A 288,358-nucleotide genomic window follows, 5' to 3' on the forward strand; every position below is an offset into this window, starting at 1 on the left:
CAATAGATTGAGCTAAAGATTTAAATGGTTTGTGTTTTAACCTGTCCTTTCCATATAATCGATATGAAAATATGATAATCAATATGAAAATATGACAAAAGTAAAAAGACCGACAATAAGAATAATATAAGAAAATAGTTTTAGATTAATCATAATGAAGACTATTTGTAATTGACTATATTCTTATTATTCACATTTTCTATCATTCAACACTATTACATTGTCCCTTTACATTCAAAATTTATATTTCATCATTAAAGTTATTATCATCACAACAAACTAAGGCAACTAAGAAAATTTAAAATTACAATATATAGATTAATTTGAGACATATTAGCATATTTAAAATGATTATATTAATATTAGATGAATTTACATATTATTGATAAAATTATTCATATGTTCGTTAGATTTTCTTTGGCCGCACATGACTGAAACCAACCTAGATCCATCTTAACTCTGGATCTATCAAGCACCGAGAGGGATCAAATCTCTCAAGGTGCAAACCTTTCCTCAAGTTTTGCACTTAAAAAAGAGGTTTTCACCTCAAGAGATGTGATCCCTCTCATCGCTTGATAGATCCGGAGTTAAGATGGAACTACACTGGCTTTATTTTAAAATTGAGGAAATTACAAATATTTTTGAAAGAAACTTTTCATTAAAATATTAATTCTTTACTTTTAATTACATAAATTGATATAAAACTAACTTGGATCTATCTTAATTTTAGATCTTAATTTTGTATTTACCAAGGGTAGAGGGGATCAATTCTCTTTTCACTTTAAAAAAGGTTTATATATGAAGAGATTTTATGCCTCTGACACTTGGTAAATTAGGAGCAATATTATTGAATTATTAATTATCATTATAATTATTAATTTTATATTTCACTTTACTTATTTTTATTTTTATAATTTACCCCAACTTTATTTTGCATAACATTTTTCACATTAAATTTTATTTTACAGAGTTTCCTCAAATTAGATGTTAAAAATTGATTTTCAAATAAAATAAATTGGTTATATTTTTAATATTAAAAGTTATTGTTTAATTTTCCCCATGGTGTAGATTAGTTGATGATAGAATGGGTTGTTAAGGCATTTCTTATGATGTTATTGGTTTAAACTTCGATTAGCTCAATGTGCCACGTGTGAGGCAATGTGGGTACACTTGGAGGAGATTGTGGTAGTGGATAGAATCGATCCTTAAGTACAAACATGTTATAGTTGTCTACTATCTCATATACAAAAAATTAAAATAATAATAATCATCTTATTTTTTTAATTTTATTGAATTAATTATTTATCAAAATCAGATTTTATTAAAAGCACATGATTTTATTCGAAGTAGTTTAGGTGATGGATATAAAGGAAACTAATTTTCTTGTAAGCATTTTCTAAATTGTATCTCCACTCAAACACTCTCATAAAAAAAAAAAAATAAATAAAAATAAATAAATAAATAAAATAAAAAATAATCTTGACCCTGTCAGAGTCAGTCTTTGCAGCCTTCCTCCAGTGATCAAACATGCTCTTACAAAGTGATGCTAGGGTGTCAAGGTCAAATTTTGTCATTTCAGTGAGTCTTCAAGTAAAAGTTGGTCACTGGGTATTAGGTCTAGGATTTGTTTTCACTCCTTCCAAAGTCTTCCAAGTATTGGTCCATGTTACCATTCGAATGAGTGTACCATCATTAAAAGAGTTGTCATCATTAGTTCATGTTCCAATGGGTAATTTTACACCTTGTTCATGCTTCAGTTGTACTTGGGTACGACTCATTTCCCTCTCCTAGGGTTTTGAAGGTAATTTCTCTTGGATGGTCAAATCATCAACAAAACTTGTATCTTGATGCCCATACACCTTCCCCTATCCTTAATGTACCTTCTTAAGCACTTCCCATCACCGATATCCTTCAAATTCATCATTTTCCCAAAAACCCTAGCTTCTTGCTACAATTTGACAATTTTTTAGGCTAGGCCTGTGTTTTTCCCTTTTGGACCCCTTCCCCTCACTCAATATTTGAAATTAAACTTTCCCTTCCTTCCTAACATCCCTCCCTATTTTTCAAAATCTTCTCAAGAATTTACCAGCCCCTTAACCCCTTCATTTCCCTTCATTTCTACAAATATCATGTTCCACACACGGGATAGGTTTTACTCAATGAAGTTTTTGAGAAATAGAAGATGAATTTGACAAAAGTGAGAGAGGTTTGTTTCCATAATAGGCAAATAAAGAAAAACCTCGTTCACTTTTTACACAGGTGTCATTGTTTTAGAGAAATGTCAAAAATATAGTTGCCTCAAGAGGTTTGCTGCACCTCTGGAGTGACCTTGGTAAAATCAATATTTCTACTAGCCTGGTTGGCCTAATGACTTTTAGGATGAGTCAAATGATCGCTAGACATAGATATCTTTCCACTGAGCTATCATGAGCTCAATTTGGAGTTTAGGAAGACCTACAAAAGTTGACTGCAACAACACTTTGCATTTAGGAAGCCTCATTTTGCACATTTTGACCAATCTTGGGAGATTTGACTTTTGACAAGGAAAATGAATTCTAAATAAAAAATTAAAGATGTTTCCGAAAATAAGACTCGACAATATTTCCAACGAGCTATCTTGCAGCCAATTTGGACACTGGGAAGGCCTCCAAAACTCGGTCTGAGTACGGCGCTGCGCATAGAATCAGTGGTTTTGCGCATAGAAATTTTCAACATAGCAAATCCTGGCACTGCGCTTTTGACTGGGGCACTTTTTGGAATAATGGTTTGCATTTTTCGATTCCGCATGAAAAAATAAGCAAACCCAGAAAGTTTCATCAAATTTGGAGTAGATCTTGGTCACCTAAAGGCCAAGAAACCATCAAAGAATGACCTCTCTGCTACTTTTAGGACACACAGGATGCAGTCTTGGGAGATTCTACTTTTGACAAGGCAAATGACCTCCACATTAATAAATTAAGATGTTCCAGAAACTATACAAGCATACCTTTCCAACAAGTGATCTTGGGCTCAATTTGGTTAAGGGGAAGGCTCCCAAAAAAGGCTTGGAAAAAGTGTTGCACATAGGATCAGTGGCGCTGCGCATAGGATGAATTTGCCAGTTTTGCTCAAAAATCAAAATTTCGCCTAGTTTTTTCTACCATTTGAATTTTGCTCTCATTTTGGATGAATCTATGAATTTAAATGATGCTATGGTGTGTAAATTTAATTGCAAAATGACTCTTGAGGGTAGATTCATCATTTTGAGGTGGTTTGGGGTTGAATGAATCAGTTTCCATAGTTTTAGAGGCAAGCTGTTCCACTGCCTATATTCCTTTTCTTAGTTTAGATATGGTTTAAACCACCCCTCTTCTCATGGATTTGACCCCTGATGGCTAGCATAGGTGGTTTGATGCCTATATTATGTACTTTCTTAGTCATTTGTAAAGGTTGGACTCTTGTGGATGCTTTGAGCTTCATTGTACATCACTACAACAGTTTGGCAAGGAAATAAACCAGGGTTTGCAGCTATTTTTGTGGGATTATTGTGGTAATGTGTCTTGGAATTGTTTCTCCTTTTTCATTATTTTTCTCATACGTTATATATGCCAAAATTGATATCATTCTGCTTAACTAAATGAATCAAGATAGATAGGTATAATACATTGATAACAGTGCTCTGCCTTGGGAATACATTTAGTTTTTCATGTTTTCTACTATTTGAAGAGGATTCATGACCTGTGCATGCCCTCCTCAGCCTGTCACCAGTCTTAGACCTACCATCCCACTCAATTCTAAGTGCTAAAACACCTACCTACCTCACCCCACAGAACACCCTGCAATTTTGACTTGATTTCCTGGACCCAAAGCTACCTGCTCCATTTGATCCAACGACCATCTCATCAAAATCAACCAAAAATCCTAGAGCTACTATACCTAGCCTAAAATCCATATTCATTTCAGTCATCTCAACTGAGATTGACAAGGAGAGAGCCCTCTCCCGACCTGGTAGGGCTAGCTACCAGGTTAAGCTTGGTTTATGGTTATCCTAAGATTGCTTCCCTTCATCCTAAGGTCAATCTAGGCTCTAAAATAGTGGCAACCATAATGGGGAATGTAGTTTTATGTTCCTCAATGAAATGTATCAATTTTAGACCTGATTGTTGATGGTGGACAACGATCAGACATTGGAAGGCTGAAATCATTCACCTGGAAACTCCATTGTCGAAGAATCCCAAGGTTCAATATTTTTTACGGAAACTCTACTCTTCAATAACTAGTAGCCTGAATAATTTCTTGGTAAATTCGTTGTTATCAAAATGGATTTGTTTGCTCAAAGGTATGGTCCCATGAGCAGAGATCACATTCCAAGTTTCCCAAATAAAATTCCGAAGGTAGATTTGCAAAGGAATTTGCCTATGTTTAAATATGATGATAGGAATGATGCTGCTTTACATCTGGTCAGATTTCACATACATATTTGCAAGTTGAAGGTTGATTTTTCTGAAGACTGCTTGATGAAGATATTCATGGCCACTCTGGAAGGTGAAGCCCGATCTTGGTATGAAAGTTTGCCACCTACTAGTATTTACTGTTTGAAAGGTTTTCATACCATGTTCTTTGAAAGATATAAAGAATCTTATCCATCCTTAATATTAGTTCAGAACTGTTGTAGACATGCTTATAGTTTTATTGAAAATCTTGAGAAAGTTTATGAAGATGATGACTTCATGGATGATGAGATCATGGAAGCCCTGTATGAAAATCCATTTCAGCAGCATAAAGAGAGCTTAGAGGATACTTATCAAGATGCTCAGGAAAATTTGCAGCAGGATCAAGATCTTAGTACAATGGAAAATGATGAAAGAGAAGGTCTTATTTCAGATCTGCTCATAGCAAGACAGTATGCAGGGAAATCAAGTTTCAATTTCAGATTGTGATAAAATCAGGTTGGCTATTTCAGATCTAGATTCAGATCGTGATGATGAAGAGTACCTTGTTCTGAATCCCATGAAGGAGAGCTCTGTTGTTGAGATCGTCTGGAAAGAAGAAGACAAAGTTATTGATCCAAGTGTTCTCATTTCATTAGAACAAAGTCTTCACGAGGAGGTAATCCAGTCCTTTTATGAAAAACAAGATGAGATCTTTGTTCATGTAAGTGAAAAATCTTCTTTGGATAACTCAGTGGTAAATGATAGAAGTGTTAGTTTTGAGTTTCAAGAACTATCTAAACTTTTCCCTTGTATGACTGATGAGTGCGATGACAATTTGATTGCCATGTCATATGAAGATGATCAACAATGTTTTCAAATTTTAGAATACCAGGGAATTGAGGATTGTCATTCAGGTTTTTCATGTTTTGAAATGTTATTTCAAGAAGACAATAATTGCTTGAGCAAAAGAAAACAAAAAGTATTATCTCCTCTGTCTGAAGATAAGATAGATCAACTCCTTAAAGGTCAGGTTACAGTGCAAGCTAACACAGGTTTGCAGTGTTCACATAGTCAAGAAGGTGTTAATGAAGCTTCTTCCACTTTTGAAAATGATAACAGTCTTGAAATTAGATTTATAGATCAACAAACAGTTATTGTTTTCATTCATTGAAATGATAAGGTTGTCATGTTTGATAATCCTGAAGAATGTTTTATGTTTAAGAAAGGCTTAGGCTATCAAATTGAGCCTGAGAGAGACAGTATGCCAAAATTCGAGTCAGAATTTCTCATGGTCAAGGAATTTACAGCCAACACTCAGATAGCAGAAGCTTATACTGCTCTATGCCTTCCTATCAATCAACAACCAACTGTTCTTTCAGATCAGAATGAAGGGAGTACTTGTATTTTTGTTGCTGGATCTCAAGACAAGCTAGTGCTTCAGGATTTTCAAGATCCCTTCGGCATTCTTTTGCAAGCATTAGAAAAGATGAATGTTGTCTGGTTCATTAGCATAAGCCTTGGTTTTAGTTGTTATTGTGAGTTTCCTACATGTACATCGTTCTACCTGCTCGGGGAAAGTGAGAGCAAAATTTCAATATGTAGCCATCTGCTAGATTGGTTACATTGGAAGGCCCACTTCACATGATTGTACATATTTCATCAGTAGGCAGGTGGTTGTCATCATGATTTGAAGCCCTCAAATCTCGATGGTTTGCTGCCATTAAAAAGCTTAGTACTTGTTTCAATTAAGTAATTCTTGAGTCATTTTTTTGTTTTAGTCAGTTTCAAGATAGTTTCAGAGTCAGTTTGTGTCGTCAAGTCGTCAGTTTTTAGTCATGCATTTCAGTTTGAGATTTTAACTCCATGCCCAATGGATAAGGCTACTAGGTCTACGGTGTTCTTGGCACCTCCAAGGAGCTACCATCCCCATTGGAACCAATGTTAGAGTCAGTCTTTGTAGCCTTCCTCCAGTGATCAAACATGCTCTTACAAAGTGATTTTAGGGTGTCAAGATCAAATTTTGTCATTTCAGTGAGTCTTAAAGTAAAATTTAGTCACTGGGTATTAGGTCTAGGATTTGTTTTCACTCCTTCCAAATTCTTCCAAGTATTGGTCCATGTCACCATTAGAATGAGTATATCATCATTAAAAGAGTTGTCATCATTAGTTCATGTTCCAATGGGTCATTTTACACCTTGTTCATGCTTTAGTTGTACTTGGGTAAGGCTCATTTCCCTCTCCTAGGGTTTTGAAGGTAATTTCTCTTGGATGGTCAAATCATCAACAAAAATTGTATTCTGATGCTCATACACCTTCCCCTATCCTTAATTTACCTTCTTAAGCACTTCCCATCACTGATATCCTTCAAATTCATCATTTTCCCACAAACCCTAGCTTCTTGCTACAATTTGACAATTTTCTAGGCTAGGCCTGTGTTTTTCCCTTTTGGACCCCTTCCCCTCACTCAATATTTGAAATTCCACTTTCCCTTCCTTCCTAACATCCCTCCCTATTTTCCAAAATCTTCTCAAGAATTTAGCAGCCCCTTATCCCCTTCATTTCCCTTCATTTCTACAAATCCCCTGTTCCACACATCGGGATAGGTTTTACTCAAATGATGTTTCTGAGAAATAGAAGATGAATTTGACAAAAGTGAGAGAGGTTTTTGTCCATAATAGGCCAAGGAAGAAAAACTCCTTCACTTTTTACACAGGTGTCATGGTTTTAGAGAAATTTCAAAAATACAGTTGCCTCAAGAGGGTTGTTGCACCTCTAGAGTGACCTTGGTAAAATCAAGATTTCTCCTAGCCTGGTTGGCCAAATGACTTTCTTGATGAGTCAAATGATAGCTAGACACAAATATATTTCCAATGAGCTATCATGAGCTCAATTTGGAGTTTAGGAAAACCTTCAAAGGTTGACTACAATAGCACTCTGCATTTAGGCAGCCTCATTTTGCACATTTTGACTAGTCTTGGGAGATTTGACTTTTGACAGGAAAAATGAACTCCAATTTGAAAAATGAAAGATGTTATGGAAATTAGACTCGACAATATTTTCAATGAGATATCCTAAACCCAATTTGGACACCAGGAAGGCCTCAAAAACTCGGTCTGAAAGCAGTGCCGTGCATAGAATCAGTGGCGTTGCGCATAGAAATTTTCAACACATCAAATCTTGGTGCTGCGCTTTTGGTTGGGGAACGTTTTGGAAGAATGGTTTGCATTTTTGGATTCAGCATGAAAAAATAAGGAAACCCAAAAAGTTTCATAAAATTTGGAGTAGATCTTGGTCACCTAAAGGCCAAGAAACCATCAAAAAATAACCTCTCTGCTACTTTTGGGACACACAGGAAGCAGTCTTGGGATATTCTACTTCTGAGGGGGAAAATGACCTCCAAATTAAGAAATTCAAGATTTTCTAGAAAATATACAGGAATACCTTTCCAAAATTATGAATCTACGCTCAAGAGTCATTTTGAATCTACCCCCAAAACTGGCTTGGAAAAAGCGCTACACATAGGATCAGTGGCGTTGTGCATAGGATGAATTTTCCAGTTTTGCTCAAAAATCAAAATTTCGCCTAGTTTTTCTACCATTTGAATTTTTCTCTCATTTTGGATGAATCTATGAATGTAAATGATATTATGGTGTGTAAATTTAATTTCAAAATGACTCTTGAGGGTAGATTCATCATTTTGAGGTGGTTTGGGGTTGAATGAATCAGTTTCCATAATTTTAGAGGCAAGTTGTTCCACTACCTATATTCCTGTTCTTAGTTTAGATGTGGTTGAAACCAACCTTCTTCTCATGGATTCGACCCCTGATAGCTAGCATAGGTGGTTTGATGCCTATGTTATGTACTTTCTTAGTCATTTGTAATGGTTGGACTTTTGTGGATGCTTTGAGCTTCATTGTACATCACTACAACAGTTTTGGCAAGGAAATAAACCAGGGTTTGCAATTATTTTTGTGGATTCTTATGGTAATGTGTCTTGGCATTGTTTCTCCTTTTTTCATTAGTTTTTCTCATGTGTTATATATTCCAAAATCGATTTTATTCTTCTTAACTAAATGAATCAAGATAGATAGGTAGAATACATTGATAACAGTGCTCTGCCTTGGGAATACATTTAGTTTTTGATGTTTTCAGTTGTTTGAAGAGGATTCATGACCTGTGCATGCCCTCCTCAGCCCCTCACCAGTCTTAGACCTACCATCTCACTCAATTCTAAGTGCTAAAACACCTACCTACCTCGCCCCACAGAACACCCTGCAATTCTGACTTGATTTCCGGACCCAAAGTTGCCTGCTCCATTTGATCCAGCAACCAACTCATCAAAATCAACCAAAAACCCTAGAGATACTATACCTAGCCTAAAATCCATATTCATTTCAGTCATCTCAACTGAGATTGACAAGGAGAGAGCCCTCTCCCGACCTGGTAGGGCTAGCTACCAAGTTAAGCTTGGTTTGTGGTTATCCTAAGATTGCATCCCTTCAGCCTGAGGTCAATGTAGGCTCTAACAGACCCCACCCATCAAGCAAGCCACCCAATGTCACCTTGGTGGCCTTCTCTTACTCTTTAGACTACAAGAAGGATATCCTTATCTAGGGGGGAATCCTTAAATATTGAGCTAAGCTAGGTCATTGAGTAATGAAAGGAAGTTCCTTAACAAAGACTAGTGATTTGACACTACCCACTCTCAAAGTAAAGGGTCGGGGACAAGTGTGTGAATAGTCAAACAAACCATGAATTATTAACAAATTTTGAATGATTTTAATTACAAAACTATGCTTATTCATGCAACCAAATTATACTTGAAAAATTAAAGATAAAGCTTGCTCAATTAACCATATAGCATGAGATTCTAGTGAAGCATATATACAATGGCGCAATAAAAATAGAAAATGAATCATAAATTGTCTATACAAGGAATGAGATCATTCATTCATCATATCCATGAGCATTGGAGATTGAGAGTTCGTTATCATCATCAAGAGACCATTCCACAATTAAGAGATCATACACCAACAATATTAACTATGTTTGGGACAACAAAGAGTTATGTGTTTGCGATAGATAAATAAAGGAAATATTCAAACTTGTCATTGTTACTAAGGAAAATGAAGACAACAAAGTTTAATGTGGACTACTTACACATTTTTAACATTCAAATGTCATCCATTTATCATCATGCAAATTGCATGAAGGAAATTTGGTAGTGGTACTAAGTGAACATTCTTTGATCAAAGTTCATACCCTCTCCTTAGCACTACCACTTTGCAATACGAAGAAGAAATGTGAAATATATGTGCAACCAACTAAATAAGTTGTAAAATTTGTTACAACATATATAGGTGGTCATGTCACATTGTGAAAGGAGGGGTTCGCCCACTCCCCTTTTCGATAAATTTTCAACCTTTAAATTTGATTCCATGTGAATGTGATCAAATGATATGACCCTAAAGATTCTAATAAGCTCCATAATTTTAATCATCCTTTGATCCAATAAAGAAGTGTACAAGGAAGTATAACCTTTCACCCAATATAAAACAACCTTTGAATCCCCTATGACTTGTAAGTTTATATTGTTGAAGTGACGCAATTAAAATGGCAAAGATAAACGACTAATTCATATTATTGTAGGTTTTGTTAGGTAGTCATGCTTTCTTTCCTAGATTAAATTAGTCATTTATGTTAGTCAATTTTAGTAGTATTACTTGTTAGCTAGTCGTATATTTTAACTAGTGACTAAAATAGCTATTTATGTTAGTCGTTTTTAGTTGGATCTCTTAATATTGCTAATTTTTGGTATTATTTCACTTGGAAAAGTTGTGGTGACTAACTTTTTTAGTCACATAGTCACTAATTTCACCATTTTCTACTAGTGACAGCTCCTTCATCCTACTCCACCTAAGCAACCTCAGATTCCTGCTCAACCAAATCTGAACCTGAACAATAAACATGCACAATAGGTCTATAGTGGACGGACATCCTACCCTACCTATGTTGAGGAAATTCAAGAAATTAGCCTCAGGTCTGGAAGAGTGCTTCCTGATAACCAACCTCCATCTCCACTTGAGGATATTGTAGAGGAAAATGAAGAGAGTGTTCCTAAAGCCAATCAGCCTCATTTTCCTGAAATATTGATCCATTCTAGTTAGCACACCCTAGAAGATATTGAACTTCTAGGAGAATTGAAAAACTTGTGTGTTAAAATCCCATTCCTCCAAGCCATCAAGGATTTCCACATCTACAACAATCTAATCAAAGAGAAATGCTTCAAACATCCTAGGAGTAGAAAGAAAGACAACCCTACCATTAATTTCATTAGATAGTTGTCTGACTTAATGCTTGGGAGAGTGATTTTTCCAAAGTATCTAGACCCTAGAAGTCGTGTGGCAGATGTGTACATTGATGGTATCATTTTCCCCCACACCTTGATTGATCTTGGGATTACCATCAATATGATGACTAAGGAGACCATGCTCAAGTTGAATCTCCAAGGATCATTGAGGAAGACCATAACAATATTGCAACTTGCAGACAAATCCATAGTAGCTCCTGAGGGAGTTGTTAAGGATGTGATGATCTCTATTGATTCCTGGGAGTACCCTGTTGACTTCTTAGTTCTCCAACCCAAGACCAAATTCAATGGTTATCGTCTCATCCTTGGAAGACCATGGCTAGCCACTGTTCATGCTTATCGTCTCATCCCTGGAAGACCATGGCTAACTACTGTTCATGATTACATAAGTTGCACGGCCGGAAACATGACCATTAAGAATGGGAATTTTTCCAAACAGTTGGTCTTTTACCCTCCTACTCAACCATCCATAGAGCATGACTTACTCTTATGGTTGGAAGAGGAGGAGGAAGATGAAGTATACCATACCACATCCTACCCAATCTATACCCTAGATACTATTATAGGAGGGGGGAAGCCTGATGAAGGTGACCTAATTATCAAATCCTCCAGAACCAGCCCCCAACACCATACCTCTTGATGAGTTGGTGAAGAAATATGAAGATAACCCTTGGAATAATTTGTGCCTAGTTGATTCAAGTCCTTCTCATATCAACATGGTAGAATTTGCTCTATCTAAAACATTGAAAATCGACCCCTCTCTCATCCCATCAAGAAGAGAAGTTGTGAAAAATTTTTAGAGAGCACTTGGATTATTTTGCCTATAGGTATAAGGAAATGAAAGGAGTGCACCCTTCGGTGCATACTCACCACATCTACATCAAGGAAAGCTACAAACCATTATGCCGACCTCAAAGGAGAATGAACCCAAACCTCAAAGACATAGTCAAAGAGGAATTGCAGAAGTTGTTGGATGCAGGGTTCATTTACCCCATCTCAGATAGTGAGTGGGTGTCTCCTCTAGTTCTGGTCCCAAAGATGAATGGAAAATGGAGGATCTGTGTGGATTACAAAGAGTTAAACAAAGCCACTCAAAAATGCCATTTCCCTCTCCCTTTCTTTGATCATGTCTTGGATGGTCTTGCAAGGAAGAAGTTATTTTGTTTACTAGATGGATTTAGTGGTTACAATCAGATCCAGATCTGCCCAGAGGACCAAGATAAAGCCACATTCACTTTTCCTTGAGGTACCTTTGCATATAGGGTCCTTCCTTTTCGATTATGTAATTCCCTTGCCATTTTTCAAAGGGAAGTTCTCAGCATCTTTGTGGGGCTAGTCCATGAATATGTAGAAATCTATATGGATGAGTTCACTCCCTATGGGTGTGACTTCCTGGAGGCTCTCTCTAACCTGGGGAAAGTAATAAATAAGTGTATTCAAATGAACCTATCCCTTACTCCTGAGAAGTGTGAGTTCTTGATGAATGCAGGGAATGTTCTAGGTCACTCAATATCCGAGGAAGGACTACAAGTGGGCCCAAATAAAATTGATATCATAAAAATGGTCCCTACTCCTCAAAAGAAAATGGATGTCAGGAGTTTCTTGGGCTTAGCTAGATACTATATGAGATTTATCAAAGACTTCATAAAAGTAGCCTCACCATTGTTTAGACTGTTGGCCAAGGAATCTGAATTTTGCTGGTCAAAAAGTTTTCAAGAGGCCATAGAAATCTTGAAGGACAAGTTGACTACTACACCCATACTCAGATGATCTAGGTGGATATTGGTGGCCACCCACCAATTCCACTTGGACCATAACCATTACTTCTTTCAGTTTTTCATTTTCCTTAATTGTAGCACAGTTTACTATTTTTAGCACTTTTTTTGGGTCCTAAACTTCCGGAGCTGCTTTGAGGCCCTAAACGATGTTTTTTTGGAAATATGCCTCTAGTGATTTTTAATCTAAAATCATCTTTTCCATCGTAGTCCTCGGAGAGATCTTTCCAACGGGTTATCATGGGCATCAAATGGAGATAATATGACCGATTCACGACCCTGAGAAGTTGGTTGTCCAACTCACCCCAACGGGGACCATAAACTCTTGGTGTTACGTCTCCTCAGGTTATGTTTTGGTTGTTTAGGGTTTGCTCTTATTGTTTAATAATAAAAATGCCCTTGAGCCTCATTGTAAGGTAGTTCAACGGCATGTAGCTACCACATCTCTTCTCAAAGATAAGCTACCATCGCCTGAGCTAGTTTATTTCCATTTCTGTTTGTAATCATATTTCAATATTCTCCATTAATGAAAGGAAGTATTATTTCTATTGTATCTCTGTATTTGTGTTTGTTTCTATAATTTCTTGTGTTCCTATTTAATTCCAGATCAGTGGTATCAGAGCGGTCTTCTCTTTCTCTATTTTTCCTTGCATGTCCCCAACGAGGTCAGGATATAAGGATTTATGGCTTAAACTGGTTGAACCTTTGCAAGACCAGCCTCACAAATCTTGACTGCCTCCCATGGCGGATGAAAAGAAATATGAGGGGGTAGGAGATCCTATCAAAATCTTGCTCCAATAGGCCCTTGAGCAACAAAGGAACACGATGATGGACAACTTTGCCCAGATCGTTCAGTAGCTACCCAGGAGTGACACATCTACTTCCAGCGGCTACTCTAGAAGCGCCACACCCTTTAAGGTACAAGTTAACTTTTACATTCCCATATATGAGGGTCAGATATATGCAGGCACTATAGATAAATGGTTAAATCTACTAGAAGGGTATTTTTATGTTCATGATTTTTCCGCCCGGGAAAATATTACTTTTGCTCTTCTCAAAGCCGCCCCCCACGTCAAGGACTAGTGGGAAACTTATTGCGAGCAGAAGGATGAAAGTACGACCTCACTACTTTTAGCCGCACCCACTTGAAATTCATTTGGGGCTGCCATCAAGGAGCAGTACTACCCTAGCGGAGGCTATGAGTATCAATACATAAAGTCGACCACGCTGCAGCAGGGAAGGGACCAAGACATTCCAGAGTTTACTAATATTTTTCATACCTTTCATGCAAATTGGGTATGAAGTATTTGGAGTCGCATTTGGTACTCAAATACCATAGCTGCCTGCACAGATACATCCAGGACAAAATAGAATTCCTGAACATCTCCTCGCTCGGCATGGCATACTAATATGCCATCAGGATCGAGCAAAAGTTTAAACAGAATAAACGAGACTTTCGATCTATGAATCTAAAGTAGGGGAAAGGTGCCTCAAAACCGCAGAAAAAAAGACAAAGCCAAGGCAGGGTGGCCCAGGACAACCTACCAAAGCCGCAAGAAAAGAACAACGCTGTGAAGCCAAAAAAGGACACGGGAAAGTGGTGTGAGTTTCATAAGAGATCCACACACAACACAAGTGAGTGTTGAGCCAATCAGTCACTAGTGGCCAAGCTAAAGGCTTCAGAATCTGATGCATATTCTGACTCTGATTCAAAACCCAACAAGGGGAAGACAAATGGAATCAGATTATCGATGCAAAGCCCAACACCACCATTTCCACCACAAAGATCCAGAAGGAGGAACCCGAAGATCCAGAGGATGAGGAGTGCCTCTTCCACTCCCAGATGTGGGTAAAGGGCTCCCCGCTACAGTTCATTGTCAACAGCAGGAGCCAAAAGAACCTCATTTTGGCAGAGGTCGTGAAGCGGCTGGGCTTACCGACCACAGCACATCCACAACCGTACACCATCGGGTGGCTTCACCAAGGACGGGATCTTCACGTGAGCCAATAGTTTTTCCTTCCATACAACTTCAAGCCCCTCACGGATGAGGTATTGTGACATTGCTCCCCTTGATGTTTGTGATGTATTATTAGGTCAACCATACTTGTGGAAGCGACATGTTGTGTATGAATCAAGGCCTCATGTTGTTATTATTACTTTTGGAAATAATTTTTACAGGATACTGGAGGTAGCATCGCCTACCCCCATCTCTTTGGTTACTACAAAACAATGTAGTAAGTTCATTTCCAAAATAGGGAAATCTTTTTTCCTGATGAGACGCCCTTAAGGAAGGAAGAAGATGGTGGCCACAACCTCTAGACAGGGCCCCTTCGCATGACAAATACAGATGGAAAAGGTCATGGAGGAGTATGAGGGCATCTTTCACCTCCCCCATAGGGGTTCCTCTGCACTGTCAAGTCAAGCACTCCATCGACCTGACCCCAGGTGCGTCGCTGGCCAATGGACCAATCTATTGGTGCTCTGTTCTGGAGAATGATGAAATCAAGAGGCAGATTCAGGAGTTGCTGCAGAATGGTCACATCTGACCAATTTCATCACCCTGTGGGAGCCCGATTGTGTTGGTACAAAAGAAGGATGGGACTTGGAGACTCTGTATTGACTATCGGGCACTTAACAAGATCATTGTCTGAAGTAGGTACTCGATCCCACGGATTGATGACCTTCTGGATGAACTGAAGGGGGAAAAATATTTTAGCAAGATCGATTTAAAATCAAGATATCACCAAATACTAATCGAACCCTCCGATGTGTGGAAGACTACCTTCAAAGCCAAGGATAGCCTTTTCGAATGGTTGGTTCTGCCTTTCGGGTTGACCAATGCTCTTGCAACTTGCATGAGGTTGATGGATGACATCTTGCAGCCATTCACCAACTCATTTGTAGTGGTATCCTTGGATGACATCCTAATCTTCAGCTATAGTTGGGAAGAGCACCTCCACCACATCTGACAGGTTCTTCAAACACTACGGCAACACAAGTTACGTGCCAATTTGGAGAAATGCACTTTTTGCATGACCCGGGTTCAGTATCTAGGATACATTATTGATGAAAAGGGGGTGCATGTGGATCCATCCAAGATCCAAGTCATTCGTGATTGGCCATCTCCAACCAATCTAACAGAGCTCCGTAGCTTTCTGGGTCTCGCCAACTTCTGCCACAGGTTTGTGTTGGGATTTTCTCATATCACTTGGCCCCTGAGTCAAGTCACCAAGGTAGGAGTGAAAGAAAAATTATTTTGGTCTGAACCTCAACAGAAGGCATTCACAGATTTGAAACATTGCCTCTGCTCGGCAACAGTGCTCGCATTACCAGACTTGTAACAACCATTTGAGATCGAGATAGATGCCTATGACTATGCTATTGGGGAAGTCCTTACTCAACATGGGCATCCAGTGGCATATCACAGTGAGACACTTTTAGACACAGTCCAAAAGTATCCCACTTATGAAAAAGAGATGTATTCCATTGTGCAGGCCTACCGACAATGGAAGCATTACATTTTGGGGAAGGAAATGGTCATCCACACAGACCACCAGCCCCTACAGTTCACATAGACCCAAGGAAAGTTGTAGAATGATCACCATCAGAAGTGGTCAACATACCTGCAATAGTTCCATTTGAATATCAAGTATGAGAAGGAAACAACCAATAATGTTGCAGATTGCCTCAGTCAACCACCGATCATGGCGTTAACCATCGTGCTCAACTCTTATGGGCACGAGACTTCTGGTTGGCCACTTCTCTACGAAAGAGGCCCAGAATTTGGCCACACATACTAGACACTCTTGGAGGGTTAGCATGTTCTAGATTTTCACCTCCAGGATGCCCTGTTATGCCACCTGGGTCACTTTTGTGTTCCTTCAAGTGAGCGTGCCAAGATGATTTGGGAAGCACACTATAGTCGGGCTGCTGGGCATTTCGAGGTCAAGAAAATGGTGGCAATACTGTAGAAGTATTTCTACTCACCGAATCTTTGACAGGATGTCGAGAAGTGCATCAGATCCTGCATTGCCTGTGCCATTGCCAAACCGACCATCAAGAAGCAAGGCCTACATACCCCACTTCCTACCCCTAGTCAACCTTGGGAATCCATCTCCATGGATTACATGTCGAGCCTTCCTTCTACTAAGCATGGAAACTACTATGTTTTTGTGGCTGTTGACAGGTTATCAAAGATGGCAATTATGGCAACCTGCAAGAAGAATATCACAGCAGAAGCCACTACTAAACTCTTCTTTGAATGAGTGTGGGTATACTTTGGGATCCCATAATCTATCATTTTAGATTGGGACAGCAGGTTCCTATGTACATTTTAGTCCAATCTCTGGTTGATGCTGGACACCAAACTCACTAAGTCCACATCCTTCCATCCCTAAACTGATGGCCAGACAGAGGTTGTCAACATGATGATCGTACATATTCTACACATGTACAACTCAAAACATCCACGCACATGGAATGAGAGCCTCCCCTATGTTCAACACAGCTATAACCAGGCTCTCCACAGATCGACTAACCACAACCCTTTCAACTGAGCTTGGAATTCCAGCCACTATGTCCCATTGATGTGGCCATGCCATTTGCAACTACTTAGGCAGATTCGGCTCATGTCCAGTCCGAAATAGATAAGGCAAAAACCTTCATTGAGCACATCCAACATATCTGCCAGTAGGTCCATGACATTCTGGAGAAATCAAATGCCAAGTACAAGCAATGACATGATCAACATTGGGTGCCACACAAGTTTCAAGTGGGCAACAAAGTCTGGTTGCATTTGCAAAAGGAACGCCTTACCGAAGCCTATTGGAAATTAAGACCACTCTAATATGGTCCTTACACCATTGCCAAGGCTTTGGGGGACAATGCATTTGAGCTCAGAATTCCCTCATTCCTTGGCGTACACTCAGTGTTCAATGTGGATCGCCTTTGGCCATACTTTCCACCATTACTAGACACATTTGACATTGTAGAACAACTCACACCAACAGAGTTAAATCCATATTGCATGGAACAAGCTGCAACTGATCAGATCATGGACACTTAGGTCAAGCACACTCACCAGCAGGAGATCCAACTGCATCGAGTTGTCAAAGCAGGCCAACTCCTTCATCAGGGCAAGTGGCTCACCAGGGACCAAATTCAACAGAAGTTTCCTCATCTCATGGAGGAACTCAATGCAATGAGGACCATTGCTTCCTAAGGGGAGTGGAATGATCCAAGTGGATATTGGTGGCCACCCACCAATTCCACTTGGATGCCAACCATTACTTCTTTCAGTTTTTCAGTTTCCTTAATTGTAGCACAGTTTACTATTTTTAGCAGTATTTTCGGATCATAAACTTTCGGAGCCGTTTTGAGGCCCTAAACGACATTTTTTTGGAAATCTACCGCCAATTTTTTTTTGTAAAAACTCATCTTTTCTGTCAAATTCCTTGTAGAGATATTTCTAACGGGTTATCATGCACGTCAAACAGAGATAATATGACCAAGTCATGACCCCAGGAAGTTGGTTGTCCAACTCAGCCCAACAGGGCCCACAAACTCTTGGTGTTACATCTCCTCTGGTTAGGGTTTTGGTGATTTAGGGTTTGCTATTATTGTTAAATAATAAAAGTGCCCTTGAGCCTCATTGTAATGCAGTTTAGAGGCATGTAGCCACCACATCTCTTCTCAGAGATAAGCTACCATCGGCTAAGCTAGTTTATTTCCATTTCTGTTTGTAAGCATATTTCAATATTCTCCATTAATGAAATGAGGTATGATTTCTACTGTATCTCTATATTTGTGTTTATTTCTATACTTTCTTGCATTCCTGTTTAAATCCGGATCATCATGGGCCCAAATTGGGCTCTTCCTTTCCACATCCATGCTGATGCATCTGAAAAAGCTATAGGAGAAAGTCTAGGCTAGATAGATGACAAGTTGCCTTATGCCATTTACTTCATTAGTAAAAATTTGTCCAAAGCTGAATTAAAATACCTTGTGACTAAAAAGGAATTCCTAGCTATTGTCCACTCCCTTAACAAATTCAGACACTACATTAGAGGTTATCAAATTCTTTTGCATACTAACCACGTTGCTATCAAATACTTAATGGACAAACTTGATGTGAATGCTATAATTATTAGATTTTTTCTTTTATTCCAACAATTTGATTTAACTATCATTGATAAGATAGGTAGAGAAAATGTGGTTGTAATTTTTTTTGTCTAGACTTGCTTTGCCTATAGGTGAGGAAGGAATGGTTGATGATTAGATGCCAGATGAGCATTTATTTTCTATTTCAGTTCTCTCCCCATGGTTGGTGACATAGCCAACTACCTAGTTGTTGCACAATTCCCTTCGAATATGTCATCTAAGGACAAGATCAGAATTGTAAGGAAGAGCGCCCCATTCCCTTAGATTGGGGAAAATATCTTTAAGTTAGGCCTAGACAAAATTTTAAGGAGATGTGTTAGGGAGGAGGAATTCTTTGACATCCTTCTAGCCTGTCATGATGGGCCTTGTGGAGGTCACTTTGCAGCCAATAGGATAGCTTTCAAGGTACTACAAGATGGTCACTACTGGCCCACTCTCCATTGAGATGCAAGAACATACACTAGTTGATGTGATCAATGCCAGAGAATGGGGAAACCTACTCCCACGGATGAAATGAACTTGCAACCTTAGGTGGATCTAGAGCCATTTGAAAAGTGGGTCATGGATTTCATTGGGCCCATTGATCCACTATTAGGGAAGAAAAGGTACACAATTGTATGCACTGATTATTTGAAAAAGTGGGATGAGACCAAGGTTGTCAAGGTGAAAACAAAGGAGAAAGTGGTTGGGTTCTTAAGGGAGAATGTATTTTACAAGTTTGGGTACTTGTTGGGCATGGGATCCCCTGTAGTAGGTTTTGGGGCTCAAAGCCCAAGTTTTGGTCAATTGTGGTGTAGAACTCTGTGAAGTACGGGCACGGAGCGCGAATTGTATAATCAAGTCATCGGGTTGTCCAACCTAAGAATTGTAATTTAATGTAAATATGTGTTGGCCTACCCATGGTCCATGGACCATGGGATTGTATAATTAGAGCAAGGCTCTAAGTGTAGAGTGAAGCTTATCTTAGTAGAGGAAAAAGGATATGCAAAGGCATGGTTAGAGCATAGAGAGGAATCTAAAGTGTATTGGGTCATAGTAGTAGGAAGAGGCTTTGTAGCTAAGTGCGCATAGGCCTAGTAGAGTCCACAACTAAGTGCGTGGACCCCTGCAGCTGAGTGCGCAGGGCGAAGTTGGGTCTGTACTTGGGATTGGAAGTTAATAAAGAGAAGTTTACTCTGTGCATCTGTTCCTGAATCTGTATTTTGATGTTATGCATTACTTTTCCTTTATTTATTTATTGTGCGCACTTGATGAATACTTGTATGAATGCTTATATGTGAATTCAATATAAGTAATCAACTAATGGAGACTAATTAAGGAAGACTTGGGTAAATAACACGGGTCGCGCTGCAACTAGAACTGCACGAAGACAATATCATAGGGCACAGGGTATCTGCAGGTGCACGTAGCGCAGAAGTGCGAAGGTTGGACCGCGTATCAATCACCTCATATTAGACATCCCAGGGTGTAGAAACCTGGTTCTAGCACCCTCCCATACTACTTCGGGTGAGACCTCAGTCCACGCTTTGCGAACTGTTGCTGAAAGGGCGAGTAGTACCAGGATTTGCTTGGCTAAATCACCTCCGAACTTGGGTTAGGCCCCACTAAGCCAACAAATGGTTCCATTGCTGGGACCGGGATCTACATAAGGGATGTCTGATGTCATGCCACTGGAACCAAACAAAGAAGGAAATTGAAGAGTGGTTGGACAAGAAGATTTATGAGTTCGTGACATAAGAAAATACAACTCTGTAAGTATCTGAGAAAAAGTGGTTGGAGTGCTACGTGTATATGGAAATCCATGAGATTTTCTTTGCATCCTTTACTTTTGACCTGTATGAGTGGATCGCGAAGTTAGCCGATAGCTAGGGAAGGTGTAGGCTCGACAAACTGATAGTGTGGACTTCGGAATTTGTGCGCATAGTAGAAGCATCAGAAGATAAGATCACCCGGGCTGTGGCCCATTGGATTGACTGGATAATAAGGGGATTTATCACTGAGTTTGTGATAGATACGACCGTGAGCTACAAAGAAGAAGAATGATGCTTTCTTAAAGGATTGCGAGGTAAGTATATTAAGCCTTTGAATACTTGGATTAAGATGCTATTGTGTCAAAAAAGGGTCATGCGAATACATTAATGTTTGGGACTATGCGGAGCAGAAAGATATACAAAAGCAGTGAAAAATTAGAAAACAGTCCCATAATTTCACCCTTGCGAGAGAGTGACGAAGAGCTCGCGAAGGTCTCTCCGAGAAGCATGGTCAGTTTGATAGGGAAGCACATTCCGCAGTTACCACTTCCACCCACAACGCCACCCAATTCACCTCCCTCACCTCCATCTCCACCCACTCCACCTCCACCACCTCCACAGTTCAATATGGCAAGCGTGATCAAACTACCGGTATTTAGAGGGGTAGGGAATGAAGATTCGGACCAATTCTAGTTCATGGTAAGAGTAGTATGGGAAGCACAAGGTGTCACGGATGACAATACTAAGAAGGCTACATTGGTGAGCGCGCTGCAGGATCATGCATTAACATGGTATATCAAGCATTCTAACGACCACCCAAACACAGGGATAGCAGAGATCCAAAATGCGCTAAACAAGGAATTTAGCATACCAAAGTCAAAAACACAATCAATCATTGGGTTTAAAGAGATCGCGATGCTGCCGGGTGAGATTCCCTGGGATCTGTGTCAATGACTGAAGAGTACGATCCGTGAAGCCAATATGACGTTGACGAATGGACAACATCACGCATGGTTTGTAGCATCTCTGGCACCACACTTGAGGATGGCGATGTCACAACATAAACTTTCCACCCAGGCCGAAGCATTGGAAATGGCAATGAGGTTACATGAGACCCCGATACAAGACCCTAGGTTGGGAGCCCAAAAAATCCACACGCAACTATAGGATCTATGTTTGGAAATGCAAAGTGTGAAGCAGGATAGGTCACCATGGCTAGAGGCACGTGAGGAAGTGGTGCATAAAATGCAAAGGCAGGGCCATGACAAGGATCACTGTTCAGTGTTCACGAACTACTTGGCAGGAGGAGGGCCAATGTCATTGAGACCTGAGGCACGGGCAGGGGCAAGTGCGACACCTTCTTTATGGTGTGTGATCTGTCAAATAGGAGGGAAACACACAACAGACAATTTTCATTTGTTGCATAAGTATACATAGACACCCCAGCAATTGTTTTGTAATTTCTGCAGGTCGGTAGGCCATGATGAGCACACTTGCTGTAGTTACGAGCTAATGATGGATCAGACCCTAGCTTATAAGATGCAGACCGAAACATGAGCTCTTGAACCAGATGCGGGGATGGTGCGCACTGGATTTCACGGGCGAGGTCGAGGACGAGGTGGAATGGGACCAGGAAGGGGCCACAGACAGTTAATTTGTTACAATTGCAGAGGACCAGGGTACCATGCCCATGATTGTACCAACCTGATGAGGATATCCTGTTTGTATTGTCCTCAGTTTGATTATGAAAATATAGACTGTCCTACGTTGATCACAAAGATGCACAAAAAGGGGGTATTCCAACCTCCCACAACTCAGGACATACAAATGATGAGGTTTGAGTCACACGAAGAGAACCCAAATGTAAACATGATGCTCAGAAGTGGTGCGGCCACGGGAGAACAGACGGGGAAGCAGCTAGAGGAAAGTACATGGGTTCGCAGGGCTCCTGTAAAGGAACCCGAGTTTGAATTAGAACGCGCAAAGGAGACATTCATGGAAGCTAAGAAGAGCTTCGTAGAGGCCTCCACTTCAAGTAGTAAGTATCAACTAGAGCCAGGAATGGATCCTTAAATGCTCACTACCTTTCTGGAGACATGCATGAAACTGCTGCGTGATAACAAGGTGGTTAAAGGGCTACAAGAATTGATCACTAGGTGCGCGGGGGCAAGACAAATGCGCATAGTCAGGAAACTGGGAAAACATGCATTGCGCATTGGAAGGGAAATGAGGTTGACTGCGCAGATTGGTGAGTATGAAATGGATCAGGTAATCCTAGATCTGTGTTCAGAAGAAAATGTATTACCAAAGAAAACATGGGAACACATGGGCAAGCCCACGCTATAATGGTCCCCTATTCAATTATGAATGGTGAACCAACAAAAGATTTTGCCCATGGGAAGGTTACAAGAGATAAAAGTTGATATTAAAGGCGCAAGCGCGTAGGCGGATTTTGAAGTAATAGAAATTGTCGATGAAAGAAATCCCTATCCCGTGTTGTTAGGAATAGACTGGGCCACCGATATGAATGGAGTCATCTACCAAAAGAAGCGCAAAATGATCTTCGAGAAAAATTCACTATGTGTAGTATTCGCACTGGACCCAGCCGAAGGAGCGCACTACACTGAACCAGTGTATGAAGATGAAAGCGACGATGATCTTAATTGTATTTACAAGATAACTGTGCGAGACCAGGATTGGGTGAATCCGACTACAGATGGGAGAATCTATTGGGAGCTTGAAAGCTCTGGCACTTCGGATTCAGATGAAGAAGTAGAGCGCTGGAAAAATCAGTTGCACGAAGTGACAATGCTGAATTGCAACATGATGGTTAGATCACTGCGCTGCATGACAACCGAGGCAAGAGAGCTGCTGACATATGATGGATTGACAACGGTGGATGAATTCCTGAGAAAATTTGAAAGCGCAGTACCGGAATAGCAGCGGTTCGATGCGTTGAAGTGGGCACTACATGCAACACCCGCACAATGGTGGGGTACACATTAAAGAAACTTTGAGGACTGGCACGGATGTAGAAGGATGATGCGCCTATGGTTTGGAAGCCTCCAGCTTCGAACGAGAGTCGGGCAGCAAGGACAGAGCAATGTGCGTGCCCACTTGTGTCAGTGGGTACAGACGTGTGTTGTGCAACCCACTCAAGCACACTCCAAAGTAAGGATCCAAAATCGAAATAGGACGCAGCCGCAGGATAGGCGACGCACACCACAAACGTTCCACATGGAAGCATTCAATAAGGTATGCAGAGTCCTGAACAGGGTTCACTTGGCAAAACAAACGGATTGGGACCTATGTGTGCTAGCAATTTGATGGGCCTATAGGTCCATGTGTAAAAATTTGAGCATGGAGACGACTCCGAAGTTAAGGAGTAGGGTCGAGACCATAGTTTTTTGAGGAAAGGAATCCTCAAACAATAACTCCCACAGTTGGGATAGTATGCGAGGACCAGGACAAAGGAATTATGCGGCTCCGTGAGGGAAAACATATGCAGATCTAGGAATCCATTCGACAAGGGAACCTTAAGCTTTGTGAACTCGAAGAGGATCAGGTACGACTAAGGAAGAAAAGCATGTTAATGGATGTGGAGATCAAAAGACTAGAACGTGAAATCGTGCAAGAATGTCTCGTCATTAAACTAAGAATGACCAGACAAGATAGGGACATTCATACTACTGCATTACAATATTGTCGCCAAGAATTTGGGACCTTGCTACCATGGCTGCAACCCCACCTTACCAAAAAAAGTAACTAGGGGAGCACACCACATAAGGAGGAACATGTGGTTATGATTGTCGCAAGGGTAATTGAGGAGTGCCCATGGACTAGGCTAGAAGGTGAATTACAGTCTCGCACATGTGGTGCGGCCACCTGACTAGCCGTCGGAAGCACAGTCTCAGTGCTCCAAGCAGTTGAAAGAGAGCATGGGACTATAAAAGAGTCTGTGTGGGCGCTAGGTGATAAGGAGGTTGCGAGCAGGATTAGTATGTCATAGGGGTCATGCCCGTGACACAATATCTAATTTAAGACAAAGAGGAGCAAGTGGCGGGCAATTAAGACACGAAGTCAGAACTAGATTTGGGACGATCTGCAGCCAAGAATGCATTAATGACTCAGAAATGGGGGGAACGGTCAAATTCAAATTTGAAAGACACTATAAAACTACCAAGGCTGGCCATGAGACAACACTTGTTTTTTTTAGAATTGAGTGGTTACAGAGAACCCATAGTGTTGAATGCGAAGCAGTGTTTGAGCCCCCAAAGTCACGAACAACTACAGAAAGCTCGAACGAGACAACAATTACCAGGAGAGGCATGGGTTTTGTCGACAATACTATGGAGGAAGCTGTGCAGAGCCCTACATTGCAGGTGGGGGATGCACTGGAAATTCCAAAATCACCCCGGACATCAAGGCCCAAGACAAATCCACAGGCAGTGGGACTAGTCCGCATGTCCCCGCAGAATCCGTGGTTTGGTAATCTTTCTATGGAGGACAAGGGCAAGATTGTTAACCTTGAGGCAAATGATGAGGAGGAGGACCTCGAGGCTTCCGTAGAAGAGATAGGGGTGGATGAAGGAATGGAAGAAGACATCCAGCCAGTGCGCGCTGTAGCAAAACTACCTAAGTATTTCCCTCTACGTAAAGGGAAAGCAAAAGTACCCAAGGATTTGGATGCCTTTAAGCACACACTCGAAACCTCGCTCTTCCTAGATGGAATTTTGATTGAAGGCTCGGTCCTGGGCCACGTGCCCACGATGAAATTTGAAGATTTGGACCTCATGGACGGTAAAAAGTTCCCACATTTACTGACTGAGAACCTCATGACACAAAGCAAGGAGGGGTCCGTTACAATGCTAGAACCGCAGAAATGGTTGCACAGTGTGGATAAGGTTAGGCTACTCCACCTACTATGGATTCCACATTTTCACCACGCACTGATTACTATCTTTGTCGTTAGGCAGTTGCTTTGCCTGGTACACGATGGGTACCTGTGGTTGGAGGAGCCCATTCCCATCACGGCGAAGCTTATTCACAACATTTCTCAGCTCCCTGTAAAGGAAGCGACCCCATGGAAATAGCTGGCAAAAGCAGAGATTTGGCGCTTGCAGAGGCTATGAAGAAGAAATACAAGTTGGAAAAGAAGAAGAGAGGCTACGTAATTAGTATCATTCCAGACAAAGGGGTGCGCATAGCAACCTAGATGCTTGCCGTGAAGGTGATGAGAAAATTCTGTGGCAATGAGGTACCAGTGATGGTCATCGTGCTAGCCGAACAATGCATGGAGGGGGTCCAATTCAATTGGGCTACCTTCCTCTGTGAAGAATTCCTCACCAACAACAAGGAATTCTATGAGTAGGGCAAGACCTTCCACTATGCGTGGTTTCTCTTTTCCATCGTAATGTTGTCAGGGGAACTGCCCGAGGACAGTTAGTTCCCTCCTCTTAAACAGGACTTGCTAGAGGCGAAAAAATACACATCGCATTGGTCAACGAAGGATGCCATGGGGATCCGTGAGACCAAGATCTTATGGGTACTCATGGAGGCGAGTGTCTAGATGTGGATCAACAAGAGGCTGCGCCTATCCCCCATAGTGTACAACAGTCCGCAGAGCTTTCCAGACTTCAAGGTGGATATGCACAACGTGTATATTGAGGCACGTAAGGATCTGACGCAAAACTGGACCAAACTGCCGTTCGTTGCGATTGATGATGCCATCTTTGTTGTGCTCAACTCACGGCCACCTGAGTGGCACGGCTCGGATCTGGCGGCGTGCGATAAGACAACAGTACAAAAACAGAATGATGCCACCAAGCTACTGGCTCAACAAAAGTGTAACGAGTAGTTGGCTTAGGAGGTAATGGATTTCTGTGAGTTATCAAAGGTTGCTATAGAGCAGACCAAGGGCGCTGAACAAGTAGCAACAACACAAGCAATAGGGCACACCATGACATGGGAAGAAGGAGGCCTAGACTTGACCAAGGGACAGGGAATAGAGGACACAGTGGAATGCACAGATCCAAGCACAACATCTGCACAACTGAAATGGCCACGTGGTATGGAACGAGCAGGCCCACAGAAGAAGACCAAGGCTTCAAAAATGGACAATGAACCTATTACACTGACAAAGGGTGACCTCTACGAAATTGGCGACATGGTTCGCGAGGTCACTAGGGAAGTGCTTGAGGAAGCAATGATGGAGAATCAGAATGTGTTGGGGGCCCCCAGGGAATAGCTCCAGGAACTTCAGGTGCGCCCCCCACAGGAGGGAATGGTAGCTACCTAAGGTGCCACAAGTACATCGGCAATGGAGTAGTTTTTGTGGGACAAAATGGCTAACATCGTCGTGCTGCAAGAAGGAGAATTGACAATGGACAGCACGAAGGATAGAGCTGCACTAGATCAGATCAGGGGACTTGGCCTAAGCTTGGTTTCCCTTCTGCGGGATATATTATACCAGCTACAAGACGGAGCAAGAGAAGTACTCCACACTAGGGAGGGATGCGCAGTACAAATGCTCAGTGAACAACGAATCAACATTGAGCAGCTTAGTCTACAATGTGATGAATCACTAGCATAGAATCAACAGCTAGAGAAGATAATAGAGGAAGCATGTCACCGCGCTCCAGAGTTAGAAATTGCGACTGACCTACTAGTGGGAGTGCGAATTCACAGATTAGCTAGTGGATTCCGCAAGGCAAAGGAGGAAGCAACGAGGATACATTTGGACCTCAACCTTTAGATTGTTGAATTGTGATTAAAGGTGGTGGGCTCCAGTATTGCAGCAATAATGCTGCAACTCCTAGGGCTCCCTTATTTACTTTTATCAACCCGGTAGTTCATAACAAAATTGGAAGCGACGGTGCTATATGCACAAGTACTAGCTCTTGCCGCATTTGTCACTTGATCAGCTTGCACAAGTCCACTGGGAGCTTAAGCCAACTTATATGAGCTCTTAGAAGAAGGTTTTAAATATGATAGATGAAATCTAACTCAAAGGAGGCTAATCTACTTGCAAATAGAAGCGGAAAGCTGAAAGGAAATGCAAACCCTAGCAAACCCTAGTTTTACCGACTAACCCTACTGGTGCAAGTAAAAGGATGAAAGCTACAGAAATGGATGCCATTTACTTCTAGAAAGGTAAATGCATGTGACTAAGCTACTTCTGAAGAGAAATATGAAGAAAACATCTTTTTTCATTTTTGAGTAATTTCGTAGAGTTATTATGCATGTGCTTTGACTATTTTTTTTTCTGTGTAGAGGTCGATTGGAAAAAGGAAATGATTGCAGGAGGTTGGGAAGGTGAGAAGAGGGCCTAAGGGGTCCATAGCACCCTTCCAGAGAGTTTCACAGTGATCGGATCTCAAGAAACCTCTTTCATGAGCTTCTAGAGGAAGTCTGCAGGGGCTCTACAAGATGTACTATAGCTTCTACAGGATGTTCCGAAAGGGAATTTTGAAGGGATTATGGTGGAAAAAAGGTGAAGAAGTGGGTATGGAGGTGAGACAAGGGTGTGAGGAGGTCCAGGACATGGTGAATGAGGATGAGGAGTGGTTAATGCGATCAGATTTGGTTCAAGGATGGAGGGAGCAAGGTTGCACAAAGATATGGGAATTAGGTCAAATTGGAAAACGGGTGGCAAATGAAAGGGAGGAATCTGAGTTAGAGGATGGAGCAGGTGGGATTGATGGAGTAAGGGAAGATAGATAGGTATCACAGGTGTTCTGCACATTATTTTCCAAAACTAATCAACAAATACTAAGAAAACCAAAGATCTAGCTATTTTGACCTAATTTGACCTAGAAACCATAAGCATGATGAACATAAGTTTATTGACAGAAAATCATGTAAAAAAAATATGGAAACCAATGAAGAATGGATCTAAGCATGTAATCACAACTGGTACTAACTTTTGCAACTAAGAATCTAACACTAGAAATTGCATGAAGAAGTAAGAACAGTGTTTTTATGGCAGCAAGGGCACCTTGGTCTCAGCTCATGGTCCCAAGGAGGGAGAGGTGATATCAAGGGTTTCTTGATGGTCTTTTTTGAAGATATTTTCCTTTACCAAACTGTCAAATCAACCTGAAGCATGAAAATCTATTTTAATCATCAAAAACACAAAGTAAGATCTTAACCTAAATAACAGAATTTATTCCAAGAATGCAGCAAAGACACAGAAAAGTACACAAAGGAGGTACCGGGCACTTGGGTTGGGCCCAACCCCAAGAGCTACAACCTCCTAAGAGAGATTAGAGCTGGTGAAAAGCTGGATTCATCTTTATTGAGCAAGAAATAATAGTTACATCCCAAAAATTATCTACAAGAAAAATCTTGAAAATGTGCTGAAATGCAGAGCTAACCTACTAACTAAAATCTAACTAACATCTGACTAACTCCTCCTAAAATTTAACTGCAAACTGGCTAACTGAGTTGAGGCCCTAGGCCTTCTTATTTATACAAATTGAGGACCCCAACAGCCCTCCTAAACTTTAGGAACTCGACTGCCAAAACTTGCAGTTAACAACAACTTTACTAGCCCTTGCTCGGTTGCCCTTGTGCTAATCTATGTGGTGGCCCTTGAACTTCGAGCTGGTGGTGGAGAATTTGAGGTAAGAGCTCATAAATGAAGGGGACACCTTCCTACAAATCCTGTCCATGAATTTGGCTACCAAGTGCTCATTAAAACCTTTGATTTTGTCTCAAAATTGACTAAAATTCTGCATAAAGCACACATTAGACTTGTTGGCATAATGACTAACCCAATTCACTCTATTAGCATAAATATAATAAAAGAATGCAATAAAATAATGATAATGGTGGATTAAGTTGAATTACGAGGCTGAATGAGCCCATATAATTACCCATTTCTGGGGCTCATCATCACCCCCCTACTGAAAGTGTTACTCATCCTCTGAGCAACTAATCTATCTCTTTATCCTTGATTACCTTGGTTGCATCCTTATCATCCCAAGCTTCTGATGTGGTCTACTCATATGGGCCATAAAATCCTACCTTTTTGTCCATGTCTTTCCACTGTTCCTCCTAGTCTGCTTGTTTGAATTCTTGTGCTTTTCCTGTTCTGTCTCTTCATCCTTTTCCTCTTCTATTTTAGTTTCTTGCTTTTCCTTTTCTTGTCTTGCTGACTCATTAGTTGCTTCATCTTCTCCCCCTTTCTGCTCTTCTTCCTCACTGTCAGAAGGACTGATATCATAGGTGAGGGATTTTATGTCACTTTCTGTTGTCACGTCCCCGATGACTTCCCAACTAGGGAGTGTGAATGTATGGAGGGCTTCTTGGTATTTAAGATACAATGCATAGGATCGAGCTGGTTGTCTTCATTGCAGGGCTTCTATTGCCTAGCTGGCTATGCAGGCCATTTGGGCTTCTCTCTCCTGCAACTGTTGTTTCAGCATCAATATTTCAGCTACTACCTGAGACTCCCTCTCTTGATGTTGCTTTATCCTCATTTCAACATCAGGCTATGTATATTCCCTTGGTTGTTGTTCCTTTACTATTTCCTAACCTGCGAGGGAACCTTCCTGTAGTTGCTGCTCTTCAGAAATCTATGTTATGTCTGCCCTTTTGAGTTTCCTGTAGAGAATTCTCATCTTCCTGTAGAACTGTCTTTGATTCCATCATCTTAATTCTCTCTTTCTAGTAAAGGTTTTTGGCTTCCTCGTTCATAGGTGTTGGTTATCTTTGAAGGAGACTCCTCCTTTTGTTTAGCTGTGGTGTCCTCAATGATAATTGGCTCCTTTGACTATGGCCAGGGTCTGCCCACTTTGATCATATGCTCCTCCTTGATTTAAAGTACATGGAGGTTTGCCTCTTTCACTTCCCTTTTTGTTTTGGAGGTGTGCTTAAGGCAGCAAGTGTAGTTGTTGCCTCCCTGGCCAATATCTTAGGTGATTTCTCCTCTCGCTGTTCTATTTCCATGCTTCCTGTAGAAATCCATGTGTCAACTATTTCTATCTATTTTGTTGGATGCGTCTTTTCCTTTTATTTCTGTGTGTCTGCTTTGGCTATGACATCCTTCAGGTGGACTTTTTTAGCCCTCTCTACCCAGAATTCGGCTATCCATTTATGAAAGGAAGAATTGTGTTTCTACAGACAGAGTACAAAGCTCAATTTCTCTTCTCAGCACACATACATACATGCAAGTTCAAAATTTTCCATACACAGGTTGGCCCCCACAGTTGCATATCTTCTCTACAGGAGAATTTTAAAGACAAGAAAAGCGGAGGAGAATGTTGATGCAAACACAACTGAGAAACTCAGTGCAACACACAGGAAAACGTTTTATTTCCAATTCACAAGCATATTTTTCACTGATTTTCCAATCTCATGCCATGTTCAATTCACCACTTTGCACAAACAAATCATGCACAAAGAAGCTTCCCCAATCCTACCTCGTTTTGAGCTTAAAGTTCGCTGAAAATCCCAGGGTTTCTTTCTTCACGGCTGTTTTCTGCATTTCCTGTAGAAGGCTCTCATTTCCTGTAGAATGAAACTACGCTTCCTGCAGAGCCTGATAAGCGGGAGATTTAAAACAAAATGGAAAAAATCTCGAAAATTCAGGTAGGAATCTTGTAGAGGACCACTGGTTAGCTGATCTGGAAGTGGTGGACACGTGCTTCAGTTGTGAATGTCGTGAAGGTGCAGTGAACAAAGAGTGGTGAGAGTTTCAGCCGAGCATCGTTTAACTGCAGCGTGATTCGTGTGAGAAGATGAGGTGGCCGGATGTGCATTGGCCCCATGCAGACTGCAGTGCTGTTATGAACTATATGTTCTCTTCTTGTTAATCACTTGTCATCAGTTGCACTGGAGTTCAAACAGCCAACACTACCTGTTTTTTTAAATTTCCCGTGAGTTGACTATACACGTATGCTGCATGATTTCTGGCTGAGCGCTAGAGAACTGGACAAGGCACTGTCTGAACTGGATGAGGGTGGCTAGTTAGCTAGCCACCAATATTGTTTAATCCCAACCATCTCATTGTTCACGCAGTTCTTAAATTACATTCATGCAACAGAGGAATGGGTTTAGTCATGTACTTGGAAGTCGAATGTCGAAATCCTTTTTGCTGCTGCATGCTCATATTCTGTGGATGCATGCTGGTTTATTTGTTGATACATGGCTTATTTCCTGGTGCATGTATCCTCTGGCTGGACCTACACTGTAGGATCCTGCTTCAACGTTCACATTTGCACCCTCATGTTGTTGACGCTGAATTTTTACATGATAGCAACTTGTTTTCTCCTGCTCCCAAACGATAGATCAGATTGACCTGAAACTTTTCGATCATGCTTATATCATTGTTATGCACCTCCCATAGCAAAATTGTGGTCAATGGATGCACGAATATCGAGAAAAACTGAAAATGGTTGAAGATTACAGGGGTTAATTTCTCGGAAACAGGGCATTGGAATCGGCTGAAACTACTTGGGTAGGTTACTATTACCTATATGCATCTCCCCATGAAATAGGTTCTGAAATGGATGCATGGATATGGAGAAAATGCAAAAATGGCTAAAGGTGATGGAGACTAATTTCTTGGAAACCATGCACTGGAATTGGCTGAAATTGCTAGGGCATGTTGCCATCATCCTTATACAACTACCCGTAAAACGGTTTTGTAAATGGATGCATGGTTTTCACGTGAGGGAAAAAACAAATTTCTGTTGTATGTATTTTTGCTTCAAAGCATTCTGCAGTTTTTGCATAGTGAGAAAAAATGAGCTTGGGCTATAATACAGACTTGGAATTGATGGGAGAAAGGTTTGAAGATTGTAGGATGAATTATGAATCCTTTATGAAGCTTCCATGTTCGCCAAATTTCTTTTTAAAATCCATTTTTAGCTTTCTGTAATTTCTACAGGAACTTCCTGTAGAACACCCAGTTTTTAGGAAAGAAGCACAATGAGATGGAAAAAATAATGGAGAAGGGTGAGGGATGGAAACATGGATGTTTGCAGGCCTCATGGACATATTCCCAGCCTTCCGGTCCTCTTCGGAGATCAATTTTGGCTTGTTTGTAGGCTTCCTGTAGAAGACACAGAACTTCCTGTAGAAGACATAGAACTTCCTGTAGAAGGCACAAAACTTCCTCTGTCTTTGTTTTGAGCGATCCTCCTAACCTGCAATGTCCTTGCTGCAACCTGCAATTATTCAATGGAAATTAGGTTTATTTTTCTTTTTCTTTTTCTCTTTTTTTGAAAACAACTAGGGCACCTCATGGAGATTTTCACCCTAACCTGCCCTGGGCACCTCCAAGGGAGGTTTTCACCCAGGGATCTTATTCTTTTTTTCTTTTCTCTTCCTTCCAACCCATTGACCACCTCATGGAGGTTTTCAATCAATGAGCCAATCTAAGGCACCTCCGAGGAGGTTTTCACCTTGGATTTTTATTTTCCTCTTATTTTCATTTTTTCTTTTTTCCTACCCTACCCTACTTGAAAAACAAAATCATTTTCAAGTATAAGAATACTTCCAATGGAGCCATGTGCACATCAAGATTAGAGACAAAATGATGTGGAGGCTTGAAATGCATGCTTTGACAGGTATCCGGATTTCAGAGACCAAATGATTTGACTTTGAAGGGATCAAACATAGCTAAGGAAGAGAGTACTGCTGCAACTTAGTGACCATCTGGAACCATATCTCAATATAGCTCTGATATCATTGGTCCTTTTGCTGATCTAGATTATTCTCCATATCTTCTTCTATCATGACCTTCACATATTCCTCTTTTTTCTGAGTTTTCTCTTGAATACATGGAAGATTTGATGGTAACCATGAGGAAGCTCTCTCGATCTCTGATTCTATTGTCTTCTCTTTATAAAGTGCAGCCCATGGTCCTTTGATCTTCTCTTTTGCATCTTCTTCTGCTGGATGAGGTCCTTCAATGATATCAATATAATCTCTATTTTGCAATACTCTTCCTAAGCTATGGTGAATATCTTTGAGCCCAAGAGGAGTTGTTTGGACAAGTTGTGGCTCAGCATTGTAATTGGGTTGAGATATTCTAATGTGCGGGTTTGGAAATGATGGTACGGGTAGTTGAGTGCAGGTGTATATTTGAGATGGATGTGGATGGGGTTGTGGTTGGGCAGGTATTTGGGGTTGCCTTGGTGGAGCATGAGGTGATGGTTGTGATTGAGCAGGTGGTGGAGGAAAAGGAGCGGGAGGAGTGTTGTACTGGGGCCTCCACCCCTAATGAGATGCATTCCACTGAGGCTGTGGCTGGGCGTAAGGGTGAAATGGATGAGCACCTGGTTGAGCATAATATGGAGATGTGAAGGACAAAGGAGGAGGTGTGGATCAAGAAGGATGAGTAGGGGAACCCCAAGAAGGCATGGAAGTGGCTTGATAGGGGTTGTAATAGGTCTGGGATGTCCCTTGCATTCCCTGCTGGTAAGGTATGGGTCCATTCGGCCTACTTTGTTTCATATGATAGAGTGATTCAATGACTCCTTTGGCCCTTTGATATGCAGCTTTAAGTCCAGGCAAAGAAGGGCACTGATTCGTAGGATGGTCTTCTTCACAAGCAAAACACACTTCTATGGAGCATAATGGACATTCGTCCCTAGGGTGCTTTCTAGTGCACCTGGGACAAAAGATGGCCAAAGCCCTCTCAGCTTCCTCTTGCTTCCTTTGGATCCACAAGGTATCTAGTTGCATGGCAAGAAACTGCCTCACCTCGCTCTTGAAATCTTCCATTTGATTTGCAAATTCGCTTTTGGATAAGGTACTGCTCCCAACATTTCTGTTTGTAGCCATTTGCTCCAGGGGAATGTTTTCTTCTTCTTCTCCCCTAGAGGTTCTTCAAATATGTCTTGTTGTCCACCTAGGGGTTCTTCTTAATCACAACCATCGAAGAAGAGAGAAGGTTGGCTGTGTGAAGCAGTGGGGGTGTTGTGCAAATATTTTTCTGACTTATCTCTACTCCTACAAGGCATGAAATTAAATCTTTTTCGTTGTTTTTGTTTTGTTTTGTTTGTTTTTTTGTTTTTTTTTTTTTTTTGTTTTTTTTTTTTTGTTTTGTTTTTTTTTTTTTTTTTTTTTTTTTTTTTTTTTTTTTTTTTTTTTTTTTGTTTTTTTGTTTTTTTGTTTTTTTTTTTGTTTTTTTGTTCTTTTTTTGCTTTTTTGTTTTTGTTTTTGTTTTTTTTTTTTTTTGCTTGTACCTGAAAAAACTAAAATATATTGAACTGCAACTAAATATTTTGCTGAAGTGAAAATGCGGAATTGAAATGAAAGCAGGAAAGGACTAATCTATTTTACTGAAATGAAATTGCAGGAATGAAATGCTAGGCTACGCTTGCAGAATTGAAATTGCAGAATTGAAATGCTAATCTATGCTTGCAGAAATGAAATTGCGAAATTGAAATGCTAACCTATGAAAGAAGGAAATGTCTAATCTACTTTTGCAAAAATGAAATTACAAAATGGAAATGAAACAATCTACTCTATTCTTGTTGAAATAAACTACTTAGCAGAAGGTTGTAGTAGAAAATAGAAGAAAAGCAGCAATCACCAATCCTCTGACGCTTCCCCGGCAACGGCGCCAAAAATATGGTGGGCTCCAGTATTGTAGCAATAATGTTGCAACTCCTAGGGCGCCCATATTTACTTTTATCAACCCGGTAGTTCGTAACAAACTTGGAAGCGACGGTGCTATATGCACAAGTACTAGCTCTTGCCGCGACTGTCACTTTATCAGCTGGCACAAGTTTACTAGGAGCTTAAGCCAACTTCTATGAGCTCTTAGAAGAAGGTTTTAAATATGATGGACAAAAGCTAACTCAAAGGAGGCTAATCTACTTGCAAAAAGAAGCAGAAAGCTGAAAGGCAATGCAAACCCTAGCAAACCCTAGTTCTATCGACTAACCCTACTGGTGCAAGTAAAAGGATGAAAGCTATAGAAATGGATGCCATTGGCTTCTAGAAAGGTAAAATGCATGTGACTAAGCTACTTCTGAAGAGAAATATGAAGAAAACATATTTTCTCATTTTTGAGTAATTTCGCAGAGTTATTATGCATGTTCTTTGACTATTTTTTCTGTGCAGAGGTTGATTAGCGAAAGGAAATGCTTGAAGGAGGTTGGGAAGGCGAGAAGAGGGCCTAAGGGGTCCCTAGCACCCTTTCAGAGAGTTTCACAGTGATTGGATCTCAAGAAACTGCTTTCATGAGCTTCTACAGGAAGTCTGCAGGGGTTCATCAGGATGTATTGTAGCTTCTACATGATGTTTCTACAGGATGTTCCGAAAGGGAATTTTGAAGGGCTGATGGTGGAAAAAGGATGAAGGTTTGGGTATGTAGGTGAGATAAGGGTGTGAGGAGGTCTAGGACTTGGTGAATGAGGATGAGGAGTGGTTAAGGCGATCGGATTTGGTTCAAGGATGGAGGGAGCAAGGTTGCACAAAGATATGGGAATTAGGTCAAATTGGAAAAGGGGTAGCAAATGAAAGAGAGGAATATGAGTTAGAGGATGGAGCAGGTTGGATTGATGGAGTAAGGGTAGATAGAGAGGTATCACAAGTGTTTTGCATGTTATTTTCCAAAACTAATCAACAAAGACTAAGAAAACCAAAGATCTAGCTATTTTGACCTAGAAACCATAAGCATGATGAACAAAAGTTTATTGACAGAAAATCATGTAAAAAAACTATGGAAACCAAGCAAGAATGGATCTAAGCATGTAATCACAACTGGTACTAACTTTTGCAACTAAGAATCTAACACTAGAAATTGCATGAAGAAGCAAGAACAATGTTTTTATGGCAGTAAGGGCACCTTGGTCTCAGCTCATGGTCCCAAGGAGGGAGAGGTGAGATCAAGGGTTTCTTGATGGCCTTTTCTAAAGATCTTTTCCTTTACCAAACTATCAAATCAACCTAAAGCATGAAAATCTATTTTATTCATCAAAAACTCAAAGTAGGATCTTAACCTAAATAACAAAATTTATTCCAAGAATGCAGCAAAGACACAGAAAAATACATAAAGGAGGTACTGGGCACTTGAGTTGGGCCCAACCCCAAGAGCTACAGCCTCCTAAGAGAGATTAGAGCTAGTGCAAAGCTGGATTCATCTTTATTGAGCAAGAAATAATAGTTACATCCCAAAAACTGTCTACAAGAAAAAGCTTGAAAATGTGCTGAAATGCAGAGCTAACCTACTGACTAAAATCTAACTAACATCTCACTAACTCCCCCTAAAATCGAACTACAAAATGACTAACTAATCCGAGGCCCTAGGCCTTCTTATTTATACAAATTGAGGACCCCAACAACCCTCCTAAACTTTAGGAAATCGGCTGCCAAAACTTGCAGTTACAAGCAACTTTACTAGCCCTTGCTTGGCTTCCCTTGTGATAATCGATGTGGTGGCCCTTGAACTTCGAGCTGGTGGTGGAGAATTCGAGGTAAGAGCTCATAAATGAAGGGGACACCTTCCTACAAATCCTCTCCACGAATTTGGCTGCCAAGTGCTCATTTAAGCCTTTGATTTTGTCTCAAAATTGACTAAAAATCTACATAAAGAACACATTAGACTTGTTGGCATAATGACTAACCCAATTCACTCTATTAGCATAAATATAATAAAAAACATGCAATAAACTAATGATAATGGTGGGTTAAGTCGAATTACGAGGCTGAATGAGCCCATATAATTACCCATTTCTAGGGCTCATCAAAAGGCGCAGTCATCCACACCCCCAGAAGTTAGGGAACAACGCACTGACACTATCCAAAAAGGTTTGGAGGAAATAGGACAAGCAGTACAAACCTGTATGGGTATGTTGGAAGAATCCTTCATAGTCCTCACTTCCTTATAGGAGGACCCCACCATATAGCGCCTAGAAACAGAGGCGTGGGAGCTTCAATCACAGTATGACAGTGTGCACAGAATGGCGCAGACAGTTGTCCTGACCCAGCAGTTGGCGAAGCTACAACAGGCGAAGGTGTTGAAGGAATAGGTGGATGTCGCGTGATAGGAAGAGGCAACACTTAAAGCACGCATCCAGCGTTGGATTGATGAGGCCTTCCGCATCACTACCGAGATCGAAGGAGAGCTCGCACAAATGAAGGTGACACATGCTTTAAGACAAGGATTTGCCTCTGACAGTGAGCATTCGGCAGAAAGAGTAGCGCAGATACAACAGATTGTAGAATAGTGCACTGTGGACCTTCACACAGCACAGGCACAATTGGAGGGGCTCCATGCCAAAATCGCCGCACCATCAGAGTGAATCGAGACGAGTTACGATGATTGTGTTGGGGGCATGTTGGGCATGGGATCCCCCGCAGCAAGTTTTGGGTCTCAAAGCCCAAGTTTTGGTCAACTGTGGTGTAGAACTCCGTGAAGTATAGGCGTGGAGCGTGAATTGTATAATTGATTCATAGGTTTGTCTGCCCTATGAATTGTAATTTAATGTAAAGATGTGTCGACCTACCCATGGTCCGCAGACCATGGGATTATATAAATAGAGCAAGGCTCTAAGTGTAGAGTGAAGCTTAGCCTAGTAGAAGAAAGAGGAGATGCAAAGGTATGGTTAGAGCATAGAGAGGAATCTGAAGTGTACTGGGTCGTAGTAGTAGGAAGAGGCTCTGTAGGTGAGTGTGCAGAGGCCTAGTAGAGTCTGCATCTGAGTGCACGGACCCCTGCAGCTGAGTGCGTAGGGCAGAGTTGGGTCTGTACTTGGAATTGGAAGTTAATAAAGAGAATTTAACTCTGTGCATCTATTCCTGAATCTGTATTTTGATGTTATGCATTACTTTTCCTCTATTTATTTATTGTGCACACTTGATGAATACTCATATGAATGCTTATATGTGAATTCAATTTTAGTAATTAGCTAACAGAGACTAATTAAGGAAGACTTGGGTAAATAACATGGGTCACGCTATAGCTAGAACTACATGAATACAATATCATAGGGCGTAGGGTATCCACAAGTGCACATAGCGCAATAAGTGTGAAGGTTGGACCACGTATTAATCACCTCATATCAGACATCCCCAGGGTGCGGAAACTTCATTTTAGCACCCTCCCATACTACTTTGGGTGAGACCTCAATCTGCGCTCCACAGACTGTTGCTGAAAGGGCCAGTAGTACTAGGATTTGCTCGACTAAATCACCTCTGAACCTGAGTCAGGCCCCACTAAGCCAACAATACCCTAGTGAACTAGTCACTGATTAGGGAGCTCAATTCACATCACATATGATCCATAATTTTTTGAGGCAACATAAGATAAAACACAGGAAGTCAACTGCCTATCATCCTCAGGACAATGGACAAGTAGAGGTCACTAATAGAGCAATCGAAGGCATCCTCACCAAGGTTGTGAGCAACAACAGAAAATATTGGGTTGATATACTAGTGAAGGCCACTTGGGCCTATAATACATCCTAGAAGACAACCACTAGCTTCACCTCTTATGACTTGGTGTATGGAAAGAAGGCTCTGCTCTCGATTGAGTTTGAGTACAACACCTTGAGAATGTAAGCACAGTTGGATTTGGATGTTATAAAGGCACATCAAGAAAGGCTTCTTCCACTCAATGGTTTGGATGAATTCAGGATGCAGGCCCTCCTACAAACTAAAGTTATTCAAGTATAAAGGAAGGTTTGACATGACAAGAACATCAAGGACAAGGTTTTTGGGGGTTGGGCTCTGCTATATGACTCCAAATTCAAGGACTTCAAAGGAAAATTGATGACCTGGTGGCTGGGCCCATATCTGATAAAGAATTGCCATGACAATGGGGTTTTTCAAATTAAGACCATTAATGAGGAAGGTATTCCCTTGCTTGTCAATGGATATATATTGAAATCCTATAAAATACCTCTATCCATGGAAGAGTTCATCAGTACCATTAGTAAGGAGGTAAATGTGATTGGAAGTGTCTTAGCTTCCAAGTCACACCATTCTTAATGAATTTTTTTATTTTAGTGAAAAAAGAAGAGAAAAAATAATAAGGGGCTATATGAAAACCTCTATGAGGCATCTGAGGCCCACTCTTGGGTTGAAAACCTGCTTGAGGCAGCCCAGGAGTGAAAAGAGAAAAATAAAAAGATGCCTAGGTGAAAACATCCTTTGAGGTGCCTAGGGAAGGTAGGTAGGCTCAAAACCTCATCTGGGACAACCTGCGTGTTTTTCAACAAACAAAAAAAGGCAAAAAGAGAATAAAAAAAACCCAAAAATGCCATGGCAGGGACCTCAAACCTACCCACTAATAAATTATGTGATCTTGCAGGTTTTTGAAGGCAATAAGAGACTCAAAGCCATAGGGATAGCATGCCAATAATCATCTCATTTTTTCCTTCATCCACTTCATCTCATTCATGCTACCATGTCCCCACCACTCATCTCCATTTTCAACGATCACAAATCATTTTTTGGGGCTTTTTCTGGCTTGCTATATGATGTCGTGTAGCTATTATAGGAAGATCCTGTAGCACTACAAGATGTCCTAAAATGCTACAAGAAACAGGTCCCAATAGGAAAATCACTATGTAGTCCTATTCTAGGTTGAGTTGGGACCCTACACCTCATCATACCTCACCCATCATAAATGTTCCAATCCATCATATCCATACCTAGCTATGTGTCATTCAAAAGCACATGAAAATGAAAAAATAGAAAAGAGGCCTAGAGGACATGTCCTCCCTTGCCTCATCTATTCACCACTCCATCTGAAACTTCACCATCATTCTCTAACCCCAACACCACTAACCAACCTCTCTCTAAGAAAAAAACACTGAAAACAAGAAGAAAATGATAGTTACAAGATTTATTGTAGTAGCTACATGATCTCATGTAACAACCTGTGTCATCGCTGCACCTAGCCTGTGCTTGCATTCTCCTTCACCACTAGAGAAGAGGGGAGCATCAACATCTCTGAAGACCTTATTTCTCCTGGCCAGAGCTCCATAATAGCAGTAGGAGCAAGGATGTACCAAGCACTTGCACACGTGGAACAATAGGAAGAGAGCTACATAAGCAGAAGGAAATGAATAGGCATGAAAAAAATGAACATTTACCTAAGCAACAACACAGCAGGCCAATCCTCTAGCGTGCATCGATCAACAAAGGTAGGAATAGGTATGGAAACTCATCCAACTCTTCCCCAAGTATGATATGATGAAAATGTATAAATGTTTAGAAAGGTTCTCTTTTATAATCTGGAGGTCACTAGTTAACTTAGCCACCCTTAGGTCATGATCAAAATGTGAACTCCCAGTCAGCATGCCACGTGGGAGTGTCAAATAAATGGGCATTAGTAAAAGGTATTCGATTCAGTTATGTGAGATTGGGTGATGATTATGAGGGGAAAGTACATGATCGCCAGCAGTGGGCCAACAGTTCCAATGAGGAAATCTCGTACCACTACCAGCCAACAAAACGCTCCAATCCTCGACCATAAATAGCATAAAATTCCAAACTTTCATGCACTTGTTGCTCCTTTCAAAATCAGAGAGATCGGGACCAGCTAGGAATCCATTGGAGAGTCAAACCTTTTTTGGCCACCCTACAGGAAACAGAGCTACATGAAGCTACAGGAAACTCAAAAAGCTACAGGAAGCACTAGAATTCCACAAGAATTCTGCAAGGGGGTGCCTAGGGTCAATTTGGTCAGCAATTCTCATAATCCAAAGCATCAGAGTGAAAAATAAGTGGCCCATATCTCCTATGTTCATGATTTGATAACTAAAAAGAAAAAACTCTACAGTCTTTTAGTAATTACAATGGGTTGGAGAATTAGATACAATTTTGGGAAATTTAAGGGAATTGTGTGGATATAGAAAAGAGTATACATTGCAGTCATACCAAAAACATTTTAAGCTCTCAACCACCCTAGAACTCATACTGAAGATAGCCTACAAAACCTCCTGCATTTAGCTATAAACATAGAAGAGAAATGGGAGGGGCATTGAATAGAAGAGAACCCATCCCCCCGTGGTAGATATATTTAGGAGGCATCACTAGTTGGGCCTCTTTGAGTTGCTCACGGGGTATGATGATGATATATCCCATGATTTTTCCATGGCACTCAACCCTCAAGCAAGAAAAAGTGTTAGCACTATGGTGAGAGGGTTGTCCATTACAATCAACCCTGAGGTGATAAGCAGAATAACCACACTTCCTCAAGGGGTTCAATGAAGGAGGGAGGAAAAGGCTATCAGCACCTTTGTTAAGAAAAACTTCTTCCTAAATGATGAAGAGTTAGTTGAAGAAAAAAATAGTGTCAAGAGGGAGAGCCTTCCCTATCCTTAGGACGAGGTGAGCTAACACATCCTCATATACATTTCATGTGAAGGGAGGCTCAGTGTAGTCTATGGCTACCAATTTAGACTACTCCATGAGTTGAGGTTTGGAGATGATTTACCCATAAACCAAAGGCTCAGTGTGCCTTATTTGATTTTGTAGTCAATTATAGGCATGAGTGAAAAGGTGCAAGAATGGAAACACCAGCAATTAGCACATCATGGACTCATTAAGAGGTTTTCCTTGAAATCCAAGCCCTTGAATGTGGTGGAACCCCAACCTATAGTGATGAAGAAGAAGCAGAAGAAGAAGAGGAGGCAGAAACAGACAAAACAAAGAAAGAAGAAGAAGAATAAGAAAAAGAAGAAGAAGAAGAAGAAAAAGAAGAAGAGAAAGAAGAAGAGGAGGAGTAGAAGGTAGAGACTAGCCTTGAGAAACATACTAAAGAAGGGGAGAGATCTACAAGATTGTATCCTGAGCCCACTGAAAAGGAGGCAGTTTTTGCTTTGGCTTCCTTGAGCACACCCATCAAGTCTAAGAGGAAAAGACAAAGGCAGACTCCCCTCTATTTTAAAATAAGAAGAAGCACCAGGATCAAGCAAGGGAAGCCACAAACAGCTAGTAGAATTCCCATCCTAATTGAAGAGTCACCAAACAAGAAGGAAGAGCTAGGTTCCTTTGGAATGAAGAGTGAGGAAGGAACATCACAACAAGCAACCCCAAAGGCTACCATCACCTATATTTGGAAGCCTGTCACTAGGTCAGCATCCACAAACAAAACCAAGGCACCTGTGACCCTCTTACAGAAAGGAAAATATTTGCTACAGGATCCTTGGACAATGATGGAGGAAACACTATCAGTGCTACAGGAAGGAAATTAGGGGCAAAGAGAAGGCAAGGAAGAAACACCATAGGTGCAGGAGGGGGCGACTTCTCCAAAAGCATATGAGGGAGATTTTCTAGAGTTGCAGTAGCCTAGCCCATAGCCAAATTTGAGTTCTTACTACAAGTTCAATGAGGGAGGTAGAGTAATACCACAAAAATTTGCAATCCCTCTCTTCTTTTAGCTTGAAAAAGAAAAGGGCAAGAACACATCATTGGATGAAATTGCCAAGTCAAAGAAAGTAGAATATGTGGGTCGTATGGAATTAGATATGGGAAGGGAGTTGAGTGAGTTGAGAGATAGATAACACATCATGAGATCTCAATTACATGCAAAAACCACATGGATGAGGAGGCAAATGCAGGAAAAAGAGAGCCAATTGGCCACCAAGGCAAGCCTCTCCACGAAGGCACTTCAGTGCAGGATGCCATCCAAATCATATTCACTATACCTCAAGGATCACTGGCTGTAATTTCAAATAAGAAATTAGCACAATAGTGGACCATGCCCTTGCAAGACTATAGACAATAATGTGACAAGAGCACCCAAGAAGACGAGGCAAAAATATCAGAATTTTACCTAGACAATTTTCCTTGACATATTTGAATGTGTGGGACCCCAATGCAAAGTTGGGGAACTTACAGTTGATGTCCCTTACATCATGGATGGGTCATGAGAAGGCCATGGCTGAGGAATTAAAGATAATAGTATAAAAAGAGGAAAGAGAGCCCCTCTACATCACAACAGAAAAAATAAATTCCATGGATGATATTAGTAACCACAACATCATTTCCAATGATGCCTAACTTGCACCAAGATACCTAGCTACACAAGAACATGCCATCTCCCATTTTTAGAACACTTTAACATTGTTGGGGAGTGAAATACGGCAAGCATGCCAGAGGAGATGGAGCGACTTGCCAGACTATCTAAGGATCAGAGAGTACCAAATCCCTGAGAGGTTGATAAATGCATTTGAAAGGACCCCCCTATATAAATCAGTGGGAAGAGATAGAGAAAAATTTAGGATTATATCCTCAAGAGGAAACTCCATTAACAGAGGCCTAGGATGTCAAAGAGGCCATAAGAGCTATGAAAGGTATGGATATATATTAAGTTTCTCAGAGGATGAGAAGCATTTTCACTAGGGGCGTGATGATGAGGCTCATCAATAGGTAACTATATGGGTCACAATGCCACTCTCCAACTTATTAAAATTGACTTTTCTCACAGTTATTTACATATTTTGTTGTATTTTTCTTAGTGAGAAGGGTGAAGCTGAGTTACTATATCATGTGGCCTAATATGTATTAAATGCTAGAATTGGAGCAGTTTTGGGTTGACTTAAGTGTAGGAACTCGAAGTGGGAAAGCAAGAGAGATTTTAGTAGATTGGTTTCCCTCCTTAACTCCTCAAATCATTCGAAGATTCCACCACCATATATCATCATCTCGAAGTTACTAGCAACGAAGTAAGTTGATTCCATTAACAACGAAGCCAGTGACAGTTAAGAAAGAGTCATTCTTGATTAGGGAGACAAGCCTACCTATTTTCTAAGGAGTTGTTGGGAGCTCCAGATTTTTATAAATAAGAGAGCCAAGGGACTCATTAGGATTCAATTTGTTTTTTGTAGCCAAGAGGCCATTTTGAGCTAAAACATTGTGATTGTGATTGTTATGTTATATTTGACATTTTTATGATAATGAGAAATTATACCTTGATCTAGCACTGAGTTAATTCATAGGGTTGAAGATCTTGGGTTAGGGCCTAACCCTAGCAACATAAGTTCCTCATTTTGTATTTGTATTCTTAGATTAAAATGATAGTTAGCTGCTAAAGTTTATTTATTTTTTGTATAGCTTAACAATTCTTTGAATTATTTCTTAACCTAGTTTCCATTAGTTTGAAGAGGTAGATTAGTGGTGCAGTAGTGAAGGAAAATACTTCAAAAAATCTTGTGACAGTGGCCTCTATCTCATCTCCCTCATGGGATCATGATTAGATGGCCCCACTCTCACAACCCCAAAAACAGAGTTTGTCTTTTGGTCATTGCATAGCTTAGGGTTTATTCTTAGCTAGATTATTATTTATGATTTCTGGGAAGCACTTTTAGTTGTTATCTTATTTCCTTAATATTGTTGTAGCTTAAAAGGAATTCCATTTCATAGATCTAGTCCTTAACAATAGATAGATCAGCTTTCTTAAATTCAATTCATCTTTTCCATGTTGACATGTAGTGATGCATAAATGAAAAGAAAAATAGGTTTGGTTATAGGGATTGTTGATATGCAGGGAGGAACACATCCAACCAGCTTCACCTAAGTCCTCTCCACCTTCTGCCAAGGCATACCAGCCCATAGTGCAAACCTCTGTTTTGTAGCCATCGTGAGAAAGACACCTTAGGAAAATCCAACCTCCTTGTAGTGTTGGGATAAGTCCTGGGTAATGTGCACCTTCCCTACACCTTATATGACCATCATATATCTCTTCATCACCCCATATCACTTTTCTTTCCCCCCTAATCCCTTCAGCTAACTTCCTGTAGCAAACCAGGACATCCTATAGCAAATCAAGACATCCTGTAGCAATTTCGTGTAGCAGCTACATGATCTCCTGTAGCAGCCTGTTTGACCATGTTTTGACCAAAGATGGTAGTATAAGAGAAGGTTAGGCCCTCATCTTGGATTCCATGCCCATCAATGCCACTTATACCAACCTTCCCATTCCTTCTCCCTCTGCAAGACCAAACAAAATAACATAGCATTTATATTTCTGAATTTAGCAATTAAAATATTATTTTTCTACAAATGTAAACTGAGATATTTAGTGCATGGATGTATGAGTCCTAGAATGATAGAACAACTTTCTATTTCAAACGGTCATAATAGCAGGAGTTTAAATTGCAAGGTGAGAATATCTATTTTCTGCAAGTAATTTATGTTATTTCCTAGTTAGATGATTTAATATGGAATTTCATAGCATTTACCATTCAGTAACTTTCATTTCCTAAATAGGAACGCATTTACTTCCCTACATTAGAACTAGCTTTACATTTACTGTCAGTAGTGAGACTCCTTCTAATCAATAGAATACCGGTATGGAACCCTAGTGGTCTAGCACCCCAGTTGAGAAGTGACATGAGTAGAATGTTGCATCTGTTGTGTATATAGCACTGTCACCTCCAAGTTTGTATGAAACCCAGGGTTGATAAAGTAAAGTTGGTAGCCCTAGGATTTGAAGCATCATTTCTCGAATACTGAGGCTCATCAAGTTTGTCATGTCATTTCCTACGATGTTGCTACATTAATGTATTTTGTTGAACAACATCCCTTATGATTTCATTAAGTTCATTCACCTGTAAGATATGATGTTGTTGTGCTTCCGAGAGATCCAATCCCAATTGTACAACAGTTCTAAAATTTTTGATCTGGAATTCAATTGGCAACAAGACCTTCTTCCCATACACCAACTCATAATATGTATGACCCGTGCTATTCCTCTAGGTAGTTCCATAAGCCCATGTTGGATTGATGGGCCCTAACCCAAGTTCTGCATTTAGTCAGCCAAGAAAATCCCTACACTACTGGCCCTTTTGAAAGCAATCAGTGGATCGCGGACTGAAGTCTCACCCGAAGCAGTATGGGGGGGATGCAAGAACCAAGTTTCCACACCCTAAGATGGTTATGATGTCATTTTTATACATTAACCCTACCTTCACGCATATTGATAAGCCTTTATGGCTTATCAATGTACTTTTCTATTAGTATTCAGAACCTCCGCGGAGGTATGCAATCGTCCTTCACGTAACTCTAACAAGCAATCTCAGCACTTACACACCTTTGTAATTACTTTTTTGTATAGTTCTCTGAATTATCTTAAGTGTTCACCAATTCTATCATACAATTTATATTATCTTTGCGTAAACATATATCTCTACTTGTGTTCATATAACAAAGGAAAACATATATATTTGCGCAACAATGTAGCAATAAAACATAAACCCAATGCTTAACATAACATAATTGCATGCAATTGACATAAGTAAAATACATAGAAATTTCATAATACTCTTCTTTCTTGATGATCCAGATGTTCAATACAGACTCTGACTACGCTACGCATAGAGCTGTAGGGGTTCATGCACTTAGTTGTAGACTTCTACCCTAGGCCTTTGTGCACTCAGCTGCAGAGCCTTCTTCCTACATTAAGACTCTCTCTGTTAGCCCCTTTACAGACTCATCGATGACTCAACTTAACTGAACTTACCTAAAATTACTTAGACTCCTCTTAAGACCTCCTTTTTATACAATCCCATGGTCCGTGGACCAAGGGCAGATCTCATCAAGTCGACACAACCTATCTAGACTAAGCCTAGAAACCATTTTTTATTTTTGATGTCTTCGCACTCCGTGACCACAAAATGTGGAGACTTTAGATTTCTTTATACAAAATTCGGGCCTTCTACCCCAAAAATTGGGCTTTTAATCCCAAAAATTGACCTCAGGGGACCCATTCCCAACAGGCCCCCAACACAAACATGGTGACTTGCCCTCGAGTCACTCACCTAGCGTGAAGATCATGTCATGAAGACCTCCCAGCTCTACTTGGACTACGATAACTTTGGCAGCACACTATGTTGCCCCTTGCGTCATCTTCTCAACCAATTGCTCCGCCGTTGGCCCTGTACTATCTGACTGTATCTTTTGCTGGGTCACCTGCATATTAGCCAGCTTTCCTTCAATGGTGGCAGTGATCGCATAAGCTTCATCAAGCCAAGGCCTTATTCTGGCCTTGAGGATGCTCTCTTTGTGCTGCGTTGCATTCACCTGCTCCTTTAGTACCTTTTCCTCCTCCAGTTTGGCTAGCCTCTGCGTAAGGGTGACGATGGGCGTCATCGCTTTGACTTCATCATATTCCTATTACAGCTCCTGGGCCTATGTTTCCAACCTTTGCAAGGTGGGATCTTCCTACAAATTGGTAACCACTTTGAGTGCCTAATCGAAGAGTGTGGTACACTCCTTTATGACGTTGTTTATTGCTACCAAAACATCCTTCACAACTATCTCGCACTGCTCTCTAACTTCTGGTGAAGTTGAAGGTTGGGCCTTCAACTTCAGTTCTGCAATCTTGAGGTTCAGGTCAAACTGAACCTTTTCCAACTCTGTTCTGGCATCATGAACTTCAACACCAAGCTTCAGAATCTGCACATCTACGGGCTGATCATCTGGAATGGCTTGTTTTGGGATAGACCTGCATGCCTCAGCCACCACCTTGGTTGTTCACTCATTTTTGTCTATGAAAACTTTGACGAGGTTGAAAGAAGAATCTCTTTGTACTGTCATCTAAGTTTTGTTGACTTTCTGCTCACTGAATACCTGTAACGCACGTTGTTTGCGGGCCCGAAATTTGACAAGCATGCCAACCTACAAATTGTGAAGCGCCTTATGGGGAAGTGCGGCCAAATTTAGCTCAATTCCTTTGAGGGTGCTAACAGTGGGTCTGTCAGCTTCAGTCTCTATAGTTAGCACTCCCTCTAGTAGCAGTATTACCTGAGGATCCAGGGTGTGCACCATCCCTGCTACTTCCAATGTGCCAGGCGCCAAACTATTTGACTCTGCGCTGCTTCATCCCACGCTGGTCTAGACCTACGACTCTTGGATCTGCAGATGATGCAGACCCATCTAAATGGCCTCCAAGACCTGCTTCTATTGTTGCTCGAATTGTTGTAATAGTTCCACAGTGGTATCTATGACTGTATCACCGATACCATTTAAATCACCTTTTGTTAAGGTGATTGGATCGAGAGAAGTCTTGATGGCCTTAGAATTCTTTTGCGGCCCTACCTTCTGTGGATTTCTGTTGCTCTTAATGTGGAATGGAGTGGTCTCCAGGTCTGCTCCTCCCTGGTCCAACTGTTGTTCCTCCTCCTTTGTCTCCGGAGAAGGCGACTTTTAACTCTGGTCAGAGCCATGCTCCTCTTCTTCCACCTGTACTCTTGTCTTCTTCACGGTGGCACACTCTGCCTTAGCCTTGTCCTCAACCTCCTTTTTTATTTTTGCAAACAATTACTCCATCTTCAGCTTGGCCTCGTCCTTTTTCCTCTACATTGCAATCTTGTTAGACCCAGCAGTCAAGTCCCAGGCAGTGTTTCAATTTGTTGGACAATGGTTGAGGACCACTGTAATTGTGTCATATATATCCAAGTATGGTAGGTCATGCCATTTCTTCTTAGGGTCCTTGCATGCACATATCAAGACCTGATGGAAGTCGTCAATGAATTCCACATACTCCTGCAGCTTCTCATACACATTTGTCGATAGCTGCGGTTTGTGGTTGATGGCCATATGGATCCTCATCTCCATCAAGATCCAAAATACCTTGTTGTCCTTGACCCTTTGAGGGTCCCTAGTAGCCCAAAGCGAAGCAAACTTCAGTGCCTCTGGTAGGTTTGGCGCAATTGGAAGAAACTGGCTATCCTCTAGTAACTCCTATGCGACCAACACTATGGACAGCAGCAGCTAAGCATAGTGGAATGTTTTCCTATGATCCTGCACCTCTCTGTAGTTGGCAAGGAACTCCCTGCAGAGGTAGCGTGCCCAGTTAAACTGTACACCCTTTGTGCACTGGGCTGCTAAGGTTTCTACTAGCATCAACACTTCATCTGCGCAGCACTTTCACATAATATTTCTTGCCAAGATCTGTGTTTCGAATTTGACCATGGCGTTAGCTATACTTGTGATGGCATAGACGCACGGCTTCTTAGTGTGTTACAAATTTTTCCTTCATTGCTTCAGTGAGTTTGCGCTTGCCTGGCTTTCCACCAAACACCATGGCCAGATTTTCTCCTGAGTACGGTAGTCGAGTGATCCTATGGATCAGCATGTTAGTGATGGGTATCGACTCTTCTAGCCATAGACACCCATCGTCCACCGGGCACAGTAGCTACTTGATCATGACCATATTTATGGGTGTGCAATTATAATGCGGTACCCACATCATCTTTAATAAACCCACCTTATCCACCCCTTTTATCCACTTCCTTGGCTCCAGCGTGGTCACACTAGAGTCTTTGTGGAAGATGCGATGCATGAGTTGATCTGTCGCTAATTGGGGAAAGTGTTCTATATCAACCAAATCCCAGTCCTCCAATTTTGAGAGGGGGATGCGCCCCAAGTGCAGTCCTTCAAAGACAATTTGGTCTGGTGCAGTGTGACCTTACTTTCATCAATATCCTTTGAAACCTTTTGCTTGCCTCTGCGTAGAGGAATGTACTTAGGAAGTTTATAAATGGGGCCAGACCGCTCCACATCAATTTCCTCCACCCCCTCCATATTAATATCATCCGCGCCCACATGGAGTCATTCAACCTCGGCTTCAGGCTCTAGGTCAATCACCTTACCCTTTTCCTATGCAGTGGGCTTGCCTGTCTGTGGGTGCTTTCTGGGTGATGTGTGCTTTGGCTGTTGCGCTTTCTTCTTATCCTTGTTTGATTTTGGACCCTCCTAGGTCGGCGTAGGCCTCAACCTATGTGTCCTGGGGGATTTATCAACTTTTGCCAATACTTCTACACTTCCAACCTCTGGGGCAGCGCCCTCAGCTGTCATTACGACCTTCAGCGCAGTTCCTTCAGCTGCCATTTCTTCTCCTGCATTCAGGGTTTCTATGGGCACCGACATTTATGTTAGATAGCAACACCTATGTCTCTGTTGGCAACTTCTCAAAGACTGAATTCGCTATCAGGGCTTCAAAGAGCTCAGGGTTCATACGCACCTAAGAGCCAAATACCTTAATTCTGAAAATTCCAAGTGTTTTTCGTTGGGTAGCTATTCAGTCAATTTAGTGTCCTAAATTGCTACATAAATTATCAATCTGGGTATCGTAAACTGATGAAGTTTAGTGCACTATATGTGCTAGATGACCCTTTCTTACCTCACTATTTTTGAGTTTATGTTTGTTTTGGGGTTTTGTTCTTTTGATTCCTAATGTTCTGCAATGTAATCAAAATCTTAATCTACTGCTGCTAAGAACCTAGAGAAATGAAATAAAATTTACAAGTGCTTTTAGGCCAATTTTGGAAGTAAAGTTTTTTAAACAAGAAAGTGAAAAAAACAGAGCTTCTCTTCTTTCTTTTATAATTATTTCCAAAACATGAACTGAAAGGACTTTAAAACTACTTTCTACTTAATTACAAAACTACAGTTTTAAATGAGAAAATAAAATGGCAGCTATCTATGATAAATCAAAAATGGAATACTGGAAATAAGATTACTTCTATTGTTGAATATATTTGCAGAATTGGAGCTTAATAAACAATTGAAGATGGAATTGCAGCTAAACTAAGTGAAGAACTAAAAATGAAATTGCAATTATTCTATTATGAAAGCAAGGCTAAATGAAGTATTGTTGTCACTCTGCTACATAACTTAGGGAGAACTACCTCCTTATGATAGCAATCTTGAGAGATTTCATTCTTCACCATTCTAAGAAGAGTGAACATGAAAATGCAAAGAAAGTCTCACTCATAAATAAAACATTTCACCACTTAGTTTTAGGATTAACCTTGAACTGAAAGGGTTCTTGGAAATATCCATTTATATCATGAGTTACTAAACTCATAAGAAAAATGAAATTGAACTACTTAACTCAAAAACTAATGAACAACAATTGTAATGAAAGACTCATTCATAAATACAACATTTCAATATTTAGTTTGAGGATAAACCATCAACAAAATGCTTTTGGAAACATTCATTTATATCATGAGTGACTACACTAATAAGAAAAAGGCATTGAACAACTTAATTTAAAATCTAGAAACTAAGGAATAGCAGATGAAATAAATCGAATTATGCTACTAACATCAATTTCAAAACTACAGTTAAGAGACTAGAAAAAAATGAAAACTTAAAGGACTATTCTATGCTAGAATGCAACTACTCTGAGTTAGTGAAAACAAATGACACAAGCTGCAATATACACAGTGTTAGAAAATGATTATGAATATGATGAAAAACACAGTAAATGTACAATTAAACTAAGAAAGACCAACATAAATAAAATATACAGAAATATAATGTACCCTTGACCACTCAGGGGCCCTCTAAAAGGCCTCGGATTATCAACACGGAATCAACACTTCACACGCTTCAGGTATCCATTCAAAACAGAGCTTTTATATTAAAACAGAGCACTGAGTTTCTGTTGATGCCTCGAAAATCGCTGCAACAACATAGGGGAAACCACCCGGTCCGGACCTTAGTACAACTCTTTTTCCGTTTGGAATAGTGGCTCCAACTGGGGATAATGGGACCAGTTTCCCAAAAATAGATAAAATGGGATGGATGAGCGACTTATAGATTATGCTAGTGATAAGCAAACAACTAAAACTATCGGCAGGAATATAATAACTATAATCTACCCCGGGGTTTTATCGATCTCTAAAGTGTAGCGTTTGATGATCTGAGCTTTTAGACAGGCATATAGATGACTCTGTCTCTAAACATAGATATTAAATTATTCAAGATTGTTGTGCATAAATAGTTACACAAAGCGATAACAGCGAAATTACTACACTTTATCATTTATATCATTGTTACATGCATGATTAAAGGAAAAGGCAAATCGAAAAACATCCAATAGTGGACTGAGATAGAGATTTGCTATTACAGCGCATACATGTATTCAACAATAGAAAGAATATATGACATAACAATTCATAAAAAGGAATGACTTCAGACGTAGATAAAAGTACCATATGAGCTGCGGGGCATTCCCAAATATCAATCACTATTAGCAGTTCTTCCTCCAACACAGAAATCGTCCTCAACAAAGGCAATAGTGCACAATTGCATTAAAAAATTTGATGTCAAATTCAGAACAACTGGTCCAATTTCATAAAAGAATAGCGACTGAAGCACAATAGTGCAAACTTCAGCCTATTAAGTCTATTACAAAATTTTACGACCCTTTCCAAAACAATGAAAGGGTCTATAAATACTAATCTAATTTAAATATCTACTAAACAGAAATCCTACTAAGCTGGTATCAATAACTCTTGATCCTGTTTTGGTTGGCGATCTGGCAAGCGGGAGGGTGACTCATTAAGTCGACTGCTTTCCTTTGAATCTGAGCTGATTTATTGCAAGCATTGGCTCAACTTCCGGAGGTTTGTTGAGGCACGAACTGAGCTGTGCAGCATAGGTGGCATCTTGGATATCGGGAATTATACACCCGATTGCGTCTGTAAGGCACTTTAGGGCAGACCTCTGTGTATGTGGCTTGATTAAAAAGAGCCAATATGCATATGAGGATAAGCTTTTAACTCCAGCGATTAATCTTCCTTTTTCCTCTAATTCAGGGTAGCATGTTTGCTCTAATGTATTTGTAGTTGTCATCTTTCTCGGTGTACATTGAGAAATCATATTGGCCAGGTAAAGAGTGTTATTGACTAGATCCACTAGATTGCTGGCGGTTGATTTACATCTTGAAGCCACCCTTTCTGCTTTCATCACTTGAGTGTGCCATTCTGTGAAAAGTATATCTTTATGTGTTTCCATGATCCTGGGCAAATTTGTTGCTTTTCCCAAATCAGTATCTTGCCAATCAAGATATGCAGTAATGGCCTCGTCCGCTTGATCTAGTTCAGTCCTGGCCTTTTCTACCTGCTGATTTATTGCTGTAGTTAGCTCACATAGGGGCTCAGCTTGAGAGATCTGTTGACATAAGAGTCTGACCTGAGATATCAACGCATTGTTTATCAATAATGCCTCTGATTTAAACTCTTTTACCTGCGATGCGCCCTTCATCTTTTCCAGCTGTGATGACATTTGAGCAATTTGCTCATCTTTGGTTTTTATCATTTGCTCATTCGCCGCTCTCAAATTTTCCAACGCTTCCGACAATTCTTTTTGTTTCTGGATCGCACCCTGATCGATCCTTTGCCTTTCCGCTTGCAATTGCTGAGTCAACTGATTGTTCTCTTGCTGTTGCGCCAGCAACTGTTCTTCTGCTTGTGCCGCCCTTTGCTTTGTCTCAACCAATTCTGCCTGTAACGCAAAGATTTCTTGGTCCTTATTCTTCAATAGAAGGCTCACCTCTGATGCTTTGTCAATTGTTGCCGCCGAATAAGCGCCCGCATACTGTGATAGCTTTGTTAAGTCATCGGAGGGATCCAATTCCTCCTTCCATACTACATTACCCGTGACCGTTTGTTCGGGGAAGATAGAAGGTTGATCAATCCTTCGTCTCTTCCTTGATCGCTTTACAACTGCCCTGTGTCTTGGGCTGTAGAAAACATCCAATGGCGGAATATCTTCTATATGTAGAATAATCTGGTCAGAGGGGTCTTTTGGAATAACTTCAACTTCCTTGGAACTTGGTGGGCCGCTGGTTCCACTTAGAACCTGAGGGGAGGTAACATCCTGTGTATCATTTGTCTTAGAAGTGTCCCCATCTTTTGAACATTCCAATCCACTGATGATGGAATGAAATTGCTGCCATTCTTGAAATAATTTGGGGTCTATGGTAGTGTCTACATTGACATCGGTGGTTTGCTTCTGCTGCTCTTTCTCCTGCTCTTTTCTCTGCTGTTCTTCTTGTTCTCTTTTCTGTTGTTCCTCTTGTTCCCTTTTCTGCCTATCTGCCAGTTCTTTTTTCTGTTTCTCTTCTTGTTCTCTCTTCTGCTTTTCCTCTAGTTCTTTCTTTAGCCTCTCCGCCTGTTCTTTTCTCTGTCTTTCTGCCTGTTGCTTCTTCTGCCTCTCCTCCTGTTCCTTGAACTGTTCCTGAACAGGTCCGCTTGATGATGTCGCTGGGGTTGTTGCCAATAAATCCAGAGGCAGAGTTTGCAACCTCTGTTCTCTAAGTTTATTCCCTCATCATTATATCGCATCCTAGCGAGTTCTTTAGCATGACCTATTGATTCGGAGGCAACGAACAGGTCATCGAACATATCTGCCTGATGCTCAAACCTTGTTAATTTGGCCTGTTCTAATGCAGTGTAAGCAGTCTTTTTTGGGTCGTATGGTCTGTTTGGGATCATGGCCAGAGTTAAAGACTGAAGCTTCGTGGCTTCCTTTTCTACATGTTTAAGATCATGCAGAGTATAAACACCACATCTGAAGGGAAAAGATGGCCATCCCTTCTTCTTTTCTCTTTTGAGAGTCTGTGTAGTACTCTCAGCCATGATTTGATATGCAATTTCCCTTGCTAGCAGCTTATCTGGAACATATAGAGGAAGCACATGTGGGTCGGCTTCACTGCCGAAAACTCTGATATAGGTGAAATTTTCTTCTCCAAACCAACTTGCTACTGCTGGTAAATCAAAGGAAGCTTGATAGGAAATTTTTGAAATGGGTTTATCAAAAATGGAATAGTAAATGGGCACCATAAAACCATTACAGATTTGATACAGGTGGTGTTTATAAGAAGACTTCCACAATTTTTGATGATATATATGAATGGGTGAAGGGTCCTGTGCAGTCCACCTCCAACCGAGAACAGGAAATTCGGAATTGAAACAAAGAGTGTCTAAGATATATGCACTATAGTAGAACGGGAGCATTTTCCTTTCTGAAACAACAGTCTGAGATCTAAAATCACGAACAGCTACTGCTAATTTATCCGAAAGAATAGTAGCCCAATCCATAATCCAACTGTTTACTGCTGCCTCCATTAAAGGAACCATTTCAATGGTAAAATTGGCAGAATCATGCAATCCCCACTGCCTACACATCATAATTCCCGCATAACAATAAGAAGAAGCCAAAGAATCGACCGAGTACTTACCGGAGGATTCGTGCTTGTGCTTGTTGGGATTTTGCCTCCAATCCTTGATAGGTTCAGATTCGATCTCATTCTCGCTTGCAAACTTCTCCAGGAAGGTCTTGTTATATATTTTCTCTGGCTCGGGCAAATGATACATTTTCCTTAGGTCATCTGGCTTGAATGATCCGAAAATCCTCCCATCTCTGGTATTAAAAGTTCTGTCCAAGATGGGGATTTCTTCAATCACCCATCGCACAACGTCTGTATAGGGAAGAATCTGTTCTCTGGCCGCTATCCTGTGAAGGAAAGAGTCGGCCAAATCTTTGAGAGTTGCATCAGACTTCTTGAGTAAGTCCACACTAGCTTCTGTCACTATCTTTTCTGGTTGCTCAGCTTCAATTAAGTTATAAGTGCCTTGCCAAGTAACTCTGGTGAGCCCCGTGCATGTAGTATCGGATATTAGGCCCTTCTTCTTGTTTGCGGCCGCTTGTCCTGCAATTGGTGTTGCGGAAGCACTTGCAGTCTTCTTGGACTTCTTTCCCATCTTCTCAGGCCTAGCTTCTATGAATGAATTCTGCACAAAGAGGCAATTGGGCGTAATACACAGAGATAGCGATGAAAAACTCTTAAGTGATACAACACATATGAATAGATGCGTAACTGAAGGATTTAGCTTTAAAAATGGGCGCGGATACAATCCGTAAAAAGATTTTAGGACATGATCTTATTAATTAGCCGTTTTCAATCTGTCATTCCTTAAATGCCCATTATATCGTTATTTGGGTGAATGATTCACTCAAGCATGAAATGGACGTTTTGGCGGTTGAGGATAGATGAAGGATTGCGTGAGCGATCAAGCTTTTATTACAAATGAATTGTGCCATCCCATCACTTAACGGCTCTTCGTTGAAAACCGCGCTTTATCGGATCGCAATCGGGGGTATGATTAGTGCACTTTAATGGTGTGTATTGGATATCACCGATAGCCGAATGCGATATCGCATCGGCGAAAAGCTTTGAGCGCAATAAGACTTGGGTGAGATTGTCGCCGATACCCGATTCCCGATTGCGCATCGCATCGGGACAAGTCTTTGGGAACATCACAACTGTTGTAGCGTGTCGCCGATCGCCGAATTCGCCGAATGCGTATCGCGTCGGGACTATTGGCATGGGGCATTATAACATGTACATGGAATATCACCGATCGTCGAATGCGCCGAATGCGCATCGGCGGAAAGCTTTGGGGTGCTTAATTATAATTCATGTGTCATTGCGATATGCAATCTTGCGATCGCCTTATCGCAATGACAAATCATTACATGATTTCTTTTTAAGGGTTTGTCCAAAAAGTTTTATAAAGTGCATTTATTCATTTATTGGACTTTTTTGGATTATAATAGCATTGATACCAAATTAAATTCTAAAGGGACCCATTTCATACGTTAATATTTATAAGTAAAGATGATATGAAATGGGGGGTTGTTGTAGAGCACAACAGTTTCTCACACTACAAAGTGGAAATATACACTATTACATAAGCAAAAAATTGAACTTCTTTTGCGTTCTAAACACTGGTATTTATAGGAAAAATATACAACTGTTTGAAGAGAGAATTCATCTACAACAAAACACGTAGATTTCGATTGCCTTGAAACATAAATCTTCTAATAGTGGTTGTTGGATTTTGTTTATGCAGGTGGCAGATGAGGTCCTTGGCTTCAGGAGACTGCCTCGTATCCAACGTTGATAATCGTGCAAAAATAGAGTTCTACTAGCCATAGGTTTCTTCCGTTGACTTCCCTTTGGCGGGGGTCCTTCTCATCGTTCTTGGCCAAATGGATAGGATACCATCCATGTTCTAAAGTTTTCCAAGGTGCCCATGTGGTCCATTTCCTCTCTTGACACTTGTAACCTAAAAAATCGTGGAGATGGCTACGAAACAGCCAGTTAGCTGTGGAATGTGGCTATGTTCCATAGCTGAAAAACAAAAAACTATTCAAATAAAAAACATAACAATATAACTTGTAAATCACTGAAATATACTCCTTGAGGCAATGTGTAATGGCTTATGATGATTAAGGATACATTTTTCATGGAAAAACAAAGGAAGAAGGTTGAGAAAGTTGTCTAAGAAAGAGGCAATTTTGGAACTCAACATACCCCCACTGCGAGACTATTGCATGTCCCCATGCAATCAAAATTGTAAACACCCTCCTTCTACTACATCTGCTCTGAGACTTAAGCCAAAACATCCAACCTTTTCTTGCTTCTCTTTGCTAAAACTGCCATCCTAGGCTTCCTCATGAGGAATCTATATTTGAGGTTAATGAGAGCCTCGTTTAGCTTCCTATTTTTCCTCTTTAATTTTCTATCCTTCTTATGCCAAAAACCAAAATGAAGCATGGTGTTATCATGAATGATCTTATTCAGCTTGTTTTGTTCTTTTAAAGCTTCATTTTCCTTCTGAATATGCCTATTTAGGAACTCTAGCTCTTAAATTTCCTGCTTAAGTGAGCTAGTCAAAGCCTCTTGTGATGTAGCTCGTTGCTTAGGGTTGGATGAAGTCCCTTGATCTACTGATGTATTCTTTTGCTCCAGTGACTCAATATAATCATAAATCTACTGTTGGATTTGGTCAATCCCAGGAGAGACTCTCTTTTGGTTGCTTTCAAAGTCTTGTTGAGGAGAGTGCTATGGGATTTGCTCAAATGAGATGTTATCTTGGGACTGAGTTGGAGTTTCTTCTCCCAAGTCTATGAACTAAGCCTGTTAGAGCCTAGATTAACCTCGGGATGAAGGAAGGAAATCTTAGGATAACCACAAACCAAGCTTAACCTGGTAGCTAACCCTACCAGGTTGGGAGAGGGCTCTCTCCTTGTGAATCTCAGTCAATATGACTGGATCGGATATGGATTTTAGGCTAGGTATAGTAGCTATAGGGTTTTTATTGATTTTTTTGGGTTTTTTGCTGGATCAAATGGAGCTAGGCAGTTTTCGATCCGGGAAATTAAGTCAGGATGCAGGGTTTTCTATGGGGCGAGACAGGTAGGTGCTTTGGCACTTGAAATTGAGTGAGATGATAGGTCTAAGACTGTGAGGAGTTGACGAGGGCATGCAGAGATCATGTATCATTCTCAAACAATAGAAAGCATATAAAATTGATCGGCTTCCCAAGGCAGAGCACTGTAAATAAGGAATTCTACCTATCTATCTTGATTTCATTTAGCTAGAAGCAATGAATTAGATTGTGGCATACATAAAACATGTGAAAAATTGATAACAGAAAAAGAAACTATGCAAAAACACCATACCACAAGTATCCCATAAAAATAGCTGCAAATACTAGTTTATTTCCTTGCCAATCTGCTAATAAAAGTGTACAATGTAGCTCAGAGCATCCAAGAGAGTCCAACCTTCGCTAATGACAGAAAAAATACTTAATATAGACATCAAACCACCTATGCTAGCCATTAGGGATCGAAACCAATAGAAAAGGAGCTGTTACAACCATTTCCAAACAGGGACCAAGAATATAGGCAATGGAACAACTTGCCTTTATAAGCATGGAAACTGATTCATTGACCCCAAAACCACCTCAAACTGATGAATCTACCCTCTAAGATCATTTCAATATTACATTTACATGACAAGTCATTAATTACAATCATAAAATCATCCATGAAGAGAGACAAAGTCAACTTGCAGTGAAAGTAGGCGAAAATTTGATTTTTTGGAAAACTGGTCAAAAGCGCAACGCCATTAGCCAAAAGCGCAGTGCCACTTTCCACCAACTTTTGGAGGCCTTCCTCTTAGCTTAATTTAGCCCAAGATAGCTCATTGGAAAGTTCTTCCAGTCTAGTTTCTGTAACATCTTTAATTTTTTCATTTGGAGGTCATTTGCCCCCTCAAAACTTGAATCTTTGAAGGCTACTTCTGTGTATCCAAAAAGAGGCAGAGAGGTCATTTTTTGGTATTTTTTGTGCCTTTTGGTGACCTAGTTTTGCTCCAAAACTTCTTAAATTTTCTGGGATGAATTCTCTCATCATGCTGAATCTAAATATATAAAAATCTTCCTCCAACAAGTTCTCTAGGGAAAAGTGCAGCGTCGGTGGCATTGCACTTCTAGGCCAGTTTTCTGTTTTGAAAATTGCAAAAATTGGAAAATGCAAAAAATCATCAAAACTTGCCAAATTTTGGCATGGGACACCACCATCAACTACTTTGATGGGCCAATGAGGCTTCAGCTAATATCTTCAACTTATCTTGCTCCTTTTTTCTCTTTAAAGCCTTTCTCAACCTACCTTTGAGTTTCCTAATCCTTATGTTACAGATTTTGTTGTGGATCAAGTAATGGTAGGCCATGTGGCGAAGCATCTTCTTATCCCTGTTAGCCTTCTCAATCAGCCCTTCAAGGTGTATGTTGACCCTCTCAAGCCAAGTTTCCCTATCATTCTCAATCTCTTGCTCAATTGAAGTCAACTTGACATCAGCCTCCTTGGCCTTTTGCCTGTTTTCTTTGATCATTTTCAGCTCCATGAAGATTTGCTTGTCACTCAATTGTTTGTTTTCCTGCTCTAAATATCTAGTAATGAATTTAGCTCTCTCTAAGTTATCTGCCAAGGATTGTATTTCAGCTTATTGTTCCCTTATGAGAATGTCTTTGACAGTATTCGAAGCCTGAGCTTCCAAGTCAATAATGTCAACTCCATGATGAGTAAAGTGTTGTTGTGCTTCCTCATGCTCAACAAGATTGAAATTTCTTTCTTGCTCATCACTAAGATCCTTTTCGTGAACCTTTTCCTTGCCCTTTCTTTTTCCCTTGCTTTGTTGCTCAACCTGTACCTGCTTTTCTGAAGAAGAAGGCAGAGCCCCTTCCACACCTTGTGGAGATAGCATTTTCCTGTGGCAAGATGACGAAGGCAAGACCTCTTCCACACCTTGTGGAGATAATACTTGCTTAGCAGCTGCAAAAGGTTTCCTAACACCCGTCTTATATGTCACAAACACTGGAACTCCAACAGTTTCAGTCTCTTTGACTTTTTCATGGCTTGAAGGTCCACCTTCTTCATGATGTACTGATGAAAATATTTGTGGGCTTTTGAACATCTCATGAGAAATGGAATTCTCCCATGGCATGTTAAGGAGGCTCAGGTGGTGAATAACAATGGTTTTGATCAAAGAGTAATGGCAAATTCTATTCAATTGTTGGGGGTGTGGCTTCCTCTGTACAATATGTGTCGTCTTCTCAATGTTTCTAAGCATGAAGTAAGGGAGATTCATCATCTTTACTCTAGTGAAATGCATGAGAAGTCTAATGTGGTAGGCATACAATTGGGAGAACCTACCTTCACAAGTGAAGTACTTGATAATGATTTTCATTAATGGGGCATACCTGTCTTCCAAAAACATGGAGGGGAATACTCTCTTCATTTTGTCTTTGTATCTAGGCTTGATGTAAGGCTCATATTACTCCTCATCAATATCCTGACCTTTGTACCAATTTTCACCCAAATCTGGAATTCCTGTAGCCTCTGAGACGACAACCACTGATATGGTGAAGGTTATTCCAGCAAGGGTTACTTCATTACTATGCAAATGAGTCACAAATAGCCTAGCGAACTTATGATGAAATCTGACTCTTTCTATCATTTCACAAAAATCAAAGCATGTCTGGTGTTTAAAGCAAGAAATAGCAAGTGGAAAAGCTAGTAACTCCCTCAAACTAGTAGGCTCTTCTCTGGTAATTCTTCCTCTTTTATGAGGCTTCCTCTACTGCTTATGTCTCTCCATGGAACTATCACTGAGTGTCTCTTCCTCATAGTCATATTCACTATCTCTTTCCATTGTTTTTTTGTGACTGTGAAGACTTATGGTTTTATATGGACAATCATGGGATAGGGTGAAGGAATTAAATGAACATAGTGAATATGAAGGAATATGTGAGAGTATAATGTGTGAACAGGTTTTTAGGGATGAGTAGGGTTTTAGGGAGAGAGGGTATGGTTTGTAGGATTGATGGAGAGTGTAAATAGGGATTTAGGGAAAATGTATGAGGGGAATGGGTTTAGGAAATATGGTATGTAGGAATGGGGTTTAGTGAATAATTGAAAGTAGATAGGGTATATAAACACTAATGATATGAGGAAAACTAGGGTTTCACCGTAGAAGCTAGGGTTTTAGATTTAAGTATGTGAAACACCAATCTTGGCAAAACAAAACCCTAAAACATAAGATAGGAGTAATGTACTTACTTTTTAGAGAGAGAAAATGAAAGTTTTAAGGTGGATTGACTGTTTGGGAACGATCTGGGCTTGGCTGGGCAAAAACATAGTGCCTCACACAGGTGCATAGCGCCACTTTGAAAGTGTAGCACCTGTGTAAAATTACACAGGGAAATGCTGCCAGGTGCATATCGCCAACTCAAAAACGCAGCACCCTCCTCAAAAGCGCAACACCACTCAGATTTTTCCAAAAACGTAGCAATTGACTTGTATTTGCCTAATAACGCTTGAAATCAATCCTTGGCTCTCCTTTTGGCACTTTGAACTTCAACACTAGCATAATGAAATGATAAATAGAAGGATGGCTTTATATAGCTTTCACTTTTTGATTTTTGTTGGAGAAACCCACTTTTGTAATCTCTATCTGCTTTTTCCAATACTCTGTTTGTTTATGCTTGGTTTCTTTTCTTTGATAGGTGGACTAATGCTCAAATTCTTTTGACTTTTTGCAGTGGCAGTACTTTGGCAACGTCACCAGATGTCCAAGAGCAGCATGGAAGCATTATTACATATGAGAACAATAAAATTACATGAAATCAAAAGTAAAATACAAATGCTCTAATTTCACCTCAAAACTAGTTTTGAGGTGAGAACTTCATTAAGCTTACAAATGAACAAATTATGAATTTCCAATCATTATTGACCTCCTCATGTCTTTGCTAGCCATTATTAGCAATAATAACTGAATTTTGACCATGGTGAAAATCCTAAGACCTAATGAGACTAAGACCCTATGTAATTGATGAAATGAACTGAAAATGAGCATGAATCATAACTGAAAGGTATGAAAGGAGGTCAACAAGTACATATTATGAGGGAAAAACTAAAATAAACCCTACAATCAGTAGATCCATGACCTAATGGAATGCAACCAAGTACATATCACGAGGGAAAAACTGAAATAAACCCTACCATCAATAGATCCATGACCTAATGGAATGCAACCTCATCAGAATGGGACTCCTAATATGAAATGCAAAAGAGTAAATTTTGATCACTGATGGCAGTGTGAAAACACTAACACTAACATTGGCACCAATGGGGATGGTAGCTCCTTGGAGGTTCCAAGAACCATAGATATCTGGGAACATGTAGACTAGTGCCTCATCCATTGGGTAATAAGGTCAAGACACTTCAAAGACTAAAACTAACTCAAGACTCAAATTGTGATTCGAAACTGAATTAAACACGCCAACTGACAAAAATCACTCAAATTTATAGCCTTCACCTCGGGCCCCAAGCTGAAATGACTACGTACCTTTGAAATGTTGCAATGAAAATGAAAATGGTATATACAATGATCACATCATGATTTCATAAATCACCTTAGAAGAAGTAGCGCATCAAGAGCCTACCATTGACTGGCCCTCCTGAACATTCTTGTCCATCCATTTCCTTTAACATGAATGCATTTTGTCCTCTGTATGCAACAATATTATAGGGTCCTTTCCATAAGTTTTCAAAATTACCATGCTTGCCCTTATCTTCATTCCTAGCATCCCACCGCAACACTACATCTTCAAGCTGGAATTTTTCTACTTTTATTTTCCGGTCATAGATCTTTTTTATTTTTTCCTCCAATCTGAAGGTGTTTTGGAAAACTTCCTCCCTTGTTTGCTGTAAATGGATCATCTGATTTATTATTCTCTGAAAATCATCTTCCTCACTGCCAGCCTCCTGTAAAAGTTTGACAACTAGAACCGCAAGAGATGTTGGAAAAACTGTGTCAATTCCATAAACTAATTCAAATGGAGACATACCTACGGACTTCTTCTGGCTTACTCTGTCAGCCCACGAGGCATTAACTAACTTTCTGTTCCAACCTTTCTTATTTTTTTCTAGCATCTTCTTGATGATATTCACCAATGACTTATTGGATGATTCAGCCAGACCATTTCCCTGTGGGTAATATGCTGTAGAATGACCCAAAGTAATCTTATACTTGCTGCAAAAATCGATCATCTTCTTTGATTTGAATGCGGCTACATTATCTGTGATGATTTTACTAGGACAACCGAAATGAGATAAAATATTTGATTCCAAGAATTGAATGATTACCGTATATGTGGCTTGTCTGGTTGGAATTGCTTCAACACACTTGGTAAAATAGTCGGTTGCTATTAGGATCCATTTGTCCTATGCTGACAATGTTGGATGGATTTGCCCAATAAAATCAAGCCCTCACTACTGAAATGGTGCATTGACTTCAACCGGTTTCAGAGGAAGAGGCAACAATTTTCTTTTACCTTGAAACACCTGATATTCATGGTAGCTCTTGACGGTTTTGTACACATCTGAAAATAAGGTTGGCCAGTAATATCCTGCTCTCAATATTTTGTTTATTGTTGTCTTCCAGAATAAGTAACCACCACAATCACCCTTGTGAAAGACACTCATCACCTGCTGGGCTTCATCTTCAATTAAACAATTCAGCAAAACCCCTCCTAGATCCTTCCAATAAAGGGAATTATTCAAGATGCGGAATTTGGAAGCTTTAAGTTTGAGAGATCTACCTTTGTTCTTTGTCATCCCCAGAGGTGGTGAGAGGTGCTGAAGAACATACACTCTATCTGAATACCATGGTGACTGAAGGATCATTTCAGACACTTGAATCAGGGAGATTTCTTCTTCATCTTCTAACATGGCTGGGATAAGATTTATATCGAAAGCATGAAAATTTGATTCAGCCATTAACCTTTCCAGGCCTTGTCCTTTGATCAGCTTTGCAGGCTTCATATCCATATCATATTTTAACATTGCTACAATCCATTTTCCCCACCTTCCTTCTGGATCGGTTTATATCAGCACATCCTTAACCGCTGCGTTAGGAACGTATGCTATGATGTGTGAGTGCAGAATATATACTCTAAAGTCCTTCAAAGATTTGACAAGAGCAAGAGCCTATTTTTCAATTATGTTGTACCACAAGGCAGCATCTCTAATGGTCCTGCTCAAAAATGCAATGGGCTTGTCCATTTGATCTATCTTTTACATTAAAACTACTACCATGGTATGCTCAGATGCAAATGAGAATAAAATAAAATCTTGTGTATAATCGGGACTAATCAAAAACGGGGTTATAGATAAAGCATACTTTACCAGATTAAAGGACTTCATTGCATACTCCATCCATTTTACCACGCTATCCTTCTTTAACATATTAATAATTTCTCTCAAATACTCAGCTAGATTATGTACAAATCTACGCAATAAAATCATCTTACCATTAAAAGCTTGTATCTCTTTTTTGTTCCTAGGAAAATCTATCTACTAAATTTATTCTACCCTTGAAGGATGAATGCGAATTCCTTCCTTTGAGATAATATGACCAAGCAACTTCCCTTCATCCATGGCAAAGAGAATTTTCTTTGGATTGAGTGATATCCCAAATTTCCTACATCGCTGAAACACAATCCTTAAATGGTGAAGATGATCATCATCTGAACCTGAAAACACTGTCAAATCATCCAAATATACAACTATAAATACATCCTTTTCATTGGAAAAAGCGATGTCCATTGCACGCTGAAATGTGGCTCCAACATTTTTCAAACCAAATGGCATTTTAGCATAATGAAAAGTTCCCCAAGGGGTGGTAAATGCAGTCTTATCTCGGTCATCTTCATGCACTAGAATTTGATTATACCTTGAATATCCATCGAGTAGTGACATGCGTGATGCTCCAACCACTCTCTGGAGGATATGATCCATCTTCAGCAGCAGGTAATTGTCCTTCAATGATACTTTATTTAGATTCCGGAAATCGATACACAATCTAATTTCCCCTGTCTTCTTTCTTACTGGAACAAGATTCAAAATCCAATCAGAAAATCTGATTGGGACAATTATACCAGCCTTGTATAATCTGTTCACCTCTTTTTCAATGGAAGGCAGCAACTTGGGATTGATTCTTCTCAGCTTCTGTTTGAACGGCTTCTGATTTGGCTTGATGGGAATAGTGTGCTGAATTATGTCTTTGTCGTACACCTTTAGATTTGAATAATCCCAAGCAAACACATCAGAAAATTCAGATAACAATCTAACATATTTAGACTTTACCTCGGGAGACAATGTTTTGGACAATTTCACAAACTTGGGCTTATTTGTTATTCCAATATTAACATCCTCAACACCTTTGTCTGTAGTCACCAAGCTTGGCTTTCTAGCGACATCATCTTGATCGAAAAGTTCTTCTGGAGGTATGAGACCTTTAGGAATAATATTATCTTTCAGCTGCAATATTTCCATTTGATTCACCCCAATTTCTGGTTCATTGGTATCATAGTCAACATCTATGGAAGCATCCTTGTAGTTTCCTTCATTTTTCAAAAAGGTATTGATCTCCTTATCATCCCAAAACACTTGCCAATACCTTAAATTGTCCGGAACAGCAGGGCGGTGTTTGACATGGATCTCAAAATTGTTATTGGAATTCATCAGAATCTTCAAATTACTTGCAGTCGTGGAAAGTGAATTTGCAATAACATTTTGAGGACGAGGTACAGCTGTCAAAGTATATTCTGGAAACATACGTAATATATCTAAAACTGCATTTTGATAGGCTCTCATCTGTTGAGATTTTCTGTTTGAGTCAAATAGGCAAAAATCTCTGAAGGATGACAACAATAGGGATTTAGTTCCTAGATTAGCTCCAGGTTGTTGGGAGGGAGTTAATGCCTCCTATATTTGATGTGAGGGAGTTATGAGGCTGTTAGATTGTCTATGCTATATAACAGGCAATCATTCGGATGATTTGCCAAGAGAGAGTGTGAGGATTTCATGATGTAATCTCCTAATTTGATTAATAAACTCCTGATGCCTATGTTTGGTGGACGTAGCCCAGATTGGTTGGGTGAACCACGTTAATTCTTGTGTTTATGTGCTTGATAAATTGCTGTGTGTATTTATGTTTGTGTTTAATGAATCCTCTCTTGTACAGTTAGATGTAGATAGAAGATTGAAACAGGATGATGTATCTGATTTCTAGCATATTCAGTTTGATAGCATTTCTAATGATAGTCATAACGACCATAGTTCAGATTCTAGTCATGAACAGGTTTCAGAATCAGATTATGAACAGGGTTCAGATGGAGGACATGAACAGGTCTCAGATGGCGATCATGAAGAAATTCCTACAGTTGATAGACAACCAGTTGTGGAAGCACCAGAAACTTTCTTAAGGAGATCTACAAGGATCAAACGTCGTCCGAGAAGGTATGATGATTCAGTTGCTTTGATCGCTAATGATGATGAACCTTTATGTTATCAGGAAGCTGTAGAAGGTTCAAATAGTGACAAATGGAAAGCAGCCATGAAGGAAGAAATGATGGCCTTAGGTAAGAATGGCACGTGGGATCTGGTTGAACTTCCCAAAGGCAGGAAAACTGTGGGATGCAAGTGGGTGTTCAAGCTGAAACGGGGTGTGAATGATACGGAAGACAGGTAAAAAGCTCGGCTGGTTGCAAAAGGGTTTTCTCAGAAAGCTGGCATAGACTTTCATGAGATATTTTCACCAGTGGTTAAAATTGTTTCAATTAGAATTGTGTTAGCATTAGTGGCTTTGTTTGATTTGGAGTTGCAGCAGTTAGATGTTAAGACTGCATTTCTACATGGTGATTTAGATGAGGAAATATATATGGAACAACTGGAAGGGTTTGTTCAGCATCGCAATGCGAAATTTGTCTGCAGGCTCAAGAAGTCATTATATGGCCTGAAGCAGTGGCCTCGGCAGTGGTATAAGAAGTTTGATTCTTTCATGTTGAGTCAGAAATATGTAAGAAGTGAATATGATCATTGTGTTTATTTTAAGCAGTTAAATAATGGCATGTTCATTATCTTAGTGTTGTATGTTGATGATATGCTTTTAGCAAGCAAAAGCATTGAAGAAATCAACAGGTTGAAGACTCAGATGGCAAGGAAGTTTGATATGAAAGATCTAGGAGCGGCAAGACAAATTTTGGGCATGGAGATTTTCAGAGACAGGGGCAATGGTAAGCTGTGGCTATCACAACAGAAGTATGTTGAGAAAATACTTTTGAGGTTTGGTATGAACAATGTGAAGCCTGTGTCGATCCCTTTAGCTTCCCATTTTAAGCTTTCTTCGAGTTTATGTCCTAATACAGATGAAGAAAAGGATTATATGTCTCGAATTCCTTATGCCAATGTAGTAGGATGTTTGATGTATGCGATGGTGTGTACGCGACCAGATATTTCTCATGCAGTTGGGGTTGTCAGCAGGTACATGGCAAATCCGGGTAAAGAACACTGGTCAGCAGTGAAATGGGTGCTTCGGTACTTGAGAGGCACAAGTAGTTATTGTATTTCTTACAATAAGAGTAGTGAATATGTTTGCGGATATGTTGATTCCAATTTTGCAGGTGACTTGGATAAGAGAAGATCAACTTCAGGGTACGTCTTTACTCTTGCAGGTGGAGCTATCAGCTGGATGTCAAAGCTACAAAACATTGTTGCTTTGTCCACTACTGAAGCAGAATACATTGGTGCTTCTCATGCTTGCAAAGAGGCAGTTTGGTTGAAAGGTTTGCTTGGTGAGTTTTGTAGGTTACAGGACAACATCAGGTTACTTTGTGACAGTCAAAGTGCAATACATTTGGCTAAGAATCCGGCCTATCATAGTAAGTCAAAGCATATTCCAATCAAATATCATTTTGTAAGACAGGTTATCACTGAAAGGGGAGTTTCAAGGATAATTTTAGGGGCGAATGTTCGCCCTTTGGTGAAATTAAGGGGTTTTAAATTTTTAGTGGGTGAATATTTTGTATCATAGTACATTTTTACAAATCACCTCAAATAGCCCACCTTATTTTAAGGGAGAGGGTGAAAAAAGTAAATTTAGCCCTTGAAATTAGGACTTACAACCTTCCATTCGCCCATTTTCAAGAATAGGTTTTATTTAAGTGAATCCATTCGCCCATTTTCAAGAATAGGTTTTATTTAAGTGAATCCTATGGGCCAAATACCATATTTATAAAAGAGGTATGGTAAATTAATAAAAATATAAATAAATGAGAGGTATGGTAAATAAATAAAACATTTTTTATATTTACTCCATAAGTCACCTTATATACATGTAAGGGTGTAAACAAATAAAAATATAAGTAAAGTGGAGGTATGTTAAATAAATAAAACGTCTTTTTATACTTACTCAAAAGGTATGGTAAATAAATAAAAATATAAATAAACTAGACGTATCGTAAATAAATAAAACCTCTTTTTATATTTATTCCATAACCCTCGTTCTATTTATGAAGGCTCAAGAAAGAGGTTTTATTTAAGTGAATCCTATGGGCCAAATACCATATTTGTAAAAGAGGTATGGTAAATTAATAAAAATATAAATAAACGAGAGGTATGGTAAACAAATAAAATAATTTTTTATATTTACTCCATAAGTCACCTTATATTTACGAACACTCAAAAAATGGGTTATATTTAGGTGAAACCTATGGCAAAAATACTATGGGACAAATACCATGGACTAGATTGTTCTTAATACCATGCAAAAAACCATTATTGACCCTAATATTAGAATTAATAAAAATAAAAATGGCACATGGTATTGACCCATGGTATTCACCAAAATGGCACATGGTATTGACCCATGGTATTCACCTGGAATGTAGCCTATTTAAATGGGGGAATTAAACCAGCATGTAGCCTACGCTAGGATTCACTAGGACTTTACAAAGTTTTATTATTTAGTGAAAGACTCGCCAAGATCTTACAAGATTTTATAATTGAGTAAAATATTCGCCATGCCTGGTGAGAGATTCGCCAAAAAATTATATATACATATTATATTATTGATAAAATCGCCTTCCATTTTTCCTATATACCATGGAGATTCGCCCATTTATTATATTTATAAATTTAGGGGAGGTTCTTAAAATTTTCCCTAGAGTTTCTCTTGAAAAGGTGCATACAAAGGAGAACTGTGCAGACATGTTCACGAAACCAGTTTTGTTGGAGAAGCTACGCTGGTGTTTGGCTTCTCTTGGCTTGCAGAAAAGATAAAATAATAATAACAGGGCATCAGGCGAATTGTTGTCAAGGTGGAGATTGTTGAGATTTTTTGTTTGAGTCAAATAGGCAAAAATCTCTGAAGGATGACAACAATAGGGATTTAGTTCCTAGATTAGCTCCAGGTTGTTGGGAGGGAGTTAATGCCTCCTATATTTGATGTGAGGGAGTTATGAGGCTGTTAGATTGTCTATGCTATATAACAGGCAATCATTCGGATGATTTGCCAAGAGAGAGTGTGAGGATTTCATGCTGTAATCTCCTAATTTGATTAATAAACTCCTGATGCCTATGTTTGGTGGACGTAGCCCAGATTGGTTGGGTGAACCACATTAATTCTTGTGTTTATGTGCTTGATAAATTGCTGTGTGTATTTATGTTTGCTGTGCACCTGATCCAACATCATCCGTGGGTCTTTAGCTTGATATTCTCCCTTGACTTGCTTGATTATCAGCTCTGAACCTCCATAGACTGATATCCTTTTTGCATTCAGCTTTTTCAGAATTTTCAAACCTGCACAATGCTTCATATTCAGCTTCATTGTTAGAACAGTCAAAGTCCAATTTATATGAACATATTATAACATTACTAGGGACTTTATTTGCCTAGAAAGCGAGGCTGTGAATCCAAATCCATATGTCGGCACCATCCTTACCCACGGCTCCATCAAAATCCATGCTCCATAGGCCTGCTTATTCTTCTAAATGCTCAAATTTTGTTTCATTCTCTTTATTACTTTGACTGATCTTTTCATTTTTCTGCTATTCACTGTCTTTTTGCTGCTGTCAATATGTAGACTACTCAGAAGTACTTGCAATTTTATGTCTTTCTTGATCAAGGGCTGCTTTAAAATTTTCTGAAATCTCTGCAACATCTTCTACTTCAACTAACTCACTATCAACATCATTCAAACCACTATCTGAATATAGTACAAATGACTCTAAATTTGTATGTACATCATTAATTGGATGATTAAGTGGTTTCTCCTTGCTTGTAATCATGTATTTCATTTTCTTCTCCCTGTATAGTTTTCTCAATTGGCCAAACACGGGAATGGTAGCATAGGAGAAATCTAGTTGTAAAGTCCCTTTAAGCTTTGCACCCCACGATCTAGACAAAAGCATACCAAACCGTGGTGAAATATCCATGACAACCACATCCATCAGAACATTCTTGGTCGGGATTTGGTCTAAAGATACCACCAAGTCTTTGATAAGACCAGACAACGAACCCTACCGGAATCAAAAGAATACAGGGCATGATATTTTTGAGTAATGTCAAGGCCCAATTTCTCCATAATGGATTTTGGCATCAGATTATGGGAAGCTCCGGAATCAAACATGGCATTGTGGAGGACATACTCGTGTAGTCTAAGGCTTATATAGAATGGAGGAACTTCACTATCCTCAAACTGGCCTTTGAAGGTAGGGCCAAAAATGAGCTCAAGGTGATCATCTTCTACATTGACCATATCAGATAAAGGATCTATGTGCAAAATTTTTTACACCTGGTGTTTATAGCTGCTATTCGTAATCAATTCAGTCAAAGGAATTGAAACTTTTAATTTACCAATCTCATTTTCTAAACTAAAAGTTGTAACTTTATCTACCTCTTTGACTAGAAGGTCCTTCTTTTTGAATTTTTCTTTTGCTGCACTTTGCTGATTATTCCTCTCATTTCCAATGCTATTTGCAGATGGTCCTTTGCTGGAAGTCAAATCAGCAAGCTCTTTCCCTTTCTTCTGAATGTTTGAAGAGTCATTTTTGGGTTGCACTTCCTTTATCTTTTGAACTGGACTGGTTGGTACATCTCTGCTTCTCAATGAATATTGTTTCTACTATGCTGTCAGTGCATTCATATATCCTCGCTAATAATCATCCAACTCATCCTCCAAAGTTGCCTCATTTGCTAGTATCTAGTCTTCATCCCTTTGGGCATCTAGGACCTCCGAATATTCTTCATCTTCCATGAGAAAGATGGGAAAACCATGAGAAGTAAAGAAATGATTTGCTTCTACCACCGGATCAACATCATCTTCATCCTCTATTCCATGCACATAGTTTTGCTACAAAGGAGTTCTGACTTGTTGCTATTGTGACGATTGATCTTGTGCCTTTTGCTCCCTTTGTTTAATCCTGAATTGGGGTTGTTGTTGTCCTTTGAAGTTTGGATTTCTAATTGTGGTTTTAGGCTTGTCTGCAACTGTCAACCGGTCAAACATTTTCTCAATTTTCCGAAGAATATTATCTACCTTAACATCTGAGGAAGATGCTTCTTCCTTTATAGTCACCTTCTTTTCAGTTTTCATCCTTGCTCTTTTGGCCAGCAGATTTTCCTCTACACTCACAACGTTCTTCTGCATATCCTCAAGTGTAGTAGGATCTCTTTCTCGCAACCAATATTCCATACCAGCATCGAAACCATCTGGGAATTTGATCAATGCTAACCCCATCGGTGGTTTAATGTAAGCCGAAATAGAATTATAAACTGCATTGAACCTTACACAGTAATCTTGCACACTTTCACCCACATTCCTTTTGATATTTTCATACTCAGATAGAATTTGAAGTGTGTTTTTCTTTACCTCCCACCGGTCCAAGAATTGTCTATGCAGAACCAGTAAAGTATTGATAGATGCCGTTGGTAATGCTCTGAACCACTTTCGAACCTTGCCTCCAAAACTCTGTACAAATAATCTCATGGACACATTTTCTGCATCTACCTCCTAAAGGTCAATGAAGTCATTGATCCTATCAACATGTTGTTGCACTGTAATACTTTGAGTGGCATCAAAAAGAGGTATCTTACTTTGGTAATTAGTAGGCATATCATCCAGGCTCTGAGGTAGAATGAGAGGTGCATATCTGGCAACCATGACTTGAGGCGGATTGGAAACTAATGTTGGAAAAACAGGGGGGTTTATGACAACAAGGGCAGTTGATGCAACAGAGGTAATGGGTGTTTGAGGGGTAGTGATAGGTTGATGAGGGAGTGAAGGTATGAATGGAGATGAGGGATGATTTTCATAAATATGGGTAAATGATGATGAGGCAAAATATGTTGAGGTTGAGTCAAAGAGTTCAGGGAGACTATCAGTGGTTAGGGATGACTAAGGTGAATTCCAAAGGTTTTGGTTACTTAACAATTCGGCTCGTTGGATTTCAAGTTCTCTGGTGAATTCCGGATCTGGGGAGAGGGAATTCAGTTGGCTAGATGCCAAATTTTTCACTCTTTAATCTGGTCAGGGGATGAGCAGGATTGTACTACGAAGTCACGCTGCTTTGAGATTTATCAGACCTCTGTGTAAAAATAGAAAATCCCTGGAGTTTGCGAATCAGAGTTTGAACTTCAGGGGGTTCAATGGTAGATTGGTCTGAAATATTAGGGTGTGTAGCAGCGGTTAATACTCGAGCGACTTCTGACTCTGGATTTAAACGTACTGGGGAAGTCGGGGGAATTGATGAGGGCGATTTACTCTCAGAATGGTATTTAGATTTTGATTTAGGTGCCATTCATAGTTCGGGCCCTCCTTCTAGCGCCAAATATGTTGAAGCCCCGAAAATCGGGTCGACAACAAGGGGGATACCCACCCAGTCCGGACCTTGGTTGGCAGCTCCTTATCCGTTTGGTATAGCGGGTCCGACTGGGGATAATGGGACCAGTTTCCCAATCTAAGGGTGTGTGTGTGTAGAGTTGGATAATTCTGATCTAAGAGTACTTAAAGCTAATTTAATTCAGACTTTTAAACTAACTCTATGCTATTGTAATCTAATGAGAAACAACACATCTAATCTACGCTAACCCGGGGTGTGTTTCTTCTATTATGCGATCTAAAGAGATTTCGAACAATAACTGGTAATAAAGATCATTCAGCTATCATAAGAATAGAAATCAATTAAGATAAACCACTTTGCATAAAAAGTTAAGCAAAACAGTTGTGAACAGCATATCGCATAATAAGTTATTCATATATCAAACAAAAATAAATGACTCCACCGTACAAAAGTGCCAAATGGTAACTCACACATTCATGCAGTAACATATAAACAACTAAAAACTGTATATCACTTTAAGAATATAAACAGAAACGGTCAAGAGATAAAAGTACCATTTATGACTGGTTCCATTCATAAGCTTCAAGCAACAATGATTTATCTCTCCTTGCTCTAACATCTACTAAGAGTACAGAAGTGCAACATCAGTAGCAGATATCAAATGCAAACATTAATAAACCTTGATCCATCCATTCATCAAAACCCCCTCCGAGGGTGCAAAAGTGCATGTTCTGAGGACAAGTTTTTTGAAAAATTTCTAGACCCTTCTCCTAATGCCTGAGAAGGGTTTAAATACTGCTAACTAATTAACTTAATTACATAAATTTAGGATACGGTTTTAAATGACCACCCTTCTGCTAAATCAAAACTATTTCTAAAAATTGAATCTAATTCCTAACCATTTCTGTATTTGCTCCTTAGTGCTGCAAGCATGCAACATTCGCCTGGGAAGAGTCGGCTGGTCGCCTTCTGCTTTCGTTTGAGCTATGAAAATAGAAATAACAAGCGCTAGCACCACTTTCTGGTAATATAGAAGATATTTTCGAGAATCTTCCTCTGGCTGGGTGTATTCACTGCGTGTATACTTGGTAATAACCCAAATTTCTCTCAAACTGATTCTGCTTTTGCTATTTCGGTTTCCGGCCTTGCGAATGACTGAACAAGTTAGGGACTTTGCTCTCTGAACAATTTTCTGCATCGAAAACTGCCTCCGTTCTTTGTTCCGAGCTTTTCTGGTGCGTTTTCCTTCTTTTTGCTTTACCGAGCATAAGCTTCAGGATCTTTTGTAAACATGCTGCTTTTGTGCGCCTTTGACTCTGTGTTTTAGATAGCCTATTGACATCAGCATCTGTGGAGTGATACTCTGGAATCTGTGGTCCTGTTGCATGCGGCATCCTTTTGTGAAGGCATCTCTTCTCTGTTCTCCGAGCATTGACGCTTTCCCCTTTTCTTTAGATTTTTCCTGCACATTGCTTTATGTTATTTCCTGTCTTACAGTTTACGCAAAGGAAAAGAGTAATGATAATAAAGATTGACATGAAAGCTTTAAGCTCTTATGAATGCATAATCATGACACCCATAACGAACTGACTCTTCGAAAAACACAAAATTGTCCTTTTTGTATACTTTGGCGTACAATAATTAATTTCTTTTAAGGCGCGCCCAATTTTGGTCTACGGACAGCTTTCCTTGAATACTGCGCCAAGGAAATTTTGCGATGGGTGATTTCTGTGACTCGCATCGCAGCATCGCGGATCGCGTCGTCAAGATGTGTCATCGCAGAAATTCATGATCGCAAATCGCATTCATCGCAGATCGCAGCATCGCAGATCGCACTTAGTCATTCAATCATTGTGTGTTGCTTGCGCGATGTTGCGATATGCGATGTCGCATATCGGCCGTCGGAGATTCCTTAAGTTTTTTCATTTAAGAGCGCTTCATAATGTATGCGATGCGATGAATTTTGCGTCGCTTCTTCGCAGCTTATTATGCTCATAGGAAAACGTTTCATTCTCTTCTCACGATGCGATACAGTTTTAGGGAGTTAAATACAAAAATTTTCATAAAATGTTTTTTGGATTTTTATTAAGGGTCCCCCTTTGCTTGGTGTTATTGCTAATACCAAACAAAGAGGGGGGTTGTTGGTGGCCACAACAATGGCGATTCACTGGGAAGAACCAGTTATCTCTGCTTTTCTATTGAATTTTAACTTCCAAAGCAGAAAAATTTTCATAAGTCTAAATTTTGTTATGGACAGATAGAGTACATTATGCCTTATCCTATCAATGATATTTTGTTTCAACCTTTTTCTATTCCAATTGTTTGATTCCTCAGGCTTTGTCCTTGCATTTACATCAGCCATTACTTGGTCTTTTAAAGATAAAATAAGGTCTTCTCTGTGTGTTGGCTTTTAAAATATGCTCATTTGTCGTAGGTAGAGCCTCTGCTGCCAGCAGGCGTCCATAGCCTCGACTGGGTTACCTGTTACCCAGCAATGATCCTTTTTTCTGCTTAAGGCTATTTACAACTTTTCAGAGAAAAACCCATTTTGACACTTTTTCCTTTTTTATTCTCTAAAGAACAATGTCTTGGTTTGGTGGCCAAATTATGACACAGTCATTCACTTGATTTACACTTTTGCTAAACAAGCTGGCTCGTGATGAGACCCCTTGTCTTTTGATTGCAACAATCTTGAGTCGTTGCCCTGTTTTGGTGGACAGTATTGTCAAAGTCAGCAAGTTATAATATTTGTGATCATGATAAGCCGACTCGTGATGAGACCTCTTATCCTTTGAGATATAGTGTTTTCTCGGATTGTTCCTCTGAATGCTGCGATTTCCTTTAGCAGGGAGGAAGTCATTGTTTTTCCTTAAGAAAGCTCTGGACGACAATAATAGAGTTTGAAAACAACAGTTTTACAGAGAATATTTATTTTATTATTGATACCTTCATTGTGCTGATATAAAACAATTTTTTGCCAAAGGTTGCTTTCATCAAATTTTTGAAGTTGAAACTAGTATAATATCTAGGCTAAAGTTAACTCTATCTGTCAATAATAAAGATCAGATTTTTCGAAAAAATTTACTATTTGTACAAGCAAAAAAAATCAAAATCTGATAGAGAATTGGTGTCTTTTTTTTTTTTTTTTCGTGAACCCCTGTAGTAACCATCTACAACTGGTTTTATTTATAAGAAAGAAAAAAGAAAAAACTAAAACTATCCTACAAAATAGAAGAATAATCTTCTATGGAAAATATATTTTAAGGATCTGTCCATTAACAAGCAAAGAATCCCTTCTACCTGCTAAATCCTGCAACACAAACGTTGATGGGGCTATGACTTCTACAATCTGAAAAGGACCAAGCCACATCTTCTGAAATTTTGTATGTTTTCCCTTTTCTTCGTGAGCCTTATCCCATTTCAAAACTAAATCTCCCATCTGAAAGTTTTTTCTCGTCATTATGCTCGAGTCAAAAGAGGATTTTATTAGCGCTTGGTGATGAGCATGGGTTTTCTTAGCTTGTTCTCGTCGTTCTTCTAATTTAATTATTTCCATTTGTCTTAATTGTAAGGAGGAAGTAGATACTTCATCGATGTATTGTACTAAAGACAAAGAGGGGATGACTAAGTGAGTTGGAAGAACCACTTCTTTCCCATAAACTAAATTAAAGGGAGAAGTGTCGATTGAAGCTTTCTTCGTTATTCTATCTGCCCATAAAGAATTTACCAAAGCTTTGTGCCAATTCTTTTGGTTCTGGTCAACTGTTCTTTTAATAATCCTGATTAGGTTTTTATTTGTTGACTCAACCAATCCATTACCTTGCGGATAGTAGTTGGCCGAATATTTCAGTTTGAACCCTCTTTTAAGTGCAAACTCAGTCATTGCATTCCCAGAAAATAATGAGGCATTATCAAACATTAAAGCCATTGGCAATCCAAACCTAGTGATTATAAATTGATCTATGAATTCAATGATGTTTTCAGAATTAGCTGTCTTGAGAGGAACTGCTTCTACCCATTTTAGTAAAATAATCTGTTGCCGTGAGGATGTATCTATGTTGCTTAGAAGAGTGAGGAACGATCTCACCTATTATGTCCAAGCCCCACTAACTGAATGATTGCTCGATGTTTACCGGCTGTAGTGGCATGGACGATTTCTTTTGTTTCCCTGCAGTAGTTTGGCAGACTTGGAATTTCCTCACGTAACTGTGTGAGTCTTTGAATAGCGTGGGCCAATAATATCCTGCACATAATATTTTATGTGCAGTAGCATCTCCAGCATAGTGTCCGCCTGCTGGTCCATCGTGGAGTTCCTGCAAAACCTTTTCGGCTTCAGTTTTCTCAAGACACCTAAGAAGCACAGAATCGTAATTCCTTTTAAACATAACATCATTTATGAGCTGATATTGTTTAGCTTTCAATCTTAGAGCTCTTTTCTTGGTGTGATCCAGGTGTGATGGAGCATACCCATTCTTAAGATAATAAATGGTGTCAGCATATAATGATTCTGCATCGTTTAGGCTTACCTCATACTTTTGTACCTCTTCAGATGAATTCTCAGGAATTTGCGATGCTCCAGCCAACATTTTGTAGAAGCCTTGACCTCTTACAATGCTTGCTGGTTTGATCTCAAGGTCGTATTCTTGTAAAGCGGTGATCCAATTTGCTCTTTTTTCACCCACATCCTTCTGTATTAGAAGATTTCTTACCGCTGGAAACGGTACTATGACCTTAGTATGGGCTTTAAGTAAGAAAGGTCTGAAATATTTGATCGCTTTGAAAACAACATATGCATGTTTCTCCACGTCTGAATAGTTGAGTTCAACACCTTGTAAATTCGAGATAAAAAATGCGATTGGAGCTTCCGCTTTCTCTTGATTTGCTTGAGTTAGAATCGCGGCGTATGATTTCTCTGAGGCAAATGTGTATAAGATAAAAGATTCTGAAAAATTCGGGGTTGCTAAAGATGGAGCGTTAATGATAGCTTGTTTGATCAGGTTGAATGCTTCATGCTCATCTTGACCCCATTTAAAATTTGAATTCTTTTTAATCATGGTTTGCAAAGGAGAAACAATTTGTGAAAAATCTGGGACAAATCTCTTCATAAAATTGATTTGACCAAGGAAAGATTGCATGGCTTTTTTGTTATGAGGTAGGGATATTTCAGAAATTTCTTTGATTCTGTCAGGCTCAATGTGAATACCAGATTTTGACACTATGAATCCTAGAAGTTTTCCTTCACTTAATGCGAAAAAAGATTTTTTTGGGTTAAGTGAAATCCCATACCTTAAACATCGTTGAAAGATTTGTTTCAAGTCTTTGAGATGGTCGCTTCGCTTCTTGGAGTACACTGTTATATCATCCAAATAAATTACTACAGATTTATTGACTAAACCCTTGAATGCGATGTCCATGGCTCTCTGAAATGTAGCGCCAGCATTGATCAAACCAAATGGAATCTTCCGATATGCGTATGTGCCCCATCTAGTTCGGAATGTGGTTTTTAACTGATCATCGGGATGTACCAGCACTTGATTGTATCCTGAAAATCCATCCAAAAAAGACATTAGTTCTGAGCCTGCTACTGCCTGTAATATCTGCTCCATAGGTGGGAGGGGAAAATTGTCTTTTTGACAGGCTTTGTTGAGATTCTGAAAATCGATGCAGATTCTAATATCTCTGTTTTTCTTTCTAACGGGTACCATATTGGAGACCCATTTGGAATGTCTGACGGGGAAAATTATTCTGGCCTTTAATAACTTATTTAGCTCAGTTTTTATCTGATTTTCTAAATTGGGGTGGATTTTTTTGAGTTTCTGTTGGACAGGTTTTTCATTGTCAATCATAGGGATAGTATGTTGAATGATAGAAGTCTCGTATGTCTTCAGCTCATCGTAATTCTAGGAAAAAACATTTTTGTATTGTCTCAAAAGACGAATATACGCTAGTTTTTCTTCAGGGGCTAGGTCGTGGCCTAGATTAACGTTTTGTGGTTTATCATCGGTTCCTAGGTTTACTAATTCGTAGTTCAGAGTTGAACTGTAGAGCTTAGAATTGGTAGACCTTTTAAACTGACTTTTCAAATCGTATAAGTCTTCTAACTTAACCACCGATTTAGGTATAGCATTATCAGTGCTATCTTATTGTATTTGTCAATCGTGATGGTCTTCGTCAATTATTTGATTGGAGTAGGATCCTTCAGAAGTGAGGAAATTTACAATATCAGGATCGTCATTGAATACTCTTCAATTTGTAATGTTGTCAGGGATGGACGGTCTAAAGATTAATTCTATTGAGAATCTATTTGGACTAAAATCTTCGGAGGGAATAAGTCTACAGGCTACGTTAGCTAAAAGGTCTGCGCTCGCGTTTTGGAGTCTTGGGATTGACGAAATATTGAATGCTATGAAATACTCAGTAAGATCTTGTACTAAAGATTGATAGTGTTTCAAATGACCTGATAGGCAATGTATGGTGTTACGTACCTGTTTGACGACAATCTCAGAGTCTCCGAAGACTTGAAGGTACTTGACGTTCAACCCGATTGCTTTGTATAGGCCTTGCACCAAGGCCTCATATTCCGTTGTATTATTTGTGCAATCGAATTCAAGTTTGCACGTAAGCATGGTCTTATTTCCTTCTGGACTAATCAGAATGCATCCTGCTCCTGCTCCTTCGTTAGATTTAGAGCCATCAAAATATAATTTCCAAAACAAAGATGTATTTACAGGTTTATCTAAAAAATTAACACACTTTGAATTATCAGTTTGGGAAAAAATTTCGACTTGGGACAAAACTGAATTTTCTAAGTAAGGTGATGTATGAGCATTGAAATTGCCGAGGAAAGAATCTACCGAGTAATTGCCTATGATACTGCTGTTGTATGCTATTGCTTCATTTTCTCCCTCCAATTCCGTTACTATGTACTTCTGGTGTAACTCTCGTTCAACCTTTATTTGATTCGGTTTACCATTGTAGGGCAACCACATGTGCGACCAGTCGGTTGAGAAGTATCCATGGAGTTTTTCAGACCAATCCCTGCTAAGAATCAAGCCATAGAATTCTGGGATATCATCTACTAGAATGTCAATAACCTAACATACCTTCGGGTTAGACGACAATCTTATGGTCACTTGATTAAGTTCACCAATCACTTCGACTTGAGATCGATCAAGCTGAACTATGCACACTGCGGATTTTTGTGGTTGAACATTCAACTTGGCACATATTGATCTGGGTAAAATATTCGTTGAAGCACCAGAATCTACCAAACAATTGTGCACATTTTTATTGAAAATTTCATAAGTGAGAAGAAAAGGGGGAGTGTGAGACCTTGATCTTCCTCCAATCAAGGCGATGTCATTTGGATCAATCTTATTGATCGTGTTGGTTGGAGGTCTTCCCATGTTGTGGGAAGCTACAGCTGTAGGCAAAGATGTAGTAGGCACGGCATGTAATTCTTTCATCATTATCTTCTGTTGATGTTTCAATTTGCTCAATTCATAAAGAGTGATATTAGCCCTAGTCTTTTTCATGTCATCAATAATATTGTATTCCATTTCATCCGACACTATTAGTGTTCTTGATGGAGGTGTTTGATCTGATTGGACTGGGCTAGATTGAGTCGCTTTAGCGGTCGTTTTCTTTGTTGCGACTTTATCTTTTGCTGCAGGGCTTGCGCCCTTCTGCTTAGGGGTAGTTTGGGGAGGATCAAGTTGATTTTTGCTTCGTGTGCTAACCGGAAATGCTTCTTGATCTTCTTCTTGTGGGAGGATGAAATCCCACATTCCTTGTAGTTCCACAACTTCTTCGTCATCGGTCTGCCCTTCAGTGGTACTCTCTTCTTCTTCCTCTTCTTCGGATTCGACATTTGAGATAGCGTTGGGTGGTTTCACATCCATTGAAGGGCCTCTTTTAAAAGCTCTGTAGGGCTTTTTTGAAGAAGTTTTTGCCACTTGTTTTTTTATGTCAATCATCTCATTGGACATGGTCTTTAATACTTTTTGCAATCCTTCTAAATCGAAAGGATCTTTCGTTTGTTTCTTCTTGGAATCTTCCTTGAAGGTGACTTTTTTAGATTTGCATTCCTCTATCACAGATCTCTTTTCCAGGGCTACTACGCGTTTCTCTATGGCTAGCGCTTCTTGTCAGGTTTTCAACTAAGGTTGTTTTATTTGCCCTATCCATGAATATTGCTAAGTTTGATGGTAAGGCCGTAATATACCATTCACATCGTACTTCTTCGCTGGGTTGGGAAGCAGTGGGAATTTTGTTGAGGATTTTATTGAACCGTAAATTGAAATCTTTGATGGGTTCTCTAGCCTCGGCTTTAAGATTGGATAGGTCATTGATTAACGTTGTCGTTGATCTGTCATCACCAAACTTGGTAAGGAATTGACTTTGAAAAATGTCCCAACTTGTGATAGACCCGAAGCATAATGAAAAGTACCATGACCCGGCTGTTCCTTGCATTGTATAGGGAAAAATCTGGACAACAGCATCCTCGTTGGTAACTCCGTTGAGATTGACAGAAAGCATGAAATTATTAATGTGCTCTTCAGCTAGCATGCCTGCTTCTGGATTGAATTTGGGTAGCCATTTCTCAGGATGGGCCGGTATTTGGCTCAGGGGTGGAGGCATTAAAACTGCCCTAGGATTGTTCCATGGAGACTGGGCCATCGTTGAGCTGCTAGTAAATGAAAGTGCAGAGGATGATCCCTGAGGCTGGGAAGATGAAGATATTATGATCTTAGACGATTGAAGAAGAGGGTTGTGGAAGATGGATGAGTGGTTTGGAATGAAGATGTGGGTGGCTGACTTCGCGGTGAGGGAGTTGAAATGGACGATGTAGATGAAAGAGTCTCACTGTCAGACTCTGGTGGTGTTTTCCTTGCTCTTTTCCTGGTGGGGAGAGGGAATTCAGTTGGCTGGATGCCAAAATTTTCACTCTTTAATCTGGTCAGGGGATGAGCAGGATTGTACTGCGAAGTCACGCTGCTTTGAGATTTATCAGACCTCTGTGTAAAAATAGAAAATCCCTGGAGTTTGCGAATCAGAGTTTGAACTTCAGGGGGTTCAATGGTAGATTGGTCTGAAATATTAGGGTGTGTAGCAGCGGTTAATACTCGAGCGACTTCTGACTCTGGATTTAAACGTACTGGGGAAGTCGGGGGAGTTGATGAGGGCGATTTACTCTCAGAATGGTATTTAGATTTTGATTTAGGTGCCATTCATAGTTCGGGCCCTCCTTCTAGCGCCAAATATGTTGAAGCCCCGAAAATCGGGTCGACAACAAGGGGGATACCCACCCGGTCCGGACCTTGGTTGGCAGCTCCTTATCCGTTTGGTATAGCGGGTCCGACTGGGGATAATGGGACCAGTTTCCCAATCTAAGGGTGTGTGTGTGTGTAGAGTTGGATAATGCTGATCTAAGAGTACTTAAAGCTAATTTAATTCAGACTTTTAAACTAACTCTATGCTATTGTAATCTAATGAGAAACAACACATCTAATCTACGCTAACCCGGGGTGTGTTTCTTCTATTATGCGATCTAAAGAGATTTCGAACAATAACTGGTAATAAAGATCATTCAGCTATCATAAGAATAGAAATCAATTAAGATAAACCACTTTGCATAAAAAGTTAAGCAAAACAGTTGTGAACAACATATCGCATAATAAGTTATTCATATATCAAACACAAATAAATGACTCCACCGTACAAAAGTGCCAAATGGTAACTCACACATTCATGCAGTAACATATAAACAACTAAAAAATGTATATCACTTTAAGAATATAAACAGAAACGGTCAAGAGATAAAAGTACCATTTATGACTGGTTCCACTCATAAGCTTCAAGCAACAATGATTTATCTCTCCTTGCTCTAACATCTACTAAGAGTACAGAAGTGCAACATCAATAGCAGATATCAAATGCAAACATTAATAAACCTTGATCCATCCATTCATCAAAACCCCCTCCGAGGGTGCAAAAGTGCATGTTCTGAGGACAAGTTTTTTGACAAATTTCTGGACCCTTCTCCTAATGCCTGAGAAGGGTTTAAATACTGCTAACTAATGAACTTAATTACATAAATTTAGGATACAGTTTTAAGTGACCGCCCTTCTGCTAAAGCAAAACTATTTCTAAAAATTGAATCTAATTCCTAACCATTTCTGTATTTGCTCCTTAGTGCTGCAAGCATGCAACATTCGCCTGGGAAGAGTCGGCTGGTCGCCTTCTGCTTTCGTTTGGGCTATGAAAATAGAAATAACAAGCGTTGGCACCACTTCCTGGTAAACTAGAAGATATTTTCGAGAATCTTCCTCTGGCTGGGTGTATTCACTGCGTGTATACTTGGTAATAACCCAAATTTCTCTCAAACTGATTCTGCTTTTGCTATTTCGGTTTCCGGCCTTGCGAATGACTGAACAAGTTAGGGACTTTGCTCTCTGAACAATTTTCTGCATCGAAAACTGCCTCCGTTCTTTGTTCCGGGCTTTTCTGGTGCGTTTTCCTTCTTTTTTCTTTACCGGGCATAAGCTTCAGGATCTTTTGTAAACATGCTGCTTTTGTGCGCCTTTGACTCTGAGTTTTGGATGGCCTATTGACATCAGCATCTGTTGAGTGATACTCTGGAATCTGTGGTCCTGTTGCATGCGGCATCCGTTTGTGAAGGCATCTCTTCTCTGTTCTCTGAGCATTGACGCTTTCCCCTTTTCCTTAGATGTTTCCTGCACATTGCTTTATGTTATTTCCTGTCTTACAGTTTACGCAAAGGAAAAGAGTAATGATAATAAAGATTGACATGAAAGCTTTAAGCTCTTATGAATGCATAATCATGACACCCATAACGAACTGACTCTTCGAAAAACACAAAACTGTCCTTCTTGAATACTTTGGCGTACAATCATTAATTTCTTTTAAGGCGCGCGCCCAATTTTGGTCTACGGACAGCTTTCCTTGAATACTGCGCCGAGGAAATTTTGCGATGGGTGATTTCTGCGACTCGCATCGCAGCATCGCGGATCGCGTCGTCAAGATGTGTCATCGCAGAAATTCATGATCGCATTTATCGCAGATCGCAGATCGCGCTTAGTCATTCAATCATTGTGTGTTGCTTACGCGATGTTGCGATATGCGACGTCGCATATCGGCCGTCAGAGATTCCTTAAGTTTTTTCATTTAAGAGCGCTTCATAATGTATGCGATGCGATGAATTTCGCGTCGCTTCTTCGCAGCTTATTATGCTCATAGGAAAACGCTTCATTCTCTTCTCGCGATGCGATACAGTTTTAGGGAGTTAAATACACAAATTTTCATAAAATGTTTTTTGGATTTTTTTAAGGGTCCCCCTTTGCTTGGTGTTATTGCTAATACCAAACAAAGAGGGGGGTTGTTGGTGGCCACAACAGGATCTAAACAGAGAGAGACCAAAATGCATGTCAAAAGGGAGATCTTCAAGGAACAGCCACTCAACGGGGCATGAATGAGATCTAAGAGAAGGTCTAGGACTTGGTGAACTTTATTGTCTGAGTATATGCGGAATGAGATTAGGATTTTCAAATACAGGAGGATGATCAGGATCAGGATTAGACATGGTATATCTTCTTGAAGCCAGTGTGTTCAAAGTTCTCAAAATTTTTATATTGCTTTACAACTTTCCACTTTTCAGCCTAATGAATTCTAAACTTATCATCCAAAAGTTCAGAACTTCTTAGTAGTACTCGGGTATAATGATATTTTCTTCCCCAGTATGGTCGCCACTATGTTAGAGCCTAGATTGACCTCAGGTTGAAGGAAGGAAATCCTAGGATAACCACAAACCAAGCTTAACCTGGTAGCTAGCCCTACCAAGTCAGGAGAGGGCACTCTCCTTGGGAATCTTAGTCAAGATGACTGGATCAAATATGGATTTTAGGCTAGGTATAGTAGCTCTAGGGTTTTTGATTGATTTTTTGGGATTTTTGCTGAATCAAATGGAGCCAAGTAGTTTTGGGTCGGGGAAATTAAGTCAGGCTGCAGGGTGTTCTATGGGGCAAGGTAGGTAGGTGCTTTGGCACTTGAAATTGAGTGAGATGATAGGTCTAAGACTGGTGAGGAGCTAAGGAGGACATGCAAAGATCATGTATCCTTCTCAAATAGTAGAAAACATAGAAAACTGAATGGCTTCCCAAGGCAGAGCACTGTAAATAATGAATTCTACCTATCTATCTTGATTTCATTCAGCTAGAAGCAATGAATTAGATTGTGGCATACATAAAACATGTGAAAAAATGATAACATAAGAAAAAACTATGCAAAAACACCATACCACAAGTATCCCATAAAAATAGTTGCAAATCCTGGTTTATTTCCTTGCCAAACTACTAATAAAGGTGTACAACGTAGCTCAAAGCATCCAAGAGAGTCCAACCTTTGTTAATGATAGAAAAAATACATAATATAGACATCAAACCACGTATTCTAGCTAGCATGGGTCGAAACCAAGAGAAAAGTAGTTGTTACAACCATTTCCAAACAGGGACCAGGAATATAGGCAGTGGAACAACTTGCCTCTATAAGCATGGAAACTGATTCATTGACCCCAAAACCACCTCAAACTGATGAATCTACCCTCTAAGATAATTTAACTATTAAATTTACATGCAAAGTCATTAATTACAATCATAAAATCATCCATGAAGAGAGAGAAAGTCAACTTGCAGTGAAAGTAGGTGAAAAAATGATTTTCTCGCAAACTGGTCAAAAGCGCAGCGCCACTTTCCACCCACTTCTGAAAGCCTTTCCCTTAGCCAGAATTAGCCCAAGATGGCTCATTAGAAATATCTTCTAGTATAGTTCTTGCAAAAACTTGAATTTTTTCATTTGGAGGTCATTTTCCCCCTCAAAACTTGAACCTTCGAAGGCTACTTTTGTGTGTCCAAAAAGAGGCAGAGAGGTCATTTTTTGGTAGTTTTTGGGTCTTTTGGTGACCTAGTTTTGCTCCGAAACTTTTGAAATTTTTTGGGATGAATACTCTCATCATGCTGAATCCAAATATATATACGTTTCCTCCAACAAGTGCTCCAGGGAAAATCGTAGTGCCGGTGGTGTTGCGCTTCTAGGCCAGTTTTCTATTTTGAAAATTGCAAAATTTTGAAAATGAAAAAATTCATCAAAACTTGCCAATTTCGGCATGGGACACCACCATCATCTGCTTTCATGGACCAGTGAGGCTTCAGCTAATATATTCAACTTATCTTGCTCCTTTTCTCTCTTTAAATCCTTCCTCAACCTAGCTTTAAGTTTCCTGATCCTTATGTTACAAATTTTGTTGCGGATCTAGTAATGGTAGGCCATGTGGTGAAGCATCTTCTTATCCATGTTGGCCTTCTCAATCAGCCCTCCAAGGTGTATTTTGACCCTCTAAATCTAAGTTTCCCTATCATTCTCAATCTCTTGCTCAATTGAAGTAACCTTGACATGAGCTTCCTTGGCCTTTCGCCTATTTTCTTTGATCATTTGCAGCTCCATGAGGATTTGCTTGTCACTCAATTGTTTGTTTTCCTGCTCTAAATATCTGATAATGAACTTAGCTCTCTCTAAGTTATTTGCCAAGGATTGTATTTCAGCTTCTTGTTCTTTTATGATAATGTCTTTGACAGTCTTCGGATCTTGAGCTTCCAAGTCAATAATGTCAACTCCATGATGAGTAAAGTGTTGTTGTGTCTCCTCATGCTCAACAATATTGAAATCTCTTTCATACACATCACTAAGATCCTTTTCTTGCACCTTTTCCTTGCCCTTGCTTTTTCCCTTGCTTTGTTGCTCAACCTGTACCTGTTTTGCTGAAGAAGAAGGCAAAGCCCCTTCCACACCTTGTGGAGATAGCATTTGCCTGTGGCCTGATGACGAAAGCAAGAACCCTTCCACACCTTGTGGAGATAATACTTGCCTAGCAACTATAGAAAGTTTCCTAGCACCGCTCTTATATGTCACAAACACTGGCACTCCAATAGTTTCAGTCTCTTTGAATTTTTCATGGCTTGAAGATCCACCTTCTTCATAATGTACTGATGAAAAGATTTTTGGGCCTTAGAACATCTCATGAGAAATGAAAGTCTCCCATGGCATGTTAAGGAGGCTCAGGTGGTGAAGAACAATGATTTTGATCAAAGAGTAATGGTAAATTCTATTCAAATGCTAGGGGTATGGCTTCCTCTGTACAATGTGTGCCATCTTCTCAATTTTTCTAAAGATGAAGTAAGGGAGACTCATCATCTTTACTCTAGTGAAATGCATGAGAAGTCTAATGTGGTAGGCATAAAACCGGGAGAACCTATCTTCATAAGTGAAGTACTTGATAATGATTTTCATTAATGGGGCATACCTGTCTTCCAAAAAATTGAATGGGAATACTCTCTTCATTTTGTCTTTGTATCTAGGCTTGATGTAAGGCTCATAGTACTCCTCATCAATATCCTGAAATTTGTACCAATTTTCACCCACATCTGGAATTCTTATAGCCTCTAAGATGACAGCTGGCGATATGGTGAAGGTTATTTCGACAAGGGTTACTTCATTACTATGCAAATGAGTCACAAATAGCCTAGCCAACTCATGATGAAATCTGACTCTTTCTATCATTTCACAAAAATCAAAGCATGTCTGGTGTTTAAAGCGAGAAATGGCAAGTGGACAAGCTAGTAACTCCCTCAAACTAGTAGGCTCTTCTCTGATAATTCTTCCTCCTTTATGAGGCTTCCTTTGTTGCTTATGTCTCTCCATGGAACTATCACTAAGTGTCTCTTCCTCATAGTCATATTCACTGTCTCTTTCCATTGTTTTTCTGTGACTGTGAACACTTATGGTTTTATATGGACAATGATGGGATAGGGTGAAGGAATGAAATGAAGGGAGTGAAGATGAAGGAATATGTGAGAGTATGATGTGTGAACAGGTTTTTAGGGATGAATAGGGTTTTAGGGAGAGTGTGTAGGGTTTGTAGGATTGATGGAAAGTGTGAATAGGGATTTACAGAAAATGTATGAGGGGAATGGGTTTAGGAAATATGGTATGTAGGAATGGGGTTTAGTCAATAATGGCAAGTAGATAGGGTATATAAACACTAGTGATATGAGGTAAACTAGGGTTTCACCCTATAAGCTAGGGTTTCACCCTAGAAGCTAGGGTTTCACCCTAGAATCTAGGGTTTCACCCTAGAAGCTAGGGTTTCACCCTAGAATCTAGGGTTTCACCCTAGAAGCTAGGGTTTTAGATTTAAGTATGTGAAACACCAATCTTGGCAAAACAAAACCCTAAAACATAAGATAGGAGTAATGTACTTATTTGTTAGAGAGAGAAATTGAAAGTTTTGAGGTGGATTGACAGTTTGGGAATGATCTGAGCTTGGCCAGGAAAAAACGCAGCGCCTCACATAGGTGTGCAATACCACTTTGAAAGTGCAGTGCTTGTGTAAAATTACACAGGGAAATGCTGCCAGGTGTGCAACGCCAACTCAAAAATGCAGCGCCCTCCTCAAAAGCGCAACGCCACTCAGATTTTTCCAAAAACGTAAAAATTGACTTGTATTTTCCCATTAACGCTTGAAATTGATCCTTGGCTCTCCTTTTGGCACTTTGAACTTCAACACTAGCATGATGAAATGATAAATAGAAGGATGGATTTATATAGCTTTCACTTTTTTATTTTTGTTGGTTAAACCCACTTTTATAATGTTTATCTACTTTTTCCAATACCCTGTTTTTTGATGCTTGGTTTCTTTGCTTTGATAGGTGGACTGATGCTCAATTTCTTTTGACTTTTTGCAGTGGTAGTACTTTGGCAACATCACTAGATGTCCAGGAGAAACATGGAACAATTATTACATATGAGAACAATAAAATTACATGAAATTAGAAATAAAATACAAATGCTCTGTTTTCACCTCAAAACTAGTTTTGAGGTTGGAACTTCATTAAGGTTACAAATGAACAAATTATGATTTTCCGATCATTATTGACCTCATCATGTCTTTTCTGGCCATTATTAGCAATAATCACTGAATTTTTACCATGGTGGAAATCCTAATACCTAATGGGACTGAAACCCTATGTAATTAATGAAATGAACTGAAAATGAGCATGAATCATGAATGAAAGGTATGAAAGGAGGTCAGCGAGTACATATCATGAGGGAAAAACTGAAATAAACCCTACCATCAGTAGATCCATGACCTAATGGAATGCAACCTCATCAGAATGGGACTCCTAATATGAAATGCAAAAGAGTGAATTTTGATCATTGATGCCAGTGTGAAAACACTGACACTGACAGAGCCTTCGTTGATTTTTCTTTCTTCATTCTGCCCTTAAGTCTTGAACTTCTCCTCAAACTTTTTGAGCCTATGGTTTCTTCCTCTATAATCTGTCTTCTTTTCCCCTTCTCCTTCTCTTTCTTGGACTATTCCTTGATGTTGACTAATTTCTCAGAAAGTAATTTCTCATCCTCTAATGAAGGTTCAGGTGTGGAGATTGATGGTTCCATTTTCAGGGAAATTCATCAACAATCTTATGTGATATACATACATGGAACCAAATCTGCCCTTGCATGTGATAAATTTTTTCAAAATCAATAGCATGCTACTCCATTTACCCTTTAGTGCAGAGATGGGAATTCCTCTCTTAAAAATTGAAGTGTCCATACTGGGTTTTGGAGAATGACTTTCCAAGTTTCATCATTCAATTCTTTATTCTTGAACCACCTCTCTCCAACTTTTGGTAGCTCAGTTGCTACTACAATGAAAGACTTGGTCACTGTAAAATTTGTGTCACCAATATCCACATCCATCCCATCAAATGATCAAGCAAATGACCTGGTGATTTCTTTATGATGTCCATCGAATTTTTCAATGAAGCTCAGCCAACCAGCTTTCTTCAACATCCCTTTCAACTGAGGATATCCTTCCATATATTTCACTCCTATAGGTTTTGTTCTTACAATGGGACCCATCACTCTTGTTCTCTGCTTTTCTTCAAATTTCCTTCATTGTCTACGTGTGGAAGACTGTGTATACGACAATGGTATATGGAAGCAAAGACAATTATAGATACAAGGATGAAATAATAGAGTATGTGGAAGGAAAACAATAGATGTAGGGATGAAACATATAGGGTATATGAAACAGGGAAATTGTATGTGGGAAATAGTGCAAATTGTATGTGGAAAATAGTGCAGAAACTATATGGAATGGAGTGGTTGCACATGTACATTGTGTGGAAAATAGAGTTCTGCTATACACAGAGAGAGAATCGAAAACAAAACGAATGATAGTGTGCTTACTCTATCCGAGTTCTTGTATACATAAGAAGGTTGTGGAAGTAAAATCGAGGAACTCAGTGTAATAAAGGAACAATAGGGTTGTGAAGAGCCACATCCAACTGGGTTAAGTCATGTAATTAGCCATTAAATAGGTGTAATGGATAAGTAGAGTGAAGTACGAGTTAAAATCATAGATCAAATCATGAGACCATTAGGCATTAAAGTCGGAAGGCATGGTGGAATAATCATGGCAATCAAATCGCATGATGACAAGTCAAGGAGTAGTGTGATTATACAAATTATACAACTTATGTTTTATATGGCTCTTTCAAATAGGTTTTTATTCTCACCACTAGAACCATACCTTTCCACTTGCTAACCTTTTGTTGTTTGCTTTTTCAGGTGCTTAGATGTTGATGTGTCTTCAAAAGTTGTTTTCTCCTCCTCCAATACTTGCATATGAAATTTATTATGAACTGACCTTTTTATTTTTTTGAGCTAATGATCAAACTGTTACTACAGAGTCATATTGGTTGTAAAATAGGATTAGTTGTGGAACTAAAACAGCTGCAAAACATAAGAAAAACTGCAGAATGTAAAACAGAGAATAAAATGTGACTTTATGAATGTATGAAATGGAGATGAATGTGTGGATGAAAATATGACATAATGAAAATGAGAAATGGATATGGAAGAAATGCTGAAGAAGAAAATTTATTGGTGGAATGTGGTGGGGGAGTGGAGTGAATTTTGTAGAAATGAAACAGAATGAAAATGAAGTAAAACAATGAATTTTTAGAATGCACAATGAGTCACCATTTTTTGGAAAATATACGGTGTCAGAATCTTCTGATTTTCACCCTGTATTTTCTGTATAATCATGCCAATCAATGATTGGTTTTCAACCTTATACAATTATTTATTTATTTATTTATTTTTTATTTTTTTATCCAATGATGAAAAGAACAAAGACTAAGTTGGTGGAGAATAAGGATTCTTCTTCATCACCAACTTCATTTCAGAATTATTTTGAAAGATCTTGATGAACTCCTCCTTTGAGATTGGCTTTTGATAAATTTTCAACCTATGACCATTCACAAGGAGAGGATTTTGATGCTCATCTATTGTTCTGATTCTTACTGCTCCATTACTGAAAACTTTTTCAATCTTATGTGGCCCAAGCCAATGAGTTTGAAACTTTCCTTGAAAATCCTTAAACTTTGAATCAAATAACAGTGCCCAATATCCCTCTTGAAACCTTTTGTCCTTGATGTACTTGTCATGCCACTTAGCCCTTTGTCGCTAAACTAGACTAGTCCTTTGAACAACTTCTTGTCTGATTTCATCGAGTTCATTTAACTGCTCCAGTCTATGCTTTTGAGCTTCTGATAAATCCATCCCCAACTTGACCGCCATCTTGAAAGTTTTAACTTGGAACTCTATGGGGAACAGGACTTGCTTTCCATAAACAAGTTCATAAGGTGTATGTCCTGTTGTGTTCCTCCATGTAGTTCTATAGGCCCACGATGCTTCAGGAAGCCTATCTGCCAAATACTTTTATGTAGATGCACAGTCTTGGTGAGGATTCCTTCAATCACTTTATTTGTAGACTCCACTTGATCATTTGCTTGTGGATGATAGGGATTGTATTTCCTATGCTTGAACTTGTACTCTTCCATAAGCCTCTCCATCATTTTGGATGTGAATTGAGTTCCCTGATCTGTCACAATTTCTCTTGGAACACCAAAGAAAGTAAAAATATCCTCAAAAAGAAAACTAACTATAGATTTTTCGTTAGCAAAAAGTAATGATTTGGCTTCTACCCATTTGGTGACATAATCAGTGCATACCAATATATACTTTTTCTACTTGGATGGAGGATTAATAGGTCTAATAAAGTCTAAAGCCTATTTTTCAAAGGGTTCGATAAGTACCTGAAGTTGTAATGGAATTTCATTTGAGGGGGCAATTTTCCCTAAACTTTGGCAACTATCACACCTTCTAACATATTCTTTAGCATCTCTGAAGATGGATGGCCAATAATATCCTAAAGAAATGATTTTATAGGTTGTCCTCTTGTTAGCAAAGTGTCCACCACATAGTTCATCATGACATGCTTTGAGAATATCAGGCATTTTATCTTCCCTGACACACCTTCTGATCATAAGATCTGGCCCTATTTTATAAAATTCGTTAGTGATCCATGAATATCTTGCACTATTTTGAATAATCTTTCTTTTCTCTCTAGGAAATAAATGTGAAGGTAACTTCCCTATAACCAAGTAGTTAGCAACATCTGCAAACCAAGGAATTTGAGTAGCTACTGCAAATAGATATTCATCATGAAAATTATCCTCAACCGAAGAGTCTTTTTTGATATTCTGAATCCTAGACAAGAAATCAACAACTGTGTTTTGTTTTCCAAGTCTGTCTAGCATAGTAATGTTGAATTATTGCAAAAGTAAAAGCCATCTTGTAACTCTGCCATTAGTAATAGGTTTATCCATCAAATATCTAATTGCAGAGTGATCTATATGAACAAAAGTTTCATAGCCTGTTATATAGTGTCTAAACTTGTTAATTGCATGAACAACAACTAAGAACTCTTTTTCAATCACAATATAATTCAAATCAGTGGGAGTCAAATTTTTACTTGTGTAGTAAATGGCATAAGGAATCAAATATTTTTGTCCCAATACAGCCCCTAGAGCTATATCTGAAGCATCTATAGAAATATGGAAATGAAGTTTCCAATTTTGTCCTCTTAGGGTAGGTGCTTCAGATATTTTTTCTTTCAAGGTTTCAGATGCTAGTTGGCAATCAGGATTCCACTTGAATTCACAATCTTTTGTAATAAATTTGAAGAGTGGAGATGCCACTTTGGTAAAGTTTTCTATAAACCTTCTATAATATCCTGTAAATCCTAGAAAACTTCTAACATATTTTTGGCAATTTGGAATTGGCAACTTAGAGATGACTTCAACTTTTGATTTGTCTACTTTAATCCCATCTCCTAAAATGTGATGTCCTATAACAATACCTTCTATAAACATCATAAATAATTTTTCATGGCTTAGTGAAAGGTTTGTTTCTTTACATCTTTTAAGGACTTTTTCCAAATTTTCCAAGGCTTCTTCAAATGTGTTACCATATACTGTAAAATCATCCATATATACCTCTACACAATCATGTATTAGATCAGAAAAAATTCCTAGTACTTCTCTCTGGAATGTTGTTGGTGCATTACATAACCCAAAAGGAAGCACTCAGTAGGCAAAAGTTCCCCATGTACAAGTAAATGTGGTTTTATCCTGATCTTCAGGTGCTACCTGAATTTTATTATAACCACTAAAACCATCCAAAAATGAGAAATACTTTTGACCTGCTAATGTATCTAAGACCTGATCTATAAAGGGCAAAGGAAAGTGATCTTTCAAGGTTGCTTTATTCAATTCTCTGTAATCAATGCACACCCTCCATTTACCATTCTTTTTAGGCACAATGACCAAAGGAGAAACCCATTGGCTATCTGAGATTGGGTAAATGAAGTTTAAATTGAGTAGTTTTTGGAGTTCTTCTTTCACAATCTCCCTAAGATTTGGATTCATTCTTCTTTGAGGTTGTCTGATTGGTCTATTGTTTTCCTCAATATAGATATGATGGATACAAGTCTTAGGATCAATACCTTTCATATCAGTATACTCCCATGCAAATGCAACAGAATGTTTTTGTAATATCTTGGTTAGCTCTTCTTGTTGTAGTTTCTCCAAGTTTTTGTTTATGTTCAATGTTCTACCTGGAAAAATTTCAATTGTAGAGCTACCAAACTCTTCCATAGAATAGAGAGACATCTACCTAGATGACAAGTATTCAACATTAGATTTTTCCTGGAATTGTGCATGATCATATTCTGAAGATGTTTCAAAATTTTCCAATGTGTTCAAAATTTGACTATCTTCACTAATTTCTGATATAGTAAAGACAGGCTGAATAACATCTTCATCATCGATCCACTCCTTGTCATCTATTTCTGTGATTGCTTTTGTTGGAGGATACAAAGTAAATTTCTTTGTTGAATTACCATCAAAAATGCACATGTCACCATATCTACAACTAATAAAAGCATCAGTTGTGGCCAGCTAAGGTCTTCCTAAGATAACTGGGTGTCCTCCTAAATTATTCTTGGGAGTTAAAATCATGAAATCAACAGGATATTCTCAAGAATCTAAGGAGACTGAAATGTCTTCTAGCACACCATCCGGTTTGGTTACTAATCTATCTGCAAGTTGCAGTAAGGTAGGTGTGTAAAGAAGGTTAGGAAGTTTAAGCTGCTCCATATTCTGTCTACTATTGTCTTAGCTAGAATAGGAATTTCTCTAATGGCTTGTAATAAAGGAATATTGATACAAACATTCTTCAATTCATCTAGGAATTCATAATTGGGCAACAAAATTTGTTTTTTACTCCTCTATCAATTTGTAATCTCTCAGGAAAAGGAGGTGTAGAAGTAGATGCTGGTTGCTCAATTATAGGAGTTGTGTTTATTGACTCTTTTTGTTTTCCTTTTTCACTAGTTTGGTTTTGGAGGGATGTTCCCTCAAAAACTTTATTGACTTTCAGAGAATCCTCTTCAGAAGCATCTTGTTCTTGAATATATATAGAAGGGCTTTCCTTTTCTAATATCTTACCAGCTCTAAGTTGAACATTATTAAGATCTAGAGGAGCAATCATATAAGTAGGAAATGGTTGTCCTTCTACCATATAAGCATTCTGAGGGTTTTTATTATTGGGGTTTGGCAATGGTTGGGCTGGTAGTTGATTTGGTTTTTGTTGAAACGGAAGTAAGAGTTGAGGATTTTGACTTTGTTGTGGAGGCTGTTGTGGAAATGGAAATGTGAGGTGAGGGCTTTGATTTGGAAGTTGTGGTTGTTGATTTTGCTGCTGATTTTGTGGGGGAGGATAGCTCTGATAAGATAGAGGATATTGATAATATTGAGCAAATCTCCCATAAGGATTTTGTACCCCTTGTGCCCATGGTTGAGATTGATATTGATTTTGAGGTTGAGGCCAAGGTTGCTGCCAAGAATTCTAGTTTGGTGGGGGCTGAAAATACATTGGATTGTTAAATCCTTGACTTTGTTGCCCCTGCCAAGGTCTTCTTGCAACAAAATAAAGAAGTTATATAGAATTTGGGACTGTTTCTTCTTGAAAGACAACCTTAAGACCCGAGATTGAAGGACAACCCTTGGTCTCATGACTTTCTGAACAAATCATACAAGTTTCAACAATTTTTGCATCTAAAGGACATTCCCTTAGAGCATGTTTCTTTCTGCATTTTGGACAAAATATGGCTAACGCATTAGCCTCTGTTTTCTGCTTGTTTTGGATTTTGAGTGTGTCTAGCTCTTCACTAAGGCTCCCTAAAATGTCAGTTTTAAGCTCATCAAGCATATTGCCAATTTCTGCCCTACTTATAGATCTGGTTGCAGATTTGTTTGCTCTAACAAGAGAAGGATCTCTTGGTCCTTTTCCAATTTTATATTTCCCTCTAGAGAGATGAACACATAGTTATGTTATGTCACTCAATGGAAGTTGAGAGATGTCTCCCTTTCCCATCATGTTAAGGATATTTATCCATTCATCTCTAATGGCCTTTAACAAAATAGCTTTCAAATTTTCTTCATCTAAATTGTTCATTTTTTCTCTTTTCAAATTGTAGTTGAATCTCTCAAGCAAATCCTCTAAGTTTTCATCTTCCTTTTGCATAATTTTGAATACCTCATCCTTATGATTAGTAGGCACACAATAATCCAAATATCTATCTAAAAATGCTTGTTTCATGTCATTCCAAGTTCTAATGGATTGAGTGACTAGCCCCATAAACCATTTCAAAGCAGCCCCTTTCAGTGTTGAAGGGAACAATTTGAGTTTTTGAGAGTCTTCTAGATAGTCATAGGTTCTGCACAAGACTTCAAACTCAAACAAAAAAGTTTCAGGGTCCTCACTTCTCAACCCATAAAATTTTGGGAGGACAGATGGTGAGATGTTTTTCATTGTGGCATGTGTTTCCTCATCTACTATAGGGAATCCAAATGAGTTATCTATTTCCCTATTTCCTCTTCCTCCTCCATTATTTCCTCTACCTCCTCCATTGTTTCTTCTACCTCTTCCTTTACCCCCTCCTCCAAACAGTGAGAATTCTCCATTTTGTTCTTCTTCTACCATTATAGTTTCTTCAGATTCCTTTGGTTCTTCTATTAATGGATTATGGGAGAGAGATTCTATTTCTTTCTCTTCACTAGGTATTCCTACTTTCTCTACTACAATAGGCTCCCCTATAGAAGTGAAAAAGGTCTTCTCTCCTAGGTATGTTTTAGTAGATAAAGTGGGAGAATCTTCTAACTTAGTTGCTGCCCCTTGAATTCCAGGAATTCTAAGGCTGGGAGTATGAGTCTAGGATGGAGGTGTATCTTTCCTAACTCTTGGTGGAGTTGTGAAAATCGAACTTCTGCCTCTAGCTATAAATCTACCCCTAGAATCTCTTTCTCTATGCATGTCATTGTTTTGTTTTGCTGTTTTTGATTTTCTTTTTTATGAATGTAATAGATAAGGCTACCTAGTTACACTTCCCTAGAAATGGCGCCAAAATGTTTGGTCAATTTAGTGTCCTAAATTGCTACATAAATTATCAATTCGGGTATCATAAACTGATGAAGTGTAGTGCACTATATGTGCTAGATGACCCTTTCTTACCTGACTATTTTTTAGTTTATTTTTGTTTTGGGGTTTTGTTCTTTTGATTCTTAATGTTCTGCAATGTAATAAAAATCTTAATCTACTACTGCTAAGAACCTAGAGAAATGAAATGAAATTTAAAAGTGCTTTTAGGCCAATTTTGGAAGTAAAGTTTTTTAAACAAGAAAGTGAAAAAAACAGAGATTCTCTTCTTTCTTTTATAATTATTTGCAAAACATGAACTGAAAGGACTTTAAAACTACTATCTACTTAATTACAAAACTACAGTTTTAAATGAGAAAATAAAATGGCAGCTATCTATGATAAATAAAAAATGGAATACTGCAAATAAGATTACTTCTACTGTCGAATCTATTTGCAGAATTAGAGCTTAATAAACAACTGAAGATGGAACTGCAGCTAAACTAAGTGAAGAACTAAAAATGAAATTGCAATTATTCTATTATGAAAGCAAGGCTAAATGAAGTATTGTTGTCACTCTGCTACATAACTTATGGAGAAATACTTCCTTATGATAGCAATCTTGAGATATTTAATTCTTCATCATTCTAAGAAGAGTGAACATGAAAATGAAAAGAAAGTCTCGCCCATAAATAAAACATTTCACCACTTAGTTTTAGGATTAACCTTCAACTGAAAGGGTTCTTGGAAATATCCATTTATATCATGAGTTACTAAACTGATAAGAAAATGACATTGAACTACTTAACTCAAAAACTAATGAACAACAATTGTAATGAAAGACTCATTCATAAATACAACATTTCACCATTTAGTTTGAGGATTAACCATCAATGAAAGGCTTTTGGAAACATTCATTTATATCATGAGTGACTACACTAATAAGAAAAAGGCATTGAACAACTTAATTTAAAATCTAGAAACTAAGGAACAACAGATGAAATAAATCGAATTATGCTACTGACATCAATTTCAAAACTACAGTTAAGAGACTAGAAAGCAATGAAAACTTAAAGGACTATTCTACACTAGAATGCAACTACTCTGAGTTAGTGAAAACAAATGACACAAGCTGCAATATACACAGTGTTAGAAAATGATTATGAACATGATGAAAAACACAGTAAATGTACAATTAAACTAAGAAAGACAAACAAAAATAAAATGTACAAAAATACAATGTACCCTTGACCACGCAGGGGCCCTCTGCAAGGTCTTGGATTATCAACACGGAATCAACACTTCACACGCTTCAGGTATCCAATGAAAATAGAGTTGTTATATTAAAACAGAGGACTAAGTTTCTCACACTACAAAGTGGAAATATGCACTATTACATAAGCAAAAACTTGAACTTCTACTGCGTTCTAAATGCTGGTATTTATAGGAAAAATATACAATTGTTTGAAGAGAGAAGTCATCTACAACAAAACATGTAGACAAGTAACGTATCTGGAATTCTTGTCTTCGATTGCCTTGAAACACAAATCTTCTAATAATGGTCGTTGGATTCTATTTATGTAGGTTTCGGATAAGGTCCTTGGCTTCAGGAGACTACCTCGGATCCAACAGTGAGAATCGTGCAAAAATAGAGTTCTACTAGCCATAGGTTTCTTCTGTTGACTTCCCTTTAACCGGGGTCATTCTCATCAATCTTGGCCAAATGGATAGGATACCATCCATGTTCTGACGTTTTCCAAGGTACCCATGTGGTTTGTTTCCTCTCTTGACACCTGTAACCTCCAAAAGCGTGGAGATGGCTGCAGAACAGTCGATTAGTTTTGGAATGTGGCTGCGTTCTGTAGTTGAAAAACAAAAACCTATTCAAATAAAAAAAATAACAATATAACTTATAAATCTCTTAAATATACTCCTTGAGGCAATGTGTAATGGCTTATGATGATTAAGGATGCATTTTTGATGGAAAAACAAAGGAAGAAGGATGAGAAAGTTGCTTAAGAAAGAGGCAGTTTTGGAACTCAACAGCAACCATCTGTACTTTATAGGATTTTTCGAATTTAAATCCAATCGTTCCCCCCATAAATCCTTCATAAATGTTGGACTGGCGGCAGATTTTCATAGTTCTTGTCCTTAAATTCTGACTTAAATGTTGCCCTCCCACTCCATTTGGTCGTTTTCTGACTATCAAGTCATGAACACTAACCATAACGGTCACTTTCCGGCTGCCCTGCGCAGTCCCTTCTTGGGTAGTGCATCTCCCTCCGTGTGTCTGCTGACACTGTGACATTTCTTTATTCCACATGGTTCCCCAATCGTGCAACTCCCCAACCCGGGAAATGTACTTTACAGTCCCGCGCCTCCTTTCAACTACCTAGAGCGCTAAGACTATTCCATCATGTAGTCATCTAGCTGGATCATCGGTGTATGGCTTCAATCGGCTACCATTCACTTGTCCTTGGAATGATTCTCCATTCAATTTGACCAGTTGAACTACTCCATCATTGGTAATCTCCTTGATTACATAGGGCCCCAACCAATGCGTCCTAAATTTCCCTGGAAATCTATCAAACTTGCTGTCATATAACAAAAACAGGTCATTTACCTTGAAGGTGCGCAGTTTGATGTGATGATCGTGCCATGCCTTTTTGTTCTCCTTTTGGACCTGTTGATGAAATCCAGCTAGAAATCTATCTTCTTCAAGCTTTGTTAGTTGTGCGAGGCTTTCCTCCAGGGCTCCACAATCCACCATTCCTGTGAATTCCACTATTCGCAGACTAGGTACAATGTGCTTCACGGCATCACAGCTTCCACGCCATAAACCATTCTGAATGGTGTTTTTCCAATCAACTTCTTGCAAGTCGTTCTATAAGCCCATAGCACCGCGGGTACGCGCACATCCTAGACATTTCTTTGAGCATTGAAAAAATTTGTGAGCACACTCTCCAATATTTTATTAAACGCTTCCATCATCCCATTAGCCTGTGGATGATAGGGTGTGCTCTTCTAATGGTACACCTGAAACTTCTTCGTCATCGCGTTGATCGTCTCATTGAGGAAGTGGGTACCGCGATCACTCATTAGAATTTTTGGACAACAAAACCTTGTCAGTACGTACTCAAGGATAAATTTTGCAGTTGTCATGCTCATATAGTCTCTCACAGGTTGTGCCTCTGCCCATCTGGTTAAATATTCATTCGCGGTGATGATGTACCATGCACCTGTCTTCTCTCCTGGCAGCTAAATTGGCCCTACAAAGTCAATCACCCACTTTTTGAAGGGATATAGTGAAACCTGCGGATTTAGCGGTAGCTCATCCTTGCACGAGGGCCTGCCCATCCTTTGGCATGCATTGTATGCCCTACAATATGCTTTTGAATCCTTATGCAAGGTTGGCCACCATAACCCTATGCGTAGAATTTTCTGCACTGTTGCTTTCCCTATGTAATGACCTACGCGGCTCTGTCATGAGCCTCAGTAAGGATGTTGTTTCATTTAAACTATGGCACATAATGGCACAATATTTCATTGGACCCCATTTTGTACAAGTGCCCTGCAATGATAGAAAAGTCTATCATGCGCACCACTAGTTCCTTCTTTTGTTGGCTTGTATATCCTTCTGGAGTCATGCCTATCATTAGGAAATGTATAATATCTTCAAAGTGATTGTCTACGATGCATACTACAAAGAGTTTCAGATCAAGTAGCTCTGCCTCCAAATTAGTAGGTTCCTCTCCCATTTCGATGTGCAACAGATGATCCGGTCTAGCATTCAAATGTCCTAGTTTCACAATAACTTCAAAATCATACTCCTGGAACAACAAAAGCCACCTACATATCTTTCTCCCCAACACAGGTTCGTTGACCAGGTATTTCAATGTGAAATGGTTCATATACATCTTAAAGTGTCTATCCAACAAATAGTGCTTGAACTTCTAGAGTGTGTACACCATAGCTAAGTCTTCACGCTTTGTTGTTGAATAATTTTTCTCCACTTTGGACAGTGTCCTACTTGCAAACACTATAAGATGATCCATGCCCCCTTCACCGACATGTGTCAGTACTATTCCCAACGCAATACATGACGTGTCCACATGCACATGAAATTCCTTCCTCCAATCCAGGAAGACTAGGATCAGCGTGGTGACCATCTTCTCCTTTAACACATCCAATTTCTTCTCATATTCTTCATTCCAACATAACGTAACATCCTTTTTTAACAATTTTTCCATAGGTGCAGTAATCTGGGCATGGCTCTTAATGAATTTCCTATAGTATCTCGTATGCCCTAGTGTTGCACGTAGCTATTTCACACTCCTTGGCAACTCCAAGTTGATTATGACCGCGATCTTAGCTACGTCTACCACCAAGCCTTGTCTGCATACCACATGGCCCAGCAAGATCCCAAAAGGGATGCAAACAAACATTTCTTTAGATTGAGTGTGATCTGGTATCTCCGACATGCATCTAGCATAAAGCGCAGACTTTCCACATGGCGCTTCACCAGTCCAAACACTTTCCAATCATCGAAGTATACTTCCATAAATTTATAAATAAAATCCTTGAACGTTGTGATGACTACGCTCGAAAATATCGTCGATGCATTCTTCATACCAAAGGGAATCACTATATACTTGAAGCATTCCCATTCAGTCATGAAGGTTGTCTTACTTCTATCCTCTCGCGCGATCTTGATTTGATGGTACCCAGAGAACACATCAGTGAATGAATACGCTTCTTGGCCGCCAACATTATCCAAGACCTCATCGATGAGCGGGGTTGGGAAGGGATCATGCACACAGGCATCGTTCAACTTCCTAAGGTCTATGCATATCCTTATTTCTTCCCTCTGCTTCTTTTCTTGAACCACTATTGGGTTTACTCAATCATATTCATCCATCGGTTCAATAATACATGTCGCGAGCATCTTATCTAACTTAACGCGGACCCTTTCCTTATGCTTTGGGTTGAGGCAGTATGGCCTTTTTTTCATTGGTTTCGTGTCCGGCTTTAGGGTGATCTTCATGACACCCAGGTCTCCTATTATCCATTTCAAATCAGAAAAATTTGTGGGGAATAAGTCTCAATATTCGTGGAGTAGTTTGGTGACCTTATCTACTATTGCATCATCCCAATAGTCCCCAATCTTTGCAAACTTTAGTTCTATCTCCGTCATAATAGTAGGAGTTTAACTCGTGCTATTATGACGAGTCCCCTGGGGTCAATTTTCGGTCGCATGTTTCCCAGCTACCTGGCATATACCACACCATAGCGCAAGCCCTATACTTGGCCCTGTTGCAGCCTCCGGCCTTAGAGGCATTGGTCCCCCTACTACAACATAGTTTGCAAAGACTAGACAATGATCCTTGTCATACCCCTGACCTTTTCATTTCAGGCACCAAACTTCTTTGCATGCCTCTGTTCGAGTTGTTCTATCTTTCTTCAGACTTTGCATTTTGAGGCAAAGGTTCTACAAATGCGCGTGAATCTATTGAACCCCTAGATTAGCATCCTACATTGGTGTCTAATGCAGTCTCGTCGTGATTTCCAGAGCTTCTTCCTGGGTCCCAATCTTCTATTATGATAACACAACCCTTAGGCAGGGCAGGAGTGAGGCCACAAACCATTCATGGTGCTGCCCATCAGTAAGTTTCATGTTAGCTTCACGGATCGTACACTTCAATCTTTGATCCAAATCCCAAGATGTTTCACCAGGCTTCATCATGATCTCCTTGAATCCCACAATGGATTATGCTTGAGACTTAGGTCTACTAAATTCCCTATTCAGCGTTGTCTGGATATCTGCTAATGCGGACGTCGGGTTATCAGTACTGTACTTAATTTACCACATTAGTGCGTGGTCCCGCAAAGAACTAACCAACATTTCTTTCTTCATTTTTTCTTCTGTGATACCCTGAGCTTCCCATATAGCCTTTGCAATGAACCAAAACTGGTCTACATCTTCATTTCCTACACCCTTAAATACAGGTAGCTTTACAGAGTTCACCATGTTAAACAGTGGTGGAGGTGGCGACGGTGTGGGTGATGGGGTAAGTGGTGGAGGTGGCGACGATGTGGGTGATGGGGTAAGTGGTGGAGGTGGCGACGGTGTGGGTGATGGGGTAAGTGGTGGAGGTGAGGATGGAGACGGTGTGGATGGATGGGATGAGGATGGTGGCAGTGTAGGTATTCGCGGGAACCCTTGTCTTATCAATTGAATAGCACTCAGTGGAGAAGACTGTGCTGCTCCTTCGTCGTCACTCAAAGGAGGCTCAATCAGCAGGCTATACTCAGGACCTTTTCTTCCTCCGTCCCTGAAATACCTTCCACTTCGCATAGCTCCAAACATCAAGGTAACTGCATGACCCGCTTTTCACACAAGAGCATCTTAATCCAAGTATTTAATGATTTCAAATACTTACCTCACAGCCCCTTGAAGAAGCAGCGCTCTTCTTCATTGTAGCTGACCAAAGTATCAACCACAAACTCTGTCACAAACCCTCCTATGATACGGTCAAGCCAATGATTGACAGTGCACATGATCTTATCTTTAGAGCCTTCAAATTTCCTTACTAACTTCGGGGTCCAGACAATTGGACCGTCAAGCCTCCACCTTCCTTGGTCATCTGCCAACTTCACGATCCACTCGTATAATTCAACTAGGAAAGGACAAAAGAAGATTTTGTGAATTTTTGTGTACATATATCTTTCCAACCATTGTTCCTTTGTGAATCCCAGATTCATTTTCTCTTCTGTTGTGAATTCATGGATCTTTCTATCCAACCATTCTTTAATCTCCTTCTTAGTTGGATTCCAATGATGCGACATCACACATCTCGTTAAGCAGATGTCGGTCCCAGCAACGGAACCATTTGTTGGCTTGATGGGCCTTGACCCAGGTTTAGTGTTTAGTTAGCCAAGCAAATCCCTACAGTACTGGCCCTCTCGGCATCAATCCGCGGAGCGTGTACTGAAGTCTCACCCGAAGCAGTATGGGGGGATGCAGGAACCAAGTTTCCACACCCTGAGATGGTTGTGATGTCGGTTTTATACCTTAACCCTACCTTCGCACGGATCGATAAGCCTTTAGGGCTTATCAATGTACTTCTCTATTAGTTTTCAGAACCTCCACGAAGGTATGCAATCGTCCTTCGTGTAACTCTAACAAGCAATCTTGGCACTTACGTGCCTTTGTAATTACTTTGTTGTATAGTTCTCCAAATTATCTTAAGTGTTCGCCAAATCTATCATGAAATTTAGATTATCTTTTTGTAAACATATATCTCTATTTGCGTTAACAAAGGAAAACATATAGATTCACTCATCAATTTAGCAATAAAACATAAACCCAATGCTTAATATAGCATAATCACATGCAATTGACAGAAGTTAAATACATAGCAATTTCAAAATACTCTTCTTTATTGATGATTTAGATTTTCAGTATAGACTCTAACTACCTTTCACACTGTTGAAGCCCCAAAAATCGGGTCTACAACAAGGTGGATACCCACCCGGTCCGGACCTTGGTTAGCAGCTCCTTTTTTCTTTGGTATAGTGGGTCCGACTGGGGATATGGGACCAGTTTCCCAATTCATGTGTGTGTGTGTTGAGAATTGATATTTCCTTCCTAATAACTTCTAAGTAAAATGATTTTATTCTAAATCTAATTTAACAACATGCAATTGTATTCTAATGAATAGAAATATCTAATTCTAAAGCTAACCCAGGATTTAATCTTTCAATTATGCGATCTAAAATAATTTCTAATGGCAATTGGTAATAAAGATCATTCAATTGCTATAAGAAAAGAATCAATAAAGATGAATTATTTTGTATAAAAATTTAGACGAAACAATTGTGAAAAACATATTGCATAATAAGTTACTCATATATTAAGCATAAATAAATGGCTATCACCGTACAGAAGTGCCAAATCATAACTCAAGCATTCAAGCATTCATACATGAATAACTGAACATGAATATCACCTTAACACATAAGAAGAAATTGTTAAGAGATAAAAGTACCATTTATAACGAGTTCTACTCATGAGCTCCAGCAATAATGATTTATCTTTTTCTTAATTCAACATCTACTAAGACTACAAAATTGCAATTTCAGTAGCAGATATCAAACACAGATGTCAATAAATCTTGTTCCATTCATTCATCAAAACCTCCTCGAAGGGTGCAGAAGTGCATGTTCTGAGGACAAGTTTTTGATAAATTTTAGGACCCTTCTCTAAATGCATGAGAAGGGTTTAAACACTATTAGCTAAATCTAAAATTATTTTATTACAAAAATATAGGAGGCGGTTTAAATGACCGTCCTCATTTCAGGAAAAAATAAAGCAAAACTAAAACTAAAACTGAATCTAAAAATAAAACTGGCAATTAGCTATCTATGTATATGATCTTTGTAGTAGCAAGCATCCAGCATCGGCTTGAGGAGAGTTGGCTGGCCGACCTCCGACTTTAGCCGTCTTGCGAAAATAGAATTGGCAATTGTTGGCGCCGTCTTCTCGGCAAAGTTAGTGAGACACTTAAGAGTCATGCACTGACTATGTGGTTTAACCAAGTACTGCCAGTAAGAATCCCAGTTTAAATTGGTTAACCTTTTGATGGACTCTACTCTTTCTTGAGCCTTTTGTCTCCAACCTATTTGTATATGTTGAGCATTTGGTAGAAATTTACATATCACTTGAAGATATCTCTGATAAATACCACTGGTTTTTAGAGCTTGGGTTTTGCCTTTCGCCTTTAGTACTTTTTTCCTACAATTTTCTGGGCTTACAGGTGACTAAGTGATTAGAGGCTTTCCTTTTCAAGAGGTTTTTCCTGGTGATGCGCAACTAGGTGCTAATTGCGCATCGGAAACTGCCTCCATTTCTTGATCCGGGCTTCCTTGGTGCTATTTTTCACCTCTTGCACGCTTTTTGTTAGAGGATGTAAACCTTAAATTTTGTGGAAAGAATGATTCCATGAGTTCTTAGCTTCTAAGTCTTTAAACTATCGGTCTGTTATCTCAACACTATCCAGTAGCCATTTGACCATGTCCGTGTATGGAAGAATCTTGGGCCTCTCCACTATCCGATGCAAGAACGAGCATGCTAGTTTTGTAATTGATGCCTCAGACGACCCGCGTGAGTCTGCAGTAGTTGTAACCTCCATGACTTTGGGATTTTCTTCCTCGAGTAGACTGTGCATGCCTTCCCAAGTAGTAATGTCGGCATCTCTGTTACAGGTGGTGTCTGTGTATAAGGGTGTCATTTCTTTGTCTTCAGAACTCGGAGCCTTTCCTTTCTTTCCCATAATATTCTGAACACTACTATGTATACCTCTCTGCTTTTCGCACCTACAATTTGCAAATGAGGAAAGAGTAATGATAAGGAAAAGGTAATGAGAAAGCTTAAAATGTCGAAATCATATAAAATATATCACCTTATGTGAAATGGCTCTTCGTTCAGATCAAAACCATATTTCATTAATGATTGCCAACTAACTCATTAAATTAACATTAATGCGCATAATTGGGCATCGGTTTATGGAAAATATTTTTCGAACGAAGAGCCCTGCAGATCTGCGATAAGGCAATTTTGTGATTTGCTTCACAATATCGCAGATCGCAATATCGCTGATCCATTATGTGTGGAAATCATCCATTTGTGCGAAATGTGATTTGCGAGACGTGCCTTCACATATCAGTGATTTGAGGTATTTCACTTTAAGTGATACTTGAAACATGCGATGCGATGAGTGTCTTCACCGCGTGATTTCGCATCATGATTTCGCAATCTTAGGATTTTTTTTGTAGGAAAGCATCTATTACCTTTTTTGCGATGTGACGCTTTTTATTAAGGGAAGGTTTTTGTTCAAACTTATCATAAAACTTAAGTCCTTTTAGTTTTTTCGGGTATTCTCCTAAGTTTATGATAGTAAGATTTATTAAAAAAGGGAATACAAGTCCTAATTTATTTTTTTTAATTTTATGGATAAGGGTCCCCACTTATTTAGTATTAGTGAGAAAACTAAATAAGAAGGGGGGTTGTTTCTGGCCACAATACACACACAGCTGCAGGGTTTTGTGCACTCAGCTGCGAACTTCTACCTGAGGCCTCTACGCACTCAGTTGAAGAGCCTTCTTCCTACACTAAGACTCTCGCTCTTAGCCCTTTTACAGACTCATTAATGACTCAACTTAACTGAACTTACCTAAACTTACTTAGACTCCTCTTAAGACCTCATTTTTATACAATCCCATGGTCCATGGGCCAAGGGTGGATCTCATCAATCCGACGCAACCTATATAGACTAAAGGCATAAACCCTTTTTGAATTTTAATATCTTCGCGCTCCGCGACCACAAAATGCGGAGACTTTACATTTTTTTATACAAAATTCGGGCCTTTTGCCCCAAAACTTGGGTTTTTAACCCCAAAATTGACCCTAGGGAACCCATTCCCAACAGCCCATAAGGCTTTAGGTAATCTATTAGTGCAATCTTTCTTATGAAGATTCATTGTTTTTGTAAGAATGGACTCGATCACCTTATTAGTAGATTTTACCTGGCCATTTTCCTGTGGGTGGTATGGTGTTGATTTCCTGTGCCAAAGTTTATATTGATCCATAATACCTTTCACCATATTAGAAACAAATTGAGGCCGATTATCAGTAACAATTTCTCTAGGAACACTGAATCTAGTAAAAATTTCACTAAATAAAAATTCAACAACAACATATTCAGTGGCAAAAGAAACAGCTCAACTTCTGCCCATTTTGTTACAAAATCTGTGCAAACCAAGATATGTCTTTTGTTTAAGGATGTTGAAGCTATAGGCCTTATAAAATAAATAGCCCATTTTTCAAAGGGTTCAATCATAACTTGAGGACACAAAGTCATTTCTTTGGCTTGACCAGGTTGGCCCATTCGCTGACAACTATCACAATGCTTGACATACCGTCTTGCATCCTTGAACAAGGAAGGCCAAAAGTAGCCTGTGTGGAGAATTTTATATGTTCTTATTCTATCAGCAAAATTCCCCCCACAAGGTTCATCATGGGAAAATTTCAAAATATCAAACACTTCTTCCTCTCTCACGCATCTACGAATAATGATGTAAGGTCTAGTGTAAAAGAGGTCTCCCTGAATCCAGGAATATGAGGCACTTTTCTTAATAACGTTCCACCTCTCTTGAGTGGATAGGTGAGGTGGAATTTTTCCTATAACTAAATAATTAGCTATATCAGCCAACCAAGGAGATTTTGCTAACACAACAAAAATATGCTCGTCAGGAAAAGAATCATCTACATGAATTATTTCACGAAGATTATTCAATCTAGAAAATAATTAGCTACGACATTTGATTTTCTTCGATAATGGTAACATTAAATTCCTACAACAAAAGTAACCACCTAAGAACTCTACCACTAGTCAACGGTTATTCATTAAGTATTTTATGGCAGAATAGTTTGTATGTATAAGTATTTCATAACATGTAATGTAGTGTCCAAATTTATTAATAGCAAATATCACAGCTAAGAAATCTTTCTTAGTTAATGTATAATTCAATTCGACAGGTGACAAGTTTTTACTAATAAAGTAGATAGTGTAGGATTGTTGATTTTCTTCTTGTCCTGAGGCTGTGCCAATAGCAGTATCTGAGGCATATGAGGAAATATGAAATGGGAGAGACCAATTAGGTCCCCTCAAGACTGGTGCCTATACTATTTTTTCCTTCAGCTCCTCAAAAGCTTGTTGGCAGGCTTTAGTCCAAGAGAAATCACTATCCTTAGCTAAGAGTCGAAAAAGAGGGGTAGCTATCCTAGAAAATTTTCAATGAATCTCTAGTAATAGCCCGCATGTCCAAGGAATCCTCTCACTTCCCTTTGTGTTTTGGGTGCAGGAAGACGTAAAATAAATTCTATTTTGGATGGGTCTACCTAATACCTTTTCTAGAGATAAGATGACCAAGAACCACCCCCTCTTTTCACATCAGTCTGCATTTCTTATCACTTAAAAAGAGGCAAGCTTCTTGGCAACGAAAAAACACTTTTTCTAAATTTTTGAGGGCATCTTAGAAAGAATCACCAAATACTAAGAAATCATCCATGCAAACCTCTACACACTTAAGGTCAACAAAAATGGCCAACACTGCCCTTTGAAATGTAGCTGGAATATTAAAAAGTCCATAAGGAAGCACTCGATAAGCGAATGTTCCCCATGTACAAGTAAAAGTGGTTTTGTCCTGATCCTCGAGTGTGATTTGTATTTGGTTATAATTTCTAAATCCATCTTAAAATGAAAAGTACTTTTTACCGGCAAGGGTATCAAGCACATGATCAATAAAGGGAAGGGGAAAATAGTCATTGAGAGTGGTTTTGTTTAGTTCTCTATAGTCAATGAAAATACGTCATCTCCCATATTTCTTCAGGACTATCACCAGCGGGGAGACCCACTGACTATCAGATATAGGATTGATAAAACCGGCATCTTAGTTTTTTTGTAATTCTTCCTTAGCAATGTCTCTTAGTGCAGGATTCATGTTCCTTTGGGGTTGTCGAACGGGTCGGGATCCCTCCTGAATATAAATGTTATGAGTGCAAGTTTTGGGAGGTATGCCTTTCATGTCATCATAACTCCATGCAAAGGAACCAAGATGGTCTCATAACAAGCTCACAAGCTACTCTTATTGGGATCGGTCCAAGTATGAACTAATATATAAACATTTTCCTGGACTATTCTAAAAAAGAGTGGTCTCATACTTGATAATGCTAGTAGATGCAGCTAAAATATATAGTGGAAAGGGTTAGGAATCATAGTTTTCTTGAAAAATCGAGCTAAAAATATGAGAAAGTGAGTAAAAATTTGGCATAGTGTGAAATTTGTTCAAGAAATCTCAAATCTGACCCTCCGCAATTGACTCGATATATTGATGGATCAAAGAATCAGATTGAGTCTCCTCATCACTACTATCATAGTATAGCCATAATGTATCTCAAAGTTGCTTAATGGATCTAGCAGGTGGGTAAAAGGTAACCTTTTTCCTAGCATCCCCATGAGAAATATACATATAAACATACCAACATCCTATATAGGCATCTGTTGTGACAAGCTATGATCATCCCAAAATCAAGGGATTTCCTCCAATAGGATTTTTTGGCTGAAGCACAATAAAATTTGTGAGGTATTCTCAAGAATCAATTGAAACAACCAAATCATCTAATACAACATCCATCTTGATTTTAGATTGATGAGCAAGTTCAAGCACAGTAGGGGTTAGGAGGAATGTGGTCCAACTGAAGTTGTTCCATGGTTTGCTTAGTCATAACATTGATAGTTTCTCCTAAATCTATTAGCACATTAGAGACAAGGACATCACCTATCTAGATAGAAACAATTGGGTTTCTAGGGTCAGTGTATTTTTCCCTTTGATCACTTCCTATCATTAACTCGGCTACTCTTCCAACAAACTAGATAGTATGAGGCTCTACTCTTTTACTCCATGTTTTCTAAGACAGAGATCCTTAATGGTTTTAGCACAGATGGGGATCTCTTTAATGGCATGAAGAAAAGGGACCTTTATACAAATATTCCTAAGTTCGGAAACCAGGTTAGACTCAGGAGTGGGGTCATCTTTCTCAATAACCAACCTCTCTAGAAAGGGAGGTTGGTTTGAAGAAGATGATAAGAGCTTTGAATGTGTGGGAATGGGTCGAATGGTGACATATCCTTTTAAATGATTTGGAGCTTCTTCCTCACTTTTCTCCTTGATGATCACCATGGGTTGTTTTTTATTTTTATTTTCTAAACTTACTACCCTTCATGATCTCATTTGAAGGTCATTAATCCCAACTGGCATAGTTTGATAAACAGGGAAAGGAAGCAGTCTGATAGAATGGAACATTTACATCACTTTATCATTTGGGTTTGGTACCTATTGTGAAGGAAGTTGAGGTGGTCAAAAGGGTGGTGGAAATGGCAATGATGGCATCGCCTGAGTTTGTTGAGGCAAGGCTGGTGGAATTATAGTGGGATATGACTGTGTTGGTGCAGAATAGGGATAATGATAATGTGGTGATCCTCTCCATCCTTGTTTCCAAGGTGGAGGTGATTGTCCATACTAAAATTGATGCCCATGCTACCAAGGTTTGAGACTAATTTAGATTTTGATAGGAATATGGTGGTGCGTTATAACCAGAAAAATATGGAGTATGTTTAGGAGTCATACCTGTACCTACCTGAGGCCATGGTTTTCGTGCTCCCATAGCATGCAATGGCTCAAGTTCCTGATGCTCTCCTTTGAATGTTGCTTTCAATCCCGATATAGAAGGCCATTTCTCGGTAGGATGTTTTCCTGTACATATCACACATTCATTAGCACTCTTAACATCTGCAGGACATTCATGTAAAAGATGACTTTTCTACATTTAAGACAATAAATGGACAATGTTTCTTGCTCTTCTACTAATTTTTGCTAAAATTTTACAAAATCTATTTGTTTGCTAATAGTATTATTGTTGTCTTGAGGGGGATTAGACCTGGGTTTTGAGTTAGCTACGCTAACCAACAAAACCCTTTTATCACCGGCCCTTTCGGTAATAATATGCTCGCACATACCACAGTCTCACCTGAGGCTTGGAGGATGTTGGAACTAGGTTTCCGCATCCAGAAGGATTATGGAGTGTGGCTCTTGGCTTAGTCTGACTCACCAACAAATCTATTACTACACTACATGATCTTACTTAATATTATACAAAATCTAATATATTCATACAAAAAGACTACTTGCAGATCTAAAACTCTATCTATTGTGCATAAATCAATGGACCTTAATTCTAATTGAATGTAACAACATTCATATATTACTTCTAGTCTTATGTTTTTCTGTGCAGCACAAAAGTAAACAGTAATTTCATAAAGAAAAGTAAAAAATGTAAGTACACAGATATGCCTTCACGCACACTTACCAAGGTCTCCACGCACACAGGTGCAGGAGCCTTCCCCTTTGCTCTAACACAGAAATATATGACAATTACAGACTCAAAACATCAAAACATATCCATCATTCATTCAATTAATGACCTTTCACTTACTAAGACAACCCTTTATATATCTTTTTCTCTTACACTAACATGGTCCGCAATGTAGGTTTTAACCCCGTACAAAAATTACCGGCATACGATTCTAGAACACAGAAAATAAACAATGCGAGAGCATAACACATAAAACACATATACACAGAGATTTTCCCCTGGATTCCAAAGCCGGGACTACCAGCTTGATTTTTCATTATGTTCCTTTCAATATTTACAATACATATTTATACATGCCAAAGTATCCAATACCATGGACTGAAAACCATCGCGTCCAAAACCATGTGTGAAAATCATGCACCAAAACATAGGTAGGTCTGCCTAACCTAATATAGGGTCCAAAAAGAAAAATTTTAGAGGGCGCTGCCCCGGACCCCATAGAGGGGTGTTACCTACTGTTATAGACATTTTTGTGCCTTACAGCATTGAGCATGAAATGTCCATAATCTAAGGGATCCAAAGTCCCTAAACATGTTGTTCCTACCCCTAGAGGAAAAAGGCTAACAAACCACAGCAATTCACAGAAGTTCTCCACCTGAAACTGCTCAAAAACAAGTCAATTCAGGATCATTTCAGTGGCTACACTAGCTGTTTGCGCTGAATGTCAAAGCCAACACTGGCTACCTGCGTTGAATGTCAACTGGAACAAAGGCTACCTGTGCTGAACGAGAATGGACAAGTGGCAGGCTCATTTCTCAAGGTGTCAAAACCTAGGAAGCTTCCAAAATGACACTTGCCTCAGGGAATTCGACTGGTGATGAGTAAGAGGTTCCAAATCTCCAAGTGGAAGCAAGAACCTCCAAGTGGACTCAAAAACTGACAGAGGGAGAGGACACTAGTCAGATCTCAAGCTGACTCATCCTCTCTCCAAACATCTATATATGGATCTCTCCTCCATGAGATCTAGAGGCTGGAATTTTGTTATTGCAAAGAATTTCTGTTGGTTTGAGACTGGAATCATTGGGTGCTTAATGCTTTGAAGGGGCTGAAGATAGGAATTCCATTTGCTGGGAAGGAGATGCTGGATTGGAGCCCTCTGGGTTGTATCTCTTCCTGAACCTTGTTATTCATCAATAAAGCTATCTTGGTTTCTCCTATATGCTGATGTATTTTGATGTATCAATGTATTAGTGTATTTGGTTTATTTCTAATCCTAAACTAGTTATGAATGTGAACATTTGTCTTTGTGTAGTGTTCTTCTCTTGTCTCAAGTAGCTGTTCTCTTGTCGCAAGTAGCTGTTCTCTTGTGATCTTGCAGGAAGTTGTAGTTGGAGAAGCAAGAAGGCAAGTAGCTGTGAACACCCAAAGAGAAGGGAGATTGGATCGAGGGACAAACGGAAGACACCGGTAAGTCTATTGATCTCTCTTCTTTCACATTTCATAAAGGAAGAAACTAGAATAGCTGTACTCGTTTGTTGCTAAGGCACTGTCACACCTTAGGTGGATAGGATCGTCCTGCATAGGCATTTTTCCCCACAACAAATTGGCGACTCCGCTGGGGACATTTGTTTAGTCATTTTATTTGTGTTTCTATCATTGTTTCTTTCATAGACTTGACAGCAACAATCGAACTGCATCTTTCCCGGATGCAACGTAGAAAGTTGCTGCTTTGATCCAATTGCTGGACTTGTCTATGATCTGAACAATGGATTCACAAATGATTTGATGATCCTTGTGATAGATCTTAGTACCCCTTCAAAGCATCCCTTTGATTACACCTTGCTTGTTGCTTTTATTTGGCCTAAAACAGTTGATTGAGTAGCAATCTGTGACCGAGAACCTGAGGGAAACGAGAGTTTCTCCTTCAGCGCAGACCCAGTGAAGGGATTCTGCATTTCAACGCAGGTCCCGTGAAGGATACCTGCGCTGAATGTCAAAACCCCTGTGTTGAACCTGCGCTGAACCAGTTTGCTCTTGTGCAGCTGGGGTTCTCTGCTCTGTTTTGCCTTGTTTTGATCTCTGATTTTTGCAGCCTGTAACCAGCATAGGTACCAGTCTAATAACCCCTTTTCTCTGCTTACATTCCGCCTCCTTTTGTACAAAAAGACTGTGAGTGTTTTTATGTGTTTGTGGCATCATTTACAGTTTTCCTTTGCATGAGTGAAATAGTCATCCTGTAGCCTTTGATTCAGATCTGATTGTGATCTTAGAAGAGAGTTCATTGGCTGTTTGCAGATTGATTATACATTTACTTTTGCTTATTGGTTTGAATTTGTCTCTTTTAAGTGTCGAAACAAGTCTTTATTTCGAAAATCGTTAAGTGTTGTAATCTCTTCTATCTTCTCTGATTTCGAAAAAGTGAACTTGTTTGTATTGATCATTTAAAAGCAAAATCAAAGTTGTACAAAAAGCTTTCTTTGTAGGCATCAATACTAAGAAAGCGGAAAACAAACACCTGCATTGTGCATTTTGCATTTGATAGTTTGCATGTTGGATTTAGGAAAAGTGCATTAGAGTGTGCTGATTGCTCTTTGAGAAAAGATGGTGTCTTTCTTTTCCCTTAGTAGCTATGATTTTCAAAGTTGAAAAGATATAAAGCTTGCTTATCATCTTTAGACTGCATTTAGGACTTTGTATCATACATCTCGTGGTGAACCTTGAAAGGCAAACTTTAAAAAGATCAACCTAAAATAAATTGAATGAACTTAACAATGCTTTGTAACATAACGCACAACATAGAGGTCTAGGCTAGAGACGTGTTCCGGCGTCGTTAAGCCTGGTGGCTGTCGATCTCGTGGATGGTGGGTGATTCCTCCTGAGGAACGATAGCGCCAGTACGGATTGTGCTCCCACGTACCGTCGCGTATATATTGGGAGACCCCTATAGGCATAAAACCTTTATCCTTAGGAAGCCGTGTCGGTCGCCCTACTGATCGCAATGCACTGAACACAGCATTCAGGAAGATCGACCGCCCGTACCCTAAAAAGTATTCTGCGGTTTTGCGAAAAGTTTGGCACACCCTCTGCCTAGAACTCCAGAGCAGTTCCTTTTGGCCTTTTTCAGACTCTATAACGGAAAAAGTCCATCCGAGCATTTGTCACTTCGGGCTCGTTAAAACATCGAAGGAGACTAGAGTCATCTTTAGCTTTTTCTCGACTCTTTAAAACTGAAAAAGCAAGTTGTGTCTAAGCGTCGTTAAAAAATTTATTTTAAACGGAACAATCACCCTTTAATTCCTGCGTTGATCTTTAGGTTGAAAAAATGGAGCACACCAACCAAGGAATTCCCCTTGGTGGAAATCCTAGTCCCTTCTCCTCTTGGGGAGATGTTGGTGCGCCCCACATGGCCACATTGTCGCTTCCAGGACTGACAATTGGCCTGCCAGTCTGGCTCTTTTCAACCAATGTCGTTCAGAGCACCACCATTCCTGAACAGTCGAGTCAACAGTTAGACCAGACCAGAGTTGCCCACCAGCCTTCTACTTCATCTTCCTCTCCTCCTTCCTCTTCGCTTGACTGAACTGGTAAAGCCAAAAACCAAGTTCCTAAGGAGAAGAAAGAAAAGTAGAAGAAGGAGGCAAAAGCGACTGGGGGCAAACGAGTGTCGTCTGACAAAAATCCACACACAGCACTGACCAGGCCTAAATCGCCATGCGTCATATGCAAGGGAGACCACTTCCATAGAGATTGTCCCTGTATCCCTCGAATACTAAGGGACTGGTCTCCCCGTTTGCACAATTCGGTAGCATCAACCTCTGATAGCCATGTTGACTGCTCACTGTCGACTAGTGAAAGTGAAGTCCCAGGACAGAGAGGGAACACTAGATTTCCATGTAAACTGTGTGAAGGCGATCACGCCATCCACCGTTGTCCCTTCTTAGACGAGGCTAAAAGAGTTCTGGAAGATCGCCCGATTTTACGAGTGCAACTTCCTCCTGGATATCAAAAACTCCTGCCAAGTCCTTCACTAGTTGATAACCCGGCTGACCCACCTAGGTGGTCAGCCAAAGCACCTATCATTGAAGATGAACCGTCTAGATCCATGCCTGACGAAAGTCAAAAGGTTGATACGGCAGTTGACCTGGTTTTGCCTTCAGAGGCTCTATCTTCGAATGATACCATCACAGAGGAGAATAAAGATGACACCGTCCAAATTCTCTTCATCAACACTGACTCTGATGAACAAGGGGGCAATGCCCCCATTCCTTTATCGCAGGAAGGAAGTTCGTCGACCGTTTATTCGGTCCCACCACCAAGCAACCTGGTTGTGTCCTTTGATTGGAACCAACTAGGCAGACCCCGGTTGCCAGCAAGCATACCATTCAGAATTATCGTTCAAATATACAAAATGGTAATGGTTGGCACTATCATTGATGAGGGGGCATCTGTGAGTATCCTTTCCTCTATTGCTTGGAAAGCGCTTGGTTCGCCAGCGCTTTTGCCTGAAATGAGAAGTCTATCAGGCTTTGATAAAGGAACCAGTCGACCTTTAGGGATCCTCCCCAATGTGCCCATAACATTGAAAGGGAAGACCGTTCAAATGAATGTGATGGTCGTTCAAGGACCCTTGGATTATAACCTACTCCTTGGATGAGACTATATATATTGCATGGGAGCTATAGTCTCCTCACTCTTTAGAGTAATGTGTTTTCCGCATGAAGGAAGAGTGGTCAAGCTCGTGGACCAACTTTCATTTCCCGGATCACGCATCGCAAATAGTCATGTACCATCCCTAAATAGTCTATTCATGCAAGAAGTGTCTCAACCCACGGTCCATCCTCCTGATGAGCACGAGTAATCCGGGAGGATATGACTGGAACCCAGGGGGCATGCGTCCTGGTCTGCTTCGGCAGGGAAACTTTGGGTATAGAGTAGGTTTCCGCGGGAGAATATGACTAGTCTGTACCCCGTCCGTAAAGGAAGAGGGGTTATTCTAGAATAAGATTCTTTTGTCAAAGTTATGTAAGTTGACAAGAATTGTCACTCACCTTTGTCTATTTTGGTAGACATTGCTGAAGAAGTGTTTTGTTTGAAAGATAAACGAGACAATCTTTGGGTAACCTGAAAGAGGTGAAGTCTCTCTCTTTAAAACAATTGTTTTGAAGGAAGAGAAGTAGAGGTAACCTTGAAATCGTACTTTATACCTGGGGGCATGCAAACCTTTTGGAGTGCAAGCAAAGAACGGTTATTTATCTATTTTTTGGGTTAGCAGTTTCCTAACTTGCATAAAGAAAGGATGCGGAGCAAAGCTTATTAAGATGAAGCTCCATAAAAAATAGAATCTTGATGAGACACTCTTATCATATGACTAGGTAATCGAGCAGTTTTAGCACAAAGTTCATGCTCGTTAAAAAATAAACGCAAGATCCGAGCAGTTTTAATGCGGACTTCATGCTCGTTAAAAAATAAACATAAGCAATGAGCAAGTGTTTCCACCAGCGTTTAAGCTCATTTTAAAATAAAAAATGAACCTACCCAGTAAATAACCACTGTGAATGTAATATTATCAGCCATTAAAGCCTTGGTCGTGTTTGCACCGTCACCTCCACTTTTCATTTGGCTGATCGTTCACCTCCATATGATTGTTTACCCATTTTGAGGAACAGCTGCGAAGAGTGATTTCACCTAGCCATCCTTGTGACACTGCCGTGATTGGAAAATTCCAACCTGTACCTGGAATCAGCTGCTAACCCTGTTTATCACTCGTTCCTCAAAAGACGAATCTTCTTTAAGCTCTTTTCAATTGACTCATAAAATATGAAAAGATTGCCGAGTTTTGGCCTTCCAGCTCGTTAAAGAGACCGGAAGAGCTATCCCTCCTCTAGATTTTAATCTTTTTGGACCTGAGGGATTATTGCACAAAAAGATCGAGCGCTTGTTTTGTTCGGCTCGTTAAAACTATCGAAAACTCATCCCTTCTGTATTGTTTTATACTTTTTCGGACTTAAGGGATTAGATGACGAAAAAGGACTTTTGGAGTTAACTTTATGTACCTTTTCAGACTCTCTAAAAATGAAAAGGACCGAGTTATCCTTGTCGTTAGACTCGTTAAAATCATTAAATAGCGACAAACTTGTCTTTAGATGAGAACGAGTTTCACTATCGCTAGGCTCGTTAAAACATAGCGATGGGCTTGCCCGAAGGGCAGGTTATAGAACAAGCATATGTTATCCTCCTCAAGCTTGACAAAAATAAAGAGGTACTGGTCAGCAATGACTGGGGAAAAATTGGGAGAAACTAAAGAAAACTTTGATGGTAGCAAGTCGCTCTTGAACATGACACTTTTCCTCCGTACCACAATCAGGTTGGGTTGTTTCATTCACCGGTCACATCCATGGTCTCGTCATACCATCCATATTTGGGGTAATGCTACCAATCCATCGTATCAGTGTCGCCGTATGTTCAAGTGAAGTCGTTCAGAAAAAGTCAACCATGTCCCATCCACTGCCATACATTATCCTTCATCCTTTCATGACCGCCACCCTGAATCATATGTCACAGATCATTTTCACCTCCATTAAAATCATTAGCTCCATTCCGTGTCACTGATGTGGGATTCATCAAGGCCCTCCTTTGATGGATCGCTTCTTGTCGACATCAGCTCATTATCCAAGAAGTTGATCTAGGAACAACCCCTTCAGTACTTTGAAGCTTGCATGCCACAATGGCAAGTTTCTCACTTCCGGCGACAGGTATACATCAATGACCTTCGACCGAAAGATTTTGCGTGGTGTTCGACGCCAAGTCCTTTATTCACACCACGTGAATTGTACTGCAGTACCTTGAGGGTCATTATCATTATCGGTGATTCCTCTCGCGCTTGTTAACGGTTTACATCATTGACCGGTAATCAAGCAATGTCTTTCCATGTTCGACTTCAGAACATTTCTCACATGGATCGACTTGTACTTAGAGTGAAGATCGAACGAGTTTGAAGACCCCGATCTAGTTTCATCCATCCGGGCTGCGATATATATTCAGGAAAGATAAAGACATTGACATGTACATCATTGCAGCAGATAATCATCCTACTCAAATGATGATAATTTCATCAAAATTATCAGTCTACCACCAGACGATTGTTTGTTCTATGTACAGAAAAATGAATTTATAAAGCTGAGCATGGGAATTCCCACCTCAGCTAGATCATGAAAGCAGTATGAAAAATAATGTATTGTATTGTATCTTATTACAGGTCTCCTCCCAGCATTGGATGAACTTCGGATCCCCCTGATAAAGCATTTCGCCCGATAAACAGCCTCATACTTTAGGGGGCAACTGTTATAGACATTTTTGTGCCTTACAGCATTGAGCATGAAATGTCCATAATCTAAGGGATCCAAAGTCCCTAAACATGTTGTTCCTACCCCTAGAGGAACAAGGCTAACAAACCACAGCAATTCACAGAAGTTCTCCACCTGAAACTGCTCAAAAACAAGTCAATTCAGGATCATTTCAGTGGCTACACTAGTTGTTTGCGCTGAATGTCAAAGCCAACACTGGCTACCTGTGTTGAATGTCAACTGGAACAAAGGCTACCTGCGCTGAACGAGAATGGACAAGTGGCAGGCTCATTTCTCAAGGTGTCAAAACCTAGGAAGCTTCCAAAATGACACTTGCCTCAGGGAATTCGACTGGTGATGAGTAAGAGGTTCCAAATCTCCAAGGGAAGCAAGAACCTCCAAGTGGACTCAAGAACTAACAGAGGGAGAGGACACTAGTCAGATCTCAAGCTGACTCATCCTCTCTCCAAACATCTATATATGGATATCTCCTCCATGAGATCTAGCGGCTGGAATTTTGTTATTGCAAAGAATTGCTGTTGGTTTGAGACTGGAATCATTGGGTGCTTAATGCTTTGAAGGGGCTGAAGATAGGAATTCCATTTGCTGGGAAGGAGATGCTGGATTGGAGCCCTCTGGGTTGTATCTCTTCCTGAACCTTGTTATTCATCAATAAAGCTATCTTGGTTTCTCCTATATGCTGATGTATTTTGATGTATCAATGTATTAGTGTATTTGGTTTATTTCTAATCCTAAAATAGTTATGAATGTGAACATCTGTCTTTGTGTAGTGTTCTTCTCTTGTCTCAAGTAGTTGTTCTCTTGTCGCAAGTAGTTGTTCTCTTGTGATCTTGCAGGAAGTTGTAGTTGGAGAAGCAAGAAGGCAAGTAGCTGTGAACACCCAAAGAGAAGGGAGATTGGATCAAGGGACAAACGGAAGACACCGGTAAGTCTATTGATCTCTCTTCTTTCACATTTCATAAAGGAAGAAACTAGAATAGCTATACTCGTTTGTTGCTAAGGCACTGTCACACCTTAGGTGGATAGGATCATCCTGCATAGGCATTTTTCCCCACAACACCTACACCCCTGAAACCCCCTATGATCCCACCCCCTCACGGCTACGCAATTGGCGCAACGAAGGGGGGGCTCTTCCCCCCCGCTAACCCCTCGGTTAACTACGTGGGCTAGTCATGGAAAGAATATAACACAACCCAACATTCTCCCACTTATTGTTTTCTTTCCACAGGGGGTCACAAGAGAGCTTAGTCATTTATCCAGCCCTGCAACACCCATTGTTTCTCTACACCAAGAGAACTTCTCAGAGCTCACAAATTTTGTCAATGCATCTACAGTATTCTTCAAAGTCTCCACCTTTACCAACAACACCTTTTTGTCTTCTATCATATCCCTCACAAAGTGATACTGAACATCAATGTGCTTTTTCTTTGAATGATATGCAGGGTTCTTTGCCAAGAAAATTGCACTTTGGCTATCACAATCTATCCTTATAGCTCCCTGTACTAACCCCATACTTGAACACAATCTCTGCAACCAAACTACTTCCTTGCTTGCATGAGTAGCTGCCATGTATTCTACCTCTGTAGTTGATAGTGCCACTACAGATTGTTTCTTACTCATCCAACTGACTGCACCTCCAAATAGGTTAAACACATACCCACTTGTAGATCTTCTCTGATCCATATCTCTAGTCCAGTCTACATCAACAAAGCCACAAATATCCAACACTTTGTCCAATCCTAGTCTTCCTTGGTAGCACAAACCATAATCACTAGTGCCACACAAATACCTGAAAATCGCTTCACTATTGTCCAGTGCTCCTTCCCCAGTTTTGACATAAACTTGCTCAATACTCCCACTACATGTGCAATTTCTGGTTTAGTATAGACCATTGCATACATCAGACTACCAACTACACTTGCATATGGAACACGAGACATGTCCTCTTCCTCTTCTTGTGTCTTGGGACACTATTCAGCAAATAACTTCACACTTACAGGAATAGGAACCTTCACCGGTTTACTATCCTGCATATTAAACCTCTGTAGTATTGTTTTGACATAATTCCTCTGGTTTAACCAAAGTGTCCTCTTTGCCCGATCTCTTTTAATTTCCATGCCCAAAATATAGTTTGCAGCACCAAGATATTTCATGTTGAATTTGGAGGACAATTGGGTCTTCAGATCCTAGATAATTTCTTTGTCATTTCCAACCAGCAACATATCATCCACATACAAGACTATAATTAATTTAAAATGCACATAGTGATCTTCTTTGCTTTTGGTGAAGCCAAGTCCCCATATAAATGTATCAAATTTCTGATACCACATCCTTGGTGACTGTTTTAACCCATACAGAGACTTCTTTAACTTGCATACCCGTTATTTCTTACCCTTCACTGCAAAGCCTTTATGTTGCTTCATGTAGATCTCCTCTTCCAGATCCCTATGAAAAAATGTTGTCTCCACATCCATCTATTCTACCTCAAAATCAAAAGCAGCAGCAAGAGACAAAAGTAATCTAATAGAAGCTACCTTGGCAACAGGAGAAAAAATATCACCAAAATCAATTCCTGGCACTTGGGAATAACCTTTTGCTACCAATCAAGCTTTGTATTTCTCCACCTTTCCTTCTGCATTTGTAGTCTTCTTTAACACCCATTTGCTGCCAATGGGTTTCCTTCCAACCGACAACTCCACCAGATCCCAAGCCTCATTTTTGTGCAAAGATGCCATTTCATCAACCATGGCCTCTTTCCAGAGTTTTCCATCCCCTGAATCTACTGCTTCTTTAACAGTTCTGGGATCATCATCAGTAATAGATAAAGAAAAATTTGAATAGAAAGAAGATGGACTATACCTTTCTGGTTGCCTTCTTTCTCGAATCGATCTTCTCACACCCGGAGCTTGTGGCTCTTCATCTTTTGATTCCTCCTTTACTATAGAGTTTGATTCTTCCTCCTTTAGCTCAAACTCTATCTTCTCCGGTTCCTTTGGTTGGACTTCATGTTTAATAACATCTTTCACCTCTCTGAACCCCACATATTGGCTATACACAACCTTCCTTGTTACTGGGTTCCAAAGCTTATAACCCTTTAAACCATCCTTATACCCAATAAAGATGCAATTTTTAGATTTACTATCCAACTTGGTTCGTTTCTCAATTGGAACATGTACATATGCATCACATCCAAATACCCTTAGATGTGAAAGAGAGGGTTTCTTACCAGTCCATACCTCTTGTGGAGTCTTATCCTCCAATGCTAATGAAGGTGATCTATTGACCAGGTATGTTGTCTTCACTACCTCTACCCAGAATTCCTGTCCTAACCCGACGAGCATGATTCTTGCCCTTTCCATCAAAATCTTGTTCATTCTTTCTGCAACTCCATTTTTCTAAGGTGTATATGGACTAGTCTTATATGGTGCTATACCACACTTCTTACAAAATTCTTCAAATTCCTTATTGCAAAACTCTCCACCGTTATCTGTCCTTGTCACCTTTATCTTCTTCTCTCTCTAGTATTCCACTAGAGCCTTAAATTCTTTAAACCTGTCAAAGACTTCAGATTTCTTCTTAAGGAAATATATCCATGTATTCTTTGAGAAGTCATCTATAAATGATACATAGTACACAGAATTACCCAGTGATGGAACCTTCATAGGTCCAAACACATCATTGTTCACAAGCTCTAATATCTGTTTCGCCCTCTTACCACCAGAGGGGGAACTCACCCAATTCTGCTTCCCATATACACAATTTTCACAGAAATCAAAATCTAGAGAGCTATTACTCATACCTTCTACCATACATTTACCATGAAGTATTAGAAGTCCCTTCTCTCCAATATGTCCAAGCCTTTGATGCCACAACATGGTCTTCTCTCTAGAGACCACTAGATTTTTTGCTCCACTTTCAGGAACCACAGAACAATTGCACCCATCAACAACAGTGCTACCTTGCAACTTGTACAGAGTTCCAATCCAAATTACCCGCATCAATACCAGTGCCCCATGAACCATCTTGCAGGTATCCTTCTCGAAAACTGTTTTTACACCTGCATCATCCAGCTTGCTTACAGAAATTATATTTCTGGCCAATGTATGAATATGTATAACACCTGGAAGTGTTCTAACCCTTCCACCTTGCAACTTCAACTTTACTTTTCTGCGACCAACGATTCTAGCCTTCCTATCATCCCCTAAGAAGACATCACCACCATTGTATTTCTCATACTCGCAGAACCACTCTCTATGGGGAGTGAAGTGAAAGGATGCACCTGAGTCAATCAACCATGCTTCATGATCTACATGTGTACTTGAAGAAGCCAAGAACACATTCCCACCTTCATCTGAGGTGGTTTTTGTTTCTGCAAAAGGAGCATCATCAGATCCCTTTCCTTCATTAGGAGCTTTAGATTTATAGTCCCTTTTGTAGTGCCCTTTCTTTCCACATTTCCAGCACACCACCTTTACAGGTTTTCTTGGAGATTTAGATCTCCATCTAGATTTAGATCTCCCACTCGATGACTTATTTTTTTTTCTGTTCTGGGACCGTCCTCGTACAGACAAGGCATCACCATTCTAGATCTCCATATTTTTCCATCTCATCTCCTCTGTCATCAAGGATGAAACTATTTCATCAAACTGCAAGATAGTTGTATTGCTACCTATTGCAATAACCAGAGTATCACACGAATCTGGTTGAGAACACAACAAACTAATGCACTTATTGTGATCTAAAATTTTAATATCAACAAATGATAACTGACTTATCACAGTATTAAATGCATTAAGATGCTCTGTCACCGAATCTCCATCTTTCATCCTCAGGTTATACAGCTTTTTCCGTAGGAACATTTTATTCACCAGAGACTTAGATTGGTACAAAGTCCCTAACTTGTCCCACAAAACCTTCGCCGTAGCTTCCCCTGATACATTCAGCAATACTGAATCTGAGACAAAATCATATTATGCTCTTTACCTTCCGATCCAACTTCTTCCATTTTTCATTGGACACTCCCGTTGGTTTAGTACCTGAATCTACCGTGATCCACTGATCTTTATCCACCAATAGATCCTCCATCTTGAGTTTCCACAAACCAAAACTTTGACCATTAAATTTCTCAATCTCTATCTTTCCACTGCTCGCCATCTTCTTTCACCACCAGAATCGATCTCATAGATCTCCCACTAAACAGGGTCTACCACAAGCCCGAGCGAAACTCCTCAGCAACAAAGGTGTCCCCTTGAAGCCAAAACAACTCTGATACAAAATGTAGGTTTTAACCCCATACAAAAATTACCTACATACAATTCTAGAACACAGAAAATCAACAATGTGAGAGCATAACACATAAAACACATATACATAGAGATTTTCCCCTGGATCCCAAAATCGGGACTACCAGCTTGATTTTTCATTATGTTCCTTTCAATGTTTACAATACATATTTATACATGCCGAATCATCCAATACCATGGACAAAAAACCATTGTGTCCAAAATCATGGACCAAAAACCACCACGTCCAAAACCATGTGCGATAATCATGCACAAAACCAAAGGTAGGTCTACCCAACCTAATATAGGGTCCAGAAAGAAAAATTTTCCGACACGCTGCCCCGTACCCCATAGAAGGGGGTTACTTGCACCCCTCAAACCCCTTGTGACCCCTCCCCCCTCTCTAACCCCCTGGTTAATTATGTGGGCTAGTCGTGGAAAGAATATAACACAACCCAACATGAAAACCATGGGCAGAACTCAAAACATACAATTTGATCCCATCCTTTTACCAAATAAGGGGATTTTACTTGCCCTAAAGCCCTTATGACTCCTAAAACACTGCACGAAGCACACTTCTCTTCTCAAAATGTCGTCTCTTTACAAAACTTTGACTTAGTGGGACCCTAACCAACAAGCCCGCAACTCAAAGATGTGACTTGTCCTGAGTCACTTAGTTGCTATGTCCTGAATCTTTGCTTTGAGACCACTATATGCATCCTTCAAAGGTTGAAGTGTCTCTGCACACTGTGTGTCATCCTGTCATACTTCGCCAGACTGATGGTTCTTTGTGTCTGCCATATGATCTTCAGCTTGTTTTCCACTGTCTGTGAGAGTTGAATGGCTTCATCATCCCATGGCTTCATCCGCATTGAAATTATTTGCTCCTTTCACCACAGCCCATCGATCTATCCCTGCAAAAACTTTCCCTCCTAAAGATAGGAAAACCATTGTGCAGGTGCTAGGGTTTATGTCGTCACTTTGATTTCATCAAATTTTTGTTTCTCTAACACATAAAGATATGACAATTACGAACTCAAAACATCAAAACACATCCATCATTCATTCTATTAACGACATTTCACTTACTAAGACAATCCTTTATATATATTTTTCTCTTACAATACCATGTTCCACAAACCATAGGTAGAGCTCAAAACATACAATTTGATCCCATCCTTTTACCAAATAAGGGGCTTTGACCCGCCCTAAAGACCTTATTACTCATAAAACACTGTACGAAGCACTCTCTACTCCTCAATATGTGGTCTCTTTACAAAACTTTGACAAAAATTTGACCTAGGGGGACCCTACCCAACAGCCCCCCAACAAAATGATGTGACTCGTCCTGAGTCGCTCAGCTGGTATGTCCTGAATCTTTGCTTTGAGACCATTGTATTCATTGGGCCCCCTAGGTCAAATTTTTGTCAAAGTTTTGAAAGAACCCACATTTTGAGGAGCGAAGCACTCTTCGTGTAGTGTTTTAGGAGTCATAGGGACTTTAGGGTGGGTTAAAGCCCCTTATTTTGTAAAAGGATGGGATCAATTTGTGTGTATTGAGACCCACCCATTGTTTACGAACCATGGTATTCTAAGAGAAAAAGGTATATAAAGGGTTGTCTTAGTAAGTCAAAGGCAATGAAATTAATGATGAATATGTTTTGATGTTTTGAGTCTGTAATTGTCATATCTTTCTTTGTTAGATTGAAGGGGAAGGGTCTTACAGCTATGTGTGTGGAGACCTTAGTAAGTTTGTAGCTATGTGTGTAGGGTAAGAAGGATTGTAATTGTGAAGATCTGAAGATAATAAAGGAGATTTTGAAGGCAGGTATGTGTACTTACATTTTGTACTTTAATTTATGCAATTATTGTTTACAGTTGTGTTGCGCAGTGAAAGATAAGATCAAAAATAATATTATGAATGTTGTTACACTTAATTACTGTTAAGGTCCACTAATTTATGCATAGTAGATAGAGTTTTAGATCTGTGAAGTAGTCTTTTTGTATGAATAATCAGATTCAGTATAATCGCATAATGCAATACTAGATCTATAGGTCAGTCAGACTAAGTCAAGAGCCACACTCCATAATCCTTCTAGATTTCGAAACCTAATTCCAACATTCCCCAATATTTCCTCAGGTGAGACTGTGGTCTGCGTAAGTAGATCATTGCTGAAAGAGCCAGTGATAAAGGGTTTTGTTGGTTAGCGCAGCTAACTCTGAACCTGGGTCTCAGCCCCCTCAAACCAAGAAATGCTTTCGCTGCATGGACCAGGATCTATCTGAAGGATATCTAATGTGGCATCCAACCAGAAAAGAGATTCAAGATTGGGTCGATCTGAAGATGCGTGAATTTGCAACACAAGAGAATAGAAATTCGCGTCTGTCAACAAAAAGGTGGTTGCAGAAGTATATCTTTATAGAACAGCACGAGATATTTTTCACATATTTTTCTAATGAGTTGCACGAATGGCTTTCAAAACTAGCTAAAAGTAAGGCATGTTGGAAGCATGACAAGCCTACTGCATGGACCCCATAGCTGATTAAGCGACTAAAGGAGACTGAAAATAAGATCACAAGATTTGTTGATTATTGGATCAATAGTGTAATCGAAGGCTTTATTATTGAATTCGAGGTTGACACATCGATATCCTACAATGAAGCTAAGCACCAGTTTTTCTTAACTTGTGACCCTAACAAATCTTTCAGAATAACTCAGAAAAACATTTATCTGAAAAGGAAAGAATAGTGTGATACTTTCAGGAAGGAAATGAAATACTAAAACTGGAAATAGAAGTCAACCCAAACACACGAGAAATCCTCAAATCTTAGATCACGCATAAAACATTCACAAGGGTGTCACCAAACTAGCAAGCTTAGGCATGTAAAATAAACCACTATGTTCACACCGGCATAACTAGATCTAAACACACTATGAAATATGGGGAGAACGAGTTGGGTTGGTTGGGCCCTAGCTAACCTGCTCGTTTCACTCTACGATAATTTTGAAATCAAATGCACGAAGGAAACATTATAGGTAATGACAAGAACTGCAATATTAAATTGGCATCAGCTCCTTCTTTTATTCAAAGTATTATGCAAATATACATCGTAAAACCATGGATCCAACCCAGAGAGATAGGGTGATACAAGATTACAAAATATTACAACAACAATGTATCAAAATTTATTTATAGTGTTATACTCCTATACCAATAGGTGTCATATTTCATGATTGACTTAATGAGCTCTGTAATATGTTCATCCCTTTCCTTATTGCAAAGGTTTTCCATATTATCAAAAAATAAAAATCAAAATCAAAAAATGTAAAGAGGGTATGCCCTATAAGAAAAATCAAAGGGTAAAAAAATAATAAAATGGTCAAAAAAGTGAAAGAAATGAACCCCAAACAAAAATAGACCAGGAAAGTGTGCAAGTCCAAAATGCCACTACTTTTTATTTTCTGTAATAAGCATTGTGTGCAGCTTGTTAATTTATGCCACAATTGATGAATGGCCAAATAGCTTAATATTGGCTAGTTCATATTTGAATTTCATGTTTTAGAGATAGAGAATAAAATCTGACCAAACTATTTAATCTTGGCAGATAAGTAGATAGGTAGAGTAAATAAAAAGGAGCTCAACAGTCAAATCTGAGCCCTTGGATGTAATAAGTGCAGACTTAGGTAGGCTTACCATGAAAAGAAAAGGAAAGTTGATAAGGGTTTGCCAGTCTAAGTGCACCCAAATGAAGAAGAAAAAATGATAGGCCAAAGTAGGTAGGGTAGGTAGATGGTGTTGCAAAATGATACTTGTGATAGATTATGTCTCTAAATGTGTTAATATTTATCTCTATCGCAAGTGCCAGGCGGACATGATACTTGATGCAGCTCAAGCGAGGCAAGGTTACATAACTAACTCCCCTTCTTACTTTTCCCTAATCATTCACTAATTTCCCCTAAGTATTAAGGTCTGTGAAAAGACTTAGTGCTTAATATCACTCATAAAACCACTCCTTCCATTTCATAAAGTTTGCCTAAGTAAAAACCCTATTTTACTTAGGAAGATGCACCACCTCACATAAAACCCCATTCCCACTTCAAAACCTAAGTTTAAATTGTAAATTTAACTTGGCGCTTATTATCATTTCATAATTCATATTAATTTTTAAACATTTATTATTAAATCCCATATAAATGTTAAACCCTTCCTGTAATATATAAATATATTAAAAACCCGAGATATTATATATATCCCACCCTAGTTGATTATGACCATAGCATCGTTTTAACATGGAATTAATAAGTTTATTTGAAACTTATTAAGAACCTTTCACCGCCGCGAAAACGAGGTTAATTAACCATTTGGGTTAATTAATAACTACCCCCGACCCAATCAAAATAACCCTGAAACGATTAAATCATTGATAAATACGCTGGGCCCGCAACAGTTAAACCCCTGCCATGTCCTCTGCCCGTCTGCCATCTGATCTCCGCCTTCACATCCAACGGTGGAAAAAGATATCGTGACCCCCCTTACCTCCACCTGTTAACTCGCGATCGCCGGCGGTTTTCCACCCGTACCAAAAGCCACGCATTGCCCATTCAGCATGCTCACTCGCCCTCCGTCCAAGACCACTCAGCCCCAAAAGCGGTGTGATCAAACCACTTACCACCTTCTGCTAACGTCATCCGCCTTTCGCTGACATCATCCGCCCTCCACTGATGTCATCTGTCCTCCGCTAACATCATCCGACCTTCTGCGGATGTCATCTACCCTCCGCTGACGTCATCCGCCCACTAAAATCCAAAAAAATCCCGCCAAACCTTCATTTTGTAGAGTTGAGGCTTCTGTGATCCATAACAAGTTTATGATAGATTTTTCGGTGAAAATCACATGAGAAACCATTTTTCGACGCGTTTCGAACCAACCAGTGTGGTTCATCGTCAGGACAAGTTGAAAAACAGATCCAGCTTAGCCTGTTTAAATAGCTAGAGCAGAGACACCAACGGTTACCTGGGCAAAAAGTTGACTTAAGGAGCAAGGTCAAATTTAGTTATATTAGGTAAAAAATAAATAAATATATAAATGAAAAAATAAAAATAAATTATAAATGGTATCATTAGTTAGGTAAAACTAAAGGGAAGTAGTTACGTAACGGAACTTCTCTTATAATATATAAATATGTAAACAAATTAATGGGTTAATTAGTTAGAATTAATAAATAAATAAATTAGAATAATAGAATAAATAAATTAAATAATCAAATAAATAAATAAAAAGAGGAAATAAGGATTAGAAAATAAAATAAAATAATTATAGGTAGTTAGAGGTATTAAAAAACTAAAAGGAAAGTGGTTATATAACGGATAAATAAATAAATTAAATTAAAATTAATTAATAAAATAAAATAAAATAAAAATGTAAGAATAATTAAAAATTGATATTATTAGTTAAAAATATTAAAAGTAATAACGGACCTTTCCTTATATAAATGGGTTATTAAGATGAAAGAATGTTGGAAATAATAAATAAATAAAAATAATATAAATGGGTTATTAAGATGAAAGAATGTTGGAAATAATAAATAAATAAAAATAATAACAATAATAATAATAGAATTAATATTTTTAACTAATAATATCAATTTTTAATTATTCTTACATTTTTATTTTATTTTATTTTATTAATTAATTTTAATTTTATTTATTTATTTATCCATTATATAACCACTTTCCTTTTAGTTTTTTAATACCTCTAACTAACTATAATTATTTTATTTTATTTTCTAATCCTTATTTCCTCTTTTTATTTATTTATTTGATTATTTAATTTATTTATTCTATTATTCTAATTTATTTATTTATTAATTCTAACTAAATAACCCATTAATTTGTTTACATATTTATATATTATAAGAGAAGTTCCGTTACGTAACTACTTCCCTTTAGTTTTACCTAACTAATGATACCATTTATAATTTATTTTTATTTTTTCATTTATATATTTATATATTTATTTATTTTTTACCTAATATAACTAAATTTGACCTTGCTCCTTAAGTCAACTTTTTGCCCAGGTAACCGTTGGTGTCTCTGCTCTAGCTATTTAAACAGGCTAAGCTGGATCTGTTTTTCAACTTGTCCTGACGATGAACCACACTGGTTGGTTCGAAACACGTCGACAAATGGTTTCTCATGTGATTTTCGCCGAAAAATCTATCATAAACCTTCATTTTTTCAAATAAACGATAAAAAATCCATTTTCGCTGTAAAGTTCTCCGCCCTGTGTTCTCCTGCAAGCAATGTCCTGTTCAGTTACAAACCGGCACCCAACCCGCAAAACTACAACATGAGCTCTGAAGCCGGCCATTCGACCCGCATTTGTACGGTTTTCTTCTTTTACGCAGGGGTCAAAACAAGTCGAAGAGTATCAGAGCAGTTAAAGAGTATCCATAAGAATAGGGCAACCAACATAGAGTTACCGAAGAAGACAACTGCCAACCGAATTATAGGGCCTGCCTCTAGCACATTCAACAAAAACAGGACTAGCACAACATCAGTTTATCTTTTCCCTATTTTCAAGGCTAGTTGTTTCTATTTACTTGTGAAACTATTTTTAGTCATCCTAGATATTATCTCACTCTGTTATGAGATATTTGTTGTATAATTTTCTGAATAAATACCCCCTCAATTGGAGTATTGTGGGGGTGGATTCCTAGACTTTGCTGTAATATTTAATTTTTGGAATAAAGAGCTGTTGGAATCAACTGTTTCATGGCTTATTGGATGAAGAATTGAAGCAGAGGACTTGTCACAGACTTCTTGAATCAACCACCGGATCAATAAGTCCTCTGTATCTTGTGTCTTAAAGTTTTCTTGTTTATTATATCATTTGTGTTTCACAATCTGAATGATAAAGAAAAGATTTAATTTCAGAATTTGCTTGATTGCAATTTGTTTTCAAGTCATTATTTCTCTCTGTGTTTTCTTCAGAATTAGGATAAACAGTGAAATCTTAATTGCTCCTGTTTACTAATTCTTTCATGTTGATTATTTGCTAAAGAATACTTAACAACTCCTTATCAGTAATCATCCAATTTCCCTCTTTAATTGCCCTTCACCCCATTTGAGCCCATTCCATTTGTTTCAAGTCTTTTATTTGTTCCATGTTTGACTACCTTTCTCTGTGAAGCCATCCTCTATTAAGAAACCCAATCCAGAAAGCCATCTTCTTTGACTCCATTAGCCCAATGGACTGAACTACTCTGTCTTACCTCTCTGCTCTATTGAATCTCACCACCCAAACTCAAACAAAACTCCTAAACTTCATAAATAGCCTAATACCCTTAAAGACAAAGCTAAATCATAAAGAGAGAGCCTTCTCTGGATACAGATGGGCTAGATTCTGTATCTAAAAGATTGGTCTTTGGTTACCTCGGCCTCCTTTCCCTTTCTTACAACTTTTGTAAAAACCTAAGTGATAACATATAGTATCACTAACTAAACCTATCCTAGAATCCCTATTTTATCCATAGAAACTCAACTCTCAGTCGTAATGGAAACCTTAACAGGAAAACGTGTTTGAACAGTGACGACCTCCATCTTTAGCCCATCCATAATGCTCCAAGCATATCTTTATCCCATTGATAACGCTCCAAGCATGATGCAGAAAATGGAACAAACCCTTGGCGAGAGGTGCGCGTCATTCCTTAACAAATGTAGCATTTTTGGAGTCAATCGGAAATGAATGGGATGACTATCCACCTGGTACAAGAATGACGAATGGTACAAGAACTGCGGATCCTGCACCAACCAAACTACGATTTTGATTAATGGCATTTACTCACCACGCCTTAAGTAAATATGAATAGATAAGTTACAAAGGAATCTAAGCCTATTCAACCTTTTTAATGAAAAATAAGCCCCTATGATCCATATCCAATAAAATCACAAAAAGATACCAAGAACCATGTGTAAAGGTTTTAATTTAATTGTGAAACATAGGTTTGGGTAGCATAGTTAGGACAAATATGGGGTTAAAAAGGGACAATTGTGACCACCTACAATGAGTGTATTGCATTAGCAAGAATAATGAAAATTGAAATAAATAATATACATCAATGTAAATTGAATATCATTGTAGCATAGCAATAAGTGACTTGTAAATTTTGCACATGGTTTCAAAACCAAGTTGTTGAAAACAATGATAATAATGGGGGAGGGGGGGGGGAATCAGTATTAAGGCCAATTTTAAACTTTTTATGCCAATTTTCTTTTCTTATTCAAACTTGGCAACCATCCATATAATTAGTAGAAACACATTATATGGTAGCAATATGGAATCAACATACAAGCATACACACCATGAGCATCATACACATGAGACACAAGGTTTTACGTGGAAACCCTTTCGAGGAAAATCCACTAAAGTTCATTGCTTTTATTGATGTAAATAAGATAACATACTCTATTACATCAATCTAGTTTGTGAGCACCCACACACAGGAAGCACTGACTCCCTTTGATTGTTTGCTAGCACCCACTAGCAGGAAGCACCAACTCCCTCTTTTTGTAGACACCAATCCATCTTACCAAAAGCACCAACTTCACCGATTTTTTGCAAGCACGGACTTGTAGCTCCTTGGATTTATGTAACCACCAACTTGCAGGAGGTACCAACGTCTCGCAAGCCTTCTCAAGTACCCACTAGAGATGGAAGCACCAACTTCCTGTATTTAGGCTCCAAACCACACTCAAATAGGAACTCAATGTTCTTTGTATTTGGTAGCCACTCTGCCTAATCTCAACTCTATTCTCGGCTCACTCTACTCACCCTGCAGCATCACACTGATCTGATAAAAAAAAACACTCATCACAATCCATGCAGCTCTGTTCTTTTCTCTTCATCAGAAATCACTTATCTCTTGGCCTTTTTCTCTCCACATCACACACATAACTCTTGACATTATTTCACTGCACAGGCACCTTTGTCATTTCTCATACAACACAAGCACCTTTGGCCTTACTCACAGCAGCACAAAAAACTTCGGCCTTACTCATAGTGCAGGAACCTTTGGCCTTTCTCACAGTGCATAGGAAACTTTAGCCTTACGCAAATCTCACAAGAAACTTCCACCTTACACACAGCGCACAGGAAACTTTCACCTTTACTCACAGCGCACAGGAAACTTTCAACTTACACACAATGTATAGGAAAATTCGGCCTTACTCACAACATCGCAACTTCCATCAGGGTCTCTTACCTCTACATAGGCACTCTCAACCTTTCTCTACAGAACAGGCTCACTTAGCCTCACACATCAACGCGCTCACATAGAGATTTTACACTTAGCTCTCTAGCAACAATGTTGCTTCCCCCACATTTCTCATTTGAGCTTCTAGATTTTTTCCTCTTTGTGCCCCCCACGCCCTTGGATCGATGCTACCACACTATCCTACATTCATACTGCATGATTGTACCTCGCCATGGCCCTTCCATTCTACTATTGTGTTTGACTTTGTCTCTCCCATTTCATTAACTGTGAGAATGGGAAACTGACTATTTCTCCATACTTAGAATGAATTCTCAGTCCACCTGCACACTCCAACCAGGCACAATCCTCTCTCTGAACAACACTCCTATCATCGTGGATCTCCATGCTTATTCATGGTTTTGCATGGTTTGGTTGTACTTCTACATGGCTTCTCTATGGACCATTGTCCTTATTACCTTGTCTCAAAGTTTTCTGCTGATCCATCTGACTCCATGAACTAACTTCATCGATTTGCAATTATTCTATGGAACTCGACCCATTCATCCACTTAACTCACTAAGGCATGCATCAGAGCATAGGAATAGATTATCTCACCTTAAGTTAGACCCAACACTCTTTCCCAAATTTCGTGGTCCTTGCCACCTTAACCTAGTGATCTTTGATAGTTTCCATTAATCCTAAGACCAACTCCTCTGCTCCTGCATTCAACTTCCCAGTTTTTGACCCATATGCTCTTTAAATTATCAGAGAAATTCCATATCGCAATCTTCACAGTGGTGCAGTATTATAATCTGTCAATTTCCAACCTCTGATATGTCAAGATCCTTCCACTTAGCCCTTCCCACATTTCTCATCATAGTATTGAGGGTCGTGACCTGTCGCTTAACCTTGAGGTGCTAAAGCATTTTTTATCTTGCTGGGGATTATTTTTCCTTTGTGAAGTGCTTAACACCCTTGGTTCTTTAAGTTCTTCTTGACTACGCACTAGAAAAATATCAGAGCCCCTCTCATTGGAGGTTTCAAATCGGGGATTTAACTTTGGAGTTGCGATATTCCCACTTCTGATATAGCCCATAGCTCTCGATGCTTGGCCCCAGCTCTGCGCCTTTGGTTCTTTAAGATCTTATGAACCTATGCCAGCCCATATCGGAAGCCTTCTATATCGAAGGTGTTCAATGCTTGATCTGTTATAGAGTTTTGACATCTTTAATCCTTTGATCATCGACTTTTGATATGAGATCATCACTTCCACATGGAAACTCCTTAGAGGTGACATGTGTCACCCGGTTATGGCCCATTACACCACCCAATATGGTTGAATATTCCTTCCATGTGTCATGTCGTACTACCACGTCATTCTGATGCCAACTACCACTATACCTTATCAGAGCCAATCAGATGCTACCATGTGTCCTTATCGTAGCCAACCAGGCACTGCCATGTGTCCTTATCGAATCCAATCACATGCAGCCATGTGTCCTACTAGAGGAGAGAGAAAAGGGTTCTACCACCTTTGTTTTTGCAATTAAATCCTTTTTTAATCCTTTATCGACATTCTTGGCTTCACCCATATTGCAACTTTTAAAAGGTTCTCATGTTCAGAAGTTCTGCTTCTCTGATCATTGATATGTCGATATGCTAGTCCGCCAATCTCCAATATGTCGATTTTCAGGACTATCGATATTCCAATGTGCTGGTATTCCAAAACTCTGATATGTGATCATAGATATGGCTGATGCTTTGAGGTTCTGATCTTCGATATGTTGGATCGCGGATCTCTAATATGTCGATATTCCTTCTTGCCTATGGCTTCAAATCCCTGAACTTTAGCAGGTCATAACATTTGAACCAGGAATCCATTTCTAGACTTCCACATATCGTTGAAATATATTCCAAAGCAATTTCCAATGGAGATCATTTGATGTAGGATTTGAGCCCATCTTCTACCTCTAATGTGGCTCCAAACTCTCTGCCACTCTTCTGGTCCTTGACTCTCTGGACAACTGAAATCACAACCACCATGGTGGTCCTTTGCATGAAGCCTGCAACTATCATGGACTTCCATCTGGTCCACCACTATAATCATCATTTTATGGCTTCTCCAATAAGCTTGCTACTATGATGATTTTCTACATGAAACCTGTAGCTACCATGAGATTCCTCTTAAGCCATCACAACCAACATCTACTGCAACAAGCATCCAAGATAGTCTCGTTGACATCAATGCCAACACTCCTGCCAACAGTTAGGCAATTCCAATTTCCCAACACATCTCCCCATCATGACTATCGTCATCAATGCCAACACACTTTCAGATGCCTTCACTAGGCCACTGGTGTTGGGATGGGGTCCCCTGAGTCAGTTTTGGGGCAAAAGCCCAAATTTTGATCTAAAGTTGATAAAAATATGTAAAGTCTCTGCAAATTGTGGATGCAAAGCACATAGTTAGTTAGAAGTCAAAAATGGTTTTTACCCTCGTTTATGTAAAGTTGAGTTGGTTCTTGAGATCTACCCATGGTCTGTGGACCATGGGATTGTATAAATAGGTGTGCCTTAGAGAGTCTAAGGCATATCTATGTCTTTTTCTATATGTACGTTGGAAGGAGTCTAGAGAGTTAGCACAGGGAAGTAAGTAGTAGAGGGGGAAAGGCTTTGTAGCTGAGTGTGCAGAGGCCTAGAGTATTGTCTTTGGCTGAGTGCGTGGACCCCTATAGCTGAGTGTGTAGGGAAGTGTTGAGTTTATAAACTTATACTGAAAATCAATAAAGAAGGTTGTTGCAGAAATTCCTGTGTTTTAACTCTGTACTTTTGTTATTTATGATTGCAATATATGCTGGAATGAATAATCTCTTTATGAAATAATGATGTATTGATGTGCGAATTTACTGGATCTGTCTTATTAACTGAATGCAATTTACGTGAAGATCATAAAACTTTCTGTTAGGTTTATTGAACACTTGGGTAGATCTGAGTACAAACTGATCTAAGAGTAATCTAAGGTGTGCGTAAGTAGCTAATTCGTCTATCCAAGGTCTGCAAAAGCCAAGCGTAGACCTTCGCGAAGGTCTAAAGGTCATTTGAAGGGAATTACAGTACCAAGCCCTAAGGGCTTATAGATCTGCACAGAGGAAAATCTAGGGCATAAAAAGACATCACACTAATCTCTGGATCTGGAAACTTGGTTCCAGCATCCCCCCTTACTACTTCGAGTTAGACTTCATTCCGTGCACCGCGGATTGATGTTGAAAGGGCCAGTAGTGTAAGGTTTTTTTGGCACAATTAAATCTAAACCTGGGTCAGGACCCAATAAGCCAACAAATGGTTTCGTTGTTGGGATTGGGATCTGCATAAAGACATGTGTGATGATGCATCACTGGAATCTGACCAAAAAGGAAATTGAGAAGTGGTTGGATAGGAAGATCCATGAATTCGCAGTGCAGGAGAATAGAATTTTGTGCTTGAAAAAAGAGCAGTGGTTGGACAGCTATTTGTACATAGAAATACAAAAAAAAATCTTATGCACCTTGCCAATCAAACTATTTGAGTGGATCGCTAAGTTGGCAAATGGCCAAGGAAGATGGAAACTTGACGGTCCAATACTGTGGACTCCGGAGCTAGTGCGGAAGTTGGAAGTTTCTGAAGATAAGATCGTGCGTGATGTGGATCATTAGCTTGATCGAGTCATAGGAGGATTTGTAACTAAATTCGTAGTTGATACCTCAGTAAGTTACAGTGAAGCAGAGTGACGCTTCTTTAAAGGACCGTGAGTTAAGTATTTGAGATCTTTGAATACCTAGATTAAAATGCTCTTGTGTGAAAAACAGGTTATGTCATTGCCTTGATGTTTGGATCAACGTGAAGTGGATGAAGCTTTAGAAATCAAGGAAAAGCAGGTCCTGAATATAGCCCGTCAATTGGACTTCTTTCAAGTGACGACAAAGGAGTGGTACTGGCCTCACCATGGAGCATTGTCCAATTGATAAGGTAGGGTTTTCCAAGGATACATCATCCATCCACACCACCTCCACCTTCACCTCCACAACATACACCCTCGCTCACACCACCACCGCTATTCAACATGTTGAATACAATGAAGTTGCCAGTTTTCAAGGGCCTAGGAAGTGAGGATGTAGATCAGTTTTGGTTTTTTGCAAAGGTTGTGTGGGTAGTGCCACAAATTATGGATGATAATATAAAGAAGGCATAGTTGGTTAACACTCTGCAGGATCATGTGCTGACATGGTGCATTAAGTACTGCACCAATAATCCATTGGCGTCATTAGCAGACACGCAGGCTACTTTGTACAAAGAATTTTGTAAGCCTAAGTCTGACTCGCAATCAGTAATTAGATTTAAGGAAATCACGATGAGGGTCATGAAATGCCTTGGGAGTTAGATCAAATATTAAAGTGCGTGATCCTTGAAGCTAATATGCATCTCACAAATAATCAGCACCGTGAGTGGTTTCGAGCCTCACTCTTGCCCCACCTAAGAATCGCTTTACCGCAGCAAAAGATAGGAACTCAGGAAGAAGCTTTGGAAATTGCAATTATATTACATGAAACGCCTTTTTAGGACGTGTCTTTGGGAGTCCAAAAAACTCACTCACTGTTGCAGAACCTCTCCTTGGAATTGTAGAGTTTAAAGAAAAAAAAGGAGGCTAGGTCGGAGGTGTGCGAAGAAGTGTGGTGCCTCAAGTGTAAGAGCCAAGGGCATGACAAAGATCACAGCCCTATCTTCACGAATTATATCACGGGGGGGGGCAATGCCCCTGAGGTAGGAAGCTATAGTAGGACCAAGCATGGGGCCCGCACTGTGGTGCGCTATTTTTCAGGTGGCTGGAAAACATGTAACATATAATTGTCATTTGCTGCAAAATTTTGTACAGACACCACAACAATTGTTCTATGATTTCTGCAAATCGGTGGGCCACAATGAGTGCCACTACCTTAGCTATGAATTGATGATGGAAATGATGCCTACGTATCAAATACAAGTAGAAACTCAGCCTTTGGATCAGGGTATTGGAGGAGCGAGTGGAGGATATCAGGGGGGCGGACAAGGCTAAGGAGGATGAGGACATGGTAGAGGTTGTGGACAGGTCATTTTCTATAATTGTGGAACACCAGGGCACTACACATGGGAGTTATGAGTCAAACACACCCGTCATGTCAATACTACACACAGTTTGACCACACAATAGAATAATGCCCTATGTTGATAGCCAATATGCAAGAGAAGAAGACGCAGCCTCAGCAGCCTACCCAGAACTTGCAGAAGATGAGGGATGAGCCCCACAAGGAAGATCCAAATGTCAATATCATGCTGAGAAGAGAAATAACAACTGGTGATGATAAAGGAAAACAACCTGAGGAAAGTGGGTGGGTCTGCAAGGCCCCAAAAAAGGAAGTTGGTTTCGATATAAAACAAGCGAAGGAGACATTTATGGAGGCAAAGAAAATATTTGTTGAAGCACCCACCTCAGTTAGTCAAGAAAAGCTACCAAAAACCAATGCGGCCACAGAGATTGATCCCTCTGTACTCACCACGTTCTTAGAAACCTGTATGAAATTGTTGCCCGATAGCAAGGCTGTGAAAGGGCTACAAGAGTTGACAAATAAGTGTGCTTGTAAGGAAAATGATCCTGAGGGACACCACGTAGTTAGAAATATTGGCAAACATAAGATAAGAATAGGGCGTGAGATGAGGCTCACTGCGCAAATAGGAGACTATGAGATGGACCAAGTTATTTTAGATCTAGGATCTAATGTGAACGTTTTTCCTAAATAGTCATGAGAGAATGGGGAGACCTATGATGAAGTCGTCCCCGATTCAGTTGAGGATCATGAAACAACAGAAGATTATCCCTATGGGATGTCGGCATGGAGTTACCATAGATATAGAAGGTGCGAGCATGTTGGTTGATTTTGAAGTGATAGAAATTGTTGATGACAACAATCCATACCCCGCGCTCCTTGGAATTGATTGGGCTATTGATATGAATGGAGTAGTCAATTTGAAGAAGCAAAAAATGCCGTTTGAAAGGAAATCACTCCGCTTTGTAGTACCATTAGACCCTACAGAAGGACCCCACTATACTGAACTGGTCTGCGACTATGAGGACAATGATGACAATTTGGATCAAATCTATAAAATTACAGCGCGAGCCCAAGACTAGATTAATCCAACAGCTGATGGATAGATTACATGGGACTGTAAAAGCTCCTATACCTCAGACTCAGATGAATAATTGGAGCATTGGCATAATAGGTTTCATGAAGTATCTACATTGCATTGCAACATGATGACTAAATCATTGCGGTGTGTGTCATCGAAGGTAAGAAATTTACCTTATTATGATTATTTAACTGATGTAGATAATTTTTTGGATGCCTTTGAAAGAGAAGTACCTGAGGATCATCGCTTTCAAGTACTGGATTTGATGTTGTGCACTACACCCGCACAGTGTTGGGGTATGCACAAAGACAGTTTTGATGAATGGTGCGATTATAAGAGAATGATGAGGTTGTGATTTGGTCATCCAAAAGTTCGGCTCACTGATAAATATGATGGAAGGAATGATATGCGCAATCATTTAGAAAAATGGACTAAATTTTACGGAACGGAGCCACAGCTAGAGTGGGTGCATTTATTCTATCACAATCAGGATATAATCCCTATGAATTGGTACCTAGAAACAGAGCTCTGCCATGGCACCGCGAAGTGGGATATATTAAGGGAAGGATTCTTAATGACCTTCAGTTTTGAATATGGGTTTGAAAGCATTGATGAAGCTCTGCAGGAGGTTAAGGCAGTGATCTTCAGAATACCACATGACCCTTTGGAGCTGGTTCAACCAGACTGGAGCACCTAGCTATGCCATGCGCTGGAATGATATAATGTGACTACTGAGGGGGAGGATGAAGATCCAAGGAATATTAATATCCCAAAGTTAGAAGGCCACCATGAGGTAGAAGGTCCACAGATAGGGAACTAGGACATCACCGCGCCATTAAAGACTAGGGAAGTGAACATTGGTACTGAAGCAGAGCAAAAATTTGTGAAGATCAGGGATTACTAGGATGATTCCACAACAGATAAAGTTGTTGAGTTGCTAAGTGAATATCAAGATTTGTTTCCTACAAAATTTTCGGACTTGAAAGGAATCATAGGTGACTTGGGTGTGATGAAGATTACCTTGAAGCCAGATGGGGTCCCATATAATGCCAATTGTCCAACAATATCCCCCTTTGGCATTGATGGAAACACTCCATCCTTCTCTTCATGTGATGGCCAAACCTCATGCTGCTTCCACACATATCATTGCATGAGACACCAATGTCTTGATTTCTTCTACACAGTCCATCACAACTTCTCCACAACTTCTCTCCCCCTTTGACACCAATGGAAAGGGGCTACAATCTACCTTTCTCTCCCCTGCAATCACTTGGCTATGAAGACGAGAGTCCAACTGTTGAGATGTGCATTCTTCCTCGCGAACATCTCTTCCAAGACTGTCACTATCGATGCTCCATAAACTGGGCATATGCGATATTCTCCCCTAAATATATACAACCTATAATTTGAATGCCTCCAATTTTGGACACCTTATGGATTTTGGCTTAGCACTTTCTCCACTAGTGCATATTTTTTTATCAAAAATATTGATACCCATTAAACTGCTCATGGTATTGTTGCTGATGCAAATACCAATTAGTGATGATGCATTTCAGCTCACACTTCTTCGCTACTTTTGCTTCTTCTGAGACTGTGCTCACATTATTTGAGAATCTCCACTTCTCCCCTTGAGATCATACTCATATAATAGGGAGTGCTTCACAGTTATTACCAATTGCACCAAAATAAATGATACAAATGGAAAAATGTACCAAACAAACTCTAATATTTATTTTCTCAAAAAGAAATGTCCATTTCCACACAAGGTTACTCAACATGAGCCCAACACAACGAATTGACATAATGATACCAATTGATGGTTAAGGGACATGAAAAATATTACACCAATTGTGTTTCATAAACACAAGAGTGTTATGCATAATCAAACTCACAACTTAAATGAAATAAGGGTATTTCACCAAAGATGCAAACCTTTCATTTGCTCAGAAATCTTCTTTTCTGAGGCTTCAAATTTTTGCTTGCTATTGCTTATCAAAGTAGCTCCCCTTGATCCAATGTTATTTTATCTCCTACAAATTATTTCTTGCCTTTGCATGGGGACTGATCATGTGGACCAAAGTTGACTATGATATTTAGGTCATTCCACACTTCCATTACAGCCCATCTTCTTCCCACAACATAATATATTGTTGTGTACTTTTCATGTTGGTTGCACTCCTCCTTTTCAATGCTGATACATTCAAAATAAACCATTTTATTCTTGTAATCATAAGAAAAACATCACCATACCTTCACAATCAGATGCACCTTTCTATTTATTATTTTTGACTTCCTACATCTGACTTATTCAACCTCCCTTGAGGCTATTCTTTTCCTTCATTGAAGAGAAACAAAGGATTTACTCCCTTTGATTATATCATCCTCCTTCTTCCAAACCTTCAATGGTTGGATCTTGGTAGAAGAATTTCTATTGAGATTCTTTTATGCCCATGTTTGGGCTTCTTCTTGGCTGCTCATGGATAGAGGAAACTTTTCGTTCAACTCCTCTTTATTAACCCAAATCCTCTTTATGCCATTTCACCTTACAGTTGGGTCTGCTACAAGAGTAGGAGGATCATTCTTCTTATTTCTTCCTCCTCTTTTCATCTTGCTCTTTTGAAACAGAGCATTGAAGACAATTATGTATTTCTCAACTCCATTCTTTCTCCTTGTCTTCAAATCCCAAGCCATTGCATTCACATGCATATGCTGTGAAGAATTCCATTTCTTCTCCTATCCTTTTTGTGCATTCTTGGGTTGCTTCTTGTTATGTGGGATTTTGCATTTACGAATAAATACAATTTCCCTAGGTGGGTAGCGACACCTAGAACAACAGATTTAAAGTGCTTAACCTTTTTCTATAGAAGATAAATAAGACAAGGGACCTACTTGTTATCTTTTGCTTTCCCTTTGTCTCCTTTGAATGGCTCTCGTCGCTCCTTCTCAAACTTAATCCGCTCGACAAGCACCTACAATCATAAAAAAAGGACAAAAACCAATCAAAGCAAGAGATCTATCTACTATAAGCAAATGGAATCGAAATCATTTACACATATAATCATCATACATAAAGACAAGAATATGGGAAAAGGTGTAAACAACTTTATTAAGTAGAAGGAAGAATTACAACCATGAAGTCTGATCCATTGTCACTCTTCTAGCCTGGGTTCCAACCAACATCACATCAAAAGCACAACACTCCAGCAGCATAACAATAATTACTTACAATCTCAATCCTCACACCAACAGTATCTCATTATAAATTCTCAAAGTCCAGTCGTTGATCACTTAGATGAGTGCTCAAGTTTTAGGAAAATGGAGGAGGTTTGGTCATAAATGAGGGTATTGAATGGCCTTCCAAACTTAGAGTTAGTTTCCATGGAGGAAGGAATGAGAGGATAGGAGGTTACTTAACTCATTCCCTATCCAATTTTGAGCTCATAGGAGATGATAAGTGTGGGAATATTCTAGATGGCTCCAGAAGATAAGAATATTCCCATAACCCTATGATGATTTCACTCAATCTCACCCAACGCAGGTCAAAGTGGGCCTAAGTGCTCTAGAAATCACCCTAACATGGGCCTACCTGCACTGAAGCACACATACCCCTGACTAAGGCTACACTGGTCCCTAGGAGGCATTTTTGGAGGGCTTTAGGCCAAGAAACTCTTAGGGAAGGAGGCATTCAAAGTGATGACTTGTCTAGGTCATGTAGCAACTGAATCAGGGTTTAGTGAGCCCTAAAAGTAATGATCTGAATGATGGGAGTGATGTGCCCAAATAGATTTGTAATAGTTTCCCCCTCAAGCATGAAGTCAAAATAATAATGTCGAGTGATATTGTTATGCTCTTAACCTGCAAAATGATACCCAATACAGAATATGCGAAGAAAAGATACCCAGAACACAGAATAGCAATGATCTTATTATTCAGAGAGTAATGTTCATTGGCTTCTTCGAGGGGGCAACCTCCAATAGAGCAGAGCTTGATTACAAAATAAGACACGATACTCCTCGCAGGGAGTCTCTATCCTTTATATATGACTCATACATGCAATACCACGGGCCAATACCGTGGGTTTTATTAATACCATCTATCTAACACTACGGCCCATTTGCAACTAACTGTGGTCCCGTCATTAATTGCGGTTTAACCACTTACAAATATTAATATGGGCTTTATTGACTCTTGACTATGACGTGATCCCATGACATAAATAAGGGGGTTAGGGTGGGACCCTAACATGCCCTCCCCCTTAAGACTAGCCTTGTCCTCAAGGCTGAAGCTGCAGAAACTGCTGAAGAATAGTGGTCGGTTCCCAAGTTGCATCTTCCGGAGAGGTGTCTTTCCATTTGACGAGGACTTCCTTAATCATGCGGTCACGCAGGTGTTTGTCTCTTGTGTCTAGAACCTGTTCGGGTTGAAGCTAGATTGACCCTTCTTCGTCCAATTCAGGTAGACTGGTTTGAACTCGGAAATTGTTCCCGATCACTTTCTTGAGGCACGATACATGGAAAACTGGATGGATTTTTGCAGTAGGTGGCAAAGCCAACTTGTAAGCCACTTCTCCAATGCGTTGAAGTACTTGGTATGGTCCGTAGAATTTTGGAGATAGCTTCTGACAACCCTTGTCTTTGAGTGATGTTTGCTTATATGGTTGCAACCTCAAAAAGACCTGATACCCTTCTTGAAATTGGCGCTATGAGCGATGCTGGTCTACCTGTTGCTTCATGCGGTTCTGAGCTTGATGAAGATTCTCTCTAAGATGGGCGAGCATGGTTGTGCGGTGTTGTAGGAGTTGATCCACTACTTGTACTTTGGAGCACCCCTTGAGATAAGAGGTAGGGGAAGGCGGAAGTTGACCATATACTGCTTCATAGGGAGTCATTTTGGTGGTGGCATGATAGTTGGTGTTATACCACCATTCAGCCAAAGGTAACCACTGTACCGAAAGGTGTTGCTTTTCTGAAGTGAAACACCTAAGGTAGGTTTCTAGACATTTGTTGACGGCTTCAGTTTGACCATCCATTTGCGGATGATAGGAAGTACTGAGTTTTAGTTGAGTGCCTTGTATCCTGAAGAGTTCCTGCCAAAAATTACTGGTGAAGATCGGGTCGCGATCGGACACAATAGAAGTGGGCATGCCATGCAATTTGAAAATCTGATCCATGAAATATTGAGCGACCAAAGTTGGTGTAAATGGGTGGGGTAGGGCGTAGAAATGAGCATACTTCGACAGTCGGTCCACAACCACCATGATGACTGACTTGTTCCCAGACTTTGGAAGACCTGTAATGAAATCCATAGAAACTTCCGTCCAAATTGATGTCGGAATGGGCAATGGTTGTAATGTCACTGGAGTGTTGACGGTTTCCCCTTTGTGGCGTTGACAGACATCGCATTCTGCTACAAAAGTAAGGATGTCCTTTTTCATGCCTATCCAAAAAAATGATCTTCTGGTGCGAGCATACGTCTTCTGAAAGCCCGAATGTCCTGCAATGGGCGATGAGTGAAATTCTGCCAAAATGCGACCTTTGAGGGTGGATGTTGGGGATATTACAACTCTGTCCTTGTAGCGAAGAATATCATCCTGCCACAAGTAGCCCTTGGTGGAATTTGAATCTACCTGTAATTGAGAAATGAGTTGGGATAGCCCGGGGTGTGAAAACCATTCCTTGCGAGCTTCTTCAATCCATTCTGGAATGGGGAGGGAAGTTGCTAGCAGAGTACTTTCTTCCTCAAATTGGTGAGATAATGCATCTGCTACACTATTGTCTTTGCCTTTCTTGTAAATGATCTCATAATCATATCCCAGCATCTTGGCGAGCCATTTATTTTGTTGTGGGGAGGATAGGCGTTGCTCCAAAAAATATTTAATAATGTGATGATCTGTGCGGATTTGGAAACGTCGCCCCAATAAGTAAGGTCGCCAGGTCTCGACTATATGTAAGATGGCCATCATTTCTTTTTCGTAGGTAGATTGGCCCAGATTCCTCCCACTTAGTTGTTGGCTTGTGAAGGCCAAAGGTCGCCCTTCCTGCATTAAGACCGCCCCAATACCGGTCCCCGAAGCATCACATTCAATGACAATGGATTTGGTGAAGTCAGGTAGTGCTAAGACTAGAGTGGAACACATGGCATTTTTGAGAGCGGTAAATGCCTGTTGTGCTTCCTCATTCCAGAAGAAGGAATTTTTCTTTAGAAGTTGAGTGAGGGGCTTCGCTATGCGGCCATAGTTGTGGACAAATTTATGATAATAACCTGTGAGACCCAAAAATCCTCTCAAGCTCTTCAAGGTCTTAGGTTGAGGCCATTCTTGCATTGCCTGGATCTTTTTGGGGTCCACCTTGACACCTTCACGGTCCACAATGTGGCCCAAATACTCAACTTCTTCCATGCCAAATGAACACTTGGACATCTTGACAAATAATTTATGCTTGCGGAGCAGGTGTAAAAGTAGATCTACATGCTGAAGATGTGCAGCCCAAGTGCCACTATAGATGAGGATGTCATCGAAGAAGACAAGGACAAATTTCCTAAGATATGGTTTGAGAATGTGATTCATAAGACTCTAAAAAGTAGAGGGGACATTACAAAGACAAAATGGCATGACCAGGAACTCATAATGGCCTTCATGAGTTCGGAAAGCAGTCTTGGGAATGTCGACTTCCTTCATGCGAATTTGGTGGTAGCCTGAGCGAAGATCCAGGTTAGTGAAGAATTGAGCCCCATTGAGTTCGTCCAACAAATCGTCAACCACCGGAATGGGAAATTTATCTTTGACTGTCAACTTATTGAGGGCCCTAAAGTCGGGACACATCCGCCACTCCCCATCTTTCTTGAGCACCATGACCACTGGGGATGAATAAGGACTAATGCTGGGACAAATGACACCTACTTCCAAAAGTTCCTTGATGATTTTTTCTATTTCATTCTTTTGGGTGAACGGATATATGTATGGCCACACATTTGGGGCTTGGGCCCTTGGAACCAAGGTGATGCTATGATCATGTTCCCCTTGCGAGGGTGGAAGCTCATGAGGCTTGTCAAAGACCGGCAGATGGTTATTTAAAATCTGTTGCATCTCAGGATGAATTGGCAGAGACTTGGTTTCGACAACCTGGATGGCATTAAATTGAGCTACCACTCCATGATTGCCCTTTTTTAACAACTTTTCCATCTGATGCGAGCTGATGATAGAGGGGGCTCCCACCTGGAGTCCACGGAGGGTATGTGTGTAGTTGTTCTGCTTAAAACTCATATATAACTCTGAAAATTCATTTTGATTGGCCCAAGAGTGCGGAGCCATTCAGCGTCGAGGACAATGTCGCAACCCCCCATGTGTATGGCAAACATGTGGGTTTTCAATTGATAATCCCCCATTTGAAGTTTGATATTTTCACAGCGGCCTTCACATTTCATTGTGCCCCCATCCGCAATTTGGACTTGGAAGTTAGAAACTGCTCGTACAAAACAATGCACTACTTCTGCGATTTTTTGATGGATGAAATTATGGGTACTTCCACTATCAATCAAGACTACTACTGGGCAATGTTTAAGAAAACCCCTGATTTTGAGAGTTTGAGGGGAAGAAATCCCTGCCAACGCATGCAGCGAAATAACTGGTTCGTCAGAGACATTCTCCTTTGGGTTGTCTTCTTCTAGCGCCTCATGTTCCTCAAGTGGTGGATCTTCCTCTGTTGAGCTGTAGCTAGTGGCATCTATTTGAAAAAATTTGGGCTCCTTGAATTTATGACCTGGGGAGTATTTTTCATCACAGTAGTAACATAGTCCTTGCTTCCTTCTTTCGACCATTTCCGTAGGTGACACCTTTTGGACCTTAAGTGTTTGAGTCGTGTTGTGAGCTGTGGGGGACAACCTTTAGCGGGGAAATTTGGGCGACTGTATTGGGCTGCTAATGCACGTTCCACGTTACGGGCTACCTTGCAAGTCTCTGTCCAAGTGGGAGGGTGGTGCAGTAAGACTTGAGCTTTGATGGCTTCTTTAAGACCACTGATAAAACATTCCGTGTAGGACACATTTGAGAGACCCCAAGTGCGGAAGGCTAAGGCTTCAAAAGCTGTAATATATTCATCCATTGTACCTGTCTGTCGGAGCTTAGTAAGACAACCCAAAAAAGAGTCCTCCTGTTCAAAGTGGTCTCGAAGAGCTTTGGTAAATTGGGTCCAAGTCTTAAAAGGTCCATTGCAACGTTGATGCCATTCCCACCATTGCCACCGTTCATTGTCCAAGTACATGCTCCCCAACATAAGCTTAGTCGCATCATCTAAGATATCATTCAATTTGAAATACTGCTCCATTTGTGCTATCCATGCGGATGGGTGAGAACCGTCAAATTTATGCATATCCAACTTGGGAGGTCGCTGACTGGGTGGTGGGTGGGTGTGCCAGACATGAGGAGAGTGGCTAGACTCACCCTCATTATATTCATTGTCATTATACTCCTCCTCATGGGTTGCTCCTTGCCCTTCGGGATTAATTGTTGGACCTGGAGACTTAGTCCGGTAAGCTGCTTATTGATGGATTGGACGGTTTCTTCAAGTTTGTCCATTCTTTCATTGGCCATTGCTTGAGCTCTAGTTTCTACCATACACCAACCTAGTGAAAAATTGGGACCGCCTAAAAATTTTCACTAATAATTGAATGGTACCACCGTGCTCAGCTCGTCATCCTGATTCTGATGGGCTAGATCACCAATAAGCGCCCTGGAAGATCTCAGACTCCTTTCTTTTTTTTTTTGAAAACTCCTAACGGAGTTTTACTCCTTCCTGATCAATACTGCAGTCGCCAAATCCTCAAAATGTCAATGCAGCCACAAGTCCTGCGAAAATTATACCTCGGTATAGGAACCCTTCACAACAATTCTGATCTAGTGGATCTGAGAGATCTGAATGGCGGATCGGATAGCTCTGGGCGGCGGAACAGACTGCTGCTGCGGATCGGCTGGCTCTAATATATCTAAATGACTAATCTGCGAACTCGAGACTGCGGGACTGATGTCGGCTGCTGCTGCACCCCGTTGCACCAGCGGATCTGGAATAAATGATCCGCGATCCCCCAATAGAAAAGGGAAATATTGTCTTGAGGAGTGTCAGGTGCTACAGATCGCAATATACATAAGGGTCTGGCAGTAGTACTCGGCCCAATGTTTCAGGGCTCTAACTAAGGAGGATCGACCATACCCTAATCCGTACGACCCGATTACCATATCGTACGGGCGAGTAATCTCTCCGAGTGCTGGGAGCCTAGGGGCTTCCGATATACACAGAGGGTACGTGGAAGACAGTCCGTACGCGGTTCTGTCTAATGCGCTACTACTCGAAGGGGTACCCACAGGGGTTACAAGGGAGTCCAACAGACGTGACCACCTCTTGTATTTCTAGCGTGCATGCCTCCCCAAATCCGCAAGTTTATGCGCTCAACGACAGATCTCGTGGTTTAAAGACGCCGGAACACGTCTCTAGCCAAAAAAAAAAAAAATGCTAAGAATTGGAGATCCCACCGGCCCTGGAAAGTGCTCTGATACCACTTGTTATGCTCTTAACCTGCAAAATGATACCCAATACAGAATATGCAAAGAAAAGATACCCAGAACACAGAATAGCAATGATCTTATTATTCAGAGAGTAATGTTCACTGGCCTCTTTGAGGGGGCAACCTCCAATAGAGCAGAGCTCGATTACAAAATAAGACACGATACTCCTCGCAGGGAGTCTCTATCCTTTATATATGACTCATACATGCAATACCACGGGCCAATACCGTGGGTTTTATTAATACCATCTATCTAATACTACGGCCCATTTGCAACTAACTGTGGTCCCGTCATTAATTGTGGGTTAACCACTTACAAATATTAATATGGGCTTTATTGACTCTTGACTATGACGTGATCCCATGACATAAATAAGGGGGTTAGGGTGGGACCCTAACAGATATGCTTTATGAAATGATGAGGAGGTTCTAAAGTGGATGGTTACTTGCATCGATTACAATACATAATTCATGATATTTTGATTTGTTCTCATGAATCGCTAAGGGAAGGCATACCCATGCTCAGCATATAAACGTTCATTACAAGTACATAGATAGTCGTCTATAGATATAGAGCCATGATCGAATGACCATCAATGTAAAGCCTATTGAACTTTGGCAACAAGAATATTCCAATTTAATTTGTCCTTGAATTAAATTGTGAATTAAAATTGAATTTAGTCTTAACAGCTACTTGGAAATAATTAATTAAGTTATGTTGACTTAATTAGTTGTAAAAATTCAAGTTAGAAGTCTTTTTGAAGTCATGCAAGAGTTATCCCTTAAATTAAGGAGATAAGATTGAGTTATATTTGAGTTGTAATTAGTTAACTCAGTTTACTGAGTTAAGTCCAGTTGAATTAGTTCCAAACTGTTTGAGGAAATAATAGAGAGTTAACAGTTAGTTGATGCATGCATGCACTCAACTATTATACTCCAGTTAAATGAAGATTCCCTCATCAAAAACTCATGCATGCCTATTTTGAGAAATACCAAGTTGAGATTAAAGACAAGGACAGTGTACTATCAGTTGCATGTGTTTTCTTATAAAGAAAACTCATGCATGTAGAAGGCATTATTCCTTGAGGATTGCACAGTTCTGACAATGTGTCAGAGCAATGCTCGACTTGGTTGAAGGAGAATCATCCCAGAGGAACAACACAAGGAAATAGGAGCTTGGAGGGTAGAGGAGAAGGCTTGAGAGAAGCCAAGATTTCCTGTGAGCATCTATGAGGATTGTACTGAGAGCTGGCTAGCTGTGAGAGCTAAGGCTTTGTATAATCTCTATGTATTTCCACCTTGTATGATAATACAGATAGTGGGGTTTTTAGCTGAGGCTTTCCCCAAAGTATTTTCATGTGTATTGTGTGATTGATTCTTCTTCTTCTGGTTATATTGGTCAACTCAATCTTTAAGCTTACGCAATTTGATAGTAGAAGTAGGTTATAGTGTTCTGCTTTGATTTATATTGCATTATCGGGTTAACCTACATAGCATATTTTCTACATGGTATCAGAGTTGGATTTGTAGAGAATCTGAGATATTTCTACATGGTACCAGAGCCAGGTTTATAGAGAATTAGAGAATTTCTACATGGTATCGGAGCCAAGTTTATCAAAGCTGTGAACAGTATACTGAGAAGAGAATTCGATGTTTGAAGTCGGGGTTGCAGTTGAAAATCAAATTCTTATCATACTTCAAGGTTGGCCAATGGCGTTCTATGGCTTGAGACTCGAGTATGCCTTGGAAGGTAGCTCAAATTACATAGCATGGAAAGATAGAATGGAGGTTGTATTAAAAGACAATGGCTTGAAGGATTTCATTGATCAAGAAATCCCAAAGCCAGCTTCAACTAATGCACAAGAGTTGGCTGAGTGGAAGAAGTGTGTGGCGAAGGCAAGACTGATCATCCTTGAGGGAGTTCGAGACCATATTGTCTCGAGTCTCCATGGGAAGGATGCTCCATTTTCAATGTGGAAGACATTGAAGGACCTCTACCATAACAGTAGTGACTATAGGAAATTGACGCTGAAGGATAAGCTTCAAAGAATCAATATGGAGAAGGGCGATACTATTTCCACATATTTGAACAAGCTCACCACCTGCAGAGATGAGCTTAGCAGTGTGGGAATAACCACTGCCAATGATGATATGGTGAGCCTCGCTCTCCTTGGCCTTCCAAAGAGTTGGAATAGCTACCAGGACTCTATGAATGGAAGGGAGAAACTGTCAGATTGGGAATGAATGTGGTCAGATCTGATGTAGGAGGAGATCAAGAGGATCACACGAGATGGTTCTTCATTCAAGGATGATGATGAAGAAAATTTGGCCTTAGAAAGTAAGGCAATGAAAGGGAAGGGGAAGGTGTCCCATTCCAAATCAAATTCTTCTAATGGAGGGAAAAAGGGTGAAAAGCCTAAAGTGAGATGCTTTAATTGTCACGAGATGGGACATTATGTGAATATTGCCCATAGAAGAAGTCCAAGAAGGGATCCTCAAAAGGATCAAAAGGTGGGGAATTAGCCTCTCAGTTTGAAATGGACATTACCCTCATTGCATCCATGGTGTCATCGATGATGGGTTGTGTTTGGTATCTTGATAGTGGAGCCTCATTCCACATGACCGGTGATAAAAGTTTATTCATTGCCTTGGATGAGAAAGACCTCAAGATGCACATAGAGATGAGTGACAACAGAGGAGCATGGAGCTCCTATCACCTTGACAGATGTGAAATATGTGCTTGGACTAAAGAAGAACTTGGTATCAGTCGCGATGTTGGAGGACAAAGGCTACGATGTTGTCTTCAGTGAAGGAAAGGCGTTCCTAAGACACATAGCCACGGATCATACCAAGAGGATAGGGATTCGGGTGAAGAATTTTTATAAACTAGAAGTAGATGATTGTGCAGCATTGAGTACAAAAGCATAATTGGTGCAAATCCAAGACATTGGCGAGTTGTGGCATAGGAGGTTGGGCCATTTGCATCATGGGGCTTTGAAGATAATTCAGCAGATATCTATAAGACTTCCCAAAGGTAAACTTGAGAAAGTTGACACATGCAAAGGTTGTACCTTGGGAAAGTACACCAAGTCTTCCTTTCATGATCGAGACAGTTAAGCAAAGGCTATCTTATAGCGAGTTCATACTGATGTGTGTGGACCATTCTCGACGGGATCCACAACAAAGCAAAGGTATTATTTGATTTTCATTGATGATTATTCTCGTAAATATTGGATTTATTTCATGCAGAAGAAGGACCAAACCTTTTCAAAGTTTTGTGAGTTCAAAGCTTTGGTTGAGAAAGAGTCGGGGAAGAAGATCAAGGCCTTGAGAAGCGACAATGGTGGAGAATATGTCTCTCAAGAGTTTAAGGACTTTTGTGCAACAGAAGGAATTAAACGGGAGTTGACGACACCTCATAACCCACAGCATAATGGGTTGGCCGAGAGGAAGAACAGAACTATTGTAGGGGAAGCACAGTCAATGTTGCATGACCAAGGCCTACCACTTCACTTGTGGGCTAAGGCATGCAACACAACAGTCTATTTGCAGAATAGAAGCCCGCATCGCATACTTGGGATGAAGACACTAGAGGAAGATTTCTCTAGTAAGAGACCAAATATGGGTCACTTAAGGATCTTTGGCTCATCGGTGTATTTCCATGTGACAAAGGATGCACGGAAGAAGCTTGAGCCGACACCAGAGTTGGGGATACTTGTGGGGTACACTGATACACCTCACAACTATCAAGTGTACTTTCTTACCAGTCAGAGGACAGTGGTTTGCAAAGATCTCAAGTTTGATTAGCAAAAAGCCATGCGATTTTCCCTTGAGAGGGAGCTCCAACTACAGGCTGTGGAGGAACTGTTGGTTCTTAAGGAGGAGAAGCCTCAGACTGATGCGGAGCAGCCGCATGCAGAGGTTCAAGGAGTGGAGGCACCCACTCAAGCAGAGTCTTTCAGAGATGGACGAAAGCACATAAGAGAAGCTAATAGATTGTTGGAGGATGCGAGAGAGAATGTGGGAGCACCATTTTCTCAGCGTAGATAAAGGAGGTCACCTGAGAGGTACACTAGATACATGGCCCTTGCTGGGGAATGCGTTGAGGACAAGCCATCTTCCCTTGAGGAAGTAGTGCAGCAGCCTATTTGGGTTGATGCTATGGTGGAGGAGTATGACTCCATAGTTCGTAACAGTGTTTGGGAGATGGTTCCAAGATTGGAGAACAAGTCAATTGTGAGTTCCCATTGGCTTTACAATGTAAAGCAAGTTGTTGATGATGGGAGGATCATGTTGCTATAGTATATTTCGACAGAGGAGCAAGATGTTGGCATTTTGACAAAGGAATTGTCAAAGTGTAAATTTGAATTCCATAGAGACAGGATCGGGGTGGCAGATAATCCCTTTCTTATTGAGAGGGAGTGTTGAAATGTGGCAACAAGAATATTCCAATTTAATTTGTCCTTGAATTAAATTGTGAATTAAAATTGAATTTAGTATTAACAGTTACTTGGAAATAATTAATTAAGCTATTTTGACTTAATTAGTGGGAGAAATTCAAGTTAAAAGTCTTTCTGAAGTCATGCAAGATTTATCCGTTAAATTAAGGATATAAGCCTTAAATTAAGGAGATAATATTGAGTTATATTTAAGTTTTAATTAGTTAACACGGTTTACTGAGTAAAGTCTAGTTAAATTAGTTCCAAACTGTTTGAGGAACTAATAGAGAATTAAGAATCAGTTGATGCATGCATGCACTCAACTAGTGTACTCCAGTTAACTGAAGATTCCCTCATTAGAAACTCATGCCTGTCTATTCTAAGAAAGTCCCAATTGAGATTAAAGACAAGGACAATGTACTATCAATTGCCTGTGTTTTCTTATAAAGAAAACTCATGCATGCATAAGGCATTATTCCTTGAGTATTGCCTAGTTCTGACGGTGTGTGAGAGCAGTGTTCCACTTGGTTGAAGGAGAATCATCCCAGAGGAACAGTGCAAGGAAATAGGAGCTTGGAGGGTAGAGGAGAAGGCTTGAGAGAAGCCAGGATTTCCTGTGAGCATCTGTGAGGATTGTACTGAGAGCTGACTAGCTGTGAAAGCTAAAGCTTTGTATAATATCTATGTATTTCCACCTTGTATGATAATACAGATAGTGGGTTTTTTAGTTGAAGATTTCCCCAAAGTATTTTCATGTATATTGTGCGGTTGATTCTTCTTCTTCTAGTTATATTTTCAGCTCTATCTTTAAGCTTCCACAAATTGATAGTAGAAGTAGGTTATAGTATTCTTTTTTGATTTATATTGCATTATCGGTATCAGAGCTGGATTTGTAGAGAATTTGAGATATTTCTACAAAGCCATTGTACATAGTATTTGGTACTTTCCTAAAATCGTAGCTCGAATGGATGAAACTAGATCGGGGTCTTCTATCTCATTCAATCGTTTGCTCAAGTACGAGCCTAACCATGTGGATATGTGATCTGAAGTCGAACATCGGAAGACACCATCTAATTACCTACCAATGATGTAAGTTGTTAACAGGCACGAGAGAAATCACCGACAATGATAATGATCCTCAAGGTACTACAGTACATTATGCATGGTGTGAATGGATGTTTTGATGTCAAAAACCATACAAAGTCTTTCGATCAAAGGCCAATGATGTCAACCTATCGTTAGAAGCAAGAAACTTTCCATTGATGTATGCAAGCCTTAAGGTATTGAAAGGGTGTTTCTAAGTCAACTTCTTGGATAATGTGTTGATTTCGACAAGAAGTGACTCGTCGCAGGAGGGCCTTGATGTATCCCACATCAACAACACAACATGAGTGTAATGATTTTTTGAGACGTAATGTAATTGACGACACAAGGTTTAGGAATGGCGGTCATGAAAATGAAGGTTTATGAGTATTGCAAAAGATGAATTTTAACTGAGGGACTTCTCTTGAACATGTCAGCGACACTGAATGAATTGGCAGCATTGACCCAAAACAAAGTAATGGATGGTATGATAACCATCAAGCAGATAACCCAACCCAAGTAGTCACATAAATAAAGTGAAAGTGTCATGTTCAAGAGCGACCTGCTACCATAAAGTGGTTTACCCCTTTTCCCATTTTCCCCAATCATTGCTGACCACTACCTCTTTATTTTTTATCAAGCTTGAGGAGGATAACATATGCTTGTTGTATAATTCCACCCTTCAGGTGAAACCATTGATATGTGATGTTTTAGCGAGTCTAGCGAAGGTGAAACTCGGTCTTGTCATGATGGACAAGTTTGTTGCTATTTGATGTTTTAATGAGTTTAACGACAATGATAACTTGGTCATTTTCATGTTTAAAGAGTTTGGAAACAGACAAAAATAAAACTCCACAAGTTATTTTTCGTAGATTTGTCTCTCAAGTCTGAAAAAGTGTAAAATAATATGAGAGAGAACCTATTGACCATGTTCGATCAATGTATTCCTTTTTCATAAGTAATCTATCTTATTTTGGAAAAGGGTTAAACTTATATTGAGTACATTTCATTTCAATCCGTTAACGTGCTGAAAAGGACAAGCGCTCAACAATCTTTTCATATTTCAAGAGTCTGAAAAGAGCTTAAAGAGGACTCCACTTTGAGGAACGAGTGGTGTCTAGGATAGCAACTGGTTCCAGTGATGTTGGAATTTCTCAAAACATGTTGATTTGTGTGAAGAGGTTGCCTAATAAGACCACTCTTTGCAATTGTTCCTCAAAAAAGGGCAAAATGATCAAGTGAAAGTGTATGATCGGCCAAGGAGATAGTGATGATGGAAGAAGAAAAACCAAGGCTCATCTGATGGAAGAGGCTGATAGAATGGCAATCACGAGGGTTAAAATGGAGATGGGTTCATTTTTACACAAGCTTGAACCATGGGAAACTATGCTTGGATTCAGTTTCATGTTTACACAAGCTTGAAATGAAAAACTATGCTTGGATTCAATTTCATTTTTACACAAACTTGAAACAAAAAGCTATGCTTGAGATTCGTTTACATGCCCCTAGCATGATGACTTGATTCTAGGTGCATGCCCCCAAGCTTCATTGCATTCACCTAAGTAGACTACTCATGGTTATCAGGTGGATGGAATGAAGGTTCATTTACGAGATCAAGTGAAAGACTCAGCTGGGATTTTACGAGATCTAATCAAAGACTCGAATTGGAACTTTGCTCTAGGGGACCTTGTTTCATTTTTTAATGAGCTAAACACAAGACAAGGAACAATTCTCTGGGACATGTTTCTTTTTTTTTAATGAGGTTGACACAGTAAAAGAACTATCCTCATATTCCTTGTTTCATTTTTAATGAGCTTGACACAAGACAAGGAACTATGCTCATATACCTTGTTTCATTTTTTAACGAGCTTGACACAAGACAAGGAACTCTGTTCATACGCTTTGTTTCATTTTTTAACAAGGTTGACATAAGACTAGGAACTATCCTCGTATTCATTTGTTTCATTTTTTAACAAGCTTGACACAAGACAAGGAACTATCCTCATATTTCTGATCACGATCCACTGGGACAAAAGGACCATTTAGGGAAGATGGTTTACTGGAAGCCATATTTGGACCGGGAAATAAAAGTTTGTCAACAGTGACAATTCTGCCTTCATGTGGGAAACACATCACTCAAAATAATGTTGAAACGATAGCTCCGATTTCATAAAAATAGTTGTGCCAAGAAGTATATTGTAAGGGCCTATGACTACCATCACATTGAGATAAACAATTTTTCCTCCCAAAGTAATAGGCAACTAAGGAAGGATCCCTAATGGTTGACTAGTTCCTCTGTTAAAAGCCAATAGATTTTGGGTAATAGGCACAAGTGGCGAAAAATTGAGTGCTTGCCAAGTAGTATAGGAAAGGATACTCACAAATGCACCTTCATCTACAATAGTGCCAGGTACAATCATATTACAAACCTGTACTATGATCTGGAAAGGCACATAAGAAGGTATACGACATCCGGCCAGTCGATTCCAGTCAAAGGAAGTGACCAAACTAATTGGAGGGGGTGCCATAAAAATGGGAGAATTAACCCCTTGAGTTACGAGAACGGGAGGATTTTTGTCCTGTCTTGATAGAACAGGAGGGTTGCCTCCAAGCTCAATGGAATCTGAAGAAACAAAAATAACCTGAGTGGTATCATACTCACTCTCTATGGGAAAGGTACGATTAACTTAAGGTGAAATCGGGTCCACTGTTTCCTCGACCTATGATTCGGTAGGTATAGACTCATGGGATTCATATTCAGAGAGAGTGAATTTGACTAACGGTTGATTTTGGTCAGTCACTTCATCAACTAGTGAAGGATTAAGGGAGAGTCTCCTGTAACCAGATGGAAGTCGTTGTGGAGAATCAGGACGGTTATCCAACACTTTTTTGGCTTCATCCAGATAGGGACAAAGGTGAATGGGGTGATTCCCTTCACATAACCTACAGAGAAACTTAACTTTACCCTTCTTTCCATAACTTTACTACCACTAGTTTATGGTGTGTCACGAGCATGATCTCCAGAAGTTGATGACACAGGATGATGTGAACGAGAAGACCAATCTTCTAAGATCTAAGGAATACCAGGACAAATTCGAAGAAGATGGTCTCCCGTACAAAGTTTGCATGGATATCGAACTTTGTGAGGCTTATCAGAGGGTTTCTCATTATAATTTACATTCGAAGCAATGGTTGATTGGTTGACCCCCTACTGAATTTGCTTCTTCTTCCCTTTCTTCTTCTTCTTAGCCACCTTGTTACTAGTGTTAATACTTTCACCAGGTGAAGAGGAAGAAGGAGAGGAAGAAACAACCGACGAAGAAGGCAAAGGGTCCACATTAGGATCAACTAGAGGTTGATTTTATCCAGTTGTAGCAATATTTGGTTGTAGATCCAAGGAGGTCGAGAACAACCATACTAGAAAGCCAATGGTAAGTACCAAAAGGGACAATGTAACCATATAAGGAGCACCAATATTTTCGAAAGGAGGAAAAGGACTAAGATTCCCTTCAAAAGGAATTCCTTGATCGGTGGACTCTAGAGTTGTTGCCATATGTTTCAACCTAAGATCAACTAAGGAGTGATGTGGAGGATGTTATCCGTGGTCAATTAATTTTATTTTGTTAAAAATAACATAACAAAACAAAAGAGGGATAATCTAGGCAAAAGGATTACCAAGTGATTGTGAACTGCAATATACTGCCTCAGTAAATAAAATACTTAAAATACATGCAGGAAATCTCCCTCAATGTTGTGTTCAGTGTATCACGGTGTACAGACTGGTTGATCCAGGTGGCTCCAGAGACACACACGGGACAAAGAGGGCTTATGGAAGCTCAAATTTCAAACTGATCAGAATTCTTTTGAACTAGGACTAGAGTGTAGATCTTTTCGTCCTGAGCGCAAAGGTGTGAACAAATCATCAATCCGAGCTCATATGAGGGAGAACAAGCCAGTCAAAGTTTTGGTCAAAGTTGGACTGTGGGCTAGGTTTAAGTGTCCTACAATTTGACTGACCCCAGGGCATGAAACCTAGCTCCCAAAAGCAGGCGAGTTTTTTAGATCGTTAAATTGCCCAATATCTCTTATTTTTGAAAGATTTGGAAATGATTATTGTTATTTAAAAAAATCATAAAAATATAAAAAAATAGGGGTGGCGGGCCACCACCCCCGCCACCCACTGGATTGTTCATATAAAACAAAATTATATTTAAATTTGGGTCGACAGGCCATGACCCCCACCGACCCTCCAACCAACACCATACAATATTAAATGATAATGTATGGGGGTGGGTGAGCCACCTCCAGTGGACTCGGCCCACACCCCAACCACCTTGTTATTAAAATATGTCATGAATTAATGTGAGGCTCACGGGGATCGAACACGCCCAACCCACATGGACCGGCCTCCATCGAGGGGCCACATATACCAACCCACACTCCAAACAAACCTCCAATCAACAGTTCCAAAGTTAATACGCTATGCAACCACCGCGCCAAAAATATTTATATGCTCGCCTGATTCGAGAGGGTCAGGATTTGATCCCCTGACCTCTCTCCAACCAAAAACTAAACCTACCACTACACCAACCAACCCACATGGTAAACTCCGCCCGAAATTAAACTCATTTGTCAGTGCACCCAGTAGCATGGAGGAGCCAAGAGCGTGCATGGAAACCGAGACACATAATTTTTTAATTAATTTATTGCAGGTGGAACCATAATCCTAGAGAAAAGGCAGGCGGAACCATGATTGGGCGAAATTCTCAGGAGGGTGAAATTTTTAAAGTGTCCAAATTGGATAAACTTTATGTCAATCTTACACATCTCAGTGACACGAACCTGATAACACAATTAATTTCCTAATCTGAGCATCAAATCTTCATATTACCCAGAGGAGGGAATCTAAAAAATTCCTTAAGCCCCAGATTTTCACTTTCTCAGAATTCAAAAATTTGATAGTCGATTTTGCACTATTTGACGCCATAAATTTGATGGTGCATTCAAATTTTCCATTTGATCATTTCATTTTATGGCCAATTTTCAAAGTGGAGTTCAGGTGTCAGCATTCAATGTGCAAGCAGTTATTTTCATGAGATCTGATGCTGTGAGATTGATGGTATGGCTAGCTTTAGCAGTTTGACATCCTCTTCTTCAGATGGCCCCAGGATGTGAGGTATATGCAGTGTGTTCATGTACTTATTTTTTCTATGCATTGTGTTGCACAGATCCCTATTTGATGTTTAATGTGGGATCTTGTTTCTTACATGTCTCATGATTCCTGCTTGATGTGATTCAGAATCATTTGTGGGATGTACTTGTTGTCATGATTCATCATGTCTTGTTTGAGATCCCTTTGTCGTTATGTTGATGGGATACTCATGTGTCACCATGTATTATTGCATTGAGATCCCTTTTATGCCATGTTGGTGAGATGTTCATTATCATCATGCATGAGTTTGTGTCATACTAATAGGATTCCTTTCGACTGAGAGTTCCTGTAGTGGAACATCTCTTGGAGCCACTCTTGCATGAGGGAATTTTCCTTGTATGACAGTGATGTCACCTCTTATGTACATCATCATTATTGACAACACTTAATGCAGTGGCCTACACCATCTTGACACCAAGGCCCAAAGACGTAGTCCCTCCTGGACGAACTCCATTATCAATGTCTTGTTACTTTATGTTGCTTATGATTGTCATGTTCCTTCTTCTTTACAACATGCATTTATGTTCCTTTACGCTATTTTAAATGCAATTCTAACAACATCCCAAAAGTAAAAGATCTTGGTTAAATCCAGGAGTTGAGTCAACTCAGATCAGTGATTGACTCGATTACCTAAGGATGGATAGAAACCTAGTATTTTCCTCCCATATATACTCGAAAATATGTGGAGGCCCAATCTGTATTAGCATTGTCTAATGTGAAACCGCATAGTGAGAGCATTCCTTTATACTTTACGTAGTGTAACACCACCCTATATACTCGAAAGTACGTGGACAAGCTATGATATACTCACGTATGTGGAATGAGGTTACACACTCGGAATGTATCGCAGACAAGTTAGCGACATCTGCTATGTTTTACGACGCTGGAACACATCTCTAGCCTAGAACCTCTAAATGTTTTGCGTTAGGTGACAATGCTCCATTAGGTTAATTGATGTTAATTTTAAATTGATCTTGATTAATAAATTTCCTTTCAAGGTTCACCACGTGATGTATTTGAAGTTCCTATAATGCAACTAATATGATAAGCATTCTTTTCATTCAATTTTAACAATGAAAACCTTAGCTAGTAGGGATAGAGCAATCATATTCCTTTAATCAAAGAACAAAGAACACATCTAATGCAATTTCCCTAAACTATTCCTATGAGCACACACAAACTCTTTCATGCATGATGTAAGTTTTTCTTTTCAATTCCCTTAATGTTGAGATGAACAAAAGGAAACTAATGCATATACAATCAATCAATCTTTTTGCAAGAACAAAGACTTTATGGCAGTTCCTTTTCAAAATAAATGAAGACTTTCATGACACTTTCTTTTCAGCAAAGATTAATCGATTATAAACTAACTTTAACAATGAATTAATAGTGATAAATAAATCATTTAAGAAACACTTAACAATCAAGGCCAAAGTAGGGCTAGCAAAGGAAACACAAATTGATTTCAAAGACACAAGCATCATTGATCTTTCATAAAGTAGCAACATAAGGAAATTTGGGAAAAATCAAGTCAAAGGTTACATTTTTTACCTAAGGAGAATCAGCATAGCCTTGAATGGGAGACAGTGCACTTCAGAGCACTTTCCTCGAGGCAAGGGTGCTCTGTAATGCTCTATCTCTTGACCAAACCTACGTTGGTGAAAGGGAGGCCATCCTAGGGGCTTTCAAGCACAATTTTTACCAAAAAGCTCTTCAAAAACGTTGAAAAAAGATCAATGGAAGAAAGTAAAGTCTACTAGGGTGTACTAAGATGAAGGTAAACTACTCAGAATGATGATCGTTCCCTAGTGAAGTCACCAATTTGTTATGTGGAATTTTGCATTGTTACACAGTAATTTGTCACTGTCTCCCTGTCAATCACCCTACTGTGTCAGGAATTCACAATAATCAAGTTCATGCCTTCTGAACTGGCCAAAAACCCACTTTCCTAAAGTTTTCCTCATCAGCGCGTCTGTTTCTAAAATACCCGCGATGATTGGCGCTTCATAACAGACCGCGTGCGCTGCCAGCGCAGAAGCACACGACTTCTCCGCGCTGATCGAATTTCATGACCAGCGCAGCCTCTGTTTGTATTGACCCGCGCTGACATGGCCCTTTCCATTATGTCTTTGCGACGTCAGCGCGTCAGCCCAGTTATGCACCCGCGCTGATCCAGTTTGGGCGAATTTGTTCCAACAGCCAGCCTTCCAGATAACTCCAGACTTGGTTGTTGGCCTTGTGAGTATCGACTCCCTTCTATGGCATGTCTGTTTGACCCTTTGCAACTATTTCCCTTGAAGATAAGCTCATCCTTCCACCATTCAAGGAGACTCCTTCTCCTATATAAACCTCTACCATTGCCATGAGCAGCTAGTTTGGAATAGCTTGGATTGTGTGGAGCTTATAGTGCTCAGATTGCTACTACTATAGGTAGTTGGTGTGATAAGTGTGGAAGTGCTTGATAGCTTAGGGAAGGTTGTTTTGTGTTGCTTGTGTGAGAGAGAGAGTTTCTTGTCTTGGGAGAATCATTTCCAAAGGTGAATGCTTAAGAGACTTGCTGACTGGCCCTTCCTGAGAAGGATATCGACGTCAGAACATTTGGTTGTACTCTTCTCTGATTTTGATTAATAATAGATGACTACTATTATTGTTCCATTCTCATTTGTCTCTGTAATGGTTAAATGTGAATTACATCCTTTCTGACTGATGTATGGTTGCTTTTATTAGATTTCACGCTTGTGTTTGTCTTCTCTTCGTGTGTGCAGGTATCTATTCGCGGAGATCGCGGAGGATCGTGACCAGCCAGAGCGAAGGAGCGAAGGTGGCATCTCTTCATCAAACAACAGCGCTGGAATCCAAGTAGGTGCTCTTTGCCTACCTTTTAATTGCAATTAGGAACTTGCATAGTAGCATTGACTGATTGTTGCTAGACCCACTCTGGGCTAGTAGGGATCGCCTCTATCCGTAGAGGGGATTTGCCTCTCCAACAATTTGGCGACTCCACTGGGGAGTTCAGCCTTTTGTCTCTTGTGTCCATTTTTGTGTTTGAATTTGATTATTCTCTCTTTTCGAGTTTGGGGATTAGTTCTCTGTTTTTAGACTTCCTGGGTCAATCTGGGAGGTGTATGAATTGTTTAAAGAGTTCTGGCCTTGGTTTGGGAGTTCTTGGCTTGTTTTTGCCTCTTTTTTAACCTCAGCGCGGTTTATATCAAAACAGTTGCGCTGACAGCGCTTAGCTGTTTCTTTAAACCTGTTGTCATCGCGCTTGTACTTAAAACAGTCGCGACGGTTCTGAAATCGAACCAGCGCGCTTAGTCTATGTCCTTCCGCGCTGACAGCGCCAAGTTGCTACGCGTGACCTAGTTTCAGCGCACAGTTGCTGAACGCTACCCGCGCTGATCCTGTAAAATTGAAATTGTCTCAATTTTACCTCCTGAACCTGTTGGTTTGGCTATCTCTAGCTCTTTCTACTTGGTTTGTGACTTGATATTCATTGTTTGGACTGTTGCACACTTGCTTGCAAAGCCTTGTCGAACGAATCTCATTTTTGCGCCCCGTGACCTAGTGCCATCATCCAGTTTTCACTGGACCAACTTTGTTTTGTTCGCAAAAGTTCGTTGCTGCTTGCCTTTGCTACTGCATAAACCTTCCTTTTCACTTTCTTTGTTTGGTTGTTTAGGTGATTGTCCTCGAACCAGTCCTTCGGTTGTTTCGGCTACTCTTCGCCACCCAGACATAGATTACAATTGCTTGGGTTCAACCAGCTCTTTTCACGCTTGTTGTGTGTTCCATTGAGTGATTTTTGTTTTCTTTACTCGGTGTTGCTGTCTCTCAAAATTCATTGTAAGTGCATTGTGCCATTGAAAAGGAAATCGAACTAATATCTTTCGCATTCAATAGTTAATCAAAGGAAAGAGCATTTTGTTGATTTGCGTTCTCAAAAGAAAAGTCTCATTTCTTTGTCATTAGCTGCATTAGATTGTTTGATTGATTGGGTTCGTTTTGTTTGATTGGAGACTCTTAACCTTCTCATAGTTAGAATTCATCGAACGAAATTATGTTCTTTGGCATATAGCTTGCATCTAGGTAATTGTGAGAGATCACACGATAGGGCCTGAAATCGAAACTTAAATTCAAGATCAACCATAAAATGAACTGAATTAACCTAAAAACGCATTGGGACTAAACGCAAACATCTAGAGGTCTAGGTTAGAGACGTGTTCCGGCGTCTTTAAACATAGTCACTATTGTTTCACATTACGGTCGGGTGATTCCTCCTTCTGTGACTCGATAGTGGTCTAACACGGACTGTGCTCCCACGTATCGTCGTGTATATAGAGAGACCCCACTAGGCTTTTATCCTTGATCCATAGGAAGCCGAGTCTGCCGCCTTGTGAGCCGTAACGCACCGAACACAGCATTCGGGAAGATTGACTGCAGTATGGAAAGTCCTTGGCTCTCTTACGATTGCTAAGGTGTGTAAGCAGTTTTACGGATCGCTTGGTAAACCCTTTACCTAGAGTCTCCAGAGCAGTCACTTTTGATCCTTTTCGGACTCCCTAAAAGAAAAGGTGCCTGTGAGCGTCTTGTCACTTCGTGCTCATTAAACATTCGAAGGAGACTGGAGTCATCTTTTCGTCCTTTTCTCGACTCTTGAAACATGAAAAGGTCAAGTTTGGTTCCTGTGTCTTAAAAATTTATTCGGCCACGATAACATTACCTGGTTAGATCTTGTGTGCGTTAGATTGAGTAGGTTTCTTTTCGTTTGCAATGGCAACTTTTCTGGGGTTCACCAACCCAAGTTCCCCTCCTGACGGGAATCCTGGTCATTTCCCTCCTCTCGAGAATGTTGGTGCTCCTTATATGGCAATGTTATCCCTTCCGGGGTTAACTGTTGGGTTGCCTGTTTGGTTGTTTTCAACCTCTTTGGTCCCTGTCGTGTCGGCTGTTAGTCCATCAGTCCCTCCACCTGAACAACATCATGTTGATCCTAGGGTGGATCTCTCCCCTTCGACGCCTACTTCTACGTCTTCCTCTTGTACTTCGCCTGGTGAAACTCTCAATGTAAGTAACCGGGTGGCTAAGAAGAAGAAGAGGAAGACCAAGAAGAAGAAGTCCCCTAAGGGGGAGCCTACACGCGCCGTCCCCTCCTCAAATCCAGCTACCCCCTCCACTACATCTGAGATAGGGCCACCTCCTGCTCCTCCGCGGAAGGTTAAGTTTCCTTGCCGATTATGCAAGGAAGACCATCTGCTTCGTGATTGTCCTGGCATTCCCAGGGTATTAGAAGTCTGGTCTCACGATCCGGCCCGCCCTTCATCGTCGCTAACGATCATGGCGATGCTACCTCATCAGTTGGGAATGGCAAGGAGAAAGGGAAGCTTCGAATCCCCTGTAAACTTTGTGAAGGCAATCATCCCCTTCACCTTTGTCCACTAATGGATGAAGCCTCTGTTGTCTTGGAAAGTTTTACGGCTCCTTCAAACCAATTTCCCGCTGGTTATCAGTGTCTTTCTACAGCTGTAGATCGCGCCCCTGTTGACAAAGAGATTGCTTCAGATTCCTCTCTTGTCCAGGCCCCTCTTCCCGAACCTGGCTGTCCCCAGCCTGTTCCAGACCCGCCGTTGGTCGGAAAGGGTGTTGATTCGAGTTCACCTCCTCTCAAGCACTCTGTTTCGGAAGAGCAAAATTCTCATGTTCTTCTCGTCTCGTCAAATTCTCCGGAGCCTGATAATGGTGTTCCCACCCCAACCTCTCCAGAGGATTCAGAGTCGGTTCTTCCCGAGCGGGGGGGCAACCATATGGTTCCCCCACCAAGTAGTTCGGTCATTTCCTTTGATTGGAGTCGTTTGACTGCCCCTCCCCTTCCATCCCATGTGCCTTTCTGGGTCACCGCCTATGCGTGCAATAAGGCGCTGCCTGGCACTGTGTTAGATGAGGGAGCATCGGTTAGTCTCATGCCCGTTACTACTTGGCGAGCTTTGGGTTCCCCATCACTTGTACCTATCGCACCGCATCTCACCGCGTTTGACGGAGGGACAAGTCAGCCATTAGGGATCCTTCCAAAGTTTCCTATTACTTTGGGGGGCAAGACTGTCTATATAGACGTCTCAGTTACCCAAGGTTCTTTAGACTTCAGTCTTCTCCTTGGTCGCGACTATGTGTATGCCATGGGAGCCCTTGTTTCTTCACTTTTCCGTGTGGTTTGCTTTCCACACGATGGAAGAATCGTGACGTTCGATCAATTATCGTTCGTTCGTCCACAAGCCCCTCCGGCGCACTCGTCCTTCCCTCCTGGCTTTCATCCACAAGTTGCATCTGCCTCACCGCAAATCAACTACGTGGCCACCTACCCCGTGCCCGTACCCAGTGATGACACCATCGTGCATAGTGTCCTGGGGGCATTAGGTCCTGATTTCCAAGATGTCTTGGAGACCTCCACTTCCCGTTCATTATGATGAAGTCTGATTGGAGCACAGTTCCTTGTCTTGTGTCAAGCTCGCTAAAAAATGAAACAAGGCGTTCCGAGGATAGTTCTTTTACCTGTGTCAACCTCGTTAAAACAATGAAACATGAGCTCGTGCAATTCGAGCGCAATAACCATTTTGTCAACCTTCAACCCATTTTCAATGGCTTGAAGCTTGGGGGGCATGTACCTCGAATTGAGACACGATGCTGGGGGCATGCCCGTCTCTTTTCCCATCAAGCATAGTTTGCATGTATATACGTGCCTTTAAGCTTGCATCAAAATAAAATCCATTTTCGAAGCATAGTTTGCGTACGTGATTATCATGTGTGTTTTCAAGCTTTCATAAAAATAAAATATATGCGTGTGTGTAGATACATTCCATCATGGGTCGTTTGTTATGCCGTAGATACATCAGATCACATGTGTGTCGAACAGTCGCATAGCATATAAAACACATCATCACATGAAGAAAAAGATCCATCTAGGAATAGGCATATGCATAAATATTTTTCCAAGCATAGTTTGCATGCGCGTCGTGTGTGCTTTTAAGCTTGCATTTAAAAAATTAAAATACATGGGTCATGTGTTATGCGATTCATACATAAGATTACGTTTGTACTGAACATTTGCATAACATAAACAAAACATCATCACATGAAACAAGATCCATCCAAAAATCGGTATGTATATATATATATATATATATATATCGTGTGGCGCACTAAGGCGCTCAAAAATAAGTGTATATGTCAAAAATGGAATCACTGTCCTCAATACATCCGAGACATATGTCTCTCAAAACATCAGTGGAAGTAAACCTAGGCGACTACTGTGCTGGGTTATGCTCTCTGTAGCATACAGCTGCTCGTGCCACCCGCCTCAAAAGGCGGTGCATCCTGGGTGCCACCCCCACTGTGTGGATCTGATGCTCTATAGGGACCTCCTCGACCCCCTGGTAATCTGGCACTCCCTCCAGCAAACCCTCGAGGTTGCGAGCTACAGTCTCCGACGTATCAACTCCTGGAGGAACTAGGGCCAGGGCTCCAGCTCCTTGCCCCTCTCTCCGTGCCGTTGGGGCTAGGCCAATGGGTCTCACGGGTCCCACATCTGCACACAGTGACATTTATTAAGACATGTACATGAAAAATCAAAAACATCAAAAATATTGAAAAGAGATCAAGTGTCATACCTCCGTCGTCCCAATGCTCTCCTGCAGGCAGTGGCATGTCAGGATCGTTGTGGAAGTCCATGCCAGCATATGGCCAGTCCTCCACAATGACAACCTAGCGGTCCAGCCACTCTCTGAAATACACTCCCCAAGATACTGGGTGGCCTCCACCTCCACGTGGCATGACACGGGCCCATCGGCTGGCCCTCGTCTCCCGGGGACCTCTAGGTGGATCCACAGCCATCGTCTGTAGCTGTAGAGCTGGCACCCGCTCCAGCATGAGCGGAAGAAGAAGCGACCCATACGCAAACTGCTTCGTCTCTCCGTGACGGTAGTTGTTTAGTTGCCTCTTCATGCTGTTAGTCACAGCTGTCGCCCAGTTGAAAATGGTGGGCTGTAGGCACTCCAAAGCTAGCAGTAGTTGGTTCTTTGAGGCCTCATGATTGGCCAAAGAACCCGCTGCTCGTGTCACTAGGAAGAGTATAGTGCGAAGAGGCATGTCTCGCACTGTCGGGATACCAACCTTCCCGCTCCGTGTTTTCGCGGCTCCTGGGCATACTCGAGCCATCAGCTGGTCCAGTGTCTCACCGCTGGGTCGCTGCCCTTCCAGGATGGGCATTTGACCCCGGCGTGACAATCCAGTCAAAAAGTAAATGTCCGTGGAGTCAAACTCGATATCCTCGCCACGGATTCTGAATTTCCCATCTACGGGGTTCCAAGCTCTGATTAGGAACTCCAGTAAGTCAGGTTGCGCCCTCAGGCGCGGAGTCAGGAAGAATTTCAGGAAACCGCATGCCCGCATTGCATTTCGGCATTCGGGAAGTGCATAAGCCGCTATATCCTCGTCATCATGGGATCTCTCTTGCCACACAAAAGACATTTTGCCCTGCAAGACCATGAAAAAACATTAGAGTGCTAATTGTGGAAGTTTGAACGTTCATTTTATTAAAAATCAAATTTTTCCGCGCCAGCGCGACTGTTTTTAAAACAGTCGCGCTGAAAATGGCGCCCCTTTGTTTTTTCCTTGGGTCAGCGCGGAAGCACACGTGTTTTCCGCGCTGACCCAAGAGGTGGTACGTGTAAAGATAAGTCGATCAGCGCGGTCCCGCGCGGGAAATCCGCGCTGACCGAGAGCGCACCAACGCTCAAAGAATTTGCCCAAATGGCCACATTCCACCATGGAATTGCTTAAAAAAATGCTCAAAATGAAACGCAGGGAGAGGAGAACCTACCTGGAAGAAGCTACCGGATGAATGGTGTCCGCACGGGCTGGAAATCGCTCCGTCAACTTTGCAGCTCCTCAACGTTCTTCACAATCCAAAATGGTAACAATGGTAAAAATGACTTTTACCCCCCTATTTATGGTAAAAAATTCATGATTTGCTATAATTTCTTATCAATGTGGGTTTTGGTCGTATTTTTACCATGGATTTGGCTCTAATGTCGCTTAATTATGCCTTTATGCATGTTTTACTATGTTTTTATGCATATCGAACGGATTTATGCGGGTGGTGTTCTTGTGCAGGTTCAGGTAACCGGCGTGGTCGTAAGCAGTCTTTCGTATACTTGGTCCCAAAAAATGTCGTCTTTGAGCTCTTTTCCGACATAAATCGAGAAAAGATTGCCGAGCTTCCTTTCGGCTCGTTAAAGGGAATGAGAGGCGGTCGTTTTAAGCTCTTTTTCCGACCGTGTAACTTAAAAAGATTGTCGGGTGTTTGTCGTTTCGCACTCGTTATTGGCTCTAAAACGACGTGTTTCCGACCGCTTTTTTACTTTTTCGGGTCGAAGGCACTATTTACGAAAAGTACTCCTCGATCGTAATGGTCGGGCGGTTCTTTCGAGCATTGTTTTATACTTTTTCGGGCTCGAGAGACACAACTTTACGAAAAAGGACCCCCCTGGAGTTTCCTTTTCCGCTGTCTTTTCAGACTCTCTAAACAAGAAAAGGCGCCGAGTTTTTCCTTTGTCAGGCTCGTTAAACACTTGATGACATCGGGCATCGTCGAAATGACACTCTTCAAGCATATGCTATCCCCGTCAAGCTTGTCATCCAAAAATAACCGGGGTACCTGCCAGAAATGGTGGGGAAAATGGAACTGAAATTGTCGTGTCGGCAGTATGTCGCTCTTGAACATGGCACTGGTCTGCATTCGTGTCGGGTGGGAATTTCTCATTTTGTTTCACAACTGACCTCCGTGGGTACGGGTTATCCTATTTGACCTCTCATTTGCTCATTGTCGTCGTCATCATACCCTCTGCTCATTTGATGTCAAATACTGCCAAATCCACTGTCGTGCCGCCGATATGTTCAAGAGAAGTTGACCTCTGCAATAATACAACCTCATCTGCTATCTCACACAAATCATTTTACCTCTGTCTCGTGTCGATGATGTGGGAAACATTATGGCCCACCTTCGATCAAGGTCACTTCCTGTCGACTTCAGCTCATTATCCAGGAAGGTGACTTAGAGACTCCCTTCAGGTGCCTTAGAGCCTGCATGCCTCAATGGCAGGTTCTTCGTGTTCGACGCGAGGTTTTCATCATTGGCCTCCGATCGAATGATTCTGCGGGTGTTCGACACCAGCTCATTGATTCACACGCTGCAGATTGTGCCTATAGTACCTTGAGGACCATTGTCATTATTGGTGGTACCTCTCGCGTCTGTTAACAGTTCTCATCATTGACTGGTAATCAGACGATGTCCATGCATGTTCGACTTCAGCTCATGTATTCACATGCTTGGACTTGTACTTTGTTCGGGTCGGGACGGAGCGCAAGACCCTGGATCTCTGTCTGTTATGGTCCAGGTTGCGATTTTGTGGATGATCATTACATGACTCATTGATGGATGGCTGCGCCCATACCTGAGTCTTCATGGATGGCTGCGACCATACCTTATCATTATTCTGGTCTCTTTAGCTGGGTGGCTGTGTCCATTCCACATACCTTTTCGCACGTCTTTCGAATGGATGCGCCCATGCCTAGACTGCATGTACTTGATTATCAGAGATATTCGGTCCTTCCTGGTGGTGTTCCAGTTCGGCGAGTTTTGTAAAGCATTTCACCCCTCCCACTCTCTCGGTCTTCATGCTTTAGGGGGCATCTGTTACACAGTAATTTGTCACTGTCTCCCTGTCAGTCACCCTACTGTGTCAGGAATTCACAATAATCAAGTTCATGCCTTCTGAACTGGCCAAAAACCCACTTTCCTAAAGTTTTCCTCATCAGCGCGTCTGTTTCTAAAATACCCGCGATGACTGGCGCTTCATAACAGACCGCGTGCGCTGCCAGCGCGGAAGCACACGACTTCTCCGCGCTGATCGAATTTCATGACCAGCGCAGCCTCTGTTTGTATTGACCCGCGCTGTCGTGGCCCTTTCCATTATGTCTTTGCGACGTCAGCGCGTCAGCCCAGTTATGCACCCGCGCTGATCCAGTTTGGGCGAATTTGTTCCAACAGCCAGCCTTCCAGATAACTCCAGACTTGGTTGTTGGCCTTGTGAGTATCGACTCCCTTCTATGGCATGTCTGTTCGACCCTTTGCAACTACTTCCCTTGAAGATAAGCTCATCCTTCCACCATTCAAGGAGACTCCTTCTCCTATATAAACCTCTACCATTGCCATGAGCAGCTAGTTTGGAATAGCTTGGATTGTGTGGAGCTTATAGTGCTCAGATTGCTGCTACTATAGGTAGTTGGTGTGATAAGTGTGGAAGTGCTTGATAGCTTAGGGAAGGTTGTTTTGTTTTGCTTGTGTGAGAGAGAGAGTTTCTTGTCTTGGGAGAATCATTTCCAAAGGTGAATGCTTAAGAGACTTGCTGACTGGCCCTTCCTGAGAAGGATATCGACGTCAGAACATTTGGTTGTACTCTTCTCTGATTTTGAATAATAATAGATGATTACTATTATTGTTCCATTCTCATTTGTCTCTGTAATGGTTAAATGTGAATTACATCCTTTCTGACTGATGTATGGTTGCTTTTATTAGATTTCATGCTTGTGTTTGTCTTCTCTTTGTGTGTGCAGGTATCTATTCGCGGAGATCGCGGAGGATCGTGACCAGCCAGAGCGAAGGAGCGAAGGTGGCATCTCTTCATCAAACAACAGCGCTGGAATCCAAGTAGGTGCTCTTTGCCTACCTTTTAATTGCAATTAGGAACTTGCATAGTAGCATTGACTGATTGTTGCTAGACCCACTCTGGGCTAGTAGGGATCGCCTCTATCCGTAGAGGGGATTTTCCTCTCCAACATGCATCTACGGATAAATACAATTTCACTAGGTGGGTAGCTACACATAGAACAATAGATTTAAAGCACTTGAACTTTTTCTATATAAGATACATGGGACAAGGGACCTACTTCTTATCTTTCACTTTCCCTTTCTCTCCTTTGAATGGCTCTCGTCGCTCCTTCTCGAACTTAATCCACTCGAGAAGTACCTGCAATCATAAACAAAGGAAAAAAAACCAATCAAAACAAGAGATCTATCTACTATAAGCAAATGGAATCGAAAGAATTTATACATATAATCATCAAACATAAATACAAGAATATGGGTAAAGGTGCAAACAGCTTTATTAAGCAGAAGGAAGAATTACAACCATGAATTCTGATCCATTGTCACTCTTCCAGCCTGGGTTCCAACCAACATCACATCAAAACTTCAAAAGCACAACACTCCGGCAGCATAACAATACTTACTTACAACCTCGATCCTCACACCAATAGTATCTCCTTACAAATTCTCAAAGTCCAGCCCTTGATCACTTAGATAAGTGCTCAATTTATAGGAAATTGGAGGAGGTTTGGTCATAAATGAGGGTATTGAATGGCCTTCCAAACTTAGAGTTAGTTTCCATGGAGGAAGGGATGACAGGGTAGGAGGTTACTTAACTCATTCCCTATCCAATTTCAAGCTCATAGGAGATGATATGTGTGGGAATCTTCTAGATGGCTCCAGAAGATAAGAATATTCCCAGAACCCTATGATGATTTCGCTCAATATCGCCCAGCACATGTCAATGTGGGCCTAAGTGCTCTAGAAATCACCCTGACATTGGCCTACCTGCACTGAAGTGCACTTACCCCTGACCAAGGCTGCGCTGGTCCCTCAAGGAGGCATTTCTGGAGGGCTTCATGCCAAGAAACTCTCAGGGAAGGAGGCATTCAAGGTGATGACTTGTCTAGGGCATGTAGCAACTGAATTAGGGTTTTATGAGCCCTAAAAGTAATGATCTGAATGATGGGAGTGATGTGCCCAAATAGATTTGTAACACTTCTACCCAACACATCTTGTTTCATTTCATGCCATCTACAATTTATGGCTATATGTCAAAAATTATTGCAAGAAAAACAATACCCATAAAAATTCTTTTGTTGACAAAGTTTACCTTTTCTTTGAAGGCTTTGTCATTGAGAAGGAAGGTTCCTCTATGGACTCTTCATGTGCCTTCCATGATAGCTTTCATTTCTATCATGCACTCTTTCTTGCAACTGCCTAGTCCTCTTTTGTTGCAGTATCGGCTATTGCTTCTTAGCCTTTTGTTTCTTCCTTTCCTTGATGAGTGGGGATCTTTGCTTAACATGAATATCATCCAAGGCCTTTGTGCTCCCCTCAAGCTTTTGATATTGAGACAAATATATTTTTTACTTTTCTAAGTCATGTCTCAATGAGACTACCTCATTTTGTAGTCTCTCACAGTAAGCTTCCTTCTCACCAACTTATTGGTTAACATTGTAGTTAGTCCACTAGCCTCTTCTTGTTGATCATTTAGTTGAACCATTGTTTTGCTCAAATTCTCATTCTCAAGCTCATAGATTTTCAATTGCTCCTCTCGCTTGAGATTTTCCTCTAATAGGTCCTTGATATATTTTACATCCAAGATCAAACTATTTCCAAAAAATATACTTTCATCTAGATCATTTTCTTCACTACCAGAGGTGCTAGTCGATTTAACACAGAGATCTAAATCCATCTCTGTGTCCATGGAGTCTTCCACAGGTCCAAGGGTTATCCTTTCATCATCACTACCTGGGGTATTCTCATTTACTCCTATGGATGAGCAGACCAGGAATCTCTCTTCTTCTTCAGAGGATACCTTATTCTCTATTGCTATTAAAATGGGTCTATCTTCATTAAAACTACTAAATGCATGGCTCTCTCTAACTTCAAGTGATTCACATGAACATCTAGATAATGAATGACATCTTTCTTTACATGTATCATAAAGAAATAGCATACCTTATGAGCAGCAACATCTTCCTTATGATACTTCATCATCAACAAGAGTGCGATGAGCAGCAACTTCTTCATGTTCAGGTTCATTGCTAGAGAAGCAAGGCTTCTCATCCTCTTCTTAGGCCACATGGCTATCTCCACCATACAAACATTGCAGTCTATCCAACACTTCCTTTGCTGACTACAATGCCTCACTTTATCAGCCTCCAGCTTAGATAGCCCCTTCATGATAATATTATGGGATTCTTCATTCAACTCACTCATTTCTCCAATCAATACAGAGCGCCACATATCAACATCCAAGTCTATTAAATAGGAAACCATTCTAACCTCCCAGACTTCATAGTTTGGTCCATTTAAAATTGGAACTCCTTCTGCTATTAGCCAAGTTGGATTAGCCATTGTTTCCCTTTGATCTACCTTCTAGCAATTAAGCTATTCCTGAATGAACATGGCTCTAATACCAATTGTTGGAAACAATGATAATACTAAGAGGGGGGTCAATCAGTATTATGGATAGTTTTAAAATTCTCATGCCAATTTTATTTTATTATTCAAACTTGGAAACCATCCATATAATCAGAAACAACACATAATATGGTAGAAATATGAAATCAACATACAAGCATACACACCATGAGCATCATACACATGATACACAAGGTTTTACGTGGAAACCCTTTTGGGAAAAAACCACCAAGTCTTGTTATTGTTATTGAATGAAATAATAGCTCCTACTCTATTACATCAATTTATTTTGTGAGCACCCACTCATAGAATGCACCGACTCCCTTTAATTGTTTTCTAGCACCCACTAGTAGGAAGCACCAACTCCCTCTTTTTTTAGACACATGTCCAGCTTACTAGAAGCACCATGTGAAGTACCAACTTCACAGATGTGTTGCAAGAACTGACTTGCAGCTCCTTGGATTTATGAAAGCACCAACCTACAGGAGGCACCAACCCCCGAGCCTTCTCAAGTAGCCACTAGAGATGGAAGAACCAACTTCTTGTATGTAGGCTCCAACCTACACTCAAATAGGAGCTCAATGTTCTCTATATTTGGCAGCCACTCTGCCTGATCTCAGCTTTGTTCTCTACTCACTCTACTCACCTTACAGTAGCACACTGATCTACTCAACAGAAGACACTCATCACAGTCCATGCAATTCTATTCTCTTCTCTTCATCAACAGTCACTCATCTCTCGACCTTTTGCTCTCCACAACACACGCACAACTCTCAACCTTCTTTCATTGCACAAGCACCTTTGACCTTTCTCATACAGCACAGGCACCTTCGGCCTTACTCACAGCAACACAGATAACTTCGGCATTACTCATAACATAGGCACCTTTGGCCTTTCTCACAATGCACAAGAAAATTTAGCCTTACACACCGCTCACAGGAAACTTCCGCCTTACACACAGTGCATAGGAAACTTCCACCTTTACTCACAGCACACAGAAAACTTTCACCTTACACACAGTGCACATCAAACTTCAACCTTACATAGCAGTACAACTTCTCTCGGGGTCTCTTACCTCTTCATAGGCACTCTCGGGTAGAACAGGCTCACTTAGCCTCACATAGCAGTGCACTCACACAAAGATTTTCCACTTAGCTCTCTAGCAACAATGTTGCTTCCCCCACATTGCTCATCTGAGCTTCTGGGTTTTATTCCACTACTACCTCCCCCGATTGAGGTTTCCACATTGTCCTTCATTCACACTACTTGTGTACCTTGGCATGGCCCTTCCATTCTTCTATTGCTTCTGACTTTTTCTCTCACACTGCATTAACCTTGAGAATGAGCACCTAACTTTTTCTCCATACTGAGACGGAATTCTCAGTCCACCTGCACACTCCAACTAGGCACATTCCTGTTTGTGAACAACACTCTTGTCATTGTGGTTCTCCATGCTTATTCATGGTTTCGCATGGTTTGGATGTACCTCAGCATGGGTTCTTTGCGGAACATTGTCCTTGTTGCCTTGTCTCAAAGTTTTCTGCTGATTTATCTAACTCCATGAACCAACTCCATCGATCTACAATTGTTCTATGGCAATCGACCCATTCATCCACTTAACTCACTAAGACATGCATTAGAGCATAGGAATATCTTGTCTCACCTAAAGGAAGACCCAACACTCTTTCCCGAAGATTGTGGTCCTTGCCACCTTATCCTAACAATCTTTGATAGTCGCCATTAATCCTGCGATGAACTCCTCTGCTCCTGCATTCAACTTCGCAGCTGTCGACCCATATGCTCTTTAAAGCCCTGTACTTCCTTATCAGAGTGATTCCATATCGCAATATTCAAAGTGGTGCATTATTCTAATACTCTGATTGTTGACTTCCGATATGATGATCTCCTTCTGCTTCGTCGTTCTCATATTTCTCATCATAGTGCCGAGGGCCATGACTTACCAATTAGCCTTGAGGTGCTAGAGCATTTTTATCCTGTCGAGGGCTATTTTTCCTTTGTTAAGTGCTTAACGCTTTTGGTTCTTTAAGTTCTTCTTCACCATGTGCTGCCAAATATCAGATCCCCTCTCATCAAAAGTTTCGAATCGAGGATTTAACTTTAGAGTTGTGATATTTCCACTTCAGATATAGCCCATAGCTATTAGTGCTCAGCCCCAGCTCCATGCATTGGGTTCTTTGAGCTCTAATGACCATGTGCCAGCCCATATCAGAAGCCCTCTATATCAGAGCTTTTCAACTCTTGATATGTTATACAGTTCCAACATCTTTAATCCTCTGATCGCCAACTTCCAAAATGACATCATCACTGCCACGTGGAAACTCCTTAGAGGTGACACATGTCACCCGGTTATGGCCCATTAGACCACCCAATATGGTTGAATATACTTGCCACGTGTCCTTATGTATTACCATGTCATGCTGACATCAACTGCCACTATACCTTATCAGAGCTAATTAGATGTTGCAATGTGTCCTTATCGGAGCCAACCAGACGCTGCCATGTGTCCTTATAGGAGTCAATCACATGCAGCCATGTGTCCTGCTAGAGGAGAGAGAAAAGGGCTCGTCCACCTTTAGTTTTGTGATGAAATCCTTCTTTAATCCTTTATCAGTATTGTCAATGGCTTTTAATGCTATCGATGCTTCACCCATATCGCAACTTTTAAAAGGTTCTCATGTTCAGAAGTTGTGATTCTCCGATCATTGATATGCTAATGTCATGGTCCACTGATCTCCGATATGTCGATATACTATACCATCGATATTCCAATGCGCTGGTATGCCTGACCTCTAATATGCGAGCACCGATATGGCTGACGCTTTGAGGTTTTGATCTTCGATATGTTGGATCACCGATCTTCGATATGCCAATATTCCTTCCTGCCTAAGGCTTCAAATCCCTGAACTTCAGCAGACCATAACTTTTGAACCAGGAATCCATTTTTGGACTTCCGCATATCATCAAAAATATCTTCCAGAGAACTTTCCAATGGAAAGGGTTAGATGTAGGCTTTGAGTTCATATTATATTTATAATATGGCTCCAAACTCTTTGCCACTATTCTTCTCCTTGACTCTCCAGACAGCTGAAATCACACCCACTATGGTGTCCCTTTGCATGAAGCTTGCAACTATCATGGACTTCCATATGGTCCATCATTGTAATCATCATTTTATCGATTCTCCAATAAGATTTCTACTGTGATGATTTTCTATATGAAGTCTGCAGCTATCATGAGATTCCTCCTGGGCCATCACTGCCAACATTTGCTACACCAAACATCCATGTTAGTCTAGTTGACATCAATGCTAACACTCCTACCAATAGTTAGGAAATGCCAAATACCCAACACATATCCGTAGCATGACTGTTGTCATCAATGCCAACACACTTGAAGATGCCTTCACTAGGCCACTGGCCATCCAAACAATGCCAATTGTCCAATGCAAGTCTCATGCCTTGTTGCAACAAGTCTTCTGCTAGTGTAGTCCCATACTTTGTTTCCTACATGTTTTAAACCCCATTATAAATCATAAATTTAATATAAAGTTTTTTTGTTCTACTAATTATAAACTCAAAGAAGTATAACAACATAGATACTTACAAATTACACAAGTATTTTTTTATATGCCAACATATACTCACAACCGTTATTTAACCTAATGTCAAGCAATTCTTGTTATGTCTCTTCTTTGTATGTTAGCACCTATTTGAAGACGTTCAAGGATGGTTGTTGTAAAACAACTTAAAATATACAAAAATGAAACCTTGAGTTGTTATAAGTAAACATTAACAATTACTCACAAACTTTGAAATCAACCCTTTTCTTCCTTGTCATCCTATTTTGTGTGTTGAATGAGTTACTTTTTGTTTTCTTTTCTACAAGAAAATACTTGAAAAATAATATTTAATGCTAAATTATTATTTTGTATGTACAAATTAAATCATGATTACATACATTTGAAGCGTGTTGTTGATGATATGGCTTCTTCTATGATGCAATTATATCAATTTCTTTGACCATCTCCTTATACCCTTTTTTGGACATTCCTACTGGCATGTTTCGCATATAAGCATGTTGATCATTTGGGATTTTCATAATCTTCTTGAAAAAAATGATATGATATTTTTATAATGATATATGAAAGCTAAATATAACAAAATCAATATTAATAAATGAATAGTTTGTAGTAATATATACATATAATTCTAAAAAAACATTTTATATAATTAGGAATATTACCTTTTGAATAATCTTTTTTTTTTGTTGTATGTTTTTTCTATTGCACGTCTAACATGTCTCATTGACCATTGCTTTGGAAATGCTTCCTATAGTTTAGATATAATTTGGCTTTTAGAATCATTGGATTGATTTTTTAATTGTAAGTGGAAAGTACATTTCTACATTTGTTCCACTAGATCTTTCATAGTTCTGTAAAATTTATTCCCCCTTTCATTAACTTCTAGCACCATTCCAGTTGAGCTAAGGACCAATTCATCGTCATTTACATGTTCTATAATTTTTCTTTTCTTAGAACAACATTGATCGTTTCCTTTGTTGTTTTTCCCTGTAGAACATTAAACATATATGAATTAATAGATTGTTTGAAACATGTTATATAATATTCTTTAAGTATATTATTAATGAAAAAAAAAGCCTCATATTGAATAGTATTTTTTCGTTCACCTTATTCATCATTCTGCAATTTTTCTATCAGGATTTTAAACTCTTCTGCACTTACATTAGGAATAATCTCATCACCCTTGTTCATTTGTGGCTCTGCATGACACAAACCAACCAATACATATTAGTTAAATTTACATATAGTTCAAACATATTAATTTTTTAAAGAATTTACAAAGAACTTGCCTTCTCTATTTTTTTATGTGTTATCATTGTGTCGATCAGTATTTTGGTTACTTGAAACCTTCTTAGGCATATTTTATCAATATGAAACTTGTACCATTCAATATAGAAGTCATTAAATAAATTTTACAAATAAATCAAATAATTTTCAGCCAAAAAAAGCTCTACTAACCAGTGCGTTTATGTACATCAACGCATTGGTGTGTTTATAACATTAAATGCACTGGGCATTTAATTTTTCAGCACCATCATGGAAAAATAAATTTTCAAAATAATTTTAAATTATGACAGTGCGCTTGGTAGGGATAAATTCACTGCAATGATTTAACGGTATTATTTGGAAGAGGCAGGTTGGTGCATTATATTACACAGGGAGTAACGATGAACAAATTGGACATAATTGAAAGTATTATAATATATTGGTGCTTTTTTTTACACATGGAACACCAGTGTTTTATATTACATATGGCACACCATGGAACATATAGTCATTTTTTTTAAATGGAGAGAGCCAACAAAGTTTGGATTTGATTCAATAAGTGATTCCCCTACTTTACATGTCAAACACTCTATATATAGTAAGTACATAACCCCATTAAATATAAAATGCCTAAATTGAAAAACTCCAATTGTGAAGTGATAGAGGAAGTTAAACCCTAAGGTGAAATTTTGTAGAAAGAAGCAAGGGTTTAAGGTAAGTATTGAATTTTTTTCTAAATTTTAATTAAATTTAAATAGGAACAAAGATCATAAAAAAAAAATACTATTAAAATATATAGTAAATTTTTTATTATACAAGGTTTTTATTTTCTTTTTTTGAATTATGAATAAATCTAACAAAAATTGTAAAATATTTTAACAGTAAAATTCAAGATTTTTGCTATCCAGGATTTTGAGTGAATCATCATACCTTTCAACTTCTAATCTTTCGGCGAATCCAAAACATTTTGTTGCTCCACGATGCTCTCAGTATATCTCTCTTGCAAATGATCTCTCTTTCAATTAAACCCTAACAAAAATTGTAAATTTTTTTATTAGTAAAATAAATAATAAATTTAAAAATTTTACTATGCAAGTTTTGAGTGAATCACCATATATTTCAGCTTCTGATCTTCTAAATAGTTTTGTTGCACCAAAGAATTCTTTTGTTGCAGAGTGCTCCTAGTATGTCTCTCTTGCAAACCACTCCCTTAAAATTTTGGGTAAAATAATGAAATGGTGAATAAATTTTTACTATTTAAAAGACTTTATGAAATTAGATTTCCAAAAATGAATTGCTACTCATTTTTGAATTTAGAAAAAAAAACACTTTTTTTTTTTCAATTTCTCCACACTTCAGGATATTTGATAGTCAAGTGCACTAGTGCATTTATAAAATAAGAGCACCAACATTGTGAGGGCGCCAAATTTTTCAATGCACCGACATGATACTTTTTTTTTGAAATCCCAAAACGGTGCAATTAATTTTTTTAACGCAATGGTGTGATTTCTATTTAAAAGCATTGGTGCTCTAATTGTTATTATAGCACTGGGTTGGTTAATTTCATTTTTATTTTTTAAATCCGGAAATAGGTGTCTAGCATTGTTGTTTTTTTTAAATGCATCGTTTTTGTAGAAGAGCACCAATATGATAACATTTTTTTTTCGGAATGCTAGAAACTAGTGCAAATATTATTTGAACTCCTTAGTGTTGTTATTTTTTTAAACACATTGGTGCACTTTGTTCTGATAAGTGCACCATTTAGGTTTAAAAGTTACATGAAATTTTAATTTCACATAAAATGGCATAGTAATCTCAAATTATCCTTTAGGATGCATCCACATGAGTTATAGAAGTTCATAGTATACTTTTTCTGCTTAAAGTCACTTATTCTTGAAAAAAGGTTTCAAAACTATATTGAAATTCAGATTGTGGTTATATAGTTCTCGAGATTAATTTTAGATATGCGCAGAAAATTTTATTTCTAGATTTTCTCAAATGCAAGGACAAAATATTAATAATATCAAATAGCCAATTCTTCGAATTCTAGCTCGTTCCATATTGCTGATCAAAGTCCTTCACGCAATTCTCCCTTTCCATCTCCAATAAGTTCAAATTTTATTTATATTTTGATCATCTAATTGATTTTATTTTTTTTAATCTATGCCAATTTGAATAAAATATATCCAAATTTACAGGATTGTGATTCAAAATCGAGTTCAGATACAAAAAATATTCCTCCATTTCAAAAACGTTGGAAGCTTTTATCAGGAGCAACATATCGCAAGAAATTGGTAGATGAAAATGAACAGCCTCTTCACCCTTCCAATGGGAACATGGTATCTTCTAGCCGCAATCATGAATCAAAGATGGTAATAATTGTTTGGTATAATGTAATTTCAACAAACGAATTTCATTAACATGCTTACTAATATCATTGATATTGTACTAATGACGTTCAATATTTTTTGAAATTTTGGTTTTAGTGATAATGAGCAACCCACCTACCATCTTCCGATGCACCCCACTAAAATTTCAACTTGAGAGAAGGTTGCATTAAGAGTAAGACTTAAAGAGGAAGCATACAAAGAATGGATGAATCAACCACCTACTCAATTCCCACTATGTCTAGATTCACCAATTAGGAATGACTACAACAATAGTAGTTCTTCATCACAAGTTTGAAATGGAGGCAATCAAATAGAGGTTGTTATGGATGATTAATTTTGGGATACGACTTCCATGGAGGCAATGTTGTTAGATGCATTCTAGAATGATGAGCTAGGGGATGAAACTCATATCACTGATACCTTATTCGAAACCCTCAAATCTACTTCCACCACCCCTCTCTTTGAACTTAGCAACAAGTCAAAGTCTATTCAGCTAGGGACAACCATGTTGTTTTACAATGTGAAAGAAAAGTTTTGAATGTCGAATGCATGTTCCTTGGCAATATTGTGGTAACTGACCTACATGATTGATCAAGTTCCTTATATTTTATCACAAAATCAAAATTAAAAATGGTTGATTTTATGAATGTTAAATATTGACATTGTGCAATGATATTCCCACCAACTATGGATATTCAAAGTTAAGGTTCTTCCGAGTGATAATGTCTTACTGGGTAGTTGTGAAGAGGTAAAGCAGTTGTTGAAAATGTTTGTTGTTGAGTACATTTCATATCATGCATGTATCAATGATTGAATTATGAATAGAGGAGAATATGAAAACAAAGTGGTATGTCTTAAATGTCGGCATGACAGGTACCATAATTAAAGAAAAAAAAGAGGGTAAATCACATGGTCCTTTTCATAAGATATTGAGGCACATGCCTATAATCCCAAGGATTTAATGACCCTTTTGTTGCAAAGAATTAGCTATGTTGCAAGGATGGCATGCCTCAAATAGAAGTGAGTAAAGAGCTATGTGAATCCCATAAGATCCAATAGCCATGAAGCATATAGAGGATACATGGCCTGAAAAATTCAAGGATGAAGTACGAAGTCTATGAATCAGCATAGCCATGGATGGTGTAAACCCATATTCCCTCCAAAACACCAATTATTATGTTTAGCCTATAGTAGTGATCAATAACAATATTGCCCCATGGTTGTCTGTGAAGAATGAAAATATTATGTTGGTTATCATGGTCCATGGTAGAGGATAAGTGAAGAATATGGAAATACTACATACAACCATTGGTAGATGATTTGAAGGAATTATGGAAATGGATACATGTGTATGATGTATCAAGATGCATTGCAATAGAGAGGATTTTTACGTTGTATGGCATATGTGCTTACACCAAACATGATTGTCCAGGCTTAGGAGTTTTCTCTAGTAAATTACAATTTTATTGATTTGCTTAATAGAAATATTGTTTCGCATATTAACATAATTCGCTACAATTGTTCATAGGTTCATGGTCACTAACATGTCGACATGTATACAATAATTTCACAGGTCTTGTAACAAAAGGGTATCATGGATGTAAATGTTGTGGACCTTCTCTAAAGGCTAGTTGGTCTGACAACCTTAAAAAGCTAATGTATGACTGCTCTAGGGTATTCCTCCTAGAAGAAAACCCTTATAGAAGAGCATCATCCACTTTAAATGGTAAACCGGCGAGAACCCAAAGGCCTGCAATAATGACACCATTTGAATGCCTTAGAACATATGAGAGAGAGAAGGAGAAGGAGTTTGAAGAAATGTCTGATTCAAATGGGGAGCCTATGTTTTATGATCTAGAATTATTGGACACCTATGTTGAGAAATTTCCCATTGGGATGAAAAGGAAAATTTTCTTTTATGAGCTCCCATATTGGGAGCATCTTAATATTGCCCACTTAATAGATCTCATGCATATGTATAAAAATGTGTCATCATCTTCATGGAGGCACATTTCATCAAACAAAAGTGACACATTGGTTGTTAGGAGAGATCTTATTTCTTCAAAAACTAAAAAGAAAGATTGGCCAAGACAAAAAACTAGAGGATAGGTTGGTCCCTCTTGGTCTTTCAAAGAAGGTGGTGTCCTATGGATTTTAAAGAAAGATGATCTTTCTTTGGCAAAGGAAGTTATAATGAGTGTGAGGGTGCCTTGTTTATATGGATCTTCACTAAAACATTGCTTCACTATGGAAGACTGTTTGTCAGGGTTGAAATTGCATGATCATTTGAACCTTCTAAGAGTATGTATGTGAAAAACATGATTTTTTTATTTATTTTTTATTTTTATGTAATGGGATATATTATAATTAATTTTTGTATAATTGTTATAGCTCCAAATCTCAATCTTATGGTTTGTGATGCTGCACTCATGGCCTAGGGCAACCCCTCCTTCCAGACCTGGTCCAAAAATTTAAAAAACAGTGTTTTATCCCTTATACGCGACATTTCCCTGAGTTAAATGTGTGTATACAGAGGTAGGTGTATACCCAAACCGCATATATGTATTAAAACACTTAAAAAAATATAAAACTCCTTAATTTCGGCTGGAGATCGCGGGTTTTACTTGCTGATCACCTGTTAGTTCCCATGGCCCAGTTGTTCCCAACCAACTCCCAACTAAAAAACTATTTTGGGAGAAGTATAAAAAGGCTTCAATGGGAAGGCCTAAAGGAGAAGAGAAGAGAGAGAAAGGTTATTATGCTGAGATTTCCCTTACCAGGTCTGAAGATCCTTATGCCTCCTGCACTACCCCCATTTTTACAGGAAACCCTTGTTTCCTTGTGTGTTGATGTCCATCCATTACTTGTGATATCATGGAGTAAGTCATGGAAGGAGTTTGTTAAAGGCTTGAGACTGGACGAATCTGGAGGAAGGCTTTGCTTGGAGCCTGCGAAAGGACGACTTAGGTGAAATTATTCTTTTCTATACTTTATTTGTCTATAATAAAAGAAACACATGTCTTTGTTCCTGATATAAATCTTCTTCATGTTTATGATATTCATGTTAGAATTCATATGTGAATGGTTGTTTAAATTTCATAACTAACTACCTTTCTTTATGATATGAAGATGGTTTCTTTATAATATTTAGTCCATATACTGTTGTACTCTCTTGAATTGGTTGTTTTGTAGGTCAAAGGAGCAAAAGGAACTCCAAGAATTGTTTGGACCCTAAAAGGACCTTCTCAAACATAGGACCTCAGGTACGCCCCTTATCATAGAATTTGCTTATATTAGCTTAATGGCTATGTGGAATGTGTGTTTCTCTGTATAGACAACTTTCAGTCTGCTAGGGTTTCAACCCAAAAGCCTAGGGGAACATTTCCCTTAACAGAATTGGCGACTCCACTGGGGACAACACTGTTGTTGTTCCTAGTTTGGGTGTTTTCAAGCCAATTAGGGCTCAGCTACTTGTTTGATTGCTGTTGTTGTGTAGTCTATTCTTGAATTGAAAGTTTTGTCAGTTTTTCAGACTGTTTTTTATTTTTCTTGAAATCTTTTATATACGCTGTTTTTATTGCTTACAGAGGCGTATATACGCATGTTTCCTTAAGTTAACCCACGTATACATAGGTTTCCTTAGGCACAGTCGCATATACACGCAATCTATACATCAGTACAGTCGCGTATATCTTGCAATTTTCAAGATTTTTTAAATATTTTTGTCTCTGAAGGTCTGTCTGCTGGTTTGATTCAGTCTTAAACATTCACTTTCTAGCGTTAGTTGTTAGTTTTACAGGAAGCATCTGATTCCAAATTCTCTCTGATTGTAAGAAGTGTTGGTCTTGTTTTTGTTTTTGCAAGCGTCATTGTTTTGCGCTTAAACACACAAGATTTCTTGTTGGGAATCTTGGTTGCTCTGAGCCATCAGGGCAGGAAGATTGATCTCAATCTTTGTGTTAAATCTTGTTTTTGGTGACTTTTTGTTTGCTTGACAAAACCACTTTTTGTGACCATCCACTTTTTTGTTTCATGAAAGTTGTTGATTGACACTTTCTTGAAAATTGTCTTTTTGATCTTTTGGTTTTTGTTGCCAAAGCTTTCCTTGCTGCTTTTGATTGTTAAGAGCATCTTTAAACACATTTCTTTTTGTTGAGTTTTCATCCATTGTTTGTTGTCAACTTGCAAAAGTGTTTGTTGCCTATTCTTCAATCACAAAGTTTCATCTTGTTGAGAGCATTTTTGAAAATACATTTTTTTTTTTGCTTTTGAAGAAAACTTTTTGAAAAACTTGGTTTTGCTTTCTTGAACTTTGTTTTGACTTGGTTTCCTTTTAGTGAATGAAAGTGAATTTTTGTTTGTCTTGAAACTTGCTTTTAGTGTTTAGACGAAATGAATGGTAGCATCTCATATTCCATCTAAACATTTTAAGTGGCAAAGTAAAAATTGATAAGCAAGCAGCTTTCATTTCTTGATTTAAGAGTAGTTTTGAGTCTTGCATCAACATGTACTTGTTGCATTAGGATAGATTTGCCCATGTTTTTAGGCATCCATAGCTTTGTTAAATTTTATGAGTGTGAAGCGTGAATTAAAGAAAAGAAAAGAAAATTTGTTGTTTTCCTTGAATTTCCTCTGAACCCTGTAGAAATTTCTTTTCATTTGCATGTAGTTTGGTTTTTATTAATTTCTTTTGCGTCAAAACACCACTAGTTTCACTTCAGCTTATCCCGTGACTTAAAGAACAACCTATTTTAAAATCAAGCGCTAATTAAAATTCACAAAACTTTTTATTATCAAGTTAGATACACCAACAAGTTTTAGGATTTTAGGGCCTTAGATTAGGTGAGTGGAGCGATAACTCTCCAAGGCCATTTAAACTGTCAAACATAGGAGTCTGAATAGTGAGTGAAAATCCAATAGCGTTAGGAAGACCAGGAAAGCTCCGGATCTAGGAGTTAAGCATGAGGGTCTGTGAAGACAGGGAAGAGAGATACCCCCTCTCCTACTTTTCCAAACTTACCTCACAACTGTTCTGCCTGGCTTCTGCAACGAGTTGGTATCCATAGTTGATACTCCTAGGGATCTACACAGGTGGCTGCAGAGGGGAATCCCGTGGCACCTGAGGTTGACGTTGCATCACTCTCAACGGTACTACTAGAGGGCACCCTTGCGAAGCTTGCGGGCTTGCACCGGCGCAGGCTGTTGTTAGGAGGTCAGCGTAACTTCCTCTGTTACCTTCGCTGATAGGACTGGGCCGTCATTATCCTAGACTATCTTCGAAAGGCCCCTGAATTCACTTTCTTGTATTTTGGTGTCCGGTCCTAATCACCCGGAGCGGAAATACTTGGAAGTTGTTTGACTGGCTGATATCTTTAGGGACTTTATAGTGTGTGCTCTATGCTCTTAGTTGGCCTAGCTTTCAATTTTTTGAGTCTTTAGTTAGATCTTAACAAAAAATTCAAAGTGGCTGACCGATCACCTAGACGGTATCGAAGACTTCGTGGTCTTTCACCACCAAGTTTAGAGCCTTCTCCTAGAAGGCGCAGAGGTAATACTGCTAGTGGATTTCGTTCCACGGTAGTTGACGCATTGGGGATTAATCCTCCTCTCGGGGGCATTAGTGTTCAAGTAAGGTCTGGCACTTCCGCAGAACAAGAAAGGAACACTCCAGTTCTTTCTCGAGTTCTCTTTCAAACAGAGAATAACATAGAGATAGAAGAACTCTCAGAGTCGTTAGCGGCTCTGAATTCTCCCCTACCATCTAGCCATCGAGAAGTGTTACAATACGTTGGGACTCCGATGCATAGACCGCCAAGTCCAGGTCACATTACGCACTTACCATCGATGACCACTACTGGAAGCATGGCTTCTACTACAAGTGCTACAACTATGCAGACTCCAACATCGGTACAAGGGGGAGGAACGATTTCCATCTCCTCTGCTTCTTTGTTTGGGTCTTTTGCTAGAACATCTTTAGTTGGGTCTACCTCCATTCCTTCCACAAATGGAAATTCCCAAACCAATGCTTTTAGTTCTGGGTTCTTCCTGTTTGGCACCCATTCACAGGGTATTCCGTCAGTTCCGTTTAGTGCCGCCACATCCATGATGGGTGGATCAGCTTCATTCCAGGGTTTTCCTTTCAGAAGTGGTCATATACCACATCCCAACCTGATAGTAGGATCTATGCCTTTTTCTTCTATAGGACAAAGCAGCAATCCTTTCCAAGATTGGACTAACCCTGTGGTTAGTGGCATGGGAACTGGGAATCCATTTTTCGGCCAACAAGGGAATAGGTCGTACTCCACAGTTAGTTCGTTTCAAATTATTCCTCCCTTAGCTTTGGCTTGGAATCTGTATCAAGGGTTATCAACTCCTTATAATCCTTTAGGAGGAAGCTTTGCTGGTTATGGAGGCTTTACGGCCGGAGTTGGTCAAACTCCGATTTTTGTTGGATCACAAGGCTTGCCTTTTGGTTCAGCCCGTTCTACTGGTTACTTCAGGTAGCCTCGTTCCTTCCAAAATCCAAGCCAATCTTTCTAGAACTTTGGGAGCTCCGCCCAGTCTGGGTGGAATCCCCAAGGTCTTCCTAGGCTTCCGTTTCTGGCAACTTTGGACTTGCCAGATCTCACTAAGTTAACAAACGATCCAATCAAATACAATCCGGCCTAGCCTCCGGTCCCAACCAAACTCCCTTCGGACATTCCAAAATTCGAAGGGAAGAGCGGTGAAGACCCAGGCGACCATGTAACCACATTCCATTTGTGGTGCTCATCGAACTCCCTTGTTGATGACTCGATTAGGTTGAGACTTTTTCAATGCACCTTGACTGGTAATGCGGCCAAATGGTATATGGAGTTGCCAGGGGGTAGCTTTACATCTTTCGCTGACTTAGCTAATATTTTCTTAAATCATTTCCAGTTGCCTGTCCGTTATGATGCCGGAACTGAACTTTTGGCCACCTTTCGTCAGGATAAGGAAACTCACATTTCTGACCATATTCAAGAATGGAGACAAAGAAAGAGGCTCATTAAAGCCGAAATCCCTCCGTAGTACCATCTCGAATGGTTTTTGAAATCTTTACAACCTGAGATCTCTAAGGATGTCTCCATGTCTGAAGTCTATTTTGAGGAGCAAGCCATTTTTAGGGCCCAACAATTAGAATTGATCTACTCTCAGTCTAGGATCCTACAAAAATACTTGCCAGATGCTCCTGGATCTAAGGTTGATATAGCCAAGTCGAAGCCAGGTCCCCATGCAGATCGTATCGTTGGATCGGTAGACACTAATGCGGTGAACTTGTTGAGTCAATTGCAGCAGTTGTCTTTGCAAACTGCTCCTAACAACCAAGTCACATTGTCTAACCCTCTGACTTCCCAAACCTCTTCAATTAATGTCGTCCAATCTGATAACCCTAAAGGAAATCAAAATTCCAATGGGAAAAAGAAAGGACGAGGTAAGAAATAAAACTAGGATGGGAAGGCTAATGCAAATAAATCTGGCAATAATGCTGGTGGTGGTAGAAATGAGTCTAGAAAGAAATTCAAGTTTCCATGCAAGTTGTACGGTGGAGACCATTTAACTCATCTCTGCCCCAAGATTGAAGATGCTCAGTGCTTGTTAGGATAGCAAGGGACTTCTAGTTCTCAGGCTGTGTTAACCAACCCTTTTCCCCAAGGGCAGCAACTTCTTGCTGGTGTGAGTTCAAACCCTGGAACCTCCGCAGGGGGCAACCAGGAAGGGGAAAAATCATCAAATTTTTTCATGATGGGTTCTAACGTCCATGTGGCTACCCGGTCACGTGATTACGGTGAAGCCGAAACTTCCAAGGACAAGACTGCTCCCGGAAATACCAACCTTCAAATCGAGCGACCCCCTGTCGAGACTATACCACGGATACAGAAAGGTTCCGCTAAACGCGCGACTATTAATCCTAATGCTAGGGCTGCCCAGAGCTACTCCATTGTTGAGGATCTGGCTCAAAGTCCAAGCACTATGTCCGCTTTAGAGGTTCTCCAGTCGTGTTCGGCTCAATGAAGTGCTTTACTTTCCGCGAATCCAACTAACTCTTTAGTGCTCACTTTTGACATGTTAAATGTCAAAAAGCGACTCCCTCATCATATGGCTTTCCAAATAAAGTCTACATACCGGAAAATTAACATTTTTCTCACCGTTATTGATGAAGGAGCTTCCACGTGTGTCATGTCTATGTCATGCTGGAAGGCTATTGGATCGCCTTCAGCTGTTCCGTCACCTACCGTCCTGACTGCGTTTGATGGCCATTCCCATAAGCCGCATGGGATTATCCCGGCCTTTCCTATATGTGTTGGGGGGAAGGTCGTCAATATTTAAGTAGAAGTCATAGATGCTAACCTAGACTACAATCTCCTCTTAGGAAGGAACTGGGTATAGGAAATGGACGTCGTTGTTTCGACTCTGTTTCGTGTCATTTTCTTTCCTCATGAGGGGAAAATCGTTAAGGTTGATCAATTGGATTATTGTCCAGTTGATCCTCAAGCAATCTCTGACTCTACTGTTCCTTTAGTGGATAACCCTCGTCCGCCTACTAAGAATCTAGGAGTTGGGATGTATTCCTCATTAATGGGTACCTTTGATCTTCCCTCTCCTATTGCTAGGATCAATGTCGTTTCATCCTCTAAGGAGTCTCCTCGAGAAGAGTTCTTCCAAACTCATTATTTTTGAGACCCTTGGACCTTGCCTTCACCTACAACCACATTGGCTGAAGGAAAAGTAAATGGAATGGCATCCCCTATGTCTGCAGCTGAGCTTAGATATTAGGCTATCGTTAACTCTGCAGGCGACCACTCTACTCCTTTTTCCAAAGAGGAGTTAGATGGTGATGTGGCCCGGCGTGGAGCCTTGATTCTACCTCTGCCCTGGACTACTTAGAAACGGTTTTACCGTCTGAAGAAGAAATCCTCGAAGTAATGATGGGTGTAGATCGACCTTGGGAAGACTTACACCATCGTTCATATTTTCTTCCTCCTTTAAAGGAAGTAGAATCTAGGTTCTCTGAGCTCTTTACTAGTGATGTTTGTACGGTATCAAATCCTTTGGCTCTAGCACACTTTTGTGTCGAAGGTAATTTGTCAGTGATTTCAAAAACGATACCTATAAACATCTCTAGGGACCCTTACGTGATCGAGAATCTCTTCATCGGAATCGAATGTTCCCCTGAAGAAATTCAAATTTACACTGACCTTTTCAAGGAATTTTGAGATGTATTTGCTTGGTCTTATGAAGAAATGCCTAGCATTGACCCATCTATAGTTCAACATGAGATCAAGACGTATGAAAACGCCAAACCAGTCCGTCAAAGCCTTCGGCTGGTTAATCCTAGGAAAGCAGCAGCTATCAAAGCTGAAGTCACGAAGCTGCTAAAGGTAGGTTTTATATACCCTGATCCTCTTACTGATTGGGTTTCTAATCCAATCCTTGTGGATAAAAAGCAAGGGATAATCTGAGTATGCATCGATTTTAGGGAGCTAAACAAGGCTTGTCCGAAAGATAATTACCCCATGCCATTCATTGATCAGATTATCGACAAGTGTGCAGGTAATGAGATTTTTTCCTTCATGGATGGTTTTTCCGGTTATAATAAAATTTCTATCCGTCCTGAAGATCAACATAAGACAACATTTATATGTCCCTGGGGTACCTTTGCATATAGAAAGATGCCTTTTGGTCTAAAAAATGTTGGAACCACTTTTCAGCGGGCCATGTCATATGCTTTCCACGACATCAAACATATCATCAAAGCATACTTGGACGATCTCGCTGCTCGTTCTCGAAAGAGAATTGATCACCCTAGTCATCTTCGAATGGTTTTTGAGCGATGTCATTTTTATAAAATCCGGTTGAATCCCAACAAGTGCGTTTTCGCGGTTACGTCCAATCGGTTATTAGGGTTCATTGTGTCAAATGAAGGGATTAGGGTTGATCCCTTCAAGGTTGAGGCAATAGTTCAGTTGCCTCCCCCGTCCTCAATTCGACAACTTCAAAGTCTTTAAGGGAAGGCTAATCTCTTAAGATAGTTTATAGCGAACTATGACGAGATCACTAAAGGGTTCATGTGTTTGCTACAGAAATGAGTTCCATTTGTGTGGGACGACTTTGCGCAGCGGTCGTTCGATGCTTTGAAAAGGCATTAGTCTCTACCCCGCTTTTGAGTCCACCAGATTATGGTAGGGACTTCCTTTTATATCTCGCTGTAGTAGAATCAACCATTGGTATGGTTCTCGTTCAGGAGGATGATGCTCTCACCGAGCATGTGATTTATTATTTGAGCTGAGGCTTGATAGGTCCTGAACTTCGCTACTCTCCGGTTGAGAAATTGGCCTTGACAGCTGTCCATGCTGTCCAACGGCTCCGTCATTATATCTTGCTACTCAAAACTTTTGTCTTAGCGGTGGTCAATCCATTTCAATTTGTCCTTAGTAGGCGAGTGATTGGGGGCAAATATAATCGATGGATAGTCATTTTGCAAGAATTTGATCTCGAGTTCTTGTCTGCCAAGTCTAAGAAATCCATGGTTTTTGCTAAGCTAATTTCTGAGCTGCCTTGTGGAGAGCATACTGTTTATGAGGAAAGTTTTCCTGACGAACATTTATTCCTCATCTCTTCACTCGACCCTTGCTATGGAGATATCATTTTCTATCTCCAGACTTCGAAGTTTCCCTCTACTTTCTCCAAGGATGAACATCGAAAATTACGTCACCTGGCTAAAAATTATGTTATCATTGGTGACACATTATACCGTCGAGGGGTTGATTCAATCCTTTGGCGTTGTTTAACCTTAGAGGAAGCAGAGTCAGTGCTAAATGACTGCCACAATGGAGCTTGTGGTGGTCATCTATCAAGGCTTGCTACAGCCCAGCGCATCTTGCGTGCCGGCTATTTTTGGCCTTCACTCTTTAAAGACTGTGTTGAAGCGGTCAAATGCTATCACCCCTGTCAAATTTATACTCAGAAGATGCGTGCACATCCAGCTCCTCTTTTTCCCGTTGTCACCATCGATCCCTTTACTAAGTGGGGTATTGATTTTACAACTTGTATTCCACCTTCAGCGGCGAATCACAGATACATTATCGTGGCTGTAGACTACTTTATGAAGTGGGCCGAGGCCATGCCCACTTATAAAAACGATAGTGACACGGCAACATTGTTCCTTTTTAATCAGATTACCTCAAGATTCGGTATCCCGAGAGAGATTATCACTGATCATGGCAGTCATTTCCAGAATCAATTGATGTATGAATTAGCTCTCAATTAGGTTTCCGGAAAGAGAATTCGTCTCCTTATTATCCTCAGGCCAATGGACAGGTCGAGGTAGTTAACAAAACTCTTAAGACGATCCTGCAATGGACAATCGACAAAAATCGGTCCAACTGGCACGTTATGTTGTATCCGGCTCTTTGGGCATACCAAACCTCCGTAAAGATTGCTACTGGTTTTACACCTTTTCAGTTGGTTTATGGGATGGAATCTATCTTTCCGGTTGAATGTGAAATTATGTCTCTTAAGTTAGCTGTCGAGCTCCTTCCAGAGACTTCGAGTCTCGAAGAGCACCTCCTTCACTTGGAACATCTCGATGAGCAGCGTCAAGATGCCGCCACGATGAATGAGGCTCATAAGAAAATGGTTAAAACGCAGTATGATAAAGTTGTCCGTCCTCGAGTTTTTTCTGAAGGTGACCTTGTCTTGGTCTATGACCAAGATAAGGACACCTTGGGGGCAGGCAAGTTTAAGCCTATGTGGTATGGTCCTTTCATTATTAAACGATTTTTAGAAAAATGGTCGTATGAGTTAATCGATTTTGAGGGAAACAAGCTGGCGGAGCCCCGAAACGGGCTCTACCTAAAGAAGTACTTTGCTTAAGTAGGAGTTAGGCAATGGCTTCTTTGTACATTGTGTATATTTGTATATATATCATCGAGAGTTTTTGATATCAACACTTTTTCTTCTGCTATGGCAGGTGTTGATGGATGACTTGGTCTATTTTGGGTTCGCCGATGGTGCTAGTCGGCACACTCGGAATCTCGCTTCCGTAGCTTGGGTACTCTACTATTCAACTGGTCAATTGATGGTATCAAGGGGCGTATGCATTAGTCCCGCTTCAAACAACATGGCTGAGTATACTGCCGTCATTAATTTACTATCCGAGGCAATTTCTTATGGAATTGACTCGTTGGTAGTTTATCTTGATTCAAAATTGATAGTGTCACAGTTAAATAACATTTATCGGGTAAGGGATCCATGTTTATATCGCCAGTATTTAAGGGTGAGGTTGTTGCAAAGATCATTTACTTATATTAATTATTTTCACATTCCAAGATCTCATAATTGGTTAGCAGATTCTATCGCTAATCAAGCATTAGACTGGCACATCAATCATTCATCACAATAAAATCAAGCATCAAAAATTCGAACTGTATATATATATATATATATATATATATATCATAAAACATCTCGATTGTATATATGTTTGCCCAAAAAATATACAAAATTGGGACTCAAATGCCCATAATCATGTCTGGTATATCTAATGCCCCGGCTCAAGATGAGCGGCTAAGTAGGGAACTATCGCATTGGCCACACGCCGAAAAGTGCAAACCCAGTCACGTGACATGCCAACCACATGACGCTGCATATCCTTAGGAAGGTCCTCTATGGCAACCATCGGTACTCGATGACTCAATCTTGCCAAGTGTCGCTGAATGTTATGTAGAAGTCATTCTGTATCAACAGCCGCCTCTTCGGCTCCTCGGCCATGCCATCCATGCCGCGAGAACACATCTAGTCGTACCGGCCCAATATATGGAACATGATCATCATATTAGTCATTTGAATCCCATCAAAAATATTTTTCAAAATTCACTATTATATTTGAAAAATCCAAAAAAAATCAAAAAATAAAAAAATACTTACCAATGTCGCCCCATGCTGCGGTCAGTGGTAGTGCTAGATCGAGATCTCCTCGGAAATCCAACCCAGCATAGGGGTAGTCATCTATGGCGATGATCTGCTGATCCCACCAGGTAAAGAAGTCATCGTCAAATGCAGTCCCTGGGATGTCCCCACCCCCTAGACATTTCATTAGATCGGCCCACTGACCCATGCATGGATCTCGTGGGGTGCTGATGGAAACTGCTACCTTAGGGCGGAGTGTTGGGACCCTCTCAAAAAATAAAGAACACAGAATAGTCCCATATCCAAAGTTTTTGGTCTGTCCCCTCTTGATAGAAGTGAGCAGCTCTTCATGTTAGCCAGAAGAGGAGTACACCAGTCAAATACAGTGGTGAGACAATCAACTACCATGCTCATGGTTAGTCGTGAGGCCTGGTGCAGAGAAGCTGATCTGTTCACTCGAGCTATGGTGAACAAGATTATCCTCAGTGATAAACTCACCACATGTGTGATGGAAATCTGACTCCCAACCTTCTTGGGATGTCTCGGGCAATATATCTGTACGTAGTCCTCGATCGAGAGACTGCTCCGTGTCCTGCCCCGGGAATGTACTACCTCTCCCCTTCGGGAAAGGCCAGTGATGAAATAGATATCTTCCACTTCTATCCTGAGTGGCATCTGGTCAATCATAAAGGCATCCTCCTCGATATTCCAGTAATCAATGAGCATCTCAAGCAGACGTGTGTTTGCTTTCATATTCGGCAGTTTGAAGAATTTAAGCAAACCACATCCATGTAGGGCATCCAAAGCATCAGGATCATTCATGACTTCATCATCCACTGCGGCATGCTCTCTTTCTCGCCAGCTGACCGGCATCCTAAAGAAAAAATGATTTTCAACAGTTAGTTTTTTGTTTAAAAATGTTCACGGCGTATACGCGGGTCCCTGTGCATACAGTCACGTATAGGGCCCGTGTGTACGCGGGTTTCATATTACCAACCCGCGTATAAGCCGTGGTGAAATTTTTGGCAAAAAATTCAACAGTAAAACATTAATTAAAAATTCTAAAACTAGTCACAATCAATTGCAAGACAAGTATAAGAGTTACCTAGAGGTTTTTGAAGAATCTGAATGGTTAAATTTGGTGTATGGGAAGTTTTCTCCTTTTGCTCCAATTCTTTGCTCTCAAACTCAAATGGTGAAAATGGTGAGTCCAAAAGCTCTTTTATAGGTTTTGAAAATGAAATTTTTTTTCAAGATTTTATTTTTTTTGGCCTCATGTGACTTTTAACTTGGGAGCTTGGAATGTCGAGAATGGTTTGATTTTCAGGACATTTTGGACGTTTTTTCGACAGTTTCAAGAGGTTCCATGACTGTTGACCTATCATGGCAAGTATAGTTTTTTCACTGGGTTAGGGACACCATTTTTCTGTTGCATTATGCATACTAGCCTCCATTTGTCAATACATCTGCCATAAGGTCGACCCCATTGTGTTATGGTTCGCAAGCCATTTTCACTCGCCGATTCTTTAAATCATGACATGATGGTAGAGCCATCCTTTACATGGGCATCTTAGTTAGCACCTCACTGACATTTGTTGCCCATGCTGCTCCGATTTGAGTAGGCTTGAGAGTCCTCTGTAGTCCCGCCATGACTTATGCGTTGAAGACTCATTCCTCTTTGCTTCTTCGCTTCGTTCTGGCCTTATACCCTAGAGGCTCCTTTGTGTTGAGTTGTACTACTGCATTGCATGTTGACTACTTGCACCTTTTGGCCTAGAGCCAGCTTCACTTGGACTTGTGTTTAAGCCAACTTTTGACCATGATGACTGCAAAATCAACCTTGCATACCTTTGACTTCTGCAGCTTGACACACCTTGACCCGTGGAAGGAACGCACCTTTGAGTGTCACTAACTAGTTTTCACCTCCCTGCATTGAGCATAGGAACGTTCCAATCCCAGGAACTAGATCATCTGTTTCACCAACACTCGTTCTTTCCACTGTACTATAGCATTCTTTTATTCTTTTTCCAGCTTAAAGAAAAAGACAAAAAGAATTATATATTCCAAAAAGAGCGGGAACAGGACAATATTTCCATTTATTGTTGGCAACTAGAGTCATTCGTGTCACCCTTGAACAAAGCACTCAAAGTAAAGTCTCCTTCGTTTGGGCGGGATTTAGTTTGACTTAGGTACGCCTTAACCTTGTTATTGAATCAGTTCTCCCCCGATTGGTTATCTCTTCCAATCATATGGAGGATTCGTTCGTGCCTCCTGCATGACGAACTTATACAGAGTCATCATATGCTGCCACATAGTCACATTGAGTCGTGCTTTTGTTCAATGGAAGTTAGCCTGAGTCGGCCTCTCTGCGGTGTCTCTTGACTCATTTTTTAGTTGGCCATCCTTGGTTGTCAGTGTCATGTCTATCATCACATCAGTTATATTGGTCCTTTACTTGTGCCGGTTTGAGAAGGTCCCCATTGATTTCTTGTTGGCGGGTCTTTTCCTTATCAACGACGACATCTTTCTCTGAGGACAGGCCTAGAGCTACACCCTGGCCCTATTTTCATTATTGATAGGTCACCTTGTGCTCAGCATCGATCAGTATCATGGGTCTTTGACTGAGTGGTTTCCCTTGTGTTTGACATCAGCTTACATTATCACACATTGGGATTCATGCAGTACCTTGGTTTCCATTTGACCCTATTGGTGGATACCTCGCCTCTGTTTCAGCTTCCATTATTGGTTGGTTCAGAGGGTTTCTATCGTGCACTAGCCACATCTTTTGTACACCTGAAACATACTTCGGTTGGGTTACTACATCTCTTTCGTCTGATTCCTTCCACATTATTGGCCTACGGGTTACACTCGCGTTGGATTGATGAAGGATGCCTTAATGCCTTCCTTCTTGCGGATATTTCCCTATCGACTTCGACTCATTGCTCTGGGGCAAAGATCTAGAGTCCATTTGGCAGTACCTTGGGGTTTGCACTCATTAGTGGTAGATCTTTCGCTATCGACAGTGGGAAACCATCATTGTCTCCTGATCGATAGATTCTTATAGGTGTTCGACTCCAGCTCATCTATTCACACTTGTGGGATTGTACTGGGTACCTTGACGCTCATTATCATTATCCGTGAGTAGTCTCGCGTTTGTTAACAGTATACATCAATGATCGGTAATCAAACGATTTCTCACATGGTCGACTTCAGATCATTTATTCCCATGGTGTAGAAATGTACCACGGAGGTCGGTGAAGACCTCAGGTTGTATCAGCGTTTATTGGTTCACTTGACAGTTGCTCCTGTTGCTGCTAGTTGATACCATTCTACCTTATATGTTGCAGTCAGTCATGGCGACATTCTATATGCTGGCACCTGAGTTTGCAGTGTAGTACCATCCTATTCCATCATGTTCAGTTGGTACCTTTTGGGATCAGTCTTTGATATCAGTGATCCGTTGCATCTTTCAGCATCATTGACAGTCTTATATGTGATATTCAGATATGTACTTGTTCGATCATGATCAGATGATCCATTATGTATTTTCCAGTCATTTATACTTGTATACTTAGTGGATCCGCTTGTACTTGATATGCGGACATGCTTCACTTTTTCTAAGCACGGGTATGCCCACCTCAGATAGTGTTTCTTTCTGATCTCCTTTTGCGGCTTGGCAGGCTGAACTCTGGTGAAGTCCTTCTCTGTTTTTGACAGATTTCCTTTCCATGTACTTGCTTAATACATTTCGGCCATCATGTACCCCTTCTAACCTTATATATTAGGGTGCATATGTTATAGCTCCAAATCTCACTCTTATGGTTTATGATGCTGCACTCATGGCCTAGGGCAACCCCTCCTTCGAAACCTGGTCCAAAAATTTTAAAAACAGTGTTTTATCCTTATATGCGACATTGCCCTGAGCTAAATGCATGTATACACTAGTAGGTGTATACCCAACCCGCGTATATGTATTAAAACACTTAAAAAAATATAAAACTCCTTAATTTCAGGCGGAGATCGCGGGTTTTACCTGTTGATCACCTGTTAGTGCCCGTGGCCCAACTGTTCCCAACCAACTCCCAACTAAAAAACTACTTTGGGAGAAGTATAAAAAGGCTTCAATGGGAAGGCCTAAAGGAGGAGAGAAGAGAGAGAAAGGTTATTATGCTGAGATTTCCCTGACCAGGTCTGAAGATCCTTATGCCTCCTGCACTACCCCCATTTTTACAAGAAACCCTTGTTTCCTTGTGTGTTGATGTCCATCCATTACTTGTGATATCATGGAGTAAGTCATGGAAGGATTTTGTTAAAGGCTTGAGACTGGACGAATCCGGAGGAAGGCTTTGCTTGGAGCCTGCGAAAGGATGACTCAGGTGAAATTATTCCTTTCTATACTTTATTTGTCTATAATAAAAGAAACACATGTCTTTGTTCCTGATATGAATCTTCTTCATGTTTATGATATTCATGTTAGAATTCATATGTGAATGGTTGTTTAAATTTCATAACTAACTACCTTTCTTTATGATATGAAGATGGTTTCTTTATAATGCTTAGTCCATATACTGTTGTACTCTCTTGAATTGGTTGTTTTGCAGGTCAAAGGAGCAAAAGGAACTCCAAGAAGGGTTTGGACCCTAAAAGGACCTTCTCAAACGTAGGACCTTAGGTACGCCCCTTATCATAGAATTTGCTTATATTAGCATAATGGCTGTGTGGAATGTGTATTTCTCTATATAGACAACTTTCAATCTGCTAGAGTTTCAACCCAAAAACCCTAGGGGAACATTTCCCTTAACAATAATGTACTATTTATTGTGCAGTGTCATTATTCTCTGCTCGTGTGTGGGTGTATGAACCATGACTTCCCCCAAGACCTATGACATTCCATATCTAAATTATCTACATTTGTATGTTGGGTCACATTAAAGGAGATTCATATGGCTAGCATTCCATGGTAGTGTCAAGGGATAGTTGAGATTGTTGGTATGTTTAAGAAGGAACGGTCAATGAGTTTCATGGACTTGTAGGTTCATCTTCTAATTCACCTATTAGATGATGTTTAGTTAGTTGGGGTCGTATCTTGTCATTGGATATTCTTCTTAGAGAGGTACATGAAGAAATTGAAAGGTTTTATTCAACAAAGGGAAAAACCCGAGGGGTCTATGGCAGAGGGGTCATTAGGGGAATTTTGAGGTCTAAAATGGGCCTCCTAAGGAAATTATAAAATAATAGTGTAAATAATCAAATAAGATTAGATTACATCATCAAATTTTAGAGGGAAAAAAAGAAAAACTATTTTTTCAACTCATATTTTCAACTTATTTCCCTATGGGTTTACTCAAATTTCAAGTGGAAACAATCATGGGATGCATAATTTGATTCCTCGTCTAAGGATTACTCATGTTGCATGTTTTTGATGGACCCTACTACACAAAAAATGAGAAATACATGAAAAATGTGATTGCAATCACGTTTTTTCATGTATTTCTCATTTTTCGTATAATAGGTTCCATAGAAAGTATGCAACATGGCCACTCCTTGGATGATGAATTAAATTTTTCATCCAACGTGTACTCCCATTTGAAATTTGAGTAAAACCTCAGGGAGATGAGTTGACAATATGAGTTGAAAAAGTAGTTTTATTATTTTATTATTTTTTAATATTTTTACATTTTTACTCCAAAAATGGTGAATCATCCCTCATGGTTGAGATCATCATCTTGAATCTTATGGGTTCTTATAAAGTTTATTTTGGTTGTACATTTTTCTTAGGAGGCCCATTTTATACCTCAAAATTCCCCAAATTGATATATAGTATGAGTCTTTCTATTATGCCATTGGGTACATCAAGCAGATCGACAACACACCATGTGTGGCAATTTGGGACAACGAAAGGGATGATGAAAAAAGAGAAGGGGAGCTTCTTGAAATGAATAGAAAGAGGCGCATGATAAAGAGTAAGTGGAGGATTTTCATTTTTCAAATTACTACACAGTAACTATTCACACTGAACTTCATATTAATGCATATTTTGATCTCATACACACACACATATGTGGGTGTGTGTGTGTGTTGGTTTGATTTCATCAATGAATTCAGAATTTGAAAACATCAACAAATTCATTCTTTACAATATGGAAGTGACACAATCATGGGTCGCATTATGTGAATAAAAGAGGAGGAAATAGGATAGTGACAGGAAATCATTCAAACGGTTGAATTGTAGAAGTGTTATTTATCCTCATCATTTAAAAGAAGATATGCTAAGGACATGCCCTAATAGTGGGGTTGTTGATCAACTCAGAGAGAAATACGGTGCATCTGGTCATTACCTGCATGCTGAAGAGGATACGCTAAACATGGGGATTCAGTGCAGCTACTCAAGAATTATATTATCTTTCTGTACAATTTTAACTTCATATTGAACCTTTTAATTGTAACTTCTATATATATTTTATATTTTTAATAATGTTCGGGTTATTAGACACATGACACTGTGATTTTTTCACTTTTTTATAGGTTCATTTGTTCCCATATATGTAGGCATATGGACATCACTTTCGCATGGAGGATGTCGATGATGGATGCATGACGCAAGAATATGGAGTGGAAGTTGAGTTCGAACAATCTAGTCATGCTAACCACCGCGATCAAAATCTAATGCAGGGGACATTATGCTACGTTGGAAAGATATAAGAGACATTCAAGTGGCCTTCTCTTTGCTCCAATGTTTTATTTTTAGGTGCAAGTGATGGGACACCTTTGATCAGAATAACGTAAAGGAAGATCGTGATAGTGGGTTGATATCTATCAACTCTAGAAAGATGTGGCATGAATCTATGGAGCCTTATGTTTTCCCAAAACTCTACAACCAAGTGTTTTTTTACCCATATGTGTTGGATAGGGTTGGTGGTTCATATTAAGACACAACCTTAGATCAAAACATATTTTTGAGAACAACAATGTTATCATGACAAGCGAGGAAGATAATTAGGGTGATGACAATGGAGAGTGATATGTACTTGTGTTATTTCATCATTCATACTATTGTTATATGTTTTTGTTTTCATTATTTCGCTAATTATATTGTTTTTTTATTCGTCTTGTTGGCATTTTATAATATAATTGGTAAGATTCACAAACCTTTTTACACGTTCAAACCATATTGTATGTGTCCACCATTTTCTCCTGCCCCTGCCACTACTCCCTGTGTTGACGTCTCTGCTACATGATTGACATATAAAATACATCAGCCTCATACATAAAATACATTTTTTTTATTAAATGAAAAATGTGTTTATTAATATGGAAACATAATTTTCAATTAAAAAAAAAGGATCGGTGTGCCCAAAACACAGTGATTCAGTAGATCGAGTGCACCATAAAACACAACCGCACCCAAATCGATGCACAAATAACTATGATGCACTTGTGTTGGTTCACAAATTTAAATTTTCATAGTGGTGCATCACACTTATGCATCGATGCACATGTATAGCATTTTAGCACCGGTAAGGAATGTTCACGTTATCAAATGCACCAAGCTATAATTATATGTTTAAATATTATTTTTGTGGTGTGCTTGATAAATATGATCGTACCAGTGTGAGAGGAAAATATTAAGCGCACTGCGTCTGTGATGGTGATTAAGAGACACTTGTTTGATTTTCAAATAGACTTGGTGATGCATTTTTGTTTCCTATTTAGATTATGTGAAATAAATATTTATTTTTTATGTATTTATAACTAAATTATTTAAAGTAGACATGTCTTTATCATTGTGAACATGATGTAATATTAGCTAGGAGAAATGTGAAAAACATGAATTTTAGTGACTATTTCATGATAAGTATGTGGAAAAAATAATATTTTTTAAGTTTTTCATTAAGAAATAATCAAATATATTATTTGTCAAAGGTTTAAATATAATATATTATCATTTTTGTATTATTTAACTCATGTTTATTATTAAAAAGAGTTAAATTTAAACAGTACAATAGGAAATAAAATATCAAAACAACATCAAAATGCTATATATTTATTACTAGAAAAAAATTCACTTGCCTCTTTAAGGGAGAACTTCCAATAGAGCAAATCTCCAACTACAAGTAACTTCACATGAACTCTTATGTTACATTTCTTTATCCTCCTTTTTAGAGAGAGAAATTTAAATTTAAATTGGTAAGATTTGTTATATATATTAAATTTAAATTGCTTGAAAATATCATAAATTTAGCAATAAATTAAATTTTATAAAAATAGAATTTTTTAGGTTATCTTAAATCTAAATTAATTGCGCTGAGAGACGCTCTACAACTCAGTGTGGGAGAGATGTTGTCACGTAATGTTACATTTAAAAATAGTTAATGTCGGCCATAATTATAATACTTCAATTTACACCTTAATCTTATATAACTTTATATATCCTCGATGGGGGTGCATTTAAGGAGGGGTAGGAAGCCAGAGCACATGATTGAAATGAGCACATAGTTATTGGGTGATCGGGTGGCACATCACGATGATAAAGCTAACATCATCACCTGTTTTGTGGTGGTATACGCGTTCCCTCCCTATAGTATTCATGCTCAATCACAGTGGCTATCGTCTTGCGGATTTAAAGAGGGGCAAGTGGGTGGTAGCGAAGTATCATTAGATAGTCCCTTATTTGGTAGTTTCCGGAAGTCAATTTTTCTCATGGTGGTAGCTAAGAATGGGGAGCACATGTTTGGAATGTTAAATGAGGACTTCAATATGTGTGCCCACGTGCCCACCTGTCTCTCCTATGTGATTTCATCTGCAAACTCAGGTTTTCGTCTATGTTGCTTGTCAACAAGGAATTGTCTTTATAAAGGTGGGGGCCTTGCTATAGAATGGTGGTTATTTTGTTTCATGTTCGTCAACGCAAACTATCTGCTCCTTGTACCTGATTCCAGTCTTTGACCATTGCTTATGGGCGAACCAGTGGCAGGTCTGTTAATTAATTTCTATCAAACCTCATTACCTTTCTCGGTTTATGTTGTTCATGGTCCATTTTGGTTTGGGTCTGGAACGGGGAAAATTTGTGGTAAGTTCCCATGTTCTTCATCTTGTTTGTTCACAATATAGTGACCATTCCTTCTTTTGAAATTGTCGTTGTATTGTTGTATGCTTCCTCTCAATTACCTGATTCAATCAGTATTTCGTTTAGTTGTCTCATCCTCATTTGTGGTGTATGGTACCTAGGAACATTTTCAATATGGTTTTAACCTTTTTTTAGAAATAGAAGGGATTAGGTTTGTTGGCAATGTCTCATGGTTTTGTGTTTGGTATGAAAATGGTAATATACTTTTGTTTGACTAGAGGTGGGTGGACCTGGGGTGTGTGTGCTTAGTGGTCCTTGTGGTCCTTGACGACGTCCTTACATGGTCCTTTCCCTATTTCTATGACACGACCTACACCTTATACATGTTCTAGTCCCCATACTGTTGTTATCTGGTTTGGGAGGATTCTATGCTCTCGGGGTTCTACCTGACTATGCAAGTTATCTTTTGTCCACCCTGACCCACTCTAACTTGGGAAGCTAATCTAATGGCTCCTCAATGTCATCTTCCTAGTCATTGGGGAGGTACGATAGATGCTTCTTATTCACATTGTCGTCATCTATTCAATTGGCATTCAGTGGCTTAACATTTTGAAATGTTCCTCTAGAAATAAGGAATGAGATCCTCCAATTGGAAGCCAAATAATTCAGTGACCGAGCATACTTTTTAGATTCTGAAATTATTGGTTCCACCATTAGATGGATTCCTGATATGATAAAATTCCATAAAAGGAGACTCTACTTCCTTCATAAAGTGATATTGCACAGGAAATTGGAGACCTTGCTTCACATGGTTATTCGTGACAAACAAGTGGACCATTATTTGTTATTTGCAGGGAAAGAGGAGATTAAAAGAATTCTCCAAGATATAAGGCACAATTTGGATGACTTAGATGCCAGAATGACTCAGGTGGAACGTTCAGTGTTGTTTGATTCTGATTTTGGCTTCGTCTCATAGCCACACACTCCAATTGTTGTTAATTCACCAAGAAAATACATGCCTCCAGGAAACTCTAATGTTATCTCTCCAGTTATTTTCTTAGAATAGTAGCTTCAGTACTGGTTTTTGGTTTAGTTTTGGTCCATGCCTACCATGAAATCTTCATGTATATATGGTGCTTGTGACTATATGTGTTTATGCTTTTCTTTCTCTTTTTTTGTCAAGCCTGGTATATCCATTTCTTCAAGATTTTGAAGGGTTATGTAGTGAGCATGGTGTTAAGTCCGTTTAGCTCTCTTTTTCGGCTCAAAGTTGATCATTAGGAACAAGTTATGGAAGGTATATTATTGTTTCAGTTCCCATGTAGTCTTTTAGGACATGCTTGTTATCAATGTAAAACCAGTCCTTTTATAATATAAATATATTCACCTAGCTTACAAAAACAAAAATTATAACTTTATATAGAGATTAAAAAAAAAAACTTTTATTATGAGGAAGAAATGTAATTAGTAAAAAAATATAATTTACGTTTTACTACAAGGAAGAAATGAAATTTTTTCACATGCCAAGAATTAGTATTATTGATATTACATTATGTGTAATTCATTCTATGTTGCATTTACATGTGATATTTAAAATAAAAATATATTTATAACAAAAAATATTTTAGTGACAACCATAAGTAAAATATTTCAATGACCATATTAAATAACATAATTTTATAGATACTTTATATAGAGAAAAGTGAAGTAATTTAAATTGATTTTTTTCTTATATTTTCACTTTAGTGAGAAAGATTGAGAGACTTATTCCATTAATAGTTTCTTTTTAATTCAATGTATGAGGGATATTGTAAATTTTTCAATGTTTAATATGGATCTGATATGTAATATTTTAGAAAATATTAATAATAAAAATAATTAAATGTATACATACAGGAAAAAATTATGAGGGGTCGTATTTTAACATTTTATTGTGGAGAACATGAATTAAAAGAATTGGCTAGCGGTGCATTTTAGAAGATTCCCCGAGGTGTTTTTATAATTTTACCGCATCGAAACATCGTTGGAAAATAGCACCACATTTTTTTAAAATTTAAAACTATAGCGGTGCTCCTTAGTGGTATCCACTGATACATTTTACTATATGAAGGACATTGGTTCTATCGACTATTCAAGCACCGGTGCATTGTGTTATGTAGTGCACTGTATTTTTTTATTTTATAAAAATAAGTGTTCCATGATGCATCATGTTATATGTCGTGCTGGCGCTTGTATGGATAGTAAAGCATCAGTGCATTTGTAGATTTTAGATGCACCGTCCAAGAAACATCAGTGAAAACATCCACCCACCCATCTTCACTAATGACCTCTGCTACAAACATATTTTTTGGCTATTTTTATAAGGTCCTCCACAAAAACCTCCACTAGAAGGTCTTTTCCTTGTAGTGTTTACTTCATATTTAGGAGCTCAATACCTTTCCCTCTTGACCTACTAGGTAGATTTACTAGCATTCTTCATTTAGTCCCCATCCTTTCCAACTAATAAGAAACATAATAGAAAGGAGACATAACCAAATGTACAAGAACCTATTAAATTATATAATACCCCCTATAGCTTTCATGAGTTATCAGGGTGATCATACCTCCCATAGTTATAGGGCAATCATAAATTTATAGCTCCTAGGTTGGCCAGTTAATAAGAAACATAATTGTAGATGAAGATAATGGATTCCCTTAGAAGTTTGGATTCCAAATCCAAATGAAGACACATGGACAACATTTTGGCAATAACTCAAAGCCTGATACATTTTAGTCTCTAGCCTACTTGAAAAACTTTTTTGGGAGTACAACACTACTACTTTCTTCTCGCTCAAGGAATCCTATGGATTAGAAGTGAGCTTCTAAAATTTTCCGAAAGAACCTATATGGAAAGTTATCTAAAAACTACATTTATGGCTAAAAGTTCCATTCTTCCTCTAGTTCGTAACTCAAGGAAAATCTCTAACATGGGACAATATCCAAAAGTGAAACTATGCAGGCCCCTCTAGTTGTTATTTATGTAGACAAGAAGTTGAGGACTTTGAGCACTTATTTATTCATTTCCAGTTTCCTAACTACATTTAGATGGCACTTGAAAACTGCATGCACCACATGAATATGATTTCAAACAATGTCCCCCTCATGACTGAGCTTTAGAGATCTAAACTATTTCAAAATCCCATACTCAATGACATTTGGATTTTTTTACTTGGCTTCCTCTTATTAGCAACCTAAAAAGAGTGTACTAAACACATCTTCTACAATTTTTCCTTGTTTCTTAAAGCTCTTTGGTCCCTCATTAAAATCAATGTCAAGAAAGTTATTACACCCTAAGCTTAGACCTCGCTATTGGATTACTCACAAACAGTAAGTTGTCATCCTTCTAGACTAGAACCCCCACCCCAAACCACCTCCCTCCCTCCCCTACACCCCTTTCGGTTGGAGCCATCCCTAGTCCCACCTCATGGCACCCTCCCCTTTTGATTTCATAAATTTGAACTTCAATGGAGCATCCAAAGGAAATCTATGCCTTTTTCTCTATGTTGTAGTTTTCAATTATTATCATCGCTCTATCCTTTTCATCTTCTCTAGATCCTTGACGCACACTAACAATAATGATGCAGAATTAAAATCCCTAGAAGAAGGCATGTGAGTGTCTCACTCCCTAGGGTTCTTTAAGATAATAATAGAAGTTGACTCTCAGATGATTTTTAGCATGATATCTAAGATCCATAATGGTACCTACCTAAGCAAAGTTCTAACAATTTCATTTCACCAACTCCCTGGACAAGTTTTTTGGTCTCCTACCCCTCATATAAGTCATCATTCCCTCACATGTCCATCAAATAGGAAATAGGATTTCCAACCTTTTGGCTAATGAAGGTTTCAAATCCCAAGCCATGTAAATATCTTCATGCTTAAGTTCACTCCCTAACTCACCTTTGAAGCAAATTTGTCTAGGACAAATGCAAAAGGATTCTCATTACCCAAGTGGGTGACTTGTGTTGGATACATGAGTGTAGGTGTTGCTCATTGGGGCTTCACTGGGGCGGAAATACCATACCACGTGCGTTCATATTGGGGGACATATATTGAGGAAAAAATGACATAATATATTGAGCATACAATAGGGAGTAAAGGGTTTTTATATGTTGTGTATGAAAAATGGAGCTCAAAATTAATGAAAAATATAAAGCGGTATAAAAAATGTTAATGAAAAAATGGATACCTACAATATTTAGTGAAAGTAGAGGTTTTGTAAATCGGGAAGGTGTATTGGGTTCGTATTGTAGGGTGTTAAATAAAGTGATTTTAGAGGTATTTTCCAATATGTAGTCAAACTAAGGGTATTGTTTACTATGCCACGAACTCACGTATTATGCCAGAGGTTCATTAAGTGAATCCCCCATGGTGTTGTTGTTGTCCCACCAATTAATGTAGAGGGTGAACATGACAACACCTCCCCCTTCAATGGAAATAATGCACATCCCATAAACCTCAAATAGCATTCCTCTTAACTTGGTTCACATGACAAAGTTCTAGCCCATTTGGTGTCATTTGGTGCTTTAACTATCTTGATGCACTTTGGGATTTGTGTGCTTTAATTCTACTTACCCTCAATTATTGGTTGCCACACTTGTGTATGATTTCATGAAGTATATTAACCATTCTGCAGGTTTTAACTCTGTACAGAAATTACCTGCATATGAATTCTAAAACAAAAAAATAAACAATGTGAGAGAATAACACATAAAACACATATACACAGAGATTTTCCCCATGGATCCCAAAACCGGGACTACCAGCTTGATTTTTCATTATTTTCCTTTCAAAGTTACAATACATATTTATACATGCCGAAGCATCCAATACCATGGACCGAAAACCATCGCATCCAAAACCATGGACCGAAAAACATGTGTGAAAATCATGCACAAAACCATAGGTTGGTCCACCCAACCTAACATAGGGTCCAAAACAAAAATTTTCCGGGCGCTGCCCCGGACCCCATAAAGTGGGGTTACGAGTACCACTCAAACCCCCTATGACCCCCCGCCCCCCTTGGCTACACAATCAACACAACAAAGGGGAGGCTCCGCCCCCCCCTAACCTCCCAGTTAACTACATGGGCTAGTTGTGGAAAGAATATAACACAACCCAACATTCTCCCACTTGTTGTTTTCTTTCCACAGGGGGCCACAAGAGAGCTTCGTCTTTTTCCAACCCTAAAATGCCCATTGTCTCTCTACACCAAGAGAACTTCTCAGAGCTCACAGATTTTGTCAATGCATCTGTAGTATTCTTCAAAGTCTCCACCTTTACCAACAACACCTTTTTGTCTTCTATCATATCCATCACAAAGTGATATTGAACATCAATGTGCTTTGTCTTTGAATGATATACAGGGTTCTTTGCCAAGAAAATTGCACTTTATCTATCACAGTATATCCTTATAGCTTCCTGTACTAACTCCATACTTGAACACAATCTTTGCAACCAAACTGCTTCCTTGCTTGCATGAGTGGCTACCATGTATTCTGCCTCTGTAATTGATAGTGCCACTACAGATTGTTTCTTACTCATCCAACTGACTGCACCTCCAAATAGGTTAAACACATAACCACTTGTAGATCTTCTCTGATCCAGATATCCAGCCCAGTCTGCATCAACAAAGCCACAAATATCTAACACTCTGTCGAATCCTAGTCTTTCTTGGTAGCACAAACCATAATCACTAGTGCCACGCAAATACCAGAAAACCCGCTTCACTGCTGTCCAATGCTCCTTCCCTGGTTTTGACATAAACCTGCTCAATACTCCCACTGCATGTGCAATGTCTGGTCTAGTAGAGACCATTGCATGCATCATGCTACTGTCTGCACTTGCATATGGAACACGGGACATGTCCTCTTCCTCTTCTTGTGTCTTGGGACATTATTCAGCAGATAACCTCACACCTACATGAATAGGAACCTTCACCGATTTACTATCTTGCATATTAAACCTCTGCAATATTGTCTTGACATACTTCCTCTGGTTTAACCAGAGCTTCCTCTTTGTCCGATCTCTTTTAATTTCCATAACCAAAAAATAGTTTGTAGCACCAAGATCTTTCATGTCGAATTTGGAGAAAAAACAGGTCTTCAAATCTTGGATAATTTCTTTGTCATTTCCAACCAACAATATATCATCCACATACAAGACCAGATAAATAACACGGTCACCAATTAATTTAAAATACACATAGTGATCTGCTTTGCTTCTAGTGAAGCCAGGTACCCGTATAAATGTATCAAATTTTTGATACCACATCCTTGGTGACCGTTTTAACACATACAGAGACTTCTTTAACTTACATACCAGTTCTTTCTTACCCTTCACTGCAAAGCCTTTAGGTTGCTTCATGTAGATTTCCTCTTCGAGATCCCCGTGAAGAAATGTTGTCTTCACATCCATTTGTTCTACCTCAAAATCAAAAGTAGCAGCAACAGATAAAAGTAATCTAATAGAAGTTACCCTGGCAACGGGAAAAAAAATATCACCAAAATCAATTCCCAGCACCTGGGAATAACCTTTTGCTACCAACCGAGCTTTGTATTTCTCCACCTTTCCTTCTGCATTTGTCTTCTTCTTGAACACCCATTTGCTGCCAATGGGTTTCCTTCCAACTGGCAACTCCACCAAATCCCAAGCCTCATTTTTGTGCAAAGATGTCATTTCATCAACCATGGCCTCTTTCTAGAGTTTTCCATCCTCTGAATTCACTGCTTCCTTCACAGTTCTGGGATCATCATTGGTAACAGACAAAGCAAAATTTGAACAGAAAGCAGATGGACCTTTCAGGCTTCCTTCTTTCTTGAACTGATCTTCTCACAGCCATAGTTTGTGTCTCTTCATCTTCTAATTCCTCCTTTGCTGTAGAGTCTGATTCTTCCTCCTTTAGCTCAAACTCTGTCTTCTCAGGTTCCTTTGGTTCGAATTCATGTTTAATAACATCTTTAACCTCTCTGAATAGCACCTCTCAGTTGTACACAACCTTCCTTGTTACTGGGTTCCAAAGCTTATAACCCTTTAAACCATCCTTATACCCAATAAAGATGCACTTTTCAGATTTACTATCCAACTTGGTTCATTTCTCCTTTGGAACATGTACATATGCATCACATCCAGATACCCTCAGATGTGAAAGAGAGGGTTTCTTACCAGTCCATACCTCTTGTGGAGTCTTATCCTCCAACACTGATGAAGGTGACATGTTGACCAGGTAACATGCAGTATCCACTGCCTCTGCCCAGAATTTCTATCCTAACCCAACACCACTGAGCATGCTTCTTGCCCTTTCCATCAACGTCTTGTTCATTCTTTCTGCAACTCCATTTTGCTGAGGTGTATATGGAGTAGTGTTCTGTCGTGCTATACCACTCTTCTTACAAAATTCTTCAAATTCCTTATTGCAAAACTCTCCACCGTTATCTGTCCTCAGCACCTTTATCTTCTTCTCTGCCTGATTTTCCATGAGAGCCTTAAATTCTTTAAACCTGTCAAAGACTTCAGATTTCTTTTTAAGGAAATATATCCATGTATTTCTTGAGAAGTCATCTATAAATGATACATAGTACACAGACTTATCCAGTGACGGAACCTTCACAGGCCCAAACACATCACTGTGCACAAGCTCTAATATATGTTTCACCCTCTTACCACCAGAGGGGAAACTCACCCAATTCTGCTTCCCATATACACAATTTTCATAGAAATCAAAATCCAGCGAGCTATTACTCATACCTTCTACCATACCTTTACCATGAAGTATTCGAAGGCCCTTCTCTCCAATATGTCCAAGCCTTTGATGCCACAACATGGTCTTCTCTCCAGAGACCACTAGATTTTCTGCTCCACTTTCAGGAACCATAGAACTATTGCACCCATCAATAACAGTGCTACCCTACAGCTTGTACAGAGTTCCAATCCGAACTCCCCGCATCAATACCAGTGCTCCTCGAACCATTTTGCAAGTATCCTTCTCGAACACTATTTTTACACCTACATCATCCAACTTGCTTACAAAAATTAGACTTTTGGCCAATGCAAGAATATGCAAAACACCTGGAAGTGTTCTAACTCTTCCACCTTGCAACTTCAACTTTATTTTTCTGCGACCAACGATTCTAGCCTTCCTATCATCCCCTAAGAAGACATCACCACCATCATATTTCTCATACTCGCAGAACCACTCTCTATGGGGAGTGAAGTGAAAGGATGCACTTGAGTCAATCAACCATGCCTCATGATCTACATGTGTACTTGAAGAAGCCATGTACACATCCTCATCTTCATCTAAGGTAGTTTTCACCTCTGCAGAAGGAGCATCATCAGATCCCTTTCCTTTACCAGGAGCTTTAGATTTGCAGTCCCTTTTGTAGTGCCCTTCCTTTCCACATTTCTAGCACACCACCTTTACAGGTTTTCCTGGAGACTTAGATCTCCCTCTAGATTTAGATCTCCCACTCGATGACTTATTTTTGTTTATGTTCTGGGACCATCCTCGTACAGACAAGGCATCACCATTCTGGCTCTCCATATTTTTCCGTCTCATCTCCTCCGTCAGCAAGGCTAAGACTATTTCATCAAACTGCAAGGCAGTTGCATTGCTACCTTTTGCAATAACCAGACTATCCCACGAATCTGGTAGAGAAAACAACAAACTGATGCACTTATCTTCATCTGAAATTTTAATATCAACAAATGCTAACTAACTTACCACGGTATTAAATGCATTCAGATGCTTTGTCACTGAGTCTCCATCTTTCATCCTCAGGTTATACAGCTTTTTCCGCAGGAACAGTTTATTCACCAGAGACTTAGGTTGGTACAAAGTCCCTAACTTTTCCCACAAAGCCTACGCTGTAGCTTCCCCTGATACACTCAACAATACTGAATCCGAGACACACAATCGTATTGTTCTCTTTGCCTTCTGATCCAACTTCTTCCATTCTTCATCGGGCACTCCCGTTGGTTTATTACCTAGATCTATCGCGATCCACTTATCTTTATCCACCAACAGATCCTCCATCTTAAGTTTCCACAACTCAAAACTCTGACCATTAAATTTCTCAATCTCTATCTTTCCACTGCTCGCCATCTTCTTTCACCACTAAAATCGATCTCGCAAATCTCCCACTGAACAGGGTATACCACAGGCCCGAGTGAAACCCCTTAGCAACAAAGGCATCCCCTTGAAGCCAAAACTGCTCTGATACCAAATGTAGGTTTTAACCCTTTACAGAAACTACCTGCATACGAATTCTAAAACACAGAAAATAAACAATGCGACAAAATAACACATAAAACAAATATACGCATAGATTTTCCCCTGGATCCCAAAACCAAGACTACCAGCTTGATTTTTCATTATTTTCCTTTCAATGTTACAATACATATTTATACATGCCAAAGCATCCAATGCCATGGACCGAAAACCATCGTGTCCAAAACCATGGACCGAAAATCATTGCGTCCAAAAACATGTGCTAAAATCATGCACAAAACCATAGGTTGGTCCGCCCAACCTAACATAGGGTCCAAAACCAGAATTTTCCAGGGCGCTGCCCCGGACCCCATAAAGTGGGGTTACGGGTACCACTCAAACCCCTTGTGATCCCCCCCCCCCCAACTACATAATCAGCGCAACAAAGGGGGGGCTCGACCCCCCCTCTAACCCCCCGGTTAACTACGTGGGCTAGTCGTGGAAAGAATATAACACAACCCAACACATTCATGGAGGTAGAGTGCTCTCATAACAATTAGAGCTACCACCCACACATGAGTTACATTGATTTTCATTGTCATGCAAAATCATTTCATCATTCATGATTAATCATGGTACAATTATGTATGGATTTTTTTATCTAGTTGCAAGTATTTCTATGGTTGGAGTTTTCTTTATTTGTTGATTTTTGTTTAGCTCTAACTCCTCCCTCATCCCTCTCAATGAAGAATTTGAACTCCTGGGTTGTTTCCTCTTTTCATTGCTAGCTCCTTCCAAGTTTTCGAGCTATTTGTCTCATCTAGCTCTCGGTTCCTTCTGTTCCTCCTCCAAGTCCTGTCACGACCCTTGTATTTTGTTCTTGGATTTCGTGGCTTCCCTAGTGTTTTCTCTTTTTCTTACCCTTCCTTACCTCACCCCTTTAATCTTATTTCTCCCTCCATGCCCCCTTCTTTCATGCCTTTATGGGTTTCATGCTTCGCCCCCATGCCTTGAATTTTCCTTATTGCAGACATTCAGAGTGCCCGTTGGCATGCTAGAGTGATGTGTGGCATGGGATGATATTGAAATTTGGGTGGCTTCCGATCCCAACAGAGAGAAAAGAGCTATTCTTCTCGCTTTTGTGCCCATACTCCACCACACATTCATGAAGCAATCACTCAAGCAAAGTAAGAAATTCTAGATGAGCATTAGAGCTTGATAAATTCTAAGGTAGTAGCTGAGGTGGTTGTTTGGGTCCAGACATTGGGCACTCTTGAGGTTTCTTTAACCATTACATGCACATTATTGACCTCTATTAGCATTTAAAAATACTGTTGGGAGGGGTATTGATTGACAAGAATGAGGATCGAGCATTGCACATGCTTTCCATGGATTGCAGACTAAGAAAAATTGAAGCTCACCTTGCCCTACCTTCTACTGTAGGTTGCTCTCCAAAAGGTAACAAGGACCCTATCCTTGTTGAAGCCTCTAAATTTGGCAAGTGCTAAATGGTCTCGTGGTTAGTTGGTTTTTCATTTCTTAGTCTTACATCCTCTAGTTTTTTTTGGCTAAGAGTGGCCTTGGAGGCCAAGTCTTTGATATTGTTTTTCTTTTGTTTTGGTTTAAGATTAGCAATTTTTTTGTATCATTATCATGAAAACTAAAATTATGTGCGTGGTTTGGTTCCCTAGTGACAGGCTTGCACAAAATCCTATGGTTTTGATGTAAAATTATGTTTACAGTAATGCAAATTCAACTTTACAAAAAAAAAATGTAAAGGAGATGTGCAATTCATTCCCTACTCAACATGGAGTTGACATGTAATATATTAAAAACCAATGTAAATATATCATAACTTCTAACTTATCATGAACTAAGAGAGATCAAAATTAAAAAAATACGCCTGTAATTATTTGATCCTTCTTGAGTCATTGTAAATCCAATATTAGACTATATTTACACAATAAATTGAAAAAAAAAGAAAACTAAAAAACTTAAATATTGAAAAGAAATCTTTTAATGATAATCACATCAGAGTCGATGTGTTTTGATCCTTTTATTTCACCAACCTGGCATAACCTTGCCACTCTTCACCATTTTGCCAAAAGAAGACCAACTATGTCCTTATCCTTTTATTTTACAAACATGTTGATGAACATTATGATAACCTTGCCACTAGGTATGTGAAGTGCAAGTGGCCACACACTAAGCATACTAACTAGGTATGTGAAGTGTAGCGCTTCCGTGATATTATAGGGAGCCCCACCATGCAACTCTATGGACTTTATGTATTTGAATCTTTGTCTCTATATTAATATGGCCAAGCACAATATCGAATCTTAAAAGGCATGGAATAATGGAAAGAATATGGAAGTCGGTAAAATTTGATTTTCCTAATGGAATTATGTGGATGGAATTTTGTATATTAAATAAATAAATTTTATAATTAAGTTATAATAAAGATTCAATGTGAAATTAAAATTTGTGATATTATGTGGATGGAATTTTATATATTAAATAAATAAATTTTATAATTAAGTTATAATATATATAATAAAAACCGGAAAGAAAATAGGTTTACAGCTGTTCCACAGTGGAACTGACACGAAATTTAAACCCCGTCATTTTCGCGATGTGTATTTAAGAAGAGGATATATAATGATTAAATATATAAGCGGCGGCAAATGAGGCAGTGCGTTCACCTTAATAATTCCCGCCGCCGTACGCAAAACGGCACGCCCCGCTCACGCGGACGGGCGGTGGCTTACTCGCCGGCAACTTCCACCTCACGCGGACGGGCGGTGGCTTACTCGCCGGCAACTTCCACCGCGGTGGTTGACGGTCAAAAACGGTGTGCCACGTGTAAGTCAATATTCTCCGATTGAAAAGTGAATCCCATATCTGTGAGTGGGCGGGCGGCTGGCTGATGGCGACGTGCCGACAGTGTCGGCGCAGTCCAAGACGGCGTCACCTGTCACGTCACTCTCTAGAATTAAGTGGAATTACCTGCGTTTCACGTAGGTGACGTAGTGGGTAGCAAACACGATGATGGCTGACAGGAGTAAGTGGACACGCGGCATAATGACACTGGATAAGTGGGGCCGACGGCCGCCGTTTAATGCTGCCCCCTGGGTAGGGCCAACAGCCACTCTTTTTCACACCAGCTGTCGGATGTATTCATGCAATTTGCAAATGTTTACCATTTCACCCGCGGTCAATGAGTGTTATTCATTTTTTTTTACTGCTCTCCGGTGAATGGTCAATTTGATATGTCGGCATTCTTACGGGTACCTACCGTGAAATACGAAAATTTACGGTGGGAGCCGTCTCAGGTTGGCCGCAGCACCAGTGCGACCGTCCCCAGCACCAGTGCGACCGTCCCCTCAATCATCACGTTGACGCCATTTTTATTTAATTTATTTAATTGAAAGTCTCTCCGATGGACAATCTGTCATGATTTTGACCAAATTTAGAAGAAATGATTGGAAATCAGGTTTCAATGGCCTAGCTTTAAATTTTTGGGTGTTTTAAGGGTTTTTGATGGTGCTGAATTATTTCCACCATAAAAATGATTCAATTTTCACACTCTCACAAATCAAATTTCTTGAAAAATAAATCAAATGATGTAACCTGTTTAAACAACATTTTTAAAGGCGTAGTCTAACTTATAGATGACTTTTTTCACTACATTTTTTCTGGTTAATTTTAACCATATAAGACGAAATGACATTTTTCACTACATCTTTTCTGGTTAATTTTAACCAAAATCCCGCAAAAAGTTTTAAGCACTTCAGTTTAGTTGTTTAATCTATAGAATTTGATTGTCCTAGGGTTTATTTCAAGGTACTTAATCTATTTATGCATTCAAAAATGCATTTTAAACAATAAAAACTCACAAATTTTTCTTGAAATGGTTTTGCCAGATTGAGAGTAAAAAATATTTCGTGTATAAGTTAGACTATGCTTTTTTTAATTGTTTTTGTGGTACTTCAATTAATAAGTTCATATTATTATGTTTATGCATAGAGATTTCACAATATAATTTAACTATCAGTGATTATTAAGTGAATGATAGATCTTTAAACTCCATAAAATATTCTAGATTATTTTTAATAATATACACAAATCAAAAGTTGAGCTTTATCTACAAAGTACTTATATTCTTTTAATTACATTTATTAATTAAAAAAAGGTAATATGGACAAGTGTCGTATGAAATGAGTTATAGTTTTTTTGGGCACGTGGTATTCTTAAGCCATGGTATTGGCCCAAAATGTTGTAAGAAAGACTTTTTATAAATTAGAAATCTCATGATAAAGTGAAATTAAATCTTTATGATTAATAATATTGATATCTACTTTTTAAAAATGTATATGTGTTCAACATATTTATTCTTTATGATATTTTTTTAGCAACGTGAGATATATGATGAAGTGTTTTGATATTTATTATGTATTGATGTCTATTATAAAGTTATGTGAGTAAGATCTATATTAATTTTCTAAGGTAACTCCTAAGACTTATAATAATAATTTGAATGGAAACACAACCCAATTGTCAATCCTCTAATATAATTTTAACATAAATAAATAACTAAATAATTGTTTAATCTTGTGAATAGATAATATAAGAATAATTTTATTAAAAAGTATAGTTTTATTAAATTAATAATCATTTTAATTTAATATTTTATTTAATTATATTTAAATATTAATATTTTATTTAATTATATTTAAATATTTATTAATTTAATATTTTATTTAATACTAAATATAATTAGCTTATAAAAAATATAAATTAATTAAATATTTTAATTTGAGTTTTTAGGTTTCAAAATGAATCAATATGTTTTTTGAGTTAAGACTTCTATGATCCTTAATAATTTTAACATCATTTTTTGGAAAAAATCACTTAAGAGAAATTCTCATCAGGGTTTTCAAACCAGCTAGTGTGGTTCATTTTCACGACAAGATGAGGAATTAGATCCAGACATTGTAATAAATAGATGTAGAGAGTTGCTAACTAGCCATGAGGAACCAGATCAGACATTGTAATAAATAGATGTAGAGAGTGCATAGTAATAAATAGATGTAGAAAACTGCTAACTAGCCATTAGCGAGTAACAACTAGTTTGACTAAGGGTGGAAATTGGTAAAGGTTTTGACCAAAAAAGGCAAGGGTTTTGACGAGAAAAGAGTAAGGGAATCTAATTAAATAATTTATTTATTTTTTGATATAAAAAAATTATAAAAAACCAAAAGTTATAATATTTTGATTTAATAAAATGATTATTTTTTATTAAAATTTTTTATCTCTTATATTCCTATTAATGAATATAATATTCTAAAAATATTAATATTAAAAGTTTTTTAATATTTTAATATAATATCCTAAACAATATTATTATTTAAGTATTAGGGTTTAAGGCTAGGGGCCAATGGGATGGGTGACTTCCTGGAAGTCCTGGTTACTGGGTGCAAGCCTGCAAGTGATGATTGTTGCTATGTGATTCATTTCACTAGTTTCAATCCCATTTCTTCACCTTTGTGAGCATCGCGCTATGCAATGAGTGCTAAGTGAACTATTCAAAAATCACGAGAAACTAGTTAGTTACGACTACCTCTCATGGAAATGGCCATACCTGAATGACTTACTTAACGCAGTTGAATCCCAAAATGATATCTAAAATATTATTATTACTTTTTAATATTATTTATAATTTTATAGTATTAATAATATAGCCGTTTCTTAGTCAAATATGGTGGTGTCTCGCTCTTGGATGATCTGCTCTCTCTATTTATATTGCTGCCATGTTCTGGTTCTTCAACTTGTCCTGACGATCTGCTCTCTCTATTTATAATGCTGCCATGTTCTGGTTCTTCAACTTGTCCTGACGATGAACCACACTTGTTGGTTCGAACCAGTAGACAAATGAATTATGATGTGATTTTTGCCAAAAACTCTTCTTAATACTGATATAGATCACAGAAGCCTCAATTCAACAATTATTAATATTTGTTAATCCTCCTATTATTTATTTTATGACCCTTTAAAATTAAATTTATATTAGTCAATATTAGGTATATGAATAAGATTAAATCTTTAATATTAATATTTTTAGAATATTATATTCATTGATAGGATTATAAGCGATAAAAAAAAGTTTTAATAAAAATTAATCATCTTATTAAATCAAAATATCATAACTTCTTGTTTTTTATAATATTTTTTATCAAAATAAAAAAAAAAAAAAAAAAAAATTATTTAATTAGATTCTCTTATTTTTTTTTGGGTCAAAACCCTTGCTTTTTTTTGTCAAAACTTTTACCAATTTCTGTTCTTAGTCAAATTAGTTGTTACTGGCCCCTAGTTAGGGGCTCTCTACATCTATTTATTAAAATCCCTGGATCTGGTTCCTCATCAGATGAACCACACTGGCTGATTTGAAATGCATCGACCAAAATTTTTCCTTTATATAATTATGATTTTTCAAAAAAATATTATTAAAATCAATATATTGTCTATTATAAAAATAAATTATATGAAAATTTAAAAAAGATTTTATATTAATGAAATGAGAGTAAACAAAAAAAATAGTAATTAGGAATTTGTTTTTAAATTACTCAATTTAATAAAAAAATATAAAATTTCATTTTTATTTTTCCGTCCTTTCTAATGTGAATACTTCACTGTAAAAATTAGAAGTTTCTTAAACTTATATACAACTTGCTTCCAAAATAATTAAGCAACCAGTGTACTTTAATTTACTAAAATTCCCTGTGTAAGATTATATTTATATTGTATTATTTAAACCTCCAAAAATTATAAGTGGTACACAGTTTCGATATTATTTTATTTAATATATTATTTAAAAATGCAATTGTTATAAATATATTTAAAAGAGAGTTTGTCCTTTTTTTCATGTAGTATTGTGGAATTGAAACAATTGGTTGCTCTTAGTACCTGAAGTTCCAATTCTCATGCATCCCCACTATATTCTGTTTATGTATATATACTTTCTCTTTTTATATATATATATATATATCTTTTCCTCTATAAAATAAATTTTATTTAATACATCTTAAACCAGTGGTGTATGGTAGCCTTTAACAAATTTGAATATAAAAAAATTAATTATTTTACACGTATTACTTTATTTCATGTATAGCATGTATTTTGTTCGTTAAATATGGTTAATAATATTATGTATAAAATTGTTTGTATTAATTATAATTTTTTATTATTATATATTAAAATAGATTATTTTATGTAATATTTGATAATTATAGATTATTTATTTCGAAATTTTAAAATTTTAATTTAATTATCAAAATTATTAAGTGGATAATAGAGATTTAATTTTTATGGAATATTGTAGAATATTTTTGGTAATATTCAAAAATCAAAGATTGAGATTTATCACTAATGTATTTATGTGTTTTTTTTAATTAAAAAAATGTCATATGGAATAAGTTGTTTTTAGATAGGTTGCATTCATAAGTCATGGTATTGGTCCATGATATTGTAACCAAGCATATGTCATGAAAAAATGGGGGAATCTTGTTACTTGTTTTTTTAAAATGTATGTATGTTTAACTTATATATTAATTCATTTTATAATAATAATAATAATATAGTTAATTTTTATTATTTTTTAAATTTTGGCAGCAAGAGATGTATCATGAAGTGTTTTGATGCTTATCATGGATTGGTGGTGTTTACAAGTCATTTAACTTATATGGTTGTGCTAGTTATATAACATTTTGCTATAATATCAAAACACAATGCTTAAATATATTTTGATTTGGAAAAAAAAACACTTTTTGACATGTCTAGTTTGGAATAAGGCTTCTAGTTTTAATTTAATTAATTAAAAAGAATATTATATAAATATGAGTTGTGATTTTTAAGCATGTTGTATAATAACTCATAGTATTAGTTCATGATATTGTAACAAAATCTATTTATAAGTTAAGAATCTTTATATTAAAATAAAATTGAATTTTTATAGTTAAAAATCTTATGATGTAGTTTTTATATTCATGACATAGAATATATTAAAAAATAAATATTTTAATATTTATCAATATTTATTAACTATTTAATTAATAATTATATAAATTTATAATTTTTATAAATTAAATTTTATACACCTTTTTTCAGAGAGAAATCTTCATATGGCCGAAGCCTACAGATATTTTTTACAATCAATATGGCCGAAGCCAGCAGAATATGGCCGAAGCCAGCGGAATACGGCATAGCCGTTACAAATCGCCAAACAAGGAACCGCCGCAGGACTCGAACACGACTGGGGTGCGAAAGCCAACCACCCCAGCCGTCATATCATGCACGTCATGTGCAAATTTTATACACCCTTATACATCAAACATAACAAAATTAATAAAACAATGATTTAACTCAAATGGTATAGTACAAGTCATTTTTAAAACTGATGGAAAATTGAGTAAATAATCTCAATGTTTGTTGGAGTAAAAACGAACGTAACTCTAACTCTAATGTTTTAAAGCAATCTTAAAGTGTTTTTGAAATGGGTGGATGTAAATTTATTGGTAAATAAATTTTTTAAAATATATTATTATAAAATAAAAAATTGAGATTAAATAATTATGTCGATAGGTATTTTATTGTGAATTTGTTTATAGTAGAATTTTGTTTTTCTTTTTTGTTTTTCATTGTTGGGGTGAATAAATAATTGTCATCTATAAAAGGTGGTTTTGAGCAATAGCTCTTAGCCTAGCATCGATACATGCGTGAGACCATTGCAAGTTTGAACATGTTTTTGTCCTTGCTACCCTCCACGCTTGAGGTTGAATGCTACTGCCTTGATACCCAAATAATATCTTTACAAATATTCAATGCGATGTCACGACAAAGACATAAGAGGTGGTTTGTTTATTCATTCGTTGTGGTAGTGAGTTCAACCATGTTTTTGGCAACATTGCGAGAGGTAGACCAGGGAAAGGTGATAGTGGGTGTTTTGGGAAATGAAGGGGTTGAAGGTGAGTTGGGCGGTGATGGCGAAGGGTGTTGATAGGTGGTCATCACTAATGTTAACCCAAGCAGCACCAGGAGATTCCTTACTTTGGTTGACCAATATGACATGGAAAATAATTGATTCTTGCATCCATCCCACTCTAGATTGATTCCTCTCGTCGAGATGTTTTCGATGATACGTGGCACACCACGTAGTTCTTCATGGGTTGATAGATATTCACGTTTGAAGTTGGCGACCCCAATTTCTAGGCTAAAACCCCAAGGGGTGATGACATGGCACATTTCCATTGGTTGTTGGTTATTAATCATGTTTCATGGAGAAATCATTTTTAGGAAGGGAATCACAAGTACTTTGCACTCATAAGAAGCATTCTTCATATCCTAAAGACAAAATCCATTCAAAAAAGCTAGCGACCTTCTTGATTAAGAGTTAAGGCAATCATTTGATATTATTTTTAAATAAGAGTCCTCTTCAAATGTTGTGAAGCCCCTTTTCTTGTGAAAGTACTCCAACGATCATCTATTAGAAGCCCTCTTAGGTCTATAAAAAGAGGTTTATACCTCTCCTCTTAAGCATGCACTTCTCATGATACATCTTCAGTAAACGGCTCTAAAATTTTCAACCCTAGAAGGAGATAACGCAAACATTGGTTGAGGGTTAAGGTTTGGTCATTTTTATTTGGTTTTGGTGGTTTGTTGGGATGTTTGTTTGCAGGTTCAAGTGGCCCTCTCATCTGATGCATATTTTCTCCTTTGCGACCTAAAGCAATCAATGAATGTAAATAGAAGCTCCAAAAATTCAAATAAGACATACAGTACCAATGAAAGAAGGTTTATTTCTTGTGATATTAAGGTAATTGAACTTGAGTAGAGAAACCCAGTCTAAAACTAAGGTTCGAATATGTTAGCAATATCTCTATTTCAGGTCTACAGAAAGGATCCAAGTTGGAAGAAATGAAAGAATTTAATTTAGTTAAGAATTTGGTAATATGACATATGTCTCACTTTTGAGAAAGGTCTGAGATTTAGCTTTTTCATGAGCTATCCTTGTGCATTGGATCAAATCCTTCTCTTGAAGCTCTATATAGCCCTAAGCTCTCTTAATCTCTGCAAATTAGAGCAATAAGGTCCTTGGATCTCTTCTTATTAAAATTGGCAACTAGGGCCAAACTTCATGTGGGTCATCTCATTCATGGCTGATAATATTTTTATTAGATTCCTCCCATTGAGAGGTGTAGGATTGATCTAAATATCATCCGATTCCGATAATTATTTATGGAGATATGAATTTATTTTAATTATGGAATTATTATCAAGCCGACCTAGAACTCATGTAGGCTCAGAAGCCCAACAGTCACATCTATTCAAACATCAACAGTTGTGTATAAATACATGAGGACTTTTCCTCATTTGCACTCACTCATCTCATCACATCTCTCTCTCTCCCTGCGCAGAAAAGAGGCTCTTCTATACTGCGCATAAAAGAGGCTCTCTCTCACACATGTGGAAGGAAGTTGCTGAACCTGAAGCTGCAACTGTAGATCCAAAGTTTGACCAGCATTGACCATTAGATCTCCTCTTCTGAACTGCGTTGTAGATCCATCTAGACCTTCTCTGAAGGCCGCATTTTTTGGTGGTGGAATCAAGCCGATCCGACTGTCGGTTTGCGAGATATCAACTGCCCTAGTTTTGATGATGAAGTCACTAATGCTGATGAAGCTGATCTAGGGTTTGCTACTGCTGATATAAATCAGATTTATTGTACTATTTCTCTCTGCTGAATTATTGAAGATAAAAGAAGATTTGATCAAAGGGTTTCCCCACACATTGTGGGGTTTGTCCCTGGGTAGCTGCCACATCTTGTGTCTCTTGTCTTGGCTTGTTTTCTGTTGATTGTTTAATGTTATATCTGCACTTTACTTATGCACATGTGATTGCTAATCTATGAATAATAATAAGAAAGAAAAGTAAATTTCTCTAAGCATAGAACATACCATAACATAACATGGTATCAGAGCTGAGGTGAAGACAAAGCTTGAGCAAGAGCAAGAGTAATCACCGAAGAGAAGATTGGCAAGGATATCCTAAAAGAATTATGGGGTCCTCATCACTCTTTCCTGCTAAGGACAAGCTTCGGAGAAAATTGACTATCACGGATGGAAGTTGTCTATCGATATAACCCTAGAAGATCAAGGAGTGTTGGACCATGTGAGGGGCAATATTGTTGAGCCTCCATCAAATGCATCAGTTGCTACTAGGAACAAATGGAAAACTAGAGAAGTTAAAGAAAAGAAGATCATTCGGGACTCTATTGACAAATGCTTGTGGCCTACATCTCCAACCTGAACACCTCCAAGGAAATCTACGATAGACTGCGGAGTTTATTTAAATTTAATGATGAAAATCAAGTTTTGTTTCTTAGAAATAAGCTGAAGGAAATTAAGATAAGAGTATGCAAGCATACTTCCTAAGAATCATTGAGATTAGGAACAATCTCCTATCTATTGGGGAGACTATTACTAATAGGGAAATGGCACTCACGACTCTTGGAGGATTACCATCCGAATGGTACGTGTTCAAGGAATGATCTCCTATCTATTGGGGAGACTATTAATGATAGGGAAATGGTACTCACGACTCTTGGAGGATTACCATCTGAAAGGTACGTGTTCAAGACTACTCTTCTGAACAATAATGTAATTCCTGGTTTCAAGGAATTAATGGCTCATCCAAGAAGAAACAAGGGTAGAAGAGAAAGAAATGCCCATGCCTAAAGGTCCTCCTGCTACCTTTTCTTCTCATGCTAAGAAAATAAACACTTCCGAGACTAAATCAAAAAGAAAGGTTGGACCTAAGGGTGGAAGAAAAGGATGATGTTACATTTGTGATAAAGCAGATCACTATGCAAGGAGTGCCCTGATAGAAAGGACTCACACCGGGATGATGATCAAGATCCCTCTCATGACTATCAAAGGAATGACAAATCTAATAGTAGAGGTAAAAGGAGTGTTGGAAGTCAAGGAGGAGGAAAATCATTCAACAAGGCTAGAAATTCCAGGTATGAATCTAACATTGTTGAAAATAAGCAAGATGAATATTATCTAACAGCTACTCTATCTACCTCTGCTCCTTCAGACTCAATGAGAATTTGGCTCATTGATAGTGGTGCCTCAAGGCACTTCACTGGTTACAAAGAAGTTCTCCATAACCTGATAGAGAAATAAACTAACCTGGAAATTGTCCTTGGAGATAATGTGAAATATCATGTGAAAGGTGTTGGCAATGTCTCTCTTAAATTGAATCAAGGTAATACGATCCACTTACAGGATGTATTATATGTACCTAACCTCAAGAAGAACCTGGTATCCATTTCACAATGGAAGATAAAGGCTACAAGGTGGCTTTCATCAATGGTAAGGTACATGCATGGAAAAATAATATTAAAGATGCCTTCACTCTTGGGTTTCGAGTTGATTCATTATATCAGGTCAAAGGAAGTCCGCTAGGTGTCATGTCCTGTGACACATCTCAAGCCTTGATTGAGAATCAAACCTAAAAGAAGATCAATATCATAAGGATCGATAATGGAACTAAATATGAATCTAATGAATTTCATGACTTTTGTAAAGAAAGCTGGCATTGAGATGGAGACTACTACACCATATACTCCTGAACAGAATGGTGTAGCGAAAAGGAAGAACTGTACAATTGTGGAAGCTATCTGTGCCATGCTCCATGATCAAATACTTCCAGAGTTTCTATGGGCCGAAGCTGCAAACTTCACTGTATATGTACAAAATTGATGCCCTCATCAAGCATTGGGTTCCAAGACTCCTGAAGAAATGTTCACCGTGAGGAGCCCTTTAGAAGCTGACACCAGGGAACCGAAAGAAAAAGAGTATGACGAGATATTTGCACCTGTTGCCAGAAATACCACCATCCGCTCGATCATAGCCCTTGCGGCTTCACAAGAATGGAAACTACATCAGATGGATGTTAAGACCGTGTTCTTGCATGGTTAGATCAAAGAAGAGGTCTACGTGGAGAAACCCGAAGGATTTGAGATTTACGATGGAAAATCTCATGTATGCAGGTTGAAGAAGGCTCTCTATGGGCTGAAGCAAGCACCCCGCGCATGGTATGAGAGGATTGATAGCTACTTGATGAAGCTGGGATTCACTAGGAGTGAAGCTGATCCTAACCTTTACTTTAAGGTTGAAGATGAAAAACCTCTCATACTGGTCTTGTATGTGGATGACCTCTTTCTAACAAGTGTAGACCCTCTCATTCACAAATGTAAGAGGGAGTTGGCTTCTGAATTTGAAATGAAGGACCTACGACCGATGCACTATTTCCTAGGACTTGAAGTGTGGCAGAAGCCAAGGGAAATTTTCCTATATCAAGGAAAATATGTGGTGAAGATATTGGGAAGATTCGATATGGTGGACTGCAAGCCTGTGACTACCCCAATGGAGCTTGACTTCAAGAAGTTAAGCAGTAGTGCTGCTGGACCTATTTTACGAAATGCCACCGAGTATCAGCAACTCGTCGGAGCATTAATGTTCTTAGTGAACTCCTGTCCAGATATATGCTTCGCAATCAACATGTTAAATCAACATATGGTTGAACCTCACCACATACATTGGATTGGTGCCAAGAATCTGTTGAGATATCTTCGTGGCACAATTACTTATGGGTTAAGATACACTGCTGGAGATGTGAGACTACTTGAATACACTGATGTTGATTGGGCAGGAAATGTGGAGGACCGTAAGAGCACTTCCGGGTGTTGTTTCTCCTTGGGATCTACTTTGATATCCTGGATGAGAAGGAAGTAGAATTCGGTGGCTTTGAGCACCGCCAAAGCAGAGTATATTGTTGCTAGCATGGCATCCTATGAGGCAGTCTGGTTGCGAAAGCTCTTTAGTGAGCTGTTTGGATTTACATTGGATACCACTGTGATCCTATGTGACAACTAGAGTGTGATTCGTTTGTCAGAGAATCCCATATTTCATGATCGCTCCAAGCATATCGATGTCAGGTACCACTATATTCGAGATATGGTGCAGCGGGGAGCTATCAGGCTCCAACATATTGGTACAGATGACTAGGTCATCGACATTCTGACAAAGCCCCTAGGGAAAGTAAAATTCCTGACTTTCCTAGAACAACTTGGTGTTGTTCAAAGACCCTCCGATGAGGGTCCTATATGATGCATTAAGCTCTGGGATCCCGTTGGGGTGGGAGGTACTTCTTGGAGCGACATATGACCACAGGGTGATTCACTATCCCTTGGTGGTGTACATGTACACCCCATGGTGACTATGTAGTAGGATGATTGGTTCTCCTGTGAGGTTTGGATGATGTGTTCTCCATGATGACTATGTAGCAGGATGATTGGTTCTCCTATGAGGTCTAGATGATGTTTTCTCCATGACGACTATGTAGCAGGATGATTGGTTCTTCTGTGAGGTCTGGATGATGTGTTCTCCATGACGATTATGTAGCAGGACGATTAGTTCTCCTATGAGGCATGGATGATGTGTTCTCCATGGCGATTGTGTAGCAAGATGATTAGTTCTCCTGTGAGGACAGGATTGATTAAGTTCTCCTGTCAAGGCATCCTACCCATGCAGTTAGGGACTCATGGGAAGTACCTCTCATCTGATCAATGAGCAGGGAAATGAAGTTAGGGACCATAGTAGTACTGATGGATGCATCATTGTATCTACCGTACTCCCTATGCTAGGATGACCTTCATTGATATGGGATCAATGATACTGGTCTGGGACCAGTGGTAGGAGTTGTACCCACAATGACGCTGACTTCAAGTTGGTTGAGACTGGTCTGGGACTAGTAGTACACTCTCTGAGACTGCGATACTGGTCTGGGACCAATGGTAGGAGTGGTACCTACTATGACGCTGAATTCAGGTCGGTTGAGACTGGTCTAGGACCAGTGGTATGCACTCTGAGACTGACTTTGAGCCAGTAGAGGATGATACTAGTCTGGGACCAGTGGTAGGAGTTGTACTCACTATGACATTGACTTCGGGTTGGTTGAGACTGGTCTGGGACCAATGGTACATACTCTAAGACTGACTTTGAGTCAATATGATACATCCTCGATCATTTCTTCTTCTTCATAATTCAGACAAAAGTAGAGCAGAACAGAACAAAGCAGAGTAGAGAAGAACATAGTAGAGTAGTACAAATTAGTACAGGGCAGAACAAGACAAAGCAAAACAGGCAGAATAGAGTAGAGCAAGGCAAGGGTCAGGCTGTACAGGGTAGTGCATTTGATGGATGAATAGTAGCGACCGACAGACAGATTGTAGATGAAGTTCTCCCTAGTTGAGAGGGAATGTTAAAATTGGCAACTAGGGCCAAACTTCATGTGGGTCATCTCATTCATGGCTGATAATATTTTTATTAGATTCTTCTCATCGAGAGGTGTAAGATTGATCTAAAGATCATCCGATCCCGATAAGTATTTATGGAGATATGAATTTATTTTGATTATGGAATTATTATCAAGCCAACCTACAACTCATGTAGGCTCAGAAGCCCAACAGTTGCATCTATTCAAAACATCAACAGTTGTGTATAAATACAGGAGGACTTTTCCTCATTTGCACTCACTCATCTCATCACATCTATCTCTCTCCTGCGCAGAAAAGAGGCTCTTCTCTACTGCGCAGAAAAGAGACTCTCTCTCACGCATGTGGAAGGAAGCTGCTGAACCTGAAGCTGCAACTACAGATACAAATTTTGACTAGTGTTGACCATCAGATCTCCTCCTCTAAACTGCGCTATAGGTCCATCTGGACCTCCTCTAAAAGCCGCATTTTTTGGTGGTGGAATCAAGCCGATTCGATGGTCGATTTGCGAGATATTGACTGCCCTGGTTTTGATGATGAAGTCGTTAATGCTGATGATGTTGATCTAGAGTTTGCTATTGTTGATATAAATCAGATTTATTGTACTATTTCTCTTTGTTGAATTATTAAAGATAAAAGAAGATTTGATCAAAGGGTTTCCCCACACATTGTGGGGTTTGTCCCTGTCTAGCCGCCACATCTTGTGTCTCTTGTCTTGGCTTGTTTTCTATTGATCGTTTAATGTTCTATCTGCACTTTACTTATGCACATGTGATTGCTAATCTATGAATAATAATAAGAAAGAAAATCAAATTTCTCTAAGAATAGAACATACCATAACATAACACTTGCACAACAAGTACACCCTCATATCAAGACCTAGATGGATCATCTATCACTATGGAACATCTGAAGATATTGCAAGGTATACAAATCCACTTTAAAGACTGGGTTTACGTGTTGTTTATATATACAATCACATAAATAGGTATATTTGAAGCTGGCCTCTATTTCATGCTTTGGAAGATTAGAAGCATCTCAAACTCAGAACCTGTTGACATAAGGACAAAGCCATAATCTTTGTTCAATTCATATACAATAAGTATAGATTTGGGATTCAAGCTCTCACATGCAGTAAACTTGATCTAATTCCAATTAGAAAGAATACTCCACATAAGTGTAACAACCTCGGGTTAAAAGTTCATGTAATAAAGTTAATACAGGAAAAATAAGACCAAGGTCATGGGACACTTATTCCAAGTTGAATGTTGGGGAAAACATCCTAGTGGGCATCACTTGTTATTTCTAATGGCTAAGGAAATTGGAAAAGGCATTGAAAAAGGCTTTGGAGAGGCAAAGTGGCAATTATTGACATTTATTTATGAAAATAAAGAAAAATAGGAGAAAAGGGAGATGAAGGGTCACAGGTTTGCATGAGGAGGAAATTGAAGGAAAATAGAAGAAAAATGAAGAAATTAGATGCATCAATAATAAAAATGCTTAAGAGGATCAGTTTGGGGCCTTTTGTCAGTTTGGCTTTGGAGTTAGTTAGAGAGAGGAGAAGAGCACGAGGAGGAGAAAGCAAGCAAGAAAGTAAAGGAAGACAAAGGAAAGAGAGGACAAATAAATGACAAATGAGGAAAGAAAATGATAAGCAAGGAAGTATTGAATCAAGCAGCTTTAGTAGGAGGAATTGCAGGGAATATGTTGCATGTGTGATTTCCTAGATGAAGTGTGAATGCATGGTGCATGCATTTGTGTATTTGGTTCATTTGTTGTCATTGGCATGGGTTTTCTTGGTTGACAATGGTTTCAACCTTTTCTTGCCAATTCCTGAATAGCCATGGTGTGATGGGATTCATTCTTGGTTGAGATTTGGATTGCTGAAAGGTTTTGGATCCAGGTGAGGTGGTCTCATGAAAATCCTAAGGGTTGGGGATGGAGATGGTTTTCTCTAGGGATCCCTCAACAGATGGGTGGAGACATGAAAAATCCTCAAGGGATGGTGAAGGAATTATGAGGCATCTAAACTTGGTCTGGTTTTGTGATCTCAGGACTGGTTTAGGTGAGATCACGGTAGCATGAGGGTGAAGGTGGTTTAACCTCTAGATTCCCTTGCTTGTTTATGTCTTGTTTTATCCCATGATATCCCACATTCATGCTTGGAATATGGCATAGGGTTGATTGACCAAAATAAATATTTGGTTAAGCCCAATCTATGGCCGGGTGGTATGTGGAAGTCCTTGACTTGGTTGGATTTGCATCATTTAATGAGAGATATTTCTCTATGGAAATCTATGAAGCATTTGTATTGGTTAATATGATGATTTTATGGTTGTTATGTCATGGTTACTATGATGATTATTTTTTGGTTATGAGCATGGATCTGTTATATACTCTAGCTATGTCTTGTTCATGGATTGATATATATTTGGTTGGTTGATGAATGCATGAGTTAAGAAAATGTTGTTGTAGCTATTAAGAGAGGGAATTAGACCCTCTTAGTGAATCTTAGATAAGTTTTATACCCCTATTTTCAGATATGCATTCGTGACATGTATATTTCATGTACACTATATGTTCGATGAAATGACTGTCATGGTTAGGCCTAGTTAGACCAAGTTCTTGAATAAGTTGTTGTATGAATGACTTTGTCTTTATTTTATATATCATTCTAGAAAGTATCATTAAGTTCTGGGTAGTGGTTGGGATTTAAGTCCTAAAAAGGTGGCATTGATTTTGGGGTTGCATACTCAGGACTGGCAATTCTAGGTTGCATTCACTACCTTCCAAGATTATGCATGTGATTGGAGGCCTATCATTGCATGGAGGCTTTGTCATGCATGCAAATGGGGGACAAGATATCTAAAAATGAAAGTTAGCTCAGGGTTTGGGCACCTGGAGTGGTTATTTATCTCCTGGGGGTCCTGTAGCTCCTGAGGGAGGTCTCTAAAGTTTTAGTTTGTCCACTCCACTTCCTTAATGAAATTAGAAGGTAGGGTCATGTCATAGTAGCTCTCAACTCATGTTTATCCTAGCAAGCCAATTATTGTGGGTAAATGTGATAGGGGCGGTTACAATAATGATTTGTTGACCCATCAATAATACACTTGACAAGCATAGCAGAAAAATTATGAAGCATTGATTTTAAGGGCTTTGACATCCACTTACAATGAGTTCATCCAAAATCAAATCTTTAGTTGCATATTTCCTAGAAGCAGTTATATGTTACATCATAATAGATCAGTGACGACAGAGCATCTCTGTCATCAAGGACAGAGTATTGTTTTCACATTCAAGGCATAATAACATTACTACAAGTAGTGAAGCAGTCAGGGAAGTGCACGAAAGTGCAGTTTCATCATCTACAACAATAGTAAGGCACTCATGATCTCATCTTAAATTCAAAGACATTTATCTTTATATATATCTATACATATACATATATATATATATATATATATATATATATATATATATATATATATATATATATATATATATATATATATATATATATATATTCAAAGTGTTATAAAACTGTGTAAAGATATTATCGTACAGGGAGTGTGGAAGTCATTTGGTCTTAGGGTTTGTTGCGACAAGGGTTTTAGGTCTTAGGGTTTGAGTCAGCCAAAGAAAATTCATTGTATTTAATTATAAGTGGATCATTGTCCCTAATATGAGAGTTTATAATTTTTGGGAGAACCTGTTGATAAAAATACTATTGCATGAAAGGTCCTAAGATCTCTTCCAACAAGATTTAATCCTAAAATTTATGTCTTAGAAGATAGATCTGACTTAAACAACCTTAGCATGGATGAAATACATGGGATTCTTACGACTTATGAAATGAGGATTGAAGAGGAAGATGGTCCATATAAATGAGGAAAAACATTCACAACATCTAAGAAGACCAGAAAAGGAAAAAATGAATTAATTTCAAGCTCCAGTTGCTACGAAGAAGAAGAAGAATGCTCATATGAAGAAATAACTAACTTTGCGAGAAAGCTAAAAACTGAAACAAGTAAGTTCGAAGATAAAATTCCATTTATGTGTTTCAATCGTGGTGATATTGGTCACTTTGCAAATGAATGTCCTCATAAAGGAAAGAAGGTTAAAAGAAGATTCAACGAGAAAGGTAAGAACAAAATATTTTTCTCTAAAGAAGACAACTCCTCATCTAAAGAAGGAAGTGACAGTGATGAAGAAATTAACACAGGAAGAGTGTCATTCATAGCTAAGGAAAATAGGAAATAAGCCCTTGAAGAAGAAGAAGAAGGTGAAGAAGATATGTAGAAATTCCTTGTAGATTCAAACTACATATTGTAATATGCTAAAACAATTGACTTGAATCTACTCTACTCATCAGCGGAAACAATAAACGATCAATGAAATCACGAAGCATAAAAGAGAAATAATTCAATCACACATAACAAAATAAGTTTCTAGGGAAAGCCACAACTAAAAACCCTTTCTATCTGTATATTGCATTAATAAAAAATATGAGAATATTACAATGTTTTGCTCAAGCTCGAGCAACATCTACACTATCTCTATCTATCTTACTACTTCCAAGACAAGCTCAAGAAAATACTTAGCCAATTTTGCTTCCTGCTAAGCTCTTATTTCCTTGCGTAGTTTCCTTGGGAATTAGCCCATATTTAATTCGAAATTTCCACAATTATGAATTGCGGAATCCTCATAGGACTTCCTTTGATTGCATGTACCACCTGTACAATTCAGATGATTATACAATTGATAGTACATTGTCCCTGAACTCCAATATCTACTAGGTATTTCTCTGATATGACATAAATTATGAGTGAATCTTTAGTTTACTAGTTGAGCACTATAGGTTACACCGCACTACTGGACCTCCCACTAATTCCTCCATTAGTTGGAACTAGTTTAATTGACTTTAACTCAGTTAGATTGGATTAAATAATTGCAACTCAAAATAAATTCAACCAGGAATCCTATAAAGTAGGAGACACTCTACATGACTCAAGTTAGACCCTCAACTCGAATTAACTGAGCCAACTAAGTCAAATTAACTTAGTTAACTATTACAAGTTTTCATGAGATGTGGAATTACAATTTAATTCAAATACAAATTAAATTAGGATTTTCTTTCTTGATGTTATTTTTGACATTTCTTATTTCTATGTTCAACACTCTCTCTCAACAAGAAAGGAATTCAACTCTATCTTGATTCAGAACCTTTGGAATTTTCTACATACAACTATTGTCATTGTTGTTGTTGCTATTGTAACATCTGCAACCAAAAAGCATCCAAAAAAAATAAAATGAATCAACTTTGTCTGCAATTATCCACTGAGAAAATTGTTCTGCTACTAACTTTGCTACTGAGCCTCCCACTCTGCTGTCAAATATGCTCTCCACTCCTCAATATCTGACTAACACTGATCCTCTTTATATTAAATACTATGGGCCCCCGTAGCAAGGTAATTATCCATGAGACAAAAAACACCTCAATGGATCCTGCACAATTTATGAAACTCTTGGACTAAGGTTTCATATATGCCCACCTCACACGTGGAGGAATGGTTACATGTGCTCCTTCTTCCCACTTGGGCTCGAAATCCCCCCCTACTGGTGATCTCTACTTGAGTGGATGTCTCCACTCGGTCTCCTCTTTTCTTCTCAAATTATGGATGCTCCGCAACTTATTGAGGTTGCTTCTGAGGTTGCATGTTGAGAGGTAATTCATGCTCTCTCTCAACCACCAAGTCTCTAACATTTTCCTTGCTCCTCAAGGCTTTGCATGCATACGGTTTCTTAACTCGCACACCGATATTTTTCACCTGTCTCATGGTGATGTGTCTAAGGAAAACCTTTCCTTTTCTAAAAATCACATTGTAGCCATGGTCTTCCAATACTGCGATGGAAACAAGATTCTTCTTTAGTCCTGGAACATACATCACATATATGATTTTGAGAGGGGAGCCAAACTCCCTCTAAAAATTAACATTATCAATGTCGATCACATTATACCTCCCATCATCTCCAAAATCTATGTTTTTCTTGAGGTCATTCTCCTCCAAGTCACTGAAGAGATCTCTATTCCCTGTCATATGGAACGAGGCACTTTTGGCGAGATACCACATGCTTCCCATTACAATGCTTTCCATTCATGTAATGAGAGTGTAATCAAGTTTGAATTGTGAAGCTAGAGCTTCACCTGCTGATGCTACTGCAGGCTCCTTCTTTCTTGATTTCTTTTGTGGGAATTTCGTGGCATAGTGCCCGAACTCGTGATAGTGAAAACACTTGATGTTCGACAAGTCCTTCTTCTTGCTACCCTCCTCACCCTGGGAATTATTTCCCATGGAATTATTTTATTTGTTGACTAATGCAAAATCATTTTCCACTTCTTTGGATGAGGTCCCATCTCTGGTGTTCTATTGAATCTCTTCTTGCACAAAGTCAGACCACAACTGCTCCCACTCTAGTAGCTTCTCCCTCCCATTGATTGAGTCCTGGTAGCTGTGCTAGCTCTTGGGAAGGCCTAGAAGTGCTAGGCTCACCATATCATCTTCAACAACTGTAACACCAACACTTCCAAGATCATCCTAACATTGGGTGAGCTTGGTCAAGTACTTCGGTATAGTGTGCCCTTTTCCATCTTGATCTTTCTGAGCTTGTCCTTCAATGTCAGCTTCTTATGGCCACTATTGTTTTGCAACAGGTTTGTCAAGGCCTTCCACATTGAAAATATAGTCTCCTTACCATGGAGGTTTGAGACAATATATTCTCGAACTCCTTATAGGACAATCCTTCTCACCTTTTCCACACACTTCTCCACTTTGCTAGATCCCGAGGATCAACTGGCTTAGGAATATCTTTGTCCATGAATTCCTTAAGCCTGTTGCCTTCCAACACTACCTCCATCATGTCCTTCCAAGCAATATAGTTTGAACTACCCTCAAGGGAATATTCGAGTCTCAATCCATAGAACGACATCCTGTTGCCTCTGAAATATGATACTGCAAATTTGATTTCTCCTACAAAAGACAACTCGTATTCTCCTCTTCTATAGTGATTTCAACTTCGATGCCATGTAGAAATTCCTTGTAGATTCAAACTACAGATTTTAATATGCTAAAACAATTGACTTGAATCTACTCTACTCATCAATGGAAACAATAAACGATCAATGAAATCACGAAGCATAAAAGAGAAAGAATTCAATCACACATAACACAATAATTTTATGGGGAAAACGACAACTAAAAATCCCTGCTATATGTATATTTCATTAATAAGAAAATACGAAAATATTACAATGCCTTTGTTAACCCCGAGCAACCTTTGCGCTATATCTATCTATCTCACCGCTTCCCAAACAATCTCAAGCCAATACTTATCCAATTTTGTTGCCTGCCAAGCCTATTTCCTTGCATAGTTTCCTTGGGAATTCGTTCATATTTAATTGGGAAATTCCACAATTATGAATTTTGCAATCCTCATAGGCCTTCCTCAGATTGCATGCACCACATGTACAATTCAGATGATTATACAACTGATAGTACACTGTACCTAAACTCCAATCTCAACTAGGTCTTTCTCTTATCTGATATGCATGAGTTAACTATGAGTGAATATTTAGTTTATTAGTTGATCAATGTAGGTTACACCTCACTATGGGACCTCCCACTAATTCCTCCATCAATTGGAACTAATTTAAATGACTTTAATTCAATTGGACTGAATTAGATAATTACAACTCAAAATAAACTCAACCAAGGCTCCTATAAAGTAGGAGAAACTCTACATGACTCAAGTTAGACACTAAACTCAAATTAACTGGGCCAACTAAGTCAAATTAACTTAGTTAACTATTACAAGTTTTCATGAGATGTGGAATTACAATGCAATTCCTAGTTTAATTCAAGGACAAATTAAATTAGGATTTTCATTTGTGATGCTGTTTTTAACATTTCTTGCTGCTATTTTCAACAATATAGGTTGAAGGAAATTTAATTGCAAAATGAGATGATTAGAATCATAAAGGAACTCAAGGCTAGAAAGGGAAATGTCAAAAATGTTGAAGATGAATTGAAGATAGCAAAAGATCCTGCGAAGAGTTTGTATGAGAAGAATGAGGAATCAAAGGAAGTCATTATCAATCTTAAGGTGCAATTGGATGAGGCCATAAAAATTGAAGATTCTCTTAGAAAGGAACTTAAGGAAACCAATAAGGCAAGAGAAGAATTAGAAGCAATGATAGTTTTGTCATGGCGGAAAAAGTCGTTTGTGCGGACACAACTGACCTCCCTAGGAGTCTAAACTCTCTAGCGACAAACAAGACAAAATGGAGCGATCTTTCTCTAAATACACCTTTTAAAACATGAAAACTACAAGTGTTTAGGCTTACCTTATTCCAAAACGCTGTTGTTGTAGTCCATCCTTGCCGATCCGGATGAGCTCCTCCTTCACATCAATTCCTGCAACCACAAACAATCAAACAATTACCAAGCACTTGCATCTCATATAATAAAACATATATTCAACATGCAGACCAAGGAACACATGAAATAACTCATTAACACAAGCTATTGAGAAAAATGAACCAGTTTGTATTAATAACGAAACAAAGAAACTCTTACAACCTGGCCTTGGTGTTGTGCAAGTTCCTCCCAGGGTCCATCAAGGGTTTTCCTCTACTTTGACAAAGCTCACCCACTTCCAAGTAGAATCAAGCAAAGACAATCTCTCCTCACAAGGTTCTAAATGGGAGTCCTAATTCCTGCAGCATTTACCCAAAGAAAATGTATAGCTTCAACCTCTCCTCCTTCTGGCCCAATGCCTTTATTTATAGTGCTGTAAAAAGGTTATTCAGGTCCACCATCAATGGGATAATCCCCCTCTTTGGGTGGGATAGCTCCCTTATTGATGGGATAAGTTCCTCCTTAATAGGGATACATGAACCAACTGGAGGCGCATCCATTTCATCAAACCGACCTCTAGAAAGTTCTAGAAGTAACCACAAGTAACTTTTTTAAGATGAAACTTGCACATTTTGCCTTTTACAGAAGGACGCACCTGTCCCTTAACATACAGAGCGTCCAAGGACGCAGCTTTTGTGACTATTGTGAGCGTCCCCGCAGGTAAGGCTAGAGAGAACCTGCGACCCCAGAGATAAACACATTTTTTACAAGACTTTCTCTCTTCTTTGAGTTTGAGATGGATAGCAGAGGCATAAGACTTGCCTAAGAGGGTAGCATGAATGTTGATTGAGCCATACTAACTGTAAATAGTCATGGTGACATTTTTTAGTGTAACAGATTGCCCCCTAAAGTGCGAAGCCTGGAATAGATTAGGGTTTTGTAATTCTAGGAAGGGTGAAGCGCTTTATCATTTCAAGGATTGTCTTGTGGATGACCTGGTTGGAACCTGCAATTTTCAACACAAAATACATGTATAAGATTATATCATCACTGAGGTAGGCATTCCCATACTCAGATTCAAAACTTTAACTAATGGACTAACTATTCTGATACAGGAATGATCTTGCAGTACATCATTTTTTATAGACTTTTGTAGACACAGTATGGACGCAGCCATCTGTTTATGATTAGTCTACATAGATAATGAATACAAAACTCCTCGCAGCCTGGATGGTAGAAACTAGATCCAGGGTCTTCACTTCTACTTCCCGAATTGGTACGATTCTAGCCATGTGATTAAATGATTTGATGTCGAACATGTTAGAAACCACTTGATTACCAGTCGATGATGTAAACTGTTAACAAGCGTGAGAGAGACCACCAGTAATGTCAATGGTTCTCAAAGTACCAAGCACAACCCGTGAAATGTGAATAGATGTTTTGATGTCGAACACTTCACGGAATCCTTTGATCGAAAGTCAATGATGTAAACTGACGTCAAAGGCGAGAAACCTGCCATTGATGCATGCAGACTTCAAGGTACTGTCGATTCCTAAGTCATCTTTCTAGATAATGTGTCGATGTCGATAGAAAGCGACCCGTTGCAGGCAAGCCCGCAACACGAAATCATTGTTCAAGTTGAAGAAATGTTGCTGTAAGGACTGACTCAGGGATGGTCAAATGGATGACAAGTATTTTGCAGATGAAAGTTTTGCTTGCAGACCTCTTGAACACATAACGACACGACAGATGGCTTGGTGACAAATAACTCAAAGTTAATCCCCGGAACCCGGTTAAAGACTTTCAAAGTGGTTTGATCAACTGTGAGGTAAAAGATTTCCCAACCCAGGTGAATGAAAAGTGTCGTGTTCAAGAGTGGTAATAAAGTTTCTTTTGAGACAAAAGGTAACAAACAGGTTCATTCTTCTCTCTTTTCCCCCACCATTTCTGGCAAGTACCTCTTTATTTTTAACAAGCTTGAGGAGGATAACATATGCTTGATTATAAGCTCATCCTTCGGACGAGTCCAACCTAGTTTAAATTCGAACCCTAGGAAGGAGTGGTTCGTTCCTGTTTGTAATTGAACAGGTCCTCTACTGTAAAAGTTTAACGAGCCCAGTATAGGAGAAACTCGGCGTTTTTCAATTTTAGAGAGTCTGAAAAAACAAAAGGAGACTCCACGTTGAACTTTTTCGTATATTTGTGTCCCTCAAGCCCGAAAAAGTATAAAATAATACCTGGGGGAACCGCTTGATCTTGCGACCAAGGAGTACTTTCATAATAGTGTCGTTGACCTGAAAAGTAAAAAGCGATCAAGGACACGTCGTTTTATTTCCTTATCGAGTTTGAAACGACAAAAACCCGGCAATCTTTTCCTGATTTTGCGGTCAGAAAAGAGCTAAAAGGGGACCGTCTTTTAATTCCGTTTTAACGAGTGTAAAAGAAACGCTCGGCGATCTTTTCATGTTTTAGGAGTCAGAAAAGGGCTTAAAAGATGACTCTGATATTTTGTTTGTGAAAAAATGACAATTTCCCTCGAAATCCCTTTGTCCTGCACAAAAGCAACACATTACTCATACCTGTTTAAAATAGGCAAAAATACATCGAAAAATATCTTTTCATGGTAAAAAATGAACTAATTCATCCAAAAAACCTATAAAAAGACCTTTTACCATGTCATTTTTACCGTTTGACTGTTGAGGTTGAAAAAGGAGCTTTTGACAAGAAACTTCCCGTGGTTGCTGCGGAAAATCCGACCGTCGGAATCGAACGCCGTCTTATCCAGGTATTTTACACATCCTACTCTGCATTTCTATCCGTTTAGAATTAATTTTTAGGTCTTAGTTTCATTTTTTGGGGGGGTTTTGGTTTTGGAATGCGCCTCTCGGCGGACGCGGGTGCCCTTCGGGTGACCCGCGTCCCCCGACTTTTTCCTACACAGGAAAATGGTCGGAAGACGCAGCCCGCCTTCAGGCCAGCCGCGTCCGGGCGCCCTGTGCTGTAAAGTCGGGGTGCGTCTTCCGTGAAACGCGCATTTCAAAACCCCAACCCCCTCAAAAAACTATCTAAAAATTCCCAAATCAATTTCTAATGACTATTTCTGATGTGCAGGGTATTAACCATGTTAGATTGGAGAGAAAGAGAGCATGTAGAGGATGATGAAGCTGCAATAAATCATCAACCTTCCCTGGATGCCCTAAGAGCATGCGGATTATACAAATATTGGACCATACCGGGCATGAGGGGCCAGGTAAGATTCTTGGAATGGCTGGTTGAGCGATGGAACGTTCAAGAACAATGCTTTTACATAGGAGGGCACCAGCTCGAGATAGAGCCCTCGGATGTATACTTTCTCACTGGCTTGCCGAACAGAGGCGAGCAACTCAGTCTTGCGGGGACTAGGCCGGGTGGCCAATCCCTTGATAGTCTCCGCGACGAGTGGTGCACACCTGGGGCTCACCATTCGAAAGGCATAGAGATAAAACACATCACTCTGCCTGAACTCAAAGTCATAGCGTTCACGGTTACCAGAATTTGCGGCGCGGCCGCTTTACACATTGCTTCCGGATCCCAAATGCGGATGGCAATTGACTGTTACCAAGGCACCATTTTCAACTGGTGTGAAGCTGTGTCGGCTCATATGAAGAGCCAACTGACCAAGGCAAAGAACGGACGACTAAAGACTTTTGGATATGGGCCTCTAGTCGTGAGCTTTGCCTTGGAGAGAGTTCCAATGCTGATCCCTCAGCAACTCACTGTTGATATCTTGGGTCCTCGGGAGCCAAAGCTGATACGATGGGTTGCGGTGATGGCCCGGCATCCTGACGAGGGTGCGACAGTGGTTCGATTCTCAGATAGTTACTTTCACTGGTTAGAGGACCAGGTTTTTTCGATACAGGACTTTCCGTATGCCGGAGTGGATTTTAGAGGTGATCCGGACATGGTTCTTCCACAGGGAGAACAATGGGATGACAGAGGTACTTTTATTTTCACAAGTTTTCTAATTATGTATTTTTTATTTTTCATATATATCGTCTCAAAACTAACAGTAAAACTTTCAAAATGCAGATGTTGGTCCACAGCGTCCAGCCAACCTCCGGCCTTTTGATAGACTACATCCAGCTGCACCGGTACCGGCCCCACAGGACGCGGCTGCAGAAGTACTAGCTGAGTTGGAGCATGATCTAGAGCGTCTCACGGCAGATATACCTGAGACTACTATGGACGACATTCCTATCAGGCTTCAGCGCTTCGTAGTCGCGGTCCCTGGACCGTTTAGGAGATTTTTGCGTAAGGTAGCCCGCGCAGTGGTGTCATACAGAGAGCACCACCAGTGATTGACTAGTCACTTTTGTAGTCACATGTGACATTTTGACTTTTTGTACTATCATTTTGCCGATCATAAGGTGTTTTCAACCTATGATCGAAGACGATGTATATATTTTTTGACACACTTCTATCTATATATATCACTATTACCGGCTTATCTTGTTTAACATATGTGATGAAATGTTTTTTAAATTTACTTGCATGATTATCGTAAATGTCTGTCCAACATTCGAGAAGCAATTGCATCTGCTAATGTATTCAAAGACCTTGGAATATGTTGATATTCAATGTAATCAAATTCACGTTCCAAGAGACGCACTCTCAAAAACAACCTTAATAACACAGGATTTCTAATGGCATAAACTCTATTAAGCTGTAATACAACAAGTTCAGAATCTAACCTCACTATCAAACGTCGAATTCCAAATGAAATAGATTCGGATAATAATTCAATCACTGCACTGTATTCTGCAATGTTGTTCGTTGTTTGACCGAGGCTTACCCCATGCATAGAAACTAACTCGTCAGAGGGCGAATAGATAACCCAAGCTGCGGAAGAGATATTCCGTGTACTACGACAAGCACCATCAGCAAATCCAATGTATGTTTGGAGAGGCGTCGACATCTACAATATCAAGAGTAAAACCAAGATAAGCCAGAATAACGACGAAAAACCACACTCTCTAAGCTAAGCACACTGACTAAACTAACACACTTGCTAGCTAGAAAGAAAATCTAACCTATCTAAAAATTTCTCCATACCCATCATTTAAGCATAATACCTCTTTAGGTAAAGTCCATTTCTGGGTTTACCCAAAGAGTCCCCATCAAAGTCAACTAGCTCATAAGCCCCTTTTGCTAGCTTTCGCTTTACAATGTAGGGCCCATGCCACATGGGAACGAATTTTCCGGCACCTAGCTTATCGTTAGCTTGATCATATAATAGTACTAGGTCTCCTTCCGAAAAACTTCGAGGGGTTACATTTCTATCATACTGAGCTTTCATTCGTTTCGCGTGAGTCTCGATTGCCAATGTAGCGTCACGTCGAGTCTCATCTAATTTAGCCAAGTACAATAAACGTTTCTCCTCTTCGGAAGTAGCTGGAAGTAATTCGACAGCCATTTGAAGTGATGGGATTTCGCATTCAATGGGTAACACAGCTTCTAAGCCATAAACTAGCTGGAAAGGAGTGAACCCTGTTGAATTTTTCACTGAGGTTCGGTATGCCCATAGCGCTGAAAATAACATGTTGTGCCAATTCGACCGATGAACACCAATGGTTCGTCGGATCATGATAACTAGAACTTTGTTGATAGACTCAACCAAACCGTTGGCTTGCGGATAATAAGGAGTAGAGCTATCGTGGCGCAAACCAAGCTGGCTTGTAAGCTCAGTCATCATGACGTTTCGAAAATGGCTCCCATGGTCAGTAATGATTGCTTGTGGGACACCAAACCTAGTTATGATATGATTGAATACGAAAACTGCAGCTGTTTTGCCGCTTGCGTCGAATGTAGGCATCGCCTCGGCCCACTTAGTAAAATAATCAACCGCAAGGATGATATACGCATGCCCCCCGGCCGAGTGAGGGTTACAAGTAATAAAGTCGATACCCCATTTGGCGAATGGACCAACGGCAATTATAGGGTGGAGAGGAGCAGGTGGAGCGCGCATCTTGCGATCAAACACTTGACAGTTGTGGCACTTCCTGACTGCAATGATACAATCCTTAAACATAGACGGCCAGAAATAGCCAGCGCGCAACACCTTCTGAGCTGTGGCATACCCAGACATATGACCGCCACATGCTCCAGAGTGACAATCATTCAAAACCCTCTCAGCCTCTTCGTGAGTTAAACAACGTCGAAAAACTAAGTCTGCCCCCCGGCGATAAAGTGTATCTCCAATAATTTTGTATGGCTGGGATTGAAACCGAATTTTTCGACGTTCCGCTTTGGAAGCTTCAGGCCGAAAGGTTTGGGTTTGGAGATAGATGATTATATCCCCGTACCACGGATCTACAGTACTGATAAGAAACAAAGATTCGTCCGCAATGGACTCCTCTGCCACAGTCTCTGTGTCAGCACTCGGGAAATCACACATCAATTCCGCAAAAACTAAGGATTTCTTAGACTTGGACTTCTCGAACTCCAAGTCGAACTCTTGCAGGATAACGATCCATTTAGAGTACTTGCCCCCTAGCAGTTGTTTTGTCAAAATATAAATCATAGGGTTGCAATCCGAAATAACTGTAGTTTTGCGGAGAAGAATGTAGTGACGAAAACGCTGGACAGCTTGAACGGCTGCCAGGGCCAATTTCTCCACATGCGAATATTTTAGCTCAGTGGGATTCAAGGTCCTACTAAGATAATATATCACATGCTCCGCTCCGAATTCATCTTCTTGAACTAACACCATTCCAATGGTGGAATGCGAAGCTGCGAGGTATAAGAAGTAGTCCTGGTTGTAGTTGGGAGGATGCAACAACGGTGCATGGGTCAACGCGTGTTTAAGTGCATCAAAAGATTGTTGGGCAATCTCGTCCCAAAAGAATTGTGCGTTCTGTTTCAACAACCGTGTAAAACCTTTAGTGACCTCGGCGTAGTTTGGGATGAATCGGCGTAAAAAGTTCGCTTTCCCTTGCAAACTTTGGAGTTGGCGCAAACTCGAAGGAGGAGGCAATTTGATGATAGCCTCGACTTTCGAGGGATCGACGCGAATGCCGGCTTTTGAAACAACAAATCCCAGCAATCGACCTGTTTCTATACAGAAAACACACTTGTGGGGATTCAACCGAATTCGATAATGCCTACACCTCATAAAGATTGCTCGTAGGTGGACAAGGTGATCAGCTCGATGTAAAGAATGAGCAGGCAAATCATCGAGATAGGGTTGCACAATGTGCTTGATGTCATGAAATGCATAAGACATCGCCCGTTGAAAAGTAGCCCCGGCATTCTTAAGCCCAAAAGGTAATTTGCAATAAGCAAATGTCCCCCATGGACAAATGAATGCCGTTTTTGGTTGGTCGGCAGGTAGAATATTGATTTGATTATAGCCCGAGAAACCATCCATGAAGGAAAACATTTCACTTCCGGCACAATCATCAATAATTTGATCGATATAAGGCGTAGGATAGTTGTCTTTTGGACAAGCTCGATTTATATCCCTATAGTCGATACAGATTCTTATTGTTCCTTGTTTCTTATTGACCGGAACAATATTCGATACCCAATCCGTTAACGGGATCGGATAAATGAAACCTGCTTTCAACAGCTTTTCGACTTCTGCTTTAATCGCAGCCGCTTTTCGAGGGTGAATTTGACGCAACCGTTGCCGGACGGGTTTAGCATCCGGGTAGGTCTTTATTTCATGAACAACAATGGCAGGATCAATTCCCGGCATTTCCTCGTAAGACCAGGCAAACACGTCGCGGAATTCTTGGAATAGGGCCTTGTAAGTTTGGATTTCTTCTTCAGTACATGCGGCACCTATATGAATGTTTTCCTCGATTCCGGGCTTCACTGAAATATCAATGGGAATAGTACGAGAAATATTCCCTAAATTCAACTCTGAATCAGAATGTTTCGTTGGATCCTGAGCGTCTTTGACATATTCAGCGGTAAAGATAGATGAAAAATCATTTTCAAATGCATCATCCTTAGGTAAAAACGAAGATCTGTGATGGAGATCCCCCCATGGTAGATCGTCTACACTTAGGATTTCGCGAAGTTGTTCGTCAGATGACACGACTTCGGGAAACGTTATCCGTTCTAAGGGTGAGGTGAAAAGTGACTCTTCACTGACCACATTCATTTGGTCGACTTCGGTTGAATGAAAGTCGGTAAAAGACATGAGAGCTTCATAAGCAATTTCATACGGACTCAAAGGCATAGCATCACCGAGTGAGTCTATCTCAGAGTCAGATGGGACGAACCAAGGATCATCATAAATAATGTTTTCTGATGTAATCATATGAATTGTTGCAAACGAAGGATCTGCGCTGAGTGGAGGGAGAGGAAAAGTTCCCAGTAAACCGGAATCCTTAACTAAACCTACACCAACGTCCCTATAAGGGATTGTCGTCTTACCGACATGCTGGATACTCTCTGAAGAGGCTGGGTCGGATGAAAAGTATGTCAGCTGATCAATAGTCACGATCTTACCGTTATGTGGAAACTTAATTACTCTGAAGACCGATGAAACGACCGCTGTCATAGCATATGACCAACTTCGACCCAAAAGAAGGTTGTAGTCTAGAGGGGCATCAACCACTTCCACATCCAGACTAACGGTTTTACCTTCAACCCCTATAGGCAATTCTTGTAGAATACCAAACGGACGGAACCCACGGCCATCAAAGGCCTTAAGGATGGTGGGGGATTGGTTCAACGAAGGAGAACCAAGCGATCTCCAACATTGAATCGACATAATACACGTAGAAGCTCCCTCATCAATCACAGTCCGATGAATAGGCCTGTTTTTGACTATCACTGGAATTTGGAAAGCCATTTGATGGGGGAGACGTGGTGTACTATTTTCTAGATCAAAGATCATTAGGTTCGGGTCCTGAACATCGACAGCTCCGATAGCCGACAAAAGCAATTTCCGTTGTGCTGGGCATGATTGCAGCACTTCGAGTGCCGACATTGCTGAAGGTGAAACAGCTAAGTCCTCAACAATGTTGTAATTCTGGGCTGCTCTCGCATGTGGATTGAAAGCAGACCTTCGAAGTACACCCTTGGCGGGCGGCTTAATCACTAAGTCTGGGTTAGGTTTTTCGATCTGTAGTGGATCGGAACCAGGAGCTGAGGTTGATGGGTTAGAGTGAGAAGATTCTGCTTCCTTACCATCAACAGGAGCCTTACTACCATAATCTTGCGATCGAGTCGCAATCCTCACATGAGACATCATCAAAATGGGTTCTTCACTGGCATTCGAAGAAGAACCTATCATCTTATTCTCCTGCTCCGGAAATGGATTCTTTAACACAGCAGGAGTGGGAGAACCTTTGACTATTTTCACAACCTCGGCCCGATGAGGGCAATCTCTCGTAAAATGATCCTCTTCACAAATAAGACAAGGATATCGAGGTTTGCGTTTTTCGTCATTGGTTTCCGACTTTTCAGTTTTCTCCTTTGGAGCCTTGTCTGCTTTAGCCTTCTTCTTTCCTTTCTTCTTTCCACCGTTTTTTGATTTGGCCGTAGATGACTCTACAGCGTGAATGTCGGCGGTGAGTTCAGGAGAAGACTCTCCTGTCGGAGAATCAGGCAAAGTGATAATTGGAGTAGTTGAAGCCTTGGAAGACTTCTTCTTGCTCTTCGTAGTCACGATACCAATCATACCATCAGCGGCATGAGATCCCGAAGGAGCAGCAGCGATTTGATTCGACTTTGGAAGATCCGGAATCTTCTCGTGTAACGTACCCGACTGAGTGTAAACTAAGTCAAGGTATTGTGCCTGAGCAATGACTTGCTCCTCAGTAACTACTCCGGCCTTAGCTACATCTTCAGTAATCTTCGGTAATAATGATTTGACAAACCATTCAGCTAAGATTTGGTCCGGGATAAAAACTTTCACTAATCTCCTTCGACGTCTCCACTCATGGATGTGATCAGAAATGTACGTGGACGTCGATTGTTTTAGTGAAGTTAATAACTCCGTGCCGTTATCGTATCTGACCGGCAACTGAAAGTGAGTTAAGAACGAGGTAGCTAACTGGCTAAAGTTGTAAAAAGAGGCCCGTGGTAACTCAATGTACCACTTGGCCGCGAGACCAATGAGTGTACGCTGGAAAAGACGTAAGCGGATGGAATCATCTGAGATAGAATTCGAAGCACACCAGAGGTGGTAAGTCATCACATGATTGGACGGATCCTCTCCAGACTTACCTTCGAACTTGGGTATATCGCTGGGCAACTTATTTGGCATTGGCGGCCAGAACTGAAGATATTGAATTGGATCGTTCGTTAGGCGCGTCAAGTCGGGTAAATCCAAAGTTGCAATAAACGGTAACTGCCGGTTAGGATCTCTAAAACTCTGGGTCACAATACCAGCCCCAGGAGGAGGATATCCAGGATAACTAGGAACAGGAGTCGCATTTGGGATATTATATCCTCCTGGAAAACCAGGATTAACCGGACCGTACTGGGGTTGTTGAGGTTGTTGATAAGTGTACCCAGGATACGGTTGATACTGGTAAACCGGTTGTTGGACAGCTTGCCCATGTTGGTACTGTCCCTGGTACGGAGGTTGAACAAATTGAGGTTGAGTAGTGACAACCGTACTTATACCAGGCTGACCTACAGGCATCTGGACCGTGGTTTGAATCGTAGATCCAGACAACGGTAAAGATGTCTGAGGTGTGGTAACAGGGACAGTAGAAACTGGAGCCGTCGATACTCCAGAAGTAAGTATGGTAGATGTAGCGGTAGTTGCAGCAGCCGTTTGAGATGGAGTACTAGGTGCAATTGACGGCTGAGTAACTACCGAAGTTACAGAAGTTTGAACATTTGGCTGGACAGGTTGCGGTTGCTGGGTTGGACCAGAAACTACGGGTTGTCCAGCTTGAGGAACCATCTGTACACTTGGCTGCAACACCTGTTGACCCTGTGATGGATCCCACACTAACATTCCAGGGTATTGACCCGTAACAGGTTGAGGATACTGAGATCCATAACCAGATTGAGGGTAGGATTGATAATTGTAAGGTGCAGTTCCCATACTTGGAACATATGACTGACCTTGAGGCGGTTGATAACCTTGACTTGAGTATTGACCTTGAGGTTGATAACCTTGAGGTAAATACTGATACTGGGGTTGACCTTGACCTTGAGGTTGGTACCCTTGAGGTTGATAACCTTGGGGTTGATACCCTTGAGGTTGCCATCCTTGGGGTTGCCATCCTTGAGGTTGATATTGATACTGAGGTTGACCTTGGGGTACATATTGAGGCTGAGGTTGACCTTGAGGCACGTATTGCACCATAGGTACATACTGACTTTGAGGTTGCCCCCCAGACACGATTTGTGTACCTTGAGGTTGCCCCCCAGGCGTTAACTGCGGTTGCCCCCCAGGCGGTAATTGGCCACCTTGAGGTTGGGAAACGGGAACTGAACCTGACATCATGTAAATGTCTCCTACACCCAATGGTATATTACCACTGTTTCCAGCAAATAACCCATGATCAACGGGTTGAGGAGATGCCCCCGCAAAGGTACCAGAAAGTGACTGATACCCAGTGGGAACAGAAGGACCGCCGTGTAAAAAAGATTCAGGACTTTGAGTAAACACGGACGACTGACCAGACATATTTACAGGAGTATAAATACCTCCAGGTGGAAAAGGAGTACGAGGTGTAGAAAAACCTACTGAGTTGTCTAAAAAATTGGTTAACGCAAGGTACCAAGAAGTACTTCTAGGAGGACTGTAAAAGATGGATTCACGCTCCCTTAGATCAATAGTAAGTTGACCTTCAAGGTGAGAGACACCTATATCTTCTTCTGGAGCAAGTTCTTCTATAGCAATCAAACCAGAAGGTAGATTTTCGGTGATAATTCTTTCTATTCTTGGTGAATCTGGAACACTAGAAGTTGGAGTAACAGGTTCGGAAATTTCAGGTTCTTCGCCTGTTTCACTGGCAGATGAAAAACTACCAGCAAGCTCGGAAACTGTAACAGTTTCGGGATTGTAACCTGTTTCTAAACTTTGGTAATCTGGATGGACTACCAAGGAAGATTCTCCTTCTTCAGGTGAACCTACTCTACTGTCACTAGGAGGAGTTACAAGGACCTTTAACCCTTCGTACTGACCCGGAATGTCTTCAGGAGATTCACCCCGCGATTTACGGAGTTTTCTTAACAAATCTATTCCGGTAACAATCTCAGGAGACTTGCCCCGAAGTCTACGGGACTGTCTCGGTAATTCCGCCACAATTAAAGATTTTTAACTACAACACACGAAAACAAAGTAAAAATTTCAAATCAAACCACCTAAAGTCTTCTAAAGAAGCAAACAAATTTGAAGCACACGCCTAAATAATCTAGAGCGTCAAACCAAACACAAACAGTAGTCTTCCGGACCAAAAGCGCTAGTTGGTGATTAGGCCCAACCTCGCAGGATTCAGTACAGAAATGGCGGGTGGAACAGTTACCCCGGCAACCTGCTTAATGAATAGACCGGCACAAGTTCCTCCACTTTAACCGTCTCGAAGTGAAGTGAACCCCCCGGAAAATCCAAGTGAGTATAACCGACGTCTGCTCCAGGTACAGTGGGACCTTCCCTCCACCGTCACCTCGGTAGAACCCTAAAGATTATGGTCACTAAAGTTACCAATCACAACAATTACACCTGGGGGAACAGTCTAAACTCCGACAGCACGCAAGGGCAGAGTAACAAGCTCAATCCCCTTACCGGCTCCTTGACAATAATCCAAGGTTTACCGATAAGTGACCCCTGGCTCCTCGACAATGGTTAATCCGAGGTTTACCGTTTGTAATACGTACTGTCTGGCGTCGTTCCCAACGAGGGGGGAATGATCCCCTCACTGGTTCGGACACGAGCTCGTGCTTCTCCTTTAAGAGGAGCTTTCCCAGAGTGCAACTGAAACAATTGGATTTATTCTACTCAAGATAAACTATCTGTTTGGTTTTGTAGTCTTGGAGAGTTAAGTACTCACCTACTCCAAGACCCTAGCCTAAGCTATGTTGGTGTTTCAGAGCCCTAGAAAAATAAAAATTACTAGATTGATTTTAATTTAAGCGTTACTTTTAAGGTTGTTTCTTAAGTCAAAAGGTGATGGAAGTGAAACCAGTGGTGTGTTGACTCGACTCGAAACCACTACAAAATGCACCTAGGATGATTTACCCACTACTTTACTTTTTCGATGAATTGCTTAACTAAAAAGTTGAGAGAATGCAATCTTTATAAAAGCAACTTCTTAATTGAAGACAATCAAAGAAACAATTCGTTTGTCTTTTCCAAGCATAAAAACATGACCGCTCTTTACATGCACGAAAAAACTCTTTTTCTCTTTCAAAAACAAAAAGCTACTTGAAACAAGACTTTTAAAGAAGATGTTTTTGTATTTTTCTTTTAATAAAGCAAATAAATCTAATATAACAAAAATCAATCTTAACAACTATTAAAATCTACGAAAATTCACTCATAAGCAAACTAAAAGGTAAATTTACTCTAAGCAATCTTAACGAGGCCAAAACCAACAATGATTATTCTAAGGTGTTTTACTTGATCACAATCAAATCAAGGACTAGCTTATTGCAGAACCAAAAACTAGCCAAAACAAAACTCTAATCTTTTTGTTCTTTTGTAAAATGGAAATCAACACTTTATAAACAAGTAATTCGAAATTTGACCCAAAACAACTTAAATGGCAAGCTGCTCACACAAGGAGACTTTACGACAGGCCCGACTTCTAAGAAGGCTGACAAACCAGAGAGATCTAAGGCTGGACAACTTTCTACCGTCAAAGTCACTACAGGACCTATCCAAAAATCAAACCCTAGGCCTAAACTTCGTTGAAATCCACTAAAACACTCAAAGCTCACAAAACAAGTTCAGGTGAAAATTTTTGACAGGGTACTAAAGGATCTGGGCAGAAAACACTAAGAAAAATCAAAATCTAAAAGCAATTAAAGCAAAAATGGAATTTTCCTAAATTTTACAGGAAGACGCAGGCAACCCGTTAGAACAGGCGCGGGCCCGCTCTGTGCAAACGGCAACAGCGCGTCCAAAGACGCACTGTGCAGTACTCAGAGGGTGCGTCCTTCTGGAAAAGTTAAGAAAAACCAAATCTAACTAAATCTAAAGCTAAGCCACCCAAATACTAATTCTCACAGTCAAAAACCAGAAAATAAAAATGATTTTCTCAAAGCAAAGTTCACACAAAGGAAAAGACTTTCTCATTAATGGATTCCCCAGTGGAGTCGCCAATTTGTCGTGGCGGAAAAATTCGTTTGTGCGGACACAACTGACCTCCCTAGGAGTCTAAACTCTCTAGCGACAAACAAGACAAAATGGAGTGATCTTTCTCTAAATACACCTTTTAAAACATGAAAACTACAAGTGTTTAGGCTTACCTTATTCCAAAACGCTGTTGTTGTAGTCCGTCCTTGCCGATCCGGATGAGCTCCTCCTTCACATCAATTCCTGCAACCACAAACAATCAAACAATTACCAAGCACTTGCATCTCATATAATAAAACATATATTCAACATGCAGACCAAGGAACACATGAAATAACTCATTAACACAAGCTATTGAGAAAAATAAACCAGTTTGTATTAATAACGAAACAAAGAAACTCTTACAACCTGGCCTTGGTGTTGTGCAAGTTCCTCCCAGGGTCCATCAAGGGTTTTCCTCTACTTTGACAAAGCTCACCCACTTCCAAGTAGAATCAAGCAAAGACAATCTCTCCTCACAAGGTTCTAAATGGGAGTCCTAATTCCTGCAGCATTTACCCAAAGAAAATGTATAGCTTCAACCTCTCCTCCTTTGGCTCAATGCCTTTATTTATAGTGCTGTAAAAAGGTTATTCAGGTCCACCATCAATGGGATAATCCCCCTCTTTGGGTGGGATAGCTCCCTTATTGATGGGATAAGTTCCTCCTTAATAGGGATACATGAACCAACTGGAGGCGCATCCATTTCATCAAACCGACCTTTAGAAAGTTCTAGAAGTAACCACAAGTAACTTTTTTAAGATGAAACTTGCGCATTTTGCCTTTTACAGAAGGACGCACCTGTCCCTTAACATACAGAGCGTCCAAGGACGCGGCTTTTGTGACTATTGTGAGCGTCCCCGCAGGTAAGGCTAGAGAGAACCTGCGACCCCAGAGATAAACACATTTTTTACAAGACTTTCTCTCTTCTTTGAGTTTGAGATGGATAGCAGAGGCATAAGACTTGCCTAAGAGGGTAGCATGACTGTTGATTGAGCCATACTAACTGTAAATAGTCATGGTGACATTTTTTAGTGTAACAAGTTTGGTTACAAAAGGAAGAAGAGAAAAGAGTCAATGTTCAAAAAAAATTTACAAACAACTCCAAATCATTATATGATCTCCTTAATAGTTAAAGGCCATATAGCGACAAGACTGGTCTAGGATACTGAGAAACAATTGGAAAGGGTTCAAGATCCTCCATGATATAGAAAATAAATGGACAAAAGCCTATGCAGAAACTGCTAAAGGATATATCAAGGAAGGAAATTTCCAAGTAGAACTAGAAGATCAAGATATACAAAATCAATAAGAAGGCTCTTGGAGAATGGATCCATGGAGAAGGTTTCCTCCTATTAGGTATCAACCCATATTTCATGGTTTTTGTTATTCATGTGGAAATTTTGTGTTAGCGGGAGAAACCTCCCTTAGATAAGGGTTGACAACCTCAACAGATCGAAAGAATATTATCAACAAGAAACAATCATTCAAGCAAGAAAACTATGAAAACTACTAAATTTGGCTTTGTGAAGAATACCCGAAGGTCCTACGTTTGATGTCGATCCCATAGGGTCCAAACCCTCTGCTTCCTCCAAAGTGTTTAGACTTGCAACACAAACCAGAGAAGCATATACATAGCAAGTAGTTCAAAGAATGTGCATATTAAACATGTTAGATCATCAAGTATAGATATATAAAGCATGATATATTAGACATGAATTATAAAAACATGAGATCACAACATTTTAGGAACAAGACAGAGCTTCTTTATTGATATCAGCAAATAGGAGTGGAAGAATACAACCTGATCTGACCACAACACCAATGAACCTTCCTCTGGATCCATCCAGCCCAAGCCTCAAAGATCACCTCTCAATATGTGCAAAAGGATGTCATATAATGGAAGATGAACATCTTTGCAAGGAAACAAGGGTTTCCTATAACTGGGAGTGTAGGAGGCACAGGGAAAACTAGACTTGATCTAGGGACAAAAGGAATATAATGTTGATATCCTATCTCCTTCTATATTTTAGGCCTTCCCATGAGGCGTATAAATACCACCATAAATGAGTTGATTCAGTTAGGCCACAAGCTTCTGTAGCTGGGATTTCGATAAAACCCATAAACCTTGCCTGAGAAATAGGAAATATATATATATTTTTTTTCATATTTTAAATTATGTACGCAGGTTTGGTATTATGGTACCCCATGTGTACGCGTGCTTTTATAAGGGCAAAGTCGCATATGGAATTTAAAAAATTGTTTTTAATAAATGATCAAGTATGAATGAGAAAGCGCTACCCAAGGCCATATAAGAGCATCATAACTATAGGAGCGTTGAATAATGATATAACATATGCCCCCTAATATATGAGCTCAGAAGGGGTACGTGATGAATGAAATGTATTAAGTGCAAAGAGAGATCATTTAAGAACCTCAGAGGAGATCACCAGACTCTCGCCTGTTGAATACCTATAGAAGGAATAAGAAAGAAGACTCATGTCTGAGGTGGGCATACCCATGTTCAGAGATAATAAAGCATGTTTGTTGATCAAGTACAAAGTAGATCCACCATGTATACATAAGTGTACAAAGAATACTAGAGAATAGATAGTGGATCATCTGATTATAGATGGAAAGGAACATAGCAGAGCTATGCCTAAATACCACATATATAAGAACTGATCAATGGTGCTCGAAGAATTTCTGATCACTGATATTGCATAACTGATCCTCATAATAGTACCATATCATATAGGTGGAATAGTGGTACTGCATAAAAATCGAGTGTCAACATATATAATATTGTTGAAATGAACTGCAACATATAAGGGTGACTGGTTGCACTACTAGAAAACTAAAAGGAATGATAAGCGAACCAGGATGCTGACACAAACTGAGGTCTTCACTGATCACAGATGGTACATTTCTACAATATGGGAATAAATGAGTTGAATTCGACCATGTGAAAAAACATTTGATTACTATTCGTTGATGTATATCGTTAAAAAACACGAGACAACTCACCGATAATGATGATGAGAGTCAAGGTATCCCAATACAATCTAACACGTGAAAACAAATGTGTTGAAGTCGAACACTTAAGAGAATCTATCAATCATGAGACATTGATGTATTCTCACTCTTGATAGTGAATGTTTATGCCACTGATGACTGCAAATCCTAAGGTACTGAAAAAAGGACTCTAGATTTCATTCCCAGAGAAATGAGTTGGAGTCAATGGGAAAATATTTGTTGGAAGGAAGGCATTAAGGCATACCACATCAACCAACACAACTGTAACCCACAGACCAATAATTTGGAAGAAATCAGACAAAAAGAGATGAAGTAACCATTTTGAAGTACATTTTCGACCTACACAAGGTGTGGCTAGCACGCGACATAAATCCTTTGAACTAACCAATAATGAAATCTGACACAGAGGCAAGGAATCCACTAATAGGGTCAAATGGAAACCAAGGTAATGCATGAATCCAAATGTGTGAAAATGTAAGATGACGTCAAACACAAGGGAAACCACTCAGTCAAAGACCCATGATACTGATTGATGTTGAGCACAAGGTCACCTATCAATTATGTAAATAAGGTCAGGGTGTGGCTCTTGGCCTACTCTTAGAGAAATTTTTCGGAGTCGATAAGAGCAGACTCGCTAGCAAGAAGTCAATAGAGACCTTCTTAAGCAATGCGAGAAAAGGACCACATAACTGATGTGATACTGAAGATAACTCTGACAGACCGGGTATGGCTGACTGAAAATGGGTCAAGAGACACCGCAGAATGGCTAACATAGGTTGACTTCCCTTGAAAAAAGCATGACTCATATTTGACTATATGGCAACATAAAATAACTTTGTATAAGTTTCCAATGTGGGAAGCATTGACAAAATTTCCATATGATTAGAAGATATAACCAACCGGAAGAGGACTAACTCGATAACAAGGTTATGACTCTCTTAAAGTCAAACTAAGCCCCATCCCAAATGGAGGAAAGACTTGTTTTAAGTGTTTTGTTCAACGAAGACATAACTAACTCTTGCTTCCATCAAGTATGGAAGTAAATGTTTTGTTCCCACTCTTTTTTGGAATATATAATTTTTTTTTTGTCTTTTTCATATTTAAAGCCTGAAAAAATAAAAGAATGCCTATAGTACAGTGGAAAGAATGAGTTTCCAAAAATAGATGCTCTTGTTCATGGGGTTGGAACATTCCTATGCTCAATGCAAGGTGGCGATACTAGTCGTCGACACTTAAAGGAGTGTTCTTTCCACGGATGAAAAGTGTCAAGTCACAAAGGAAAAAGTGTCTAGTTCTATAGGTTTTAACCCTGTACATAAATAACTTGCATAAAAATTCTAAAAAATAGAAAATAAACAATGGCGAGAGCATAACACATAAAACAAATACACATAGATTTTCCCCTGGATCCCAAAACCGGGACTACCAAATTGATTTATTTTTTTCATTATGTTCCTTTCAATGTTACAATACATATATATACATGCCGAAGCACCCATAAACCCCAATCCATTAAACCTGGATTAGAACATAATCATAGTTCCCTTGACTAGATCTAAAAAATACCATGGACCGAAAACCATCGCGCTCGAAACCATGTGTGAAAACCATGCACAAAACCATAGGTAGGTTTTACTGGGGTTAGTCGTGGAAAGAATATAACACAACCCAACATTGAACTTGCAGAAAGGTTATGGTCAAAAGTGGCTTATACATGAGTCCAAATGAAGTCATATTAAGGCCAAAAGGATACAAGTAGTCAATATGAAATGCAGCGATACAACTTAACACATGGGAGCTTGTAGGGTATAAAGTTAGAAAAATAGTAAGAAGAAGAGAAAAAATAGTGAAGAAGAAGAGAAATGAAGCTTCATCGCAAAGTCATGTCAGGACTAAAGAGGATTCCCGAGCCTAAGCACTTCTTGTAGCATGGGCAACATATGCTAGTGAGGATCTAACTAGGAATCCCATGTAAGGAATGGCTCTACCATTATGTTATGATTTTATAAAATGACAAGTGAAAGTGGTTGAAAATCGCAACATAATGGGGTTGACCCTATGGAAAAATATCACAGTATGAGGTTAAAGTGGATAATGTAGCAGAAAGTGATATATCCTAACCTATATTCCAGTAATGAAAATGATACTTGCCACGATAGGTTTGTGATCGTGGAGTTGAAGTGTTGAAAAAACATCTCAAAGTCTTCACTTACCCTGAAAAAACAACCTTCCCCAACATTTCAAGCCAAAAATTAAAAGTTCATGAAATAATAAAAATTAAAAATATGAACTTTCAAAAAGTGGGTTTTTAAAATTTCATTATAAAAAGACAATTTCAACTCACCACAATTCATTTTGACTTGCAAGTGTTGAGAGTTTGAGAGCTTGGGAGAAATATTTGGGCAACCACATTCCACGATTTCCTCAACCCATTTGTCAACCAAAAGCTTCCAGGTAATTCTAAACTCAATTTGTCATCATTTCATGCATTTTGAATCAATTCAAATGATTTTTCACTGTAGGGGTTTTGAATTAAAATTTTACTTCTGCATGTACGTGGGTTAAGCTTTTGAAATTCGCATGTAGAAATCCCTACACACGAGTTTTCAAAGGAGAAAACACATGTACACACAACTGTCTTTTAGAAAAGTCACGTACACGCAGACATATTTGAAAAACTCAAAATCTAATGGATGAAAATTCCTCAAATTGCAGGATGTCAATTGTTTGGAAGGAAAGAGAGCATAGTGATGTTGATAATGAGGTTTTAGGAGATCCAGTGGCATTAGATGCATTGAGAAATTATGGATTGCTCAAATTTTATATGCTATCAAACATGAAAACCCAAACTCAGTTTCTAGAAATGCTTGTCCATTATTGGGACCCTAACCAAGATGACTTTATGATATCTAAAATTCCTTTGGAAATATATGTAGAAGATATTTACTTCATTACAGGGCTTTCCCAAAAATGGGATGCAGTTGATCTAAAAGAGAGGGCCTGGGGAGGCCTAAATGTTTCTGATTGTATATACCTCTACTGCATGAAGGGAACAAATAAGGTCAAATCTCAAATTCTGATCAAGAATTGAACAAGTTTCCAATAAAAATCATTATCTTCACCATTGTCAGAGTGGTAGGCTTGACAACTCTACAGTAGGCCTCTCGACTAGCCATGTTCTTGGCAGTAGAGTGCCTTTGACCCAAAATATTTAATTGGCGCACAAGCCTCCTAACTTGTATGGAAAAGTAACTAACTTTAGTGAGACAAGGGAAAACAAAGCAATTTATCTATGGTAGCATACTTTGCTCCTTCTTCTTTGAGATAATACTAGCACTCCAATTGAGAGTTTCTACCATCATCAATAGTCCTAGAGATCTGACGATGGCTAGATGGTCAGATCTGATCAGGCGACTAGGTGGGGGCGAGGTCACCTGAGCAACATTCGATGATGAGTTCTTCCTTTGATGGGAGGAACATATCATAGATATATACGACTATCCCTATGCAGGCATAAAATACCGAGATGACCTGGATCTGGCCCTTCCCGAGGGCGCTGCATGGGGTGAGATTGGTAATTATTTATTTATTTATTTATGTTATTTGATTTTTTATTATTTTGAATAAGATATTTAAGAAGTTAAAAAAAAAAATCATGAAAAAAAATATTACCAAATTATTTGATCATGATGCAGATGCTGGACCAATAAGACTTGAGGGTCTGCCTAGGAACAAACATCGTGGGAGAGACGTGGAGAGAGAAATGACTGAGACTAAGAGAGTCTTACATACAGTGCAGAGGAATTTGGAGGGTCTAACTTGCCAGGTTCCAATGACAACTATAGAGGACCTCCTTGAGGGTCTTTAGAGGCGGGTGGTAGGAGTACCACGAGAGTGGGTGCGACTCTTTTGATGGGTGGAAAATTCCATCATCTTATTCCATGACACACATCCAGGGAAGGCCTCACAAACTTAGTTTTTAGACGAATGATCTTTTATGGACATGATCGGGTTTAAGCCCTAATTTTGTAGGAAATTTGTCCACATTTTGTAATATTTTGAGCATATTATTCCTATCTATATACAAGTAGTTTCTCGATGGTTTGATCATATATACACATGATTTCATGGTATTTTGATTTTAATGTGACGAATGATTAATATGCCAATCTAATGTTTGATTAGCTATAGAATCAGCAAATGATTTTTCTGATCGTGGAATATGAATGAAAGTAATAAGAATAAATGATATTGTAATAATTTCACTCTCAGACATTGGTGACGTAATAAAGGATCTCTCACACAAAGTATGTTATTTAGTTGAGACACCACCAATTGTGAATCCAAATAAAATACTAATGATTCAATACCAAAATATATTACTTTAGATAGTAAATTAATGATAGCACTGTATTCAACCATATTATTGGATGAAAGGCTGATACATGTACCTCTTACAATTTACAATTGACCAGATGGATAGTATATTACCCAAGCAGTGGAAGCTAAGTTCCAAGAATGTCCACTAGCACCATCGGTGAATCCTAGATACACCAAATCATTCATTGACACTTGCCAAAGAAGACAAAAATACAAACCATCACCATAAAAACCATAGAAATAAATAAACAACTATGTACACTATTTATAAAACAAAGAAAATGCTAAGAAATAGCCTAGACATAATACTTCTTAAGATAGAATCCATTTCCGAGCTTCGACAATAATTTTATATTAAAGTTAACCAACTCATAAGCACCTTTCTTCAAGACCTTTTTAATGATGAAAAGACTGCACCACATGGGTTTGAACTTGCCTACCCCCAAGGTGTCTTTATCTTGGTCATAGATCAAGACAAGGTCACCTTCAGAGAAAACCCTAGGATGCACAGTCTTATCATATTGGGTTTTTACTCTCTTTTTATGAGCCTCATTTATTGTGGCTGCATCTCGACGTTTCTCATCAAGATGTTCCAACTGAATAAGGTGTTCTTCAAGGCTAGATGTATATGGAATAATTTCAACTATTAATTTAAGAGATGGAATCTCTCATTCTAGAGGAAAGATTGATTCCAAACTGTAAACTAACTGGAAAGGAGTAAAACCCATGGCGATCTTAACTGACATTCGGTATACCCAAAGTGCAGGATATAGCATGATGTGATAGTTGGATCTAGCTTTATTGATCATCCTTTGCAGGATAATTTTGAGGGATTTTTTCATGACTTCAACTAGGTCATTAGCTTGAGGATAATACAAAGACGAATGCTCCTGCCAGAATACCAATTTTAAAGCCAACTTAGACATCATCTTATTCTAGAAGTGACTACCATGGTCAGTGACAATCTCCTTTGGAATACCAAAACGAGAAATGACTTGGTTGAAAAGGAAAAGAGATGATGTCTCACCATCGTTAGAAAAAGTAGGCATAGCTTTAGCTCACTTCATAAAGTAGTCCACTGCTATGATAATGTACTTGTGACCTTTCACTGAATCTAGGTTACAAGTGGTAAAATCAATACCCCACTTTGTGAACAGACCGACCGTGATGACGGGGAAAATAGGAGTTAGATGAGCGTGCATTTTCCAAGTATATATTTTCCAAGGATAACACTTTTTGACCGCTTCCATGCAATATTCAACAATTGAGGGACAAAAATAGCCTGCACGCCAAATTTTTTGGGTTGTAGCAAAGCTCAAATAGATGACCTCCAAAAGCTCCATAGTGGCAGTCATTTAAAATGGACTCAAATTCTTCTAAGGTTAAACAATGTCTAAGGATTGAATCAATCCCACGACAATACAAAGTGTCACCAATAATAACATAATTTTTGGCTAGGTGACACAATTTTCTATGTTCATCCTTCGAAAAAGCTAGAGGAAACTTTGAAGTATGGAGATATACTATGATGTCTCCATACCAAGGATCTTGTGAAGAAATGAGGAAGAGATGTTCATCAAGAAATGACTCTTCATAAAAAACATCTTCTTCACAAGGCAACTCTGAGATCAATTCTGCGAATACTAAAGTTTTTTTAGATTTGGCGGACATAAATTCGAGATCGAATTCCTGTAAGATCACAATCCATTTGTTATATTTTCCCCCAATCACTCGCCTACTGAGGAAAAAATGAAATGGGTTGACATCGGCCAACACAAAAGTTTTTCTAAGCAAAATATAATGACGAAGTCACTGGACAATGTGAACTGCTACCAAAGCTAATTTCTCTATATGATAATACTGAAATTCAAGTCTAACTAAGCCTCAACTCAAATATCAAATCTCATGTTCTCTAAGAGCATGGTATTCCTGAACTAGAATCATCCCAATGGTTGATTATGATGTAGCAAGATATAAGAGGAAATCCCTGCTATAATCGGGTGGAATCAAAAGAGGGGCAAAGGTTAATTCCTTTTTCAAAGCATTGAAGGAATGCTGAGCGAAATCGTCCCAAACAAATGAAACTCCTTTCTTTAGTAATCTCATAAATCCTTTTGTAATATCGACGTAATTTACGATAAATCTCCTTAAGAAATTAGCTTTACCTTGGAGACTTTGAAGTTGACGAACTGTTGATGGGGGAGGCAACTAAAGTATTGCCTCAACCTTGAAGGGATCAACACGAATCCATTCATTGGATACTATGAACCCCAATAACTGACCAAATGTGAGAGCGAAAACACATTTATTAGGATTCAACCGGATTTTATAGTAACGACATCATTCAAAAACCAGGCTAAGGTGATGTGGATGATCAATTATCTTTTGAGAACAAGCACCTAGGTCATCCATATATGCTTCTATAATGTGCTTGATGTCCTGGTAAGCATAAGATATGGCTCGCCTAAAAGTGGCTCCAACATTTTTAAGGCCAAAAGGGATATTTTTGTATGCAAATGTACCCCAAGGGAAAATAAATGTTGTCTTGTGTTGATCTTCAAGACGGAAAGTTATTTGATTATATCCCGAAAAATCGTCCATGAAGGAGAACACCTCATTTCCAGCATACTCATCAATAATTTGATCGATGAACGGAGTGGGGAAATTATCTTTAGGACAAGCCTTATTCAAATCCCTAAAGTCAATGAACACACAAATCATTCCTTGCTTTTTATCAACAGGGACTGGGTTCGAGACGCAGTTAGTTAATGAAACGGGGTATATGAAACCCACCTTAAGCATATTTTCAACCTCAGCTTTAATAGTTGTTACTTTCCAAGGATTTATCGATCGAAGCTTTTGTCATACAGGCTTAGCATTTTCATAAGTCTTGATCTCATGCTAAACTGTCGATGGATCAATTCTAGGAATTTCCTCATAAGACCAAGCAAACACATCTTAAAATTATTTAAAGAGGTCGATATAAATCTTTATTTATTTAAGGGAACAAGCAGCTCCGATGAAGGCATCGATAATATTGGGATTCTTGGAGATGTTCACCAGAACAGTTTATGAAATATTGGACATATTACCTTCGGCAAAAATTTGTGCTGGGGCCAAAGGATTTAAGATTTTGTGAACACGTCCAATTGAAGAAGGACTAGAAAAGTTTGACTCAAGTTGATGCAAGTTAGGGAGAAAATATGACCAATGATGCAAGTCATACCACGGTCTTTCTACACTAGTCATTGCTTCTAGGATTGCCTCTTCAGATGGTAAGACTCTATCAAGGAAGTCCATAGCTGAAGTAGAGTTAAGACTCCAGAACGAAGTCACATCTCCATTCACATCCTTCGATGAGAGAGGAATGGGATTGAAATATGCAGAAGTGACTATAGATTGGTACTCAAATTTTTCCACAGATATAGGGTGTTCCATTCCACCTACTTTCCCTTCCTCTAATGTGGGAGTAAAAGGGGGTAAGGGCCAAGGATAAAAAAAATAATGGGTTCTGAAAGAACTTCTTCAAGGAGTTACCTTGGAGGATGAAATAACATTAATATGAGAAATAGGAGAAGGAAGATCAAAAGTACCCATCAATGAGGAATACATTCCAACTCCCAAATTCTCCACAGGCTGCTTGGTATTCTTCACCAAGGGGATGGTAGAATCAAAAGATGCATTGGGATCATTAGGAGAATAAGCCATTTGATCAATCATAACAATTCTCCCTTCATGGGGGAATCATAGGACGCGAAACAATGATGAAACAATAAAATCCATTGCATAAACCCAATTTTGACCCAACAATAGATTATAATCCAAATTGGCATCAACTATTTCTACCTCAACATTGACAACCTTTCCCCCAACATAGATGGGAAAGGCTGGAAGATTTCAATGAGGCCTATGAGAATGACCATCGAATGCAGTAAGGAGAGTAGGGGAAGGAATAACTTCTAGAGATCCAATAGCCTTCCAACATGACATCAACATGACACATGTGGAAGCCCCTTCATCAACTACAATTTGAAAGATATTCATTTTCTGATATGTAGATTTAATCTGGAAAGCCATGTGATGAGGAAGTCTCTTCTTAGCATTTGACATATCAAATGTTATAACAAGATATTTTTTCAGATCCACTGTTCCGATCGTAGTGAGAAACACACTCCTTTACGTAGGACACGATTGGAGTACCTTTAACACTGACATCACACAAGGGATTTGAGCCAGATCTTTGACAATAGAGTAGTTCTGGGAAGTCCTGGCATTGGGATTAATAGTTGAACGTTTTGTAGATCCTTTCGACATTCGAGGTATAGGCTCAACTATGGGCCTCTCAATATGGAGTGGCTCATGAATATTAGAAGAAGTCTTAGCCTTAGTGTTTATGGGAAAATTAGTGTCTTGTCGAACGACTAATCCTCTAGGTTTGGTAGCTAACATAGAAACAACAGTTTAAAGCAATTCAATGATCTTTCCTATGAATGATAGATAAGAGAAAGATTGTAGAGGACCAACCTGGAACTTTCGCTTGATCCTCGCTTGATCTCCCTCTCCTTTGGTTGATCCCGTAACTCCTCCCTGTACTTAACATGCTTGGAGAGTACCTGCACAACTACAACAACAAAGAACTATCAAAGCATCGTGATCTATCACAACATAAACATTATAGAATCAGAGATATAATGAACATATGAAAGCATTTACAGTTAACACAATCAATTGGGAAAAATATCAAAGAACTTTATTGATAATAAGGAGAATTACAACCTAGTTGTCTGATCCAGCGCCATCCTCCCAGCTTCAATCCTTCTTCACCTCATGAATTAGCAAGAACACACCAACAATAATACAATGTTCTCTTCTCAACACTGAAACTATCAACATTTCCTTACAATTCACAACCATTCAGCCTCCTGATCTCTTGGATGGGAGATCCTTTTATAGATGATTACAAGAGGGTGAGTCATCATTGGAGATGATGAATGCCATTCCATTTGTTGAAATTAGTTCCACAAGATAGGGGAATTGGAGACGGTTTCCTAGTTCCCTTAGTCATCCTTGGGCGAATTCAAAGAGGCAAGTGGCACAGGAGAAGTTTCTAGAAGATTCCATGAGCAACCAACTAACAAACTGTCCCATAAATATGTCCAACCTCACCCATTGCACTTACTAAAGGGCAAAACTACGATGCATCTTATTTTGATAGTGTAGCAGGTGAGATGCATCTCACCCTAACATAAGGCCTTTAGATATGGTTCAGTTTTAGGCACTTTCCGATGATTTCTGAGATGAAACTTTTGGGGAATGAGGAATTCAGATGACTAAGTTTCTTTAGGGTATAAAACAACTCTTTTAGGGGTTGATGAGCCCTAATATCATCGACATATGAGTTTGGGGTTGATGTGCCCAAATATGTCTGTAACAGTTGCCCCCTAAAGCATGAGGTTGTAAATGTTCATGTCGGGTGAAATGCTTTATCATGAGGATCAGAAGTTTTGAACTGGAAGGTGACCTGCATAAATTACAATACAATACATCATAATAATATGTTTTTTCATGAACTAGTTGAGGGAGGCATTCCCATGCTTAGCTTTATAAATTTTCATTTCATGTACATAGATCAGATAGTCGTCTGCAGATACAGACTTATGATTCTACAGATATAGAGTCATAATCCATGATTAGGATGACCATCTGTGTAGAGCCTTTATACATTTGATGTCTTTGTATCCCTGAATATATCACAGCCCAGATGGATGAAACTAGATCTGGGGTCTTCAATCTCATTCAATCTTCATTCAATGTACAAGTCTAACCATGTGAATAAATTTTCTAAGGTCAAACATGGAGAGACATTGCTTAATTACCAGCCAATGATGTATGTTGTTAACAGGCGCGAGAGGGATCACCGATAATGATGATGATCCTCAAAGTACAGTAAATTTCGCATGGTGTGAATGAGTGATTTTATGTTGAACACCATGCAAAATCTTTCGGTCGAAGGCCATTGATGTCAAACTGTTGCCGGAAGCAAGAAACTTGCCATTGATGTATGCAAGCTTCAAAGCACTGAAAAGGTGTTTCTAAGTCAAATTCTTTGATGATGAGCCGATGTCGATAAGAAGTGAGTCGTCATAGGAGGGCCTTGATGTATCCCACATCTACAACACGAAACAAAGTAAATTATTTTGGAGATGAGAATCAACCGACGACACAAAGTTCAGGAATGGCGGTCATGAAAATGAAGGTTTACAGTATTGCAGCGTATGAGACATTAACTGGATGACTTCTCTTGAACATGTCAGCGACACTCAGATGAATTGGTAGCGTTAACCCCAAAACATGGATGGTATGATGACCGGTGAACGGAATAAACCAACCCAACTCAATCACGGAGATGAAGTGAAAGTGTCATGTTCAAGAGCGACTTACTACCATAAATTATTCAAGATTTTTCTCTTTTTTCCCCAGTCATTGCTGACCAATACCTCTTTATTTTTTATCAATCTTGAGGAGGATAACATATGCGTGTTATATAATTTTCCCTTTGAGCAAACCTGTCGCTATTTGATGTTTTAACGAGTCTAGCGACAGTGAAACTTGGTCTCATCTAGATGGAAAAGTTTGTCACTATTATTTTAATGAGTTTAAAGACAAGGATAACTTGGTCCTTTTCATGTTTAGAGAGTTTGAAAAGGGATGAAAAGAAAACTCCATAAGTTATTTTTCGTAAAAATAATCCTTCAGGTCCAAAAAAGGATAAAATAATACAAGAGGGATGTCGTTTCCAATACTTTAACGAGCTGGAATTGACAAGCGCTCGACAATCTTTTCATGTTTAGAGATTCTGAAAAGAGCTTAAAGAGGACTCCATTTTGAGGAACAAGTGGTGTCTAGGGTAGCAACTGGTTCCGGTGATGTTGGAACTTCTCAATACATGTTTATTTATGTGAAGAGGTTGGCTAATAAGACCACTCATTGCAACTGTTACTCAAAAAGGGTAAAACAACCAAGTGAAAGCGTATGATTAGCCAAAGGGATGGTGGCGATGGGATGAACACAACCAAGGCTCAAAAGGCTGATAGAATGGAAATCACAAGGGTTAAAAATTGAAAATGGGTTCATTTTTAGACAAGCTTGAACCATGGGGAACTATGCTTGGATTCAGTTTCATGTTTACATCAGCTTGAAGCAAACAAACTATGCTTAGCTTTGGTTTCATTTTTACACAAGCTTAAAACGAAAAAATATGCTTGAATTAGTTTACATGCCCCCAACATGATGAAAAGGAGAGTCTTCTATAACCAGATGGAAGTTGCTGCAGTGAAGCAGGATGGTCATCCAACACATTTTTGGCTATATCCAAATAGGGACAAAGGTGAATGGGGTGATTCCCTTCACATAACCTACAAGGCGACTTAACTTTACAACTAGGTGCATGCCCCCCAAGCTTCATTGCATTCACCTAAGTAGACTACTCATGGCTATCATGTGGATGGAATGAAGGTTCTTTTATGAGATTAGGTGAAAGACTCGACTATGATTTTATGAAATATAATCAAAGATTGAACTTGGGACCTTGTTTCATTTTTTTTAATGAGCTTCACACAAGACAAGGAACTCTGCTCAAATTCCTTGTTTCATTTTTTTAATGAGCTTGACACAAGACAAGGAACTATGCTTATGGAAGCTGTTTCCTTTTTTTTTAACGAGGTTGACACAGTAAAAGAACTATCCTCATATTCCTTGTTTCATTTTTTAACGAGGTTGACACAAGACAATGAACTCTCCTCATGGACCTATTACTTTTTTTACCGAGGTTGACACAGTAAAATAACTATCCTCGAACTTCTTGTTTCATTTTTTTATGAGGTTGACACAAGACAACGAACCATCCTCGAAGCCTCTTGTTTCATTTTTTAATGAGGTTGACACAAGACAACAAACCATCCTCGAACTTCTATCATAACTCATAAGTGGTCATGAAGGAGAGATCTAGTTCTAATGACCCCAGTACATGATGTACAACATTGTTGAATTGATCGACAGTTGATGCAGGTATGGAACAGGTTGCCACATAATTAACCCGTGGCAGGGACGATACCATTGGTACAAAAGGACCATTTATGGAAGATGGTTGACTAGGAGCCATATTTGGACTGAGAAATGCAAGCTGGTCAACGGTGACAATCTTGCCTTCATTCAGGAAACAAATCACTCAAAAGAGTGTTGAAACAATAGCTCCCATGTCATAAACATAGTTTCGCCCAAGAAGTAGATTGTAATCTAATGGGTCTGGGACTACCATCACGTTCAGATAAACAGTTTCCCCCCCCAAAGTAATAGGTAACTGAGGAAGGATCCCTAATGGTCGACTTGTTCCTCTGTTAAAACCCAATAGATTCTGTGTAACCGGCACAAGCGGTGGTGAACCAAGCACTTGCCAAGCAGTTGAGGAAAGGATACTCACTGATGCACCTTCGTCTATAATAGTGCCAGATACAATCATTTTACAAACTTGTACTATTATTTGGAAAGGCACATAATAAGGAAGGTGAAATCCTGCCAATCGATTCCAATCAAAGGAAGTGACTAGACTACTTGAATGGGCTACCATAGAAATGGGAGAATTAACCCCTTGAGTTATGAGAACTGGAGGATTTTCCTCTTGTCTTGATGGAACAGGTGGACTGCCCCCAAGCTCATTTGAATCTAAAGAAACAAAAAGAACCTGAGTGGTATGGTGTTCACTCTCTTCAGAAAAGGTACGACTTACTGAAGGTGAAATCGGGTCAACTGTTACCTCGACCTGTTTATTTGGGTCAGGTAAAGACTCATTGGGTTCACTTTTAGAGAGAGTTGGTTTGACCAACGGTTGATTTTGGTCAGTAAATTTATCAACTAGTGGAGGATTTAGGGAGAGTTTCCTGTAACCAGATGGAAGTCGCTGCGGTGAAGTAGGACGGTTATCCAACACTTTCTTGGCTTCATCCAGATAGGGACAAAGGTGAATGGGGTGATTCCCTTCACATAACCTAGATGGAAACTTAACTGCTCCTTCTTTCCATGAACTTTACTATCACTAGTTGATGGTATGTCACCAACATGGTCTTCAGAGGTTGATGACATGGGATGATGTGAACGAGAACACCATTCTTCCAAGATCTAAGGAATATCAGGACAATTTCGAAGAAGATGGTCTCTCGCACAAAAATTTCATGGATATCGAACTTTGTGTGGTTTAACGAATGGTTTCTCATCAGCGGTTGCATTCAGAGCAATGGTTGCTTGGTTGCCCCTCTGTTGAATTTGCTTCTTCTTCTTCTTCTTCCCTTTCTTCTTCTTCTTAGCCACCTGGTTACTAGTACCAACACTTTCACCAGGTGAAGAGGAAGAAGGGGAGGAAGAAACAAACAAGGAAGAAGGCAAAGGGTCAACTTTAGGATCAACTAGAGGTTGATTTTGTCCAGTTGGAGGTGTACTCGATTGCGGAGAAATCATGACATTCTGAACCAAGGAGGTTGAAAACAACCATACCGACAATCAAATGGTAAATCTTGGAAGGGACAATGTAGCCATATATGGAGCACCAATATTTCCGAAAGAAGGAAAAGGACTAGGATTTCCATCAAAAGGAATTCCTTGATCGGTGGACTCCGAATTTGTCGCCATATGTTTCAACCTAAGATCAACTAAGGAATAGGGATGTTATTCGCGGTCAATTAATTTTAACGACACTTGGACACAACTTTTCTTTTTTAGTTTTAAAGAGTCGAGAAAAAGCTAAAGATGACTCTAGTTGCCTTCGATTTTTAATGAGCCTGAAAGGACAAGTGCTCAGATGGACCTTTTCTTTTAAGGAGTCAAAAAGGAACAAAAGTGACTACTCTGGAGAATCTAGACAAAAAGGGTTACCAGACCAATCACAAAACTGCAATATACACCTTGGTGATAAATTAAAGAGAAATTCCCAAGGAATTTACGTATGACAGTCAATCTTCCCGAATGTTGTGTTCAGTGCATTGCAATCAAGGCGATAGACTCGGTTTCCTATGGATAAAGGATTTAAGCCTATTGTGGTCTCCCAATATATATGCGACAGTACGGGGAGCACAAGTCCGTGCTAGCACTTTTCGTATCAAAGAGGAGGAATCACCCAACCTTCAATGAAAACGATAGCCACTAGTTTTAACGACACTGGAACACGTCGCTAGCCTAGACCTCTAAATGTGTTGCGTTAGATTCCAAAGTGTTGTTAAGTTCATTTTAAAGTTGATTTTTCTTAAAAGTTTTCCTTTGATGGTTCACCATGTGATGTATGATTTGAAATTCCTAAATATGTAATCTACAATGATAAACAATCTTTTCATTTATTTAACCAATGAAAATCCTAACTACAAAGGATAGAGCATAGAAGCGCTTTTAAAGCAAACAACAAAGAGCACTCACTAATGAAATTTCCCTAAATCATCTTTTTGCACACAAACCAAAAATGCCAAAATGCAAATGCATGTATTTGTTTTCAGCTCTCCTTAATGTGAATGATTCAAGAAGGAAAACTAAATGCAGCAATGACTCAAAATGTTTCACTCAAAATGACAATTTTCGACAATTTTTCTTCAAAGAGGGAAAGGAAGACTCAAAACGACACTTTCAAACTTGAAGAAATATTTTTTCGACACTTTGAATAAACTCAAATCAAATCAAATGCATCAAAATAGTTTAATCGATAAGCTTATGAAGGAGGATTTGCAACACTTCACTTTTCGACGAAAATGGAAGACTTTATGACACTTTTTCTATCGAAAACGACAAATTGACTATCACTACTTTTGACAATGGATTGTAAATGAAGAAAAAACACACAAAAACATTCACTAATCCTAATGTAAATTGAGGCTGATCTAAGTGATGTAAGTTGACTTCAGTGATGAGGTATTGTTCAAATTCAGCAAACAACCAAAACAAGTCTGAAAACAAGTCAAAAACCCTCAACTCCTAGATGGGAAATTGAGTTCAGTCAATCATCACACCTGGCCTTTGCAGACAATTAGATGCATTGCACTTTGCACACTCGGGAGGTGAGATGCATATTAAGTCACAGTGGAAGACAGTGCGATGGTCAGGGAGCACTTCTAAAAATGGTTTTGGCTCAAATTTGCAGCAGTTTTCAATGGATCAAGCTTGGTTTTGATGAACAATGATAAGAAAAGTATGATGGAATGTCTTAAGAGGTTACTGAGCTACCAAAAGGGCATCTAGATGTTTTTACAAGTCAAATGTTTAATTCATAAACTAAACCAGAGATTGACTGAAGCAACATTTATCTACTACACAATTGCATAACAAGAGAGGTGCAAAAGCTTCCTGGCTGGCTTCAGGCTCTGTCTATAGTTTATATAAGTCAACATGGAACATCAAATAGCAACAAACAATCATCTGTCTTCCCCAGTGGAGTCGCCAATTTGTTTATGGGAAAATTAGTGTCTTGTTGAACGACTAACCCTCTAGGTTTGGTAGCTAACCTAGAAACAACAGTTTAAAGCAATTCAATGATCTTTCCTATGAGTGATAGATAAGAGAAATATTGTAGAGGACCAACCTGGAACTTTCACTTGATCCTCACTTGATCTCCCTCTCCTTTGGCTGATCCTGTAACTCCTCCCCGTACTTAACACGCTTGGAGAGTACCTGCACAGCTACAACAACAAAGAACTGTCAAAGCATCGTGATCTATCACAACATAAACATTATAGAATCAGAGATATAATGAACATATGAAAGCATTTACAGTTAACACAATCAATTGGGAAAAATATCGAAGAACTTTATTGATAATAAGGAGAATTACAACCCATTTGTCTGATCCAGCATCATCCTCCCAGCTTCAATCCTTCTTCACCTCATGAATTAGCAAGAACACACCAACAACAATACAATATTCTCTCCTCAATACTGAAACTAGCAACATTTCCTTACAGTTCACAACCATTTGGCCTCCGGATCTCTTGGATGGGAGATCCTTTTATAGATGATTGCAAGAGGGTGAGTCATCATTGGGGATGATGAATGCCATTCCATTTGTTGAAATTAGTTCCACAAGAGAGGGGAATTGGAGATGGTTTCCTAGTTCCCTTAGTCATCCTTGGGCGAATTCAGAGAGGCAAGTGGCACAGGAGAAGTTTCTAGAAGATTCCATGAGCAACCAACTAACAAACTGTCCCGGAAATATGTCCAACCTTGCCCATCACACTTACTAAAGGGCCAAACTGTGATGCATCTTATTTTGACAATGTAGTAGGTGAGATGCATCTCATCCTAACACAAGGCCTTCAAATATAGTTCAGTTTTAGGCACTTTTTGGATGATTTCTGAGATGAAACTTTTGGGGAATGAGGCATTCAGATGACTATGTTTCTTTAGGGTATAAAACAACTCTTTTAGGGGTTGATGAGCCCTAATATCATTGACATAAGAGTTTGGGGTTGATGTGCCCAAATATGTCTATAACACTTAGAAGGTTCTGGTTCACCATAATCATGTGATCTTGTAGCAACATCAACATTGGACCTTACCATATAGACATTCGACATAGATTCCCCTTCCCGATTTCCCCCTGTGGGGGTTCCAGTACCAAAATTAGCGCCAATAAACATTTGTTTCCCTTGGAGAAAAGGGTTAGTCAACACAGCATGGGAACTCGAAGAACCCTGCTGAGCTAACGAGTGCTGATCATCCTGAATCTTAGGGAAAAGATGGGTAAGATGATCCTCTACATAACTTGCATGGTAACTTTACGTTATTTTTTTATTCCTTCTTTCCCTCTCGAGTATTATTACTCGATTTATTCACATTCCCTTTCCTAGCCTTATCTTTCTTCTTACCATGTCCCTTCTTCTTCCCATTGAATTGTTAGTATCCTTTGGGGTTTGAAGATTGGACAAGATTAATTGCTGAAGGTTGGGAAGGCATAGGCACTAACAACGATTCCTGCGCTAATAAAGCAGATTGTAAAGACAACTGCTGCAATTGATTTAAAAGGTTAGTCGTGTTGCTATCGATTGATCCTACAATTATGTCAGCATGAGGTCTTGACTTGGGTTTGGCTATATCGATCTTCGATCGAGGAGAATTAGGAAAAATCTTATAGAGGACTACATATTGAGAATATATAAGCTCTACCTGTTGGGCTCTAAAGATGGCATGTTCTTCAGTGAACACTTTGGAGAGAGACACGTCCTTAGAAATTTCTGGCTGTAAAGGTTTCAAAAACCATTTGAGAAGGAACTCATTAGGGATATAGACCTTAATGAGCCTCTTCCTTCTGCGCCACTCTTGGATATGGTTAGAAATATGAGTTTCTTTGTCTTATTGGAAATTGGCTAAAATCTCAATTCTGGCACCATATTGGATAGGAAACTGAAAATGGTTTAAAAACATAGTATCCAGCATGTGAAATGTAGCAAAGGTACCCCCTTTTAGCTCAATATACCATTTTGCAGTGTTTCCAGTTAGGGTGTGTTGGAATAATCTCAACCTGATCAAATCGTCAACCAAAGAGTTCGATGAGCACCATAAGTGAAACATGGTTATATGATCAACCAGATCTTCCCTAGACATACCTTCAAATTTAGGAACATCAGATGAAAGTTTGGTGGGAACCGAAGGCCAAGACATATTGTATCGGATCGGATCGTTCGTTAACTTTGAAAGATCTAGTAAGTTTAAGGTAGCCAGGAATGGTAAGTGTTGAGGAGCTGGAGAATTCCACCCACTAAGAGCATAATTTTTGATATTATAAAAAGAGTATCCTGGATTTGGAGAGGCACTAGGTTGCCATGGTTTTCTCATAGAATGAGTCAAACCATAAGGAAATGCTTATGGCTCGGAAGTATTTGGAGGGTATCCAACTCCTTCCTCAGGGTTACCATACATAGGATAGTTTCCACCTAGTGAGACATTGAAAGAAGGGGATAACCTATCATAAGGATTCCATGCATCATATAGTGGAGGAAACACCTGTGAGGTCCGGACGAAAGGGAAGGGAATAATCTCCTGCTGAACAAATAAATGGGATTAATTCCCAGCCCCTAACCCACTAACGGAAGGATTTGGCCATCCTTTACCTCCTTGGAAATGATTAACATTATGAGCCTGTCTTAAGTTCAATGATGGATTGGTAGGAGGGATATGACCGCTTCCAAAAGAAAAACCCTGAAAGGATGCTGAACCACTTGGCATAGAATTCATAGATGTGGAAAAATCAAATGCAAAGGTTGAGGGAACTGGGGGAATCCCACTAGGTGGTGTCCTGAAAGGATAGGTATAGGTGAAAGAAGCAAAATGTTGGGTGCCCCCACTCAAGATTGGAATGGAGGTAGAGCCAACAACTGTTGTACTAGGTGTAACAATAGAGATAAAAATAGTACCCCCAACTACAACTGAAGCAAGGGTCTACACACCAAAAGTATCTTCAACCGTGGTTACGCCACTAACATTGGCTGTCTGGAAAAAAAAGGAGAGTGAATATGTCTTGTGGGCCTGTGAGTCGTGGTACCCACGTAGGATACAACCTATGGAAGATGAGAAGGAGGGGGTGTCAAAGGAGTCATGGGCGACTTAGTAAATTCTTCAATATCAATCTCATCTTACGATTGGAAGAGCACCCTAGAAAGGACTGGACATTTCCATTCAAATTATGAACCGCACAAGGTTCACCCTGTGAAATAAGAGCCCCTAAAGTTGGATTAATATCCGATGTGTCAGCTACTACTTGTTGAAAATAACCAACATAACTACTCCTACACCTTCTAGATGAAGTCTTTGCACTCGTAGGTGAATGACCATGAAGCCTCCCAGATCAATGAACCTGTCGATCAACCACTTTTAAATGTTAAGAGAAATTTTTGAAGACTCAAAAAATAAAAACTTATGGAAATGTAGGAGCAGAGAGAGATCACTAAAAAAATCCCTAAATATACAACCAAACAAGAGACTTCCAGGTATTTCTACTCTAGGTGATTAGGATTGGATACCAAAATACAAGAAAGAAAAGATAAGGACCTTCTTAAGATAGTTTGGGATAATTATGGCCCAAGCCTACCAGTGAAGGTATCAGAAATAATTACGTTGACCTCCAGACAATAGCCTTTACAGGTGAAAGTACCCAATATTTGCAAGGGCACCCTCCAAAATTACTATGAAAGTGATAGAACATCTGTCAAGTACCACATGTATTCCCCCTCGTAGTCACCTGTGTGGTCCTTAGGATAGGCAACTAAGGTGATCAGTTCGTAATCAGAAGTCAGGCAGAACATTTGTGGGCGGGATCCAACAAGTAGGAGAGGGGGTATCTCTCTTTCCCTGTCTTCACTCGTCCTTGTGCTTAACTCATGTGTTAGAAGAGATTTCCTGGATAGCTTAACAAGATTGGATTTTTCACTCTTTAATCAACTTCTATGTTTCAGTTTAGAGTGGCCTTGGAGAGTTTACTCTCCACACACCTATTCCAAGGCCCTAAATTCCCTAGACTAGTTGATGTATCTATGAAAAAAAGAAAAATCTAGTTCATTTTAAATTAAGTGCTTGATTTTATTGGTTGTTACTTAAGTCAGGGGTAGCGGAAGTGAAACTTATGATGTTCTGACACAAAAGGAATCAATAGAAAACTAGGCTACATGTGAAATGAAACTTCTTTTTCTTCGATGAAAAGTGATCTCTACAGGGTTCTACGAGAAACCTATGAAAGAAAAAACCTTTTTTCTCTTTTAAACATGCTCACACATTCATCATCTATCTAAAGAGACTAAAAAATAAATGCCTTAAATGAAAACTACTTAATGTATACTAGAATGCCTAAGTGTAAGATTCTATGGAATTCCCTAAATAAACAAATGTGCTCTTTTAATATCCTAAAGTCAAAATTTTACCAAACAAGGAGAAACAAACATCTAAGAAACAAATCTCTCAAGCAAAGAAAATTTCAACTTCAAACATAGATTCACACTCTTGTTGATAAACAAAAAGATCAAATCAAAGAAAATAAAGGCAAAAAACAAACGTTTTTTCACTTTTTCTTTTTAAGTGCTTTGAATAAAAGATTCAAGAAGAAAAAACAACCAATGACCTCAAGATCAAAATCAAGCGAAAAAGACACCAAAGTTCATCGGCCATAAAAAAATCACCAAAATGATAAGACCAACAAAAGGTCAAAAACACTTGAATGACCTGATCTAAAGGACACACAAAAGATTCAACAAACAAAAGATCTCAGAAAACCAAAATCTTTCACTGAACCAAAATTGAAAATATTTCTCAAACCAACAAGAAGAAACAAAGAGAAGCAACTTCAAGAATGAAAATGAAGCAATGAAAAGATTGGATCTTAATTCAAGTTGAAAAACAACTCTCTGTTCCAGATGTATAGAACAGTCAAACACTTTACCAAAAGGTTTGAAATCCAAACTCAAAAGTACAAAACTTCACAAAATAGAAAACCCTAGGTTGACAAAATCTTTTTGCAAAAAGAGACAAAGAAACTGACACCAACAAGAAACCAGATCATTCCAGACTGCAAATGACTCTAAAAGAGTAGGAAAGCCAGGATACTTCCCAAAATTGGAGGAAAATTTTGAAATAATCAATTTTTGCCAGATATATAGGACTGTGTATCAAGAAAACCATGTGTATACGTGACTATGTTTGAAGAAACATGCGTGTACGCAAGTCTCTTTGGAAGAAACTACGTGTGTATGTGACTGTGTATAGAGAAAAATGAGTATATGTAGAAAAATAGGGAAAAATAAAAAGTACAGGCCTGATCCAAAAGATCAGACTGACTACCCAGACTGCAAATGAATCAATAAGACTGGAAAAATGAAGAAATAAGATAAGAAAGCCCAGATGAAGAATAAAACAACCCTTCTAGGAAATACGAGACTATATTCTCCACTGGAGTCGCCAATTCTATTAGCGGGAGAAAACTCCCTAAGGTAAGGGTTGAAAACCTCAATAGATCGAAAGCAGACTATAAAAAAGAAGCACTCATTCAAGTAAACAAACTATGAAAACTACTAAAGTTGGGTTTGTGAAGAATACCTAGAGGTTCTACGTTTGATGTCGATCCCGTAGGGTCCAAACCCTTTGCTTCCTCCAAAGTGTTCAAACCTTCAACACAAACCAAAGAAGAATATACATAGCAAGTAGTTCAAAGAATGTTCATATTAAACATGTTAGATCATCAAGTATAGATATATAAAGCATGATATATTAGACACAAATTATAAAAACATGAGATCACAACATTTCAGGAACAAGACAAAGCTTCTTTATTGATATCAACAAATAGGAGTGGAAGAATACAACCTGATCCGACCACAACACCAACGAAACTTCCTCTAGATCCGTCCAACCCAAGCCTCAAAGATCACCTCCAAGTATGTGCAAACGTTTGTCATATAATGGAAGATGAACATATTTGCAGGGAAAGAAGTGTTTTGTATGACTGGGAGTGTAGGAGGCATAGGGAAAATTAGACTTGATCTAGGGACAAAAAGACTATAATGTCGATATCCTATCTCCTTATATATTTTAGGCCTTCCCATTAGGTGTATAAATACCACCAAAAATCAATTGATTCAATTAGGCCATGGGTTCCTGTAGGTGGGATTTTGGTAAAACCTGTAAACCCCGCTCGAGAAATAGGAAATAATTTTTTTTTCATATTTTAAATTATGTACACGGGTTTGGTATTATGGTATCTGTGTGTACACACACTTTTATAATGGCAGAGTTGCATATGAAATTTAAAAAAATGTTTTTTAATAAATGACCAAGTCTGAATGGGAAAGGGATACACAAGGCCATATAAGAGAATCATAACTACAAGAGTGTTGAATAATGTTATAACTATTTGGACAAAGCTACAAATTTTCAAGCTTATGGTTGGAATGGAAGAAACTTTGGAAGACCCTTTAGGAACAGTTATCCCAGAATATCTCAGGAAAAATACAAGAAAAATTACAACAAATTTGATTACTTAAGCAATGAAATAGACTGCTATAAATGTAACAAATTTGGATATTTTGCTAAATATTGTAGGTTAACTCCTCCCCCAAGGGAATCATAACAGAGTCAAAATGACCAAGTCTGCAAAAATAATAAAACTGAAAGATGCGCTCTTGCCCTAAAGTCTCAAAGAAAAAGGAATGTATGGTATGTTGATAGTGGTTGTTCAACACATATGACCGAAGACAGGAACTGATTTATATATTTGAAAGAAAGAAAATATGGAACAATGTCTTTCGGAAATGACAGATCTGTAAATGTTATAGGAACAGATGCAGTCAAGCTTAGAAGCAAGGGTGCTACAACTGAAGGTGTGCTTCGTATTGATAATACGAATCACAATCTGCTGAGTGTAAGTCAAATGTGTGATCAAGGACATACAATGCTTTTTTACTCAAATAAATGTGAAATAAGAAGAGACAAATCCATCCAACTAGTGGTTACTGTAATTAGGACACCAAACAACATATACAATTTGGATGAGAATGTCATAGGGTGTTTCCTCGAAAAATAAGATGAAAGTTGTCTTTGGTATAGGCTGTCAAGACACATATACTTTGACAACATTGTAAAAATCAATAAAAAGGAAGTTATGAAAGAGATGTCGCTAATTTCAAAACCAACCAATGCCATATGTAAACATTGCAAGCATGGAAAACAAACAAGAGTTGAATTCAAGATGAAAGAACATTCTACATCAAAACCATTGGAATTGACACACGTTGATCTATGTGGACCAATGCAGACAAAATGAATAGATGTCGAGCAATACTTCATGCTAATGATTGAAAATTATACCAAGATCATGACAATTAGCTTTTTGAAGAAAAATTCTGAAGCATTCAAATGTTTCAAGATCCATAAGGAAATGGTTGAGAATGAAACTGATTTGAAGAATAAATGTTTAAGATTGGACAATGGAGGAGAATTTACATCTAAATCATTTCAACAGTATTGTGAGGAACATGGAATAAAGAGACAATTCTCAATAGATAGGATACCACAAAAAAATGGAGTTGTTGAAAGAAAGAATATAACAATAGAAGAAATGGCCAGAACAATGTTGAATGATTCAAAATTGGATAACAAATTTTGGGTTCAAGCAGTTGATATGATAGTGTATATTTTGAACAATGGTCTACTTAGAAGTAGTTGTGATATGATTCCATATGAATTGTGGAGAGGAAGGCCAAAAAATGTCGAACATTTCAGGGTATTCGGAAGTAAATGCTACATCAAAAGGGAAGATCAGAAAAAAAGAAAGTTTGATTCTTGACTAGATGAAGGCATCTTTGTTGGCTATTCATGCAAAATAAAAACTTATAGATGTTATGATCAGAGGCTCAATCGAATAGTTCAAAACATAAATGTAACATTTGATGATGATCATGACCCAAAGATTGAACAAGGAAGCTCCTCTTCAAGAAAACTAGAGACACAAGAGTCAAAAGTTGAAAAGGTCAAAGAGGAAGCCCTATAGAAAGCACAATCAAATTAAGAAACAACTACCATCCACGAAGAGACAAGAGATGAATGATAAGCACCCTCAAAGACTCCTAAAGAATGGTATCAAAAGAATCATCCTTCAAATAAGATCATTGGGGATCTCAAGGAAGGCATGAGAACCAGAAGAAACCAACAACTTCTTGTGCCACAACAAGTCCATCTTGCTATCTTGGCGACATTTGAGCCAAACAACTTTGAAGAAGCCAGTCATGTTAAACATTGGGTAGATGCTATCAACAAAGAATTGGATTAAATTGAAAATAATGACTATTGGGAAATGGTTCCACAAGCTAAGGAAACAAATGTTATTGGAACAAGATGGGTTTTCAGGAACAAGATGAATGAGGATGGACAAGTACTAGGAACAAATCAAGGTTGGTATGTAAAGGATATGCATAGTTTGAAGGAATCAATTTGTAAGATACATTTTCTCCATTGCCAGAATGGAAGCCATTAGTATGTTCTTTGCTTATGCGTGTTCAAGGAAGATCAAAGTATATCAAATGGACATGAAATCAACCATTCTAAATGGAGAGTTAGAAGAAGAGGTATACATAGAAAAAATTGAAATATTTTTGCTAACTAATAAGAAAGACTATGTTTGCAGGTTAAAGAAGGCATTGTATGGTCTCAAACAGGCTCCTAGGGCTTGGTATGCTCATCTTGATAAGTACTTGCAGAAACAAGGATTCAAGAGAGGAAGTGTTGATAAAAACATTTATGTAAGGGTTGAACATGATAGCTTGATAATTATTGAAGTATATGTGGATGATATAATCTTTGGGAGCAATGATGATAGGTTAAGAAATAAGTTTGCAACAAATATGCAGAGTGAGTTTGAGATGTCGTTACTTGGTGAGTTGAAATTTTTCTTGGGACTTCAGATATCTCAGGAAGACAAGGGAATATCCATTTTTCAAGCCAAATATATTAAGGAAATGTTGAAGAGGTTTCAAATGGAATACTGCAAGCCATTCAACACCCAAATGGTGACACATTGCAAGTTGATCATAGATCACTCGTACAAAGATGTGGATCAAAGGATGTATAGATCTATGATTGGTAGTCTCTTGTGTGTAACAACTTCTAGGCCAGATGTGATGCAGGAAGTTGGACAGGTAGCACGATTCCAAGAAGCACCAAAAGAATCCCATGTCTTCGTAGTGAAAAGGATATTTCGACATCTCAAGGGAATAATAGAATATGTATTATGGAATCCTAAAGTAAATGAGTTAACCATTGCAACTTATACATATGTAGATTAGGCAGGAAGTGTTGATGATCATAAAATCACTACCAGAGTAGATTTCTATCTAGGTGGTTGTCTTGTCTTGTGGTTGAGAAAGAAGAAATCTTCAATCTCCTTATCCATAGTGGAAGAAAAATACATAATAGCAACAACTTATTGTACGCAAGTCCTCTAGATGAAAATATCCTTGCAGGATCTTCAAGTGAAGTTTGATGAGAGCATCCCAAGATTTTGTGATAACACTAGTGCCATAAGTATATCCAAGAATCCCATGATGAATTCAAAAATGAAACACATTCCGATCAAATACCATGCTAGACAACAAGTAGTAGAGAAGAACATAAGAGATGAATATATTGGGACAAAAAAACAAATCGTTGACATCTTTACCAAACCTTTACTGCGTGAGACATTTGAGTATATTTTCCAAAAACTTGGGATTCTCCCAAGTTCCCTGTAGAATATGCTTTTATCTCATCAAGTTGACAAGGGAAGTAGAGGTAGGTTGTCATGGGGGGTCACCCCTTGCCATTGATGTCAAAAGGGGAGTGAAAGAAGGTCAAGAAGATTCAAAGTAGGTCAGGAAGGTTAGAAGAAGCATGATGTCAAAAGGATCCATGATTGTAGGGGGAATGCATGTGTTTCCATCAATTCCAAAGGGGGATATTGTTGATAGGTGGTTATCCTTGATGTCAACACAAAAAACACCAAGATATGAACTGATTTCATTCACTAATATAACATGGGAAATCATTCATTCTTGCATCCATCCCACCATACATCCCTAAGCTCTCCTAATCTCTTTGGATTAGAGAAATAAGGTCTCGTTGACGGTGCTGGATGCCGCCAACCTGTAAGGGGATCTCTTTGATGTGAAGTCCCAATTAGACCTCATGCCATTTGGTGTAGGATTCCCATCTAGCTATACGGTCCAGCTACCATTGTAAATGTTTCAAAGATATGCCTTGGTTACAATCACACACAAGATATTGAAACACCTCTTTGGACATCAAGTATGTAAGCTTTGTGAGACACCCAATGTAAGGTGCATATGGGAACTTCCATGACTAGTAAAGGAAAATGAACCTCCGGTTAGAAAAGTAATAGTATTATCCTAAAGGGGGATCCAAGAATGAAGAGAAAGGATTTTTTTTATTACCTTTAGATTAGTCCACATAATAAAAAAAAATCATGAAAACATAACAACATCTATTCAATAATAACCATATCTAAGGAACAAATTAGTTCATTAACCTTAGTACGTAATTAACCAACATTCATTGCAAACAAAATAAGAATAGTCCTACTTCATCCATGATACATGTATGAAGAGATGTTGGCTCATAGAGCTTCTGATTATGAATGAAATATCCCAAGTACATTGTTACATAGATGAAACACTAGATCTAGTAGTGGAACATGAACCCACAACTTGCTTCTCCAAATAATTATCTATCTCTTATGCACTACAAGGGAAGCCAAGGCAAGACTCCAAGAATCCAATACCTTAGCTTGAGTTATGAGGATCTATTTATAACTAATGGCAATGACCTTTGATATTCTTCATGACTCTTCAACTCCTACAACTTTTCATATTCTATACATGACACTTTACATTCCATATGTGTCCATTCACATTTGACATTTGTCTCTTGGACTTCATTACATGCCATTTATACAAAAGAAAAATTACATATGAGACAATGGCTATATAAGACAAAACTGATAATTGGACAAAGTCTTATCAAATTGAAAAATCATTTTCTTCCTCATGGAGCTCATTGGTGATGTATGTGTTCCATGCTCTGAACTTCGTTGAGATAAATCTGACACGAACTAGAAAGTCCCCTACTTAATGCATCTTCACCTCTAGTGCCTCTGTCAATATGGATTTGGAGATTGACTGTACATTATTCCATAGCCATGAGAGTTTCATGTGAGCTTTGATTGGTGCAATGGAATATTGTAGAATAATGTCTTTGCCGATCTCCAAACATTACTGTTCTGATGCTTGCTTTATTTGTTCTATGTACTGCTGATCTCTTGGAAGATGATTTCCCTACCTTTGATTTATTCAAGTGATCCTATTCATGTTTCTGTTCTAGAGACTCGAAACCATTGTGGAGTTGATTGTAAGTGAAAATAGTGCTAATCAATTGTTCGCCAAGGCGCATGTAGTTTTGATGGTGGAGTCTCAACTGAACTTTTTTGACCTCAAAAACAATCCCATATTTTCTTTCCAAATGTTGTGGAGCATCTAGATTCTTGGCATCCCATTCTTGAATTTGGTCAATAACTTTTTTTACCACTTTCAGGAGTTTTACCGCTTCTTGTGCATTCTTTTGCATGCCAATGAGAGGGGCCACCACTTGTTATAGAAGTATCATATCATCATATAACTGTGCCATGGTGTCCTCCATTGGCCCTAGTTCCTCCTTCATGGATGAATTTCATTCTATAGTGCTAAAGCTCTATGAATATAACCGTTGGTTCCTTGCAACAAGGTGTTCCACCTATTTCTTCACCTAACTAGTTCTCTCCTTAATATAAAATTCTTATTCAAGAAATATTCAGGGTTGTCCTACGATGCTGTAGAAAAAGGAACATTTGCCGCCATGATATTCCTAGGATTCCTTCTATTATTAGAAATTATCACCTTCTCTATAGATATTGAGACTAGGTTCTAAGGATCATTTGAGAAATATCTTCATCTCTGTTGCACGATCCTCTTCTTGTGCTCATCAAACGTGACATTGAACACATCCATAACTTTGTCTTTAGGTGGAGGCTTGATTTCCATTTCTCTGAATGGAAGATTACCACATATGAGTGGAGGCTCTTCTAGAGAACATGGTTCATCATCCATGGGTTAGATGGTATCCTCTTCCTCCAACTCTTCTTATGTCTCCTGAGTCAACGGTTCTCATTCCAGTCTCTGTGCCACTTCTTACTCCTAGGGTTTCCTTTTTTGTTCCTCTTCTATTTTTATCCTTTCATATTATTCATCTTGTTGCTTCCTCCTCTCCCCTTCTTCTACTTCTCTCCTTTCTTGTTCCACTTGAATAGCTCCAGTGTTCAAAGGATCAACTTTCCATTTCCTGTTGCTTTCTCCTGTCGAATCATACTTGATCATGTTCCTAGGAGCTACAATCTTAGCTTGAGGGGATATATATTATGCCTCTTGCACCTACATATTTTGAGTTGGTGGATCTTGGGGTGAACTGGTCTCCATCCCAAACTGTGTCTTTCTAACTACATTTTACCAGTTCTTCACCTTCTCATCTTTTGTGGCAGGCATTGATGAATATCCCCAATTGAAACAGATCCTTTCATAATGTTTCATGCACACTCTCTTGGGATCATATCCATGGAAGTCTTTAGTTGTGAAGTGCAAGTGATCCAAATCTTATATTTTTGCAATTGTTGCCTTGTGACTCTTTGGCTCATACAATCTGATCCTTAAAGGGAAGGTGGACCAAGGGGCTTTCTTCCTCCTATGAATAAATCTTGACAACCCCTTGTCTAACTGATATGCTACTTCCTACATGAACACCTTATTGGTCACATATAATGGCATGAGATGATGGGATATCTGACATCCAAAACAACAAATGTATGTGCCCTTAGGTGCTACAAACCAATCTGTGATATCTTGTAGTGACTCCTTCACCTAATCAATCATGCAAGGAGGATTGATCTCATATATCATATGGAATATGACAACAAATAATTTCTCAACCAATCTATCATATGTTCCTTTGAAGCTTTGTTTTGACAACACTCTACATTGGAAGTAAACTGGAAACTTATTTTGAGGGGCCTTGTTCCAGTACATTCCTAGGAAAGCATATCGTTCATAGATCCTATCTGAAATAAATGCATACATTCATAAAAGTTTGGTGCCCGAATTGCCCTCAAAGATGCTTTTTCCTGCCCCACATGATGCTGTAACTCAAATGAAAATATATCTACCCAAAAGAATATCTTACCACAGGTAACCACCATATTTAGCATATATATCGAGTTTTCCTCAAACACCTCAATGTTATTCTACCAATGCAACTAACAACACATAGAAATAAGATACTGATATACATCTCTGAGAATCCTAGTCAGACAAACTTTGAATGGGAAATGGTGAAACGTAGTAGGCTCTCAACACCAAGATTTGATGATGTCACTTGTGTCGAGATCGACCCATCTAATGTCTAAGTCATTATTTACACATTTTGTGGGCCTAATCATATTGTATTAGGTCTTCATGCCTTCTCCATAATATGTGGCGAGATGACTGTCACTTTCACTACAAAGCACAAGATGAGAGTCATCCATGTGTGTAATAATCCACTCAATCACTTCCACACAAGGGATGACTAGGAATCTGCATGCGACCCTATGTATCATGGACCACTTGATATTGATGTATACTTCCAAGTCCTCCAAGTTCTCAACAAATTGTTTCTGCATGAATGTGTCTTTTATGCCACTCCATGTGACCTCAGTAGACTTATCAATGAAGCATTATGTGTCTACATAAATGGGAATAATTGGATTTTTCACTTCAACTGATTCCTTAGTGCTTGCTTCTGAGGCTTCTTTGGAGGCCACTTTATGTGTAGTAGTAGGCATGACTCCAATAGATGATCAAAGAGTGATAATACTTGTAGCTCAAACACCTGTTTTTGGAAGCACACTCATGGTAACAAGATTAGCTTTATGAAATATCCTAACTATTGCAACAATATCTTAGCAAATCATATTCAAAGAGCCATTAAATGTAACTAAGAATGAAAATATATTAATGATAGCACATAGATACATGCATGGGCATAAAATATAAATGCAAACAAGGAGGGCGCACTCCAAATAAATGAAGGAATGATTCTTCGCGCCTTCATGCCTTCAAGGTGTGCTCATGCACTCAAAGAGACAAAGAGGATTCATGTCAAAGTGACAAAGGGACAAAGCTTTGGCCTTTAGGCCTTCAAGGTGAACTCATGTGCTCAAGGATAAGGATGGCACACAGGTGCATGTTGAAGGGACGAAGGGAAAACATTCAAGCCATTAGGGTGTGCTCATGCGCTCAAGGAAGGAAAAGTTCTTATTGATGAAGGTATGTGCTCAAGAGGAAAACTTTTCTTTTCTAGGCGCAATTTTCTGAGTTGATTGGGCTTTGGGTTCTAGAAGTGTGCTCTACCAGAGAATGGCTCAAGTACATGTATAGAAACAATATTTCATGATAGAAATGAGAAGAAGAAATATCTACAAGATTTTATGGATGTTCTCACAATCATGATTAGAACGTGAAGAGTCAAGGAACATGCAAAGTTTCAATCTGTGACAACAAATTAACACCTATAGAGGAAAGATTGAATAGAAATTCCAGTAAACAAACTGAAAAAAAAAAAAAGAAATGGCAGCAAGGAAATATGGATTGGAAATAAAATCATGAAAGGAAATCAAATAAATTCAACATGAAAAACTTGTAACATAGATCGACAAAGAGTTTCTTGATCCAAAGATGTGTGCACAACCCATATGAGAATGATTATGAGAACGAATGATCACTCAGGTTAATTCAAAAGAGATTACATGAAAAATTATCTCATGCATGCTTGCCACTTTTCAATGATTGAATGAATTAGTTAAGGGAAGTTAAGTAGACTTCTATTTTCTAGGAGTGTTCCCACATGCAACAAGAAAGTTCATGCATGCATTCTAGAAGGACATATGTCTTCATGGTGAAGGAATGTGCTCAAGGAAGGTGCAAATGCTAAGCATGAAGGAGAGTGCTCAAGGAGGGTGCACTTCATTAGCCCGAAGTAGTGTGCTCAACACAAGAGAAATGTAACAAACCTTGTGAAAATTTTATGTAATAAAAGTTAATAAAGGAAAAATAAGACAAAGGTTAAGGGAAACGTATTCCAAGATAAATGTTGGGTATAGATATCCTTGTCGGAATCATTGGATGTGTTTATGTCTAAGGAAATTGGCAAAGGCTAAGACAAAGGAATTAAAAAGAATTTCTTGGCCCATTTATTTATGAAAAGAAAGGAAATTAGGAGAAAAGTAAGGTGAAAGGTCACAGGTTTCATGTGAGAAGGAAATTGAAGGAAAATAATGGAGAATGAAGAAATTAGAGGCCTCATTAATAAAAAGGATTTTGAGGATCATTTGGTAAACTTTTTACAATTCAAGTTTTGGAGCTCTCTCATTATTCTCTCTCTCTCACTCTTAGTCACTTAGAATTTTCTTGGAGCACTCTAGATTTGGATCAAGGAATGAAAAGAAAGCAAAGGGAAAGGAAGGAAAGAAAGGATCAAAGAAGGAAGAGCAGGATCACGAAGCTTTAGCAGAAATACTTGCACATAACAGATTGTATGTGTGATTTCCTAGCTGGTTTTGACATGAATGGATTTGTATGTTGGTGTATGGGTCTCTTGCTATTGGTGGCATGGTTTTTCCAGGTTATGATAGTGGTTTTCAGCCTAAACTTGCATTTTTCCATGGTATGTTATGATCTTTATCTCGGTTTTGAGCTTTGGTTTTTCAGATGGATTTCGGAATCCAGGGTGGAGGGGTTCTCAAGGTTAATTCCTAAAGGCCTAGGAATCCCTTGACCCATTTTGACGGGACACACGGTAAAGCCTAAGGAAGAAGTCTCGATTTAGGGCCGAGTGATTTGGGATTGGATTGTGGTACATCCTGAGAGGTAAGGAGATGGAAAATTTCTTAAGGATAGTGATGGATTCTGGATGGTATTCCAAGTTCGATTTGGTTGTGATCGGAGCACTGGTTTTGGTGTGATAACAGTTCGGTCAGGGTGGAGGTGGTTAAACCTCTAGATTCCCTTGGTTGTTTTTTGATTGGTTTATCCATGAAATCCCACATTCATGCTTGGAATATGGCACGGGGGTGACGGGATGAAAGAAAGATTTGGTTTAGCCATGTCTATGGTCAGGTGGTACGTGGAAGTTCTGAACTTGGTCAGATTTACCTATGATTAATGAAAACTAAGTTCTCTTGATTTTTCACTTGTTTATATGTGGATTTAATGGCTTTTATATCTTTGTTATTTAGATGGTTTTATGTTGGTTATAAGCATGGTTAATTGACTAGTTCATGTCATGGTCATTTCATGTATTTACTTGTAATTGTTAAAATGATGGATGCAAGACCTAATTGATGTCATAACAGTTCAAGGGAGATGGTGGTGATCCTTCTTGTCATGTTTCTTAATAGTTTTTAGTCATTCATTCTCTATCCTGTATCCTAGGTCATTTCCATGGTCAGGCCTAGTATTGAGGTTGATTTTTGGTTTATTAGTCTTGTCATCATGTCTTTGATGGATTATCAAAGTTATAACAAGTTCTGGGCAGTGGCAAGAATTTTGGGCTAGAAAAGTGCCTTGAATTTTGCAGAAGTTAGCACAGGTCTACTGGGAAAATTCCCTAGATGTCGACTTGCAGGCCTGTGAGAGCATCCAGAGGTCCCTGGACACTGGCATGCCCATAGCATGAGAATGTCCAGAGGTCAAGAGGTCTAAAAGATTAGTGGGACCCAGGAGCAGGATGTATGAGTGGCTGAGATGTCTCTTAAGGGCGGTGTTGTTAATGTGGAAGGTATGGTTGATGTGTTTCGACAATTCCATTTACTTAAGGTAACCAAGGAGGTTGAATCCCTTCATATTGGCCTCTCTCATCACATGTGCACCTAGTTGGCCAGTTACTTGGGTATACTTGGGAGGAGGGTGGTTATATATTGGTATCAGAGCATGGTTGTGCTCTCCTTGGGTGAATGTGTTTGTCATACATTCATGTCGGTTGTACATGTGTTAGTCATCCTTGTGGTCTATGTGCTTATTGCATATGCATGGTGTTGTTCATGGTTGTAGTGATGTCACCATGGGAATAAGGATGATATTGTGTGAATCACGTTGTCATGAGTGTATGACTGGTTACATGTTGTTATATGTCACTTACATGTGTCATTATCGTATTTTTGGTTACATTCTTGCATGCTTGGTTACATGTATCATTCTTGTAGGTTTGGTTACAAGTATCGGCGTTCATGCTTGATCATATGTGTTCATGCGTGTGTGTTGTTGATTACGCATTACTTATGCATGTTAATGTGTGCATGTGGTCAAGTATATAATGGTGTTATGATTTTTGTTGTTATGGATGTAGTCATGGTATGTATCTAGTTGATATGGTCATGCATTGATGATTGGACTCTAGCTAGACTGATGGTTACATGGTTATGCGCTTATGTATCATATGTCTATATGTTTTTATGATTATGTTATACATGTATTATGATAATTTGATGATCTTACAGATGAGATATCCTCCCACAGATATGCTAAGGTATGTTGGTTTATTGTGATTTGGTTTAGCTGACATAGTATACCTTGAAGGAAAAAGGTCAAATGGCTAGCAAGATGGTAAACTGCAAAGACTCTCTCTATGAATCAAATGAGTAGCGTGGTGTTGGATATCTTTTGATTTGTCATATACATTGAGAATATTGAAGGAAGAAATAAGGAGTTG

This window comes from Pinus tabuliformis, chromosome 9 (assembly GCF_031772625.1).
Source record: "Pinus tabuliformis cultivar Carrire ecotype Pingquan chromosome 9, CPIR1, whole genome shotgun sequence".
In the NCBI taxonomy this organism is placed as follows: Eukaryota; Viridiplantae; Streptophyta; class Pinopsida; order Pinales; family Pinaceae; genus Pinus; species Pinus tabuliformis.